Below are 288,358 nucleotides of genomic sequence, written 5' to 3' on the forward strand. Positions count from 1 at the left end.
AGATTTTTTCATCTGTTCTTGAGGTATCATAAGCTAAAATGATACTAAAGTTCCATATTTACAGAATGGCAGAGATGGAGGACTGTTGTGTACCTACACTTATATCAACACCTCATCTGCACAGATGCACCAATAGGGGAGCAGAATGCCTAAAGGAAACCATCAAGATGGGCATTTGTTTTCTCTGTGTTCCCCAGTACTAAGGAGTTCTTGAAAACAAGGTTTGGTATCCAAGCATGGTAGTGCACCCTTTAATTTCAGCACTTGGGAGGCAGAGGTAGTGAGAGGATCAAATTTGCTCCAGTTTACAGCTAGGCCTAAGTTTACTTTTCCTGGAGAGGCAGGCAAGACTTCTGGGAAAAATCACAAACAAAGGGCTGTTAATCAACAGTGACCCTGACATGTGGCCAGGGAAGACAGCCACCCAGGGGCTTGAGTCAGCTCCTACAATACCTCTATACTATAACCAAAAAAATAAAGGACTTGCCTGGGCTGGAGAAGATTGCTTAGTGGTTAAGGCACTTGCCTGCAAAGACAAAGGACCCTGGTTCAATTTCCCAGGTCCCACATAGGCCAGATGAACAAGGGGGCACATGTGTCTGGAGTTCGTTTGCAGTGGCTGGAGGCCCTGGCATGCCCATTCTCTCTCGTGCACGCTCTCTCTCTCACTCTCTCTTTCAGTAAATAAATAAAATATATTTTAAAAAAGGACTTGCCTGAGATATCAGGCTCCAGGGCTGAGTCAGTTCTTACAAAGTCTCTAAAACATGTCTAAACATGTCCAAGGATGGTAGAATCTGGGTCACAGCCAATCAAAGATGTACAAATGTAACTGCTGCTTGCTTAGCCAATCAAGTTAGAAGAAGATGACCAAACCCTCTCCTAAAATTCCCCTACTGTGCTTAAAAGGGCCTGTATGCTCCTCTCAGGGTCGCCATTCTGTATGAATGGTTGACACCCACATGCTGGCTGATTCTGCAGAATAAATGCTCTTTGCTTTTACATACTATTTGAGTACAGGGTCTTTCTTCAGTGATTCTCAGACTCTTACATTTGGGGACTCATCCAGAATCACTGGAGCACTACCCCCTGAGTCAATGGTGGAGTGTTTTTAGGGAAGCAATTGGTTCTCCAACAATTGGTGAGTTGAGGCACCCCTTTGTACTGTGTGTCTTGTTTTGCTCTGTTCCTTGTTTTTCTGATAGATCTGGTATCCTGACACAATCTGGAGGCCCACAAATGTCAGGTGGATGCGACAATTATTACCTCCAAGCCAGAGGGTTCAGAGGATGTTCCAGACCCCCATTTGTTGGAGTTGGAGAGCTCTAGTCTGACTCTGGTTTTGATAGATATTGATGGGTCACGGCCATTTGGCAGAGCCTGATTATGGGATAGGCCACTGTCAATATTGTTTTGGTTTCTTTTTCACTCCCTGGGAGGTTTGTTTTGTGGCTGTGTCTTTGTGTCGTGTTCATCCTTTTCTACTTTCTTATGAGATACCATGGGACAGATGGCAAATTCCAACCCACTGGACATAGTCTAGTCACACTTCAAGGATTTCCAATGCCTGGTGGACAATCTGGGTTTAACAGTATGGCCAGGAAAACTAACCATCTTTTGCAGGAATGAATGGCTGACTTTCAATGTGAGATGGCTGGAGGGAGGCACCTTCCATCTTCCCACCATCTACCAAGTTAAAGGTATTGTGTATGGGAATCCTGGGCATCCTGACCAGGTCGCATACATCACTATTTGGCAATATCTGTTGGAGAGCACCCCTCTTGGCTAAGACCCTTTTTGCGATCCTGTCAGCTAAGGAGTCAGGGCCACTGAAGGACCACAAGCCAGCAGTCCTATCCCCTTCTGTTCCTGAAAAGGACTTCTACCCCCCTCCTGATACACCTACCCCTGCGCTGGAATCCATACCACAAATGGTCACTGCCAATTTAGGCCCAGGATAGGACAAAAGGAATATATTAAGTCCTCCCCATACATGGGCCTGGACCTTGAGACACACAGACTCCAGCACAATTGCGCTGCCTTTATGAGCAACTGGCCTCCCTGATCAGGAGGGTCGACAGTATATGGCCCACATCCCTTTTGCCTCTAGTGACCTAAGTAACTAGAAAATGCAAAATCCTAGGTTCTCAAAGAAACCGTCCACCCTGCTAGACCTATTAGACTCTATAATGATTACCCATCAACCCACATGGGACAATTGTCAACAGCTTTTGCAGGCACTCTTCACGACTGAGGAAAGAGAATGCATGCTAGCCACAGTGCAAAAGTCAGTTCCAGGGACAAAGGGCCAACTCACAGCAGTCCAGGCAGACATTGATAAGGCTTTTCCCCTTGATTTGCCTGAGCTGGGACCCTAACGACCCTGCAGGTAAGGAAAGGCTGAAGGTCTACCACCAGATTCTAATGGGTTGTCTCTGGGAGGCTGCCAGAGGCCTACAAATTTGTCTAAAGTAGGCCAGGTCATACAAGGTAAGGAGAAAAGCCCAGGGGCCTTCCTAGAGCAACTGTTGGAGGCCTACCAGACTTACATACCCCTCAACCCTGAAGCTAAGGAAAATCAGTCCTCTGTGAACATGGCTTTTGTCATCCAGGCAGTGCCAGACATCCACAGAAAGCTCCAATGACTGGATGGTTTTGCAGGTAAGCAAATGACAGAGCTCATAGTCATAGAGGAAAAGGTCTACAACAATAGGTAGACTCCAGAAGATAGACAAACAAAAGGACTCGCCAGAGCACTACTGGCAGCTACAAGGAGACAAAGATCTGATTCCTGAGAATTAAGACATATAGCCTATGGAAGGGGGAAAGACAAACAAACCCCTCAACAAAAGGAGGGACGACCCAGTCTCCAAAAAGACCAGTGTAGTTACTGCAAGTAAGTAGGACACTGGAAGAATGACTGCCCCAAAAAGCAGAGGAGAAAAGGACCAAAAGTTTTGGAGATAGAAGAACTGAATGACTGAGGGTGTCAGGTCTCACATCCCCTCCATGAGCCCTGGGTAACTCTAAAGGTGGAGGGGAAACTGGTAGAGTTCCTAGTCAACATGGGGCACAACACTCATCCTAAAACAACCTATGGGACTCCTGCCTAACAAGAAAACAAGGGTATAAGGGACCACCAGAACTAACCAACATTCATGGACTGCCCAAAGGAAGGTGGACTTGGGAATGGGATGGGTAAGCCATTCACTTATGGTCATCCCCAGGTGCCCATACTCGCTCTTGGGAGGAGATCTCCTGACTAAGATGGGGGCACAAATCCATTTTAGCCCAAAGGGAGTACAGATCTTTAATGAAAATGGCCCCATACACATTCTGACTATGTCTCTTGAGGAAGGATACAAACTCTATGCTCTACCCCCTCTGATTGCCAACAAGGAACCATAGTTGGGAAAATTATGGGAGGAAATTCCAGGAGTATGGGCAGAAAGAAGTCAGATGGAGCTAGCTAACTAAATATTGGGTCCCAATTTTAGTACAACTAAAAGCTGATGCTAGTCCGGCCTGAGTCCATCAGTACTCCAAGTCTCAGGAAGCAAAAGTGGGGATAACACCTCACATAAACCAACTCTGAGAACAAGGAATGTTAGTTCCTTACCAGTCTTCTTGGAACACCCCCCTTCTGCCAGTAAGAAAATCCCACTCCAATGACTACCAACCTGTGAAGGACTTAAGGGAAGTTAATAAAAAAGTAGAAGACATTCACCCCACAGTGCCCAATCCATACACCCTGCTGAGCGCCACCTGAGTGGGATGTCTATACAGTATTGGATCTTTTTGTTGTTGTTGTTTTGTTTTTCAAGGTCCGGTCTTATTCTAGCTCCTGGGATTCACTATGTAGTCTCAGGGTGGCCTCAAACTCATGGTGATCCTCCTACCTCTCCCTCCTGAGTGTTGGGATTATAGGCGTGTGCCATCATTCCCGGCTCGGTATTGGATCTTATTTTTTTTTAATTTATTTATTTATTTATTTGAGAGTGACAGACACAGAAAGAGAGACAGATAGAGGGAGAGAGAGAGAATGGGTGCACCAGGGCTTCCAGCCTCTGCAAACGAACTCCAGACGCGTGCGCCCCCTTGTGCATCTGGCTAATGTGGGACCTGGGGAACCGAGCCTCGAACCGGGGTCCTTAGGCTTCACAGGCAAGCGCTTAACTGCTAAGCCATCTCTACAGCCCTCGGTATTGGATCTTAAAGAAACATTCTTCAGCCTGCCACTGTCCCAGCTACCCAACCTTCATTCACCTTTGAATGGAGCAAGCCGGAGCGTGGTATCAATGGACAGCTGACCTGGACTAGGCTTACTAGAAGGGTTTAGGAACTTGCTCACCATCTTTGACGAGGCACTCCATGACAACCTGGGTGAGTACTGACAGGCCCACCCCAAATAACCCTCCTACAGTATGTTGATGACCTCCTTATAGCTGCCCCAGATGAAGAAACCTGTCGTTTGGCAACTGACACCTTGCTCAGAAAATTGGACAGGATGGAATATTGAGTGTCTGTGAGAAGGCACAGCTTTGCCAAAGGGAGGTAACGTACTAGGGTACATACTCAAGGAGAGCCAATGCCTGGTGTCTCAGGCCCCGAAAGAGACCATCCTCAGTATTCCCACTCCCAAAACTTGACAACAAGTTCATGAGTTCTTGGGCTTGGCAGGATTCTGTAGACTCTGGGTGCCAGGATTCACAGAAATTGCTAAGCCTTTCTATGAGGCCACAAGGGGGCAGGGGAATGCCTTGGACTGGACTCCAGAGATGGACAGAGGCTTCTGCTGGCTCAAGAACTCCTTAAGGCCCCAGCACTGGTCCTCCCAGACATCTATAAGCCTTTCCACCTGTATGTGGATGAAAACAAAGGCATATCTAAGGGGGTGCTGACTCAAACTCTAGGCCCTTGGAAAAGACCAGTAGCCTATCTATCCAAAAAGCTGGACCCAGTAGCACAAGGATGGCCAGCCTGCCTACACATCATGGTGGCCACTATGTTGCTGGTTAAGGACACAGATAAGATTACTATGGCACAGGAATTGATCATAATTACCCCACATGCCATCAAAGGAATTCTCAAGCATCCCCAAGATCAATGGATCTCTGATAACCAACTGGTGCATTACCAGTCTCTGCTGCTGAACCCGCCCTGCATCTGATACCACCCTACCTCAGCCCTCAATCCAGCCACTTTACTGCAGGACCCAGACCAGGACATTACACATAACTGCTCAATAATGTTGAACCAAGTCCAAAACGTGAAGCCGGACCTGACAGACATCCCCTGGTCAAATGCAGAGGTGGACTACTTCACAGACAGGAGCAGTTACATGCAAGATAGAGTCGGGTATATGGGCGCTCCAGTAGTAAATCTTGACTCTGTAGTATGGGCCTCTGCCCCACCACCTGGGACTTCAGCCCAGAAGGCTGAACTAATTACCCTGACTCAGGCCCTTAAAATGGCCAAAGACAAAATTGCAAACATCTTCACGAACAGCCAATATGCCTTTGCCATGGCTCATGTCCATGGGCTCATCTCTAAGGAAAGGCGGTTGCTCATGGTGGAAGGAAAAACCATCAAAAATAAAGATGAGATCCTAGCCCTGTTAGAGGCGATGTGGCTGCCCTTCAAGATAGCCATAATCCATTGCCCAGGCCATCAAGAGGGGGAAGATAAAAGAGCAAAAGAAACAGACTGGCTGATAAGGCCACAAAAGAGGCTACACTAGACTCCCCAGCCATGGCCTTGGTGGCTGTGGTTCCACCAGGGCTCCCTCTGGACCCCCGCCCCATTACAACTCAAAAGATAAGGAGGACATAACTAAATGCCAAGGACTCTTTTTTTTTTTTAAATTTTTATTTATTTGAGAACGACAGACACAGAGAGAAAGACAGATAGAGGGAGAGAGAGAGAATGGGCATGCCAGGGCTTCCAGCCTCTGCAAATGAACTCCAGACGAGTGCGCCCCCTTGTGCATCTGGCTAACGTGGGACCTGGGGAACCGAGCCTCGAACTGGGGTCCTTAGGCTTCACAGGCAAGCGCTTAACCGCTAAGCCATCTCTCCAGCCCCCAAGGACTCTTTTGAAAAGGAAGATGGCTCCATACAGCTAAGAGCGGAATAATTCTCCCTTCAGAATTTGCTAAACAGCTCATTCATCAGATTCATCAAAACACCCATCTGGGTCTTAGAAAACTTAACCTGCTGAGAAATGCTAACTACAAAATTTTTCACCTATGGCCCTTAGTGAATGAGATCTTTTCCCACTGCCCTACCTGTAAGGCAGTAAATCCCTTGACTATAGGACAAAAGGCCCAGGGAAACCAACTACATGGACAGACCAGATGCAAACTGAGAAATAGATTACACCAAAGTCAAACCATGTTTATATGGATACAAGTACCTTTTAGTTCTTGCAGACACCTTTTCAGGCTGGGTGGAGGCATTCCCCACAAAGAAAGAGATTGCCACCATAGTGGCTACGAAACTGCTAAAAGAAATTATCCCCAGGTAATGGACTATCTTCATTGTTGGGATCTGATAATGGACCTGCCTTCATATCTCAGGTAACACAGTCGCTTGTTAAGATTGTGGGGACAGTTTGGAAGCTTCATTGTGTCTACCATCCCCAGAGTTCAGGCCAGATAGAAAGAATGAATCAGAACTTAAAGGAGATCTTAACTAAATTAACCCTAGAAACTGGGAGTGACTGGGTAACCCTCCTTCCTTATGCCCTGTATAAGGCTAGAAACACCCCCCATACCCTAGGCCTAACTCCCTTTGAGGTACTACATGGGAGGCCCCCTCCCCTTTTGCCTAAACTTCAACCTGAGATCCTTGCAGAATTTGACCATCAGAAGTTCCTGGAATCCCTACAAGCTTTCCATAAGGTCCAAGAACAGATTTAGCTGGATATATGCCAAATCTATGAGTCAGCTCTCCCTCCTAACCCCCATTGCTTTGAACCAGGTGGTAAAGTCTGGATTAAGAGATTCAATCACAAGACTTTCCAGCCACACTGGAAAGGCCCTGATGGGTAATCTTGACCACACCCACAGCTGTGAAGGTTGATGGAGTCAGAACCTGGATACATCACCCCACATCAAACCTGCGGGATGACCACTCAATAGCTGCAACACTGACGGGAGAGGCCTCCTGAGGACTTGACTCCAGAAGAATAGAAGATTCAGCCCCACCCACTGGATCCACTAAAGCTAAGACTTTACAATTCCTGATCTTGATCTCTGCTATGGGTTTGGCCCTCACTGGACCTAACCCTCATGAGCCATATAACTTCACATGGTTGATTACTAAACATGGCTACAGGGATGATTGTTAATTCCATGTCCCATTCAGCCCCTATTGGAACTTGGTTCCCTGACATAACATTTGACTGGTAGACATTGACTGAAGGGGGTTGGGATACCTATGCTGAACTCCAAAATTTCTACCACCCAAGTGGGCACAACATGGTGTGACACACTCCTTCTATGTCTGCCTGGGGAGGCAGGAGATCCAAGTCTCACAAAAACCAAATGTGGGGAAGAGCAGAATCATCCTTTTGTGCAAGCTGGGGTTGCAAGTCAACAGTAACAATCTCTTGGGACCCCCCCCAGTTAAGGATAACCTCATTATAGTTAAACAGCCCAGGGTCAGACTCACCAGGATGGGGATATGGATTTCAGCCCAAACTCAAACAGTCTCAGTGGACCATGTGCTTTTAGTACCTGTGATCCAATCACTAATAAGTTTACCCTGAAAGGTTAAAAAAGCCACCAACTGGGGAGCAGAAAACACATGGGGACTACAGCTCTATAAACCAAATAGTGATTTGGGGATATTATTCACTATTCAGCTCCTAACTCAAAAGATAAAATTCAGGCCTGAAGTACCACTAGGCCCCAACCTGGTCCTGCCACCATTAAAGTGTCACCACAGGAGCAGAAGGCCATGCCTACTGAAAAGCCCAACCTAACAATAAGCCTAGGGTGACTTATATCCCATCCAGCAGTCCTGCCCAAAGTCAGAAGCCCCAACCCTGATCCAGACCTTGGGACTTACTCTGGGCCACTTATCAAGTGACCTGAACTCACTGACGACAGTTGGTTCTCCTTAGATGCAAGGCCTCCCTATTATGAGGGAATAGCCATCCAATGGAAATTACACCACCTCTGAGGATAATGGGGCCTGCCACTGGCATCACCTGGGTGTCAGGAGGTTAACTTTGGAACTGTTTGAAGGGAATGGGCTCTGCATTACAGGGGGACATAAACATGTCCCCCATACTCATAGACACCTATGCCATGCAAGCCCAAAAGCCCCAAATCAGGAGGTGTACCTCATCCCTCCAGATGATGCCTGGTGGGCCTGCTATACTGGGTTGACTCCTTGTGTTCATACTTTAACTCTCAACCACACTGATGGATTCTGTGTGCTGGTCCAGCTACCTCCTAAGATCCTTTATTATTCAGGTGAAGACATGGAGACTCGAATCTCCCCTCTCCCGACTGGAAGATGAAAACGGGTGGCAGTCATTGCAGTCCTAGTCCCCAGCCTGCTAGGCCTCAGTGTTGCAGGGCCACCAGAGTGGGCACCTCGGCCCTAGTTTTCCAAGACAAAAATTACAAAGGCCTAAGCCTAGTGATAGATGCTGATCTATCCGAGCTAGAAAAGTTCATCTCACATCTTGAGACTTTCTTATCTTCAGTAGTAGAAGTTGCCCTTCAGAACAGGCATGGACTAGACCTCCTATTCCTCCAACAAGGTGTACTGTGTCTAGCCCTAGGACAACAATGCTGTGTTTATGCCAATCATTCTGGAATCATCAAAGAATCAATGTCTATAATATGGAAAACATCACAAGATAGAGAAAAAGAAAGGCAAAAATCCGAAAACTGGTATGAATCCTGTTTTAGTTGGTCCTCTCACTACCCTCCTTTCAGTGGAGGCAGGGCCCCTGATGCTGTTGCTACTCGTCCTCATCTGTGGGCCCTATATCCTTAACACTCTCATAAGGTTTGTCAAAGAATGCATATCTACCATCCAGCTTATGGTATTAAAGTCCCAATATCAACCTAGATCCTTCTCAAGGATTTGAGATGGAACCTATCTCAAGGGGGAAATGAGAGGATCAAATTTGCTCTGGTTCACAGCTAGGCCTAAGTTTCAGTTTCCCAGAGGGGCAGGAAAGACTTCTGGGAAAAACCACAAAGGGCTGTTAATCAACAATGACCCGACATGTGGCCAGGGAAGATAGCTGCTCAGGGGTCTGAGTCCGTTCCTGCAGTACCCCTCGACTATGACCAAAGAAAGGACTTGCCCGAGATAGTAGGCTCCAGGGCTGAGTTGGTTTCTACAGTCTCTAAAATATGTCTAAACATGTCCAAGGATGGTAGAACCTGGGCCATAGCCAATCAAAGATGTACAAATGTAACTGCTGCTTGCTTAGCCAATCACATTAAAAGATGACCTAACCCTCCTAAAATCCCCCTGGCTGTGCTTAGAAGGGGCTTGTGTGCTCCTTTCAGGGTCACCATTTTGTATGAATGGTTGACCCCTGCATGCTGGCTGATTCTGCAGGATAAATGCTTTTTGCTTTTACATACTATTTGAGTCCAGGGTCTTTCTTCAACTATTCTCAGACCCTTACAGTAGGAAGATTGTGAGTTGAGGCCATCCTGAGACTACAGAGTGAATTCCATGTCAGCCTGAGTTAGAGTGAGAATCTGCCTCAAAAAAAAAAAAAAAAAAAGGGCTGGAGAGATGGCTTAGTGGTTAAGCACGTGCCTGTGAAGCCTAAGGATCCCGGTTTGAGGCTCGGTTCCCCAGGTCCCACGCTAGCCAGATGCATAAGGGGGCGCATGCGTCTGGAGTTCATTGGCAGAGGCTGGAAGCCCTGGCGCGCCCATTCTCTCTCTCTCCCTCTATCTGTCTTTCTCTCTATGTCTGTCGCTCTCAAATAAATAAATAATTTAAAAAAAAAAAGAGGTTTGGGGTGGGGTGCGGTGGAGGTTGCTCTGTTTTTCTTTTTTCTTTCCTGTAGCTTTTATCCACTGGCTGGAATTGGGGATTTGATAGAAAAATTGGTTCTGATTTTGGTATTAAAAAAAAAGTAGGGCTGGAGAGATGGTTTAGTGGTTAAGTGCTTGCCTATGAAGCCTAATGACCCCAGTTTGAGGCTCGATTCTCCAGGACCCACGTTAGCCAGATGCACAAGGGGGAGCACACATCTGGAGTTTGTTTGCAGTGGCTGGAGGCCCTGGCAAACCCATTCTCTCTCTCTTTCTCTCTCTCTCTCTCTCTCTCTCTCTTTCCCTCTTTCTCTCTCTGTCTGTCACTCTGAAATAAATAATAAAAAAAAAAGAAAAGTAAAAAAAAAAAAAAAAGTAGGTGTTGGGCATGTTGGCACATGCCTTTAATCCCAGCACTTGGGAGACAGAGGTAGGAGGATCACCATGAGTTCAAGGCCACTCTGAGACTACATAGTGAATTCCAAGTCAGCCTAGGCTAGAGTGACACCCTACATCAAGAGGAAAGAAAAAACAAAAAGCAGGGCTGGGAAGATGGCTCAGTGGATAAGAGTTCTTGCCATTTAACTATGAGGGCCTGTTATGAGCACCGGTTAGTAAGCTAGTTAGTATAGATAAACTGAGACACTCACTAGCAATGATGACATCACCACGGCCATAGCCAGCTGTGTACTGATATGCAAATGAGCTACCCCTAAGGTAGTTGTTAGAACTATGGATAAGGACTGAAAAAGAAAAGCATAAAACCCACAAAAAGCTGAAGAAGCTGTCACTTAACCCAGAGAGGCAGACTCCATGTTGCTCTCCGCGTTGATACTCACCACAGGACCTGAGCAGCCCATGGGAGCCCCTGGTTGGCTGATGGACAGAGAAGGAATCCTGCTGGCCCAAACACCACCCACAGATCAAGTGTTGCCGGTGAGCTGCCTCTGGGCTAGGTTATAGTTGAGAGGATAGGAGAAGAGAGAACTTGACCTAATTAACTTGTATGTGGAGTGAATAAAGTGTGGTAACTAAATTAACATATCCACCTTTTGACTACTTAATTACATGTTCACAACAGGGCCTAAGAGCCTGAAACTACCCAAGTTCCACTCACCAGAACCTACATAAAAATCTGGGTGTGGGAGTGGAGAGATGGGTTCAGTGGTTAAGTGCCTACAAAGCCTAACAACCTGGGTTTGATTCCCCAGTAGTCACATAAAGTCAAATACACAAAATGGTGCAAGCCACGGAAGTTTATTTGCAGCAGCCGGAGACCCTGGCATGCCCATTCTCTCTCTATCCTTGAATATAAATAAATGTTACAGGTCTGTAACTCCAGCTCACAGGGGATGGAGACCAAAGAATCACTGAAGCTCACTGACAAAAACAACAGCTCTGGGATGAAGAATAGACCCTATCTCAAGGAAGTATATGCATAAGCAATAAAGAAGCACAGCAAGCCAGGCATGGTGGTGCATGCCTTTAATCCCAGCACTCGGGAGGCAGAGGTAGAAGGATCCCCATGAATTTGAGGCCACCCTGAGACTACATAGTGAATTCTGGGTCAGCCTGGGCTAGAGTGAGACCCGACCTTGAAAAACCAAATAAATAAATGGCAGCACACATCTGCACACATGCATACGCCACACACAACACACCCCCAAACACACAAATAAAAAGCTCAAGGTGTGTTCAGATATCTTATGTTTACTTAGTATTCACTGGATACACAAATGAGCCTTGATGCATATGAAGGAATACTTCAAGCAGTTGATGTTCCAAAGTTTTGCCAGAGGAGTAGTGAAGTGAGGAAATACCCTTTTTTCAGGGTTTGGTCCTCTGCAAAGAGTGGAACACAAAGCTCTCATCAGGCTTAGTGTCCAGAATTAGCAGTGTACATGTCTAGATTTGGTTAACGTGTTTTGCCTATGTCAATCGTCCTTAAGCCACAGTGGCCTTCATCTCTAAAGGGAAACAATGCAGCTTGACCTTGCTACCCCCAGGATATCTAAACAGCTCTGCCATTACACATGGCAGGACCCTAACCACCTCCACTTTTTTCCAGGAGCATAGGAATGAACTTTATGATATCTTCCTATGACATGCCTATTAAGGACATACAAGTTAATATGTCTTAGACTTTGGAGGGGTCTAGAGGCAATATATCATTTGCTTTTTACTTAAATATATTTATGCACTTATAAGCAAATTAGCTCATTTGGCTAGGGCCCTCTTTAGCAAATGGGTCTAGAATTTGTCCACACTGAAAATCAACAGACTGTTATTGCTATGAGAGACTCATTCACTGAAGAGGCTTTAGTGACATCCAGTCATGCTTGCTTGAGTCTCTGGACGACCCAAGAGAGTTATAAATTGTCTTTGGGTTTCTGGTGCAAGAAATCATCCTATTACTACCATTAGAATAATTCTGGCTATTTTCTGGGCTCTTTTGGCACTATAGGCTCTCACGGACTCTGGGCTTGTTATTCTCTATTACCTAGATACACTTTATCCCTTGGTTATGGAGGGAGCACTGAGCAGCAAGCTCAGCATGGACAAGATGTCCTTCCTACTTCATGGAGGCAAACCTGGGCTCTCTAGCGTATTCTGTCTAAAGGTAAGGGTGGCTTTCCTGCCTTCACTCCCCTGAAAGGTGGCACTGGAGAAGTCATCCCACTGTTAGGTAATATAGCAGCATGGGGATCAATTGTATGGACAGTGAGAGTTTGTATGCTCTATGCGCATCATGGTCACCATCACAGTGATGGAGCTCAGGGCAGTGTTGTTTCCCCTCCACCAGCAATAAAAATGAGACACAAAGGTCAGCACAACTGGGCACATTCCACAGTCAGTACTGAATGCCTGTCCCAATCCATTTGGGTCACTATCACACATTATCATAAACTTGGTATTTCATAAGCAATAATTTCTTTCTCACATTTCAGGAGGCTGGGAAATTCAAGTACATGGCACTTAGGTGTCTGATGAAGGACCACTATCTAGATCACACATGGTGCCTTCTTGTTATGCCCTCACTTAAAGGAAGGAGCAGGGGTTATCCCTGAACTCTCCTTTGTCAGGACCCTAATTCCACCCATGATGGCTCAGTGCAGATCACCTCTTCAAATCCCCATCTACTGAGGTCATTATCTCAGAACCCCATATCTCAGCATTTGACTTGGGGAGGGTACAAGCATTTAAAACAACAGCATTGATCAGGACTAGTTTATCTCCATAAATCATGCCTCAGTTCCTCTGAGGGCTGTGAAACTATTTAATCAAGCCAAATCCATCCTTGTGAATCAGGGTGCACTCTACTCCATAGATACTATGAAGCCTGCCTCCTGCAGCCCTTGCTTTTCATTCTGTGCAGAAGTACACTAGTGTGACCCTGCATGGGTACTGTGTCCTCCTCTTCCTCTAGTGTGTGACTAATAAACTGCTGTCAGTCTCATCTGTGGCATTTTTTTCAGTGCTGAGGACCAAACCCAGGGCTTTGTGCTAGCCAATGAGCTAAATCTTCAATCTCCATTTACCCTGTGTTTGGCCACATCCACAGCTAAAGTCTAGGACCCCAAGTGAGATCCATCTATTACCAGTGGGATTAACAAGAGAAAAATTAAACACTTCTGAATGTTTTGGAAGGCCTTTTCTTGTTAGGTGAGACTCATAAGCTTGAAGCTGTTTGTGTAAAAATCTGTTTAGAACCAGGTATGATGGTATATGCCCATAATTCCAGGATTTATAAATTCAAGGCCAGCATGGGCTAGAGGGTGAATTCAAGGGTAATCTGAGTTGTATGTTGAGACTGTGTCTCAAAACAATTAAAAAAAAACCTGGGCTGGAGAGGTGGATTAGTGGTGTTTTGTTTTGTTTTTGAGTTAGGGTCTCACTCTAGCCCAGGATGACCTGGAACTCAGTCTGTAGTTCCAGGCTGGCCTTGAACTCATGGCAACCCTCCTACTTCTACCTTCTGAGTGCTGGGATTAAAGGTGTACCACCACACCCAATTTAGTTTTAATTTTTATCATGATTTACTATCAGTAAATGTTTGAATCACATACTATACTCACTTTATACCTATGTACCTTGTGGAAGAGGTCACATAAAAATTTCTCAGTCAGGGTTTGGGGAGATGGTTCAGTGAGTAAAAGTGCTTGCTGAGCAAATGTGACAACTTGAACCAGAAGCCAAATAAAGCTGGGTGCAAGCACCCAGAACCAATAATCCCAGCCTTCCCGTGGCAAGATAAGTGATACAGATGGGAGAATCCCTGGAAGCTCAACAGTCAGCTAGCCTGGCATACACAGAGGTGAATGAGAAGAGACTGTCTCAAACAAGGTAAAAGGAGAGGACTGATGCCCAGGGTTGACCTCTGACCTCCACACATGTGCTGTGATACAAGTTCAGAGATCCTCTTAACTCTGTCTTCTGAGTGCTAAGATAAAAGCTGTGCAGCATTATGCCTGGCCCTCTTTTTATTTTTTCAAAGTAATTAATTTGGTGTTGGGGATGGAACCCCAGGCCTTGTACATGCTACAAGTATTCTACCACTGAACTATATTCCTAGCCTGACATTCTCTTTTTAGATAGCCAATTTTTCCTAGGCTACTCATTGCAAACAACTAACTAGCGTTTTTTAAGACAGGAAAGATTTATTTATTTATTTTTCTTAAAGTAGAGTCTTACTCTAGTCCAGGATGACTTGGAATTCACTCTGTAGTCCCAGGTTGGCCTCCAACTCACAGCAATCCTACTTCTGCTTCCCATGTGCTGGGATTAAAGATGTGAATCACCGTGCTCAACTAGTAAGATTCATTTTATCTACAATACAGTATTCCAGATATTATTCATTGTGGTGGGGAAAGAATGAAGGTATGAACACAAAGTAGCAGGTTGCATTCAATCCTATCAGGAAGCAAAGAGATGAATACTGGTGCTCAGCTTGCTTTGGTGACACTTTCTACTAAAGAGGCTTTTTGTTGTTGTTGTTGTTGTCTTGGGTTTAAAAGTAGGGTTTTGCCGGGCGTGGTGGCGCACGCCTTTAATCCCAGCACTCAGGAGGCAGAGGTAGGAGAATTGCTATGAGTTCAAGGCCACCCTGAGACTACAGAGTTAATTCCAGGTCAGCCTGGACCAGAGTAAGACCCTACCTCGAAAAACCAAAAAATAAAATAAAATAAAATAAAATAAAATAAAATAAAATAAAATAAAATAAAATAAAATAAAATAAAATAAAATAAAAGTAGGGTTTCACTGTAACCTAGGCTGACCTGAAACTCACTATGTAGTCTCAGGGTGGCTTGAAACTCATGGCAATCCTCCTATTCTGCCTCCTGAGTGCTGGGATTAAAGGCGTGCACCACCATGCCCAGTTTAAGGAGACTTTTATTCAGTCAGGGACCACAGTGATATAATTGTACCACCCACAGTTAAGCTTGATCTTTCCATATAAATTAACATATTATAGAAAATTACTTGCAGACATGCCCAGGGAACTATCCTAGGTTAGTCTAGATTTTTTCAAGTTGACAACTGAGATGACAAACATTCATTCAATCAAGTATATCCAGTGTATAAATAGGATTAAGACAGTGACTTCCTGTTAAGATGGCAGCAGTGTAGAAACCATGCCAAAGCAGCCTAGGGGAGAAAAAGCCAAAAAAAAAAAAATCCAGCAAAATACACTCTTCTATTAAAAAGTGAAGCATATAAGAAATTATCAACTGCAGTACAGAACTGGAGAGATTCAGAGCATCTAGAAACCACAGAAGCAGGCAGAAGTGGCTCCAGCAGTGCAGAACCAAGTCCATGTGGCCACAGCCGCAAGGCTTACCCTAAGCCTCAGGAAAAGCCAGGTGAGGGGATTCTCCACTCACACTGGAACTCCTCGCAAACTCAAGAAACATGAATACAGAACAGCAGGGAAAACAGGGCAGCTCATGAAAAAGAGGATCACCAGGACAAGAGGGGGAACTTCAGCCACCATCCACAGCCTCTCTCCCCAACTGATAGGGCACATACCCTCAAACATCAGAGACCTGGGGAAGGGAGCTCACCTACACAGCACCTGGCACAGGCAATCAGAGCAGTGACCCACTGACCCAGCCAGCCTACCTAAGCCCACAGCACAGCAAAGAGGGATCCAAGTGGGTGCGCAACATAATTGAGATCAAGCCATCCCAAAAGGTAACTAGGGTTATACCAGGTCAGTACCCACCAAATAAACCTGTTATAAAGGCTTGAATTGGAAGTGCTAATTGCACCTTCCATGTCAGGGTAAGTTGTATGTTAAATCTGATGGTCGGATTTGCCAATGTTAAATAAGCTATATTTTGGGCTTGTCATTTGTTGCTTCCTGATTTATAGTGTCTTTATTTCCTCTTCTGCCCTTTGTTGAGGAAGGGGCTCACATGTTCTCTCTCAAATGTGGATCCTAGGTACAAATGATTGGACATCTATGTGAGTAGGAATAAAACTCAGTAGCAGAGGCCAGCAAGCTAGAAAGGAGATATAAAGGGAAGGAGGGGTTACTTAATAGGATGGTATTGTATATATGTAAATAGAAGAACAGATTAATGGGGGTGAAAAGTCCTAAGTGAGGTCAGGGGAAGAGATTGAATAAAGGAAAGGTGGAGGGAGGGCTAATCAAAATCTAAGAGGATATAAACAAGTCATATGGAAACCTAGTTTTTTGGACAATGGAACCCTCAGAAGCCATAGATTTTTACTAGAAAATTTTCTGTGCCAGGGACGGGATACCTTCCAATGAGTTATTGACCAAGGAGGTCCCTAATGCTACCCCAAACATTACTGGCCATTACTGAGGCTCTTGGCTTCCAACCAGGAATAGGTGGTTAGACCCTATTGCTGAAGACTCCACATATTGGGCTGCAAGGTCACTGAGAAATCCTCCTGGAGCTGAGCTGAAAACCTCCTCCATGTAGACCAGCTGATAGAAAGCTGGAAAAAGCCATGCTGCATGCAGTTCAATGGGAGAGAGAGAAATCATCAGTGAAGATACTCAACAGTGGACCCTGCAAGCCTTAAATTTGGCCAACCAGGCCAAATTAGCCAATGGGTGCAATGGTGGCATGCCTGTTATGGGGGAAACCTACCACCCTCAAATTGGAGGCCTGCTCCATGGGAAGAAATACATCCCTGATACTGAAAACCTACAACAGGGGTATTCGTGAGTCCTAGGTGTGTAATGTCTGCTGGTGTCTGGCTAAATGTATATCCTGTGCACACCAAACTGCCCAGTAAGCACTTCTCTTCATGTTCATACCCATATATTAATGCTACTCTCACTTTTGGTTAGAGAACCTTCACTTTTCAGATGGCAGTGACCTTGGGATGACTCAGAAGGCACCATGGTGCTGAGAAGTGACATAGGAGTGCTCAGCACTGAAATACCTCTATCACACCTTCCAAGGCTCAGGGTCCATTGTGGAATAGGTGGCGGAAAGAATGTGGGAGCCAAAGGAAGGGCAGGACTCCTCACAATGTGCTCCTCCAGACACAAAATGGCCTGGTTTTCCATGACCTCACAGTGCCTGACACTACCTACACAAGACCATTATAATAGGAGGAAAAGATCATGACATCGAAATAAAAGAGAGACTGATTGAGAGGGGGAGAGGATATGACGGACAGTGGAGTTTCAAAAGGGAAAGCAGGGGGACGGAGGGAATTGCCATGGGATATTGTTTGCAATTAGAAGTTGTCAATAAAAGAAATTAGAACTTAAAAAAGAAAGTTGCATCACACCAATCCTCCCTTTGGCTCTTACATTCTTTCTACCTTCTCTTCTGCAATGGTTCCTGCCACGGAGGGAGTCGAGTAGTTTTGTTAGGCATCGATGGTGGCCCCGAAAGTAAAAAGGCAGCAATCTCTGCACTTGCTAGAGAGCAAAGGACAATCTGATGTATTTTCCCTTGCTTAGCTAGTTCCCTAAACCTGTTTTTCCATACCTGAGCCCCTCCCTGGTAGGGAGATCTTTTTCTAGAATTCAAAGCTGTTCTTGACATGGTGGTTGGTCAAGCTTAGACCCCAAAACTTGTCATCATGGCCGGCCTCTTTCTGAGCCAGCTTCTAGTCCAGACTAATCAGCTATCTCTCAGCCTCACCTGAACCATAAGTTGAAACTCACCACTGTAAAGTTATAAATACATTTTATCAAGGGAGGGCAATCTCTCTGTGGGCTGCCTGACCACTCCTGAACTTCCAGCTTCTGGAAAGAACCCCCTATCCCTACTTCCCATATGGGCTCTTTATCCCCTTCTGCCCTCCACATGGCAGGAGCTCTTTCTATTTTCTTTTCTGTCCTCTCTATGGTTTTTCCTGGCTCACCATATGGGTTCTCAGGCCACATGGATGTAATCATTTTCCTTCCCTTGATTCTATACTTACTCAATAAATATAGTCATTTGCCAGGTGTGGTGGCACATGCCTTTAATCCCAGCAATTGGGAGGCAGAGGTAGAAGGATTACTGTGAGTTCAAGGCCACCCTGAGACTACATAGTGAATTCCAGGGCAGCCTGGGCTAGAGTGAGACCCTACCTCAAAAAAACATATATATATATATATATATATATATATGAAGTTAATATATATATATATAATATATATATATATGAAGTTAATAATTATCCTTCTCATTTTGGTTTGCCCAATTAAATGCAAACATGAACCCAGGGATTGGGGTACAAGGACTTTCCTGAACCCTAACACCCTGTTTCATTTTGATTAGATTTTTAGTACCAGGCATGTATTTCCTTCTATGGAGCAGTCCTCCAGTCCAATTACAGAGTGGTTACTTTCCCCCATAACAAACATGCCACTATTGCACCAGTTGGCACATTTGGCTTTGCTGGTTAGTCTTAAGGCTTGCAGGGTCTACTGCTGTTTTTGTTGCTTTTTGAGGTAGGGTCTCATTCTAGCCCAGGCTGTCCTGGAATTCACTATGTAGGCTCAGGGTGGCCTTGAAGTCATGGTGATCCATCCTCCTACCTCTGCCTCCCAAGTGCTGGGATTAAAGGCATGCACCACCATGCCCAGTTTACTGTTGTTTTAACCCCATTGATGTCTTCTCACTCACAAAGTGCTGCATTCAGAATATCTCAACCAAAATTGAGAGTAACATTAGTATATGGGGGTAAACATAAATAAGTGTTTAGAGGACAGTTTAGTGGGCATAATATATCTACTTAGCCAAACAGAAGTAGTAGTTTCTCCATAGAGTTTATGACGTCCTCAGCCATAGGCTTTTGATTAGTTTTTCAGAACTAGGCATGAATTCTTACCTGTGGCATGGGCTTCAAGTCCAATCAGAGGACAGTTGGTTTCACCTTTGACATGCCACCATTGCACCAGATGGTACATTCAACCTAGCTGGCTAGCTGCAGAGCTTGCAAGGTCCACTGATGATTAAGACCTTGAATTTTAACCTATTTAACCTAGTCAGTAGTGACTTGCTTTTTAAATATTTTATTTTTATTTATTTGGTTGAGAAAAAGAGACAGGGGTGATGAGTGCATCAGGGCTACTGCAAATGAACTCCAGACACATGCCCTCCATGTGCATCTGGCTTAAATGGGTCCTGGGGAATTGAACCTTGGTCCTTTGGCTTTGCAGGCAAGTGTCTTTACTGCTAAGCTATCTCTCTAGCCTGCTATTTTTTTTTTAAAGGTAGAGTTTCACTGGAGCCCAGGTTAACCTGGAATTTACTCTGTAAACCCAGGCTGGCCTTGAACTCACAGTTATTCTCCTACCTCAGCCTCCTGAGTACTGGGATTAAAGGCATGTGCCACCATGCCCAGCCCAAACAACATTTATTCTCTTTCCACAACACATGTCTGCAGTAGTTAAGGAAAGTGTGCCCTGTATAGGGTGTGATGGGGGGGTGGGGGTGGGGAACTACTATGAAGACCTGGAATCTCTAAATCTTCCAGGGGGAGGTTAGTTAACCAGCTCATCAAACTTCAGCTGACTTGGTAAACCAAGCCCATCTGAACAGCTCATCAGTTGTTTAGTGAAAGGCACATTCATTTCATTTGGAGGTTAGATCTCCAACTTGAACAATTGAATCCTTCTTTTCTTCCTTGTACTAATCTTTGGTTTCAGTTTTAGGTAAATCATGGTTTCACTTCCATTTTCTGTGTCCAGATACTGAAATTTTTCTACTTGAAAAGTATCAGAATCTGTTTAAATCTCTTGTCCTTCTGGCAGCTAGAGTTTTTGTCCTGTTCTCCTTTTGCACATTTAAAAAAAATATTTTTGTTTATTTTTATTTATTTGAGAGTGACAGAGAGAGAAAGAGACACAGAGAGAGAGACAGAATGGGTGCGCCATGGCCTCCAGCCACTGCTAATGAACTCCAGACACATGAGCCCCCTTGTGCACCTGGCTAACATGGGTCCTGGGGAATGGAGCCTCGAACTGGGGTCCTTAGGCTTCATAGGCAAGTGCTTAACCGCTAAGCCATCTCTCCAGCCCTTTTGCACATTCTTAAGGTTTTCCTCACTCACTGTGAAGAACTGATTATATGTGATCATTAGTTGCTTGCTCTGGTGTTTAAAATTCATCTACTCCCTATTTTTAAAATATTTTATTTTTATTTATTTATTTATCTGAGAGAGAGAGAGAGGGAGAGAGAGAGAGAGAGAGAGAGAGAATGGGCGCATCAGGGCCTCCAGCCACTGCAAACGAACTCCAGATGCATGTGCCCCCTTGTGCATCTGGCTAACATGGGTCCTGGGGAATTGAACCTGGGTCCTTTAGCTTTTCAGGCAAATGCCTTAATTGCTAAGCCATCCCTCCAGCCCTACTCCCCCTTTTTTTTTCTCTTGTAAAGATAGAAGAGGTGCACCTGACCATGCTTTTTTTTTTTTCTATTTGGCTGTACTGTGTTGTCAAGTTGGAATTAAGCAATGTGCAAGTCCATGTTTCAGCTGCTGTTGACCTAACATTTTTTTCAATTTTTTTTATTAACAACTTCCATGATTTTAAAAAATATCCCATGGTAATGCCTTCCCCCCTCCCACTTTCCCCTTTGAAAATCCATTCTCCATCATGTCCCCTCCCCCCTCAATCCGTCTCTCTTTTATTTTGATGTCATGATCTTTTCCTCCTATTATGATGGTCTTGTGTAGGTAGTGTCAGGCACTGTGAGGTCATGGATAGCCAGGCCATTTTGTGTTTGAGGGGAGCACATTGTAAGAAGTCCTACACTTCCTTTGGCTCATACATTCTTTCCACAACCTCTTCCGCAATAGACCCTGAGCCTTGGAAGATAGGATAGAGATATTGCAATGCCAAGCACTCCCATCACTTCTTTCCAACACCACGATGCCTTCTGAGTCATCCCAAGCTGACCCTGCTTTTTATGTTTAATGATTTTTTGTTTTTATTAAAGACTTATTTATCTTTGTTTACTTATTTATTTATTAGAGAAAGAGAAAAGGGCTGGGGGGAGAGAGGGAGTGAGAATGGACACACCAGGGCCCCTAGCCACCACAAATGAACTCCAGACACATGCGCCACCATGTGCATCTGGTTTATGTGGGACCTGGAGAATTGAACCTGGATCCTTAGGCTTCACAGGCATGTGTCATAACCACTAAGCCACCTCTCCAGCTCATTTTTTTTGTTGTTTGTTTTTTGAGGTAGGGTCTCTCATTAGCCCAGGCTGACTGGAAATTCACTATGTAGTCTCAGGATGGCTTTGAACTCACAGCTATCATCCTACCTCTGCCTCCCCAGTGCTGGAATTAAAGGTGCACACCACCACGTATGGATGATGAGTTTTTTTTGTTTTGTTTTTTTTTTTTTTTTTTTTAGTTTTTCGAGGTGGGGTTTCAGTGTAGCCCAAGCTGACCTGCAATTCACTATGTAGTCTCAGGGTAGCCTTGAAATCACTATGCTCCTCCTACCACTCCCTCCCGAGTCCTGGGATAATTAACTTTTTTTTTTTTCTTTTGGTTTTTTGAGGTAGGGTCTCACTCTAGTTCAGGCTGACCTGGAATTCACAATGTAATCTCAGGGTGGCCTAGAACTCACAGTGATCCTCCTACCTCTGCCTCCCAAGTGTTGGGATTAAAGGCATGTGCCACCATGCCTGGCAGATAATGAATTTTTATTGATGCTTGATTTCCACCTTAGGATTGGACTATCTTCAACTACATTTGGTTAAGACACTTCAGGCTTTCCCTCCAGCCCCAGTTTGAGGCTCTGTGATAGCATTTAGGATCAGCCATAGGTGCAACTCCACTCTGTTGTTCTGAGTCAGTCCACTTCTTTCAGGATTCTCTCACAGATGGAAGACCTCTGTGTTTTGTTGTTCATTTCTGTGCTTTGCTGTGATACTTCATTTTTCCTTGCATGTGCTTATGGGAATCCTCTGGAAGCCCTGAGCTTCCCTTACATTATTTAGTTCTCTCCTCCTATGTCCCAGTATCACTTGCTTCATCAAATAAGGCTGTGTTTTCAAAAATTCACTGGAAATTTATCTTTCTTCCACATAGATCAATTACTTTTTGTCTTTATTTTTGGGGGGGCATGTATATATGCCTGATATGCTGTGGAGGGGAGCTTTCACCTATGGTAGGTAGCCAGAGTTCCATTCCTCTTCCATCAGGTCTTTATTGACTCCAGAACTTGTGGGGTTCTAAACATGGGGACAAAGAATCTTGAATATCTGCTCCCCTGCTAGCCTGGGGTTGCAGGCATGCATGGCCATGACCAACTGTTTACATGGTATCTGTGGATTCAGACTCTGGAGGTCTTAGGCCTTCATATTTGCGCAGGAAGTCTCTTTAACCACTGAGCAACCTCTCAAGCCTTATGTTTATTTTTTAATGTCATGCTGGGGATTGAACTCTGGGCTTCATGCATGCTGAGTAAGCACTCTACCAATACAGCCACATCCCCAGGGCCTCACATAGATCATTTTTGTTGCTGTGCCAAATCCTACCTGTTATTTTCTGCATAACATAACCATTTATTTAAATCTTTAACTCTGGCTTCAACTCTTTAATTATGGGGATAGACTCTCCTTTTTTGGGTTGTAGAACCTGACTTGTTTTTGGCATTGCTTAACTTTTTGAGATCCTTGGCCACTTTGCTGAAACATGTTTTTGTTTGTTGTTTCAATCCTTTCTTTTTGCATTTAAAAATTTTTTAAATATTTCTATTTATTTATTTTCAAGCAGAGAGGTAGAAGAGAGAAAGAAAGAGAATGGATGCACCAGGGTCTCCAGCCACTGCAAATGGACTCCAGATTCATGCACCACTTTGTGTATTTGGCTTTATGTGGGTGCTGGGAAATCAAACTCGGGTTGTTAGACTTTGTAGGCTAGCGACTTAACTCCAGCTCAATCCTTTCTTTAGAGTTGCTTAGGTTTATTTGATAGAGATAGTTGACTTTTTTTTTTTTTATTTAAAATATTTTATTTATTTATTTGAGAGCGACAGACACAGAGAGAAAGACAGATAGAGGGAGAGAGAGAGAATGGGCACGCCAGGGCTTCCAGCCTCTGCAAACGAACTCCAGACGCGTGCGCCCCCTTGTGCATCTGGCTAACGTGGGACCTGGGGAACCGAGCCTCGAACCGGGGTCCTTAGGCTTCACAGGCAAGCGCTTAACCGCTAAGCCATCTCTCCAGCCCCAGATAGTTGACTTTTATCAAGTTCTATTTCTCTTATTCTGCCATTTGAAGTTGATGATCAACAGTTTCCTAGCTTCTATGCTGTTCAGAGTCCTTTGATGGAAATTGGCAGTTGGTAGATTTCACTATTTATAAGTTTTTCTTTCTACATTGGAAGTCTGAGCCTCACACTCAAAGTTTTAAGCTTATCAACAATGTTGTGACCAACTCATCTCTAAAATCCAAGTCATCCACTTGGAAAGCTGACTCATGATTGATAACACAGCTGAGTGAAGATGACACAGTGGTCCTTGATATGATATACTTACAGCATCTGTTCTGTTGTTACTCTTTTCATTGTTCTTTCCTTTTTTTTTTTTTTCTTTCTTTCTTTTTCAAAGTAGAGTCTCACTGTAGCCCAGGTTGACCTGGATTTCACTACATAGTCTCAGGGTGGCCCGGAACCCACCTCTGCTTCCCGAGTACTGGCATTAAAGGTATGTGCCACCATGCCTAGCATTATTGTTCTTTTCTGTAGCCTGGGCTGGCTTGGAGCTTGCAGTCCTTCTGCTTCAGCCTTCTGAGTGCCTGGACTTGCAGCAATGTGCCACTGTAATCTAGCTTCCTGGGTGGCTCAGTTTCGGCTGATGTTCTTGAAGCTCCACTTGCTTCACTTTAAGACGTCATGCTGGTCATGACATTGCTCACCCGTTATCCCAGTAATACAGGACTTTGGCACTCAAGAGGGGTCTCCCAGAATTTATGAGCCCCAAATTTTGGGTTCTGTCCTACCTTTAACAAGAATTGATAAAGACCGACTCAAGAAGGATAAATTATAAATTATTAAGTTTATTTAAGAGAAAAATCACAAATTGTGGGGTATAGGAAAAATGCTCTCATGTAGAAACACTACATAATTTATAAGGTTTGTTTAAGAGAAATTGAGGTTTTGGGGGAAAAAACAGGAGTAGAGTTGCAAACATGTGGACTTAAGAGAAACTGAATCTCTTAAAGAGAAATTAGGGGGCCAGGCGTGGTGAGGCATGCCTTTAATCCCAGCATTTGGGAGGCAGAGGTAGGAGGATTACTGTTAGTTTGAGGCCACCCTGAGACTACATAGTAATTTCCAGGCCAGCCTGAGCTAGAGTGAGACCCTACCTCAGAAAAACAAAAAACAAAAAAAAGGCGAGAAATTAGGGCAAAGCTGCTGACCTGTGGAAAACAGTACTAGAAACTCTTGGGAGGAACCTGCATGACATCTGCCATGTGTATTTAGAGAAGTTAAGAAGGCAAATGATGAGGCTTAAGGGGGGAAAAATGAGTGGGCAGATATCAAAGCAGACACCAAGACATTCAGAGGAGAAATGAGTAATAAAGAGAGTTACACTCATGATTACCCTGAGTTTAATGAAATTATACAGGTAGCAAGCTGATAATTGGTGACAGCACCCACGTGGTAGATCTGGAGTGTAAGAAAAATATGCACATGGTAGATTCAGAAACCAGGGGAAAATCATCCATGTAATCAAAGTGAGAAAGTTAACCTAAACTATAAAGCAGATGAAAGCAGAAAAGTACTTCCAGACTAAGAAACAGTATTATGCTCTTCCACACCCACTCATCCCCAGCTAGGCTGGGTAAAGGGGAAGCTGGACTTACTTATAACCCTGAGGTCCAAACAAAAGAGAAGGTAGGCAAGCCTAACAGAGAAGTAGAGCTGAGCTAAACTGAGCAGATCAGGGTGGCGTCTGTGACAGGAAGAAAACTGCAGCCTTTATTGGCAAGGGGAAGACCTAGTTGGTTTATAGAGGAGGAGGGATCCTAGAGCCATTCCTTTTGGGCCTTCTATCCCAGTAGTGATGTGGACAGCAGGGGGCAATGTAGATAGGTCTGGATCAGACGACTTCCATTTCTGTGGTAGCATTGGGGTGGCATCTCATGGTTCTCTTTGAGCTTCAATCCCTCACTGAAACTGCCTAAAAAATTCTTCACTAGCACTTGAGAGGTGGCGGCCAGAAGATCTCAACTTCAAGTCTCTATGAAACACTTATTTCAAAACGTAGAATCATAAACCAGTTGTAGTGGCACAGGCCTTTAATCCCAGCACTCAGGAGGCAGAGGTAGGAGGATTGCTGTGAGTTGGAGGCCACCCTGAGTCTACATAGTTAATTCCAGGTCAGCCTGGACCAGAGTGAGACCCTACCTCACAAAAAAAAAAAAAAAGAAAGAAAGAAAGAAAGAAAGAAAGAAAGAAAGAAAGAAAGAAAGAAAGAAAGAAAGAAAAGAAAAGAAAATGGTATCTTATCCAAGTGTGGTGGCACATGCCTTTAATCCCACTTGTGAGTCAGAGGTAAAGCCTGCCTGGGACTACAGAGTGAGTGTCTTATTTGTATCACTTTCTGTTGTAATTGTTGATAAGGAAGTTTGTGGCCTGATCTGAGGCTTTGAGGTTTCAACTAGTGATTTTTACATTTCTTGTTCATTGGTCAAGATTGGCTTCCTGTACCATTCTCAAAGTTAGTAAGGTTTCCCTCTTTTCTGTGCCCTTCATTGGTGAATTCTTGGTCCAGTTGGAAACATAGCTCATGGGCTAGAGAGATGGCTCAGCTGATAAGATGCTTGCCTGCAAAGCCTGATGACCTGAGTTTGACTCCCCAGTGCCCATGTAGGGCCAAATGTGCAAAGCAGTGCTTGCATCTGGGTTTTGTTTGCAGAAGCTGGAGGCTCTGGTGCACACATTTGCTCTCTCCTCTCTCTCTGTTTGCAAATAAATAAAAATAAAATATTTTTTAAAAAGAAACATGGATCATGTAGGGAGCTACTGAGGCAGTTTAAGGTGACTGATCCCCCGAAAGTAAAAGCAGAGGATATCCTTAAGCCTGTCCTTGCAGTCTCCACTTTGCTAGAGGTCAGAGAAGAATCTGGCTTCTCCTTATCTGTTGCCTAAGAGTTCCCTTAATGTGTTTTTCCATAAACAACCTGAGTCCCTCCCTAGAAAGTTGGTCCCCTTTCCTAGAATTATCTATTTTTCCATAAATAACCTGAATTCTTCCCTAAACTGGAGTCCCCTTTTCCTAGAATTAAGATTCCTAGAAAGAGCCCGATGTGACACATACCTTTAATCCCAACACTTGGGAGGCAGAGGTAGGAGGATCACTCACAAGTTTGAGGTCACCCTGAGACTATAGAGTGAATTACAGGTCAGCATGGACTAGAGGAGAGACCCTACCTTGAAAAACAAAAAGAAAACCAAGCCAAACAAAACAAAATAAAAGTTTCTTAGAAGGATTAATTCTGGACCTGGTGTTGTGGTTGGTTAAGCTCAGACCCTGAAACTTGGCCTCATGGTTGGTTAGCTCAGCAGCCTCCATTCTGAACCTTTTATAAAAGACCAAGCTGGGTGTGGTGGTGCACACCTTTAATCATAGCACTTGGGAGATAGAGGCAGGAGGATTGCTGTGAGTTCACAGCCACCCTGAGACTACATATTACATGAGTGAATTCCAGGTCAGCCTGGGCTAGAGTGAAATCCTACCTTGAAAAACCAAATAAGTAAATAAAACTAAAAACCCAAATTTGGGTTTCTAGGTGGACTTTTACCCCCTCCTGCCCTCTCATTGGCTGGAGTTCTTCATTATCTCTCCTTTCTTTTTTAAAAAATAATTTATTTGTATGAAAAAGAACTCCCCTAGGGGTTGGAGAGATGCCTCAGTGGTTAAAGGTACTTGCTTACAAACCCTTATGACCTGAGGTTCAATTTCCCAGTACCCATGTAAAGCCAGATGCACAAAGGGGTGCATGTGCCCATTCTCACACACATTCTCTCTCTGTTCTTTCAAATAAATAAATATAGCTGAGCATGGTGGCATATGCCTTCAATCCCAGCACTTGAAAAGTCCAGGTGGGAGGATCACTGAGAGTTCGAGGCCAGTCTGGGACTACAGAGTGAAATTCAAGTCAGCCTGGGCTATAGTGAGACCCTGCATTGAAACACCAAGAAAACAAACAAATAGATAAATAGCTGGGAAGCCGGGGGTGGTGGTGCCTTTGATCCCAGCACTTGGGAGGCAGAAATAGGAGGATTGCTGTGAGTTCAAGGCCACCCTGAGACTACCACATGAATTCCAGTTCAGCCTGGCCTACAGTGATTCCTACCTCACAAAATCAAAATAAATATATAAATAAATAAATAGCCTGGCATGGTGGCACATGTCTTTAATCCCAGCACTAGGGAAGCAGAGGTAGGAGGATCCCTGTGAATTCAAGGCCAGCCTGGGACTACAAAATTAATTTCAGGCCAGCTTGGGCTAGAGAGAGAGAGACTACCTCAAAAAACAAAATAAATAAATAAACATATATATTATAAAATATATTTTTATATATGTATAATTTATTTATTTGAGAGAGACAGAGGGAAAGAATGGGCATGCCAGGGTCTCCAGCCACTGCAAATGAACTCCACATGTATGTGCCACCTTGTGCATCTGGCTTACGTGGTGTGATGGTTGTTTGATTCAGGGGACCCCCAAAAACTTAGGTGTTCTCAATGCTAGGTTCCCAGCTGATGGATATTTGGGAATTACCACCTCCTGGAGGCAGTGTATTGTTGGGAGTGGCTTGTTGATATTACAGCCAGTTTCCCCTTGCCAGTGTTTGGCACACTGTCCTGTTGCTATTGTCCACTTTATGTTGGTCAGAGTGTGATGTCCACCCTCTGCTCATGCAATCATTTTCCTCTGCCATCATGGAACTTCCCTTCAAGTCTGTAAGCCAAAATAAACCTTCCCCCCACCCCGCAAAATAATTTATTTGTAAGCAGAAAGAAAGAGAGAATGGATAGACACACTGGGGCCCCCAGCCACTGCAGAGGAACTCCAAAAACATGTGTCACTTTGCGCATCTGGCTTGACATGAGTATTGGGGTATCAAACCTGGGTTGTTAGGCTTTTCAGGCAAGTGCCTTAATGGCTGAGCAATCTCTCCAGCCCATTCTTCGCTTAATTTAATAAAGTGTCTTTAGCTGGACTTGGTGGTGCATGCCTTTAATCCCAGCATGGGGGGGGGGGGCAGGGCAGAGGTAGGAGAATTGCCATGAGTTTGAGGCCACCCTGAGACTACATAGTGAATTCCAGGTCAGTTTGGGATAGAGTGTGACCCTACCTCAAACCCTCCAAAATAAATAAATACTCTAAATCAAGTCTCCATAATGCTTACTCTCTAGTTTGTGAATTTGTTCCTTGAATTAATAAAACAAGAACTGGGGGCACCCCTAAATTATTGATTGACATATATTGGCTCATTGGTGTGGAACCCTAAAATTGTAGTTTCACTATTACCCACTCTACCAAGGGAATGGTGTTTAAACTGGAGTCTATGCCACCAAATCAAGAGGACATGGCTGCAGGTCATAGGACTGACCCTGTCAGCTTGCAGACTATGCCACAAATGTACAAGTTTGCTATTCTTCTGTGTGTTTAGGGTTAAGAGTCCAAAACCCAACAGGTGTTTCTAGCACTGGGGACTCAGAAGCCCACTAATGCATGGGTCTACTGAAGGCTAGTCTTGTTTGGCACATCCCTTCAGTGTCCCTCTTAGTATTGGCATTTTTGTTTTTGTTTTTTTTTTCCTTCCTTTGTGACTTTTCTTGTAGAACAACACAAATATCTTGCCAACCGGTCACAGGACAGCCATATCTTCCAAAAACTTGCCATGTATGCAGTGAATCACATTGTAATGGGATGCAAAGGGTCCAGGAAAGTCCTTGAAACCCAAACCCTGGATTTGTTTCTAATTTTATTTTATTTTATTTTATTTTATTTCGAGGTAGGGTCTCACTCTAGCCCAGGCTGACCTGGAATTCACTATGGAGTCTCAGGGTGGCCTCAAACTCATGGTGATCCTCCTACCTCTGCCTTCCGAGTGCTGGGATTAAAGGCGTGTAGATCTGCACATAAGCAAAGCCCTCAGCAAGATTCTAAACATTTCTATCCCTTGGGAAGTTCATTTAACCTTTGCCTGTAGCTCCAGCCTGTCCTGTTTCAGCACTGGTGCCCGCATAGAAGTTTTGGGTGTTTCTGAAAGTCCTACAAAGGCTGTCGCAAGCTTACACTCTGTATCTGGATTCTTTTCACGTGTGTTACGGACTTCGACCGGCGGTGAATTTGGCATACTTCCTGAGCGATCTATGGATCCATGTGTTAGTCACAATAGTGGAAAGGTCCTAGTGGGGTGTGGAGGTGGTGGTCAGCACAGAAGGGTTTTGCGCAGTGTCACTGGTTCACAGGGGTCCTGGGACTGTGCTCAAGAAAGAAGAGCCAGAGGTGCGGGCTCCGGGAGCCTAGAGCTCTTGGCAGGACTGGTTCTGCTCGGTCCGAGGCTGGGCTCGGCTCAGTCTGGCCCTGCTCTGCTTGCCCTGGATGGACTCGGGCCCTACTAGACAAGGCCGGGAATTCTGTTCCGCTAGACTTGGCTTGGACCCTGCTCCCAGACTCAGAACGGCTTGGTTCAGCTCCGAGTTGTCCAGCCCAGGTGGGCTGGGCTGGGCTGGGCTCCACCCCTCTGGGTTTGGCTCAGACTCCACTTGGGCTTTCACTCGCTCATCGCGGCCAGGCCCTGCTCTGCTTCCCCCGCCCCGCTCTGCTAGGCTCCGCCCCTATTGGTCAGTCCCGATCCGCCCGGCTCGGCTCCGCCCCTCTCGGTTCGGCCCAGCTCGTTTTAGTCCGACTTCACTCGGCTCTCCTTCGTTTGGCTCGGCTCCACTCAGCTCCACCCCCTCCAGGTTCGGCCCTGCTCGGCTCCTCCTTGATTGGCCAGCCTCCAGTCCTCTCGGCTCCACCCTCTATGTTCGGCCCTGCTCGGGTCGGCTCGACTCCACTCGGCTCCTCCGCGCTCGGCTCGGGTCAGCTCGGCTTGGCTCCGCCCCTCCGCGTTCGGTCCTCCTCGGCTCGGCCAGTCTCCTCTCGGTGCTGCCCCTCTTCACGCTCCCTGGCTCGGTGGGCCGGGCTCCGGGGGCGAGACGGGCTCCAGGGGCAGGCGGGCGGCGTTGCTGGAAGTGACGCGAAGAGGGTGGGGCGGGACGGAGGTAGTCGCCGCCGCCTGGGCCGGGAAAGCGATGTAGGATCCGCGAGGCCGTTCCCCGCCCTGCCCGGCCCGAGTCCCGCGGGCCGCCGCTGCCGCAGCCATGAAGAAGCAGTTCAACCGCATGAAGCAGCTGGCCAACCAGACCGTGGGCAGGCGAGTGTGCGGGGCTGGCCCGCGGGGGTCGCGCCGGGGCGGGGGAGGAGTGGGGGTGGGGAGGAGGCGGGGGGGGCGGGACGGCTTCTCTGGGGCTCTGGAGCTGGAGACCCGGCCGCGGCCCCGCCCGAGGCCGGCGAGCCCAGGGCGCCCAGCTCCGTGGGGATTCCGCCGAGGTCAGAGGGGTCTTCTCCGCAGGGGGCCCCCTCCCGCTGCCGTTGTGCCCTCCAGGGGGAACTTCGCCCTCGCAGGGGCCAGACCCCATCCCGAGCCTCTTCAGCCCCGGCTTGCCGCCTGCTGCTGGAGCTCTGGTCAGTTCAGTGCCTCTGTGTAAGCTCGGCTTTGGGGGCGGCATCCCTAGCCTTTCCGGGGAACCCTCTTCCTAGAGCTGGATGGCCATAACCGCCGGAGGGGACTTGGGCCAGTGGGCTTTGCTTAGTAAATACAGCCGCCCTTTGCAGGCATGGAGAAGTGGTGCTTGGTGCTACATCACCATCCAGGCTAATGGGAATTGCTGCGGATTCCTGACATTTAGAAATCTGGAATAGGGAAAGGATGCGTCTTTCTCTTGGATGTGGAAACAGATGCTTCCCCGTGTATATTTGTTATTACTTGAACGTCTGGCAAGAAACACCGATTTTTTTTTTTTTAAATGAAAGCATGCACAAGAGATTGTAGATAATCAGGCTGTGGAACAGGAGTGATTTGCGGCTTTTAGAGCTTCTAAAGGTAATTTGTCATGTGTTGTGTTATCTGGAGCAAATATTTCAAGGTCTTGCAGGTCAGCTAGCTGCTCTGGACCAATTTACTGTTTATTTTGTGTGGAGATGTGTGATTTTTTTTTTTTTTACAACTCTTGCTCTCCCTCGGCCTCCAACAATTAAGAGGAGTTTGGTTTGGTTGGAGCACACGAGACCCTTCTTTTTGTGGGTGTGTATATGAAAATACTTTTACTTCCTCTTAAGTGTTCTAAATTTACTTTTTACAGTGTTTCACTTCCTTCAACTTTTTGCTAAGTTTTTGTTGTTGAGATTTTTAAAATTTCTTATTGAGTTCTCTTGTGCATGTGTCTCTAAAGTCCAGGCATGCCTACTTTGATGTTATTTGTAGAAAAATGAAAGAATAGTAATGGAAGCTGATGGCTCAAGGAAGAAACATAAGCAAATGATCATTTCTTGTGGTAGTATTAGTACTTAGTGAATGTCAATATACATTTATTAAGTTATTATTTTGGTTTGGTTTTGCACTGTGTGGGGTAAGGGCCATTTGCTGTTTTTTTTTTACAAAAGTTTTGCACGTTTTCTTTTTCTTTTTTTTTAATTTAATTTATTTTATTTATTTATTTGAGAGCGACAGACACAGAGAGAAAGACAGATAGAGGAATAGAGAGAGAATGGGCGCGCCAAGGCTACCAGCCTCTGTCAACGAACTCCAGACGCGTGCGCCCCCTTGTGCATCTGGCTAATGTGGGACCTGGGGAACCGAGCCTCGAACCGGGGTCCTTAGGCTTCACAGGCAAGCGCTTAACCGCTAAGCCATCTCTCCAGACCTCTTTTTCTTTTTTATTGTTTGTTTTTCGAGGTAGGGTTTCACTCTAGCGCAGGTGTTTTTTTTTTTTTTTTTTTGAGAGAGGGTCTCACTCTACTCAAGCTGACCTAGGACCTACTCTGTAGAACTAGACTGCCCTCCACAGAGTGATCCTCCTACTTCTTCCTCTCAAATGCTGGGATTTGGCTTTTGCAAGTTTGTTCTCTTTCATTCTCCCCCCCCCCCCCCAGGTAGGGTCTCACTCCAGCTCAGGCTGACCTGGAATTCACTTTGTAGTCTCAGGGTAGACTTGAATTCATGATGATCCTCCTACCTCTGCCTCCCAGGTTCTGGAATTACAGGCGTGCACTACCATGCCCTGCCTTCTGCAAGTTTTCTTTTTCTTTTGGTTTAAAATTTTATTTATTTATTTGCATGCAAAGAGAGATAGAAGAGACAGAGAATGGGCACACAGGGCCTCTAGCCACTGCAAACGAACTCCAGACATGTGACCCTTGCGCATCTGGCTTACATGGGTCCTGAGAAATGGAACCTGGGTCCTTTGGCTTTGCAGGCAATGCCCTAACTGCTAAGCCATCTCGCCAGCCCCAAGTTTTCTACCTTGGAAGCCATTTAGGGTCTCTCTGGTTTCTGCTTCCCCTTCCTACTTTTACATTCCAGGCATATTTGCCCACTTTCAGTTTCCAGAGGAGGCCACGGTTTCTTAAGGATTGGCCTCACCCTGTAAATCTTCAGAAGCCCCTTTCATCACACCTGATAACGGATAGACACCTCCTACTCCTTTTCAGGTATCCTTGTGATGGTCTCTGTGCGTAGAAGGTCCTTAATGTCCCAAATGAGCTTGTCATAATCCCTCCTGCTTTTCTACAATTAAATTGCTTTCTTACTTGCCTGTGTTCACTGTGAAACACTAAGTGCCTTTCCTATGTCTCTCTATTTTTTTCCAAAATTTTTTTTTATTAACAACTTCCATGATTATAAAAAAAAATCCCATAGTAATACCCTCCTTTCCCCCACTTTCTCCTTTGAAACTCCATTCTCCCAATTTCAATCAGTCTCTTTTATTTTGATGTCATGATCTTTTCCTATTATTATGATGGTCTTGTATAGGTAGTGTCAGGCACTGTGAAGTTATGGATATCCAGGCTATTTTGTGTCTGGGGGAGCACGTTGTACAGAGTCCTACCCTTCCTTTGGCTCTTACATTCTTTCCACCACCTCTTCTGCAATAGACACTGAGCCTTGGAAGGTGTGATAGAGATATTGCAGTACTGAGCACTCCTCTGCCACTTCTTTCCAGCACCATGATGCCTTCTGAGTCATCCCAAGGTCACTGTCATCTGAAACGAGAAGATTCTCTATCCTGTGTCTCTCTTTGATTCTCCAGATCTGCTGTGTCTTCTATCCTGTGACAGATGACTAGTTAACAGGGTTTATTCTGACTACATTGTGTGATACTGTGGGCCCAAGTGTGGGAAAATGTGAACTGGACAGAGTCGATGGTGATTCATTCTGGAACTATAATTCTGGACCTGACCTTTGACTGTTTGAAAATCTTTATTGCTAGATGCCAGTGGAAGTGCAGCTATTACAGAGCTATTAAGGGTGTGGCAGTTACGAGCCCAAAGTCAGAACATCTGTTTTTACTGGAAACAAACCTGTTGCTTTCTCCGTGACTTCCTCGATCTTTCTGTATTTTTTATCTACTTAAGTAATCTTAAAGTGGTACAAAGGAAAAACAGAGGAAGAGAGAAAGTCAAACTGTTTCTCTGTGGAAGCAGATGTTTGGTGGGCACCAGAAACATATTATGGGTGTATTTGGATCAAAATAAAAGCTACAAAGTACAGATTTTCCCTAGCTGTTTGTTTATGTAGAGAAGAAGGTTATATATGTATGTATGAATGAATGAATGAATGGCATGCCTAGTGTGTTTCGATTGATCAATTCACAAAGTTCTGAGGCATGTCATGCAATGAGGTATTCCTGTAGGATGAAAACCTAGTGAATAACCCCACAATGAGGTTCCGTGGGACCAACATGTGAGGGATTAGTAATGTCTGGGAAGAATGATTCTCATGATGCAATTTGTGTACAATGGATGGGTAAGTGTGTCTGAGGACGTGGGTAAAGCTCTGTGAGGTGGTCGGTCTCTTGATGTGGGTGTCCTAAGCAGAGAGAAGTAGGATGCTTTCATTTTTGGCCCAACTGCTTTTTGTTGAGTCAGACATTCAGTAAACATTTAAGCCCAAACTGTGCACAGGTACTATGCATGGTGTTAAAAAATTCAAAGTGAATATGGCAAGGCTCCTGCCCTGAAGCTGCTCAATAGATGAGTGAGGAGATCTTGAAGCCTGAAATAATTATATACATGAGATAAGTGCCTCCAGAAGGCTAACAAGTATACAGAGGAGCACCTTCTGGTACTGGTTGGAGGAAGTCACCCAAGCTTCTCAGAGGAGATCATGTGAGCAGAGCCCTTCATTTTTCTTCCATCTTCAAATGCTTCTTTAATTTTAATTTTTTGATTTTTCAATGTATGATCTCACTCTAGCCCAGGAATTCACTATGCATTCACTATGCAGTCTCAGGCTGGCCTTGAACTCATAGTGATCCTCCATCCTCTGCCTCCCGAGTGCTGGGATTAAAAGCATACACCACCGTGTCTGGCATCTTTAATGTTTTTCTTGTAATGATTGTCTCTTTTGGTTGTAAGAAAACTCAAGGTTCCTGAGTGAAGCGGGGAATTCACTGATTCAAGCAGGATCCAAAAAGTAGTGTGGTTTTTATTGTTTTTTGAGTCTCAGTATGGCTCAGACTGGCCTTGAATTTAGTCTTCCTGCTTCAGCTTCCTGAATGCTGAGATTTGGTGGAATTAGGGTTTCTATTCCTTATACATGCAGTGTTTGTAAGGAGACTCCCTGCTGTTCTATTGTCCTCCTTAGGAATCCTAGAAGGAAAGAATACTTTGTGACTGTGGTCAAAGTTCTAGGATTGACTTTGAGTGGTCCTGGCTCACATGTCTTTCCTCCAAAATGGGATGGAGTAGCAGTCCCACCTAAACCATGTGGACTGAAAGGAAGAGCCCTACTTCCTCAAGGTAAAATAGGGAATTGTTACCAGCAGAAGGAAAATGTGTGGGTGCTTGTCAGAGAAGTAAGAAATGCTCCATTAGGCGTTTCCAGTCATTCTGCAAAATCTGCAGTGGTGGCTTGTCCCTGGATGTCTGAATGCTTTCCCAGAAAAAAACAGCCTTCAGATTAGTCTAGGTTACCAACTCGTGTAGAAACCATGACTTAACTCATGTCAGAGGAGGGCTGCAGAGGACCTAGAAGGTCACAGTCCACAAAGGGTGTGTGTGGGAATGTGGGCCCAGAGTGTCCCAACCTCGAATTTATTTTATTTTATTTATTTGAGAGAGAGGGAAAGAGAGAGAATATGAATGAATGAATGAATGAATGGGTGTGCCAGGGACTTTAGCCACTGCAAACAAACTCCAGACTCATGTGCCACCTTGTGCATCTGGCTTATGTGGGTCCTGGGGAATTGAACCTGGGTCCTTTGGCTTTGCAAGCCAGTGCCTTAACCACTAAGTCATCTGTCCAGCCCCCTGCCTCCCTTTAAAAGTATTTATTTAATTGCAAGCTGAGAAAGAGATAGGAGACAGACAGAGAGAATGGGCTGGAGGGATGGCTTAGTGGTTAAGGTGTTTGCCTGCAAAGCCAAAGGATCCAGGTTCAATTCCCCAGGACTCACATTAGCCAGATGCACAAGAGGATGCACATGTCCGGAGTTTGTTTGCATTGGTTGGAGGCCCTGGTGCTCCTGTTCTCTCTCTCCCTCTCCTCTTTCTCTGTCAAAAAATAAATAAAATAAAATATTTAAAAAAAGGATGGGCATGCCAGGGCCTGTAGCCACTGCAAATGAATTCCAGATGCATGTGCCACTTTGAACATCTGATTTTGTGTGGATACTGGGGAGTAGAACCTAGGTTGTTAGGCTTTGCAGGCAAGTGCCTTAACCACTGAGCCATCTTCCCAGCCTCCAATCTTGAGGTTTTGTGTTTTGTTTCCACCCTAAGGTAGGCTCTCACTCTAACTCAGGCTGACATGGAATTCACTATGTGGTCTCAGGGTGGCCTTGAACTCTCAGCAGTCCTCCTTTTTCTCCGTCCCCAGTGCTGGGATTAAAGGCATGTGCCACCATGTCCAGTTCCAACCTTGAGTTTTTGTTTTTTTTTAATTATTTATTTGAGGAGGGGGGCAGAGGCAGAGAGAAAGAGAGAATGGGCACCCCAGGGCCTCCAGCCACTGCAAACAAACTCCAGATGCATGTGCCCCCTGTGCATCTGGCTTACATGGGTCCTGGGGAATCAAACCAGGGTCCTTAGGCTTCGCAGGCAAACACCTTAACTGCTAAGCTATTTCCCCAGACCCAACCTTGAGTTTTTAAGAGGAACCCTAAAATGTGTATTTTAGTGAACATGAGATGGAATAAAGCAAGCATTGGCATTTCATCATGCTCCATAAAATTCTTTTCTTAAAAAAATATTTATTTATTCATTTGACAGAGAAAGAGGGAGAGAGAGAAAGAATGGACACGCCACTGCCAACAGCCACTGAAAACAATGTCTAGACGCATGTGCCTCCTTGTGCATCTGGGTAACATGGGTCCTGGGAAATTGAACCTAGGTCCTTTGGCTTTGAGGCAAACACTTTAACTGATAAGCCATCCCTCCAGTCCCCCCCCCTTTTTTTAAAATATATATATTTTTTTATTTGAGAGAGAGAAAGAGGGAGGAGAGAGAGAGAGAAAGAAAGAATGGACACACTAGGGTCACCAGCCACTGCAAATACACTCCAGATGCATGTGCTCCCTTGTGCATCTGGCTTTATGTGGGGAATTGAACCTGGGTCCTTTGGCTTTGCAGGCAAATGCCTTTACCGCTAAGCCATCCAACCATCCTTTTTTTTTTTTTTTTTTTTAAGGTAGGGCTTTGCTCTAGCCCAGGCTGATCTGGAATTCACTATGCAGTCTCATGGTAGCCTTGAACTCACAGTGATCCTCATATCTCTGTCTCCCAAGTGCTAGGATTAAAGGCATGCACCACCCTACTCTGCTCTCTATAAAATTTTTTGAGGCCAGATATTGTCTGTGCAGCACTCACTGGCTGTCAGCTGCTTATATCAAATGACCTGGAAGTGAACAGTCCCTGTCATTCTATTTTTTTCCACCTTTTTTGTGATATCACTACTCAATTCTCAGTTCTGGCTTTGTTGGAAAGCTCATTTCTCATTTGCTATCTTCAAGAGGGTTGGTTGTAATCATTCAACACTTCTATAGTAGCATAGTTTACAAAGGGCTGTGTTTCACCACCTGACCTAGTTCTCACCCATGGTTACCATCATTTCTATTTTATGAAGAGGGCAAAATGTCGTGCCAAGTTGGTGCAGCTACTGAGTAGCCAATACAGAACATGTGCAGGCCTTCTGTTTCTAGAGCCCATGTGCTACGTACCATAGTAACTGGCTGACTTTTCACCAGGAGAGGTGTCTTGTTTATGAGCAAACACCTTAAACCTCTTGATGGCTTGCTGGGTACTTTGCATGAGACATTTCTTTGCATTCTCCTAGCAGATCTCAGAGATGATACTTCTATTTCTGTTTTTTTTTTTTTTTTTTTTTTTTGGTTTTTCGAGGTAGGGTCTCACACTAGTCCAGGCTGACCTGGAATTCACTCTGTCGTCTCAGGGTGGCCTTGCACTCACAGCAATCCTCCCACCTCTGCCTCCCGAGAGCTGGGATTAAAGGCGTGCGCCACCACGCCTGGCTGATACTATTATTTCTGATTGAACAATGAGGAAGCCAGAGATCAAAAAGTCATGAAGCTAGAAAATGACTGAGCTATGGTTCCAAACCCAGGTTTCTGGTACTGAAGCAGCCATTCATGGTGCTGCATCATCTGGCCACTCTTAATGTGAGGAATCCTTGTTTGACTTTTAGTGACACTTATTATTTTTTTTTTAAAAATTATTTATTTATTTATTTATTTGAGAGTGACAGACACAGAGAGAAAGACGGAGAGAGAGAGAGAATGGGCGCGCCAGGGCTTCCAGCCTCTGTAAACGAGCTCCAGACGCGTGCGCCCCCTTGTGCATCTGGCTAACGTGGGACCTGGGGAACCGAGCCTCGAACCGGGGTCCTTAGGCTTCACAGACAAGCGCTTAACCGCTAAGCCATCTCTCCAGCCCAGTGACACTTATTTTTTTAAAATATATTTTTATTTATTTTACTTGAGAGATAAAGAGAGAAACTGATGGCTTCATGTTACTCCCAGAGGGAAAAAACAATTCAACACATGCTTTATAGGAATGGATGTTGTATTGAATCCAAAGGTACCCCAGGTGCATTTCATCAGGCCCTCTCATGCTACTACATACAGGACAAGGGGCAACCCTAAAGTTTGGGGCAGTCCAAATAAATATGATGATGAGCAAGCCATTGGCATTTATCCTAGTCTGCTTCCCATATTGTGGTAAACAATATTTACTCTTCTAACCCTAACTGGCTATTATTATTATTAATTAGTTTATTTTTTTTTCGAGATAAGGTCTCACTCTAGCCCAGGCTGACCTGGAATTCATTATGTAGTCTCCGGGTGGCCTTGAACTCATGGCGATCCTTCTACCTCTGCTTCCCGAGTGCTGGGATTAAAGGTATGCGCCACCACACCCAGTTTGGCTCTTACTTAATTTCTGGAGAAGGTATTCAGCAGCAAGAGGAACTCATACCAGAACTAGAAACAGACATCTATGGGTAAAGTCTCTGACATTGCTTACAAAGAGGCATTGAGGGCCTGAAGAGATGGCTCAGCTGTTAAGGCACTTGCCAGCAAAGCCTAGTGACTTGGGTTTGATTCCCTAGTACCTATAGAAAAGCTAGATGCACAGAAGGTGTGTATGCATCTGGAGTTTGTTTGTCTCTTTGTATTTGCAAATAAAGAAATGATTTTTTTTCCCATGGGAACTTGGTTTATGGACCTCAAGGACAGACAAACCCACAGATATAAATGATTTTTAAAAAGAATGTGAGTTTTTGATATTTGTGGAATTATATGGACTGCTTTTAAAAATTATAAGTCTTGGGTTGAAGAGATGGCTTAGTGGTTAAGATGCTTGCTTGCAAAGCCTAATGACCAGAGTTCTATTTCCAAGTACCCATATAAAGTGAGATATACAAAGTGGTATGTGCATCTGGAGTTCGTTTGCAGTGGCTGGAGGCCCTGGCATACCTATTCTCTCTGTCTCTTTCTCCTTTCTATCTCTGTTTGCAAATAATTTCTTTTTTTTTATAGTGACACTTTTATCAAATCCTAAGATGTTGCTGTAATTCAGTGGTACTCAGCTAGAGATGTTTTTCTCCAGGGGCACTGAGCAATGCCTAGAGGCTTCTTAATTAGTGCATGTGGCTTTATGTGAGTACTTTGGAATTGAACTTGGGTCATTAGGCTTTGCAGGCAAGTGCCTTAACCGCTGAGCCATCATTTCGCCAGCCCAAATGTTAGTAGTTTTCACATACACACACACACACACACAAATCTGGATTTCTAGTTTCTTATAGAATTTTGGGAATTATGTCTGTATTTGACAGTCCTGCCTAGCATAGATTCTGGCATTCTGGAACAAGCCAGCTATTGGGGAAGTGAACCTGGGTCATTAGGCTTTGCAGGCAAGTTCATTAACTGTTAAGCCATCTTTCCAGTCCCTAAAACAAAGTTTTTTGTTTTGTTTTTTCAAGGTGGGGTCTCACTCTAGCCCAGGCTGACCTGGAATTCACTATGTAGTCTTAGGGTGGCCTTGAACTCACGGTGATACTTCTACCTCTGCCTCCCAAGTGCTGGGATTAAAGTTATGCACCACCGTGCCTGGCTTACTTTTACTGTTTTTTAAAAAAATATTTAAAAAAAAATTTATTTACTTATTTATTTGAGAGAGAGAGAGTGAGAGTGGGCGGGTGCCCTAGGGCCTTCAGCCACGTGTACCTCCATGTGCATCTGGCTTACCTGGGACCTGGAGAATTGAACCTGGGTCCTTACGTTTCACAGGCATGCGCCTTAACCACTAAGCTATCTCTCCAGCCCTGCAAATAAACTTTAGGTACATGTTCCATTTCATGCATCTTTTCTTTTTTTTTTTTTTTTTTGTGGATACTGGAGATAAAAACCCAGGCTGTTGGGTTTGGCAAGAAAGTACCTTTAGCTACTGAGCCATTTCTCCAGTCTAGGTTTTTGATATTTACATGTTAAGAACTAAAAAGAAAAATAATCCCCCTGTCTAGGCCAAGTCAAACATATCTGCAAGCTTGACTGCTTTGACCTCTATTTTATGGACTAATGTTTGTGGCATAAAAACTTGTCAGTGAAACTGGCAGTGAGCTATTTCTTGATATGTGGATAGCTAGTTTGTTTTGTCCATATTATCTTTTACACATATGCTATATTTTTGTAAAATACCGTGTAGCTGGGCATGGTGGTGCATGCTTTTAATTCCAGCACTTGGAAGGCAGAGGTTCACTGTGAGTTCAAGGCCAGCCTTAAATTATAGAGTGAGTTCCAGGTCAGCCTGGGTGGATGGATTACAGCAAGATTCTACTTAAAAAAAAAAAAAAAAAAAAAAGGTCTAAGGTATGGCCTTTCTCTAGCCCAGGCTGACCTGAAATTCGCTATGTAGTCTCAGGATGACTTTGAGCTCAGGGAGGTCCTCTTACCTCTGCCATCCCAAGTGCTTGGATTAAAGGCGTGTGGCACCACATCCTGCAAATAAAAAATAAAAAAAATTAAAAAATCTTAATGATTAAAAGAAAACATAGAAGTTGATAGGTACTTAGAACCGCTGTTTCTTTTTTTCTTTAGGAGGTAAGGGTCTCACTTTAGCCCAGGCTGACCTGGAACTCACTCTTTAGTCTCAGGATGGCCTTGAACTCATAGCGATCCTTCTCCCTCAGCGTCCTGAGTGTAGTGTTAGAATTAAAGGCATACTTGTTTGTTTGTTTTTTTCGAGGTAGGTCTTGCTCTAACCCAGGCTGACCTGGAATTAGTTTCACTGGCCTAGAACTCACAGTGATCTTCCTCCCTCAGCCTTTTACTTTTTCATTTTAGCCTGAGTTGTGGTTGAATTTGCAGATGTGAATGCAGAGGAGGACTACCTGTACTGATAATGGGAGATGGCTTGGTGTCTACTCCCCTCTGCTTTCCTCTCCTTCCCTCAGATTAGCCCATAACTCACTTCATGGGTGATGAATTCCAAATTAATTTCTCTGGCCCTGCCATCTCTCTATTCCTTGCTCTCTTAGTTGTGAACTTCTCAGTTAAGTCCTACTGAAATTAAGCTTCATCAAATTTGCCTTATTTCCTTACCTTCGCTAGTTCATGAGTCACCAGACTTTTGCTACAGGCTGACCCTAGTCTATCTCCTTATTTTGTCAAAAGTCCTTATTAGAGTGAAGCCACAGATTATAGCAGCAGGGTTAAGTAGTGACAAAAGTGACCAGGATGGTCCTCATTGGGCAGGGTATTGACTGTCAGGCTTTTTGCTGGGCTAGAAATAGATGTAGCTCACTCATGGAGTATTTGCCTAGCTTTCATGAAGCTCTGGGTTTCGTCCCTAGCAGCACATAAAAAAAAAATTGTTGACACTTCTCCAAGAGCACTGACGCCAGCATACTCCCTGCCAGGTTCTGCTTCTCTTCCATATTCCCAGTATCTAGCTGGTATCATCATCTCTGCCAGACCTGCCCTGTTACTTATCCTTTTGGCTCTGCTTTTCCCCATTTGTGTGTTGTATGTGTACATGTGCACACTAGTGACATTCACATGTATACATATGCATGTGGAGACTAGAGGACAACTTTAGGTGTCATCCTCAGGAGCACTGTCCACCTTTAAAAAACTTTATTTATTTATTTGCAAACAGAGAAGTAGGAGAGCAAGAGAATGGGCATACCTGGACCTCTAGCTGTTACATGCATGCACTCCTTTGTGCATCTGCTTTAAGTGGGGACTGGGGAATTGAACCTGGGACATCAGACTTTGCAAGGCAAGTGCCTTTAATCACTGTGTCATCTCTCCAGCCCTCAACAATTTTTTATTTATTCATTTATTGAGAGAGAGAGAGAGAGAATAGGTACACCAGGACATTTCAGCCACTGTAAATTAACTTGATGTATGCGCCCCCTTGTGTGCATGTGCAACATTGCATGCTTGGGTCACTGTGGTCTGGCTTTGTGGGAGCTGGAGATTCGAACGTGCATTCTTAGGCTCCACAGGCAAGCACCTTAACTCCTAAGTAGTCTCTCCAGCACTTTTGTTTTGTTTTTCAAGGTAGGGTCTCACTTTCTATCAGGCTTACCTGGAAGTCACTGTGTAGCCCAGGTTGTCCTCAAAGTCATGACAGTCCTCTTAGTGCTGGGATTATAGGCGTGAGCCCCATGCTCTGTTCAGCCTCTTAATTTTTCAACTGCACCAAGATTCTTTTCAGCTGGCTTTGCTGACTTGAACTGGATTTTATCTCTTCTATGGGACGAATAACCTTGCCATTTTTTCTCTTTGAAATGGTCAGTCACCATTCTATTAAAGCTAGTCCCTCAAAGTTTTTTTTTTTAAATTTTTGTTTGTTTTATTTATTTACTTGAAAGAGAGAAAGAGGCAGAGAGAGAGAGGGAGAGAAAGAGAGGGAGGGAAGGAGGGAATGGGTATACCAGGGCTTCCAGCAACTGCAAATGGACTCCAGACGAATGCATTACCTTGTGTATCTGGCTTATGTGGGTACTGGGCAATTGAGCCTTGAACCAGGGTCCTTAGGCTTCACAGACAAGCACTTAACCACTAAGCCATCTGTCCAACCTCTTTTGAAGTTTTTTTTCTGATAAATTTTCTTTTTTTTAAATAAATATTTTATTATTTATTTATTTGAGAGATGGAGAGAGAGAGAGGGGGAGAGGGAGAGAGAACACGTGCGCATGTGCATGCCAGAGCCTCCAGTCACTGAAAACAAACTCCAGATGCATGTGCCTCCTTGTGCATCTGGCTTTCATGGGTCCTAGGGAATTGAACCTGGGTCCTTTGGCTTTGCCTTACCGTTAAGCCATTTCTCCAGCCTCTGATAAATTTTCTATAGTTTACAATTGCTACATTTCTAGGAAATTAAAATTTCTATAGCTGTTGTGTCTCCAGATTGCCCTCTAAGGTTGGACAGTGCTGCCCTGCAGCTTGCAGTGCAGAAAGTGACTCATGTTGTCATGCATGTCACTCTGTGAACATTAGATATTTCTGGGCTGGGGATACAGTGCATTGCTCAGTGGTAGAGTGCTTGCCTAGCATGTAGAAGGCCCTAGGTTCGACGCACAGCACCACAAAACAAGTCACATATTTGCACTATATCCACTAAGACCTCAATGATTGTATCTGTATATTTGCAGAATTTTCTTCATGTATAATTTATGTAATATGTCATTGCATTGATGTTTAGTTATCAGTTTCACTGTTAACTACTAGTTCATTGTAACAAATAGTCACCTGCTGGTGGTTGAGAACTTGGTTGGGGTGGCAGCCATACAAGAAGCTCTTGTGAATTACCTCTTGTACATATCCTATCAGGTCTTAGGTGCTGCTGATGAAATATGTGGTTTTTTGATTGGTTAACTTATTTTAGTGTATACAAGTTGACATTCTTTTTTTTTTTTTTCCCTAGTTTATCAAAGTAGGATCTTACTGTAGCCCAAGCTGACCTGGAATTCCCTATGTAGTCTCAGGGTGGCCTTGAACTCAGGTCAGTCTTCCTACCTCTGCCTCCCAAGTGCTGGGATTAAAGGCCTGGGCCACCACACTTGGTGACATTCTTTTTTTTATCTGGGGGGAGGGACACCAGGGCCTGCAGCCACTGCACTTGAACTCCAGACGTATGCACCACCATTTGCATATGTGTATCTTTGTGTGCTTGCATTACTTTGTGCATCTAGCACACATAGGACCTGTAGAGTTGAACATGGGTCCTTAGGCTTTGCAGGCAAGCGCCTTGACCACTAAGCCATTTCTCCAGCCCCAAACTGACACTTATTCTCTGAGTATTGCTTAAGGCATGCAGCAATGGAATCTTGAAAGAGCAAGTCGTTGAGCAGTGCACATGTAATACAAGCTTCACAAGATAATGCAGGTCTGTAAGATATCGATTTACATAAGAAACTGCTAAGTTACCGCAAGAAATGAGAAGCATGATTGTTAAAGCTGTTCTGTCTCTTTCAGTCATGGAGGCTATAAGGTCTGGTTGTCTTGTGTTTGATTGCAGCTTGGTGGTTATTTGCAGTGGCTACTTGTTTTCCATTGTCCTGAGATCTTTCTCTCCTTTCCTAGGTTTTCTTTTTACCAGAGATGCCTTTTACCTACTCACCCACTTGATCTCTCCTTTAATGTTTCATTAGCATCTGTTCTATAGTTTCTCTGTGTTCTTTCACATGATTCAGCTAAATGTATGTTTCATAAATACTTTGTCATAGAATAAGTAAATAGCAGTTTAGGTGAGTACAGATATTTATATAAACAAATATTCAGAAGTGCATGGAAATTCTTCCAACTACCTGTCAGTTGAATATTTAGAAATCAGCTGGCTTGAATTTCACATAGTTATTAGATACTTGGAGATGCATGGGCTGGAATAGCCACTTGAAACCAAGCCTAGCTGTACCTGAGAGATTATGCCAAAGTACTTCTCTGTCACTAGATACCATAAGAGCTAGGATAGAGGGAGTTGGGCATAACACAGTGTGGTAGTTTTGGTCCAGGTGTCCCCCATAAACTTAGGTGTTCTGAATGCTAGGTTCCCAGTTGATGGAGATTTGGGAATTAACACCTCTTGAAGGGAGTTTATTGTTGGGTCTTATAGCCAGTTTCCCCTTGCCAGTGTTTGGCACACTCTGCTGTTGCTATTGTCCACCTTATTTTGGTCAGGAGGTGATTTTTACCCTCTGCTTGTGCCATCGTTTTCCCCTGCCATTGTGGAGGTTCCCCTTGAGCCTGTAAGCCAAAATAAACCTCTTTCACACAAGCTGCTCTTGGTCAGGTGATTTCTACCAGTAGTGTGAACCTGACTGCAACAGTAAAGTGGTATCAGGAGTGGGATTGCTGCTAGACACCTGACTGTATGGCTGTGGCCTTTTGGAGCTGATTTTCAAGAGGAATGTGGGAGGATTTGAAATCATGGCCTAAGAGATGCCTTGCAGTGCAGCTTGATTGCCTGTTTTGGTCAGAGCTGCAAGACCTGAATGCAGTAAGAACTCTAGACTGTGAGGTTTGGATTATGAGGGTGAGAAAGAGCTTTGCTTGGACTGGGCTAGCAGTTTGTGCGAGAAGCTTGCTCTTACACCCGTATCCTGAGAAGTTGTGCAGGGTTGCTTTGCATAGAAATGAACTGGAGTGAGAAGAGGGATATGGCACAGAAAGAAAAAAAATCTCTGGATGAACTGCAGCCCATTCAGCTGCAATTGAGAGATTACAACCTTTGAGATTGGGCCAGCTGACCTGAACTGGGTCAACAGGAAAAATGTAGCCTCTTTTGAAGGGGTCTGAATGCTCAAGGAGTGTCCTGTTCTTCAAAATCTGTTTTATTCCCCCCTGAATTAACAAATTGGCACCCTACCTGGTATTGTGGAGTATAAGAAATGCAGGAAAGAGAGGGTTATTGAGTTTGCAACACGGCCTTGTTTTTTGGTAATGGCCATGGGCAGTGTGAAGCATGGAGACCTCATGGGGCAATGAGGATGAACCATGGATTGCAGTGGAGACCCAGTGGAGATGCTCGGACCACATGAGATGGCTGCTAAGGAGAGTTGCTAGCCCCTGATGAAGCTTTCCAGGACTGTGAGTAGCCTAGCTGGAGGGGTGGAATTGGAAGTCCAGAGACTTGTTGCTGGTTAGAGTTATCGGACCGGGAGATTTGCCACTAACTAGAATTGTTGGACTTGGAGCTACAGTTTGGTATTTGCCCTGTTTATATCATGTATTGCTTGAGTATTTGCTATGCCAATGTCATCTTTTGCAGTGTGAATGTTTATTCTTTGCCATTATGGGTTTTTTGGGGGGATTTTTTGGTATTATGGCTCAGTTAAAAGTCCTTGGACTGTGGGGATGGATGAACATCATTGGAATTGACAAAAACTATGGGGACTTTTAAAGTTGGACTGAATTTTTTTTTTTTATTTTTTTTATTTCGAGGTAGGGTCTCACTTTAGCCCAGGCTGACCTGGAATTCACTCTGTATTCTCAGGGTGGCTTTGAACTCATGGCAATCCTCCTACCTCTACCTCCCAAGTGCTGGGATTAAAGGTGTGCACCACCATGCCTGGCTGAATGCATTGTATCTTATATCATGTATGGATATCAGTTTATGGGGACCAGGTGCGGAATGTGGTGGTTTGATTCAGGTGTCCCACATAAATTTAGGTGTTCTGTATGCTAGATTTCCAGCTGATGGAGATTTGGGAATTAACACCTCCTGGAGGGAGTGTATATTTGGGGATGGGCTTATGGGTGTTATAGCCAGTTTCCCCTTGCCTATGTTGGTCACTCTCTGCTGTTGCTATGGTCCACCATATGTGGGCCGGGGGTGATGTCCACTCTCTGCTCATGCCATCATTTTCCCTGCCATCATGGAGCCCTTGAGTCTGTAAGACAAAATAAACCTCTTTTTCCCCACAAGCTGCTTTTGGTTTTTTTTTTTTTTTTTTCTACTAGCAATGTGAACCTGACTGTAACACACAGGTTCTCTGACTTGTGCTGAGGATTCAGTGAGAGCTTCTCTGGACATCCAACTCCTGAGCTATCATGACAGGTAGGTGGAGATAATAGGCAATAGAGAATTTCAACAGGGCAGAAATACTCTTTAGGAAGATCTAAAACATTGAATATTTTATCTTTTGTTTTAAATTATTATTATTTTGCCTACACATCTGAAAAAGGCAGGTATCCATTATCTGATTCTTAGCAGGTAAACAACCCTCTCCAGCACTTTTATTTTCAAAGTACATGGGAAGATGGCTATTGGAAGATCTGCTTATTCTTAAGTCCACAGTGACTTGGTATTTAAGTTCATAGCCTCTGGAAGTCTTCATGTATAAAGGTGTAAATTGGTTCTTGAAGGCTTTAAAATCAGTTTATTCTTACTCTCTTTACCCTTTCTAGCTACTGCAACATCTTCCTTCAAAGAGGCATTTTGTTGTACATTGAAATTCTGTTGTATTTCTCAGACTAAACTTTTAAATTCTTTTAATTTTTCTTGTACAACTTGTCTAAGACCATTTTATGGCCTCACGTGTTTGTATTTTTGGATGTGTCAGAATCAGTAGTGGATGTCTACAAGCATCATTTGTGCCTTTTTTTCTTTGGTTCACACATTTTAGTGTTCTGTATTTGAGCCTTTGTTCTGTGTCTTAGTCATAAGGTTGGCAGGTGGTTAATGTATTTTTGCAGAAGAAAGCAAATATCAGATACAGTCAGAGCTGTGGGCATTACCCAGCATGTAGGCAGGAGAGTACTGTGCTGGATTTGGTGTTCTAGATATAACCGTTTTTATTTTTTTATTTATTTAGTTACTTATTTTGGTTTTGTGAGGTAGGGTCTCACTCTAGCTCAGGCTAACCTGGAATTCACTATGTAGTCTCAGGGTGGCCTTGAACTCACAGCAGTCCTCCTACCTCTGCCTCCCAAGTGCTGGGATTAAAAGTGTGTGCCACCATGCCCAGCTCATTTTTATTTTTATTTATTTTATTTTTCTGTTCTGTTCTTTTTTTTTAATTTTTATTAACATTTTCCATGATTATAAAATATATCCCATGGTAATTCCCTGTTCTTTTTTTTTCCAAGGTAGTATCTCACTGTAGCCCAGGCTGACCTGGAATTCACTATGTAATCTCAGGGGGTCCTTGAACTCATGGTGATCCTTCTATCTCTGCCTCCTGATTGCTGGGATTAAAGGTGTGTGCCACCACTCCTGGCTGTTTTTATTTAATGTTTTTAGTTATTTATTTATTTATTTATTTATTTATTTATTTATTTGAGAAAGAGAAAATAAAAGGATACGCCAGGTCCTCTAGCCCCTGCAAATGAACTCCAGATGCATGCGCCCCCTTGTGCATCTGGCTTACATGGGTATTGGGGGATCAAACTTGGGTCCTTAGACTTCACAGGCAAGTTCCTTAACATTATCTCTCTAGCCCTAGATATAGTCTTAAGAAGAAAGGCTCCTTGGTAGGTAGGCCTCTGAAATATTTCTTAAGCTTGGTGGGATAGAGGAGGGACTGAAGAGAAAAGGTCACTATCATCCAGTGTTGAGGTGGGTGGGAGTGAGGAATTTGTAAAATAGGAGAAACAGCAGCCTTTATTAAGGTGATAGGCGATGTCTCAGCTGGTTCTAGGGATTCTGGCCCATGGAGAGCGGAGACGGTGCTGTGACCTGCCTGAAGAGGCTGCAGTGTTTATGGTTTATGACTCACTTCTGTGCCCTTCCTTTCTTCCTTCCTTACATTATAGATACATAAATAAATATATTTATTTGAGAGAGAGAGAGAATGGGCATGCCAGGGCCTCCAGCCACTGCAAACAAACTCCAGATGCACCTGGAGAGTCAAATTGGGATTCTTTGGAGCTGCAGGCAAATGCTTTTACCACTAAGCCATCTCTCCAGTCCCATCTTTTCGGTTTTTTAGGTAGGGTCTCACTCTAGCCCAGACTGACCTGGAATTCACTTTGTAGTCTCAGGGTGGCCTCGAACTCAATGGTGATCCTCCTGCCTCTACCTCCTGAGTGCTAGGATCAAAGGCATGCAACACCACACCTGGCTATGCCTTTTCTTGTTGAACCATACTCTGCACCCCACATGTTCCTTTCTGGGCTGTCTCTGGCTCTGGGAACCATGCTGTGGTGGCTACTTGGAAGATGAGGTTTTTTTTTTTTTTTTCCTCTCTTTCTTTTTGGTTTTTTGAGGTAGGGTCTCATTCTGGCCCAGGTTGACCTGGAATTAACTGTGTAGTCTTAGGGTAATCCTCTTACCTCTTCCTCCTGAGTGCTGGAATCACCACGCTTGGCTTTTTTTTTTTCTTCTCTTTTTCCTAGGCAGGATCTCACTCTAGCCCAAGCTGACCTGAAACTTACTCTATAGTTCCAGGCTGGCCTTGAAATCACAGTGATCTTCCTATCTCTGCCTGTGGAGTATGCCACCACATTCGGTGGGAAAATGAAGTTTTCTCTTTCTTTTTTTTCGAGGTAAGATCTCACTCTAGCTCAGGAGGACATGGGTATTCATTATGTAATCTCAGGGTGGCCCCAAACTCAATGGCAATCCTCTTACCTCTGCATCCCCAGTGCTGGGATTAAAAGCGCGCACTACCACACCAAAAATCAGTAGGTGGGAAGAAATAATAAAGATTAGGGAAGAAATTAATGAAATAGAAACAAAAAAAATCCAAAGAATTAATGAAACAAAGAGTTGGTTCTTTGAAAGGATAAACAAGATTGATAAACCCTTAGAAAATCTAACCAAAAGAAAGAGAGAAGAGACACAAATTAATAAAATCAGCGATGAAAAAGGTAACATCACAACAGATTCCAGAGAAATTCAAAAATCATAGGGACATACTATAAAAGCATATACTCCACAATGTATGAAAATCTAAAGAAATGGATGCTTTCCTTGATTTATATGACCTACCTAAATTAAATCAAATTGAGATTAATCACTTAAATAGACCTATAACAAACATGGAGATCCGAACAGTTATCAATAATCTCCCAACTAAAAAAAGCCCAGGCCCAGATGGACTCACTGCTGAATTTTACCAGACCTTTAAGGAAGAGCTAACACCATTGCTTCTTAAGCTTTTCCAGGAAATAGAAAAAGAAGGAGTTCTACCAAACTCCTTCTATGAGGCCAGCATCACCCTGATACCAAAACCAGGCAAAGATAGAACAAAAAAAGAGAATTACAGACCAATCTCCCTCATGAACATAGATGCAAAAATTCTCAACAAAATATTGGCAAACAGAATACAAGAGTATATCAAAAAGATCATTCACCCTGACCAAGTAGGCTTTATCTCAGAGATGCAGGGCTGGTTCAATATACGCAAATCTATAAATGTAATACATTATATAAATGGGTTGAAGGACAAAAGTCACATGATCATCTCATTGGATGCAGAGAAAGCATTTGACAAAATCCAACATCCCTTCATGATAAAAGTCCTCCAGAGACTGGGGATAGAAGGAACATATCTCAATATAATAAAAGCTATTTATGACAAGCCTACAGCCAACATATTACTAAATGGGGAAAAACTGGAAGCTTTTCCACTAAAATCAGGAACAAGACAAGGGTGTCCACTGTCCCCACTCTTATTTAATATAGTTTTGGAAGTCTTAAGCCATAGCAGTAAAGCAAGAGACAGACATAAAAGGGATACAAATTGGAAAGGAAGAGATCAAGTTATCATTATTTGCAGATGACATGATTCTATACATAAAGGACCCTAAAGACTCTACTAGCAAGCTGTTAGAGCTGATCAAAACCTACATCCATGTAGCAGGATACAAAATAAATACACAGAAATCAGTAGCCTTCATATATGCTAACAACAAACACACAGAGGATGAAATCAGAGAATCACTCCCATTCACAATTGCATCAAAAAAAAAAAATAATAAAGTACCTTGGAATAAATCTAACCAAGGAAGTAAAGAATTCTCTACAATGAGAACTTTAAAACACTCAAGGGAGAAATACGAATGGCATATAAGCATCTAAAAAATGTTCTATGTCACTAGTCATCAGGGAAATGGAGATTAAAACTACATTGAGATTCCATCTCACTCCTGTCAGATTGGCCACCATCATGAAAACAAATGATCATAAATGTTGGTGGGGATGTGGAAAAAGAGGAACCCTTCTACACTGCTGGTGGGAATGCAGTCTGGTCCAGTCATTGTGGAAATCAGTGTGAAGTTTTCTAAAACAACTAAAAATTGATCTACCATATGACCCAGCTATAGCACTCCTAGGCATATATCTGAAGGAATCATCTCATTTCCTTAGAAGTACGTGCTCAACCATGTTTATTGCTGCTCAATTTATAATAGCTGGGAAATGGAGCCAGCCTAGATGTCCCTCAACAGATGATAAGTTCCTTCTGAGTCTGTCTCATGGACTTCTCTTCTGCACTGCTGCCTGGAGGGTGAGTACTGCACCGTGCTGATTTCTATTAGTCTGGCTCTTTGGAGGAAACAATTGCAGTGCAGTTTTATTTAGACTAAAAGAACCTGAGAGGAAATGTTGTGAAATGGTGAAAGGAATTTAAATGGATTATCAGTAGCAATATGCTCATGTCATTTTTAAGGAAGTGGTTAGCAGGTCAAAAGCCTTAATTGTAGCCTCAGGGCAGTTGTTAGGAATAGAAAGTTTGAGGAGTAGAAAGTTTGCTGGTGAGTTTAGCTGAAGGTCCTAACACCATCTGGTCAGAAAAAAGTATCCACATATGTGGAGGTCTATATTTAATTTAATGGGCGGCCTAGGCATTCTCAAGGCCATGGGCAAGAAGTTCAGGGTGAAAGGAACATGGCTGGCAGCCCTACAAACTGAGTAGTTATCAGAGACCATCAAATCAGAGCTCCTTTTCCTGGCTGCCCTCTGGGGAAATGCCATTTCCAGTATGCACTTTGCGTGTGGGTGTGTCGTCTTCTGCTAGTCACCAAAGTTCACATGTGCATGCTAATGCGAGCCTTCCCCCAAAGCAGAAATATCTTCTCTGTGTGGACATTCATGGTCATCAACTTATTTTAGAATCAGCATTCTTTGCAAGTAGTAACTTCAGTTAGTTTTTTGTTGTTAAGTTTTTTTGAGATGGAGTCTCACTCTACTCCAGGCTGACCTGGAACTCACTATGTAGTCTCAGGGTGGCCTTGAACTCCTGCGATCCTCCTACCTATGCCACCCAAGTGCTGGGATTAAAGCATGCACCACCACGCCCGTCCCCCACCCCTGTCTTTTTTTTTTTTTTTTTAAATGTTCATGCACCAGGCGTAGTGGCGCACACTTTTTTTTTTAAATTTATTTATTTATTTATTTATTTGAGAGCAACAGACACAGAGAGAAAGACAGATAGAGGGAGAGAGAGAGAATGGGCACGCCAGGGCTTCCAGCCTCTGCAAACGAACTCCAGACGCGTGCGCCCCCTTGTGCATCTGGCTAACGTGGGACCTGGGGAACCAAGCCTCGAACCGGGGTCCTTAGGCTTCACAGGCAAGCGCTTAACCACTAAGCCATCTCTCCAGCCCCCCACCTCTGTCTTGAAGGTAGGGTTTCACTATAGTCCAGGGTTACCTGGAATTAGCTATGTAGTCTCAGGCTGGCTTCAAACTAAGTGATCCTCCTATAGCCTTCTGAGTGCTGGGATTAAAGGCATGTGCCATCATGCCTGGCGGTTAGGATTTTAAAGTTCTGTTTTGAACTTGAGTCTGAAGAGCTGAGATCCTGTCTGCACTTATTGCTACTCTTTCTCCCTGACCTTGACCCAGTCAGCCTCAGGGCTGAGCTCTTCTGACCCCATATGTTTAAGAAGTTGGCATGTGATCAAGAGGCTTTACAAGGCAATGAGGAAATAGTATGAGACAACAGGTTAGATTTCACCTCCTCACCATATACCAAAATAAATTCCAAATGGATCAAGAATTTCCTATAAGGCAGAGAGTGTAGCTCAGTGGTAGACTACTTGCCTAGCATGCTTGAGACCCTGGGTTCCACTCCCAGGGCTGAAAAACGTCACATTAAAAAAAAAAAAAGCCCAAGTCAATCCTGGTGTGATGGCTCATGCCATCATATCAATCATGATGTGATGGATCTAGCACTTGGGGAGTTGAGGTAGAAGGATTGCCTTGAGTTGGAGCCCAGCCTGGGCTAGAGTAATAGCCTGTCTCAACCAGCTCCACCCCCAACCATACAAAACAAAAAGAAACCTTTGAAAGAAATGGAAGAATATGCGGCTTATCATGGAAAGTACTTTCACGATATGTTTGGCATTATGGTTTGCCATGAAACTACAGAGAAAGAATAGTTGAATATGTAGATTCAACTAATACAGTTTGGGTTGGGATGTAGCTGAGTGGTAGAGCACTTGCTTAGCATGTGCAAGGCTTTTATCTCCAGCACTGCAAAATAAGTTAAAAAAAAAAGAAACAAGGCCTGGAGAGACAGCTTAGTGGTTAAGCGCTTACCTGTGAAGCCTAAGGACCCCGGTTCGAGGCTCGATTCCTCAGGACCCACGTTAGCCAGATGCACAAGGGGGTGCACGTGTCTGGAGTTCGTTTGCAGTGGCTGGAGGCCCTGATGTGCCCATTCTCTCTCAATCTATTTGCCTCTTTCTCTCTCTCTCTGTCACTTTCAAATAAATAAATAAAAAATAAAAAATAGACTTCTCTTTTTAAAAAAAGAAAGAAACAAAAGCAAAAAAAAATTTTTGTCTGGTGTATATTGTGCTATCACAATTAAAATTGAATGTTGAATAACTAATTATAAAACACAGCAGCCACAGTAGGGTTAATATCCTAGCATAGTATATGTAGCTCTCAATTTAAAAACCCTTCCATAATGAGCAAATATGATAAACAGGAAGCTCAGGATGAAATACAGATGACCAGGAAATAGATAAAACTAGTTTCAAAATCTCAAGTCCTCTAAGAAATGCAAGGCTACAAGATTCCATTTTCCCCTTACCAAATTGGCCAAGTTCAAGATAATGGTATACTGCTGTTTTGGAAACGGAGAGGGAGCTTGTCTCACACTACTGGTGAGAATGTAAATTGACTGTTTTCAAGAAAGCCATTTGGCATTGTGTGGAAGGAGCCATTTCTAGACTTTTCACCTTGGCTTCTTGTCTATGCTGACCACAGCCTTTCCAGACTCCCCTCCAGGCAGTTCTTCCTTAGCTTGCTCTTTCTCCTCCTTGTCTGACCCAAGTCAGTTCCTCTTGGACTTTACTTTCAAACTTTGTCCAGCTGGCCTCTTCTGTCACCCTGTCCATAGAATGCCCAACCTGGCTTCTCTCCTCTACCTGGGATGTAGTGGTCCTGAAAGACTGTATAGTTGTGTGGGTTGGGACCAAAACTGTGTGGCTTATAGGTCTTCTGAGTTTTCAATACTGCCTTCCAATCCTTGACTTGGTTCCCTATCCCATTTTCCTGACAGCCTTTGCCAGACTCACTTTTCTCAAAGTTGCTCCACCCTACCCCAGGCACACCCACTCTCCTTGGATGACCTGCCTCCTAATTTCCAGAGAAAACTGGATGTGCCTCAGTTGGTCACATGGTTAAGTTGACCAGGGCTCTGTGCCCATCATTTTGGCTGGTGTGCCTGATCCTACAGCTTCTAAGGCTCTTGCTCACTACTGGGCCTCCACTTTTGGCCTTGCCTCCTCAGCTTCCCTCTCTCCCCCATCTCTGTCTTCTCAGCTTCCCCTTCTCCCCCATGTCTGTCTCCTCAGCCAAAGCTTTCCCTTCCCTTTCTCGCCTTGGCTTCTCCATTCAGTGGCCACTATCTTGGCCTCCAATCCCACTTAACTTATTTTTGTATCCATGGGGCCTAGCCTAGAATAGGCATCCATTCAATACTATTTTAATTGATGAGTCCAGTTGAAATCTCAAGTTAGTTTTTCTAGAATGTAGAAAAGAAGTGACACCAATATTTATTATTAAACAAAAATAGGAAAAAGCAACTGACAATGGGTTTTGCAGGGATCCAGATGGCTTCTCCCACCCATATGATATCCCTGCCTCTCGTCACCTCTTGTCCTCACCTATCCTGCTATCAGTAGGTCACCCTACTTACTTGCTCTATTCATGTCCCTAGCATCTTCCCTTCCTTCAGTAGGGACTCTGTTTCTTGCCTTTTTTCTCCTTTGTGGCTGGTGTGTGTTGGTGGCTACAGCATGCTCAGTTATAGTATGCTCTGCTCTCTGCTGCAGATGCCTCTGTTATGCTTGGGAACTAGGTAGCCAAACTATCCTGAGTATGTCCACTGGCTTCTTCAACAGATCTCTGGAACTTAGCATTTTACCGTATTTAAGTCCTCCAGATGTTGTCTCAAGGTCAAGAGTCTTGTATCAGACTGCTCAGTGGTTAAAGAGCACTTCTCATGCAAACGTAAGGGCCTGAGGAAGGCTGTGAGAGACTATTGTAGATTTATCCCAGGGCCTACACAAACAGCTGAGTGTGACCATAGACATCTGGAACTTCAACAGACTGCAGTGCCCATGTAAAACCAGATGCACAGAGTCCAACATGTCTTTGGAGTTCTTTTGAACTCATGCCTGCAGGCTTTGTATGTAAGTGACTTTAACCACCAGGCTATCTTTCTAGCCTCTGAATCTGGACTCATAATTCTATTTTTTAAAAATTTTTATTAGCATTTTCCATGATTATAAAAAAATATCCCATGGTAATTCCCTCCCTCCCCCCCCCCACACTTTCCCCTTTGAAATTCCATTCTCCATCATATTACCTCCCCATTACAATCATTGTAATTACATATATACAATATCAACCTATTAAGTACCCTCCTCCCTTCCTTTCTCTTCCCTTTATGTCTCCTTTTTAACTTACTGGCCTTTGCTACTAAGTATTTTCATTCTCACGCAGAAGCCCAATCATCTGGGGCTAGGATCCACATAGGAGGGAGAACATGTGGCGCTTGGCTTTCTGGGCCTGCGTTACCTGACTTAGTATAATCCTTTCCAGGTCCATCCATTTTCCTGCAAATTTCATAACTTCATTTTTCTTTACCGCTGAGTAGAACTCCATTGTATAAATGTGCCACATCTTCATTATCCACTCATCAGTTGAGGGACATCTAGGCTGGTTCCATTTCCCAGCTATTATAAATTAAGCAGCAATAAACATGGTTGAGCACGTACTTCTAAGGAAATGAGATGATTCCTTCAGATATATGCCTAGGAGTGTTATAGCTGGGTCATATGGTAGATCAATCTTTAGGTTCCTCTTTATCCACATCCCCGCCAACATTTATGATCATTTGTTTTCATGATGGTGGCCAATCTGACAGGAGTGAGATGGAATCTCAATGTAGTTTTAGTCTGATTTCCCTGATGACTAGTGATGTAGAACATTTGATTTCTTCCTTTGAGAATGCTCTATTTAGCTCCATAGCCCATTTTTTGATTGGCTTGTTTGATTCCTTATTATGTAACTTTTTGAGTTCTTTGTATATCTTAGATATTAATCATCTATCAGATATATAGCTGGCGAAGATTTTTTCCCATTCTGTAGGTTGCCTCTGCTTTTTTCACTGTGTCCTTTGCAGTGCAAAATCTTTGTAATTTCATGAGGTCCCAGTGATTAATCTGTGGTTTTATTGCCTGAGCAATTGGGGTTTGTTGCAGTCCAGTTCGCATTGCTGGTAGAAATCACCCAACCAAGAGCAGCTTCTGGGAAAAAGAGATTTATTTTGGCTTACAGGCTCGAGGGGAAGCTCCACGATGGCAGGGGAAAACGATGGCATGAGCAGAGGGTGGACATCATCCTCTGGCTAACATAAGGTGGACATAGCAACAGGAGGGTGTGCCAAGCACTGGCATGGGGAAACTGGCTATAAAGCCCATAAGCCCGCCCCCAACAATACACTCCCTCCAGGAGGCATTAATTCCCAAATATCCATCAGCTGGGAACCTAACATTCAGAGCACCTAAGTTTATGGGGGACACCTGAATCAAACCACCACAGGGTTGTATTCAGAAAGTCTTTGCCAAGACCAATATGTTGAAGAGTGTCTCCTACTTTTTCCTCTAGCAGTTTCAGAGTTTCAGGTCTGATGTTAAGGTCTTTAATCCATTTGGACTTAATTCTTGTGCATGGTGAGAGAGAAGAATCTATTTTCATCCTTCTGCAGATATATATCCAGTTTCCCCAACACCATTTGCTGAAGAGACTGTCTTTTCTCCACTGAGTATTTTTGGCATTTTTATCGAATATCAGGTGGCTATAGCTACTTGGGCTTACATCTGGGTCCTCTCTTCTGTTCCACTGATCTACATGTCTGTTTTTGTGCCAGTACCACGCTCTTTTTGTTACTATGGCTCTGTAGTATAGGTTAAAATCTGGTATGGTGATCCCACCAGCCTTATTTTTGTTGCTCAGTATTATTTTAGATATTCAAGGTTTTTTGTGGTTCCAAATGAATTTTTGGATTGTTTTTTCTATTTCCATGAAGAATGCTTTTGGAATTTTGATAGGGATTGCATTAAATGTGTAGATTGCTTTTGGTAAGATTGCCATTTTCACAATATTGATTCTTTCAATCCAGGAACAAGGGATGTTTCTCCACTTTCTAGTGTCTTCTGCAATTTCTCACTTGAGTGTTTTAAAGTTCTCATTGTAGAGATTCTTTTTTTTGAGGCAAGCCCAACAGATTGCCTTTGTGTGTGTGTGTGTGTGTGTGTGTGTGAGAGAGAGAGAGAGAGAGAGAGGGAGAGAGAGAGAGAGAGAGAGAGAGAGAGAGAGCGGGGGCAGCGGGGGGAGAATGATAGAGAATTGGCATGCCAGCGCCTCCGGCTATTGCAATTGAACTCCAGATGTGTGCACCCTCTCGTGCGCATGTGCAGCCTTGCGCTCTTCCATCGCTGTGCAGCTGACTCACGTGGGACCTGGAAAGTTGAACATGTGAGTCCTTAGGCCTCACAGACAAGCGCCTTAATTGCTAAGCCATCTATCTGGCCCAGGGCTCTTTTTTTTTCTTTAGATTTTATTATTTTTATTTATTAGAGAGCGAGAATGAGAATGGGTGTGCCAGGGCCTCCAGCCACTGCAAATGAACTCCAGATGCATGCGCCATCATGTGCATCTGGCTTACATGGGACCTGGAGAATTGAACTGGGGTCTTTAGGCTTCACAGGCATGCGCCTTAAGCACTATGCAATCTCTTTAGCTGAACTCTTAATTCCTGTATCACAGCAAGATGTAGGTAAACAAAATCAAGAACAAACATGTTTTTTAAAGTTTCAAAATTTTATTATTTACTTGAGAGAGAAAGGCATAAAGAGAGAGAGAGATAATGGGCATGCCAGGGCTTTCAGCTGCTGCAGATGCACTCCAGGCACATGGGCTACTTTGTGCATCTGGCTTTATGTGGGTACTGGGGAATTGAATATGGGTCCTTGGGCTTAGTCAGCAAGCACCTTAATGGCTAAGCCATCTCTCCAGCCCTCCTTTTTTTTTTTTTAAAGGAATTAGCACATTATCAATATATCTATTTTTTTTCAGTTTTGTAAATTAGATATTCCTTTTTTTTTTTTTTTTTTTTTTGGTTTTTCTAGGTAGGATATTGCTTTAGCCCAGGCTAACCTGACCTGGAATTAGTCTCTCAGGCTGACCTTGAACTCACCGTGATCTTCCTACCTGCTTCTCTAGTGCTAGGGTTAAAGGCATGTGCTGTCATGCTGGGCTAGATATTCCTAATATCTTCATTTTCTAAGCAAGTAGAAGCACAGATATTACGTATCTGCTCCTAGTTGCTTAGGTCTGAGGCAGTGGCCTGGGCTTTGCTCCAGGCTCTGGTAGACAGGGCTGACTGTTTTTCTGCGACTGGGGGGAGTAATCTTCCAGGCACAGTTTATGGATAGTTTTTGGTTCTATCTTCAGGTCTGAGGGTGGCAGAGGATGTGTCTATATCTACATCTATATCTGTCTGGCTGTCTGTCTTTCTATCATCTACTTTCCTTAGTAAGAGTTCTGGGGTTGGGAGACGGGCAGTGCAGTGGTGGAGCTGCTGCTTATCATGCTTGAGGACCAGTCAGCACCTTACCAAAAGCAGACAAGTCCCAAAATGTTCTTGTGCTTGTAATGGAAAACTAATACCCTGTTTGAACAGCATCCACGTAGATTGTGCTAGAATGCTGGGTTCTCCTAGTAAAGCTAGAGGCCCAAATGGTCTATCTCCTCTGCCTTCCCCCTCTCATACCCATTATATTAATTGGCTTTAAAATTTGAAATTTTTATCATGTGAGTATGATTGTGTGTGTGTGTAGAGAGAGAATAAGAGAGAGAACAGAGGTTGGAGAGATGGCTTAGCAGTTAAGCGCTTGCCTGTGAAGCCTAAGGACCCCAGTTTGAGGCTCGATTCCCCAGGACCCATGTTATCCAAATGCACAAAGGGGTACATGCATCTGGAGTTCATTTGCAGTGACTGGAAGCCCTGGCGCGCCCATTCTCTCTCTCTCTCTCTCTCTGTCGTTCTCAGATAAATAAATATAAATAAACAAAAAAGTTTAAAAAAAGAGAACAGGAGAACGTGTGTGTGCCATGGCATATGTCTGGAGGTAGGTCTTCACCTTTCCCTTCATCGGTGTCTCATTGCTAACGGCTCTGTTCACCAGGCGAGCTGGTCTGTGATACAGCTTCCAGGAAATTCTCCTGTCTCTTCCTCTCCTAGGCTCACTGGGATTATGGAAGACCACCACAGCCTCCAGCTTTTCTGTAGGCTCTGAAGATCTGAATGTAGGCACTCACACTTGTGTGGCAAGCACTGTATCCATTGCGCCACGTCCTTAGCCCTGCAAATTGATTTTTGAAAAAGTTTTAGGAGTACAACTATCATAATAACTTATTATAGCATCTCAGCTTGAAGTGTTGTCACCAGTGGTAGGTTCTGGAAACTGTTAGTAGTAGGAAAGGTCCCTACTGAGGAGAGGATCTGGGGCACAGTTTAAAATGGTTGACTGAACACTGGTTTTTTTTTGCTTCCCCCATTACAATTCATTGAATGTTGTAAAAGACATTTTTTAAGTCATACAAATAAAAAATAAAAGTAGTGGAAGCCATTTAGAAAAAGCCCCAGGTGTGCCTATTAAGTGGGTCAGTGAACAAGGAAAACAAATACAGTTTTTAAAATATTTTCTTTATTTATTTGAGAGGGAGGAGGGGGAAGGGAAGAGGCAACTAGAGAATGGGTTTGCCAAATGCAAACACACTTCAGACACATGTGCTGCCTTGTGTATCTGGCTTATTTGGGTACTGGGGAATCAAACCTAGGTCCTTAGGCTTCATAGGCAAGTGCCCTAACTGCTAAGCTATTGTTCCAGCCCAACAAATACAGCTTTATGTGTTGCTCATTGTCCAGAATGGTATAGTAGAATGTAAGACAAATCTCCAGAAAAGCCATTACATCCATTTCTTTTTTAAATTTTTTATTAGCATTTTCCATGATTATAAAAAATCCCATGTTAATTCCCCCCCACACACTTTCTCCTTTCATTTCTTTTTTTTTTTTAATATTTATTTATGAGAGAGAGAGAATGGGTATGCCAGGGCCTTTAGCCACTGCAAGTGAACTCCAGATGTATGTGTTACCTTGTGCATCTGGCTTTACATGGGTTCTGGGGAATCAAACCTAGGTCCTTAGGCTTCGAAGGCAAGAGCTTTAACTGCTAAGTCATCTCTCCAGTGCTATATCCATTTCTTAAAGAGAAGCTGGTGGCTGAGTGGAAATTAAAAACTATCCCATTCTATCCACTCAGAACGAAGTCTCAGGGAACTAAAGAGGAACTTGTGTGGGGGAAGAAATGACAGCAAATACTTGCCTGCCTGCCTGTCTGCCTGCCTGCTTTCTTTCTTTCTCTTAAAATATTTATTTGCCGAGGTTGGGGGGGGGCGGGGAGAGAATGGCCATGCCAGTGCTCTAGCTGTTGCAAACAAACTCCAGATGTATGAGCCACTTTGTGCATTTGCCTTTATGTGGGTACTGGAGAATCGAACTTGGGTCATTAGGCTTTGCAGTTAAACACCTTACCCATGAGCCATCTCTCCAGCCGCAGTAAGTGTTTTCATTTCCAGGATACCGGACTCCCTGATTTACATAATCAGAAACAGCCTAATAAAACAAAAAGTTATTTACCAGGCCACTGTAGTGTTAAAGGAACCTCTGACCAAGTTAATTTTAGTAAGTCATGCTGAGCCGCACACAAATCTTCCTGATATCAAGAGGCTCTTCCTTTCTGGCACCTGAAAAGATTCTTTTAGTCACACAGTTCTTAACTTGGGACAGTGTTGCTCCCCTTGCTCTCAGGAACATTTGGAAATGCCTGCCAACATGTTTGCTTGTTACAACTGTGGAGAAAGGAGAGAATAGAACACATTGTCACTTGTTTCTGTGTGGGTAGAGGCCAGGATGCTGTCAAATATTCCACAGTGCTCAGGTCAGCCCCCACAGGAAGGAATTACCTAGACCCAAGTATGAGTGATGCCAAGTTGGATAGCAGCTAAAGAACCCAGCAGCTTGAAGCCCATATCGCCCCATATCTCACACTGTGGAAGTTAGTTGTGGTAGTTGAATTGACCGTCTTTTCAGTCATACTTTCCTGAGGTGGATAAAATCTTCAAACTAGTTCATTATTCTATTTTGTTTAAAAATTATTTTTATTTTTCTTTTCATAATTTTATTTGTAAGCAGAGACAGATAGAGATGGGGAGTGGTGGGAGTATGGTGCACCAGGGTCTCCAGCCACTGCAGACAAACTCCAGATGTATGCACCACTGTGCATCTGTCTTTACATGGGTACTGGGGAATCAAACTTGGGTCATTAGGCTTTGCAGGCAAGTGCCTTAACCGCTGAGCCATATCTCCAGCCATATATATATAATTTTTTTGTTTTTTTGGTTTTTCGACTTAGAGTTTCACTCTAGTCCAGGCTGACCTGGAATTCACTATATAGTCTCAGGGTGGCCTCAAACTCACAGTGATTTTCTTACCTCTGCTTCCCAACTGCTAGGATTAAAGGCATGTGCCCTCACGTCCGGTCAGTCCTATATATATGTGTGTGTGTGCATATATATTGCATATATTTATATTTACAGGGTTGGAGAGATGGCTCAGCAGCTAAGGCGCTTGCCTGCAAAGCCTAAGGGCACAGGTTTGATTCTCCACTCCCCATGTAAAGCCAGATGCACAAGGTGGCACATATGTCAGAAGTTTGTTTGCACTGGTTATGTGTGCAAGATGTGCAAAATGGCAAGATGTGCAGAAGTGTAAACAGAAGTATGTGAACCCACCCTCCTCCAAGAGGAGCAAAATACCCTAAATCTGACCCTAGAGGACAACTCCCAGTCCTCCACATGATGTGTTTCGTGCCATGTTTTCTCCTCTTGATTCCTGCAATATTTGTATTTCATGTTCCTACTCTCTTAATGCCTGAGTAATTTGAAAACTATCACATACAGGCAATTCCCTGGTCTCATTCCTGAAGCATTGTGCCTTCTCTGTTTGAGGCACGTGTGCTCTCCAAAGTCCTCCTTGTCAATCCAATATGTGATAAGCCTTCCCCCAAGTGCACCCATTTCGTGGTCCCACGCTGCTCTGTGCCTGGCTCATATCCTTTGGGGAAGCATTTGTATTGCTTTTTTTTTTTTTTTTCCATCTCAGAAGAGATACTGTAGTCACAAACCAATCATCTGCCTGTTAACTCGTATTTAGAGTAAATCTCTCTGAAGCACAGCACAACAACAAAACAACAAAACAGCCATGCTTATTTCATTTTAGACTTTTAACAAAATATTTGATGTTGTGGAGATTTCCAAACAATTCATGTGAAATTGGGGACTGTTGTTCATCAGGATTGAATTACCATGTATAGAGAACTCACCTGGAGGGCTGCCATCAAGGGATGTTTCCGAGGATGAAATTGGAGTGGAGAGTTGGGAGAATCCAGGAGCCCTTTCCTTGAAAGGCAGGGCATTTTCAAAAAGTAAAAAGTTCACAGGAGTTGTGATGTTTAACAAACCCTCAGGACACTGGGAAATTTACTCCCCTTTGCCAAGGGTAACACTTGGTTTCATAGTCACACTTGCTCTGTTACACAGATGCTTGGAGCTTGTGACATTGCCTAGAGCTTGTCATACCCTCCCATGTCACAGAGCAAGGGGTACACACTTTTGTAGGACAGGAGAAAGAGAATGTTTAACAGTTATCATATTTTATGAAAGTCAGATCCAGACTTGGACAATCCCCAAACTCTCATAAACTTTACAATGCAAGATGTAATACTCAGGGAAAACAAACAAACAAACCCCTCATCCTTTTCTCTTAAAGCATTTCAGCCTTTCTGTATGGGCCCCAGAAGATCAGCCAGGCTTCTGCTCTGCAAGGGAGTACCAGAAGAAGCCAGGAGATTAAAGGAGCCTTGGTACCATACAAAAGAGTAAAAATGAAATAAGGAAAGGTATGAAGTTAGATACTTGATTTATGTGTGGAAAATCAGTGCCAAGAATATTGTTATAGGGGGCTGGAGAGATGGCTTAGCGGTTAAGCGCTTGCCTGTGAAGCCTAAGGACCCAGGTTCGAGGCTCGGTTCCCCAAGTCCCACGTTAGCCAGATGCACAAGGGGGCGCACGTTATAGGTCTGGCTCCTAGACAAATAACTGTATCTGTATATAATTTTTATTTATTTGCAAGCAGAAAGAGAGATAGAAGAGAGACATGTAGAGAGAGAATGGGCATGCTGGGACTTCTAGCCACTGCAAACAAACTCCAGATGCATGTGTCCCTGTACATCTGGCTAACATGAAGCCCAATATTTTTATTTTATTATTTTATTTTATTTTTTATTTATTTTTGGTTTTTCCAGGTAGGATCTTGCTCTAGATTAGGCTGACCTGGAATTCATTGTGTAATCTCAGGGTGGCCTCAAATTCATGGCATTCCTACCCCTGCCTCCCAAGTGCTGGGATTAAAGGTGTATACCATTACGCCTGGCAATATTTTTATTTATTTATTTATTTGAGAGGGAGAGAAAGAGGCAGGTAGAGAGAAAGAAAATGGATGCACCAGGGCCTCCAGCCAGTGCAGATGAACTCCAGATACATGTACCACCTTGTGTATCTGGTTTACCTGGGTCTGGTCAATCCATTCTGGGTCCTTTGGCTTTGCAGGCAAGCATCTTAATTGCTAAGCCATCTCTCCAGCCCATTTTTGTTTTGAGGTAAGGTCTTGCTGTAGCCCAGACTGACATGAATTCACTATGTAGTTTCAGGCTGACCTCTAATTTAGGGTGATTCTCCTACCACTGCCTCCTGAATGCTGAGATTAAAGGCATGCACCATTATTTCTTTCTGTATTTTTAGTGTTTTGAGGTATGGTTTCACTCTAGCTCAGGCTGATCAGGAATTTACTATGCGGTCTCAGGGGGGCCTCAAACTCATAGCAATCTTCCTACCTCTGCCTCCCGAGTGCTGGGATTAAAGGTGTGAGCCACCATGCTGGCTCCATTATTCATTTTTTTTTTTAAATTTACTTGAGAGAGAGAGGGAAAGAATGGGTGTATTAGAGTTTTCAGTTGTTGCAAACAAACTCTAGATGCATGCACTACCTTGTGCATGTGGCCTGTGTGGGTCCTAGGGGATCAAACCTGGGTCCAGCCCCATTATTCCTTTAAAAAAATATTTATATTTATTTATTTGACAGAGAGAGAGAGAGAAAGAGAATGAATGAATATGAATGGGTGAGCCAGGGCCTCCAGCCACTGCAAACAAACTCCAGATGCATGCGCCCCTTTGTGCATCTGGCTAACGTGGGTCCTGGGGAATTTAACCTGGGTCCTTTGGCTTTGCAGGCAAACACCTTAACTGCTAAGTCTTCCTTCTAGCCATTATTCCTTAAGAATAATTTATTTATTTGCGAGATTGAGGAGAGAGAATGAATATGGGCACTCCAGGGGCCTGTTGCTATTACAAATGAATTCCAGATGCTCAAGCCATGTTGTGCATCTGTCTTTATAAATAGGTACTAGACAATCAAACCTGGGCCATCAGGCTCTGCAAGCAAGTGCCTTTAACCACTGATCCATCTCCCCAGCCCTAGCTCATTCATTACTCCTAATCTTCTCATTTTGTGAGGTTGAAAATGTGATGTCAGAAATGACAGCCAAAATGCCCAGTTAAATTTATTATTATTTTTATTAGAATGAGAAGGAGAGACAAAGAAAGAGAGAGAATGGGTAAACTAGGACCTCTAATCACTGCAAATGAATTCCAGATGCATGAGCCACCATGTGCATCTGAGCTATGTGAGTTCTGGGAAATCAAACCTGGGTCCGTAGGCTTTGCAGGTAAGCGCCTTAACTATTATCTATCTAGCCACCCTTCCTTTTTTTTTTTTATAATTTTTAACTTTTTTTTTAATATTAAAATTTTTATTAACATTTTCCATGATTATAAAAAAATATCCCATGGTAATTCCCTCCCTCCCCCCCCACACACTTTCCCCTTTGAAATTCCATTCTACATCATATTACCTCCCCATCTCAATCATTGTACTTACATATATACAATATCAACCTATTAAGTACCCTCCTCCCTTCCTTTCTCTTCCCTTTATGTCTCCTTTTTAACTTACTGGCCTTTGCTACCAAGTATTTTCCTTCTCACACAGAAGCCTAATCATCTGTAGCTAGGATCCACATATGAGAGAGAACATGTGGCGCTTGGCTTTCTGGGCCTGGGTTACCTGACTTAGTATAATCCTTTCCAGGTCCATCCATTTTCCTGCAAATTTCATAACTTCATTTTTCTTTACCGCTGAGTAGAACTCCATTGTATAAATGTGCCACATCTTCATTATCCACTCATCAGTTGAGGGACATCTAGGCTGGTTCCATTTCCCACCTATTATAAATTGAGCAGCAATAAACATGGTTGAGCACGTACTTCTAAGGAAATGAGATGAGTCCTCTGGATATATGCCTAGGAGTGTTATAGCTGGGTCATATGGTAGATCAATCTTTAGGTTCCTCTTTTTCCACATCCCCGCCAACATTTATGATCATTTGTTTTCATGATGGTGGCCAATCTGACAGGAGTGAGATGGAATCTCAACGTAGTTTTAGTCTGATTTCCCTGATGACTAGTGACATAGAACATTTTTTTAGATGCTTATATGCCATTCATATTTCTTCCTTTGAGAATGCTCTATTTAGCTCCATAGCCCATTTTTTGATTGGCTTGTTTGATTCCTTATTATTTAACTTTTTGAGTTCTTTGTATATCCTAGATATTAATCCTCTATCAGATATATAGCTGGTGAAGATTTTTTCCCATTCTGTAGGTTGCCTCTTTGCTTTTTTCACTGTGTCCTTTGTAGTGCAAAATCTTTGTAATTTCATGAGGTCTCAGTGATTAATCTGTGGTTTTATTGCCTGAGCAATTGGGATTGTATTCAGAAAGTCTTTGCCAAGACCAATATGTTGAAGGGTTTCCCCTACTTTTTCCTCTAGCAGTTTCAGAGTTTCAGGTCTGATGTTAAGGTCTTTAATCCATTTGGACTTAATTCTTGTGCATGGCGAGAGAGAAGAATCTATTTTCATCCTTCTGCAGATATATATCCAGTTTTCCCAACACCATTTGCTGAAGAGGCTGTCTTTTCTCCAATGAATAGTTTGGGCATTTTTATTGAATATTAGGTGGCTATAGCTACTTGGGCTTACATCTGGGTCCTCTATTCTGTTCCACTGATCTACATGTCTGTTTTTGTGCCAGTACCATGCTGTTTTTGTTACTATGGCTCTGTAGTATAGGTTAAAATCAGGTATGGTGATACCACCAGCCTTATTTTTGTTGCTCAGTATTATTTTAGATATTCGAGGGTTTTTGTGATTCCAAATGAATTTTTTTTATATATTTTTTTTTATTTCCATGAAGAATGCCTTTGGAATTTTGACAGGGATTGCATTAAATATGTAGATTGCTTTAGGTAAGATTGCCATTTTCACAATATTGATTCTTCCAATCCAGGAACAAGGGATGTTTCTCTACTTTATAGTGTCTTCTGCAATTTCTCACATGAGTGTTTTAAAGTTCTCATTGTAGAGATTTTTTACTTCCTTGGTTAGGTTTATTCCAAGGTACTTTATTTTTTTTTGATGCAATTGTGAATGGGAGTGATTCTCTGATTTCATCCTTTGTGTGTTTGTTGTTAGCATATATGAAGGCTACTGACTTCTGTGTATTTATTTTGTATCCTGCTACATGGCTGTAGGTTTTGATCAGCTCTAACAGTTTGCTAGTAGTCTTTAGGGTCCTTTATGTATAGAATCATGTCATCTGCAAATAATGATAACTTGATCTCTTCCTTTCCAATTTGTATCCCTTTTATGTCTGTCTCTTGCTTTACTGCTATGGCTTAAGACTTCCAAACTATATTAAATAAGAGTGGGGACAGTGGACACTCTTGTCTTGTTCCTGATTTTAGTGGAAAAGCTTCCAGTTTTTCCCCATTTAGTAATATGTTGGCTGTAGGCTTGTCATAAATAGCCTTTATTACACCCCTCCTTTTTTAAAAAAAATTATTTATTTATTTAGACACACAGAGAGAGGGAGAAGAGAGAATGGGCACGCCAGGGCCTTTTGGCCCCCGCAAACGAACTCCAGATGCGTGTGGGCACATTGCACCTTAGCATCACTTTTTTTCCTTGTTTTTTTTCGAGGCTTGAATCACTTTTGATGTCTGGATATATGTGGGATCTGGAGGATTCGAACAGGAGTCCTTGGGCTTGGCAGGCAAGCGTCTTAACCGCTGAGCCATCTCTCCGGCCTGCACCCCTCCTTTTTTGAGGTAGGGTTTCACTCTAGCCCAGGCTGACCTGGAATTCACTATGTAGTCTCAGGGTGACCTCGAACTCATGGTGATCCTCCTACCTCTGCCTCCTGAGTGCTGGGATTAAAGGTGTACATAATGCCAGGCTTTCTCTAGCCCCCACTTTTTTAAATGTATCTTTATTTATTTATTGGAGAGAGAGGGAGAGAAAATGGGTAAACCAGGGCCTCCAGTCACTGTAAATGAACTCCAGATGCATGTGCCCCCTAGTGTATCTGGCTTATGTGGGTCCTGGAGCGGTAAATCAGGATCCTTTGGCTTTGCAGGCAAACACCTTAATAGCTAAGCCATCTCTCCAGCCTTCTCTAGCTCTTTTTTTTTTTTAAATAAAAGAAATTATTTATGAATACCCACTTTAGAATGAGCATTCTGTTTTCTTCTCATTCTTCCCTTCTCTGGTGCTTTTGCCATAGAATCTGGGCACAGCCTTTCCGTCTTCCTTTGAGCAGGCCTATAGAAAGGTCTGGCTCATCAAAGTTCAAAAGCTTATGAGCTTTTGAACCCAGAGTGGTCAATGTTTCCTGCCTGGCTTCTTCTCTTCAGCTTCCATGTCACTTTCTTCCTGGATAAGAGTTCTTTTGGCTTATGTTTCTCCAAAAATGTACCCTCCTCCAGTACTTTAAAGGTGTCATTCTAGCCGGGCATGGTGGCTCATGCCTTTAATCCAAGCATTCGGGAGGTGGGAGGATTGCCATGAGTTCAAGGCCACCCTAAGACCACCTAGCGAATTTCAGATCAACCAGGCCTAGAGTGAAACCCTACCTCAAAAAAAAAAAAAAAGACGCCATTCTATTATCCGATGGCCTTAGTGTTACTGATGATTACAAGTCAGTCATCATTTTTGCTCCCTGTATATCAGGCACATTTTCCTCCTGTCTGCTTTAAGACTTACCCTTTCCCTTGTTTTCAAACAATTTTATTTCCTTCTTTCTTGCTTTCTTTTTTTTTTTTTTTGTTGTTTTTTCAACATAGGGTCTCGCTCTAGCTCGGGCTGACCTGGAATTCACTGTGTAGTCTCAGGGTGGCCTCGAACTACCTTTACTTCCCAGGTGCTGGGATTGAAAAATGTATGCCACCACACCCGGCTGTGTTTTTCTTTATATTTACCTGACTTGGGGTTCTCTGAACATTTTGTTAGATCTGTGGGTTAGTATCTTTCATTACTTTTAGGAAATTTTTTGTGGACTCTGCAATATTTCTTTTTTAAATTTTATTTATTTGAGAGAGGGAGATAGGCAGGTAGGGAGGGAGAGAGAGGGGATGGCTGCACCAGGCTTCCAGCCACTGCAAATGAACTCCAGATGCATGTATCCCTTGGCTTACGTGGGTCCTGGGCAATCGAACCTGGGTCCTTTGGCTTTGCAGGCAAGTGCCTTAACTGCTAAGCCATCTCTCCAGTCCTACAATATTTCTTTTACCTGTGTCTGTCACTTTCTCAGGACTTAATACCTGTGTGATAGATTTTTATTTTTTCCCCTGAGGTAGGGTGTCACTCAAGCTAAGGCTGACCTGGAACTCATTCTGTAGTCCCAGGCTAGCCTTGAACTCACAGCAATCCTCCTGCCTCTGCCTCCCGAGTGCTGGTATTAAAGTTATGTGCCATCATGTCCGGGTAAAGGATTTTCTTTCTTTTACTCTCTTTTTTATATTTATTTGTTTATTTATTTGCAAGTTGAGAGAAAATATGAATGGATAGGTATGACAATCCATCTGGCTTTATTTGGGTTCTGGGCAATTGAACCTGGGCCTTTGGCTTTGCAAGCAAGTGCCTCAGTTGCTGAGCTCTCTGCAGTGGGTTGAGTTGGCCACCTCCCCCAGGGATCTACTGCTTCTAGAGGACCAATGGTTTCTTAGCTTGTTCTCAGACTTGGGCAGCTGCACACCTGAGCTGCAGGGAGTTTCTCTCCTGGTCACACCACTTTGTGCTGCCTTCTCCACCTCTTTTTCTGTTTAGCATCACATTTCCAATTCATCCATCAGATCTTAGAAGATAGCACCAATTTCAGAGTCTTTTTTTATATACTTGATCTTTTCAGAGCTTCTTGTCTTCTCTGTATCCTTCTGTTTTTATTTTTAATTTATTGTGTACTAGGAATCAAACCCAGGGTCTTTGACTATGCTAGGTAGGCTCTCTAGGACTGAACCACATTCCTAGTTCTATCCTAGAAGTTAAGGAACTTCTTTGTGCCTCCTTGTATAATCTCTGCAATGGGTATAAGAGTATGGTTTCACAGTTGTCTTAAGGATTTATGGGGTAGTAGGTGTAAAGCTGTGGCTGGTGGTTAAGAACAGTCTATGTAGTGATTGCCCAGTGTCAGAGTCGACCTGTGAAAGCCCTGCAGTCACCTTTCTGTGCCTCAGTTCCCTCCCCTGCAGCACTTATAGAACAGGAGCTGGCGATAATTAACTCAGTGGATGATGTTTGGAATGGTGAAGGACCAGGGACCCTGTGCTTCCTTGTTGGAGTCCTTATTGTGCTGGAGAACACTTGTTTATCTTCCTCGATAGCCCTTGTGCTCTGTCAGGGCAGGAGCCATAGCTCTTACTCACGATGGCTCATGGGAGGGAACCAACCAAATATCTGTTCAGTGACTAAATCCTTAGAAGGTTGTGGTAAAGTGCATGACAGCAGCCTGGCTGAATCAGTGCTGGGCTGCATAGTGCCACTCTGTTCATACTGAGTTATTCTGTGTGTCCTTTGGAGAAGAACCTTCATGTTTTGAAAATGAATAGTCTATTTTGAATCATCAATAGTGTTCTTTTATCGGCCAAGAACTCTTTGACCTTTAAAAATACCAAGTAAAGATTTATTGAGTTCCCCACCCAGAATCTACCCGTCATCCTTCAACAGCTGTCTCACCCTGATTTTCCAGGTGAATAGTTTTGCCTTTCATTTTGTGTAGCTTGTTAACCATGGAACTTTCTGGGTTACATCTGTTCATTGTAGAAACTTAGAGGAGCTCTGATTATCTGAATTCTCAGTATCACATCTTTCTTTCTCAAATTTTAAAATATTTTAAATAGAATAATGTACAAAGGTGAATATTTTAAACCTTTTAAATAATTTATTTTTATTTATGGCGGGGGGGGGAAGAATGGGCACACCAGGACCTCTAGCCATTGCAAATGAACTCCAGATGCATGACCACCTTGTGCACCTAACTTACATGGGTTCTGGGGAATTGAACCTGGGTTCCTAGGCATTGGAGGCAAGTGACTTATCTGCTAAGCCATCTCTCCAGCCCCTTAAACCTCTTTTTAATGATGCTGCTGGGGCTAGAACATAGGACCTTGATTTCAGCTACTGAGCTATACCCTCTACATTATAACTTAAAAAATATATTTTATTTATTTATTTGAGAGAGATGTGAGGAGGGGGGGGAGAAAGAGAGAGAGAACATGTGCATGCATGGGTGAATAAGAATGGGCACACCAGGGCTTATAGCCACTACAAATGAACTTCGTTTGCATACACCACCTTGTACATCTGGCTGATGTAGGTACTGTAAATTGAGCCTGGGTCCTTATGCTTCACAGGCAAGCACCTTAACCACTAAGTCATCTTGCCAGCCCTAAAACTATTTTAAATGTTGGAGAAAATGTTATGTTAAATTGTAAAATTTCTCTCTTAAAAACTAATTTGTTTGTTTGAGAGACAGAGAGAGAGAGAGGGAGAGAGAGAGAGAGAGAGAGAGAGAGAGAGAGAGAGAGAGAGAGAGGGAGAGAGAATGGGCATATCAGGGCCTTAGCCAATGCAAATGAACTCTAGATGCATGTGCCACCTTGTGCATCTGGCTTAAATGGGTCCTGGGGAATCAAACCTGGGTCCTTTGGCTTTGCAGGCAAGTACCTTAACCACCAAGTCATCTCTCCAGCCCATTTTGCCATTTTTATGTGTTTTTTTTTTTTTTTCTCGGTAGGATCTTACTCCAGCCCAGGCTGACCTAGAATTCACTATGGAGTCTCAGGGTGGCCTCCAACTTATGGCAATCCTCCTACCTCTGCCTCCTGAGTGCTGGGATTAAAGGCATGCACCACCACGCCTGGCTTTGCCTTATTTTTAATAGTAAACTTTCTTTTTTAAAATTTCATTTCATTTATTTATTTTTAAGTATTTTTTATTAACAACTTCCACAGGTATAGACAATAAACCATGGTAATTCCCCCACCCTTTCCCCTTTGCACCTCCACTCTCCATCATATCCCCTTCCCCTCTCCATCTCTCTCTCTTTCACTTTTTTTTGTAGTTCTTTTTTGTTTGTTTGTTTGTTTTTTATTAACTTCCATGATTATAAACAATATCCCATGGTAATGCCCTCCCTCGCCCCACTTTCCCCTTTAAAACTCCATTCTCCATCATATCCCCTTCTCATCTCAGTCAGTCTCTTTTATTTTGAGGTCATGATCCTTTCCTCCTATTGTGTTGGCAGTATTAGGAACTGTGAGGTCATGGATATCCAGGCCATTTTGTATCTGGGGGAAGCACATTCTAAGGAGTCCTACCTTTCCTTTGGCTCTTACATTCTTTCAGCCACCTCTTCTGCAATGGACCCTGAGCCTTGGAAGGTGTGATAGAGATATTACAATGCTGAGCACTCCTCTGTCACTTCTCAGCACCATGGTGCCTTCTGAGTAATCCCGAGGTCACTGACATCTGAAAAGAGAAGGTTCTCTACCAAAAGTGAGAGTAGCATTAATATATAGGCATGAACATTAAGAGAAGTGCTTACTGGGTAGCTTGGTAAACATAGTATATACATTTAGCCAGATAGCAACAGATGTTATACCCCTAAGGCTCATGACTACCCTTGTTTTAAGTTTTCAGTATCAGGGATATATTCCCTTTGATGGAGCAGACCTCCTATCCAATTAGAGGGCAGTTGGTTTCCACCATGACAGACATGCCACTATTGCACCTGTTGCCTCATTGGGCCTGGCTAGCAAAATTTAAGATTTGCAGTGTCCACTGTTGAATATCTTCACGGGTGATTTCTCCCCTCTCCCATTGAGCTGCATGCAGAATGGCTTCTTCCAGCTTTCTGTCAGCTTTTCTACATGGAGGAGGTCATCAGCTCAGTTCCAGCAGGATTTCTCAGGGTCCTTGCAGCCCAAGTATGTGGAGTCTTCAGCAGTAGGGTCTTGCCATCTATTCCTGGTGGGAAACCAAGGGCCTCAGCAATGGCCTATAATGTTTTTCGGGCATCAGGGAACTCCGTGGCCAACAACTCCCTGGAAGATATCCCATCCCTGACACTGAAAATTTTCTAGCAACAGTCTACGGCTCCTGAGTGTTCCATTGTCTAAAAAAGTAGGTTTCCCTGTGATTTATTTATATTCTCTTAGATTTTGATTAGCCCTCCCTCTACCTTTCCTTTACTCAATCCCTTCCCCTGACCTCACTTGGGCCTTTTCACCCCCATTAATCTATTCTACTTACTTATATACAATACCATCCTATTAAGTACCCACCTGTATTCCTTTCTCTTCTGTTGCTATCTTTTTTTTCTAGCTTACTGGCCTTTGCTACTGAGTTATCTTCCTACTGACACAGAAGTCCAGTCATCTATAGCTAGAATCCACATATGAGAGAGAACATGCGACGTTTGGATTTCTGGGCCTGGGTTACCTCACTTAGTATAATCTTTTCTAGCTCCATCCATTTTCCTGCGAATTTCATAACTTAATTTTCCTTCATCGCTGAGTAGAACTCCATTGCACAAATGTGCCATATCTTCATTATCCACTCATCAGTTGAGGGACATCTAGGTTGGCTCCATTTCCCAGGTATTGTGAATTGAGTTGCAATAAACATGGTTGAACAAGTATTTCTTAAGGTAACGAGATGAGTCCTTAAGATATATGCCTAGGAGTGCTATAGCTGGGTCATATGGTAGATCTATTTTTAGGTGTCTTAGGAACCTCCACACTGATTTCCACATGGCTGGACCAGATAACATTCCCACCAACAGTGTAGAAGCGTTCCTCTTTTTCCACATCCCTGCCAGCATATATGGTCATTTGTTTTCATGATGGTAGCCAATCTGACAGGAGTGAGATGGATCTCAACATAGTTATAATCTGCATTTCTCTGATGACTAGGGATGTAGAACATTTTTTTAGGTGCTTATATGCCATCTGTATTTCTTCCATTTCTTTCCATAGCTCATTTTTTAATTGGCTTGTTTGATACCTTATTATTTATTTTTTGAGTTCTTTGTATATCTAGATATTAATCCTCTATCAGATATATAGCTGGCAAAGATTTTTTTCCATTCTGCAGGTTGCCTCTTTGCTTTATTCACAGTGTCCTTTGCCATACAAAATCTGTGTAATTTCATGAGATCCCAGCAGTTAATCTGTGGTTTTATTGTCTGAGCAATTGGTGTTATATTTAGAAAGTCTTTGACAAGACCAATATGTTGAAGGCTTTCTTCTAGCAGTTTCAGAGTTTCAATTCTGATATTAAGGTCTTTAATCCATTTGGACTTAATTCTTGTGCATGGAGAGAGAGAAGAATCTTAATTTCATCCTTCTACGGATACATACCCAGTTTTCTCAGCACCATTTGGTGCTGAAGAGGCTGCCTTTTCTCCAGTGAGTGTTTTTGGCATTTTTGTGAAATATCAGGTGGCTATAGCTACCCAGACTTACATCTGGGTCTTCTATTTTGTACCATGCTGTTTTGTTGCTCAGTATTCTTTTAGATATTTGAGGGTTTTTTTTTTTTTTTTGTGATTCCAAATGAATTTTTGGATTGGTCTATTTCCATGAAGAATGCCATTGGAATTTTGATGGGAATTGCATTAAATGTGTAGATTGTTTTTGGTAAGATTGCCATTTTCAGAATATTGATTCTTCTGATCCAGAACAAGGGATTTTTTTCAATTTTCTAGTGTCTTCTGTAAGTTGTCACTTGATTGTTTAAAGTTTTTATTGTAGAGATCCTTCACTTCCTTGGTTAGGTTTATTCAAGGTACTTTTTTTGTTTTGATGCAGTAGTGAATGGGAGTGATTCTCTGATTTCATCTGCTGTATGCTTGTTGTTTAGCATATAGGAAGGCTACTGATTTCTGTGCATTTATTTTGTATTCTGTTACATGGCGATAGGTGTTCATCATCTCTAACAGTTTGCTGGTAGAGTCTTTAACAGTCCTTTATGTATAGAATCATGTCATCTGCAAATAATGATAACTTGATCTCTTCCTTTCCGATTTGTATCCCTTTTATGCGTGTCTCTTGCCTTATTGCTATGGCCAAGGTTTCTAGTACTATATTAAGTAAAAGTGGGGACAGTGGTTACTCTTGTCTTGTCCCTGATTTTAGTGGAAAAGCTCCTAGTTTTTCCCCATTTAGTAATATGTTGACTGTAGGCTTGTCAAGATAGCCTTTATTATGTTGAGATATGTTCCTTCTATTCCTAGTCTCTGTAGGACTTTTATCATGAAGGGATGTTGGATTTTATCAAATGCTTTCTCTGCATCTAATGAGATGATCATGTGATTTTTGTCCTTCAGTCCATTTATATAATGTATTACATTTATTGATTTGCGTATGCTGAACCTTCCCTGCATCTCTGGGGTAAAGCCTACTTGGTCCCTCCTACCGCTGCCTCCCGAGTGCTGGGATTAAAGTTGTGCACCACCATGCCAGTCTCTGATATTTTCTTGCATTCTGTTGCCAATATTTTGTTGAGACTTTTTGCCTCTATGCTCATGAGTAAGATTGGACAGTAATTTTCTTTTTTTGTTCTATCTTTGCCTGGATTTGGTATCAGGGTGATGCTGGCTTTGTAGAAGGAGTTTGCTATTTTGTGTTGACTAGTAGTTGAGTATGGTTTGTTTTTTCCCTGTTCCTTATATGCGTGCTTTTCTTTCTCTTCTGCATGGAGGTATTTTCTCTAGAGCTGGTTTTGTCTTCAAATATTCCTTAAGCCTGCTTTTGTTGTGGAATGTCCTTATTTCTCCATCTATTTCAATGGATAGTTTTGCAGGTTAAAGTAACCTTCATTGGCAGTTGTTATCTTTCAGAACTTGGAATACATCACTCTAAGCCCTTCTGGCTTTTAAAGTTTGTGTTGAGTAATCAATCTGTGATGTTGATGGGCTTGCCTTTGTATGTAACTTTATTTTCTCTCTAACTGCTTTCAATATATTTTCTTTGGTTTTTATGTTTGGTAGTTTAATTATAATATGGTGAAGAGAGTTTCTTTCCAGGTTTGTCTGTTTGATGTTCTGAAGGATTCCTGGATCTGCATGGTACCTCTTTCCCAATTTTGGGGAAGTTTTCTGGTATGCCTTAGGAGTAAAATTCTTCTCCTTCTACTATACCCTGAATTCCTATGTTTGATCTTTTCATAGTGTCTCGAATATCTTGACATTCCCATTTGTACTTACCTATTAGTTTGTCTTTCTCTTTGCATTAGATCTGCCACCTGGTCTTCTAGTTTAGATACTCTGTCCTCTCCTTCATCCATTCTGCTGGTGAGATTTTCTATAGAGTTTTTTATTTCATTGCTAGTAATTCTGACTGGTTTTTCTTTTTATATATATATATATTTTTTTTTAATTAATTAATTAATTTATTTGAGAGCGACAGACACAGAGAAAGACAGATAGAGGGAGAGAGAGAGAATGGGCGTGCCAGGGCTTACAGCCTCTGCAAACGAACTCCAGATGCGTGTACCCCCTTGTGCATCTGGCTAACGTGGGACCTGGGGAACTGAGCCTCGAACTGGGGTCCTTAGGCTTCACAGGCAAGCGCTTAACCGCTAAGCCATCTCTCCAGCTCGGTTTTTCTTTTTTTTAAATATTTCCTTATTTAATCTTGTATTGATCTTTTTATTTCATTAAATTGGTTTCTGTGTCTTCTTTGATTTCTTTGATTTCCTCTTTGACTTCTTTGAGCATATTTATAATCATTCTTTTGAAATAAATCTTTTGAAATCTTCCTCAGGCCTTTCCTGTAACTCATTCTCACTGGATATCATTTCTCATGCATTCATACTTTTTGGTGGATTTAAATTGTCCTGAGTTTTGGCATTTCTTGTTTTATCATGTATATATTTTTGCATCATGGATTAATTTAATGCTTGGATTTTCTAGTTAGCTGCAGAATTATTACATGTGTCAAACAATCTGATGTTGTATGTCTTCAGGGTAGGGGCTTAAGGTACTAGGTGTGGCTGTAAAGACTCTCAGAGTATCTACAAACGTTAGGATTGATGTTGGGTTTGCCTGCTATGAGAGTATTCAAGTAGGCTGAGTGGAACAAAATACAGGCAGATTCTAAAACTTAACTTAACAATATACACATTCAATGAAAAACAGCACAGAGTATTTATGCAAGAGTAGGTATTATGCCAACCAGATTCTCTAACAAAGTCACTGCCCCTTAGGGTGTGTGTTGCCCCACACCCTTAATCCTATCAACTAGGAGGTTAAGATTTCTGTTCTGTTGACGGTTCAAGTCAGCTTGTGACCAAGTGATACCCTTCCCTTTTGGGATTCTTTTTATCTCAATTATGCTACTCTCCTTCTTGCGTCCCTTTTTGGTGCACTGTGGCTTCAGGCAGGCTGGCTGGATCGCTGCTCTGATCACTAGTGGTGTGTCCTGTGATCTCCCTTCCTCAGGTCTCTGGTGCTTGCTGGTGCTTGTGCTGGCAGTGTGGGAGGGGAGGCTGTGGATGGTGACTTTAGTTCTCCCACTGGTCCATGTGATTCTCTACCTCGTGTTCTGCTCCTCCGTTGTTTGCTGCAGTAGTATCTTCATGTTTCTTGAGTTTGCGAGGAGCTCTGGTGTGAGTGGAAGGTCCCCTAGCTTTTCCTGTGGCTCAGTCAAGCCTTGCAGCTGTGGCCCTGTGGACCTGGTACTGCTGCTGCTGGAGCCGCTCTGCCTGCCTGTGTGGGCTCTAGATGCTCTGGATCTCTCCTACTTGTCTGCTGCCATTGGCAATTTCTAACATACCTCACTTTTTAGTAGAAGAGTGTATTTTGCTGTTTTTTTTTTTTTTTTGGCTTTTTCTTCCCTAGGCTGCTTTCGTGTGGTTCCTACACCACCAGCTTAACCAGAAGTCCTTCACTTGTTTGTTTTAAACAGGTGTATTTAGTCATGTTTCCCATAAGGATAGGGACACATTCTGAGAAATGCATTGTAAGGTGATTTCATCTTTGTTTGTGCAAACATCATGGAATGTACTTACATAAACATAGGTGGTTTGACATACTTTTCTCCTAGGCTACATGGGTATGTGTATGGGATAACCTGTTTTTCCTTCACCCACCATGTACACATCACAACAGAGATTAAATTAATCCGAAGAAAAAATGATTGGCAAGAGTCAGTAGACTTGGGATGTGAAGGCTGCTGCCAGCACCATACAGTGAAGGAAGACACACACTCTGGAGTGACAGTGAAGATTTGGTGCACATTAAGCAGTCACAGCCACTTGTCATTATCAAGAGTTACATTCTGCACTGAGAAATTAAGCTGGAGCTGAGCTGGAAGCCTCCTCCCTATTGACTGTTAGGATGCTGGAAAGACCTTGGCAGCCTGTCAGGGGAGAAAAGTCAACAGTCTTAAGCAGTAGTGGATCTTGCAAGCATTACAGTTGGCCAGCCAGGCCAAATGTACCAAGTGGTACAATGGTGCCATGTCTGTTATGGAGGAAACCAACCGCTCTTTGGTTGGACTTGAGGCTGGCTTCCTAAGAAGAAATTTTCTGCCTGGTTTTGAAAACCCAATGAGAAGCTTATGGCTGGGGAGCTTGTAAGTTCTAATGGGGAACTACTGTTGTTATCTGGCTAAGTGGATATATTAGACCACCAAATTACCCTTAACTACTTACATTTCTGCACATATTTTTAAAAAACGTTTTATTAGGGCTGGAGAGATGGCTTAGTGGTTAAGCGCTTGCCTGTGAAGCCTAAGGACCCCAGTTCAAGGCTTGATTCTCCAGTACCCACGTTAGCCAGATGCACAAGGGGGCGCATGCGTCTGGAGTTTGTTTGCAGTGGCTGGGAGCCCTGGTGTGCCCATTCTCAATCTCTCTCTCTCTCTTTCTGTCACTCAAATAAATAAATAAAAATGAATAAAACTAAAAAAATGTTTTATTGACAGCTTCTATAAGTATAAACAATAAAACCATGATAATTCCCTCCCTCCACTCCTGTTTTCCCCTCTCAAATCCACCCTCCATCAAATCTCTTCCCCCTTCCAATTAGTATCTCTTATTTTGATGTTACCATCTTTTCCTCCTATTATGAAGTCACTGCAAAGTCATAACTATAGAAGCCATTTTGTATCTGAAAGCTTGCACTTTAAGCACCTCTACCTCAATGGACCCTGAGCCTTGAAGGATGTGATAGAGATGTCTTAGTGCTGAACACTCCACTGTCAGCCTCTCAGCACTATGGTGAGTTTTGAATCACTCCAGTGGTCACAGGCATCTGGAAAGAGAAGCTTTTTAACCAAAAGTGAGAGTAGCATTAATATATGAGTATAAACATTAAGTGCTTACAAGGCAGTTTGGTTGGCATATGTGCATCCAGCCAGACAACAGTAGGCATTACTTCCATAGGGCTCATGACCTCTCCAGCCATAGACTTTTGACTAGGTTTTCAGTGCCAGGCATGTATTTCCTTCCATGGAGCAGGTCTCCAGTACAATTACAGTGTGGTTGGTTTTCTTCATAATAGACATGCCACCGTCAACCAGTTTGCACATTTGGCCTGACTGGCCAATCTTAGTGTTTGCAGGGTCCACTGCTTTGTAACACTGTTCATAACCTCTTTCCCAAAGAGCTGTATTCAGGTTCACCCTTTGCAGCTGACAGCTAGTCAACACTGTGGAGGTTTCCAGCTCAGCTCCAGCTTTATATCTCAGTGATCTGCAGCCCAAGCATGTGGAGTCTTCAGCAATAGGGTCTTACCATCTAATTCTAGTGTCTGCCTATAAATGCTACTCTCACTTTTGCTTATAAGCTTCTCTTTTCAGATGGTGGTGCCAGATGGTGGGGTAACTCAAAACTCACCAAAGTGCTGAAAAGTGACAGTGGAGTATTCAGTAGTAAATGAAACATCTCTACCATACCCTCCATGGCTCAGGGATCATTGCAGAAGAGGTAGAGGAATGAATGTAAGAGGATGAGTGCTTACAATACTGTCTTCCAGACACAAAATGGCCTAGATATTCATAACTTCAAGTGGCCTAGATATTCATAACTTCACAGTTGCTGACGCTAACTATACAAGACCTGTATAATTAGAGGAAAAAATGATGATATCAAGATAGACGAGAAGCTAGTTGGAAAGAAGAGATTCAGTGGAGGGGGAAAACGGTGGTGGGAGGGGATTATGATTATGATATATTTATATTTATGGAAGTTGTCAATAAAAAGTTAAGAAAAGAGTTACATCCTGGGCAAAATTGTACATACTCTGCTTTTATGTGATGGTTAGTGAAGAGGGTACATTTATAGCAGTATCTCCATTAACATGTGAGACGTGCTGTGCTACCCTTGTGATGCATGAACATATGTTATGCTGCCCCTGTGATGTGTGAGACTTGCACTGTGCTGCCTTTGTGTCATGTGAGATATGTGCTGTCCTGCCACTGTTAACACGTGACACATGCTCTGTACTGCCTCTGTGACATGTGAGACATGTGCTCTGCTGTCCTGTAACCTGTGAAGCATGCACTGTGCTGCCCTGTGACGTGTGAGAAATGTACTGTGATGCCCCTGTGACACATGAGCTCTGCTGCCCTGTGATGCATGGGACTTGTACTGTGCTGCCCATGATGCGTGAGACATGCACTGCTTCTGTGACATGTGATGCATAAGACATGCTGTGCTGCCCCTGTGACGCATGAGACATGCACTGTGCTGCAAATTAACTACAGACACATACACCACTTTGTGCATCTGACATTATGTGGGTACTAAGGTATCTAACCAGGACTAGCGGGCTTTGCAAGCCCATCTCTCTTGTCTTACTGCTGTTGGAATTTGATGTGGCGTTTCTGTACTTCCAAGCTTCTTATGTTGTCTGTCTTAGCAATAATGGCATGCCATAGGTCGTGGCTGTATATGCTTGTTTAAGTTGCAGTATCCTGCAAAACAATTCTTATCTTTTTAAATTTTTAAAAAAATTCTTAGTTCATTTATTTGAGGCAGATAGAGAGAGGGAGACGATGGGTGTGCTGGGGCCTCCAGGTAGTGCAAATGAACTTCAGATGCGTGCGCCCCTTTGTGCATCTGGCTAATGTGGGTGCTGGGGAATTGAGCCTCGAACCAGGGTCCTTAGGCTTCACAGGCAAGTGCTTAACCGCTAAGCCATCTCTCCCACCCTCTCCTTACCATTTAAAAAAAAAAATACTTATTTATTTGAGAGAGAGAGATTGGGACAGAGAGAATGGGCACGCCAGGGCCTCCAGCCACTGCAAAGGAAATCCAAATGCATGTGCCACCTTGTACACTGGCTTACATGGATCCTGGGGAGTTGAACCTGGGTCCTTTGGCTTTATAGGCAGGTGCCTTAACCACTAAGCCATCCCTTCAGCCCATATTACCTTTTTAAAAAATATTTTTATTTTTATTTATTTATTTGAGAGAGATACACAGAAATAGGCAGGTAGAGAGAGAGAGTGAATGGGTGTACCAGGGCCTCCAACCACTACCAACAAACTCCAGATGCATACATCCCCTTTTGCATCTGGCTTATTTGGGTCCTGGGGAGTCAAACCTAGGTCCTTTGGCTTTGTAGGCCTTAACTGCTAAGCCATCTCTCCAGCCCCCATCTTACTTTTTTTTTTTTTTTTTTTTTCCTGAGATGGGATCTCATTCTAGCCCAGGCTGACATGGAATTTACCAAGTAGCCTCAGAGTGGCTTCAAACTCACATTGATCCTCCTACCTCTGCCCTCCAAGTACTGGGATTAAAGGCATGCGCCACCATGCCTGGCTCCATCTTAACTACTTTTTTTTTTTTTTTTTGAGGTAGGGTTTCACTCTAGCTCTGGCTGACCTGGAATTCCCTATGGAGTCTCGGGGTGGTCTTGAACTAATGGCGATCCTCCTACCTCTGCCTCCCAAGTACTGGGATTAAAGGTGTGCACAACCACTCCCGGTGATTTTAACTACTTTTAATTGTCGAAGGAAAGTTTGAATATTGAACTCAGCTGTCCCCAAGTCCAGGCAGGTACCATAAACCACTTAGGTGGGCTAGGAAATGAAACATTTGGGAGTCCTCTGAGACCACTGAGGGAAGCTGCGGTGTGGTCGGTGGCAAGAATGGTTCCTTCTAGTTTGCCTAGTCAGGGATTGTTGGTGATGCTTTGACACTTGGGCCATATGATTGGTTAGAGCTGGGCCAGCACACAGATACCACCTCATGTGCCAGAGGAGAAGAGGCCAGTATGTAGGAAAGTGATAAACTCCATCCAGTTTCTTTTAAAATGTAACTGTTCATCTGAGTTATTAATTGGACTTCAAATAAGTTTGAAGATTAAGTTAAGATTGGTGAGGATTCTGTACTGTCTTTAAAAGTGAAAAGTAAACTCTATTTAGAAACGGGAAAGACTCCTTTATTTGAGGAAGTAATTCAGAATATAGAACTGTTCTGTTTTGCCTGTGCCATTGCTAATGTATTTTCTTTTAAATTTTCTCTCAATTTTTATTAACATTTTCTATGATTATAAAAAATATCCCATGGTAATACACTCCCACTCCCACTTTCCCCTTTGAAATTTCATTCTCCATCATATTCCCTCCCCATCTCAGTCAGTCTCTTTTATTTTGATGTCATGATCTTTTCCTCCTCTTATGATGGTCTTGTGTAGGTAGTGTCAGGCACTGTGAGGTCATGGATATCCAGGCCATTTTATGTCTGGAGGGAGCACATTGTAAGGAGTCCTACCCTTCCTTTGGCTCTTACATTCTTTCCGCCACCTCTTCCGCATTAGATCCTGAGCCTTGGAAGGTGTGATCAAGATGTTACTCAGTACACCAGTCACTTCTTTCCAGCACCATGATACCTTCTGAGTCATTCCAAGGTCACTGCCATCTGAAAAGAGAAGATTCTCTACCCAAAGTGAGAGTAGTGTTAATATAAGGGTATGAATATTAAGAGAAGTGCTTACTGGGCAGTAAGCATGGTATATACATTTTTCCAGACATCAGCAGATGTTACACCCCTAGGGCTCATGACTACCCCTGTTTTAAGTTTTCAGTATCAGGGAGCTAATGTATTTTCTTATTTCACTAACTGTGTTCTTCATTGCTAGTAATTCTGACTGTTTTTTTTTTTAATTATTCCTATTTCCTTATTGATGTCTTGTATTGACCTCTTTATTTCATTAAATTGGTTTCCTGTGTCTTCTTGGATTCCTTTGATTTCCTCTTTCATTCCTTTTATTTCCTCTTTGACTTCTTTAAGCAGATATATTTATAATCAATGTTTTTGAAATCTTTCTCAGGCATTTCCTCTAACTCATTTTCACTAGAGGTCATTTCAGATGCATTAATACTTTTTGGTGGGTTTATATTGTCTTGAGTTTTGGTGTTTCTTGTTTTAAAATATATATATATTTGCATCTTAGATTAATTTAATGCTTGGATTTTCTAGTTAGCTACAGTATTATTAGATGGATCAGTCAATCTGATGTTATATATCTTCAGGGTAGGAGCTTAAGGTGCTAAGTGTGGCTCTCAAGACGCTCAGAGTATCTACAAAAGTGACTCCAGATGTTGGATTTGCCTGCTATGAGAGTATTCAAGTAGTCTGAGTGGAACAAAATACAGGCAGATTCTAAAATTTAACTAAACAATGTACACTTTCAATGAAAAACAGCACAGGGTATTTATGCAAGAGTAGGTATTATGACAACCAGATCCTCTAACAAAGTCACTGTCCCTTAGGGTGTGTGGTACCTCACACCCTTAATCCTGTCAATAAGGAGGTTAAGATTTCCGGTCTGTCCACAGTGAAAAAAGCAAAGAGGCAACCTACAGAATGGGAAAAAATCTTCGCCAGCTATATATCTGATAGAGGACTAATATCTAGGATATACAAAGAACTCAAAAAGTTAAATAATAAGGAATCAAACAAGCCAATCAAAAAAAATGGGCTATGGAGCTAAATAGAGCATTCTCAAAGGAAGAAATACGAATGGCATATAAGCATCTAAAAAAATGTTCTACGTCACTAGTCATCAGGGAAATGCAGATTAAAACTACCTTGAGATTTCATTTCACTCCTGTCAGATTGGCAACCATCATGAAAATAAATGATCATAAATGCTGGCGGGGATGTGGAAAAAGAGGAACCCTTCTACACTGCTGGTGGGAATGCAATTTGGTCAAGCCATTGTGGAAATCAGTGTGGAGGTTCCTAAAACAGCTAAAGATTGATCTTCCATATGACTCAGCTATAGCACTCCTAGGCATATATCCTAAGGACTCATCTCATTTCCTGAGAAGTATGTGCTCAACCATGTTTATTGTCACTAAGTTCACAATAGCTGGGAAATGGAACCAGCCTAGATGTCCCTCAACAGATGAGTGGATAATGAAGATGTGGCACATTTATACAATGGAGTTCTATTCAGCAGTAAAGAAAAATGAAGTTATGAAATTTGCAGAAAAATGGATGGACCTGGAAAGGATTATACTAAGTGAGGTAATCCAGGCCCAAAAAGCCAAGTACCACATGTTCTGTCTCATATGTGGATCCTAGCTACTGATGATTGGGCTTCTGTGTGAGAATGAAAATACTTAGTTGCAGAGGCCAGTAAATTAAAAAGGAGATATAAAGGGAAGAGAAAGGAAGGGAGGAGGGTACTTAATAGGTTGGCATTGTATATATGTAAGTACAATGATTGAGATGGGGAGGTAATATGATGAAGAATGGAATTTCGAAGGGGAAAGTGCAGGGGGGTATTACCATGGGATATTTTTTATAATTATGGAAAATGTTAATAAAAATTGTGAAAATAAAAATAAAAAATAAAAAGATTTCCGGCCTGTTGAGGGTTCCAAGTCGGCTTGTGACCAAGTGAGACCCTTCCCTAATGTACAACAGAAGAGGAAACAAAGCCATTATTAATCAAGAAGAAACAAATAAGCTCAAAATATAGCTTAAGAATGGTAAATCCGACCATCCATCAGATTTAACATGTAATTTATCCTGATATGGAAGGTGCAATTAGCACTTACGGTTCAGGCCTATATACCAGACTTATTTGGTGGGTACTAACCTGGTGTAATCTCAGTTACCTTTTGGGATGCTTTTGGTCTCAGTTATTCTGCGCTCCTGCTTGTGTCCTTCTTTGGTGCATTGTGGGTTCAACTAGACTGGCTAGGTCTTTGGATCGCTGCTCTCTTCACCAGTGCTGGGTGCTATGATCTCCCTTCCCCTGGTCTCTGGTGCTTGCTGGCACCTGCACTGGCAGTGGGAGAGGGAGGCTGTAGAGGAGAGGTAGTGGTTCTAGTTCTCCCACTGGTCCACATGATCTGCTCTTCCGTTGTTCAATGTGGTTCTCCATGTTTCTTGAGTTTGCAAAGAGCTCTGGTATGAGTGGAAAATCCCCTCACCTGGCTTTCCCTGTGGCTCAAGCCAAGCCTTGCAGCTTTGGCTCTGTGGACCTGGTACTGCTGCTGCTGGAGCTGCTTCTGCCTGCCTATGTGGGCTCTTGATGCTCTGAATCTCTCCTACTTGTCTGCTGCTGTTGGTAATTTCTTATACACCTCACTTTTTAGTAGGAGAATGTATTTTGCTTTTTTTTTTTTTCTGGTTTTTCTCCCCTAGGCTGCTTTGGCATGGTTCCTACACCACCATCTTACTGGAAGTCTGCAGATGTATTTTCTGTTTGATGATTTTTCCCAAGAAATTTCCTTTCACATGTTAGGCATGGAACAATTCTTTTTCTTAATAAGATCCCTTTAGAGTTCTATAACCTCTTTAATAAATCTTTCCAAACTTCTTAGTAGAATGTGTAACATTGTTTTATGTATAAAGTATCAAAATGGCCTTTATTTTTTAAATCCATTTAAGTAGATTTTAGATTCCTTCCCAGCAATTTAAGAACATAGAGGATGAATGAGAGAAAACAATAAAAATTTACTTTGTAGTCCTCTAGCTCACCAGGAAAGGAAAGGAAATGAAAAGAAAACTGGATTTGTACTGCAATATATTTCTTAGCTATGGGTCTGGCTACTGACTTCACTGTGGATAGTCACACTGTGTGCCGTAATGCTGACTCCCTGTGTACAGTCACACTGTGTGTAGTAATGCTGATTTACTGGACAGTCACCCTGTGTGTAATAATGCTGATTCATTGAGGATAGTCACACTGTGTGCAGTAATGCTGACTTGTGCATAGTATCAAGATTCCAGTACCAGTTGAGTTTTTCTTGTTCCTCACAGATACATTTAGATATTTCCAGGTAAGTAGAATTAAAGTCAAATAATTAAAAATTTATTAGCATTCCATTTTTCCATTTATGTGACATATCAAACTAAGAAAACCAACAGAACTGTGATATTTTACGTGTGAATGTGTTTACCAGTGGGTAGCTCTGTGATCACAGGGACAAGGAGCTATAGATGTTTGGTGCCAGTGTTGGTGCCTTTGCTACTTTCTTGTCAACTCCTGGTAGCACACTGGATTAGAAAGATTGAGCTCCTATTCTGAGGCCTCAGATAGCCCAAGGGATTGCAAAGAAGTAATTTTGTGAAGTCTGGGAAAACTAGCACTCTTAGCTTTCACAGTGCCAGTGGGGAAAGTACAGAAACCCTCTTGTAAGTAAGATGAATTTAGATTTGGCAGTGGTTAAGGAGGATTGAAGTTTTGGGGGAACATATCATATACTTATACATAGACCAGGGGTCAACGAACTGGTCTGTGGGCCCAATCTATTTGCCATAGGTTTGGATGTTTGCATCTTTTAAATGGTAGGGAAAAATAACAAAATGATAGTATCTCATGATACAAAAGCCTTGGATGAATTTCCTTGTCCTTGAAGTTGGAAGAGCACAGTCACGTTCATTCATGGTTATATTACCTGTGGCTGGCCTGAGCACCACTGCAGAGGCAGTATGTTCTGCAAGCCTGGAATAGTTCTTTCTTGGTCTTTCCAGAAAAAAGGAGGGAAAAAAAAAAAGAGAGAGAGAGAGAGAGAGAGAGAGAGAGAGAGATCAATGACTGTGTTTATTTAGATTGTGTCCTGGAGTTTGTTTATAAGTAGAGACCAGAGAGAAAGCAGCCAGTATAAATCACATCCCCATGTTCCCGAGCAGGGCTGAGCAGTAGAGGTGGAAGAGAGGCATATGTTCTGATTTTTAAAAAAATTTTATGAGAGAGGGAGGGAAAGAGAGAATTGGTGGAAAAGGGCCTTAGCCACAGAAGACAAACTCCAGATGCATGTGCCACTGGCACCCACCTGTGCACATGCATCACTTTGTGCATCTGGCTTACATGGGTTCTGGGGAGTGGAAACTGCAGTCAAGCACCTTAACCACCAAGCCATTTCTGTAGCCCTACTTTCTGATTTCTTTCTGGCTCCAGTCCTGAGCTGTATTTTCACTTCAGATTAATACCATCAGGGATCAGCTACCCCCATTACTTATCCTCCTTCTACTCCTGCCAGTCCCCTTCTCCCCAACTGGCTTCCCTCCTATATTCATACCTTTTTTTTTTCCCTCCAATTCACTGAGTTTAACTAGGGTTGCTTACATGAGTGTGTGTGTAGCATGGGCAACTTACCTGCGGCTACACCACTGAGAAAATGGCATCTTGTCCCCTGCAACCACCAACTGCCAGTTGCTCTTTAAGAAGAGCTGGGGCATCATGGAATATTTGCAGACCTAGTCTTGTGCAGGTAACCAAAGCTGCTGTGAGTTATGAATGCAACAGCTATGTTGTGTCCAGAAGACATTTCACAGGATTCTTTCTTACCCTGCAGCTCCTACATCCTTTCTGCTCCCTCTGCCACACTGATACAGTCTGGTTAGAGCTAGGTGTCAGTGGTCATTTATTCTTAGCACTTTGACCTGTAGCAGCCGCTTCTTGAATATGATGAACATCACTGAGGAAGAGAAAATACATCCCAGACCAGCCTCATAGTGACACTAAAAAGCCAGCTTGTGCTGCATCTTGGCATCCTTTCTGAATCATTTTCTGAATCATTGGTTTAGATTCCTGATTGACAAACATATTTTATAAATGAACTTATAGTTCTAGGAACCCTGCAGATCATAGGCCACTGACATTAATCAGCTCTGCCCCTATAACCAGAAAGTTGCTGATAAAATCATTACAAATGAGCCCATAATTGTTCCAGTAAAACTTTTGTGGGTCTGGAGAGATGGCTCAGAAGTTAAAGGCACTTGCTTGCACAGCCTGAGAGCCTGGGTTTGATTCCCCAATACTCATGTAAAGCCAGAGCCACAAAGTGGTGCATGCATCTGGGATTTGTTTGCAGTGGCAAGAAGAGCTGGTAAACATTCTCTTTCTACTTACAAATAAATAAATAATATAAATAAATATTTAAAATTAAAAAAAACTTTATTTGTACATACTGACAGGTATTTTAAGGAATTCTTTTTTCTTAATTTTTAAATATTTTATTAATTTATTTGACAGAGAAATGAGGAGAGAGAGAGAAAATGGGTGTTCCAGGGCTTCCAGCCACTGTAAATGAACTCCAGATGCTTGCACCCCCTTATGCATATGGCTAACGTGGGTCCTGGGGAATCAAGCCTGGGTCCTTTGGCTTTGCAGGCAAATGCCTTAACTGCTAAGCCATCACTCCAGCCCATTTTAAGGAATTCTTTTTTTAAAAAATAATTTTTATTTTTATTTATTTGCAAGCATAGAGGGAGAGAGAAAGAAGAGAGACAAAAAGAGAGAATGGGCAAGTCAGGGTCTGTAGCCACTGCAAACAAACTCCAGGCGCATGTGCCACTTGTGCATCTGGCTTATGTGGATCCTGGGGAATTGAACCTGGGTCCTTTGGCTTCACAGGCAAATGCTTTAACTTCTAAGCCATCTCTCCAGCCCCAGGAAATCTTAATTTTCTACAAAACATCCCTTATTTGATGTTTTTCAACTGTATAATAGTAAAACTTCTGATTCCCTAACCATACAAAGTAGCTTTGACATGCTGGCATATTTTGCTGTAGTTCGATACTTGTACTGGGCTTGAGATTGAGGCACTCTGGATTTGAACCCTAGACTCCTCTCTCTGATGTGTGGCCCTAGGCAGGTTACTTCTTAGAGTCTTGGTCCTTATCTCTAAAATGCAGATAATCATATCTCCAACCTTGTAGAATTGGTATAAGAAAGTAAGAGCTTAGAGGCAGGTGCCAGCCCAGTGCTGGAGCATAGGAAGCACTCCGTAAGTATAGTTGTGAACCTAGGTGCACCAAGGTCCTTAGTGGAAATATTTGTGATATGAAGCTTGGCACTCTAGACTTGTCTTCAGCCCACCAGAGTTGTAACAGGACGTTGGAAAGCTTGGGAGGAGCTGCCTTGACTCCATGCCATGAAAATTAAACAGGTGAAGGTCCAGCAATATTTTGTACTGGGCAACCATGAGAGAGAGGTAGGGCTGTTCTGTTCTGACTTACACAGATGCTCCACATGGTGTGCAGTATTTGGATCTTGTGGGTCTGTGTGTGTATGTGAATCCATGTATGTAAATGTGTCCTTATGAATTATGAATCTGTGTGTAAATATGTCCTTGATGTCTTGTTCCTTAGCCTCAGCACTGTCCAACTGATACAGAACAGGCAAAAGATGCCCATGTGCTCATCTTGCCTGTGAGGTTATGTGGCAGAGGGGAATTAAGGGAGGAGATAGAATTAAGTCAGCAAAACAGGCATTCTTGGTTTTCTGGGTGGAACTGTTATCCTCACAAGGGTTGGTCAAAGTGGAAGAGGAGCCAATGCTGACAAAGTCCCTCATGCAAGGCTGTGACTGGGAAGAAAGGCACTGTGGGCATGTTGCCGATGGCTGGCTTTGAAGGGGCAAGAAGGAGCCAAGGAATGTGGGTGGCATCCAGGAACTGGAAAAGGAAGGAAGTGAATTCTCCTTGAATGTCCAGAAAGGAGCTCAGCCAATGAAGCCTGGGTTGAACTTGTGACCTCCAGAATTCCAAGATGATACAGTCGTATGATATAAGCCACTAAATTTGTGATAAATTGTTAGAGTAGCATTGGAAAACTAATACAAGGCTGAGTAGCAACTTATTTCTAGTTCTCTCTGTTAATTAGGGGAGGGCAATGCAGTCAGGATACTCAGAAGCATGCTGTTGTCCAATCACTGAATAATAATAGTACTCATGACCTTCTGTCATGACAGCTACAGGCCAGATGTTGGGTGTTACCCCCAGCTGGCATCCTAGTTTAAATTTAGGGAAACACTGGGGAGGACACATGAATTGGTAATAGGTTTTCTATTCATATAGAAAGAAATAGATAATATACATTGCCGGGCTCACTGGCAGATAGGGCTGTGGGAGAGCCGGTCCTGCCGGTCTCTCCTTGGGGCTGAGTGGGATGGTGAGTGTCGATGACCCAGACCTTCTCCTAGGCACTGGAGAAAAGCCACACTGAGTTGGGAGACTTGTTGAAGCAGGATCTCACTTTATTGTAACAGGCAGGTGTTTATATAGTGTTGAGAACAAAGGCAGGGATCTCAGGAAAGGATGAGGTGTAAGGGCCAATAGCATATTGCGACTTTGGACATGATTGGTTCTAAGCGCACATGGGAAGTCTTAACTTTTTTTTGTAGAAGTAGCAGGCTGGAGGCAACTTGGTGCCCTGCTGAGCCATAGCTGGCCAGAGACAGGTTGCAAACTTTAGCGAGGCTCAGGAAGTTCCACCAGGCCTTGTGTCCGGGCCTCTCAAGCCCCCAAATCTCCCCCTTTTGTTTTTGTAAGAGCATTAGTCACCATGGCCCCTGTCTTAGGTTGTCCCCCTCTGGGGATCTTACCCATCACTGGGTACCATGTGTTTAGCTCGCTGAGAACCCACTCCATGGCCTGTCTTAGGTTGTCTCAGTCAGTTTGAGATCTTACCCATCATCGGTCACATGGAGGGCAGAGGAGGTGGTAGTGGTTCATATGAGGAACTTAATTCCTAAGTTGCCAGCCTGTGGTAACATATCTCAACCTGATGGAGTTTTATTGCCACTAGCTGTTGGTGAATGAATTGTGTAATTTTGTTAATTACACAAGGCCCGACGGTGAGGAGAAGGAGGAGAAGGAGGGGGTCAAAGTAGAGGGAGGAGGAAGGGTAAGAAGCCATGTAAGCCTGTCCACAGTGGGTTGTTCTGGAGGTCCTGCCATCTCCTCTCCAGGTCCTCTTGAAGACCTTTGATCTTGTCCTGAACAATTTCTGATCTGTTGGTGTAGAAACAGCATTTTTCCTGTGAAAACAAGCATATGCCTCCCTTTTTGGCCATTAATAGGTCTAGTCCCCTCCTGTTTTGTAGGACTACCTCAGCCAGGGAATCTAGCTGCTGTTGGAGATCAATGATAGTACTGAACATGGCTTTTATGTCCCTGATCAACTGGAGAGAGAGCTTTCTGGAGATGGACTGCCATACTGTTGCAGTCCGGTTCGCATTGCTGGTAGAAATCACCCAACCAAGAGCAGCTTCTGGGAAAAAAAGATTTATTTTGGCTTACAGGCTCGAGGGGAAGCTCCACGATGGCAGGGGAAAACGATGGCATGAGCAGAGGGTGGACATCACCCCCTGGGCAATATAAGGTGGACCATAGCAACAGGAGAGTGTGCCAAACACTGGCATGGGGAAACTGGCTATAAAGCCCATAAGCCCGCCCCCAACAATACACTCCCTCCAGGAGGCATTAATTCCCAAATCTCCATCAGCTGGGAACCTAGCATTCAGAACACCTAAGTTTATGGGGGACACCTGAATCAAACCACCACATTCCGCCCCTGGCCCCCATAAACTAATATCCATACATGATGTAAAATACAATGCATTCAGTCTGACTTTAAAAGTCTCCATAGTTTTTTATCAATTCCAATGATGTTCATACATCCCCATAGTTCAAGATCTTTTAACTGAGCCATAATACCAAAATATAACCTCAAAAAACCCGTAATGACCCAGAATAAATATTCACACTGCAAAAGATGGCATTGGGCATAGCAAAGAAACATTCAACTAATACCAGATTTAAAACAACCAGGGCAAACATCAAACTCTGTAGCTTCAAGTCCAGCAACTCTAGCCAGTGACAAATCTTCAAGTCTGATAATTCTAACCAGCAGCAAGTCTCTGGCATTCCAATTCCGCCCCTCCAGCTAGGCTACTCACAGTCCTGGAAAACTTCATCGGGGCTGGCAGCTCCTCGGCAGCCATCTCATGGTCCCGGCATCTCCACTGGGTCTCTACTGCAAGCCATGGTTCATCCTCATGGCCCCATGGGGTCTCTATGCAGGCAACCAGCAAACCTGCTTCACACTGCCCATGGCCATTTCCAAAACACAAGACCGTGTTGCAAACTCAATGACCCTCTTTCCAGCATTTTATACTCGACGATACCAGGTAGGTGCCAATTTGTTAATCCAGGGGGGAATAAAGCAGACTTTGAAGAACAGGACACTCCTTGAGCACCCAGACCCCTTCAAAAGAGTTGACATTCTTCCTGTTGCCCCAGCGCAGGTCAGCTAGCCCAGTCTCAAAGGTTGTCATCTCTCAGTTGCAGCTGAACGGGCAACAGTTCACCCAAAGATTTTCCTTTCTGTGCCATATCCCTCTGCATACACCAGTTCATTTCTACGCTAGGCAACCCTGCACAACTTCTCAGGACATGGGCATAAGAGCAAGCTTCTCACACAAACTGCTAGCCCAGTCCAGGCACAGCTCTTTCTTACCCTCATAAGCCAAACCTCACAGTCCATAGTTCTTACTGCATTCAGTCTTTCAGCTCTGACCAGAATAGTCCATTAAGCTGTACTTACAGCACTGCAAGGCATCTCTTAGGCCAAGGTTTCAACTCCTTCCGCTTTCCTCTTGAAAATCAGCTACAAAAGGCTGAAGCCACATAGTCAGGTGTCTAGCAGCAAAACAAATCACCACACATACCCATCCCGGCTTTTCCGGTAGCCATGCCTGCGGTTATTCCCAACCCAGCGAGTAAAGATCATCTGTACAGCTCTCTTAGGTCTCCCTCTGATATAATCAAAAGAGGCTATAGGGAGGGCTTCATCTTCAGGAATGATATCTACATCTGGGAACAAGGTGGCTGGGGCACAGAGGCCTGTCCAGTTGGTGGGCAGAAAGTCATAGGCCATCCCACCTCCACAAACATAAACCATTCCAGAAGGCAGGCAGTGTTGAGCGCTGGGCTCAGTTGTGTTAAAAGTACAGAAGGAAGGACGAATGTATCCCACATCTGTTTTGGAGCTATTAGGAGAAGGCGGGGCCTAAATGCAAGCACCAGAAGGAGACATTGGGAGAAGCTGGACGGGAATAGGGAATGTGGCCGAGCAATTTTTTAGGGTTGTATGAGCAACTGTAGTATCATTGGTGATTACTGCAAGCGCCCAGGGAGGCCCAGATCGGAGGCAAAGCCAGCAATCCTTCGCAAGGGAGGGAGCCGTTTGGTTTAGCAGGGTGAAGACCATTTTAATACGGATTCAGTAGGGGGGTTGAGGGCTAAATCACCCCGATTTTCAGGAAGGGCAATAGGGTAATAATTAAGCTCTGGGTGCTGGGCCAAAATGAGCTGTTCTATCCATGTGATCCAGATAGAACTGTAGGTGATGGATGAGGACCAATGTTTTTGAAAAGGGGATAATTGTTTATCTTCTTTAGAAAAATGTTAAATATTTAGGGTAAATAATGCCTTTTTTAGTTGGTTGTGTGGCAGTAAGGATTCTCCCTTTTGTTTTTGTAATTGAGACTCGAGAGTCTGATTATATCTTTTAATGATTGCTTGACCCTGGAGGTTATATGGGATGCCTGTGGAGTGTGAGATTCTCCAGGTCTGGAGAAAATTTACAAAAGCCTTGCTTACAATGCAGGGGCTATTATCAGTTTTGATCTGATCAGGTAATCCAAGGGTGGCAAAGCATTGAAGCATATGGCTAATAGAATGTTTAGATTTTCCCCCAGCATGTGCTAATGTCCAACAGGCACGGGAAAAGGTATCGACTGAAAGAAAAATATATTTAAGCTTCCCAAATGGAGAATAGTGTGTTACATCAATTTGCCAAAGATGATTAGGGCAGAGCCCTCAAAGATTTTTTTTTTAATAGTTTTAGTGGCGATATGAGCTTCAGCTTCTCCAAGTATATCCTGACCTAGGAAGGTTGGCTGTCAGGCCGGACACATCCAGAGGGCGCACCTCCCCACGGTTACCATCAGGATCAGTCCAGGGCTGCCAGTTGGCCATTTCCCAGGATGTTGACTGTCTGCCCACACCAAGTAAAGGTGGACCAGGGACTAACTGCCATGATGGAGGGACTTCCTCCTTTCTAATTAGTATTACACTGAGGCATAGAAGCCATTTTATCAGCCAAATTGTTTCCTCAAGAGAGACAGTGTGGTTGGCCCCAGTGTCATTTTTGGCCTTAGTCCCGGAATCAGGGCCATGGTCCAGTGTGTAATGGGGATGGGGATAGCCCCTGGGGGAGTTTAAATGCTCACCCTGAAGGCTGAACTTGGATTTGCAATCCTTGGCCCAGTGGAACCCCTTCTTGCACCTGGGACAAGAGGTATGAGGCACATTAAGGGTCACAGGGACTGTTGGGGTATTTTTGGCCCAATTAGGACACTCCCTTTTAAAGTGACCCTCTTTGCCTCACCCAAAACAAGGTCTCCCCTTTCCCCCTGAGGTCTGTTGGAGGGCACAGACCAGGGTGACCATATCCACACGGCAGGTGCTCTGTAAGGCCAACACCATGGCCTTCACCTGATGGGAGCTGGATCCCACATCTTTGGTGGCTATAATCCATTTACTCATACAGTGATCTTTTAGCCCAGCGCAAGCCAACTAATGGTCACTCGTCATGCCTTCCCAGACCAGCATTTTAGTGAACTGGTCTCGCAGGGGATCAGGGGAAAACTTTCTTTGTAGACTTTGTCAACCCTTTCTATGAAGGTAGTCAAGTCTTCACTAGGTTTTTGTGTGATTCCTAGGATGGGGGTCTCAGATGGGCCTTCCTCCAGTTTCCTCCATGCAGCCATTCCCAAAGCCCGCATCTGATCCCGGTATGGATCAGGGATAGCTGCTTGCTGGAGGCCTGTGAAAAACACATCAGCGGTGTCCAGAGTATGCCAAAGGTGATTGGGACTGGGGGCTGAGTGGCCTGATTCGGCTGAGCCTGAGTATGGCACTCATCCTGAAAGAAGGCACACCACTTTATGTACAGGGGGCCAGAAAGAATGGCTTTAGCAAGGTTTTTCCAGTCTTGGGTGGCACACTGTTGCTGAACCAAATCCTAGAGAATGGTCTTCGCCCAGGGGGTATTAGGTCCATCCTACGACACAGCCTTTTTAAGGTCCTCTAGATCATGAGCCGTCCAGAGGTACCAAGCGGTGGGGCAATTACTGCCGGGGTTAATGTTGACAGAGAAGAGGTTGGTTGTTTCTCCCCCAGGGGTGTCATCCCTGTAGTAGGACGGAGGTGCAGAGGGGTCTGAAAAGGATTTGTCTGAAAAGGATTTGTAGGGGGATCTGGGGATGTAGGACCCTTAGAGGGCCAAGGAGCACTTCCAAAGGGGTCTAGGGATGGATACAAGGGCTCAGGCGAGTATGAGGGATTTGGGTTGGACGAGGACTGCCCCATAATTTATGAGGGTACACTCATCCGCAGAGTGATTGGCCCATTCGCATTCTTCCATCGGAGAGGTGCCCTATGTTGGGCGCCAGTCTGCCAGGCTCATTGGCAGGTAGGGCTGTGGGAGAGCTGGTCCCTCTGGTCTCTCCTTGGGGCTGAGTGGGATGGTGAGTGTCGACAACCCAGACCCTCTCTCCTAGGCACTGGAGAAAAACCACACTGAGTCGGAGACTTGTCGAAGCAGGATCTCACTTTATTGTAAAAGGCAGGTGTTTATATAGTGTTGAGAACGAAGGTGGGGAACTCAGGAAAGGATGAGGTGTAAGGGCCAATAGCATATAGCGACTTTGGACATGATTGGGTTCTAAGCGCACGGGAACTCTTAACTTTTTCGCAAAGTAGCAGGCCAGAGGCAATTTGGCATCCTGCTGAGTCATAGCTGGCCAGAGACAGGTCCCCAAACTTTAGCTAGGCTCAGGAAGTTCCACTAGGCATCGTGTCTGGGCCTCTGAAGGCCCAACAATACATATATTATACTAATATAAAACTAGATATTCTATTTCTGGGATGTGGGATTGGAGCTGTAGAGGGATGGCTTGCCCTCCTCTTTTTTAAAATTAAAAAAGATTATTTGTACTTGTCTTCCTCTTTTAATATAAAATTTAAAAATCTGGCACTAGAGATAGAGGTCAGCAGTAGAGTGTTTGCCTAGCATGCATGAGACTCTTAAGTTCAATCCCCAATGCCAGAAAAATGAAACTACAACAACAGATTTAAAAAGCTGTAGTATGGCTGGAGAGATGGCTTAGCAGTTAAGGCGTTTGTCTGTGAAGCCTAAGGACCCTGGTTCAATTCCCCAGGACCCATGTAAGCCAGATGCACAAGGGTATGCATGCGTCTGGAGTTTGTTTACAGTGGCTCAAGGCCTTGGTACACCCATTCTCTCTTCCTGTCTATCTGCCTGTCTCTCTCAAATAAATAAATAAATACATACATAAATAAAATATTTGTAAAAACTTTTTAAAAAAGAAGTTCTAGTAGGGCTAGAGAGATATCTTAGCAGTTAAGGTGCTTGCCTGCAAAGCCTAAGGACCCATGTTCCACTCTCCAGGTCCCACATAAGCCAGACACACAAGGTGACACAAGTGTGTATGGTTGCGCATGCACACAAGGTGCTGCATGTGTCTGGAGTTTGATTGCAGTGGTGTGCCAGTTCTCTCCCACTTTCCTCTCTCTCATTCTCTCCTAAAGCTGTGTGCTACCATGCCCAGCAATAAAGTAAAATACAAAGCTGTAGTAATTTTAGTTTCCCATTTCCCTGCTTTTACTGTTTATCTATTTATTTATTTATGTATTTATTTTGGCTTTTTGAATAGGGTCTCACTCTAGTTCAGGCTGACCTGGAATTCACTATGTAGTCTCTCAGTGGCCTTGAACCCATGGCAATCCTCCTACTTCTGCCTCCCGAGTGCTGGGATTAAGACGTGTGCCACCACACCTGGCCCCATTATTTTCTTAAAATTTATTTGTGTGTGTGTGTGGGGGGGGGGGTGCTCTAGGGCCTTCAGCTGCTGCAAATGAACTCCAGATGCATATGCCCCGTTGTGTGCATGTGCGGCATTGTTTGCTTGTGTCACTGTGCATCTGGCTTATGTGGGACCTGGAGATTTGAATATTAGTTCTTAGGATATGCAGGCAAGCATCTTGACTGCAAAGCTATCTGTCCAGCCCCAGTTCTATATTTTTTGAGACAGTTTCCTATAGCCCAGGCTGGACTCAAACTTGCTTCTAGCTAAAGGTGACCTTGAATTTTTCATCCTCCTGTCTATCTCCCAAGTGCTGGAATTACAAGCCTGTATTGCCTATTTATTGTTGTTTTGTTTTTTCCTAAATTTATTTATTTGTTTTTGGTTTTTCTAGGTAGGGTCTTGCCCAGGTTGACCTGGAATTCACTATGCATCTCAGGTTGCCCTCAAACTTACAGTGATCCTCCTACCTCTGCCTCCTGAGTACGGGGATTAAACTCCATACCACCATGCCTGGCAAAGAGAGTAAAAGAGAGAATATGAGTGGGCGTGCCAGGGCCTCTAGCTCCTGCAGAGAAACTTCCGATACATGCATACACTTTGTGCTTCTGGCTTTATGTGATTACTAGGGAATTGAACTCAGGTTGTTAGGCTTTGCAGGCAAGTGCCTTAACCACTGAACCATCTCTCCAGCCCTTCCTCTAATTTTCAAACAGACTGACTATGAAAAGCAGTGTTCTATTTCAGTCATAGTCATTGTGGGTTTTATTGTGAATGGCAGTTCTGTATGCCCATGACTATTCTACCAAATGCTAAGAGTTTCTGAGCTTTCTTCCTCCCTTTCTCATACCATTCAGTTCCCTGAACATCCACATACCTCCATAAGGCCCTCCCTTACTATGCAGTTACCCCTTCCCCAAGGGCATAGACATAAAACTCTTCCCAGATACCATTCTCTTGTTTTCCTGCCCCCTCCTGAAAATAAGCAGCATGTTCTACATCTGTCTGCTTCTGCCTCTCCCTGAATCAGCCTCCCATCTGTCTCCCAACATTCACATTCCCTTCTATCCCTGTCTTGCTATTCTAACTCTTTTTTTTTTTCCCTATTTTCTGGCTCCCCCTCTCTTGGTTTCAGAGTTTCCTCCTACCTGTCCCCCTCAGCTCCATCCCCTGTGGTGTCACTGCTTTTGGCCTGGAATCTACCACCAGTTCTTCTGGTTCTTTTTGCCCCTTCTCCACTGAGCCACCTCTCTGAGCCACTGATGAAATACTTTCTTTACTTTTTTTAATTAATTTTTTATTAATTAGTTTTGTATTCAGGAAATACAGTGAATTTGGTACCATTATTAGGCTCATCTGTGACCTATCCCATCACCTTGGCCCTTCCTTGTTGAAGTATCTGGGTCATGCATTGTGGAGTTAGCAAACAGTTATGGGTAGGATAAATATCTCTGCATATCATAACCCAACATGTGGCTCTGACATTTTTTCCACCCCCTCTTCCGCAAAGTTTTCCTGAGCCATGTTGGGTTCATTTTTGGTCTGCTTCGGTGATGAGGTGTTGGGGGCCTCTGAGGCTCTGGATCTCTGGTTTGGTAGGGGTTGATTTTTCTCTGTGTTGATCTCCTTCACCCTTGTGCTGGGACCCGGTTCACCAAGAAAACAGCACCCTTGCTTGTTTTGCCAATTTTTCTTAGTTTCAACCAGGGCCCTTTTGAGGTATGATGGGGTGGCTCTCTCCTTAGGATCTACATCTATCTGAAAAAGAGAAGATTCTCCAACGGAGAGTATGTTAGCACCAGGACAAATGAGATAACCCTTACTTTTTTTTTTATAGAGAATTTAATAGGTGTAGGCCCTCTTGTAGCCCATGATTGATGGTAGCTTGATATTGAAGAGCAGGCTTATGTTTGGATATAGTTCTGACTTGTTTCCCAGCTCCAGCTATGGGTCCCATACCACTGAGGGGCTCAGCTGAATCGAGAGCAGTTGGTTCCCCACCATGGCTGTGTGCCACTATTGCACTTGTGTGAGCATCATGACAGGTTATTTGCTGCTAAGTAGGTTAAACCATGAGTTGCTTGGACAGATATTGGTCATTTTCCTCTAGTCGCCCATGTAGCACCTTCTGGCACTAGATGCGCTGACTGTCTGGGGACTGACTCTCTTCCAGCTTCCAGCCATGCCATTCCATTTTACCAGGCCCTTAGAGGGAACATCTGAGCCACAGGACACTGTAGAGGGTATGATGAAGATTGACCTTAATCTATAGCCTCTCTCTCTTTCTCTCTCTCTTCTCTCTAACTCTTTTATATTAGTTATCTTTTTCTTCCTTTTCTTATTGGGCACTGACCTGTAACTCCCAGTACCAGCATGTGGCTATGATCCATAATGAGCTTTTGATCAGAGAGACCTACAAGGTTTCCTAAAAGAAAGACAGATTTCTGTCCAAGTACTTGATGACCCACCAAAGGTTAGTGGTAAGACCCTACTGCTGAAGACACCTTATGTTGTTGACAGGTAAAATGAAATATTTTCTTATATACCGAGAAAAGGTATGGTCCCAGAATCTGTATATTAAGCTTCTAACACCTAGTTCCATTGAATTTTTATTTTTTTATGTTTTTTTTTTCCTCCAAATTCCTGGTTTAATAAGGGCTGTTTATTTTGAGAAAAAAAAAAAAAGGTCCCAAACATCAAGCTGTTCACAAAATAACCCACAGTATCAACTTTAGAAAACAAGTATTAAGACTATTACACTATTTTTCTAAAGGATGCCTTTGACATGCCAACTCTCATTCACAAAAATACATTGTTACGTATGTGTTGAATACTCAACCCTAGAGTACATGGGGAAGGTCATACATGTACTGCTAACTCAAAGATGCTCTGATGCTATAAGTAAATGAGAATGCTTTTGCAGCCAGGGAAGCAACTATTGAAACCATGTATGAATGGAAGAACTGTACTCCCTGCATAACAAGAGATTATTTTGGAGACAGTTGATAAAAACCATACATTTTTTATTGTTAAGTCATAAAGAGGTATCAAAAGCAAAAATTACAGGGTAAGACTTAACACAACTACTTCGAGCATCAAAGGAAGTGAAAATGGAACTTGGCGTTGGGCAGTATAGTATGAATGAATGAACGTGGGTAGGACAAGGTAAGGGAGAACAACAGTGAAAATGTGCTGAAGATTCTAGGGGAGTGAATCTGGTGTAATTTTGATCTTGGACAAACGCCTAGGTAAAGAAACAACCGGTAAGATTTCTAAAGCCTGCTAGGTGCTTAAGAGTCATCCTCGCCATTGGCGCTGTCTCTGTCATCCTCTCCTTCCTCAGCCTCTGTTTCATCATCTTTGATCAATTCCAGCTGGTCTTCTCCCCATCTTCATTATCGTCATCATCCAGCAGATCCCCTTCCTCAGCAGAGTCCTCTGCACCTGCCTCAGACTCCACCTTCACGTTAGTCTCATCTTTCTTCACAGAGGTGCTAGTTTGCTCCTCTTCAGTCTTTTCATTCTTTACCTCTACTGGGGTTGATAAGGACAAGTCTGCTTGTTTGCTCTGTTCCTTTTCTATGTTTTCCAAGCTTTCCACTAGAGAATCCACTTTTTGTTTTATCTGGGTAAGTTCCTTCTTAATGGCTTGAAGGTCATCTCCTTTTAACTTTCCAGGCTTAGAAGAAGATTCTCACTGCCCACTCTTAGAATTAAAGCCACTTTTCCTCCTTCGTGAATTGTTTCCAGATACCCGCTGGCGTTTAGAGGGTACCACAGCACGAGCAATAGGAGGAGGAGGAACACGTGCTGGATAACTGTACATCCTGTCATAATAATCATGCTGAAAGTCATAATCCAAGTCAAAGGAGGAGCTGAGTAGAGGGGACGGAGAAGGGTGTTCTGGTACTGACCCATACATCTCCGCTGCAGATCGTTTCACACCTGCTTTTCCTCGGTTCACTTTTGGCTCTGCAGCCAGATTAATATCTAAAACCTGGCCAGCAATCATTCTCCCATCCTCTCCTGCCACAGCAGCGCGGGTATTTCTCTCATTAACATACTGGACAAAGGCAAAGCCCTTATGAACAGAGCAGCCAACAATTTTGCCATACTTTGAGCAGATGGCCTCCACATCAGACTTCTTGACCACAAGAGTGTTGAGATTCCCAATGAATACACGGGAATTCATAGAGCGAGGATCTGTCTTGTTGGTAACATTGTTAGCCATTTTCTTTGAAGTTAAGGTTCTTCACAAAGCTGAAAAATGTAGCTGAAGATCAAAAAAGTCTCACTCAAGCAAAGTTGACTAACAAATATTTCAAGTGATTTGTAACCAGAGTGAAGGAGATGAGATTCGACCCTGAATCTCCTACTCGGGAGTCCTACGTGAAGAGACTGGGCAGGCCAGACACGCACACACAACCGTCCTGACTTCGTCTCTTCACAAAAAGTCTTTTTTTATGTTTTTATGTGTGTATGAGAGAGAGAGAGGGAGAGAGAAAGAGAGAGGGAGGGAGGCCACTGCACTCGAATGCCAGATGTATGTACCTTTTTGTGCACATATGCAACGTGCTTGTGTTGCTGTATCTGTCTTATGTGGGACCTGGAGAATTGAACAGGAGTTCTCAGGATTCAAAGGCAAGTGTCTTAACTGCAAAGCCACCTCCAACTTCATTGAATTTTTTTTTTTCTTTTTCTTTTTTGGTTTTTTGAGTTAGGGTCTCACTGTAGCTCAGGTTGATCTGGGATTCATTATGTAGTCTCAGGATGGCCTCAAACTCATGGTGATCCTCCTACCTTTGTCTTCCATGTGCTGGGATTAAAGGCATGTACCAGCCCAGCTCCTATTGAATTTTTTTTTTTTATTTCCTCTTTTGACATAAGCTTCTTTTTGAAACCTTTCTCCAGTGACTCTTCACCTGTCTATGCATCCCCTCAATGTGTATTTATTGAGCCCCTACTGTGTGGCAGGCAGGTGGTAAAGGAGGTGCTGGAATAGGAGTGATACACAGCTGTGCTGATCTGGCCTCATGGGGACCTACAGTCTGGTCAGCAGTGCTTAGTAGTTAAGAGCTCACAGCCAGTACTGATGGAGTAGACTTGTGAATCTCTATCCATGGCCTGGAATTCCACGGCTCCTATTACATGTTCCATGGAGGTGTATGAGTAGCAGTCAGCATCCTGGAAGACAGCATGCAATTCATGTGTGTCATGCTGCCAGCGGTTCTGCCCATTATCAGCCCCCTCCCCTCCCTCCTCTTTCCTTCCCTCCTTTTTTTTTTTTTTTTTTTTTGAGGTAGTGTCTTTAGCTCAGGCTGACCTGGAATTCACTGTGTAGTCTCAGTGTGGCCTTGAACTCACTGCAACCCTCTTAACTCTGCCTCTGAGTGCTGGGATTAAAGGTGTGCATCACCATGCCTGCCTTCCTTTTCTACTTTTTTTTTTTGAGGTAGGGTCTCACTCCAGCCAAGGCTTATCAGGAACTCACTGTAGTCCCAGGCTGGCCTTGTGCTCACATCATTCCACCTACCTCTGCCTCTTGAGTACTGGGATTGAAGACATATACCACCACGCCTGGCTTTGTTTCTGTTTTTATTTTTTCTGTTGGCACTAGAGTGGATGAGCTGGGCTGCATACACGGCAGCATTGCTGTTTGACAGTTACAAGGAGAATCTTGTGTTTAAGCAAAAGAGCATCAACAATCCTGCCTGGTGTGAGCCTTGATTGAATGACTTGTGAAATTGCAGAGTGGCTTACATAGGAAAAACCAAGTTCCAGAGTAACATAGTGAGTGGGAAGTTCCTTCCTGATTCCCATTGTTTTCCTAGTTATAGACAGGAAATCTGCTCATGTGTTTTTAAGCAAGGAACACTGAGCACAAAGAGGCTCTGACACAACACAGACTGAGGTTTATGCGCAGAATACAGCTCAGGACAGTCTGGTTTAGCAAGCATTTGTACTCCTGGAACACATTATCCAATTTTTGCTTTCTTCCTAACTTTAAGTGCCTTTTTTTAAAAAAGATTTTCTAATTTTTATTTATTTATTTATTAGAGAGAGGGGGAGAGAGTGAGAGAGAGAATGGGTGCGCCAGGGGCCTCTAGCCACTGCAAACGAACTCCAGATGTATGTGCTATCATGTGCATTTGGCTTACATGGGACCAGGAAAATCGAACCAGGGTCCTTAGGCTACACAGGCGTGTGCCCTAACTGCTAAGCAATCCCTCTAGCACACCCCCCCCTTTTATTGAGGTAGGGCCTGCTGTAGCCCAGACTGACCTGGAATTTATTATGTAGTCTCAGGGTGGCCTCAAATTTTCGTACCTCTGCCTCCCAAGTGCTAGGATTAAAGGTGTGTCCCACTATACTTGGCTATGTGTCTTGATTAGTTCATCTATTATCCCCAACCCTTGCACTGATAAATTTAGGAAGCAACAGCCAATTGCAGTTAACATACTTTATACTTACCTGGCAGGGAAAACACTATCAATAAACAGAATACATCTTGGAACAACCCATCAAATTTTATACCTAATTTAATTGCGTATTGAATTAGCATCTTGGCCAGAACTCTGAACAATTACCTGGCTTTGCTCAGGTAAGAATTCCACATTCATGGCAAGGAGGAATACCCTAAAAATAGTTGCTAAAAAAGGAAGACTGTTAGGGAACAGGAAGGGGACCAGGCATAACAATGAGGGGAGATTGATTGAGTAGTAGGAGGTAAACGAGTTAAGTGTTTTACTTGTAAATTTAATACACACTAATAAAAATAACTTAGCATAGAAAGTCTTGGACCAGCCTCAGTGAAGTGGGGAGAACAGATCATTTGGACCACATTTAGGTATAGTAAGAGCAGTAATTGTTCCCTATTGTTACATTAGAGGTAGCCTAGGCCAGCAGACACATGCATCTTTGAAAAAACACCCCTACTTGCTTACTATGTCCCAGTGTGATCTGTCAGTTAAAGGTAGTTGTGCCTGTTTCTTAGTCTTTTTTAATAATATCAGTGAGCCGTAATGCTTGGTTAAAAATACACATTAACTTAGCTGATCATGGTGGTACACACCTTTAATCTCAGCACTTGGGAGGCAGAGGCAGGAGGAACGCTGTAAGTTCAGGGCCACCCTGAGACTACATAATGAATTCCAGATCAGCCTGAGCTAGACTGAGACCCTACCTCAGAAAAACAGAAAGAAAAAAAAAAATACACGTTAAGTTGTTTTCTAGAATTAATTTTGTAGAGGTAGCAGATTATCCACAAAGGCAAAAGTAGAGGGCAAGCATCATATTACTACATTTCTATAATATGCTCAGTGTATTTTTCAGCCTCTTGTACTTTTGTAGGTAAAAAGTTCCTCTAGATTCAAAGCAAAAGATGAAGTTAATTTCAAAAAGTGATACTATGCAGATTTTCTTCATATTTGAGATACTGTATAGTATGTGTTTTGTTGTGCTTATTGACAGTTGTACCCATTGTCTTAAGCCTTTTAATCATATCAGTCACTCTGCAGAAGTAAGTAGCAAACTATTTTTTAAATTTATTTTTAATTTTTTTTGTTGTTGTTTTTTCGAGGTAGGGTCTAACTCTAGCCCAGGCTGACCTGGAATTCACTATGGAGTCTCAGGGTGGCCTCAAACTCATGGCAATCCTCCTACCTCTGCCTCCCGAGTGCTGGTATTAAAGGCGTGTGCCACCACGCCCGGCTGCATACTGTTTTTTAAAATGTTGGGTTGGGGTTGTAGCTCAGTAATAAAGTGCTTGCCTAGCATGCAGAGGCCCAAGTTGGATCCCCAGCATAGCCCAAAACAATTTGAATTATGATCACATATACTTGAAAAAGTAACAGGTTTATATCACCAAATACAGTAGGTTTTTTCATACTCTTCCAGTATTGTCCAACTTCCAAAGCAACTAGTATGGAACTTTAGGTGATTATTCTGACATTTACTCATGCCAGTATTTATAACAACAATATGTGTAAAGGGCTGTCCTTTGGTTGTCAGGTTCAGTTGTTTATGGCCTTTCTGTTGTGTAGCCTTCTCTGTTTCTGCCCTAACATCTTCCAACATAGTTATGCTAGAATCTTTGGTTACATTATGATTTGATATTTAAGTTATTTCTGTACCTGAGCATAGTAGCAAACTGTGACTATCTTCCTGATGAACCTTTTAAAAAAATATTTATTTATTTATTTGAGAGCAACAGAGAGAGAAAGAGGCAGATAGAGAGAGAGGGAGAGAGATAGAGAGAATGGGCGCACCAGGGCCTCCAGCCACTGCTAATGAACTCCAGATGCGTGCGCCCCCTTGTGCATCCTGCTAATGTGGGTCCTGGAGAATTGAGCCTTGAACTGGGGTCCTTAGGCTTCATAGGCAAGTGCTTAACTGCTAAGCCATCTCTCTAGCCCAGTGATGAGCTTTTTTTTTTTTTTTTTTTTTTTTGTGTGTGTGTGTATTTATACCTGAGTGTGTGCATGGCACAACATGCATGTGGATATCAACTTAGAGCCTCATTGTTTTAGGCAGTGTCTCACTCACCACTGTGTTCACCAGACTAGCTGGCCTGCATGCCTCTGGGGAATTCTCCTGTGACAGACAGATTACAGATGTTCAGGCTGCAGCATCCACCTTTATGTGGGTTCTGGGGATCTGAATTCAGGCCCTAAGTTTGTATTGCAAGTACTGCATCCATCTCCCAGCCCTTCTTTTCCTTCAAACTAGTACTTACCTGTGTTTATATTTGCTTTGTTTTTGTGTGTGTGACCATTGTAGCACTGTGCTTATAAATTCATAGTAGTTTAAAACCTAGCTCTCCTAAATTATAACACCAACAACATGGTGGCACATGCCTAAATGCCAAGCACTCAGGAGGTAAAGTCATGAGGATCAGAAGTTCAAGATCATCCTCAGCTACATAGGAAATTCAAGGCCAGTCTGAGCTACACGAGACCTTGTTGTAAAAAGTAAAACCCGAAACAAACAAAAAAGCTAAGCAACTAAAATTTTAGGACTTTTTTTTGTGTGTGTGTGACATTATTTTTACCATTATTATTCTCTCTCTTTTCTTTTTGCATCATTCTCTCTCTTTTCTTTTTGCTTATTTGGTATAGAACCCAGGCCTTTGCATATGCAAGGCAAGCACTGTACCACAAAACTATATTTTCACCCCTTACAATTTTTTGGGTTTTTTTTTTTTTTGAGGTAGGGTCTTGCTCTAGCCCAGGCTGACTTGGAATTCACTACGTAGTTTCAAGCTAGCCTTGAACTCACAGTCATCCTCCTTACTCTGCCTCCCCAGTGCTGGGATTAAAGACATGCACCAACACACCACTATATTTGATTTTTTAAAATTAATTTATTTTTTATTAACAACTTCTATGATTGTAAGCAATATACCATGGTAATGACCTCCCTCCCCCACTTTTCCCTTTTAAACTCAACTCTATCATATCCCCTCCCTGTCTCAGTCTCTCTTTAATTTTCATGTCATGATCTTTTTCCTCCTATTATGATGGTCTTGTGTAGGTAGTGTCAGACACTGTGAGGTCATGGATATCCAGGCCATTTTGGGTCTGGAGGAGCACGTTGTAAGGATTCCTACCCTTCCTTTGGCTCTTATATTCTTTCTGCCACCTCTTCCGCATTAGACCCTAAGCCTTGGAAGGTGTGATAGAGATATTGCAGTACTGAGCACTCCTCTGTCACTTCTTCCTAGAGCCGTGATGCCTCCTGAGACATCCCAAGGTCACTGCCATCTGAAAAGAGAAGGTTCTTTAACCAAAAGTGAGAGTAGCATTAATAGATGGGTATGAGCCGGGCATGGTGGTGCACACTTTTATTCCCAGCACTCTGGAGGCAGAGATAGGAGGATTGCCATGAGTTCAAGGCCACCCTGAGATTACATAGTGAATTCCAGGTCAGCCTGACCTAGAGCGAGATCCTACCTCGAAAAGCCAATGTGTATGTATACGTGTATGTGTGTGTGTATGTGTATATGTATATGTATGTACATACGTACTTTAAGAGAAGCGCTTACTGGGCAGTTTGATGAGCATAGTATATACACTTAGCCAGACAGCAGCAGACATTACACCCCTAGGGCTCTATGCTGCCCCTGTTGTAGGTTTTCAGTATCAGGGATGTATTACTCCCATGGAGCAGGCCTCCAGTCCAATTAGAGGGCAGTTGGTTTCTATCATGACAGATGTGCCACTAGTGGCACCTGTTGCCTCATTGGGCCTGGCTGGACAAATATAAGGTGTGCAATGTCCACTGTTGAGTATTTTCACTGGTGATTTCTCTCTCCCATTGAACTGCATGCAGTGTAGCTTTTTTCCAACTTTCTGTCAGCTGGTCTACGTAGAGGAGGTTTTCAGTTTAGCTCCAGCAGAATTTCTCAGTGCTCTTGCAGCCCAATATGTGGAGTCTTCACCAATTGGGTCTTACCATCTATTCCTGGTGGGAAACTAAGGGCCTTGGTGATGGCCTATGATGTTTTGGGGGCATCAGGGATCTCCCTGGCCAACAACTCACTGGAAGGTATCCCATCCCTGGAACTGAAAAGTTTCTAGTGACAATTTATGGCTCCTGAGTGTTCCATTGTCCAAAAAAGTAGGTTTCCATATGACTTATTTATATCCTCTTAGATTTTGATTAGCCCTCCCTCCACCTTTCCTTTACTCAGTCTCTTCCCCTCACCTCACTTGGGCCTTTTCAACCCCATTAATCTATTGTACTTACATATATACAATACCATCCTATTAAGTACCCCCTTCCCTTTATATCTCTTTTCTAGCCTACTGGCCTTTGCTACTGTGTTTTCCCAGCTATTGTGAATTGAGCAGCAATAAACATGGTTGAGCAGATCTCTAAGGTAATGAGATGAGTCCTTAGGATATATGCCTAGGAGTGCTATAGTTGGGTCATATGGTAGATCTATTTTTTGCTGCCTTAGGAGCCACTCTGATTTCCACAATGGCTGGACCAGATTGCATTCCCACCAACAATGTAGAAGGGTTCCTTTTTTTCTACATCCTGACCAGCATTTATGGTCATTTGTTTTCATGATGGTAGCCAATCTGACAGGAGTGAGATGGAATCTCAATGTAGTTTTAGTCTGCATTTCCCTAATGACTAGGGATGTAGAACTTTTTTTTTTAGATGCTTATATGCCATCTGTATTTCTTCTTTTGAGGACTGTCTATTTAGTTCCATAGCCCTTAAAAAAATTTTTTTTGTTGATTTTTGTTTATTTATTTGAGAGTAACAGAGAGAGAAAGAGGGAGAGGGAGAGGGAGAGAATGGGTGCGCCAGGGCTTCCAGCCACTGCTAAGGAACTCCAGGCATGTGTGATCCCTTGTGCATCTGGCTAATGTGAGTCCTGGGGAATCAAGCCTCGAACTGGGGTCCTTAGGCTTCACAGACAAGGCTTAACTGCTAAGCCATCTCTCCACCCCCCATACCCCATTTTTTAATTGGCTTGTTTGATTTCTTACTGGTTTTTTGAGTTTCTGGTATATCCTAGATATTAATCCTCTATCAGATGTATAGCTGGCAAAGATTTTTCCCCATTCTGTAGGTTGTCTTTTTGCTTTATTCACACTGTCCTTGGCCATACAAAATCTTTGTGATTTCATGAGGTCCCTGCAGTTAATCTGTGGTTTTATTGCCTGAGCAATTGGTATTATATTCAGGAAGTCTTTGCCAAGACCAATATGTTGAAGGGTTTCCCCTACTTTTTCCTCTAGCAGTTTTGGAGTTTCAGGTCTGATGTTAAGGTCTTTAATCCATTTGGACTTAATTCTTGTGCATGAAGAGAGAGAAGAATCTATTTTCATTCTTCTACAGATACATATCCAATTTTCCCAGCACCATTTGCTGAAGAGGCTGCCTTTTCTCCAATGAGTATTTTTGGCTTTTTGTCGAATATCAGGTGGCTCTAGCTACCTGGACTTACATCTGGGTCCTCTGTTCTGTTCCTTTGATCTACATGTCTGCTTTTGTGCCAGTACCATGCTGTTTTTGTTAGTATGGCTCTGTAGTATAGATGAAAATCAGGTAGGGTGATACCACCAGCCTTATTTTTGTTGCTCAGTATTGTTTTAGATATTTGAGGGTTTTTTTTTTTTAATGATTCCAAATGCATTTTTGGATTGGTCTATTTCTGTGAAGAATGCCCTTGGAATTTTGGAATTTTGATGGGGATTGCATTAAATGTGTAGATTGCTTTTGGTAAGATTGCCATTTTCACAATATTGATTCTTCCAATCCAGAACAAGGGATGTTTTTCCATTTCCTAGTGTCTTCTGCAATTTCTTGCTTGAGTGTTTTATAGTTTTCATTGTTGAGATCCTTTACTTCCTTGGTTAGGTTTATTCAAGGTACTTTTTTTTTTTTTGATGTAGTAGTGAATGGGAGTAATTCTCTGATTTCATCTACTGTGTGCTTGTTGTTAGCATGTAGGAAGGCTACTGATTTCTGTGTATTTATTTTGTATCCTGCTACATGGTTATAGGTGTTTATAAGCTCTAACAGTTTTCTGGTAGAGTCTTTATGGTCCTTTATGTATAGAATGATCTCATCTGCAAATAATGATAACTTGATCTCTTCCTTTCCGATTTGTATCCCTTTTATAAGTGTCTCTTGCCTTATTGCTATGGCTAAGGCTTCCAGTACTTTAAATTAAATAAAAGTGGAGACACTGGACACCCTTGTCTTGTCCCCGATTTTAGTGGAAAAGCTTCCAAGTTTTCCCCATTTAGTAATATGTTGACTGTAGGCTTGTCATAAATAGCCTTTATTATATTGAGATATGTTCCTTCTATTCCCAGTCTCTGTAGGATTTTTTTGTTTTTCACGGTAGGGTCTCACTCTAGCCCCGGCTGATCTGGAATTTACTAGGTAATCTCAGGGTGGCCTGGAACTCATGGTGATCCTCCTACTTCTGACTCCCGAGTGCTGGGATTAAAGGTGTGCACCACCATGCCCGGCTCTGTAGGATTTTTATTATGAAGGGATGTTGGATTTTGTCAAATGCTTTCTCTGCATCTAATGAGATGATCATGTGATTTTGTCTTTCAGTCCATTTATAAAATGTATTACATTTATCATTTTGCGTGTGTTGAACCATCCCTGCATCTCTGGGATAAAGCCTACTTGGTTGGGGTGAATGATCTTTCTGATATATTTTTTTTTTGTTGTGATTGTATATTTTTATTCATTTATTTGAGAACAACACACAGAAAAAGAGGCAGAGAGAAAGGGGGGGGGGCGAGTGGGCGTGCCAGGGCTTCTAGCCACTGCAAACGAACTCCAGACGCATGCGCCCCCTTGTGCATCTGGCTAATATGGGTCCTGGGGAATCAAGCCTCAAACCGGGGCCCTTAGGCTTCACAGGCAAGCATTTCACTGCTAAGCCATCTCTCTAGCCCTCTGATATATTCTTGTATTCTGTTTGCCAATATTTTGTTGAGAATTTTTGCATCTATGTTCATGAGGGAGATTGGTCTATAATTTCCTTTTTTTGTTCTATCTTTGCCTGGATTTGCTATCAGGGTGATGCTGGTTTTGTAGAAGGAGTTTGGTAGGATTCCTTCTTTTTCTGTTTTATGGAAAAGCTTAAGAAGCAATGGTATTAGTTCTTTTTTGAAGGTCTGGTAAAATACACCAGTGAATCCATCTGGGCCTGGACTTTTTTTAGTTGGGAGATTTTTGATAACTGCTTGCCTCTCTATACTTGTTATAGGTCTATTTAAGTGATTAATCTCATCTTGATTTAATTTGGGTAGGTCATATAAATCAAGCAAATCATCCATTTCTTTCAGATTTTCATACTTAGTGGAGTATTTTTTTAATAGTATGCCCCTATGATTGTTTGAATTTCTCTGGAATCTGTTGTTATGCTGCCTTTTTCATCTCTAATTTTATTAATTTGTCTCTCTTCTTTCTTTTTTTTTTGGTCAAATTTGCTAAGGGTTTATCAATCTTGTTTATTGTTTCAGAGAACCAACTCTTTGTTTCATTGATTCTTTAGATTGTTTTTTTGGTTTCTATTTCATTAATTTCTGCTCTAGTCTTTATTATTTCTTACTGTCTTCTGATTTTCAGTTTGCCTTCTTCTTTTTCCAAGGCTTTAAGGTGAAGCATTAGGTAATTTTCTTGAGACCTTTCTAATTTCTTTAAAAAAATTTTTTTTCTTTATTTATTTGAGAGTGACAGACAGAGAGAGAAAGAGGCAGTGGGAGAGAAAGAGAGAATGGGTGCACCAGGGCTACCAGCCACTGCAAATGAACTCCAGACGCGTGCACCCTCTTGCATATCTGGCTATCGTGGGTCCTGGGGAATCGAGCCTTGAACCAGGGCCCTTTGGCTTCATAGGCAAGTTCTTAACCGCTAAGCCATCTCTCTAGCCCACCTTTCTAATTTCTTAATATAGGCACTTAAAGCTATAAATTTCCCTCTTAGGACTGCCTCCATTGTGTCCCAAATGTTTTGGTATGTTGTATTCTCATTATCATTTGACTCTATGAATTGTTTGATTTCCTTCTTGAATGCTTCATTGACCCATTCATCATTTAGTAGTGTAATGTTTAGTTTTCATGATTTTGTGTATGCTCTATAGCTTTTCTTGCTATTGATTTGTAGTTTGATTCCATTGTGATCAGAGAGAATGCAAGGAATTATTTCGATTTTCCTGTATTTGTTAAGATTTTCTTTGTATCCTAATATATGGTCTATCTTAGAGAATATTCCTTGTGCTGCTGAAAAGACTGTATATTCTGCAATTTAGGTGAAATGTCCTTTATGTATCTGTTAGGTCCATGTGTTCTATGACCTCATTTAATCCAGATGCCCCTCTGTTTACTATTTGCCAGGTTGACCTGTCAATTGATGAGCGTGGGGTGTTGAAGTCACCCACTACCACTGTGTTTGGTGTTATCAGTGACCTTAGTTCTAATAGTATTTGCTTGATGAAGTTGGGAGCTCCCCATATTAGGTGCATATATGTTTAGGATTATAATGTCATCTTGGAGTGTTGCTTTAATGAATATATAGTGACCTTCCTTTTCTTTCCTATCTAGTGTTAGACTGAAGTCTACCTTCTCAGATAATAGGATAGCAACCCCTTGCTTGTTTTCTAGGTCCATTTGCTTGCAGTACTGTTTTCCAACCTTTCACCCTAAGATAGTGTTCATCCTTTTATTAAGGTAAGTTTCTTAGAGGCAACAAATGGAAGGATCTTGCTTTTTAACCCAGTCTGCTAACCTGTGTCTTTTGGTTGGGGCATTGAGGCCATTGATATTAAGCGGTATTATTGAAAGGTGTGTGTTTATTTTTGCCATTTTTTTTGTAGTTGTTCCGGTTTTACCTTTGCTCTCTTGTGTTAACTAGTAGTTTAGTATGGTTTGTTTTTCCCTGTTCCTTATATATGTGCTTTTCTTTCTCTTCAGCATGGAGGATTCTTTCAGGTATTTTCTCTAGAGCTGGTTTTGTCTTCAAATATTCCTTAAGCCTGCTTTTGTTGTGGAATGTCCTTATTTCTCCATCTATTTGAATGGATAGTTTTGCAGGATAAAGTAACCTTCGTTGGCAGTTGTTATCTTTCAGAACTTGGAATTCATCACTCCAAGCCCTTTTGGCATTTAAAGATTGTGTTGAGTAATCTGTGATGTTGATGGGTTTGCCTTTGTATGTAACTTTATTTTCTCTCTAACTGCTTTCAATATATTTGCTTTGGTTTGTATGTTTGGTAGTTTGAGTATAATGTGGCGAGGAGAGGGTCTTTACAGGTTTTGTCTGTTTGATGTTCTAAAGGATTCCTGTATCTGCATTGGCACCTCTTTCCCAATTTGGGGGAAGTTGTCTTGTATGATTTTGTTGAAAACGCCTACTATGCCTTTGGAGTGAAATTCTTCTCCTTCTACTATACCATAAATTCTTATGTTTGATCTTTTCATAGTGTTTCGAGTATCTTGAAATTCCATTTGTACTTACCTATCAGTTTGTCTTTCTCTTTGTTGGACTGTATTAGATCTGCTACCTGGTCTTCTAGTTTAGATACTCTGTCCTCTTCTCCATCCATTGTACTGGTGAGATTTTCTACAAAGTTTTTTATTTCATCTGCTGTATTCTTCATTGCTAGTAATTCTGACTGGTTTTTATTATCTATTTCCTTATTTAATCTTGTATTGATCTCTTTATTTCATTAAATTGGTTTCCTGTGTCGTCTTTGATTTCCTCTTTCATTTCTTTGATTTCCTCTTTGACTTCTTTGAACATATTTATATTCACTCTTTTGAAATCTTTTCCAGGCATTTCCTCTAAACCATTGTCACTGGAGGTTATTTCTGATGCATTAATACTTTTTGGTGGATTTATATTGTTTTGATTTTTGGTGTTTCTTGTGTTATAACGTGTATATTTTTGCATCTTGCATTAATTTAAAGTTTGGGTTTTTCTAATTAGCTGCAGTATTATTAGATGTATCAATCACTCTGATGTTATATATCTTCAGGGTAGGAACATAAGGTGCTAAATGTGGCTCTTAAGACTCCTAGACTATCTACAGAAGTGACCCTAGATTTCGGGTTTTCCTGCTATGAGAGTATTCAAGTACACTGAGTGGAACAAAATACAGGTAGATTATAAAATTCAACTAAACAATGTACACATTCAGTGGAAAACAGCACAGAGTATTAATTCAAGAGTAGGTATTATGACAACCAGATCCTCTAACAAAGTCACAGTCCCTTAGGATGTGTGTTGCCCCACACCCTTAATCCTGCCAATTAGGAGGCTAAGATATCTGGTATGTTGAGGGTTCCAAGTCAGCTTGTGACCAAGTGAGACCATTCACTAACAAACAACAGAAGAGGAAACAAAGGCAGTATATAAATCAGGAAGAAGCAAGTGACAAGCCCAAAATATAGTCTATTTAAGAATGTCAAATCAGAAGCCGGGTGTGGTGGTGCACACCTTTATTTTTTATTTTTTTTTTTTTTTAAATTTAATTTATTAGTTTTCTTTTCAGTAAATACAGGCAGTTTGGTACCATTATTTAGGCTCATCTGTGATCTACCCCCTCCCATTAGACCCTCCTTATTATTGAAAATGGGTCGTGCATTGTGAAGTTAGCCCCCAGTTATTAGTATGATAAATGTCTCTGAAAATCATGACCCAACATGTAACTCTGACATTCTTTCCGCCCCCTCTTCCGCAAGATTTCCCTGAGCCATGTTGGGTTCATTTTTGGTCTGCTTCAGTGCTGAGGTGTTGGGGGCCTCTGAGGCTCTGGCTCTCTGATTTGGTAGGAGTTGATTTTTCTCTGCGTTGATCTCCTTCCCCTTTGTGCTGGTATCCAGTTCACAGGAAAACATCACCCTTGCTTATTTCGCCAGTTGTCCTTAGTTTCAGTTGGGCCCCTTCTGAGGTCCCAGCACTCAGGAGGCAGAGGTAGGAGGATCGCCCTGAGTCGAGGCCACCCTGAGACTCCATAGTGAATTCCACATCAGCCTGGGCTAGAGTGAGACCCTACCTCAAAAAACCAAAAAACCAAAAAAAAAAAAAAAAAAACAAAAACCAAAAAATAAATAAATAAATAAAAAGAATGTCAAATCTGACCATCCATCAGATTTAATATATAATTTATCCTGACATGGAAGTTGCAATTAGCACTTCTGATTCAAGCTTATATACCAGGCTTATTTGGCGGGTACCGACCTGGTGTTGTCCCAGTTACCTTTTGGGACGGTTTTGGTCTCAGTATGTTCTGCTCCTGTTTGGGACTCTCTTTGTTGTGCTGTGGATTTACGTAGGTTGGCTGGGTTGCTGGATGGCTGCTCTGGTCACTGGTGCTGGGTGCTGTGTGGAGGTTGTGGAGGTGGTTCTAGTTCTCCCGCTGGTCCACGTGGTCCTCTTCCTTACAAGCTGCTCCTCCGTTGGTCGCTGTGGTCCTCCCTTCACGCTTCTTGAGTTTGCGCAGAGGCCATTGTGAGTGGAGTCTCCTCACCTGGCTTTTCCTGCGGCTTAGTCTAAGCCTCGCACCTTTGGTCCCACGGACCTGGTGCCGCCCGCTGCTGAAGTCACTTCTGCATGCTTCTGTGGGCTCTAAATGCTCCGGATCTCTCCTACTTCTCTGTTGCCATTGGTAATTTCTTTCACACCTCATCTTTTAGTAGAAGAGTGTATTTTGCTGTTTTTTTTTTTTTTTTTTTTTTTTTTTTTGCTTTTTCTCTCCTAGGCTGCTGTGGCATGGTTTCTGTGCCATCATCTTAACCAGAAGTCCTATATTTGATTTTTAATCAAGTTACCACTGTGAGGCCACTCAACAAGTAGCTCTGCTACTGCGGCACACCTCCAAGCCGTTTCTCCCTCTCGCATACCTGCTAATAACCCACAGTGGGATTGCTGAGCAAGGTTTCCTCTGATTATTACTTTTTAATGACTTGTTTTGTAAGAGGACAGTTTTGCTTTGATTCTCAGGTTGACTAGCTCCTTTGTAATGTGTGACCGTGATAACAGGCCTTTGGACTCTAAAAGAGATTTCAGAGTTGAAGTGTGTCTGACAGGATTACTGGAACCTGTGTAGGTTGGGTCCTTGCTAGAAGAGCAAAAGCAGAAGTTACACAATCCAGGTGGGCCTTTTGCTTGTGGAGAGATGACACTGTTAGAATTATGGCAGGATCTGAAGTGGGATGATAATAATGGTGAGGTGTGCTTCGGTGAGGCTGAAGGCCAGGATTCTTTGAAGTGCTTGCTAGGGGCCCTGGCCCCAACTCTGGAGCTGCTGTGACTATGATGTCTGGTGCTTCAGTAATGTCCGGGATCACGTCTACCCAGCCTAAGTGAGAATGGCCTTGTTGGACTGCTACTGGCAGGTCTTGGCCATGGAGTTACATTATGACCACATCTGGTATCTGGGACCTTGACTTTCCAGGCTTTTATCATTTGGCCTTGAGAGGAGAATCTGGTGAAGGAGCAACTCTGGGTGTCTCCATGGTAGCAGGGATACATACTCCTGTGATATCTGATAGTGGAATCCTCTGTGGCTGGGCCCAGTTTGATCCTAGGCATAGGTTGGAGGAGGCACTGAGAGACTACTTTTCCTTGTCCCCAGCTGGAGCTGCTCTGAGCTTTGAGGTCATTCTAAGGAGCACACTTACTTTTTGGCCAGTTTTTCCTTCTCGTATTGTTCCATGGTCAATGTCATGCAGCCCTGTACTCTGCCTTTCTAAAAAGGAAAAATGTTCTAGTTCATTCTGGTCTTGCTTCAACTCTCCTAACTGTTCAGACTTCTTTTTCTTTCTTCTTAAATCCCTATTGTTCATTTTTGTATGAATTTGGTAAATACATTTAAAAACTTAAATCACTTATTTATGCAGAAGTCCAAATGACACCTTAGATGTAGAAATTTTGTGTTTCTGTGTGACATTGATGTAGCCTTCTGAATCGTAGAGAAAGTTTTTATACTCTTCAGCTTTATGCAGTTAGGATAAAGTGCCTGAGAAAAATCATGTTACAAGGTATAAAAGTTTATTTTGGCTCCAGGTTCTAGAAGTTTCAGCCCATAGTTGCTTGGCCCTATATGGTTTTGAGACTAATGGCTCATTAGTACATAATGATGGGAGCACATGCAAGGTGTGTTAACCTTGTGTTGGCTAAAAAGCAAGGGCTCCCAAATAACTTTAAAATATTTTTTGGTTCATTTTCATTTATTTATTTGAGAGTGACAGAGAGAAAGAGAGAGAGAGAGAGAAAGGGGGAGAGAGAGAGGCAGATAGAGAGAGAATGGCCGCGCTAGGGCTTCCAGCCACTGCAAACGAACTCCAGATGCGTGTGCCCCCTTGTGCATCTGGCTAATGTGGGTCCTGGGGAATCGAGCCTCGAACCAGAGTCCTTAGCCTTCACAGGAAGCGCTTAACTGCTAAGCCATCTCTCCAGCCCTCCCAAATCCCTTTAAAGTGCATGCCCCAGTAACCAAATTTTCTCCAACTAGGCCCTAACTACTAAAGGTTCCATCACCTTCTAATAGTGCTACATGTTGGGAACAGGCCGTTAGCAAAAGGGAGTCCATACTCTAGCAGAGTATGAGCTCCCGAACCCAGCACTGTAGATATCCCTCCTTTAAAAAAATTACTTATTTATCAAAGAGAAAGAGAAGAGAATGGGTGCACCAGGGCTTTCAGCTGCTGCAAATAAACTCCAGATGCAAGTGCCACCTGTGCATCTGGTGTATGTGAGTCCTGGGGAATCAAACCTGGGTCCCTTGGCTTTGCAGGCAAGCCCCATAACCACTAAGCCTTCTCTCCAGGCCTAGAATTTTCTGTTGATGGTGGGCCGCAGTCTTGTTTGCTGTCCAGGTTGAAGTTCGTGGTAGTTGTAGATAGAAAACTGCAGAGAGACAGGTGAAAGTACTGTTTCTTTCCATTCCTAAAGAATGAAGGGAGCTGGGCATGGTGGTGCATGCCTTTAATCCCAGCACTTGGGAGGCTGAGGTAGGAGGTTCACTGTGAGTTAAGAGGCCACCTTGAGACTACATAGTGAATTCCAGGTCAGCTTGAGCTAGAGTGAGACTCTACCTCAAAAAGAGGGGGGGAATATTACTATTGTGTATGATAGTCTAGGTTTTTATGTTTGTATGTAATATTTGGAAAATTTTAACAATTTAACAGGGCTATGAAACAGATATAACTCAAGTTTGGCTTTTTTAAAGAAAAGATTTATTTTTATTTATTTGAGACAGAGAGAGAGGGAGAGAGAGAGAGAGACAAGAGAGTGAGTGAGAATAGGCATGCTAGGGCCTCTAGCCACTGCAGACGAACTACATACTCGTATACCCCCTTGTGCATCTGGCTAATGTAGGACATGGAGAACTGACCTTGAGTCCACTGGCTGTGCAGGCATGAACCTTAACTACTAAGCCATCTCTCCAGCCCTCACGTTTGGCTTTTAAGCAAGTACCTTTAACCACTAAGCCATCTGTCTCTTTAGCCCCGAAGCTAAGGTTTCAGACAGGACTCTTTTCTCAGAGAATGGTCTGTATAGACCTTCTGTGAGGGAATTTTGAGCAGAAAGGCTTGCTAAAAATGCAAGATTCCAGGCTGGAGAGATGGCTTGGCATTTAAGGCATTTGCTTGCAAAGCCAAAGGACCCCAGTTTGATTCCCCAGGACCCATGTAAGCCAGATGTACAAGGGGGCATGCATCTGGAGTTTGTTTGCCGTGGCCGGAGGCCCTGGTACACCCACTCTCTCTCTCCCTCCCTCTCTCTGCCTTTCTTTCTCTCAAATAAATAAAAATAAAAAATAATATTATATATACATATATTTTTTGGGTGGGGTTGAGGTAGAGTGCTGGGGTCTTACATTTTAAAAAATATTTTATTTTTTAAGCCGGTGGTGGTGGTGCACACCTTTAATCCCAGAACTCGCGAGGCAGAGGTAGGAGGATCCCCATGACTTTGAGGCCACCCTGAGACTACATAGTGAATTCCATGTCAACCTGGGCTAGAGTGAGACCCTACCTCAAAAATTAAAAAAAAAAAAAAAGAAAAAGAAAAAGAAAAGAAAAAGCAAGATCTCACTCTGGACATACCTGGAATTAGAATTGAATATGCAAGGCTGCCCCATTCTCCCACAACAGTCAGACCTTGTGGCATGGTTGGATTGGTGTTTTTAAGATTTTTGTTTGGTTTTCTTTATTTTGTGTACGTGACCTTTGATGTAAGCATTGGTGAAAATTTCCTCTTAATTCATTTCTTCCTGTTTTGTTTTAAACCATAGGGTAATAATTTCTAAAGATTCACAAGTTATTTGTCATTCTTGGATCTCTAATTTTGGACTTAATGTTTTTCCTACAGAGCTGAAAAAACAGAAGTCCTCAATGAAGATCTCCTACAGGTACCAAAGTCAAATCATCTTTTTTCCCTCCTACTTAGTACTGAGGATTGAACCCAGGGCTTCACACTTGGTAGGCAAGTTCTTATCCACTGAGCTGTGTCCCTAGTCCTCTTTTTACTTTGTATTTGTGATAGTTTCTCATGACTGGCCTTGAACTTGAACTGTGTTGCCCAGTTAGTCCTTGAGTTCTCATTCTTCCTATATCAGCCTAAAGTGCTCAGTTTAGCTCAGTGGTAAGATACCTGCCCATCATGCATCAGACCCCAGGGTCTATCCCCAGGAAGGTAGGAGGGAGATACTGGTAGTAAAGGGGGACAAGAGGGTGGGGTACTAGTGATGACACAGACTGTAAATGGATTTAGAGCTTGTGGGGTGTTTTTCTTCTTCCTCCTTTTCTTTTCTCCTCCTCTCCCTCCTCCTCCCCCCTTCCCTCCTTCTCATCCCCTTCCTCCCCCCTCCTCCTCTCCCCTGCCTCCCTCTTCCCTCCTTCTTCCTCCTTTCCCCCTCTTCCCTCCTCTTGCCTCCTCCCTCTTCCTCCCTCCACCTCCTCCTCCTTCCTCCTTCATCTTTTCTTCCTTTTTTTTTTTTTTTCCTCCCTGAGATAGGGTCTCATTCCAGTTTAGGCTGAAAAAGAGCAATAGTTAGAACTCTGGTACCCAGCTCCCTGAGTGAGTCCCATGTCTGTCTCTGACTGGCTTTGTGTCCTCTGGGATTGGCTTGGCATCCTGGTATCTCAGTTTCCACAGTTCATCAGTGAGGGTGTTGGCAGCATCTATACCATAGCTTGTTTGAGGGATTAATGAATGATCCATGGGGAGTCCTGCCAGTAGAGCCCAAGGGCAGGGTGTTTTTGTTCTTTCTGCCACTATGAGCCACTGTAGTGTATGTTGCTGGCCTGATTCTGAGGTGGCACTGCTCTCTCCACACTCCTTTGTCTGACAGAGATGCTTTTATTTTGTGTTGTGGAGTTGTCCCACCAGACTGTGAATTGTAGCAAGCAGAAAACAGAATTTATTCACTGTTGATTTTCTTACTCCTTGCACAGGGGTGTACTAGATACTTGCCTGGTGTGTTCACAGATAGTTAATGAATGAATACTTTTTTTGTTTATTTGTTTTTAGTTTTTCAAGGTAGTATCTTGCTCTAGTCCAGGCTGATCTGGAATTCACTAGGTCTTCTCAGGGTGGCCTAGAACTCCTGGTGATCCTCCTACCTCTGCCTCCTGAGTGCTAGGATTAAAGGTGGGCGCCATGGCTTGAATGAATACTTTTTGATCATGTTGCACTTTCTGATCCAGGCACATGGGAAAGACTTGAGCAGAACAGACATGGGTCCTTCCTTGTAGAGTTGATATACCAATGGAAAATGATACAAAAATTGAGATTCTGTTTTCTTCCCTCCCCTCCCCCCCCCTCCCCTCCCCTCTTCTCCCGTGTGTGGCAAGTGAAACCCCCCATGTATTCATTTTCAAATCTAAAATCTACCACCACTGGTGGAGGGAGGTGCTGTGGCATGTCCTCCTAGATATGAACATCCTATGGATTACAGTCCTGATGCCGGAAGCTTGGATCTGAAGAGAAGCTGCTGGTGTCTGGGGACCTTTGATGAACAGGCACTAAGCAACTCTTGGTTGAAATGTCTGGGGGTCAAAATATATTCTACTGTGAACTTGTTGATTTTTTTTTTTTTGTTAAAATATCAAGCATCCCTGAGGTCTTGTTCTCATGTTTAATGAGTCATTAGAATGTACATTATTAGGATTCTTTCCTGTAACAAGCAGCTCTGTTTGCCATAAACAGCCATATCTCAGCAATAGTATTTTGGGAGGACAGTCAGGATACATAATTTCCAAGGCCAGTACTTTTTAGTGCTGGATATCCATTCTGCTTTGGAGGTTTCATTAAAACAAAACCTCACTCTAGACCTAATAAGGAACACGATTTTGACCTTGATCATGTGCTCCAGTGGCCCCACTGGTTTTGAATATTCAGTCTGCTGTGTGCTGCATGTGGTAGGTTGCACTGTTCCTGCTTCTTGGGTTATCTCTGTTATTTCTCACATAGCTCTAGGTCTGGGCCTGGATCATGCCTTTGCGCTTCTGCTTGGTTGGACCCAGGTCTTTGCTGGTGCTGTAGTGTAGACTGATTGCCACCACTAGTGAGGCTCAGTCACGACTGTCCTTTAGCCTACATATAGCCAGCTTTGGAGGGATCTAAAATCTTTAGCATAGGGGAGGCCAGTGGTTCCTAGTCAGGGGTGATCTTGCTCTCCTGGAGATATTTATGATGTCTGAGAGTTGGTTTGGTTAGACAAGTATTGCAGAGTGAGGTGCTACTGGCATCTTAATGGGTAGAGGCCAGAGGTGACGAACATTTCATAGTGTACAGGACAGCCCATGCAGCTCAGAATTATCCAGCCCAATGTTAGGACTGAGAATCCTTGATGTAAGCAAACAGGACCCATTGCATTTAGCACCCAAGAGCTGTGAAGTCGTCTTGCAGAATGCTCTTCCCACCACCATACAGACCCCACATGCAGAAGAAGCTGCTCTGCAAATGACTCTCTTGTCTCTGCCTTGACAGATCGAGCGACGACTGGACATGGTGAGGTCCATGTGCCACCAGTCTCATAAGCGTTTGATGGCATGCTTCCAGGGCCAGCATGGCACAGATGCTGAGAGGAGACATGTGAGTATCAGATGTGTCCCAGAGCCACCATTCCTGTGTCTACCTAAGACATCCCACCTACTGTTACCACCACACTCAATTTATGTGGCATTAGGGATTTAGTCTAGAATTTCGTGCATGATAGGCAAGCACTTTACCAACTGTGCTATATCCCCAGCCCGCTTTTGCTTTCTAGGTTACATGCAGCAGAAGATGGTTCCTTTTCCAATAGTTTTTTTTTTTCTTCTTTTGAGGTAGGGTCTCACTCTAGCCCAGGCTCATCTGGATCTCACTCCGTAGTCCCAGGCTGTCCTTGAACTCACAGTGATACTCCTACCTCTGCCTCGCAAGTTCTGGGAGCTTGAGTTTGAGGGGTTAATTACCATGGGGAGTCCTGGCAGTGGAGCCCAGGGCCAGGGTGTTTTTGTTCTTTCTGCCACTATGAGCCACTGTAGTGTGTGTTGCTGGCCTGATGATGAGGTGACACTACTCTCCCCACACTCCTGTATTTTGAACTGTCCAGAAATTCTTTTAATTTGTATTGTGGAGTTGTCCCAGGAGGCTGTGAATCCTAGCAAGCAGAAAACAGAATTTATTCACTGTTGATTTTCTTACTCCTTGCACAGGGGTATATTAGGTACTTGCCTGCCTGATGTGTTCACAAATAGTTAATGAATGAATCCTTTTTTTTTTTTTAATTTAGTAGTGTCTTGCTCTAGTCCAGGCTGACTTAGAATTCACTAGGTAGTTTCAGGGTGGCCTAGAACTCACGGTGATCCTCCTATCTCTGCCTCTGATGAGTGCTAGGATTAAAGGTGTATGCTATCATACCCAGCTCTTCCAGTGGTTTGTTTTTTTTTTTTAACTTTTCCCCTTTTAGTCTGAATAACTTATTTTTATTTATTTTAACTTTGTTTATTGCTTTTTTTGTTTTTTGGGGGGTAGGGTCTCATTCTAGCTCAGGCTGACCTGGAATTCACTATGTAGTCTGAGGGTAGCCTTGAATTTATGGCAGTCCTCCTACCTCTGCCTCCCAAGTGCTGGGATTAAAGGAGTGCACCACCATGTCTGGCTATTTTAATTTTTTATTAACAACTTCCATACCTGTAGATAATATACCATGGTCATAATCCCCTCCCAATACTCCTTTTCCCTCTTCTCACATCTCCCTATCACTGAATTCCTTCTTTGCAATTAGTCTGTGTTCTATTTTGATGCCATCATTTTTTTCCCTGCTATTGTTCAGGTCTTACAGTGTCATCCACTGTAAGATCTTGAATATCAAAGCCACTTTGTGTCTCAGTGACAGTGTTGTAAGTAATCCTTTCTGCCTTTTGCTCTTACATTTTTTGCTCCACCTCTTTTGCAATGGCCCCTGAGCCTTGAAAGATGTGATAGAGATATCTTACTTAGTGCTGACCACTCCTCCAGTGGTTGTGTTCGTAAGCCTTTGGCAATGGAAATTCCTTCCCATCTCATTGATTTGTATCAAGTCATAGTCTTCGTTCAAGAACATTCCATCTACTCTGGTCACCATGGGCTGCCGGTGAGGGTGGATGGGAAGGTGGGATGATTGATTGTCTTGGCTTGAGAGCCTGGGCTGTGACCTGCCTTGGGCTGACAGGCCTCACTGGGACTGAGGTAGATCCCAGAGAAAGCGGGTTTCTGTGGCAGAGAGGAAGGATGTACTCAGGGAGGACTGTCCAGTGTCCACCTCAGCATGCCATTCAGAGCATTCTAGTCCTCAGGTGCCACTATGCCACATTAAAAGTGTCAGTTCAGTGGCACACTGGCAAGACAGGGCTCACTGTTTCATGTGTCACCCACACATCTCAAAATGAAGACCTTGTATGCAAATATCTATGTAACTTCTTGTGAATTTCCCACAGACATTTATAGGGTACCTTGGCCACGGGGATTCCCCCCACCTTGCACAATAGTTAGGGTTCTGCAATTGTGTAAATCAAGAGTGAGTATTACAGGAATGCTTGTGCTGGTCCACCCCTCAGAACCAGACCCAGCCACTGGTTATGCCCCCACCATTCTACTTATTCTGTCCTTGGCATCTGCTCTGCTTACCCCTTACTCTTGTCTCTAGACGTCCTGTGCTTCTCTGGAAGTCATACTTTCTGGAGCAACTGCTGTTTTCTTGGCTCCTAGATGTGCTTATGCCAGTTGACTTCAAAGCCATTTCCACCAGGAATAAAGCTCTGACCCCAGCAGTCCATAGCACAGCCAGCCTTTTTCCTTCTGTTTTGACACTTGAATCTGTTTATCCTTTTACACAGGAAACAGTAGGTTATCTCATAGTTCCTTTCATTTGCCCCCCACCCCCACCCTCTGCCTAATAAGGCTAGTAAGCAAGCCCTGGGATTCTTTCTGTGAGTGTCCTATAAATTCCTCACCTCTGACTCATCACCATCTTCTCCTTAAGACAATACCTGATTACCTTGCACACCTAGACTGTCTAGTCTGTCCTGATGGTCACCTTCCAAACTGCATTTCCTTATGTACTATCCCTCCTCTCTAGTCTCATCCATTTGATCACCAAAGTCAGTTGCTGGTTGTGGGAAGATGAATGCTGAATGTTCTGTAGTGCCTGGTGAAATCACTGGACACAAAGAAGTCCTTGAAATGCTAGGGGGATCTCTTTTGAGGATAACTGCTAGTTGCCATTGCCTGGGATACAGTCCAAGCCCTTTAGCATGACTTAAACCCTTTGCACTGTATTCCATTTTGTCTTACCAGCTTTGTTTCCTTGCTTCCTCTCATTCCACAACAGTCCAGCCACATAATACCCAACAGTCCCTAAATAGTGTCACTGTCATTCATACAGCTGTGTCCTTTCCTGTTATCTCCTTTGAGGTGCTGTCCATCTGTCATACTAGTTCATTAAAAGCAAATAATATTCATCAAACACCTACTGTGTATGAGTGCTAGAGATGTAAAATGAATATAACATCATTGCTCATGGTCTGGTGGGGTGGTGCATGCTGATGGGTAATTAGCTAAATAAAATGAGCTTTTAGGGTTTTATAGGAGAATTAGAATTGAACAGCAAACAAAGAGGTGCTTTGACTGTAAAGATGGGACGTACAGATTGTGGTGGAAGTGCTGCCTATAGCCGGAGCAGACGTGCTAGGTCTCCCTTTCTGAAACCTAGTGCTTTACCTTTCTTTTTCAAGTTTGAGCAGAAGTGTGAAATGCAAGTGTTGAGAAGGAAAAAGGGTTATCATGACAAGGCTGAGAGAAGATGGGAGCCATTAAGAGAGATCATTTAATGTGAACAAAGTCCTTAGGCTTCCAGGAAACACAAATGGAGCTCCTGAAGGCCCACTGGAAGCAGTGGAGCTCCGGGTGGCCTTTATTAGATCTAGAGTGACCTTGTTTTTATTTTTATTTTTTTGAGGTAGGGTCTCACTCTAGCCCAGGCTGACCTGGAACTCACTCTAGTCTCAGGCTGGCCTCAGACACATGGCAGTCCTCCTACCTCTCCCTTCTTTGTGCTGGGATTAAAGGTGTATGCCACTATGCCCATCTAATTTTCTTGTTTTGAATAGGTTTACAATGACCTAGTCATTCACAGTATATGAAAGCACATACATGAAGTCTCTTCAGCTCTTTCTAGACTCTGCTTCCTCCTTCAGAGTTACCAGTATCAGCACTTTCTTGACTAGCCTTCCAGAAATATCTCAATGGCATAAATCTATCAGGTGGAGCCCTTTGTAGTCAGAAAAGTCAAGTGACATGCAGAATGTGTCTTTGATCTTAGTGTCCTTTCTATTGGAAAGGGAAAATAATGTGTGTCATTACAGAATGAAAAGCATTCTTAACACCATAGTGCTAAGGCCAATCATATGTTGCTTTTCAGCCCTCGTCCATCAGTAGTATAAAGGTGTAGAACTAGCTTGGACCATTGGCCTTCAATGTCAAGGCCTGCATTCCTTCCCTGTCTGGAATGCCTGGCTGGCCATTTCACATTTAGTCCTGAGTTCTCTAGTCAGGTGGTCTGGGGATGTTGCTGTTTCTATCAAAACAAATTTGATAGGAAAAGTTTGAGTTTTGTGCATAAAACAGCACAAAAATTTGGCTTGAGAGATAGATGAAGCCCTTGCCACTCAAGCCTGAGTACTTAGGTTTGATCATTAGACCCCCATGTAAAAAGCTGGAAGCTAGCCAGGCATGGTGGCACATACCTTTAACGCTTGGGAGGCAGAGGTAGGAGGATCGCTGTGAGTTCCAGGTCAGCCTGTGACTACAAAGTTAGTTCCAGGTAAGCCTGGAATAGAGTGAGACTCTGTCTGGGTGTGGGGAGCTGGAAACTGCAACAGGCTTCTGTAATCTCCCAACGCTGATGGTGAGATGGGAGGCAGAGACAAGAGACTTTCCCAGAAGAACTCTGTGAGCACAGAAAAAAAGAAGAGCAGAACAAGATCAAGAGCAACCCTGCCTCAAGTTAGGTGGAATAGTGAGATTGGGTCCACACACATACCATGGTATACATGTGCCCACACACTCTTTCACAAACAAAAATAAATGATTAAAGAACACAACAAAAGTTTAGATATTGTGCTAGATAATTTTAGATTTTTAAAGCTAGATTTTAGGATTATAGCCAAATTAAGACTCAGTCTAAGATAGTCTAGACAAAGTTAACATTGAGCTTTTTATTGTATTGACCTGTGATAATCACTTGGAGAATAAGATCTCTGATGGATGATCTGTGCATAGAACATAACCCAGAAATCTGAAATCTAACTTGCTCTGAAGTGTGGACCTTTCTGAGTACAGACTTGACACTCAAACCACTTCAGACTTGGAAGCATTTCAGTTTTTATATTAAGAATGTTCAATAGTGAAGACTGTGCAAATGTTTTAAAGCCCCCCCAAACACCAAAATTTGAAACACTTTTGGTCCCTACTCAACTTGTATGTGCTGATTAGTAACCGTAACAGTAACAGTAACAGTAACAGCAGCCAGAGCATCTGACAGGAATTTGGTCAAAGCCCTAAAGATTCACGGGATGAAGTTCCACAGCTCAAACCTGTGAGACTAGAGCAAGAACCAGAACCCTCTGTCTCTTTCTGACTTGTTCAGTTTGCATCAGGGAAAGGTCACTAGTAGAGATCTGCAACTGACCACTGAGAATGGATGTCAAATAGCAACAAGCTTTAAAAATCTACATTGGGTCTTTGTCTTCCAGAAAAAACTTCCTGTGACGGCTCTCGCTCAGAATCTGCAGGAAGCGTCTGCCCAGCTAGAAGACTGTCTGCTGGGGTAAGAGCTCATGCACATAGAAAGCTGGAGCATGACAGTGGGGCTTATCCACCAGGGGAGGCTTAGGTCCTTGGGAGAAAACACCCAAGGTGCTAGGCCACTGGGAGGACTTTCTGTAGTGGGAGCCTGGCTAAAGTTGGGTGGAGAAGGAGCCACACTGGTGACTAGAAGGTCAGTATGTTCTTTTCTAAGCTGGTAAACAAACTTGCCACAGGGTTACAACCCTGATCAGTCTCTTGTCACTTCTATTAAGTGTGACCAACAAAGTGTCATGGTGACTAACCCTCAACCACAGCCTAAACACAAGGGACCAATAAATGTTCAACTAAGCTGGCTCTGGGCTTCCCAATTCTCATTTCAGAACCATTCTTTTAAAAAATATTTTATTATTTATTTATTTATTTGACAGAGAAAGAGACAGAGAGAGAGTGAGAGAGTGGGTGTGCCAGTGCTTTCAGCCACTGCGAACAAACTCTACACGCATGCATCCCCTTATGCATCTGGCTAATGTGGGTCCTGGGGAATCAAACTTGGGTCCTTTGGCTTTGCAGGCAAATGCCTTAACCACTAAGCCACCCCTCCAGCCCTTGCCCATTCTTTTAAGAGAATGGTTTTCTCCCCTTCTTTACCCACTTCCTCTGTGGCATCTGCCACATTGGGTGCCCTTATCCTGTCCAGCCTGCACAGGTTTCTGTGTTTTCACTTGCGTGTATCGTTACCATTATCCTCATACCAGTGATGGTGACACTGTGCCAGTCCTGTGCTGAGGCCTGTCCATGTATTGGCTCATTAGCTCATGGCAGCCCAGGAAGCAGTTAGTGCTCATGCTTCCATTTTATAGATGACAAGAGATGGTAAAATGACATGACAAGAGAGGGTAAGGAACTTGCCCGAGAGCACACGTGTTGCAAAACAGAAAACCTGTCTTCAAATTCAGGCAACTTCACTGTGCTTCCATGACTACTTCATAACATGTCACACAGCTAGCTGGAGGGACAGGGTGCCTAGGAAAAGAGAAAGGTAGGACATAGACAGGGTTTTACACATTTACATGCATACTATGTGTGTGACATCAGTTGTGTGTTCACAGGAAAACAAAAGAAGCATGATTTTCATATAGACAGTGTTCACGGCCCTCAAATGTAATGTATGACCTTTTGCACACTTTAAAAGATTTTCAGGGTATTTTGATAATACTTGGTTTCATCTGGGCTTGGTGACACATGCCTTTAATTCCAGCACTCAGGAGGCAGAGATTGGAGGATCACTATGAGTTCCAGGTCAGCCTGGGCTAGAGTGAGACTCTGCTTATCTAAAAACAACAACAACAAAAATACTTGGTTTCACCTGGCTTGAGAACCTATTCTTCTGTAAGTTGTGATTTCAGTGTTCACAACTCATCCCTGCCCCTATAAAGTCTGTGCCAGAGAGGGTCATTTTCCCCTCTTGTCCCTTCCTCTCTGTCAAGAGCTGCGTGTATTCAAGGTATACAGTCTACCATTCAGCTGCCTCTCTGTCACTGTCATTTTTATTTAGGCAAGTCTTTTTTTTTTTTTTAATGCAAGAGAGGGAGTATGGATTAGCATGCCAGCCACTGTAATTGAACACTAGACACAAGTGCCACCTTGTGTGCATGTGTGACCTTGTGCACATGTGTCACCTTGTGTGTCTGGCTTATGTAGGACCTGGAGAAAAGAACATGGGTCCAGGATTTGCAGACAAGCATCTTAACCACTAAGCCATCTCTCCAGACCTTATTTTTATTACAAAGCACTGTGTCTTAGGCAATATCCTACATGCATAGCATTTTAAAAGCTTTATTAAGTAGTGCTCTACTGTATTCCTGTCAGAAAGTAGGCAGAGATGCAGCCACATGACAGCTTCGTGCCTGAGTTAACCATCATGTGGCTGTTGGTGTCTTGTTCCTATAGGAAGATGCTGGAGACATGCGGGGATGCTGAGAATCAGCTGGCTCTGGAGCTGTCTCAGCATGAAGTCTTTGTTGAGAAGGAGATTGTGGATCCTCTCTACGGCATAGCAGAGGTGGGTACTCATGCTGCCCAGCATGGAAGCAGGCTGGATGGTTAATGGTTCACAAGTCTAAAATTTTAACAATAACTAGCAACTTTAATATAGTCTTCTCTTGGGAAATAAATTGAAAATACAGAAGTTTGTGCCAAAGCAAAAAACTTGCAGATGGATATTGTTTCTCGAAGCATTAAACCAAAATTCGCTTGTGCCTCCATTGGGCATGACTCTTTTTCCAGGTGGAGATTCCTAACATCCAAAAACAGAGGAAACAGCTCGCCAAGTTGGTGTTGGACTGGGATTCTGTCCGAGCTAGGTAAGTAAACTAAAGAAAAGTAGCAATTTATAGTGGGATGATTATATCACATCCTGAGTATGCATAACCACCCTCACTATGGACAAGACTGCTGAGAAAACAGAATGAAAGTCACGCATTTGAACTATTGACTAGGTTATAGCCTTTGACCTCTCTCCCAAAAGTGGAAGTGAGTATGTTGTTAAGACATCCGGTCTTGAGTAAGTCACCAGAGAAAGGAAACAAAAAGACCCAAGAAAAACTAAGTAAATGTGTTTAATGGGAGAGGGGTGGGCACTGACAGTTCTGAGAGAACAACTCTGCTGTCCTAATAGCTTCTGAGGGTCCCGCCAGGTCTCAACCCTGACACTCATAATTACTTTCCACCAACAAGAAATGCTGTGTTCACAAGGAAGGTGACTCTTGTAAACAACCTTTAATGACTAGGTCTACAGAGCTGCTCAGCTGTTGGTTGACATGTGCAGTGGAGCCTGAAGTGGCCTGGGGCAAAACTGCCACCTCAGCTCTGTCCTTAGCACAGAGTTTCCCTGTGATTTGCTTTGTTCTGGAGCTCTGAGAACTGGAAATAGGGAAGTATCACCTACTGACCAGGCCTGTCTCAAACTGCATCACAATGGCTTACAAACTTCTGTAAAAGACCATATAGGAAATATTTTCAGCTTTACAAACCAGATTTGCCTGTTGTCACCCCCTTCACTCTGTCACAGGACAAAAGCAGCCTTGGAGCCGAGGGAGTGATCAAAGATGAGTGTTTGCCTATCACAAATAACCCTACATTCCATTCTCAGTATTGCAAAAATAAGATCAAAAGAAGCATGGATCATGCGTAGGTGAATATTCATGGCAGTGTGCCAATAAAACTTTATTTACAAAAGAGTGTCTTTGCTGCCCCTTCTTCCCAGTGATTCCAGTCCTCACTGGTTCTATGAAGAAGACAGATGGATCTCGATTTAGCAAGCCCACTCTGGTGCAGCTGCCCTTTCAGAGTTCCGTAAGATGTTTTGATCACAGGTATAGAACATGGCTGTGCCAGTGCTGCATCTCTGTTTCTCAGATGCCACTGAGTATTTGCATTGCTGACTTAATATTTGCTTACTTCATTGGAAATAAGCTCCATCTCATTAAATACACATGCCAGTAGTTGTGATGTGTCCCGGTTTAAGAAATGGGGTGATAAGAGGTCCATCGAGGCATACAGTCATGATAAAAAATAATAGTGTGGTTATCCAGTCAGAGTATCACTTATTAGACATTTAGTACATGCTAGGTTTTAATCTCCATAAATTACATGTTAGCTCATTTGACTCCCCACTGGCCCTGCCCATTTTTTCTTCTATTTTCCATGGATATTGTTTGCCTTACACTTTGTGCTAGACACTGAACTCACAGGCCTCCTCACTGCCAGTTGGAGGGAGCCAGGATTAGGGCTGATTCTGAGAAGAGGCTTGTTTTAATGGTCCAGGGAGGGACCTGCATTTGTTCTCTTTATACCTTTCTGCATGCTTTAGAGATAACAAAGAGCTAAGATTCTAATGGCAACATCTATATGTATGTGACAGACAAGACCAGGGACTGTCAGACTGTGCCCAGTGCATTTTTGCTCAGGAGAAGTAAGAATTTATTTTTATTTATTTAATTCAGTATATATATATACACATACATACATACATACATACATACATACATATAATTCATTTTTTTATTGACAACTTCCATAATTATAAACAATATCCCATGGCAATTTCCTCCCTCCCCCTACTTTCTCCTTTGAAACTTCACTCTCCATCATATCCCCTCTCCTTCTCAATCTCTCTTTTATTTTGATGTCATGATCATTTCTTCCTAGTATGTCTTGTGTAGGTAGTGTTAGGCACTGTGAGGTCATGGATATCCAGGCCATTTTGTGCCCGGAGGAGCATGTTATAAGGAGTCCTACCCTTCCTTTGGCTCTTACATTCTTTCAGCCACCTCTTCCACAATAGACTCTGAGCCTTGGAAGGTATAATAGAGATTGCAATACTGAGCACTCCTCTGTCACTTCTTAGCACTGTGATGCCTTCTGAGTCATCCCGAGGTCACTGCCATCTGAAAAGAGAAGTTTCTCTAGTCAAGAGTGAGAGTAGCATTAATATATTGGTATGAACATGAAGAGAAGTGCTTACTGGGCAGTTTGGTAAGCATAGGATATACATTTAACCAGATACTAGCATATGTTACACCCCTATGGCTCATGACTACCTCTGTTGTAGGTTTTCAGTATCAGGGATATATTCAATCCCATGGAGGAGGCCTCCAGTCAAATCAGAAAGTGGTTGGTTTTCCCCATAACAGATGTGCCACTATTGCACCTGTTGGTTCATTTGGCCTGGCTGGCCAGAATTTTTTTTTTTTTTTTTTTTTGAGGTAGGGTCTTGCTCTAGACTAGGCTGACCCAGAATTCACTGTATAGTCTTGGGCTGGCCTCATACTCAAAATGATCCTCCTGCCTCTGCCTCCCAAGTGATGCTAGGATTCTCAGTGGGAGAATGTTTTATTGGTTAATCAGGCAAGGTTGTACATGCCTCTTACTAGACCTAGATGAGCAATATTATAGACTTCTGCTCACCAGGACTCATGTATGTGGGTCCCATACATCCCAGTCTGGCTTTGATTCACCCTGTAGTTGAGGATGACCTTGAAGTTGATCCTCCCGTCTCTGCTTCCTAAAAGCTGGGATTACTGGCATAAGCCATCATATCCAGTTTATGCAGTGCTGGGGTTCAAACCTAGGAATTGGTGCATGCTATGCTAGGTAAGTATTCATCCTGAGTCCTTCAACACTGTTCTTTAAAAAGCTTTTTTTTGTGGTCTGGAGAGATGGCTTGGTGGTTAAGGCTAAGCCTAAGGACTCATGTTCTAGTCTCCAGATCACACATTAGGCACACACACAAAGGTGAGGTAGGTGCAAAGTTGAACATGCCCATTAGGAGGTGTAAGTGTCTGGGGCTCAATTGCAGTTGATGAGGCCATGGTGCACTAATTCTCTCTCTCTCTGGTTTTCTCTCAAAAAGAAAAAAAGGGTGGGGGGAAGCTTTTTTGTTTATGTGTATGAGTGTGTGTGCGTGCACTCATGCCAGGGTCTATGGCTGCTGCTAACAAATGCCCATCTGGCTCTTTGTGGGTGGCTAGAGAATTGAAACTGGGTCAGTAGGCTTTGCAGGCAAGTGCCTTTAATTGCTGAACCACTTCTCCAGCCAATACTGACTCTTTTTGTTGTTGTTGTTTGCTTTTTTGTTTGTGTGGTTTTAAAAATATTTTGCTTTATTTATTTGAGAGAGAAAAATAGGCAGGGAAAGAGAGAGAGAATGGATGCTATAGGGCCTCCAGCCCCTGCAAACTAACTCCAGATGCATGTACCCCCTTGTGCATCTGGCTTACATGGGTCCTGAGGTATCAAACCTGGGTCATTTGGCTTTGCAGGCAAGCACCTTAAATACTAAGCCATTTCTCCAGCCCATGTTTTGCTTTTTTGAGGTAGGGTCTCACTTTAGTCCAAGCTCACTTGGAACTCATGCTGTAGTTCCAGGCTGGCCTTAGACCCACAATGACCTGCCTACTTCTGCCACCTGAGTGCTGGGATTATAGGTGTGTGCCACCATGCCAACACTGTTCTTGGTCTTACTCATTTGGTTAACTAAAGTAGGTCCTGGAGAAGCAGAAGCAGTTGAACATTTCTTTACCTTTACTTACTCCTATAGCTTTTCTGAGGGAAAACAGTAAGTAGTGTTAGGTAGGAATCTATGATGTGGATACATGCATACATGTGTGCTTGTGCTCTCTGTTATACCTTATTTTAGTTCTGCAAAGCAGACAATATTCATCATTTTTATTTATACATAAGGCAGCTGAGACCCAGAGATAGTAGGTCAGTAACTTAACAGGGTCACACAGTTGGGGCTATTCTTCCAACTTGAACATGTCTTTTTCTAAGATCTGTGCTCTTCTTAAATACAGCACTGACAATTCTGCTTTTGTGAACTTGCTGAAGCCTTTCTGTGCATCATATTGGTAATGTCTGTATTTAAATTGGAAGTGTAACAAACGTCCATGGAAGCAGACATATTTATACTCAAACAGATGGTCAAAGCGTAATTAGAAACCACAAAAATTGTTGAGGGTCGTTATTCCCTCGTATTCCCTGTACTATCACTATATATATTTGGGATGCTTTCTTAGCCACATTATTGAAATTTTGGCATTTATCTATTATAAGCAATTACAGGTCACAAAATAGAACAGGAAGATGCAACACAAGGAGTCCTCAAGTAAGTCATTGTTGTGAGGGGACCGGGGAACATTCTCGATCAAAGCAGGAAGGCAAAGGGATGCTTCATGGCAAGGATTCAGTGACTGGACACTGCAGAAGTGTCTCCACTGGCTGCTTCAAGTGGTATTTCTGTAACACAAGGGATGCTTGCTTGTGCTTAGAGCAGTCAGCTGCCCCAGCATTGAGTCTTGTTGGGGAGATGCTAGTGAATGTGTTAGCTTGCTTATTCAGTGCTACATGAGCTTACTAGAGAGAAGCAGGCATCCTGGCTATTGACACTCATTCCTGGAAGAATTTTGGGGATGGCTCTGCCTCCAGAAGTCCTGACTCATTTACACTCTGTTTTGCAGATGGAACCAAGCACACAAGTCTTCAGGAGCCAACTTTCAGGGACTTCCATCCAAAATAGATACTCTAAAGGAAGAGATGGATGAAGCTGGAAATAAAGTAGAACAGTGCAAGGTATGAGGAGTCCCTTTCAGTGTGGACCATAATTGCAGTTTATTGCTTCTTGTAAATGATAGGTAAAAGGTCTAATGATGTAAACTATTTACTTAATATGTTGTATAATTCTTGTCAGAATGCTTTGGTTATAAAAATGGTTTTTATTTTCTTCTTTCTTATCCAGCACTATACATTATTTTGTAATCAAAATATTATTTTTAAAAATTCGGGCTGGAGAGATGGCTTAGCGGTTAAGCGCTTGCCTGTGAAGCCTAAGGACCCCGGTTCGAGGCTCGGTTCCCCAGGTCCCACGTTAGCCAGATGCACAAGGGGGCGCACGCGTCTGGAGTTTGTTTGCAGAGGCTGGAAGCCCTGATGCGCCCATTCTCTCTCTCTCCCTCTATCTGTCTTTCTCTCTGTGTCTGTCACTCTCAAATAAAAAAAAATTAAAAAAAATATTATTTTTAAAAATTCAAGTGTTATATTTAAGAAAAATGTAACTAGGCTTATCTAAAACACAGAAAAGATTAATGAAAGAGAGGATGGGGCTGAAGGGATGGCTCAGTGGGTAAGACTGCTTGCTCTGCAAGCAGGAGGACCTAAGTTTGATTCCTAATACCCACATAAAAAGTTGGGCATGAGCTGGGTGTGTGGTGCATGCCTTTAATCCCAGCACTCAGAGGCAGAGGTAGGAGAATTGCCAGGAATTCGAGGCCACCCTGAGAGTACATAGTGAATTCCAGGTAATACTGAGCTAGAGTGAGACCCTACCTTGAGAGAGAGGGAGAGAGGGGAAAAAAAAAAAAAAAAAAAAAAAGCTGGGCATGGCTGCTCATGTCTGTAACCCCAGTTTTGACAGGGGGCAGAGGTAGAGCAGTGGAGCACAAGAAGAAGAAGATTGCTGGGGCTCTTTGGTCAGTCAGACTAACTGAAAAATGGGAAGTACCAGGTCCAAAGAGAAACTGTCTCAGGCAAACGATTGATAGATGAAGATACCCCATGTCTTCCTTGAGCCTTTGCATATGCTCACACTAGGGTGCACATTTGCACACATACATGTGCACACTACACACATGAGATGGAAGGGGGAAGATCACAGTAAGACTTATACAAAAAATAAAATGGCAGACAATAGGTATAAAAACAGATGTGTATAATGTTTTCTAATACAAATATTATAGTATTTAATCTAGAGTAAATTGGTCATATGCAAATCGGGAAGGGACTGGGCGTGGTGGTACACACCTTTAATCCCAGCGCTTGGGAGGCAGAGGTAGGAGGATCACTGAGTTTGAGGCCACCCTGAGACTACACTACAGAGTGAATTTCTGGTCAGCCTGGTAGACCCTACCTCAAAAAATAGAAAAGCAAATTGGGAAGAATCACCTTAAATTTTTTTAAGTTTTTATTTATTTATTTGAGAGCAACAGAGAGCTAAAGAAGCAGATAGATAAGAGACTGGGCCCTCCAGGGCCTCCAACCGCTGTAAACAAACTCCAGACGCTTAAGTCACCTTGTGCATCTGGCTTATGTGGGTCCTGGGGAATCGAGCCTGGAACCAGGGTCCTTAGGTTTCACAGGCAAGCCCTTAACCACTAAGCCATCTCTCCAGCCTAGGAATCACTTTTAAAATGCTGCTTGAATAGTTACTTTGTAACTTGGGAAAAATGTAAGCTTTTGTCTTATAAATGCTAGATTCAGATTGAATAGGTGATAAATGGTATTGTTCTCTGTGCATCAAATTATATGAATAGGTGTTTATCCCAAATGTTACTGAAAGTGGTAAAGAAATGGTACTTTGATGAGTCTCAGTCTTCACCTTAGGCAGTTCTCTTCTCATTCATCTTTTCCAAAAATGGCCTATTTGTTCTGCTAGATGGATATAAGAACTATTATGTTTTAGTTTATTCATGCCATGCTATAATTCCTCCTTTAAGATAGCAAATATTGCTGGGTATGGCAGCACATATCTTTTTTTAAATTTATTTTTATTTTTATTTTTTTAATTTTTATTAGAATTTTCCGTGATTATAAAAAAAATCCCATGTTAATTCCCTCCCCCCCCCACACTTTCTCCTTTGAAACTCCATCCTCCATCATATTACCTCCCCATAACAATCATTGTACTTACATATATATAATATCAACCTATTAAGTACCCTCCTCCCTTCCTTTCTCTTCCCTTTATGTCTCCTTTTTAACTTACTGGCCTCTGCTACTAAGTATTTTCATTGTCACGCAGAAGCCCAGTCATCAGTAGCTAGGATCCATATATGAGAGAGAACATGTGGCGCTTGGCTTTCTGGGCCTGGGTTACCTCACTTAGTATAATCCTTTCCAGGTCCATCCATTTTCCTGCAAATTTCATAACTTCATTTTTCTTTACCGCTGAGTAGAACTCCAGGTGTGTGCCCTTTTGATTCCCCAAAACCCATGTGAAGCCAGATGCACAAGGTGGCTCATGCATCTGGAGTGGCTAGAGACCCTTGAGTGACCATTCTCTCCTCTCTCTTAAATAAATAAAAATACTTAACTTTTTTCATCTTGGTTTAACTTTGATAGGTCATTTCTTAGGTTTTCCAGTTTGGTAGATTATAGGTTTTAGAAGTATGTCTTTGTGATACTGTCAACTTCATTGTTATCTGTTGTAATGTCTCCTTTTTCATCTAATATTATTGATCAGAGCCTTATCTCTCCTTTGATTAATTTTGCTAATGGTTTATCCATCTTACCTTTTCAAGGAACCACCTCTTTGTTTCATTGATTCTTTAATTTAATTCTAATTTTAATTGTATGTATTAGAGAAAGAAAGAGAGACAGAAAGAATGGGCATTCCAACAGGGCCTCCAGCCAGTGCAAACAAACTCCAGACACATGTGTGACCTTGTGTACCTGGCTTACATGGGTCCTGAGGAATCGAACCTGGGTTCTTTGGCCTTGTAGGCAAGTGCCTTAACCACTAAGCCATCTATCCAGCCCTCATTGATTCTTTTAGTTTTTTAAAATCTCTGTTTCATTGATTTATTGTTTACTTTTTTGTGGTCTCAATGTGGCCTCAAACTCATAGTGATCCTCCTATCGCAGCCTCCTGAGCGCCATTGGGATCAAAGGTGTGTGTTATCATGCCTGACTTCACTGCTTTATTTATTTGTGAAACAGAGGGAGGGAAGGTGAGGGGGGGGAGGTGGAGAAGGAAAAAAAATTGTGCATCTGTCTTATGTGGGTCCTGGGGAATCAAACCTGGGTTCTTTGGCTTTGCAGACAAGTGCCTTAACTGGTAAGCCATCTCTCCAGCCTGTCTTGGCTTCATTGTTTTTATTCTATTTTTTTGGTTTTTCGAGGTTAGGTCTCACTCTAGCCCAGGCTGACCTGGAATTCACTATGGAGTCTCAGGGTGGCCTCGAACTCATGGCAAGCCTCCTACCTCTACCTCCCCAGTGCTTGGATTAAAGGCGTGTGCCACCATGCCCGGCTTTTCATTGATTTTTGACCTCATCTTTTCTTTACATAATTTAAATAACTTATTTTTTTATTGATAACTACCAAAATTGTAGACAATAACCCATGGCTAGCCTTTTTTGTTTGTTTGTTTTTTGAGGTAGGGTCTTACTCTAGCTCAGGCTGACCTGGAATTCACTATATAGTCAGGGTGGCCTCGAACTCACAGTGATCTTTCCTCTGCCTTCCTAGTGTTGGGATTAAAGGCATGAGCCACTATGCCCAGCTTCATGGCTAATCTTAATGATTTCTTTTTTGATACTTCTGGGTTTGGTTTGTCTTGTTTTTCCAAGGCCTTCAGATGCATCATTAATTTGTTGAGATCTTTTTTTTTTTTTTTTTAATAATGTAGGTACTTTGAACTGTAAACTCCTCTCTTAGAATTTCCTTCATTGTATCCTATAGACTTTGTTGTGTTTTCAGGTTTTTCAGTTTTAGGATTTTTTTTTTTTTTTTTTTTTTTTCGAGGTAGGGTCTCACTCTAGCTCAGGCTGACCTAGAATTCACTTGAGTCTTAGGGTGGCCTTGATCTCACGGTGATCCTCCTACCTCTGCCTCCACAGTGCTGGGATTAAAGGTATGTGCTACCACACCTGGCAGTTGTAGAAAATTTTTTATTTCCTTCTTGATTTCTTCAGTGATCCCATTATTATTCAGTAGTATGTTATTTAATCTCCATGGGTTTGTGTATTTTCTGCCATTTTTCTTGTTAATTTCCAGCTTTATTGCAATGTGGTCAGATAAAATATAATGAGTTGACTTAGTTTTATTGTACACTTGGTAGATTGTTTCTTTAATCTGTGTGAAGTGCCCTTTATTGTTTCTGATTAATTTTGACTTGACATTTATTTTGTCAGTTATTAGAATAGCAGCTTCTGCTTGTTTCCTGCTTCCATTTGCTTGGGATACCTTTTTCTGCCCTTTCACCCCTTAGGAGGTCTGTCTTTGCTGTTGAGGTGGTTTCTTGAAGATAGAAAAAGGATGCATTCTGTTTTCTGATCCAGTCTGATAGTCTTTTTGGGGGGATGGGGGCTGCTAAGGTCTCACTCTAGCCCAGGCTGACCTGGATATCAATCTGTAGCCCCAGACTGGCCTTGAACCCACAGCTATCCTACCTCTACCTGGGACTAAAGGCATACACCTCTACACCCGGCTGTCTGTGTCTTTTGTTTGGGGAATTGAGACTATTAATACTCAGTTATTGAAAACTGGGAGTTAATCCCTGTCATGCTGATGCTTTTGTAGTGGTTAACTTCTCATTGGTTTTTGTCTTCAGGGTCTGGCATTCCTCCACTTGATCTGTTCTGTCAATGATGTTCACCATGGAGCTTTTTGTTTAGCTGGCTATACTTTCATTTCCAGCTTCATTTCAGTTTGATTTTACTTTGGGAGTTCTAGCTCTTTGTGAAATTCCATTTTCATATCCAGGCCTTGGATCTTGGATGTGAGCTTCTATACCTGGCCCTTCCACACTTCGAAAGATGTATGTATGTATATATGTATGCATGCATGTATGTATGTACGTGCACATGTACATAAAGGCCTCTTGCCCCTGCAAATGCACTCCAGATACATGTGATTTTTGCATCTGGCTTTACATTAGTACTGGGGAATCAAACCTGAGAAGCACCTTTAATTGCTGGGTCATTTCCTAGGACTCTTCATCACTTCCTTAAGAACTCATGGAGGTTATTCCCATTTTCTTCCACTGCTTTTTAATAACTTATCTTCTCTTCCATTAACCCAGGATCAACTTGCAGCAGACATGTACAGCTTCATGGCCAAAGAAGGAGAGTACGGAAGATTCTTTGTAACGGTAAGCACCTTCCCTTGACAATATCAATGCATTGTAAAAAATTTAGTCATTTTGGCTTTTTTTTTTTTTCAAAACAGTTCATTTTCAGTTTTGCTCAGCCATTGTGTGTGTGTCCATCCAATGCTAACATTACTTTTGTTTTTGAATGTGGGTCTGTTCTCAGTTATTAGAAGCCCAAGCAGATTACCATAGAAAAGCATTAGCAGTCTTAGAAAAGGCCCTTCCCGAAATGCGAGCCCATCAAGGTAATGTAACCTGTGTGTTGGCTGATGCCTCCTTGCTCTGCTCCTTCGCCTGTCTTTGCCCTGACTCCTTTGCATGCATTTCCTTTGGATAAAGTCTCTCTGCTTAGGAGGGTACCATTTCTCAGCATAATTTCATCTTTCTTGCTGCATCTTCTAATTTCTTCCAAACCCAAATTAACATACTAATGAAACATTAGTCCTTTTGAAATCTTCAGTTGAAAACTGTCCCCTTGGAGGCGTGTAATTTTTTCTGTTTTCTGTCTCTTATGGACTTGAAAAGTTGTGTCATCCAATTATCCTTTTCCAAAACAGTAATTTGTTCCACAGGGTTTAGTTCTGGCCCTGTGTCTTCACGAGCACCCATCTGTTCTAGAAAAGGCAGTTCATACTCCCCAGGGGAGAAGTTTGCAAACCAGCCCTTGATGCCATGCCATCAATCACTTTCTAAATGTGATCAGGTCACAAGGCCATGCCACCTCTTATAGAGCCTTCTCTGTCTTATGTGGGGCTTCTGGTCTTGTCAGCACTGACCTCTGGCCTTTCGTACTGAAGCACATGGCAGAAGCACATTCCTCTGAGGTTTAACTTTAAGTTGGATATTTAAAGCTCCCCTTCTCACCCTTATCCCGGCTCTTGCTTCTGCCTTCCCATCAGTGTTGATCAGCAGACATGCAGAAGGTGTTGAGGCAGAAATTCTTGTTATCTTTGGATTAGCCTGCATTTGTTTCTCAGAGTCCATAGTGGATTGGCTCCAAGACCAAAATCCCAGTCATAGTGTTTGCATATAATCTCCCTATATCCTCCCATATACTTCAGTTTAAATTGTCTCCAGATTACGAACATCTAATATGATATAGGTGCTGCATAAAAATCATGGTTTTGCTGCTTTGTTTTGGGGGTAAAGACAAGAAAATAAAATCTGTACATATTCGGTATGGAACAGTTTTTTTTTTTTCTCTTTTATGTTTTGGTTCTAGGGTGGATCTCAGGGTCTTTCACTTGCAAGTCAGTTTCTTCACATTCACAATCTCTATAAAGATTTTTGCTCCTCAGTTGTCAAAACTGTAGGTGTGGAAACCAGATACTGAGGGTTGACTGTCCTGTGTTTGTCACATAGACCCACAGACACTGTGGGCTGGCCGCCCTGTATTTATCACCTAGACCCACAGATTTGGAGATCTGGCTATACTGTGTTTGTCATATAGACCACACATTGGGAGCTTACATCCCCTGCAGTCATTAGTATTGAACTGAAAATATACTCTAGCAAGGTGCCAAGTTTGGTGACCATGCGACTGTGCAAGATGCCAGTATGTAGTGCTCATGAATGTCTGTTCATTCTGTCCCCCTCAAATTTGCTGTCTTTTACCTCTCAATTTTAGGAGGCTTTTAGGGGTTCTTTTTGTGCCTAAAAGTTTTTAGATTAGGAATTGGTCAGTCTCTGTCTTGCTGACTGCATGGAGCTCTTGAGCATTCTCAGGTGTGGCAGTAAGTTTCTGTACCTAATCATTCTTGTAGGACAGGCTGCCCCAGGTTGTTAGTGATCTGGTTTTGTAGTTCATAGGTGATTGATTAAAATAGCAATTGTTCACTGTTCAAATGAAGATGCTGGCTGGTAAATTCAGAGCACCGCGAACATGTTTTGTGAGATGCCTGTGTAGATTGGGCCTTGTATGGGGAAATATGTAGACGTCATCATTTTATTTAGTCTTCGAATAGCAAAAGTCTAATCAGAAAGAGCACTCCAGGGCCTCCAGCCACTACAAACTAATTCAGGACACATGTGCCACTATGCACATCTGGCTAATGTGGGTGCTGGGGAAACAAACCTGGGTCCATAGGCTTTGCAGCAAAGCACCTTAATCGCTGTGCCACCTCTCCAGCCCCAGCTCGATATTTTATCCCTAGAGAAGTAAGTCAGATAGTCATGAGGAAGAAGAAAGAGTTCAGGAGGAAACATGGAAAGCTCGAGTGGGAGAGGCATGGTTGTGAAGGAAGTGTGCTTGCTTTTTTAGACTGCCCCCTTCACTGGTTGGAACACAACCCCTCCCAGCTACACCAGTTCTTGTATGACAGCCCCTGTTGATGTGTTGCTCACAGAAAGACTCAGCATATCTTTACAAAAATCGAGTCATTTGATGCTGCTTTTTCCATTCCTCTGGAGACTCTAATATCCATCTTCAGTCAGCTAGTGGGTATTCAGCCCCTGTCTTGAACCCAGTGCCTTAATTTTTGGTATTCATCATTTTTAAAAATCTTTTTATTTATTTATTTGACAGAGAAAGAGGGAGAGAGAGTGAGAGAATGGGCACTCCAGGGCCTCCAACCACTGTAAATGAACTCCAGACACATGTGCCCCCTTGTGCATCTGGCTAATGTGGGACTTGGGGAATCAAACCTCGGTCCTTTGGCTTTGCCAGCAAATGCCTTAACCACTAAGCCATCCCTCCAGCCCAGTCTTCATCATTTTTGGTAGGCTCTTTGAAAGACTCCTGTCCCTCTCCACCTTTCTAGCCCCTAACCCTTTACAGTGATCCTACTCCCACACTACTATTAAAAAAAAATTATTATCCTTCAACAAGCAGCAACCTCTTACCAGATCCTGGTAACTGACACAGCCTAGGTCATCTCTGTGTTGGTGAAACATTCTGCTTCAATTAAACAACTTCTTTAGGATTCTACATTTCTCTAATTTTACCCCACCCCATCAATCAGCCTCTTCTGAGACCTTGTCTCACTCCTCTGTCCTCACTTGCTCTATTCCTTAATCTACATTTTCCTAGAAATCCCTTTATTAGTACTGCCTTTTTCTAAACTATCCAGCTTTAAACCTGTGCTCCATTAAACCTTGCCTCTTGCATCCCTGTGGCTTCAGGTATTCTGCCTTTCTCCCTGTCCCCATTAGCCCTCTGTGCTCTCATCTTGTCAAGGAGCATCCAGACTCAATGCCTGTGCTGTCCCCAGCTCACTGTTCTCTTCCTGTGCTCTTGTCTGCTTCTTGAACACCTGAGTCCCCTCCTTTCTTACTTCCTTTGAGAAGCTTTTGCTAACCATTGCAGCCAATAGGGAGTTCTTTGTCTCCAACTTCTGACTTGCTTTCACATTGATGGTCTGTACCAGAAGTTGCAAACAGCCATAGCTTATTATAATTTATTCCATTATTTAAGAACCAGATGCTTTTAAAAATCCTGACTTCAGGCTTCTCTTGAGAGTTTCAAAGACCTGGTGACACCATGTGGAAACACTGATACAGCTCTGAGAGTGGCTGCAGCCAAGGGCTCCCAAGCCTGGCTCATGCACCCATGTCACCTCACTGGTTCCCTGTAAACTATGTTTGCGACCCTTGTCTATGCCATTGATTGCCATTTCTTTGCACATACGGCTTGCGTTGTTAATGGCTGTTACGTGTTTATGTGTGTGTGTCTTACATATTCTTCACAGTCCAAAGGTGGGGAATCCTTGTGAAGTTTATGTGCCTGGCACATTGCATGACTGCTCTTTGACAGCTTAGTACTTGAAGTGGAGTTTTCCTTTGAATTGTGTCTAGGTCAGAGGTTCTTATTCTTTTTTTTTTTTTTTTTTTTTTTTTTTTTGGTTTTTCAAGGTAGGGCCTCACTCTAGCCCAGACTGACCTGGAATTCACTATGTAGTCTCAGAGTGGCTTTGAACTCACAGCGATCCTCTTACCTCTCCCTCCAGAGTGCTGGGATTAAAGGTGTGCACTATTGTGCCTGGCTCAGAGGTTCTTACTTATAACCTCTGCCATTATTATGGTGGGACACACACTGCGTAATGATTACTAGACAAAAAAAATTTTTTTTTTTTCTATTCAAGGCATGGTCTCATTCTAGCTTATGCTGACCTGTAACTTACTTTTTAGCCCAGGATTATCTCAAACAAATTGTGTTCCTTCTTCCTCATCCTCCTGAGTGCTGGGATCAAAGGTGTGCACTACCATGCCTGAATGTTTACTAGAAAGTTTCTTTTTAACAATTTTAAACTTTTTATTGATAACCTCCATACACATAGGCAATATGCCATGATCATGATCCCCTCCCACCACCTTCCCTTTTCCCTTCTGAATACCACCTCCACTGATTTACTTCTCTGTTCCAACTAATCCCTCTGCTATTTTGATGTTATCATTTTATTTCCTCTTATTATGCAGGTCTTCTGTAGGTATCCTCAGCCACTGTGAGGTCATGAATACCTCAGCCACTTGTATCTAGAAGATAAAGTATTGCAAAGCACGTCTCCCCTTCTTTTGGCTCTTATATTCTTTCCACCACCTCTTCTTCAATAGTTGCTAAGCCTTGGAAGGTGTGATAGAGATGTCTCAGTGTTGAACACTCCACTGTCACTACTTCTCAGCAATTTGATGAGTTTTGAGTATCCCCAGTGATCACTGCTGTCTGAAAAGAGAAACCTCTTTCAAAACCAATTGGTCAGTATATTACTATTTTTAAAAATATTTTATTTTATTTATTTGACAGAAAAAGAGGGAAAGAGAGAGAATGGGCATGCCAGGGCCTCCAGGCACTGCAAATGAACTCCAGACATGTGTGCCCCCTTGTGCATCTGCCTAATGTGGGTCCTGGGGAATCGAACCTGGGTCCTCTGGTTTTGCAGACAAACACCTTAACCGCTAATCCATCCCTCCAGCCCTTTATTATGTTTTTTTATTTGACATTTTATTTTTTTTTACTTTTATTTTTGAAAACTTCCATAATTACAGACAATACACAATAATTCCCTCCCCTCTTCCACTTTCCCCTTCACAGATCAACTATCCATCATATCCCCTCCCTCTCTCAATTAATCTCTTGTTTTGATGCCATCATCTTTTCCTCCTGCTATAGGGTCTTGCGAAGGTAGTGCTAGGCACTGTGAGGTCATGGATATTGAGGCCAATTTGTGTCTGAACAGATGCCTTGTAAGCAGTCCCACCCTTCCTTTGGCTCTTGCATTCTTTTCACTACTTCTTCTGCAATGGACCCTGAGCCTTGGAAGGTATGATAGAGATGTCTCAGTGTTGAATACTCCTCTATCACTTTTTCTCAGCACTGTAGTGCCTTTTGGGTCATTCCAGTGGTCACCACCATCTGAAAAGAGAAACTTCTCTAATGAAAAATGAGAGGAGGGCCTGGAGAGATGGCTTTAGCAGTAAGGCATTTGCCTGCTAAGCCAAAGGATCCTGGTTTGGTTCTCCAAGTCCCATGTAAGCTAGATGCACACAGGGGTACATGCATCTGGCATTTGTTTGCAGTGGCTGGAGGCCCTGGCATGCCCATTCTCACTTTCTCCCAAATAAATAAAATATATATTTTTAACAAATGGGAGGAACATTAATATATTGGTATGAATGTTAAGAAATATGCTTACAGGGCAGGTTGCTGAGGGTAATATGTGCATTTAGCCAGAGAAGAATAGGTGTTACCCTCCTAAAGCTCATGACTTCTCCCACCATAGGCTTTTGATTAGGTTTTCAATACCAAATCTGTAATAAATGATGTCATAGAACAAATGGACCTCACAGATATATACAGAACATCCCTCCAAGTGCTGCAGAATCCACATGTTTTTCAGCAGCACATGGAAACATTCAACAAAATAGACCATATATTCATACACAAAGCAAATTTTAACAAATCCAGGAAAATTGCAATAACTCCTTGTACTCTTATCTGATCACAATAGGATTGAACTACAAATTAGCAACAAGGAAAACTATAGAGCATACCCAAAATCGTGGACACTGAATAGTACACTACTGAATGATGAATGGGCCATTGAAGAAATCAAAAAGGAGGGTTGGAGAGATGGCTTAACAGTTAAGGCACTTGCCTGTGAAGCCTAAGGACCCAGGTTCGATTCTCCAGGTCCTGCATAAGCCAGATGCACAATGGTGGCACATGCATCTGGAGTTTGTTTGCAGTCACTAGAGGCCCTAATGTGTCCATTCTCTCTCTCTCTTTCTCCTTCCCTCTCTCCCGCTTGCTCTCCTCTCTCTGTGTCTCTCAAATAAATTAATTAATTACATATTTTTTATAATTCTCAACAAAATAATAGAAAACAGAATACAAGAACACATTGAAAGATCATTCACCCCAATCAAGTAGGCTTTATCCCAGAGTTGCAGGGATGGTTCAACATATGCAAATTGATAAATATAATACACTATATAAAAGAACTGAAGGATAAAGTCATGTGTCATTTCAATAGATACAGAAAAGGTATTTGACAAAATCCAACATCCCTTCATGGTCAAAGTCTTAAAGAAACTGGGAATAGAAGGAACCTATTTCAACATGATAAAGGCTACTTATGACAAACCTACTAGAATTTTTTTTTTTTTAAATTTGAGAGTGACAGAAAGAGGCAGAGAGAGAGAGAGAGAGAGAGAGAGAGAGAGAGAGAGAGAGAGAGAATGAATGAATATGAATGGGCACACCAAGGCCTCCAGCCACTGCAAATGAGCTCCAGATGCATGCACCACCTTGTGTGTCTGGCTTATGTGGGTCTTGGGGAATTGAGCCTCAAACCCAGATCCTTAGGCTTCACAGGCTTAACTACTAAACCATCTCTCCAGCCCCATACTAGAAAGTTTTAAAGAAGACTGGAGTGTGGCCACCTCTCAGTGTTGTTGGAGCCTTTTGATTCTGCTTGAAAGTTTAGTCTAAAGGGCCTGAGAGATGGCTTAGCAATTAAGGCACTTGCCTACAAAGCCTACAGACCCAGGTTCAATTCCCCAGTACCCACATAAATCAGATGCACAAGGAGGTACATGTATCTGGAGATCATTTGTATTGGCTAGAGGGCCTGGCATGCCATATTCTTTCTTCCTTTCTTTCTCTGTGCTTTTTCTCCCTCTCTCTCTGTGTGTGTCTCTGTGAGTCAAATGAATAAATAAATAAAATATTTTTTAAAAGTTTAGTCTAGAGACACAAAAAGTTTTAGACAGGGCTGGAGAGATGGCTTAGCGGTTAAGGTGCTAGCCTGCAAAGCCAAAAGACCCAGGTTCAGCTCCCCAGGACCCACATAACCCAGATGCATAGGGGGTGCACACATCTGGAGTTCGTTTGCAGTAGCTGGAGGCCCTGGCATGCCCGTTCTCTCTCTCTCTCTCTGTCTCTCTCTCTCTCTCTCTCTCTCTCTCTCTCTCTCTCTCTCTCTGACTGCCTATTTCTGTATCTCTCTCTTAAATGAATAAATAAATAAATAAATGAATAAATAAATAAATAAATACTTAAGACAGAGTTTATTTAGCAAAGCAAAGACTCCAGGAGAGATTGGGGTGTGCTGTTTTGAAATGGGGGAAATAACACAGTGGGTTTTGAGCTTTGGATTTTTAAGTTTTCTTGTGTATTTGTGACATGGGTGGCATATTCATGCGGTAAGGAGACCCTATTCACCTTCCAAATTATGGTGGACCAGATCTCCCTTATAGAATGTGTCTTCCCATGGTCATCTAGAAAGGCTCACAAGGAGGAAGAGGATGCAGACCTCTGTCAGTGCACATGTATGGGAAAATGTCTTGCCCTTTAGTTTTGAAACCCATCTGAAGCCTCAAGGATGTTTCACCATAATGGGGGTACTCTAATCATCAGGAGACACAGCTACCAAAAATGCAGCTGAAGTTTTCTTAAGACACTCATATCTAACTCTTGTCTGTCTTTTTTAAATTTAAATTTAAATGTTTTACTTTTTTGAGATAGGGAATTCACTCTGTATTTTCCCGCTTGCCTCGAACTCACAGTGATCATCTTACCTCTGCATCCCACGTGCTGGAATTAAAAGTGCACCACCATGACTGGTATGTTTGTTTGTTTTTGAGGCAGGGTTTCACTCTCTCCAGGACTAATCTAGAACTCACTCTGTAGCCCAGCTGGCCTCAAACTCAGGGATATTCTTCTGCCTCAACTTCCCTAGTGCTGGGATTAAAAGCATGAATCAGAACATCTGGCTTCTAACCCCTTTTTTCTTTTTAAATTTTTTATTTATTTTAGATATAATGGGCATGCCAGGGCCTTTAACCACTGTCAACAAACTCCAGATGCATGTGTCACCTTGTTCATCTGGCTTATGTGGGTCATGGGGAATTGAACCTGGGTCCTTGGTCATTGCAGGCAAGTACCTTAACTGCTAAGCCATCTCTCCAACCCTAACCCCTTAAAAAAAAAACTTTTTGGAGATAACAAGAGACACAGAATTGGTGCACCAGTGCCCCTGCCACTGCACTCAAATTCCATATTTTTGTGCCACCTAGTGGGCATATGCAACCTTGTGCTTGCCTCACCTTTGTGTGTCTGGCTTACATGGGATATGGGGAGTCGAACATGGGTCCTGAGGCTTCGCAGGCAAGCATCTTAACCACTAAGCCATCTCTTCAGCCCCCAACTTCTTTTTAAGGTTCCTCCACATCCATGATTAAACTCATGACTATGGGTGTGGGAGTCTTTTCTCCCAGTGGCACCCCTCATTTCTATCACCAGCATCTTAGTGTCAGGCATACAGTGGACTCAGTGGTAGGTGTCCTCTGAATGGTTTTCATGTATCTTCTGAGGGAAGGGTTATGTGACCATTTTCAGCATGGTTTGACCATTGTTTGTTTAGATGAAAGATTGAGAGTAGAGCCAGGTGTTTTGGCTCATGCCTATAATCCCAGAACTCAGGAGGCTGAAGTAAGAAGATTGCCAGGGGTTTATGAATGCCAGGTAAGCATGAGCTAGAAGGAAACCCTGCCTCAAGGTAGACAAACAGGGCTGGAGAGATAACTTAACAGTTAAGGCGCTTGCCTACAAAGCCAAAGTACCCAGGTTCAGTTTCCCAGGATCCATGTAAGCCAGATGCACAAAGTGGCACATGCATCTGGAGTTCGCTTACAGTGGCTAGAGGCCCTGGTGTGACCATTCTCTCTCCCTCTTGTCTGCCTCTTTTTTTCAAATAAATAAATTATTTTTTTAAATTAAAAAGAAGGAATGAATGAATGTGTATGTGGCACAGTGGGTAAAGCATTTGTCATGCAAGCATGAGGACCTGAGTTCACATCCTCAGTACCCACATAAAATGCTGGCTTTGGCAGCCTGCCTGTAATTTCATTGCTAGGAAGATAAAGACAGGAGAGTCACTAGGGCTTGCTAGCTAGCTTGCGTAGTCCAATCACTGAGCTCTAGATTTAGTGAGAGACTCTGTCTCAAAAAAATAAAGTGGAGAGTAAGACATCCATTGTTGACCTCTGGCCTCCACACCTATGTACACACAGGTGCATGTGCATCCAAAAGCATACATGCACGCACACAAATACACATGTGCGCGCACACACACACACACACACACACACACACCACAGAGTATTGAGGGTAAGGTCTGGTCTTTACGAGGTTGGTTAGAGAGTTCTGACTTCTGGGAAGAGCCAGGGCTTCTAGATATTTTTTTCTGTTAGATATCCCACTGACGCAGACTGGGGCTGGCCAGGGGCAAGCAGGCTCCCAGCAGTTCTGAGTGGTAGGTGGCATGTTCTTTGTTTCTGTCCTCTGCCTCTTCTGTCCTTACCCTTCTATAAACTCTTAGACCTGTGATTTGTGGGATTTTGCTTTTCTCCCTTTCCCTGTGTATATGTTGTGAGGGATCCCATCCTGCTGCAGGAAGGTAAGAAAGAGTGTCAGAGACATCCTCAAATCAGTCCTGTTCAAATCCAGTCTGCCAAGGGACATGCACCCATCAAAGGTGCTGGGAAGGATGCGTTCTTTTTCTTCTTCTTCTTCTTTTTTTTTTTTTTGTGCATTCTTCTGTAGATGGGAAAAATCACATGTTTTCCCCCAAGCACATTCTACCAGCTGATGTCTTTCCTTGGCTTCTGTGTGTGTCCCAGACAGTACTAGCTCTCTGCAGCAGCCATGAGCAGGCCAAACCAGCCAAATGCTTGTTCTTCTAATTCAGCGTATATATACTCTGACTGCTTCTTTCTCTTGACTGCTTCATTGTATGCCTTTCTGCTGAGCTGCCTCAGATCTGTGTCAGATGCAGCAAGGTGTATGACTTGAAATTCCTACAAAATGCTGCTTTGCTGCCATCATCACAGCCTTAGGCCTGAGCTGCTTGGGAGACACAGAAACTGCATCTTTTCTACTCAGAGTCTATATGCACATCTGTTGCAGATGTGGTGTTGGCAGCACTGGGTGTCAAGATGTGGTACCTGAGTTGTGTTCACTTAGACGGTCTCTAGTCTTCTGTGACAAAAGCTTAACTTGTGTTTGAAATGCTAAGTGATTATTTCCATTTTGGCATCAAAGGAATTTCTTTCTTGTCTTCTCCCTAGGAAGCCAGTGCTACTTTGCTTGGCTGGAATAAATTCCTGCTCAGGGAGGCTTGTGTACACGGGTGTAGCCTGCATATTAATTAATACAAGGCCACCGACTTGACACGTGTTGGTGGCATGTGATGTAGGTCCAAACCACTATCGGCACCTCTACCAAGCAGTTCAATGGGGTGTTGTATGGTGTACTCAGTGACTCCTGCATCCTGGCACATAGTACTCCTGTAAATGGCAAAAACACATTGTCTAATGTGGTTTCCCTGAGTTTTAGGCACCAGTCTGCCAGAAAACTTCCTTTGATCTAGAGAAAAACTGCTGTGGGGATCTGCGAGGTTGTTGAGGGTCTTACCAGCTACTTACTACTTTAGATAAGTGGGCAGAGAAGCCAGCCTTTGGGACGCCTCTGGAAGAACACCTGAAGAGGAGTGGGCGTGAGATTGCACTCCCTATTGAGGCCTGTGTCATGCTGCTCCTGGAGACAGGCATGAAGGAGGAGGTAAGTGGTGCCTGCCCAATGACTGGGCCCTTTCCTCTGCCCAAAGTGCCATACCCTCCCCCTCAAACATACATGCCTTTAGCACAGCCACCTCATGATTGTGTAGACCCATGGCTTTTCATACTTGTTCTCATGACCCACATTTTACATTGAGACCCTGGGGATGTTTCTGTCAACAAATGAAGCCAATTTCACAGAAAAATATATGCTTGTCCTATTTGTAGTCCACTCGGACCTTTTTCTGTCCTGGCTGCTTCATTTTAAGCAAGCCCTGTTTATGATTTATGATAATGCTCACTGGTGCTCAGAATTTCCATCAGCTTTGGTAATAGCAAGCAAGCATTTTGCACTTATGGAGGGTCACATGGTCTGTTTTTGCAATGGTGCAGTATTTGTATACTTTACTTGATGGAATCCTTACCAAAAACACTCCTGTGAACCAAGCTGGGCAGTTCTTGTATAGATACGGAAGTCAACATGCAGAATTCACATGCTACATTCAAAATTCAAAACTTATTTTTTCTTTGAAAAACTTAAAAAATGTATTTATTTGTAGAAAGAGAACATGCACAAAAGGGCATGCCAGGGCTTCTTGACAATGCAAATGAACTCCAGATGCATGCACCACTTTGTGCAACTGGCTCTATGTGAGCACTGGGGAATTGGAACCAGGCTGGTAGGCTTTGCAAGCATCTTTAACCATTGAGCCATCTCCCCAGCCCTAAAAACCTGTTTTATTGAAGTATCACATGAATACAGAGAAATGTAGGAATTGTGTGTGAGCAGCCTAGTAAACTTTCACAGACATAACTCAGCTATCTCATCAGCCCCAAATCCGTGAACACTCCGGAAGCCTTCATGTTTGCTCCCATCAGTGCTTCACTTGTACTACCTGGAAAACATTTGGCAAGGTGTGGTAGTGACATTTTTAATTCTCATTGCTGGGGAAAAGAGTTTGTCTGTGGCATTTAGTAGGTACACATTTAGGGATACTGTTAAACATCCTATAATGCACTATCCACCCGTGAAAAATTGTATGGCCTATGGAGTGTTAGGAGTGCTGAGGTCAAGAAGCTGGCTCAGGCTTCTTTTGCTTAAACATGGTCTCTTCATTTCTGGTACACTATCCTTGTTACACTGATCTCTCTTGGTTTTCCTCAAAAAAAAAAATTAAAGTGACTAACAGCTTGATTTAAGTTTTTTGAGATCTTATCTTTCTAATTTTTATGATTTATTTATTTATTTGCAAGAAGAGAGAGAAAGAATAGGCAGGCCAGGGCTTCCAGCTGCTGCAAGTAAACTCCAGAGGTACACGCCACTTTGTGCATCTGGCTTTACATGGGTAATCAGGGGAATTTACATTTACATTGGGGAATCAGGTTGTTAGACTAGGCTTTATGGGATAATGCCTTAACTGCTAAGCCATCTCTCCAGCCCTGTTGTGTTTTTGAAGTAGGATCTCTCTCTAGCTCAGGCTAACCTGAAATTCCTACCTCTGCCTCCCAAGTGCTGGGATTAAAGGTGGGTGCCATCACACCGGGCTGATTTGTCAACTTTCAAAGACTTTCCTAAGTATAGAAAATCTATAGCCTTCACTTGTGTGAAGTGAAAAAGCTTTTCCACAGAGATCTGATTAGCACAGTTGGAATAAAGGAGTCAGGACAAGAGCTAGTGTTAACTAAGTGTGAACCCTGCTATGCATTCTGCCTGTTGTGGTGCCCTGGGAACACACTCAGCCTCTCTATTCCTCAAGACAGTGCCACCTGATAGTCAGTATGGCTGTTCTCATAGATAGAGGTGTGGTAAAGTTCCGTCATGCCATGTGGCCACAGGGTGAGGCTCACAAATCAAACTTAATGCTAATGACTTTTCATTGATTATAGGGCCTTTTCAGAATTGGGGCCGGAGCCTCCAAGTTAAAGAAGTTGAAAGCTGCTTTGGACTGCTCCACTTCTCACCTTGATGAGTTCTATTCAGACCCCCATGCTGTAGCAGGTGAGTTCCATTGAGTGTCTACAAATTGAGCTGTTGAGAGTGTGAACGAGTCCTGTCTCAGACAGATCATCAGCTGAAAGTCCATTTCTTATCTGAGGTGTAAATGATAAAATGAAATAAATGCTCTTCTAATAAAAATCCCTTCATATATAATGTAGTATGCATGTGTGCATGTGCACACACACATACACATAATACACTCAATTTCTATACCTTTTTTATTTTGTTCCTTTCCCTTTCTAGTAAGTAAAAAGGTAAATAGCTTAGAATACAAATATTTGAAAGATGTACTACTTGTATTTCTTCCTCTTTATCCTCATGACCCAGGTCAGCCTGGAGAAATGATGTATGCTAACAGGATGACCTTAAAACTAATTCTATTTTTAAATTTCTCTTTATTTATTTGGGTGTATGTGTGTGGGAGCATGCCAGGGCCTCTTGCAGCTGCAAACGAATGCCAGATGCTTGGCATTTTTCATGTCCAGCTTTCATGTATGGTGTGGGAATTGAACCTAGACCAACAAGCACTTCTCATGGTAGAGCCATCTTCCCATCCCAGCTAATTTTATTTTTATTGCTCTTAATGTATGTTTGCAAGAATCATGAGTGTTTTTTTGTGAGCATTTCATTTCCTAACCACTCTTGCCAGATTATGATTTGTTCTGATCAATTGAAGATTGTAGTTGAGATACATTCACTTTACAAAACAATGTGCTGCCCTGAGATTTCCAGCCCTATCTCATTGTGTACTCAGTGTGTTAATGGTTTCAGGTGCTTTGAAGTCCTATTTGCGGGAATTGCCTGAACCCTTGATGACTTTTAACCTGTATGAAGAATGGACACAAGTTGCAAGGTTAGTTTAAAGTACCCAATTTTATTTTTATTTATTTTTGGTTTTTCGAGGTGGGTCCTCACTCTATCCAAGGCTGACCTGGAATTTAGTATGTAGTCTCAGGGTGACCTTGAACTCATGGCAATCCTCCTACCTCTGTCTCCTGAGTGCTGGGATTAAAGGCGTGCACCACTATGCCCAGCCTAATTTTATTTTTAAGAAATTTTTTCATGCATGTGCATGTATACACATGTTAGTTCACATGGGTATCAGTGTGGGCATGTAGATGCCACACCATGTGTGTGGAGGGTAAGAGGACAACTTTTAGGTAAGTCCTTGCTTTTCTACCTCATTTGAGGCAGGGTTTGTCTATCTGGATCTTGAAAGCAACCAGTTTAAAAATATTACTCCATTTCTAAGTCATCTTATTCTCAAGGATCATAATACAACATGAAAAGACTATTTATATAAGAGAATATATCCCAGTTGTATTTATACTTAGAGTAAAAGTATAATTTATTTATTACTTTTCTGAGGTAGGGTCTCACTCTAGCCTAAGCTGACCTGGGATTCATTGTGTAGTCGTAGGGTGACCTCAAGCTCATAGGGATCCTCTTACCTCTGCCTCCCAAGTACTGGGATTAAAGATGTATGCTGCCATACTCAGCTAAAATTATTATTCTCAATATAGGAAGATCCTGAATTACTCATTTCTTGTGACTTATATGCTTGAAGATACATAATCCACAACTCTCACTTATATTGAAAAAAGTCCTATAACTGGGGACAAGTTTGGTACTATGTCTGCCAAGCTGCTTGCACACTCAACTGTACAGTGATAGAATGGGACAGTAGAAGCAATAAGGGTCAACATATTTTAGTATTTACTGTGTGGTAAGTACTGTGCTGAGCATCCACTATCTCCTATGATCCTTAAGGAACATCCAGAAAATCACCTGTTCTTGTCTGAATTTCACAGATAGGAGGACTGGGACTGTGAGAGAAGGGTGCCAAGAAATCATCAGAGGTAGCATTTAGACCCAGATCTGTCTGCCCCAAAGACTGTCCATTCTTTGTCCCTTGTCTCCATTCTCAGCCCTGCCTGCCCAGGAACACTTAGGCAGCCTTATTTCAAGAGCTGTAATAGCTTCTCCTTGGCTGACTGGCCTGCCTTCCTGTTGCCTTTCACTTGTGGTTCTGACCTGCTTACCCTCCTGGGTGCCCACTTCTTCATGCCCTAAGAGCAGCAAAATCAGTCTCACCTCTACTCTTGACATTAACACCTTCAATTCACCCTGTCTGTATTCTTATCGCACAGGCTGATGAGCCTCACAGCACATATGGTGATAATTTTGTAGTAATTGTGAAGGAAGAGGGCTGTGTCCTTTGTAAATGGTGAGATTATTTAAGTCATGGACAAGTTCCTAGTCTATCCTGAGATTGAGGTGATGAACCTACAGTCAGTATCAGATGGTGAGAACTATAGGATTTATTGTATTTGGTAGCTTCCACCTCACCACATCTTTTCTCTCTCAGTTCTAAGACCCTAAAACTCTTTCCTTGGAGGAAGTAGCCTTAGAAGGGGGTGTCTGTCTGCTGGCATGTAGATTCTATAGTGGAGAAATGTCAACATGGCCTCTATCCTGGTGACTCAATAGCTAGCTTCTAAAGTATAATTAGATTTAAGTTCTGTCCTGTAACTTGCCAGCAAGCAGTTACCTGGCAGCACCATCTTTTCTACAGGAAGAGTTGACTGCCCTACAGGTTATATTTTATTTTTTATTTGTGTCTCTGAAAGTTTGGATGTGGACACTGCAGTATGAGCATATGTAACTACTCCATAGCAGAAATGGGCTTCTAGCCTGGAGTCTTAAGACAGGATTGAGCAACAAATATCCCGAGGTCTGGGTGCCTGGGAGTTTGGCAGATAATCTGTGCCCAGGCTCCATAATGCCATCTATTAATCTTCACATTTCCACGTAAGACTGTTCATGATGTCTTGTCCTCAGGGCTTGGTGGTTTTGCACAGTTCTGCTCTGAGCCTCAGGAATCAACACTAACCTGGTTTTCAGAGTAAGAGACTGAGTCTTGGTGAGGTTAGCTGTCTGTTACTAGTTAAATAGTGAGTTCGTTGGCATTTCACTTCAAACCTGCTTATTTTCCAAGTTTGTACTGCCTTCCAAATAGGCAACCAAGAAGGGTGTCACTGTTAATAAAGTCAGCTTTCTGTGTATGAAAAAGTACCTGAAGTCATCATTTATTGTATCTGGTTTTTCTGTGGCTCATCAATTCAGAAGTTTCAGTCCATGGTCCCTGTGGCTTTGAGCCTGTGGCTGCACAGCCCACAGTGGCAGCAGCACATGCCAGACAAGGCCTTCCCACCTGTCAGCTGGGAAGTAGTCATGCCCCAATGGCCCACTCAAACAAGACCCCCTCATAAGGATTTTAGTACCTCCTCGTAGCACCCCAGACTAGGGACTAAGCCTTTAACACACAGGAAATTTCAGGTCTGAGCTACGGTAAAGCATGGATATAGGTATCAAAAATGTGTTTCAAAAATTCTTATGCATCATTTTTCCTCAGTGTGCAGGATCAAGACAAAAAACTTCAAGATTTATGGAGAACATGTCAGAAGTTGCCACCACACAATTTTGTTAACTTTAGGTATGTATGATTGGCATTCTGTAAGTTAAATTCCATGCTGTAGGTATCTCCCAAGCAGGGGACTCTTAACTCAGGCCTGTGTGGCACATTTAGAAAGCTCTGGAGCATTATGTGAAGTGACTAGGAACAGGGCTTGCCATCATTGTGCATTCCTGTGTTGGTGATCTGATCATTTCCCCACTACAGCTTAGCAGCAGAAACATTTTTATGAAAAGTATGGGTGCTTGTAGGTTATGTTTGAGTCTCAGTTGCCCAGTATGTAAAATGGCAACTAAATCCATACTTATAGTTTTCAGGATATCTATTATAAAATTGAGCATAAGTCATCTTATTATGGAAATTATATGTTCTTGTTTCATACTAAATAGTTTCTAAGAAAATCTTCTACCAGACAAATTTTTGGAATTTAACTTCTCTTTTCCCTTTTACACACATAACTTTGAAGAGGTATGGAGAAAGGGAGCAGGGGAATAGACCTAAGGAGTACAGACATTTACAAAGAAAAAATTTCTTTTTACAGATGGTATGTGTAGGGTGTTAGTTCACCTTAAGTTCATTCTTGGTCCCTACATCTAAAAATTCCTTCTTCATACCTGACGTGCCAGCCTTGCCTACTGAATGATTGGTATTTCCAATATCCCTAATTGATAAAATTTAAGATAGTTATCTTATAATTACAGATAATCTAATGCGTTTAGTGTATTATGGTGGGAAATCACACAGTTCTTCGTATGTTAGAGTTTGACAGACTAAGTTTTAGAGTTTTTTTTCTTACTATGATTTTTACTAATGATTTCAGTATGATGTGCATGCTCAGGTTCAAAGCTCTAAAGTGTATGTTGAGGGCTGGAGGGATGGCTTAGTGGTTAAGGCATTTGTTTGCAAAGCCAAAGGACCCAGGTTCAATTCCCCAGGACCCACATTAGCCAGATGCACAAGGGGTGCATGTGGCTGGAGGCCCTGGCATGCTCATTCTCTCTCTCCCTCACTCTCTTTCTCCCTCTCTCCCTCTTTCTCTGTTAAATAAGTAAATAAATAAAAATACTTTTAAAAAAGTATATGTTAAAAATCTCTTTCCTGGTTCTCCTTAGGTAGTGTTTTCGTTTTTTTAGCTGTCTGTCCTCTCAGTAAAAGTCAATGCATATATAAACAAATGCGCTCATATATATCAATATCTATATCAAATAATATCTAAATCAATAATATATATGCACCACAGGCACACATACACACACATCCATGCTTTTTCCTGTCATCACCCACTATTTATTTTAGACTAAATGGCAGTGTGCTTTGCACACCTTGTTCTCCCCTTTGCCTTCTTTGCTTAACATCTTTGCTTAATACACCCTGGAGATTTTTCCATGTCAGCATTCAGTAAATACCCTTTATGGTTATGTATATTCTACTGTGTGGATAAGTATATACTGTAATTTAGGCTGGAACTCAGTGGCACTCCTACTCTTGATTCCCAACTGCTGGGATTAAAGGTCTGTGCCACCATGCCCAGCAAGAGTTGTTGGTTGTTTTTTTGTTTTTTTTTTTTTTTTTGGTTTTTCGTTCAAGGTAGGGTCTCACTCTGGTCAAAGTTGACCTGGAATTAACTATGTAGTCTCAGGTGGCCTTGAACTCATGGCAATCTTCCTACCTCTGCCTCCCAAGTGCTGGAATTAAAGGTGTGCGCCACCACACCTGGTTTAAGAGTTATTTTTAACGTTGTGTTTTTAGGCTAATTACAAACAAGAGCGTATGTCCATATAGTAAATTAAATACTCTCATAGTTACAATGTGAAGTGTTTTAAACAATACACCTAAGCTGATTTTGGTTTTTCGAGGTAGGGTCTTACTCTGGTCCAGGCTGACCTGGAATTAACTATGTAGACTCAGGGTGGCCTCGAACTCACGGTGATCCTTCTACCTCTGCCTCCCGAGTGCTGGGATTAAAGGCGTGCGCTACCACGCCCAGCTCTAGGCTGTTTTTTTTTTTTTTAAGCTATATATTAAAAATATTTTGAGGGCTGTAGAGATGGCTTAGTAGTTAAGCACTTCCTGCGAAGCCTAAGGACCCCCGGTTCGAGGCTCGATTTCCTCAGTACCCACGTAAGCCAGATGCACAAGGTGGCACGTGCATCTGGAGTTTGTTTGCAGTGGCTGGAGGCCCTGATGTACCCATTCTCACCCTTACTCTCTCTGCCTCTTTCTCTCTTTGTTGCTCTCAAATAAAAAAATTAAAATATTTTGAGGGTCTGGGGAGATGACTCAGTTGTTAAAAACATGTGCTTGCAAAGCCTATTGACCTCACTTCAATTCTCTGGCATCCACATAAAGCCAGATACAAGGCATTTATTGGTAGTGGCAAAAACCCTAGCATGCCCACCCCACAAATAAATTTAAAATAAATGTGGGCTGGAGAGATGGCATAGAGGTTAAGATGCTTGCCTACAAAGCCTAAGGACCCATGTTCAACTCTAGAACCCACGTTAGCCCGACACACAAAGGTGGGGCAAGCACCAGATTGCACATGCCCACTAGGTGATGTAAGCATCTGGAGTTTGATTTCAGTGGCTGAGGTCCTGGCATGCCAATTCTCTCTCTCTTACTTGTTCTTTCTAAAATAAAATAAAATGAAATAAAAATTTTAAAAAATAATAAATGTATTGAGTCCTTTTATAACTACAGTGTAGTTCTTAAATTTTTTGTTGTTGTTGTTTTTTGAGGTAGGGTCTCATTCTGGCCCAGGCTGACCTGGAATTTACTATGTAATCTCAGGGTGGATTCAAACTCACAGCGATCCTCTTGCCTCTGCCTCCTGAGTGCTTAGATTAAAGGCCCATGCCACCACACCCAGCATAAGATATATTTTTTAAATTATTTATTTGCAAGCAGGATGTTAGGGTGGGAAGAAAGAGAATGGGTACACCAGGGCCTCTAGCTATTGCAGACAAACTCCATATGCACATGCTGCTTTGTGCATCTGGCCTTACATGGGTCCTGGAGAATTGAACATGGATCATCAGGCTTTTTTTACAGCAAGCACCTTAACCACTGAGCAATCTCTCTAGCCCCTACAGTATAGTTTTTAAGGAGTAAAATAGGTATTTACAAAGGAGAAATAACTTAGAAATATATAGAAAATAAAGTTAAATATCTGAGATTACATCAGAATATTTTCTCCTTTCAAGCCATCATTCTGTTTTGAACAACAAGCATGAGCAATCTGTTTTTGTTTGTTTTTTGAGGTAGGGTCTCACTGTAGCTCAGGCTGACCTGGAATTCACTATGTAGTCTCAGGCTGGCCTCTAACTCACAGTTACCCTCCTACTTCTGTCTCCTGAGTGCTGGGACTAAAGGCATGCACCACCATGCCTGGCTGCATGGACAACCTAAACAGTGCTCTACCTGAACCTGAGTCACATTCTGTAGTTAACGTAGAGTGGATTGATCTGAGATGATCTTAAGCAAGAGAACTTCCCTACAGATGTCTCATGTACTTGCCCTTCTGTTTGTTTCACAGGTATTTAATCAAGTTCCTTGCAAAGCTTGCCCAGACCAGTGACGTGAATAAAATGACTCCCAGCAACATAGCAATTGTGTTGGGTCCTAACTTGTTATGGGCCAAACATGAAGGGTAAGTCATCTTCCCCACATGATATTGTTTCAGCTTCTTCTCACCTGATGGATATACTCTTGCTAGGTACATTTCAGGGTGTTTTGAAGTTGATTTTTCCCTTCAGCTAACATTCTAAGGACATGAGTATGAGCTGGGCACTGTCCGTGATGCAGGTGACACAAAGATATAAAAGATGTTATCCTTATCCTCGTAGCCCCTACCTTTGAGAAGAAAGATATTCCATTGGTCCCTGAATGAGGACCATAGGATACATATCTATCTGTTTGTATGTATGACAAGGGCACCAAAATTTTCCTTGCACTACATAGTGTCTATGGCTGGGGCGTAAGAAGTAAAGTAACATAAAACAGAATAATAGGAGAAAATCCCAAAGGATTTTGCATGTACACATAAGCCCTCATAGGAAAATGAAGACCCAGACAAGCAGTTACAGTGCTACCAAGATAGCAAGTTGTGAAAATGTGACAAGATGGGACTTGAGCTATGGCTCTAGTTAATTGTTAATGTGATGACATGCTAGGAAGATTAGGATTAGACTGACACAGTTCTCTTTGGCCCTGATCCCATCACAGGAGATAAAAACTGCCTTTTCTCTTGGTGTGAGGTGGGTAGCATGGGAGATTATTTCCTTCTCCCAAGAAGAAAAAGGAAAAGCGGATAGTCCCTCTAGCACCTGCTGCTTTCCCGCTTCCTTTACCTCAAAATAATCCACATCAAGGATCTATTTGGAAAGTCCTATAGTGCACTCCCATGGTCCTGCTTTATGAAGCATGAGGGCAGCATAAGTAATGGAAGGTGCTGTGGCCCAAGGAAGTGGGGAAGCTTGGCCCAGGAGCATTACTTGGCTTTACCTGGTGAGTGGATAGTTTCCAGCTGGAGGACTATGTCATATAGTCCTGGATAATTCAAAGCTGGGGCATGATATTTATTATGCCTTGATAGAAAGCAGCAGGCTATGAGGGCATTGTATGTCCTGCTGACATGTTTGGAATTTGTTTCTCCAGGTCTAATGGGAGCCATCAAAATTCTTTTATTTATTTATTTTATTTATTTATTTATTTTTTAATTTTTCTTTTTTTGAGGTAGGATCTCACCATAGTCTAGGCTTACCTGAAATTCACTGTGTAGTCTCAGGATGGCCTTGAACTCATGGTGATCCTCCTACCTCTGCCTCCTAAGTGCTGGAATTAAAGGCATGCACCACTACTGACAGACTCATGTTTGAACACTTGTCCCTGAGCTGGTGGCACTGTCTTTGGGGCTGTGGGACCTTTAAGAAGCAGGCCCTCTCTTGTAGAAATAAATCGGTAGTAGTGAGCCTTTGAAAGTGATAACTGGCCTGCGGTTCCTATTCTGCTCTCTGCTTCCTGTATACAACCTCCACCATCCACTCCTGCTTCCAGGACTGAGCTTGCCCACTGCATCTTTCTTCCTTAGGTAGAAATCATGAGTCAATAAATCTTCCCACCCTTCGGTTGTTTTTGTTAGGTCGTGTGCTCACAGCAATGTGAAAGTAATGAATACAGTTCCTAACAGAATAATTTAATTACATTGCACTCAGCATGGTTTTGTTGGCATTGAAATAGGTAGACTGAATAGAGGAGAAAGGTCAGGGGGTTCTGCCAGGATGCTGGAAATTACTTGATAATGATGTATATCCTCACAAATTATACTTTGAAGCATGTACTGTTGTCCTCAGTCTCACAGATGAAGATGCTAAGTCTGTGAAAGGACCAGGTTGTTGCCTAGTTGCACAATAGTGGAGCCCAGGTGCCAGCCATAAAGTCTGTGCCCTTAATTGTCACCCTCACATTACTGCTGGCCAGCTTTGGACAGTTGTTCACAATCAAAATTACTAGTAAAAAATAATGGGGGAAGCTGGAGAGATGGCTTAGCAGTTAAGCACTTGCATGTGAAGCCTAAGGACCCAGTTCAAGGCTCGATTCCCCAGGACACACGTTAGCCAGATGCACAAGGGGGTGCACGTGTCTGAAGTTCGTTTGCAGTGGCTGGAGGCCCTGGCGCATCCATTTTTTGTCTTTCTCTCTCTTTCTCTCTGCCTCTTTTACTCTGTCACTCAAATAAATAAAAATGAACAAAAATTTTTGTTTTTAAATAATAACATGGGGGTGCTGGAGAGATGGCTTTGTGGTTAGGGTGCTTGCCTGTGAAGCCTAAGGACCCATGTTTGACTCTTCAGGACCCACATAAGCCAGACACACAAGGTGACACAAGTGTGCAAGGTTGCACATGTGTACAAGGTCGCACACGTGCACAAGATGACACATGCATCTGGAGTTCAATTACAGTGGCTAGAGCCTCTGGCATGCCAATTCTCTCTCTCTCTTTTTCTAGCTCTCTTGAATTAGGAAAAAAAGGCCACTTTGTTGGGCTTGCCTGAAAAAAGAAATTAAAAAATAATATGGGGGCTGGAGAGATGGTTTAGTGGTTAAGGAACTTCCCTGAGAAGCCTAAGGACTGAGGTTTGACTCCCCAAGACCCACAGAGGCACAAGGTAGTGCATGCATCTGGAGTTTGCAGAGGCTGGATGCCCTGATACACCCATTCTTTCTTTTTCTATTTGCCTTTCTCTCTCAAATAAATAAATAAATGAATTTTTTTTTTAAGAATGACTTTTTCAAGGTACGCCCAATAGACTGCCTTTTTTAAAAATGTGATAGTGAGATAAAGAGAATAAAAGGGAGAATTGACACACCAGGGCCTTCAGCCACTGCAGTTGAACTCCATTCACATGCACCCCCTTATGTGCATGTGTGACCTTGCGCACTTGCCTCACTGTGCGTCTGGCTTACATGGGATCTGGAGAGTTGAACATGAGTCCTTAGGCTTCATAGGCAAGTACCTTAGCTGCTAAGCCATCTCTCCAGCATCAGTGTGACTTTTTGAATCAGATCTTTTTATCAACTCATATATGCACAGACTTTTGTTTATAAGGTTACTGTTGGGTTTGAATATGAACTGTCCCCCATAGACTCATGTGTTTGAGCACTTTGCCCCCCCTGGTGGTGGCACTGTTTGAGAAGGTAGTGTAACCTTTAGGAACTAGAGCCTCACTGAAGAATGTGCATCAGTGTGGTCTACCTGGAGGTTTTCTATATGGGCCACAATTCCTGTTTTGTCTTTCTGTTTCCTAACTGTGGATGCAACTTGACCAGTAAGTGTCCTGTTCCTGCTACTATGCCTTACTCATCATTAATGGAATGTATTGTCTCAGCTATAAGCCAGAATAGACCCTTTCCTCTCTCTCATTTTATTTTTAAAAATATTTTATTTAGTTGAGAGAGAGGAAGAGGTAGAGAGAGAGAAAGAGAGAGAGAGAATGGGCACGCCAGGGCTTCTAGCCACTGCAAATGAACTCCAGACACATGTGCCACCTTGTGCATCTGGCTTATGTGGGTACTGGGGCGTTGAACATGGGTCTTTAGGCTTCACAGGCAAACGCCTTAACCACTAAGCCATCTCTTCAGCCCTATTTTATTTTATTTTTTAAATATGGAAGGCTGGAGAGATGGCTTAGTGGTTAAGTGCTTGCCTGTGAAGCCTAAAAACCCCAGTTCGAGGCTCAATCCCCCAGTACCCACGTATGCCAGATGCACAAGGTGGCACATGCATCTGGAATTCATTTGCAGTGATGCATCCATTCTCTCTAACTCTCTCTCTTTCTCTGCCTCTTTATCTCTCTGCCTGTCGTTCTCAAACAAATAAATAAAAATAAAACAAAAAAAATATGGAATGTGCCAGGTGTGGTGGCGCATGCCTTTAATCCCAGCACTTGGGAGGCAGAGGTAGGAGGATCACTGTGAGTTCGAGACCACGCTGAGACTACATAGTGAATTTCAGGTCAGCCTGGGCTAGAGCAAAACCCTACCTTGAAAAACTCCAAAACAAAACAACAACAACAACAAAAAGACTACAAAAGTGATACATTTAAAACTAATAATCTTGGCTATGCATAACTCCTAGAAACTTGTCAGCAAGTACCACAAAAGACAAGAGTCTGCCCCAAATCTCCAGAATATGTGAAAAATGGTCTTGAATAAATGGATAGTATCCAGAGTGACCACCACCCCTCCCCACTGCCTGCCCCAGTCCATTGTGGTGCTCGTATATGAAGGCTGATCAGAATAAGGGAGGAAGGATAATTTTCAGATAATTTGTATTTACACTGGAATATTTTATTTATTATTTTTTCAAGGTAGGGTCTCATTTTAGCCCAGGCTGACCTGGAATTCACTCCACATTGCCAAGCTGGCCTCGAACTCAGTGATCCTCCTATCTTTGCCTCCTGAATTCTGGGATTAAAGGCATGCATCACTATGCCTGGCCTTTTTTGTTTGTTTTAGTTTTGTTTTTGTTTTTTGAGGTAGGGTCTCATCTAGAACAGGCTGACCTGAAACTCACTTCATACTTTGAGGCTAGCAGTCCTCCTACATCACCTCTCAAGTACTGGGATTAAAGGCTTTGTACCACCACTCCTGGCTTCCAGCCTTTTTTTGAGGCAAGCCTTTTGTTGTTGTTTTGTTTTGAATTTTTTTATTGACAGCTTCCATAATTATAAGCAGTATCCCATGGCAATTCCCTCCCTCCCCCCACTTTCGTCCCTTTGAAACTCCATTCTCCATCATATCCTCTCTCCCTCCCAATCAATCTCTCTTTTACTTTGATGTCATGATCTTTTGCCTCCTATTATGATGGTTTTGTGTAGGTAGTGTCAGGTACTGTGAGGTCATGGATATCCAGGCCATTTTGTGTCTGGAGGAGCACGTTATGAGTCCTACCCTTTGCTTGATTCTTACATTCTTTCTGCCACCTCTGCATGCAGAATGGATTCTTCCAGCTTTCTGTCAGCTGGTCTAACATGGAGGAGGTTTTCAGCTCAGCTCCAGCAGGATTTCTCAGTGACCCTGCAGCCCAAGTATGTGGAGTCTTCAGCAGTAGGGTTTTACCATTTATTCCTGGTGGGAAACCGAGGGCCTTATCAGTGCCCTGTAACGTTTTGGGGGCTTCAGGGACCTCCCTGACCAACAATTCACTGAAAGGTATCCCATCCCTGGTACTGAAAATTTTCTAGTAACAAGCTATGGCTTCTGAAACCTTTTTTTTAATGTGTGTGTGAGAGAGAATTGGCACACCAGGGCCTCCAGCCACTGCAATAGAACTCCAGACACACGAGACCCCTTGTGTACATGTGCATCCCTGCATGCTTTCTTCACTGTACATCTGGCTTACATGGGTCCTGGAGATTTGAATGTGAGTTCTTAGGCTTTACACACAAGCACCTTAACTGCTAAGCCATCTGTCTCTCCAGCCCTCTGGCCTATTTTTTAAAAAATATTTATATTCACGTATTTGTAAGGAGAGTGGGGGAGGATGGGTGGGAAGGAGGATGAATATGAGAATGGGCTCCTCAGAGCCTTTTACCACTGCAAACAAACTCCATATATATGTACCACTTTGTGTGTCTAGCTTAACGTGAATACTAGACAATCAAACCAGACCATCAGCCTTGCAATCGAGTACCTCCCCAGTCCTAAACTAGGATTTAAATGGAGCTGTAGACCTTTGCTTGGCTGGAAAATGGGTGATACAGACCAGTAGGAACAGAAGTCAGAATGATAGTAGAAAAGAAGTAGGTTAGGAGGTAGTCAAACCTGAGAATTAAACTTCCTAGGAATCTGGTGGCATCCATAAAGTCACCTTCTGTTAGCCAGACTCTTAATTATGTTACAAATATCAGAGAGATCAACTGAGAAGTAGGAAAGATGGATGTGGTTTCGGGGGTTTCAATTCATGGCTGGCTGGCTCCTTGGCTCTGGGCCTGTGGTGAGGCTGAAGTTATGGAAATGGTGGCAGGATATTGTAGTGGAACAGTGTTGCCCACTTTATGGTGTCCAGGAACCAGAGAGCCAGAGTGAAGTGGGCTAGCAACAAAATACCCTTTAAAGGCATAAGCCCAGTGATCTACCTCCTTCAGGCTCCATTACACAATAATACCATCAAATTATGAACCCATATTAGTTCATTACTGATCACTGATTAGGTCAGTGACCTCTTGTATTAATTCTTTATAACATGATCTTTTGCAGGGGGTCTTCATATTCAGATTTCAACAGCTTCATAACAGGTTGTTGTAAAAGTCAAATTCATTGAAAGCCTAAATCTTGGTAGATGCTAAGTAGCCATCAGGCCATTTGCTCTGGTGGTAGAGGAAGAGCTTGATGGTGGAGCCCTTGCATCGGACACATTCAACTTTGGAACCCTCCTCTTGAGACCAGTGCATATATATAGCAACCTATACTGTGAAAGCAGGGTCGCATGTTTTCCAAAGATACTCTTAGTTTATACTCTTGGTGGCATTTTAGGCAACAGTGGTAATCTGCTTTAGCTCCCAGGTGTGGTGTGGTGCGGTGCTGTTCCAGTAGGAAGATGTAACTCTTATTTGAGACCACTTTAAAACCAGCTTTGACACTCCCTCATCTTCAGTGTCACTATCCTTGGTTGCCCATGGACACAGTGATTGTCACCACTCCTCAGAGGAAGGAGTGATACTCAATGTGTTAATTTTCTTCCTAGGCCATTACTGGTACATTCATAGGTAGGAGTTTAATTTTGACATCTGCATTTAAGTATTTATCCTTTAACAATAGCTGACCTGCCCTGACAACAGCTTGCAGAAATTAGAGGCTGTCCAGGGGAAGCATTTTAATATTTTGAACTGGTTTGCAGAACGCTGGCTGAAATGGCAGCAGCCACATCTGTTCACGTGGTCGCAGTGATTGAGCCCATCATCCAGCATGCTGACTGGTTCTTCCCTGAAGGTAATCAGTGTTTCTCAACTGTCATGATCGTGTAATAAGTCTTTAAAGAAGAAAACACCTCAGTAGCTATGTAATTGGTTTTACTTTTTCATTCTTCATTTCAGACTTCTTTCATTTGTATTTATATTTTGCCATAATGATAATATTATTTAGTATTAGTTTAGTTTCACTAAAACATATGTAGCCAATATATATTGAATAGCTGCTATTTTACTGGTAAGACATACTTTGACCACTAGAAGGACTTAAGTCCCAGAGAATGCAGCCCCATAAACAGAGAAATTCTAAAACATGACAACTACAAAGTGAGATAGGAGCTGGAGAGATGGCTCCTCTCTTGAAGCACTTGCCTGCAAAGCCCAAGGATCTGGTTTTGATTCCCCAGTACCCACATTAAGGCAGATGCACAAAGTGGTGCATGCATCTGGAATTTGTAGTAGCTAGAAGCTCTAGCACACCCTGTTCTCTCTCTCCCCCCTGCAAATACATAAAATTAAATAGAAAGTGAGGTGGATAGAGAAAGATTTGACTACCACATTTAGTAGGAAAGGGAGCTTGAGTTTGCTGTTCAGAAGTGACATTGATTATGCAAGTGTTTTTCCACTTGGAAGAGAGTCTTTTACTCTCATTACATAATTGTAGGGTTAATTGGGGTCAGTTTATAAAGATCTGAGTTGGCTGCCAGAGAAATAGGATACCATTCTGTAACTGATAAATTTCCAAGTTTCACTTGTTGCCATACTGAGATCCACATTTTTCCTTGGCCTCCATTGGGGTACTGCTGTGTGTGTGTTGAATCCATTCTTCCCACCTTACTTCTCCCAGTGCAGCTCAGGTATCTCATCCATTGCAGTGTAAGCTCCTGGTACCAGAGTGGGTATGTTTTAATTTTGTGGGGTGGAACATGTATATGGAAGTCAGAGGACCACTTTCCAGTCTGTCCTTGCCTTTCCCCCATTGGAGGCAGGGTTTTTCTCTATAGATCTCACTTTGCTTTTGTTTTTTGCTGTGCTGGTCATCTCTGCTTCCCATTTTACCCTCAGCATGGTGGGATTACAGAAGCCTTGCTTCTAACTTTTTACATTTAGTCTGGGGATTGAACTCAGATACTCAGGCCTAAATGGCCAACACTTATCTAGTGAGCTATCCCCCCTCTCCCACAGCCTCTGTTTTTTTTTTTTTTTTTCTGAGGTAGGGTCTTGCTCTAGCCAAGCTGTCCTTGAATTCACTATGTAGTCTCAGGCCTTAAACTCAGAGTGATCCTCCTACCTCTGCCTCCCAAGTGCTGGGATTAAAGGAATGAGCCACCACGCCCTGCTTTCTGTTGCTTAATACAAATATATAATTTATCCATGCTCAATGTCCTCTTGCTGTGTATGGTTTCTCTTTTCACAAAAGAGCATAGGAGCTATGTAGCTTACATTCTGAATGTCCCTCTTCTGGCCTATCTTTAGTTCTCTTTGCCTCCCACTGGTTCAAGACCCATTCTTTAGAAGATAGGTCCTGAACTGCTGCCTTTGGGGACAAGAGAAGCCATGGATCCCATTCCAATGGGGTGTTTGTAGAGCTCCTTCCACCCTTATGCATTAAGTCTCACACACTTGTTACTGTTTCTCCTTACAGAGGTGGAATTCAATGTATCTGAAGCATTTGTACCTCTCTCCACCCCAAATTCCAATCATTCCTCCCACACTGGAAATGACTCTGACTCGGGGACCCTGGAGAGGAAGCGGCCTGCCAGCATGGCAGTGATGGAAGGGGACTTGGTGAAGAAGGAGAGGTGTGTTTAGAGCTGTTCACTTCCACAGCAGCAGGAAGACGTGAAACCAGCATCAGACAGCATGACTTTCATGTCCTTCCACATAATGACCCCTTGCCCAACCCCAACTGAGTACACAGACAATTCAGGAACCATCCTTGGGTCTATAGCTTGTCCCTTAATATCTGTGTCATATGCCATATGGTCTGTGTACACCCCACAGTAGCATGGGATCATATACAATAGAAATACTAAATGTTTCTGAGTACTGGGAAAGAAGAGAAAAGAAAAAAATAATCAGCTAGTGTAGACTTTGGTCTAGGATGGTGTGTGGAACAGCCCACACCTCCTAGTGTACTGTGTGACCTGCTGGCTAAACCCACACATATTGGGCTTTATTTGTCCTCACTGTAGAGGCCAAAGTGCTGAAGAAGGCACAGAATCTCATAGTTCCTCAGGGGAACGGTTCTGTTGAGCTGAGTGAGAGGCATTGTATGTCTATCTTGTTCTCTCTGGGCAATCTGTGAGATTTTCAAGAGTAATTAAAATGTGTTTATTTTATTTATTTGTTTGAGAGAGAGAGAAAAAGGAAGAGAGAGAGAGAGTGAAAATGGGTGTGCCAGAGCAGCCAGCCACACTGCAGACAAACTCCAGATGCATTTGCCATCTTGTGCATCTGGGTTATGTGGGTCTTGGGGAATCAAACCTGGGTCCTTTGGCTTTGCAGGCAAGTGCTTTAACTGCTATGCCATCTCTCTAGCCCTTTAAGAGTAATTAAGACTACTTACACTTTTGCCTTCAGATGCCAGCTTGTTCATAGTACATGATGACATGCCACTGTATTCATCATTAATGCTAAGAATTAAGAAACCTGTTTGAAGTAATGTGCATATATCAGAAATCATATCTATATAAGATATTACTATATACATGTAAAAATATTGCATATATATAAAATATTACTAGAAATACTTTACCTTAAAACTAAACAGCATGACATGCTTCCCCTCACCACAAGGTGGTAGGGTCTTTCTGTAGCCCAGGCTGACCTGGAATTCACTGTCTAGTTTCAGGGTGGGCCTTGAACTCAAAATAATCATCCTACCTCTGCCTCCCAAGTGCTGGGATTAAAGGCATGTGCCACCACGTCTTTATGACATGCTAATTTTTTTTTTCCCTGAGGTAGGGTTCCACTCTGGTCCAGGCTGACCTTGAATTCTCTATGTAGTCTCAGGGTGGCCTCAAATTTATGGCGATCCTCCTGCCTCTGCCTCCCAAGTGCTGGGATTAAAGGCGTGTGCCACCATGACTGGCTTTGGGTTTTGTTTTGTTTTTTTTTTTTAAGAGAGGCAGAGACAGAGACAGAGAAAATTCTCATCCCAGGGCCTCAGCCACTAAGGTTGAACTCCAGACACTTGTGCTACCTATTGGTCATGTGCAATCTTACACTTGCCTTATCTTTGTGTGTCTGGCTTACATGGAATCTGGAGAATCAAACATGGGTCCTTAGGCCTTGCAAGCAAGTACCTTAACTTATAAGCCATCTCTCCAGCCCATAACATTCGTTTTAATATTTATGTTATTTATTTTAGAGAGAGAGAAAGAGGCAGAAAGACAGAATGAACACACCAGGGCCTCTAGCCACTGCAAACAAACTCAAGACACATGTACCACCTTGTGCATCTGGCTTTATGTGGGTACCAGGGAATCGAACCTGGATCTTTTGGCTTTGCCAGCACATACCTTAAATGCTAATCCATCTCTCCAACCCAACAACATGCTTTTAAATTGACCAGTCTTACAGGGAATTATTTAGCTTTCTTTGTTTGAAGTTGAATTGTTTCTTACATGGCAAAGGAAAATCCTTTTAATTTTTTGTTTTCTCATCCTGACACTCAAATTTATTCTACTTCTTGTTAATATCTGATCCCTCATTCACGTATTCACTCTATAACAATTAGTTTCCTACATGTTAAGCTAGAAAATCCAATGTCACAAGTCTGGTTGGCGCATGACACACAATTTTCAATTACGTGCTTGGTGAATTTCCCTGCCAGCTGCCCCATTAAATACCAGCTAATGGACTCAAGTATCTTTTATTTATTTATTTTATTATTATTATTTTACTTTTATTTTTTTTGGTTTTTCGAGGTAGTGTCTCACTCTAGCCAAGGCTGACGTGGAATTCACTATGTAGTCTCAGGGTGGCCTTAAACTCAGAGCGATCCTCCTATCTCTACTTCCTGAGTGCTGGGATTAAAGGTGTGCGCCACAATGCCCGGCTTCTTTTATTTTTTGAAATGAAAAAAGAAAGTTTTCAAGTTCATGCACCAATGGACTTTAATGAAAAATGTTGATTTTCTATCCTCCCCACCCTCCAAGCCAACACCTTCTCAAATGCAGCTATTATTTTCTAGATGTCATATCTTTCAAGTGTAGCTTCTTACTTGTACACACAAATGTTTCCATAGCCCATCCATGTTCAGGTAGGGTGATGTGACCATATGTGGCCACTTGTAGACTTCTGGGGTTAGCTTCTGCATCCTTTCCCAACCAGGTTTAAGTTGGGGATTAGTCAGTAAGGAAATCAAAACTAACATGGTGTCACTTAAGATGAGACCTGCCTGTCTACTTTCCGCTACGCACATAAAACTGATCAAGGCCATTGATCAGTATGGAGTTGTCATCGGCTTTTCTCAAGTTCAAGTGCTTGCTCTGATAACAGGGATGACCACTAATATGTCCCTTGCCATTTCACTGCATGCTGGGCAACATGGGTGCTATCCCTATGTGTGGTGTTGAATGAGGACCAATGGGCTTTTGTCTTGTAGTTGGCTTATGTGGTGTGCTGACTGTTTGTTCTCTCTTAGCTTTGGTGTGAAGCTTATGGACTTCCAGGCCCACCGGCGGGGTGGCACTCTAAATAGAAAGCACATGTCCCCTGCTTTCCAGCCACCACTCCCACCCACAGATGGCAGCACCTTGGCTTCAGCAGGCTCAGAGCCCCCTCCCCAGAGTGCTAGGGCTGACAGCAGCTCAGGGGTTGGGCCAGTTGCCTCCTCTGCGGGCATATTGGAACAGGGGCCAAGCCCAGGCGACAGCAGGTAAGGAGCTCACTTCTGCTTGCAGTGAATGCTGAATGCCCCAGTCTTCTTTCAGGTGGTGGCTTTTGGGCATGGTGTCTTTGTCCAAAGCATCATGCTGGCAGAGAGAGAAGCTAGCTTTCACTCCTCTGGGTAATGAAGGACAGAAAAGATTGCAAATTGCTTGCTTCCTTTTATTTTCAAAAGCAAGCAACACCTGTTTGCATTCTTTTTGTACTGCCTTGGGCTGGAACCTGGGCTGATGGGCGTCTAACGGAACCATCAGTACCTCTTCACCTGTTTGATGTGTAACCAGCAGTGTTTGTGTCCTGTTTGCTTGTTATTCAGTGTGCTAACGAAGAAGCATTTCAATGTAGCAAATTAGTTAAGTTTCAGTATTCCTGGCATTCCTCAGTCATGTGCTCATTCACTAATTTCATTCAGTCACACGGATTTACTAAGTAGCTGACATGTGTCAATCACTGTTCCAAGCACACAAAAACAGTTCAGAAGTAAGATGGTGTTCTTTCAAAAAATCTCCTTTGGATGCTTACATTTTTGCTAAGCCACTGGGAATGGGCAGCACAGTATAGCAAAGGTGCCACAGATCTTGAGATTCCCATTCGTTTTGTGTTAATTCAGTTCTCTACACCAGCCAGGTCTTCAGAGGCCACTGCAAGTGGCATCTCTGTGGTTCAGAACTAGCAGCTTTCTAAAACACAAGCCAGGTGTGTGCTGAAGTTTTTAACTATCTTTTGCCATCTATGTCTTAAGCATACACAAAGTGCTGTATGGTCGTATATGAAGTGAAACAAAGCCTGTGCACCCATGCATAGTCCCCCATGCACATACCTGAATTTACCTTGGGAGAACTCTCACTTCATGTTTGGGTTGTTGAGGAGGCAGAGGCTTACAGTGTATGAAGTTGTTGATAAAGTAAGGATCTAGCTGGGCCTGCTAGTGTAGGCCCATAATCTTAGCCAATCAGCATGAATTGAATGTAATTGAAGTCCAGCTTGAGCTACAGAGCAAGGTCAAGGCTAGACTGTGCAACATAATGAGATCTGTCTCAAAATGAAAACAAAATGGACTGGAGATACAGCTCACTGCTAGAGGAGAGCACTTGTCCAGCATGTGCTGCACCTTGTGTTCAGTCCCTAGTAGTACCACACAAAAAAGACAGGAATCTTGTTCCATTATCCTAGCTGAATGTGTATCTTGAATCCTTTTTCAGTCACATTATTTGGGAAACTCATTTTTCAGTTAAAAAAACATTGAAGCTTCAGACTTCTAGGGCTTCAAAGAGATGCTCTAGTCTCCACGCTGGCTTGTGTCAATAACTGCTGCCCCTTGCATATATTGTTGTTTTTTTTTTTTAAATTTTGAGACAGGGTCTCATTCTAGCCCAGGCTGACTTGGAACTTACTCTGTAGTCCCAGGCTGGCCTTGAAGTCATGGCGATCCTCCTACCTCTGTGTCCTCAGTGCTGAGATTAAAGGTATGCACCACTAGCCTGGCTGGTATAATTATTTCTGTGCTTCAGAAAAAGTATATGCAAGTTTACATGTTTTCCTTATGACATTCTGTTTGTTTAATCAAAACTAAGAAAGCTATTAGTCTTCACCGCAGAAGAACAAATGGAATGTCAACCATCAGGCCACTCCTTGCTTTTTATGCTCTAGATATTTTTGTGTACATTTTACTGGGGCTGTGTGTTTTTTTTTTTGTAGACCTTGATAAAATTTCTTTGTAGTATTTGGTATAGAAAGTTCTGGGCTAGGAAGTAGAAAGCCTGAGTTCCAGTCACTGAGCTCTGGACTGAGTTATCAATTAGCTTGTCAAAGTTTCTCTTTCCTCAATCCAGATAATTGATGATGACCAAGCACTTTTTAATGTATTGTTTATTGCAATAACCTTGAAAAAAAAAAAACTCCAAAAATAAAGTCAGGCATGGTGGTGCACATCTTTAATCCCAGCACTTGGGAGGCAATGGTAGGAGGATCACCATGAGTTCAAGGTCACCCTGAGACTACAGAGTGAATTCCAGGTCAGTCTGAGCTAGAGTAAGACCCTACCTCCAAAAAAAAAAAAAAAAAAAAAAAATCCAAAAACATCTTCATTTTCTTAAGCTTAAGTAAGTAGAACTTGAGGTTTACTTTGGGAGCTTTGAAATGACCTGTATTTTCATATTTGAGTGGCATAGTAGTAGGTCAGGCCAATCCGGTGTGCAGAATCTCAAAAATATGTCACCTTTAAGTGCATATTAGCTGATTGGCCTAATGTGAAGTGCTTAAAATTTCAGGTTATCTTCTTAGTTGCTGAGGTGAAAACTTTAAATGGAGTCTTACTCAGCTGTCCATATCGCTGACTCCTTTATCCACAGATTTAACTAACTGTGATTCATAACTATTCTTAAAAAGTACACATGCTAAATTTTCTCTTGTCATTATTCCCTAAACAGTGCAGTGTAACTGCTACTTCCATAGCACCTCCCTCAGATTAGGTATTATAAGAGATGATTTAAAGTGCACAGGAGAGCTGGAAAGATGGCTCAGCAGTTAAGTGCACTTCTTGTGCAAGCATTGAGGATCTGAGGGGGCATGAGACAGCTAGAGTGCACATCCTGTGTAAACAGCTGCATGTGGCCATGCACACCCTCATGGAAGGTCCCTAGAATCATTGACACCTCTGTAAGTTTTGGAATTAGTACAGAGACTCCAGTTCAAAACAAAAACCATGTGGAAGAGCAAAGGAGTGGACTGTGCTGGTCTGCTTTATTTACCATTGGCAAGCACCCCTCTTCATAGGTAAGAATATGGGGTACCTCACAAATTACACACATGCAGTCATGCAAAAAAACCTATAGTACAAAGAAAGTTGTAGCTAGGTTATGTTCTAATACCACGACGTTTGGGTGTTTGCATGGGGTTCTGGAACTATACCCCTGGGATACCAAGGGACAACTGTGTTTTATAGTGTAAGGCTTTTCTAACAGAGAATGCCTGGTGTTTAACTTCACTCTTACATCTTTTAGTCCTCCAAAACCCAAGGACACTACATCTGCAGCTGCCCCTGCACCAGGGAAAAGTAGCAATCAGACGAGCACTGGCCAAAACCAGGCCCAGGCAGGTGGTGGCTCCCATCAGCTCTTGGTGGGCCCAGCTCACAATGCTGCCGGCCCCAGCCCTCACACTCTTCGCCGTGGTAAGTAACCTGCACTCCGTGCCCTTGGGGAGTATGTGTAAGCTCCTTGGAGTTAGTGCAGGGAGTCAGGCTGTGAAGCCCTGAGACAGGTCTTTTCCATGGTTGTGTCAAGAAGGAAACCCAATCATTCAAGAGGGGGAAAAAATCATTAAAGAAAACTGAAAATAATTGAGACAAGAAATGTAGGTACTTATGCATGTTTTCTCTTAGAAAACACAAAGCTTAAAATATTGTGTGGCAGTGCTACTAGTTTCCCAGGAATTTGGCAAGTTAATCCTGTAAGGAAAGTATAAGAGAAAAGCAAAAGAGCACACTGGACTTGATCTCTACAGACAGACTGTTTATTGAGAGAAACAGCGAGGGGCAGCAGCCTTTCCGTGGAACAAAGGCTGAAGCACTGAGCCAGGCTAGGATTCAAACTTACAAGGAGGATCCTAAGAAAAACATACTGGAGCAGGTGCAGGTCCAAGGGAAGTAGATAAGTAACTTGTAGCTATTTATGTATTTGCTCAGAATAAGCTTTTTTCTGCAAAATTGTCTAGGGAGAATACCCCAGATGGTTTCTGTTCCTTCAAGGCTCTCTGAGTTAAGGGAAGCTTATCAATCAGGGGAGTTGTCAGGCTTGTCAGGGTTGAACACCTCTGCTGCTTCTTTATGGCCCTCTAGTCTTAGGAATAGTTACTAATTCTTTAGTTCTGTCTAGTTTTCAGGGAAAGCAATTAACCCATCAAAGCCTTTGTTCTGTTTAGAAACCACTATAGTAACACCCTGTATTATTCATGCTTTGTGGGTCTGGGAGCCATGTAGCCTACAAATGGAGTCAGGCCCTTCTAGGTTTCGATTAACATATTCTGAACTGTTCCCACCCTTCTCCTCTGCTAGCTCTTACTCAGCAGCCAGTTTTAAAAACAAAGAAGTAATGTCATCTCTGTTGAAACTCCCCAGTGGCTTCCATGCACACCTGCTTCCAGGCCCTAGGTAAAGTGGCTAGGCCTGCCTGTAGTCTCCGATCCCCACTGTCTCACTCGCCTCTCACTTCACCCTGCGCTTGGTGCCTTGGATGCACTGAACTCACTCCCTCCACACAGCTTCTGCACCTGTTGTTTTCTCTTCCAGAACATTCCATCTCACATCTTAATAGTGAATTTGTTATAGCAGGAGCATGATGCATCTAGTGAAGAAAGTATCTCCTTTAAAAAAATTAATATTTATAGGAGCTGAAGGGATTGCTCAGTGGTTAAGACACTTGCCTGCAATGGCTACAACCCAAGTTACATTACCCAGTACCTACATAAAGCCAGATACACAAAGTAGTGCACATATCTGGAGTTCATTTGCAGCAGCTAGAGGCCCTGGAACAACCATTCTCTCTGTTTGTTTGTCTGTCTCTCTACTTCCAAATAAATAAAAAATTCATTACTTTGTACATTAAATAATGCATTTTGGAGGGGGTAGGACATGGATGAGCTAACAATGGTACCAATTTGACTATTTGCTGAGTACAAAACTAATTAATAAGAAATACATTAAAAATAATGCATTTTGATCACATTTGCCCCACTGTCCTCTGTTATTTCCCTCCCATTCCTACTGAATTTGTTCTTCTCAAAGTCTGGGAAATATTCAAGTTTTCCCTGAGTTTTTATAGCTTCCACAGTTTGAGGAGCCCCTTCATTCACTTTGCCAGTTGCTGTTCTGATGAGTAGACTGGGGTGAATTGTCTTCTGTCCTAGAATGAGGCCTGAGGTCCTAGAGGCTTATTCCGGGTAGTTTAGCTCTGGTCACCAGGCAGAGGTCATTTGCCTTCATCCAGCTACTCTAACAGTGTCCCCGTCCCCCCCACCCCCTTCGTGCAGCTGTGAAGAAACCTGCTCCAGCACCGCCCAAGCCTGGAAACCCACCCCCTGGCCACCCTGGGGTCCAGAGTTCTCCAGGAATGACCCAGGTTCCCCCCAGCCTGTCTCCCAAGCCACAGGTTCGAAGTCCATCTCCACCCCCACCGCAGGCCTGCCCTGGCCCCATTGTAAATGTGCAGCCCCCAGCCCCACGGCGCTCCTCTGGCAGCCTGCCTCCCATCCAAGCGCCCAGCCACCCGCCGCCGCAGCCGCCCATGGCCATGCAGGCCGTACCACCTGCCAAGGCTCTGGGAGAGCATGGATCAGAGCCACCCGCCCCCACCCCACCCCAGACCCCCACACCACCCAGCACCCCGCCCCTGGCCAAGCAGAGCCCGGCTGTGAGCAGCGACCCTGGGCAGCTGCAGCTGCACTCCGGAGCTTTCCCTAGACCCCGGCCAGTCCCCAAGCCTCGCAACCGGCCCAGCATGCCGCCGCCTCCACATCCTCCTAGCACCCATGCAGCCGGGGACAGTGGCCTCGCCCCTGCAGCACCCACGGCCTCCAAAATCGTTACTGGTAAGTAGCAAGTGGTGCCCATTTCTTGTCCATCCTGCTGACATCTGCAAAGGCCATAGGCCAGATTTGGCAGTTCAGGTTTTATTGGCACACAGACTACGTCAATTTATTCGTATTTTCTCCAGTCCCCTTGGTGGTAAGACAGAGAGCTCAGTAACTGTGGCCTGTAAAGCCAGAAGTATCTTTACTGGCCTTTCTGAAGCTTTGAACCCCATATTTGTAGTTGCCTTCTAGTTTTAAGACCTGTCTTCATTTACAATGCAGGTGTAAGGTATTGTATATGAACATGAAATTCATTATTTAGTAAATTCCGTAGTAAATTCTTACTGTCTACTGGGCATGATAGTCCATGCTTGTAATCCCAGCATTTGGGAGATGGAATAAGGAAGAGCAGGCATTCAAGGCCAACCTTTGATACGTAGCCAGTTTCAGGCTAACTTGGGTTATATGAAACTGTTTACAAAAAAAAGTACTACTATATTATTGTAAAAATAAAATGTTCATAGCAAGTGAAAACTTTCAGGCATTGCTTTTAGAAACATGATTAATGCTAAATTGGATGTTTTAGGAAGGCAGATTGCTAGACCTGGTCATATCAGAGGGCTAGCTTATGAGGGAAGAGTTGAGATTTGCCTGAAATTCCAGAAAACTCCTATTTGGTGGGTGGGGTGACTACAGATTGTATTTGCAACCTTGTGAGTTATATTTTTATAGACAACCTGATAGAACATGGCTTTCATATAATTGTGTCAAAAGATATTTCCAGCCCAGATACTGAAGTTTGTGATTTACTTGGAAGATGAACAGGTGCTTGATTGTGTTTTGAATGGTAATTCAGAGCTGTGCCTGGTTTCTTAGAGTAGCTTTCTCTTAATTAAATAGCCTCACGGAGGCTATTCGACTGGGAAGCATCCTTGTAGAAGCCACTGGCATGTGCCTCTAACTCTGCAGCCCTTCTGAGTGACTGCAGCAGAAAATGTGCCCATAGTACTCCCAGAATTGCCCAAATTGACTTCCCACATGATAAGGGTTAACAACATAAAACATATCTTTTGATAATTTTTTTCCAAGTATACAGTGCATAGTTTACACATTATCTATGCTTAGTAACACCAAGTCCTTAATTTGAAAACCATAAAGTTACATTGGTTTGTTTGCTTGTTTCCCACTAGATGCCCTTCTTAGTGCTCTTACTGCTGGGGAAGGTTTTCAGGACTAAGTAAGGTCTGTAACCCCCACAAGCAGCTTGAGCCACAGCTCCAAATGCTGCTGCTTAGCCATGTTCCTCATGTGTGCTTTTGACTATGCTCCAGAGTGTCACTTGCCCCTGTGCTGTAGTAGTGAGCAGGCTGTCCTGCAGCATGTGGCTTACCTTCATTCCAGCAGAGGCACTTTGAGTGGCAGGGCACCTAATCCCCTCGGTTGTGAGTAGGTTGAGAGCCCAGTTTCAAACCCCCAGTTAAGATGCTAAGAATATTTTCTTTTTAGTAAGCCTGTCTGTGTCCTGCTTTTCTCGATGCCACTTAACCTGTCCCTGGCTCACTGGCATCCAACAAGAGGACTATGGTGTTACCTGCACAGAAAACTGGCCTTGTGTCTTGAGCATTAATTTTAATTTTTGTAGCTTAAGTGCGAGTTAACTGCATGGAGCTTTCTTAATTGATGTCTGAAATTTTCAAGGCCAACAAAATCTCTCCCAATAATTAATTCCACCTTTTAAAACCTTTCTCATTCTAGCGTGCTTAAGTTTTGCTTTCCTAAACTGAATGAACTTGTTATTGTTGTTGTTGTTTTGTTTTTTGTTTTTTGAGGTAGGGTCTCACTGTAGCCCAGGCTGACGAGAGATTCACTGTGTACTCTCAGGGTGGCCTTGAACTCAAGGTAATCCTCCTACCTCTACCTCTATCTCCCAAGTGCTGGGATTAAAGAAATGTGTCACCATGCCCGGCCTGAATGAGCTTTTTAAAAGGTGCTTTGAAGCTCATCTGAATGTGTGCTTTGGGCACAGGTTGGGCAGCAGAATCTCTTGTCGTGGGCACAGTTGTTATAATCAGAGCCCTCAGCCTATTGTGGCAATCTATCATGACTGTTCAGTTTTAGTACAAGCTTGAAAGTGTGTAGGTGGGTACAGGCATTCCTTTACCTTCCTCAGAAGGCTGGGGCCCCCACTGGGTGTGGAAACTATTTATTGTAGAGTGAGGGTCCTAAGCAAGGCTATGCCTTTTAACATTTTAAAACTTGTGACAACCAAACTTTTAATTCCTAGAGCTTCATTTTATTTAGAGCACAGCCAGAGGTGTGCCCCTTCTGTAACACAACCATCAACTCTTCCCCTTCTTGCTGCCAGGGTATATTTAAGAAAGAAGGTTATTGGTTTGTAGCTCACTGTAGTCTATATTTAAATAGGTGGAATTTTACATTTAAAATACTTTTACTGCTGGGTATGGTGGCACACGCCTTTAATCCCAGTACTCAGGAGGCAGAGGTAGGAGGATCACCATCAGTTCAAGACCATCCTGAGACTACATAGTGAATTCCAGGTCAGCCTGAGCTAGAGTAAGACCCTACCTTAAAAAATTAAAAAAAATAAATAAATAAAATAAAAAAAAAAACCTTTTACTAAGCCAAATATGGTGGTCATTCCTGTAATGCCAGCACTCAGGAGGCTGAAGTAGGAGGATCACTGTGAGTTCAAGGCTAGTCTGAGGTACAGAGTTCTAGCTCAGCCTGGACTATAGTGAAACCCTGCCTTAACACCCTTCCCCCCCCAAAAAAAAAGGCTTTTTCTTAATATGCTATCTAAATTTTTAAGAAGGAAAATGAAATTCATGTTATGAATTCTCTTAGCACAAGAAATTTCAGGTTCACTTATGGCCTTAGTCTTTAATAGCTTACAGTTTTCTGGGCTGCCATTGGACGTTCATAGTCTCCTAGCAATCTCCTAGTGTTGGTCATGCTGTTAGTGATAGGCTTTCTACACATGCCCTGGGTCTTTTCAAAGAAAAAATAATAGTGCAGTCCTTTATTATGATAACAGGTTTTCAATTGGAAAACTGTGAACAGATTGCAAAAGCAGCTTACCCAGCTAGAGCATTTAGACTTGGATTAAGGTTTATGTGATTAAAATGAGTGTTTGGTGGGTAGACCACCTCTGCCAAGCAGGTTTGATATGCTACTCAGCGTCAGAGCTCGGCACTGGAAAAAGGAGGGATTCTAAGGCATTGTGAATGTCAAGCTCTTCATTGTGATTCTGGAAAGCAGGAGTAAAACAGTGACATCATGCTGTCTTTAGAATAATGAGTTTTAGCAAAGAGTATTCTAATTTAAACATTTTATTAAATTAGATGTATGACCTGCCATATTCAGTAAGATCTGAAATTGGAATATTTAATGGTAAGGAAAAGGCACCTGATTGGCCAAAGCAGTTTTGCTACGTTATGATCATATTTGTGCACTAATGCCTGTCACTAACCATCACCCTAACCCGCTGTCTGCATACCTACTAATAGTGCATGCACTGAGGACTGGCTTTGTTCATGCTGGCTGTCAACTGTCCTGAGTACTAAATATGTTCACAATGTGTAACAGGTGGTCACTGGGCTGGCCTTGTTACTTCATGTTTATTCTTTTCTTTGTCAAGCAGTCTTTAGGTATAGTAGAAAGTACACACTGTAGGGCTGGAGAGATGGTTCAGTGGTTAAGGTGTTTGCCTGAAAAGCCAGAGGACCTCAGTTCGACTCCCCAGGACCCACGTAAGCCAGATGCACAAGGTGGCACATGAGTCTGGAGTTCATTTGCAGTAGCTGAGGCCCTGGTGCACCCGCCCGCCCTCCGTCCCCCCCCCCCTCTTTCTCTGCCTATTTCTCTTTTTTACTCTCTCAAATAAATAAAAATAATTTTTTTTAAAAAAAGTACACACTGTAGACATAGAGATACTTGAGGGAGAATTTCAGCTCTGTAACGTCAGGCAAGGCACAACCTGGTTTGATTTATAAAATGCTGACATCGGATACAAGTGTTGAAGGGATTAATTTAATGAAATATGAAAAGCCACATCCCATAATATGCAGCGGCTCTGTGAGTGATAGTTATTTAGGTTCAAGAGTATCTAGAACAAAATAATCAGTTACATATTAGATTCATATGTCAGCATTTAGATTTATATATACCAGATCTTCTAGGACCCAGAGAGAAGCAGACAGGGTGAAGCTCAACTACTCATATCTTAATTCTGAAATACCACTTGGTTTTCTTTTACGCATTAAAAAGGCAGTGTTCTGGGGCAACTGACACTAATTTAGCAAGAATATTCATGAGAACATCCAAGGGTCATTCATCACTACCTATGTGGTGCATAGACCTGTCACACTCAAAGTCCTTATAAAACATCTGCTAGCACCCAAAGTCTAAAAAGTCAGAATTCTTTTTATATCATGAAAGTAACTTAGTTTTAAAAATAGGGCTGGAAGGATGGCTTAGCACTTAAGGTGTTTGCCTGCAAAGCCTAAGGACCCAGGTTTGGTTCCCCAGGACTCATATTAGCCAGATGCACAAGGGAGCATACACATCTGGAGTTTGTTTGCAGTGGCTGGAGGCCCTGGCATGCCCATTCATTCTCATTCTCCCCCCCCTTCTCTGTCAAATAAATAATAAAAATAAATAAAATATTTTAAAAAATAAACATGAAGGCTGGGGTGTAACTTACTTTTAGAGCACTTGGCCTGACATATACAAGACCCTGGGTTCCAACCCCTTGCACTACACACACACCATGATTATTAAAGAGATAGAAATATTAGAGAAATGGAAATAAGAGTGGTCAACCATATTTCTACAGTTATAATCTTATATATACTTACAATTTTTTTAAAAATCTCATTGTGTTTTTCTAATGGTAAAGAGATACCTAATCTTAATTATTTGCCCTATTCATGTTTTGATCTGCATCATTATTATTATTATTATTATCTGTTTGTTTTTCAAGGTAGGGTTTCACTGTAGTCCAGGCTGGCCTAGAATTCACTATGTAGTCTCAGAGTGGCCTCGAACTCATGATGATCCTCCTACCTCTCCTTTCTGAGTGCTGGGATATGCTACCGTGCCTGGCTGATCTGCATTTTTATTTTACTTCACATCCTATGTTGTGTTCCATGTGGTAATTCTTGTCAACAAGTACATAATACTTCATTAAACATATTATTACTTGCAGTTGGATATTTAAGGATCTTCTGCTGGCAGATTTTTTTAAAAACTATAGTATTTATTTATTTTTTTAGGAGAGATAGAAAAAGGCTGAGAGAGACAGACAGAGAGAGAGAATGAGAATGGGTGTGCCACAGCCTCTAGCTACTGCAAATAAACTCCAGACAAATGTGCTGCCTTGTGCATCTGGCTTATGTGGATCCTGGGAAATTGAACCTGGGTCCTTAGAGGCTTCACAGGCAAGCACCTTAGCTACTAAGTCATCTCTGTAGCCCTGCATTCAGTTTTTAAGTAGGTAAAGTCAAACACCCAATAAGACTCAAATATAATCTTGGCTTTATTTAAGTAATAAAAATTTGCCTCAAAGTTTTCATAGACTAGAGCTTGAATTGGCCTTGAAAACCGGTAAGGATTGGGAGGTTGTAGGCACTCAGACCTGAGGTTAAGGAAGAAGACAGGGTAGTGGTGATGGGCTCTCTGTGTACTTTTGAGTGTATTCTGATATGATACTTGTATGTAGTGGTATCAAAATAGCCTTGGCCCTTCTGAAGGTTACAACCTAAAGCATGCACTCATAGTTGTTGAAGATCCATGCCATGCCTGTCTTGTCCTGTGGAGAATCTGCCTCCTGAATGAAATCCTCAGGAAGGAAGGAATCTGGGTCACAGGCCATGAATGGTGTCACATTCTACCTTAGGCTGAGCCTGGTTACTGGAGGGTCTCTTCTGGCTGACTCCTTCCCTTCCCCCTTTCTTCTTCTTCATTCTTTTCTCTGTCATATGAACTCAGGAAAGGACCAGTCCCTTTTGGCATCCAGATAACATATAAATTCATAGTTGAAGAGTTGCAAAAGCATTACGGGGTGGGGAGGGTATTCTTAGAGGTGTCTTTCTAAATAATACTTTTCTCCTTTTTACTGCAGGGAACCAGAATGTCTCAGACACTTAACCACAGTCTCCTCAGATAATGTCCTTTAGGACCCTCAACCAGGACTTACCCAGTCCTGTGGGGGAGGAGGAGAAACTTAGAGACAGAATCCAGCCCTGTGCTGGCTTGTCACCTAGGAGGAGGGGAGCCTCGGAGCTTCCTGTCTTGTTTCCACAGTGTAACACTGGCTGGTTATTTCACAGCAGCTCACTGAGTGACATGACAGTACGTCTTTAGCCTCTAGAAAGGGCTCAGTAATGTTAGCTGTCCTTGTCCTTCTGAAAGTTGGCCCAGCCCACATGGCAGCCCTTTACCACTGTACACACAGGCACATTGTTTTCTTGCGCTAGTTGATTCCCAGAAGTATGAGAGAGAGACTGGGAAAGCCAGATGAACAGGCAGGAGGCAGAGGAAAGGAATTTTCCTTTGTCTTCCCACCACACACTTTTGTCTTTAATATACAATTAGTGTTCATCATAAGTAGAGAATTATGTATGATGGGTAAAAATAGAGAAAAGGCTGGTGCTGGAGGATGGCACTTGGCTGTGAAACCTAAGGACCCAGGTTCAATGCCCTAGAACCCACATAAGTCCGATGCACATGGTAATGCATGCATCTGGAGTTGGTGTGCAGTGGCCAGAGGCCCTAGTGTGCCCATTCTCTCACTCTCATAAATGAAAATAAAATTTTTTTTTCATTTTTTATTTTTTTATTATTTATTTATTTGAGAGAGAGAGAAAGAGGGAGGGAGGGAGAATGGCATGCCAGGGTCTGTAGCCACTGCAAGCAAACTACAGAAGCATGTGCCACCTTGTGCATCGGGCTTATGTGGTCCTGGGGAATTGAACTGAGGTCCTTTGGCTTTTCAGGGAAGCGCCTTAACTGCTAAGCCATCTCTCCAGCCTCCAAAATAAAATATTTTTTAAAAACATTGAAAAGCCAATTTGCCCTCTAGGAAGAGTTGATGTCTGCAAGCTGCACCTGGTCACACCTATTCCAGGAGGTTTTGTAAACTCTTTGGGCAAAGAAGAGACACTGGCCTGTGGCACCTTCTGTTTTATGGTAGGATAAGAGGAAAGGGATTGAATGTATGATAACTTACTTGTCCCCCTATTTCCTTTGAGCCATGCCTACTTCTTGGCTTGTGATTAAGAAGGGAAGATTGGAGAAAGGGCTGCACCAAAGACTGTTTATCCACCTGTCTGTCTGTCAACCACCCAGCACAAGGAGTGTCTGCTATTTGCCAGTCATGGCTTTTGGCACTGGGGCTCACTATGAACAGGACAGATATGTCCTTGCACTTGGTGAGCACAAGTCTGAGGCATCCTTAATCCTATAAACAGAGTTCACTTCAGACTGAACCATTGAATATGATAGTTTAGTCTCATTCAGTTGGTGTTCTGGTCATTGAACATTGTCTGGAATGACATTTAATACCTGAACTATTTGACCCCTTGGCACTTCTATAAATCTAGGAATTTTCCTGGGTTTTGGTGTATTGGAAACTATCATGGTCAGGTCTGCTGACCCTGGAGTCACTGAGAAAAGAAATATACTGACAGGATCGTAGAGCTTGGATGAGGGGCAGAAACCAATCTTTAAGTAGAAAGCCTTTTGGAGTTCTGAGCACTGCCAGGCAGGCCTGCCTGAGGGAGGACTAGGGATAATAGAAATAACCTCAAAACCAGGTCCCAGGGGGCAGGCTGATGTGAACAAGTAGGAAGAGCAGCATAGGAGGAGAGTGCCCAGCAAGCCCTCTTTCCCTGGAACTCCTTCCTAGCTTCCTACCTTGACTGGCCATGACCTGATGGAGTAAAACTATATCAAACTTAACATTGCCCTTCTTTTTCTCCTACTTAACAAAGACCTCATACTTTGCTAGACACATGGCTTGACAAGCCTTTTGTCTTGATTAAGGCTGGGCTTCTTTGCTTATGGGCTTCATTGAGGGAAGTCATGTCTTGTTCATTGTTCTATTCTGGCATGTGGTTGGAGCTCAGAAGATACTTATTCATGAATGAATGTGTTTAAGACCCACTGCCCTGTCATAAAAGAGAACTGTGATGAATGAAGGGGTCTTGTGAGCATGGGGATGATGGCTTAAGGGCCAGATATTGCCATCTTACCAAAGGAATTTCAGTCAGCATAAGAAGACTGGGTAGGAATTGGATGTATGAGTATTGGAGAAAAAAAATATATTTGCAGGTTTAATGGTCTACTTAGGTTGTTGCCACCGATGGGTGATTGTGACCCCTGGGGACATTTTGGGGTTGTCTCCCTGGGGGACACAGGTGGCTATGTGCTGCTGACATGTGGTGAGTAAAGGCTAGGGATTCCACTCATCTCCTTATAGTGCACAAGACAGACACCCACAGCTCATCATGGTTCAGCCCAGACTGTCGTTTGTGCCCAAGTTGAGATGGTAGTTTTACCACCAGGAGGAAATTCTGTCAGCCTCAAGGAGTGAGCTGTTTTACAGGAAGCTCCACTTAGTACATTAGTGGTGAGAAAGATATTTCCTTCATTTAAAGCCAGCAAAGCTTTTAAGGGTCACACCTCTGGGTACACCCCAGACTCACAGGAAGAAGCCCCAAGAGCTGGCCATGGTAGCACATGCCTGTAATCCCAGCACTTGGAAGGCAGAGGTAGGAGGATCACAGAGTTCGAGGCCACTCTGAGAATACATAGTGAATTCCAGGTCAGCATGAGCTAAAGTGAGACCCTACCTTGGAAAAAAAAGAAAGAAAGAAAGAAAGAAAGTGGTGGGGGGAGTGCGGAGAGCCTAGAGGTTGTGCCAGGTGACTATTGTCTGGGGTATCATGGGCTTGCTGAGATTTATAGTAAGGATGTGTGCATGGGCTGACTCAAACCTTCTAGTCTCTTGTACTCAGAATATCTTCAGTGGTTTCAGGGGCCTTACCTTCGCTGATACCATGTCTCCTCATGTTTTTGTCCAGATACCAATTCTAGGGTTTCAGAACCGCTTCGCAGCTTCTTTCCTGAAATACATTCAGACTCAACAAGCAAAGACGTACCTGGACACATTCTGCTGGATATAGACAATGACACAGAGAGCACTGCCTTGTGAAGAAAGCCACCTGCCAGCCCTTAGTCCCTTCACCCAGGTGAATGGAACTGGGGTAGGCAAGCCTCTATCTTTGCAGACCAAACAGTGAAAAGCTTTCAGTGAGGGAGCTGAACAAAGGCCTGGCCATACAGGACTAGGCTTCCCATGTGGCCCAAGGAGAATGTGAAGGCCAGCACTCAAAGCTGAATGACCTGTGTTGTGAAGAAGTTGGCTTTCTTTACCTGGGATGGAAATGATGCCAAAAATAATCAAAAAAGGAAGGAAGGAGAAGGGAGAAAGAGAGGAAGAAAGAAAAGAAAAGAAAAACCTACAGCAGAAAGAATATTAACTGAAAAGAAACACCTACAGTGGAAGGACTATTACTCTGAGGAATGTGTAGGAAGCTTCCATTGGTGCTGTATTGCAGGCAGCACCACACAGTTTGAAATGGGTGAGAAATGGTGTGCTATTTAATAAAGCACATTAATCATGCAAGTTCCTATTTCTTGCTACTTGGATTCTCATTCTCGTGTATCAAGAGGGAGAGTCTGTTCCTTCAGACTTGCTGCAGAATCATTTTGTATTAAACATGGTCCGTGTCTGTCCCCCTCCCCTCCCCTCCCCCAGCCTGAAGCCTTGAGCATGGGTGACTGCTGGATCTGTCGCCTCATCAAACTGGATGTGACCTGTGCCTTGTGGATTGCCTGAATGTAGGAAGAAATGTACTGTTCTTTTGTTGTTGTTGTTCTAAAACAAAACAAAACAGTATGGTTGCTATTTCATAAGGACCGAATGTTATTCTAGTTTCATGTTTAATTTGAATTAAATATATTCTGTGGTTTATATGAAAATGTGACAATTCTTAGAGGTAGACTGTGGAGTATGTGTGTGCATGTTTTTACTTTATCAAATAAAATTTGCAGATGGATATCTGGGGGGAAGTGGGACTTTACTGTAGGAACTTGAAAGAATGGAGCAGAGCCAGATTTTATGGTACCTGCCTCTAATCTCAGCACTCGAGAGGCTAAAGTAGTAGGATTGTGAGTTTGAAGCCATCTTGTAGTACATAACAAGACTACCTGAAAGTGAAGAGGGAGTAGAGCAGGGGAGGATAAGGGGGGAGGGGGAGAAAAAAAAAGCCAGGAACGATGGTACACACCTAGAATACTAGCGCTTTGGAAGTGGAGGGAGGATTAAGACCTCAAAGTCATCATCAGCCAAGTGATGCTAGGATACTTGAGACTATCTCAAGAAAGAAAGTGAAGAAAGAAGGGAGAGAGGGAGGGTGGGAAAAGTTAAGAGCAGTGGGAAAGGCTTCTGTGTGCCCAGAGACCTCATAGACTGTCCCTTAGCAAATATACACGTTGCTGTGGTGGTCTCACCAGTCTTGATTTCCCTTTCTTGTTAGGAGAGACTTAGACCTGGGAAAACTAACTCCCAGTGGCTCCTGGCCCCCATAGAGGTGTTGTACATGTGACTTCTATGGAATTCTTTTCCAGTGATCCAAATGCTTTTCTGCCCTGTCCAAGAGTGAGGTACTTGGGAAGAACAAATTGGGGAATTGGAATACTGGGAAGCTGACAATTGTCTTCATGGTGACCCCTCTTTATGGTACATATAGGGTGGCTTTCTTGGTAGCATAGATGCACAGATACTGCCATAGTTGGGTCTGGAACTATCCATTGTTAGAAGTAGCTGCTGGAGCCAGGTGTGGTGGTGCACGCCTTTAATCTGAGCACTCGGGAGGCAGAGGTAGGAGGATCACTGTGAGTTTGAGGCCAGCCTGAGAACACTTAGTGAATTCCAGGTCAGCCTGAGCTAGAGTGAAACACTAACTCAAAATAAATAAATAAATAAAACAGAGAGAGAGAGAGAGAGAGAGAAAGAAAAAGTATCTGCTGGATATATCAGTGATTTCCCCTGGTTTAAAAGACACTGTAGCTGGGCAAGATCTCTGGATTCCTAGAAATCAGGAGGCTGAGGCTAGACAATCATGAGTTCAGTGCTAGCCTGAGCTACATGTTATGACCTTGTTTCTCAAAAAACAAACAAACAGGGCTGGAGAGATGGCTTAGCGGTTAAGCGCTTGCCTGTGAAGCCTAAGGACCCCGGTTCGAGGCTCGGTTCCCCAGGTCCCACGTTAGCCAGATGCACAAGGGGGTGCACGCGTCTGGAGTTCGTTTGCAGAGGCTGGAAGCCCTGGCGCGCCCATTCTCTCTCTCTCCCTCTATCTGTCTTTCTCTCTGTGTCTGTCGCTCTCAAATAAATAAATAAAAAATTTTTAAAAAATAGGCTGGAGAGATGGTGTAGTGGTTAAGCACTTGCCTATGAAGCCTAAAGACCCCAGTTTGAGGCTCCATTCCCCAGAACCCACGTAAGCCAGATGCACAAGGTGGCACATGCATCTAGAGTTCATTTGCAGTGTCTGGAGGCCCAAGCATGCCCATTCTCTCCCTCTCTCTCTCTGCCTCCCTCTCAAATAAATAAATAAAAATAAAAAAGCCCCCCCCAAAACAAACAAATGTATTATCCCATGGTAACTCCTTTGAAATATCATTTGAAAGATAAAAGTCACTTTATACAAAATCCATTGTACACTATACAGCACTAAAATAAAATTCTTTGCTTTTGGACCGTTTCTCTCAGGCTCCTTCAAAAAGGTCACTAGCAGCCCAGTATTAACACCAATAATAGGTTGGTTAAGGGATTGAGATAAAAAGTCACACAGCCTGGGTTTGAATCCTGGATTTTTTTGTTTTAAGATACAGGGTTTTTTCTATGTTGCCCAGGCTGACCTGGAATTTGTGGGCTAAAATGATCCTCAGCCTCCCAAATTCTTGGACTATAGGTGTACACCAGCACACCTGGCTTGAACCCTGTTTTTTGTTTTTTTTTTTTTTTTCTTAGTCATATGTCCCTGGGCAAGTTGTCTATCAGATACTGCCTTAAGTTTCACAATCTAAAACTAGAGTGAGAAAAAAAAAAAAAAAAAAAAGCTGGGCTTGGTGGTACACGCCTTTAATCCCAGCACTTGGAAAAGGTAGGAGGATTCCCTTGAGTTCAAGGCCACCCTGAGACTCCACAGTGAATTCCAGGTCAGCCTGGGCTAGAGCAAGACCCTACCTTGAAAACAAAACAAAACAAAACAAAAATTGTTGGGTTGTTCTGAATTACACATGGGAAACACATCTGGATGCATGTGTTTTAACAGCTTTTTAAGGTTTTCACTTTTTGAGATAATTTAGAGATGGAAAATTATAAAAGTGATAACAAAGAACTTCCTGGGGGCCGGAGGGATTGCTCAGCAGTTGAAGGCAAAGCCCAATGGCCTGGGTTTGATTGCCCAATACCCACATAAAGCCTGATGCACAAAGGAGCACATATGTCCAGAGTTTGCTTGCAGTGCTAAGAAGTGCTGGCATGCCCATACTCATTCTTTTCCTTACTTTCTCTCCCTCTCCTTCCCTCATTCTTTGTCTCTTTCAAATAACTAAATTAAATTTTTTTCCATGCACCATATGGTATATGGAAATTTCTCAAACCAGTTTGTGAGATGTTCCTGGACACTTGTGTTTGCTTGGTGTTTAGTTCTGAAAAAACAAATATATGTATGTGTGTGTATACATATATGTGTGTATATATATATACACACATCTCCAATATTGCCATCTTACATAACATTACTTATCACAACTATCAAAATAAGTGAATTTAAGCCCAGCATGGTGTTGCACACCTTTAATCCCAGCACTTGGGAGGCAGAGGTAGGAGAATCACCATGAGTTCAAGGCTACCCTGAAACTACATAGGGTATTCCAGATTAGCCTTGGCTAGAGTGAGACCCTACCTCAAAAAACAAAAAGCAAGCAAACAAAAAATGTTAGCATTTGCTATAATTTGAATGCTTGTGTCCCTCCTCCTGCCTTAATTCACATGCTGAAATCCTAACCCCTAAGGATGATGGAACTATGTAATACCACCATGAATGGCATTAGTGCCTTATAAAAGAGACCTTGGAGCCAGCCCTTTTCTTTCCACATGTGAGGGTGCAGCAAGAAGACAGTTTCTCCAAACACTGAATCTGCTGGTCCTTTGATTGTGGACTTCCCAGCCTCCAGACCTGTGAGCAATATGTTTGTGGCTTATTTTTATTGTAGTTGCTTGATTAGACTGGAACCGAATTGGTACTTACTTTCAGGTACACTACACATTCTTCAGATTTCACCACTAATGTTTCTTCTGTCTTCTGGGATCTAGCCACACATTGGGTCATGATACACAGACATTTTCTTCTACTCATAACTGATGGCTAACCCCGCAATGCACAACCCATATACCCCAACAAGAGGGTCCCTGTGGAGTGGGTAGGACAGGGAGGAGGCTAACTATGGTACCAAGTTGACTGTATTCATGGAGTCTAAAACTAATAATAAAGATTTAAACAGTAAGATGGGTGTGGTGGCACACACCTTTAATCCCAGTGCTCGGGAGGCAAAGGTGGTAGGATTGTCATGAGTTTGAGGTCACCCTCAGATTACATAGTGAATTCCAGGTCAGCATGGGCTAGAGTGAGACCCTACCTCGAAAAAAAAAAGACTGAAACAGTAGCACCCCATCAAAAAGGGGGGTAATAGATGGCTCAGCAGTTAAGGTATTTGCCTGCAAAGCCTAACAACCTGGGTTCAATTCCCTAGTACTCATGTGAAGCCAGTTGCACAAAGTGGCAGATACACCTGGAGTTCATTTGCAGTGGCTAGAGTTCCTAGTGTGCTCATTCATTCGCAGTTTTTCTCTGTCTCACTCACTCTCTGCTTGAAAAAAAAAAAAAAAAACTTTAAAAGCTCAGGTCCAGATGGGGTTATCATAGAATTCTATCAGACATTTATAGAAGATCTCCAACCACTGCTTTTGAAGTTATTTCATGAAGTTGAGAAGGAGAGAACATACCCTGACTCCTTCTGTAAAGCTAGCATTACACTAATAACAAAACAAGATGCACACATAACTAAAAAACAAAAAAGACAGAAAAGAATACTAGAAAAATCCTACCAAAAGCAATATACAGATCCAATGCAATTCCATTCAAAATCCCAGCACTAGTCCTCACAGAAAAAAAAAAGATTAAAATTTATATGCAATCATAGGGCTGGAGAGATGGCTTAGTGGTTAGGGCACTTGCCTGCAAAGCCAAAGGACCCAGGCTCAATTCCCCAGGACCCACCTAAGCCAGATGCACAAGGTGGCACATGCATCTGTAGTTCATCTACAGTGGCTGGATGCCTGTGTGTGCCTGTTCTCTGTCTTTCTCCATCTGCCTCTTTCTCTCTCTCTCTCTCAAATAAATAAAATAAAATTTAAAAAAATTCATATGAAATCATAAAAGTCCTCAGCCAAAACTGTCTTCATCAAAAAGAAGACTACTGGATATATTACCATACCCAATTTCAAGTTATACTACCCAGACATAGTAATAAAAGCAGCATAGAAGCCAGGTGTGGTGGCGCACACCTGTAATCCCAGCACTCAGGAAGCAGAGTTAGATGGATTGCTGTGAGTTCATGGCCACCCTGAAACTACATAGTGAATTCCAGATCAGCCTGGGCTAGAGTGAGACGCTACCTCGAAACAAACAAAAAAGGCAGGAAGGTATTGGCATAAAAAGAGATATGAAGCTGGGTGTGGTGGCGCATGCCTTTAATCCCAGCAATCAGGAGGCAGAGGTAGGAGGATTGCCATGAGTTTGAGGCCACCCTGAGACTACAGAGTGAATTCCAGGTCAGCCTGGGCTAGAGACCCTTCCTCAAAAAAACAAAAGAGAGAGAGAAAGAGAGATATGAAGATCAGTGGAATAGAATAAAAGATCCAGGCATAAGTCCATGTAACTAGCCATCTGACTTTTTAAAGCTTTGTGTTAACAATGCCCATAAAGATAGACAATATACCATGATCATAATCCCCTCTCACCACTCTCCCTTTTCCTCCTCCTAAATTTTCCCTCCACTGAATCCCTTCTTTACAACTAGTCTCTATTTTGATGTCATTAGTTTTTTTCCCCTCCTATTATGCAGGGCTTGTGTAGCATCAGCCACTGTGAGGTCATGAATATCAAGGCCACTTTGTGTCTGAAAGAAAGTGTCACTCCTCTCTCTTTGGCTCTTATATTTATTTTGCCTCCTATTTCTCAGTGGTCCCTGAACATTGGAAGGTGTGATAGAGATGTCTCAGTCAAACTACAGCCACCTGGTTTTTGACAAGGAGGTCAAAACCCACACTGGAGAAAAGTTACCATTTTCAATAAATGGTACTGGAAAAAAAATGGTTTCTACAAAGGTAGAATAATGAATTTAGACCCATATTTCTCACCATGCACAAAAATCAACTCCAAATGGATTAAGGACCTCAGTATTAAGCAGGAAAAAAAATACTTGCACAAATGCTAAATAAAATTTTTGTAAGCTAAATTCAAGAACATGTAAGATCATATATTATGTTCATGGGGGCTTCATGCCACAGATGTAGGGATGTTTCAGTGTGCACAAATCAATGAATGTGATTGATCACATAAATGGACTCAAGGACAGAAATCACATGACCATCTCAAATGATACAAAAAAGATTTTTTTTTTTTAATTTGAGAGCGACAGACACAGAGAGAAAGACAGATAGAGGGAGAGAGAGAGAATGGGCGCGCCAGGGCTTCCAGCCTCTGCAAATGAACTCCAGATGCGTGCGCCCCCTGTGCATCTGGCTAACGTGGGACCTGGGGAACCGAGCCTTGAACCAGGGTCCTTAGGCTTCACAGGCAAGCGCTTAACCGCTAAGCCATCTCTCCAGCCCACAAAAAACATTTTTGACACGATCCAATATCCCTTTATGATAAAAGTTCTGGAGAGGTTAGGGATAGAAAGAACACATGTCAGCCTTTAAAGGATATGTTAAAACAAACCTATAACCAACATTACGCTAAATGGAGAAAAACTTGAAGCATTACCACTAAGATCAGTACAAGATCTTTCTTCATTCCTATTAGGTTTAGAACTTGGAGTCTCAAAAGATACCATAGTACTGAGAAGTGACAGGAGAGTTCAACACTGAGACATCTCTTAACACACCTTCCAAGGCTAAGAGTCCATTGCAGAAGAGTTTGTGGAAAGAATGTAAGAGCCAAAGGAAGGGCAGGGCTGCTTACAATGCAATCTTCCAGACACAAAGTGGCCTGGATATCCATGACTGAACAATGCCTGGTACTACCTATGCAAGAACCTCATAATAGGAGGAAAAAATGATGACATAAAAATAAAAGACTAATTGAGAGGGGGAAGGGATATGATGGAAAGTGGATTTGTGAAGGGGAAAGTGGGGAAGGGACTTATCATGGTTTATTGTCTATAATTTTTGAAGTAATCAATAAAAGGTTGCAAAAACTTGGAGTCAGCAAGAGCAATAGACAAGAGAAAGAAATAAAAGAAATACAGGGCTGAAGGGATGGCTTAGCAGTTAAGATGCTTGCCTGCAAAGCCAAAGGACCCAGGTTCAATACCCAAGACCCATGTTAGCTAGATGCACAAGGGGCACATGTGGCTGAAGTTCGTTTGCAGTGGCTGGAGGCCCTAGCATACCCATTCTCTCTCTCTCCCTCCTTCTCTGTCAAATAATAAAAAAAAGAAAGGAATATAAATAGGAAAGGGTGAAGATAATTATCCTTATTTTCAGAAGACATGATTCTATACATAAAGCCACCTAAACACTCTACCAGAAAACTCTAGAGCTGATAAACCCTTTCAGTAAAGTAGCAGGATGCAAAATTAATACTCAAATATTAGTAGCTTTCTCATATACCAATAAAAATATAGGAAAAGAAGCCAGGAAAACAATTTCATTCACAATAGCAACAGAAAAATACCATAAATAACCCTAAGAAAGGATGTGTGAGACCTCTAACTGAACACTGAAAAAAGAAACTGAATAAGATGGAAAAGCTTCAAGTGCTGTTGGATCTGAAGAGTTAATATAGTAGAAAATGGCCATTCTACCAAAAGCAATCTAAAATTTTGATGCAATTTCAGTAAAAATTCCAGCACCATTCTTCTCATAATAGAAAAAAATCTAAAATTCATATGGAAACACAAAACACCATAGCTAGCCAAAGTGAGCCCGAGAAAGTAGAATACTGCTGGAGGTGTCACCATACTACAAAGCCATAGTAAGGAAAGCAGTATGACACCAGCCCAGAAACAGACATGAAGGTCAGTGGAATGAGATGCAAAACTCATTTCTGTCAATGCAAAAATAATCACCTGATTTTTGACAAAGATGCCAAAAATACTCATTGGCAAAACACAGCATCCCTGGGAAAACTATCCAGTTTATCTACCCATAGAAGATGAAGCTAGAACGTTACCTGCACACACAAATCAAGTTCTAATCAATCAAAGATCTCAGTAATACCCAGAATTCTGAAACTGCTCAAGAAAAAAATTGGGTATTACATTACAAGATTTAGACATAGGTAAGGATTTTCTGACTAGGACTCCAGCCACTCAGGAAATAAGGTCAACAACTTACAAATGGGACCACATGAAGCTAAAAAGCTTTTGTAAAGCACAAGAAATGGTTATTCAGTGAAGAAGCAGCTTACAGAATGGAAGAAAACCTTTGCAATCTACAAATTTAACAGAGGATATTTCAAATACAGAAAGAAACAAACAAAAAAAAAATTAAGAAAACAACCTACTCAGAAAAGGGGCACTGGGTGTGGTAATGCACATCTTTAATCCCAGCATGGGAGGCAGAGGTAGGAGGACCACTGAGAATTTGAGGCCACCCTGAGGCTACATAGTGAATTCCAGGTCATCCTGGGCCAGAATGAGACCCTACCTCGAAACACACACACACACACAAAAAGTGTGTGTGGGGGGGAGCAATGGGCTAGAGACATGGCTTGTGGGCAAGCGCTTCCCTGTGAAGGCTAAGGACCTTGGTTCGAGGATCGATCCCCCAGTACCCATGTAAGCCAGATGCACAAGGTGCCGCATGCATCTGGAGTTTGTTTACAGTGGCTGGAGGCCCTGATGCACCCATCCTCTCTCTCTTTCTCTCTTTGTCTGTCTCTCTCAAATAAACAAATTTTTTTAAATGACCAATGTAGCTGAACAGAGTTCTCAAAAGAAGAAATACAAATAGCTAATAGTATTTTTAAAAGCACTCAATATCCTTAGCCCCTAGGGAAATGCAAAGTAAACTACTTTGAGATTCTGCCTGACTGATGAGAATGGCTAGCATTTAATAAATTTAATTTAATTAATTTATTTGAGAGTGACAAAGAGGCAGAGAAGCAAGAGAGAGAGAGAGAGAGAGAGAGAGAGAGAGAGAGAGAGAGAGAGAGAGAACACCAGAGCTTCCAGCCACTGCAAACAAAACAGATGTATGTGCCACCTTGTGCATCTGGCTTATGTGGGTACTGGGGAATCGAGCCTCGAACTGGGGTCTTTAGGTTTCACAGGCAAGCACTTAATCACTAAGCCATCTCTCCAGCCCAAGAATGGTTAGCATTTTCAAAAAAACAATGACAATAAATGATAGTCAGAATGTGGGGATTCTTTTTCAGTATTGGTGGGAATACAACCTGGTAAAGCCATTAAGGAAATCAATATGGAGGTTTCTTAAGAACCTAAAAGTTGGGCTGGAGGGATACCTTAGCAGTTAAGGTGTTTGCCTGCAAAGCCAAAGGACCTAGGTTTGATTCCCCAGGACCACAGTAGCCAGAGGTACAAAGGGGTGTACACGTCTGGAGTTTGTTAGCAGTGGCTGGAGGTCCTGGCACACCCATTCTCTCTCTCTCCCTCTCTGTCATCAGGGGCAGTTACATCAACAGGGAAAAAGCCACTCACTCAAGCATGCATCAACATAGCAGAGAAAGAAGGAAAAAAACAAGTGAGCACAACCAGCCATAGCTCAAACTGGTCTCTACACCTAGTAGGGCTGGACTACAAGATCCATCCCCAATGACACACCTATTCTCCTGTAGGGATCTGCCTGCTGGAGACTCAAGTTGCAAGCTCAATTTTAATCAAATATACCTCAGGCTATGGTGGACATACATTCATATTCAAGCCACTGAATATCCTGAAAAGGTTCTACAATCCAGAGATAGCTCAGCTGTTTATAGCTGCTCTATTCATAGTAGTTGGGAAATGAAATAAGCCTATATATACATTAACTAATAAATGGATTTTGATGATGTGACACTGTGATGGTTTGAGTTAGGTTTCCTCCATAAACTTGTGCGTTTTGAATGCTTCCCAGCTGATGGAAAATTTTTTTTGAGTCATGAAAGATGGGCATTAATGGAGAAAATGGTATTAATGGGAGAAGAAGGGAGTAACTGGAGGTAATTTTGGGAAATAAGACCAATACATATATTATATACATCTATGAAAATGTCAAATTAGAAAATAATAAATAAAAAATTCCACAAACACCAATACCTTTTGTTGCTGGCATTAACCTTAGTCAATTACAATGGCATGTGCCATATTTCTTCACTGTAAAATGACTTCTTCAAAGTGACCATTTTTCCTTTTTTTCTCTCCAAGGTAGAGCCACACTGTATTCCAGGCTGACCTGAAATTCACTATGTAGTCTTAAGGTGGCCTCCAACTCATGGTGATCCTCCTACCTTTGCATCCTGAGTGAGGGATTAAAGGCATGCACCACCACACTGGCTCATTTTTACTTCTGTAAAGAAATATTTTAGGTAAAATATGCTAGCATAATGTAAATATCTCAGTTGTGTGTTGTGCACATATGTATGTATGTGCATATGTACAGGTACACACACATGTGGGTACATGTGCATGTGTGTGCATTGGAGGCTAGAGGTCAATATTAGGTGTCCTTCTCAGTCCCTCTCTACCTTATTGTTTTTAAACACGGTCTCCCACTGAACCTGGAGCTCACTAATTCAGCTAAATAAGCTAGTTGGCCAGTCCTGGGCATTCTCCCCTCTCTACTTCACCAGCATTGGATTTCAGGCACATACCACCACAACTGGCATTTTACTTGGGCTTTGAGAGCTATGAACTCAGGTCTTCATGCTTGTGTAGCAAGCATTTACCCACTGAGCCATTTTCAACAGCCCCAAATTTTCTATTTCATTTACCCAGTAACTTGAGCTCTGAGTTTTGGGTCTTACTTGCACCCATCATTGCAGGGGTGTTCTTTCACCCTGTCAGCAATTATTAGTTGGAGATATATTAGTAGCTATTATTGATAAGAGTTGTTCCTTCACCCCTTTAATTTATTGTGTGGTCATTTATCCTTATCAGTATTAGTAGAAATGTAAGCTTTACTTATACTGTAACTTTCCATTGAAAGCATAGGTCTCTTCTAGCTAAAATTTCCATGCCAAAGCAAAGCCCCTGAATCTCCAGGGGGAATGCTTTCTGACAGCTGGCGTTGTGTTTCACAGTGATGAACATAAGCTCCCATTTTCTGTAACCCATTAGGGTGAAGGTTCCTGTGCGCATGAGCCTGGTATGCAGAGTGTCTGTGTAGATCACAGCAGCTAGTCAGGAGCGAAGAGGGGAGGGTCAGGTCTTCAGATGAATTACTCTGGGTTATAGAAGGAAACTTGGCAGGTCAAGATCTGACAGTACTTCATTGTGTGTGTGTATATGTGTGTGTGTGTGTGTGTGTGTGTGTGTGTGTATGTTTTCACTTGCATAAAGACACTGGAAGAGTATGTTAATATACAGTGTTACTGTGATAGCATGCTAATAATAGCAGTCACCCATGGAGGATTAGGCTAGTAATGGAAGTTTACACTGTATGTACTGAGCTATTTTTATTTCATGTCACTGTGGTGGTTTGAATTTGTTCCCCATAAACTTATGTGTTTGAATATTTAACCATCAGTTGATGGCACTGTTTGGGAAGGTTATGGTGTCTTTAGAAAGTGGAGCTTTAGGTGGAAAAATGGCTTAGTGGTTAAGGTGCTTGCTTTCAAACCCAAAGGACTAAAATTTCATTCCCCAGTACCCACGCAAAGCCAGATGTATGAGGTAGTGCATGAGTCTGGGGTTTTTTTTTTTGCAGGGGCTAGATGCCCTGGTGTGCTCATTCTGTCTCCCTCTGCCTCTCTCTCTCAAATAATAAATAAATAACAAAAGTATTTTTTCAAAAAGAAAGTGGAGCCTTGTGGGAGGAAGTATGTCAGAGGGAATGACTCTTAAGACCTATAGTGTAGTCCTACTTGCTAGTCCTAACACTTTATACTTCTTCCATGCTGATGTGAAGGTATGATGCTGGCTCTCTGCTCCTCCTGTCCTCCTTTCCCTGCCGGGGACACTTGGCACTTGATAAACATTTTCCCTCAAAACTGTAAGCTAAAATAAACCCTTTCCTCCCATAAGGTGAATCTGGTACCAAGAAAGTAACTGATACCATGACTATATTACCTTAATATTACTTTATCAAAAAGTACATAGGCTGGGTGTAGTGGTGCATGCCTTTAATCCCAGTACTTGGGAGGTAGAGGTAGGAGGATCACCATGAGTTTGAGGCCACCCTAACACTACATAGTGAATGCCAAGTTAGTCTGGGATAGAGTGAAAACCTACCTCAAAAAAAGCAAAACAAGACTTCCGGTTAAGATGGCAGAGTAGGTACCACGCCAAAGCAACCTGGGGGGAGAGGGAGACAAAAAAAAAACTCAGCAAAATACACACTTTTACTAAAAAGCAAGGTGTATAGGAAATTGAAACGGCAGCGGAGAAGTAGAAGAGATCCAGAGCATCCAGAGTCCACACAGACTGGCAAAAGCGGCCCCGGCAGGTTCGCCGACTGTGGCGGCGGCGCACCAGAAAGCCGCCAGAGCCACAGGAAAAGCCAGGTGAGGGGAGCTTCCACTCACACCGGAGCTCTCCACAAACTCTAGAAACGTGAAGGGAGAGCGGCAGTGAACAATGGAGAAGCAGATCGTAAGGTAGAAGAACACGTGGAACAGTGAGAGAATTAGAGCAGCTGTGTCTCCCTCCCCTCCCCCACCACCTGTGCCCAGCTCCAGCGAACAGAGCAGCAGTCCCGGGACCGGCCATGCCAACCTGAGCCCATAGTGGGACCCAAGCAGGAGCAGAGTCTGGCAGCAACATCAGTGGCTCAGGAGCTCCAGCAGCAGTGGATCCAGTAGCACCAAACCCAGCAGTAGCAGCTTCAGAGGCAGCAGCAGCAGATCCAGCAGCAGCAGCTTCAGTGGCAGCAGTGGCAGCTACAGCAGCAGCAGCAGCTTCAGCAGCAGCGGCGACAGACCCAGCAGCAGCTTTAGCAGCAGCGGTGACAAATCCAGCAGCTGCAGGGTCAGCAGCAGCAGTAGCAGTTCCAGCAGCGGGAGTGCTGATCTGCAGGGCCACAGTTGCCAGGCTTGGTTTGCCCCACAGGAAAAGCCAGTTCCCAGCTCCAGAAATCAGAATAGCAGCCTAACAACCCAGCCAGCAACTTCACCGAGACCAAAATCATCCAAGGTAACTGGGATTGCACCGGGGAAGGGTCTCACTTGGTAACAAGCTGACTTGGACCCCTCAACAGACCAGAAATCTTAACCTCTTTGTTGATAGAGGATCTGGTTGTTATAATAACTACTCTTACATACATACTTGGGGCTGGTTTTGATTGAATGTGTACAGTGTTTAGTTAACTTTTAGAATCTACCTGTATTTTATTCCACACAGCCTACTTTAATACTGTATTTTATTCCACACAGCCTACTTTAATACTCTCATAGCAGGGAAATTACTCTGTGATCTTGAGCTAATTTTTCCCTTAGTACTGTTTTCAAAATGATAGGTTTAGCTGGGTGTGGTGGTGCCCACCTTTAATCCCAGCACTTGGAAGGCAGAAGTAGGAAGATCACTGTGAGTGCAAGGCCAGCCTGAGACTACATAGTGAATTTCAGGTCAGCCTGGACTAGGGTGAAACCCTACCCTGAAAAACCAAAAAAATAAATAAATAATAATAATAAAATAAATAAATTATAATAATAATAAATAAAAAATTATAATAATAATAAAATAAAATGATGGGTGTACTCTGGCCTTCTGTGGAGACATATTTTGTTTGCCCCACCCCCTTTCCACACTGTCTGGCTTAACCACAGTCCAACAGCCAGGACAAAGAGGAAGCTCAGAACCAGCCCTTCAGTGTCACATGGCTCCAGCCTCTTCTGAGGAAAGGCCTCCAGGTTTTCTGAGTGTGGAGGCCCAGGGCTGAGGGTACTGCTCTCCGTGGTGCTGAACGAGCCTCTCAATGCTATGGAGGGTAAGTGAATGTCAGCTACTAGATACCAGAATCCTTCTTCTCTCCCTCTCAGTGGCTGCCTCCCTGGGGCATCTGAGAAAGAGTGCCTACCTGGAGGGACATATGGTGGAGATGGATCTTCATGAAGACAAATCCATCCAGTCGTCCACTGTCAATCCATTAACATTGTTCATCCATTTGGTAAAGACATCCATGAGGCCACATCACACTTTCAGTTCATTTTTATTGTTTCACTCTAGCCCAGATGAACCTGAATTTCGCTATATAATCTCAGGGTGGCCTCAAAATCACAATGATTCTCCTACCACTGCCTCTCATGTGCTGGGATTGGTTAAAGGTGTGTGCTACCACTTTTGGCCTCAGTTCACTTAAAAAAAAAATTAGCCAGGCATGATGGCACACACCTTTAATCCCAACACTTGGGAGGCAGACTTAGAAGAATCACCATGAGTTCGAGGCCACCCTGAGACTACATAGTGAATTCCAGGTCAGCCTGGACTACAGTGAGGCCCTACCTCAGAAAAAAAAAAAAAAAAGAAAAGAAAAGAAAAGAAAAAAGAAAAAAAATTAGAGAAAGAAAGAGAGAGAGAATTGGTGCACCAGAGCTTCAGCCACTGCAGTTGAACTCCAGTTGCTTGCACCACCTAGTGGGTGTGTGTGACCTTGTTCTTGCCTCACTTTTATACATCTGGTTTACATGGGATCTGGAGAGTAGAACAAAGGTCCTCAGGCTTCACAGGCAAGTACCTTAACTACTAAGCCATCTCTCCAGCCCTCAGTTCACTTTTAAAATCAATTCAACTACTCACCTGGGAAAACATAAAGAGCAAATAATTCAAATACTTCAGGTAATGCTGGACCTGGTAGTTCTGACCTTCAATCCCAGAACTCTGGTGGCTGAGGCAGGAAGATCAGGACTGAAGGCCAGCCTGGGCTACATAGCAAAATCCAGTCCACCAAGAAGGCAAGAATACAGATGTGTTTGCCATCCTCTTCTCCCTAGTAAGCACACGTCCCAGAGAAAGAGACACGTGGGACACATGAGTCAGTTCCACATACTAGGGTACTCTCAGATGGGTGAATATCATGCCAGGGTTTGTGTCCAAGGTTTAGACAGACAGTCTTTTTTATTTTTTAGTTTTTTGGTTTTTCGAGGTAGGGTTTCCTTTTAGTCCAGGCTGACCTGAAATTCACTATGTAGCCTCAGGGTGGCCTCGAACTCATGTTGATCCTCCTACCTCTGCCTACCAAGTGCTGGGATTAAAGGCATGTGCCACCATGCCTGGCCACAGTCATTTCTAATGCTGAAGATGCCTGTGGATTTCCCTGTATTCAACACACATACCTGTAACATACCATGAATCACACAGTGCAAAATGAACATTGTCATTTTCCTCCTTTTGTACCACAGTGAAGGTGCAGAGAAGTAAGGTGCCCAAGATGATGCAGGTCTAGAGGCAGGGATTTAACCCAAGCTGTCTTGCCAGTGAACACCTGCAAAATCATTTCACAAACTGAATGTTGCCATCCTCATATTGAACCCCACTTTGACTATATACATAATCAAGGAAATTGCAGGCAAAAAAACAAACTCCTTTAGGTTTTTTTTTTCTTCTTCAATTTTTCGAGGTAGGGTCTCACTCTAACCCTGGATGACCTGGAATTCATTATAGAGTCTCAGGGTGGTCTTGAACTCACAGTGATCCTCCTACCTCTGCCTCTGGAGTGCTGGGATTAAAGGCCTGCGCCACCACGCCCAATTTAGGTGTTTTTCTTAATTGTTGCATTTCCAAACTGGCCTGCATATTTTTTTCCTTTCCTTTCCTTACCTTTCCTTTCCTTTCCTTTCCCTTTCCCTTTCCCTTTCTCTTTCCCTTTCCCTTTCCCTTTCCCTTTCCCTTTCCCTTTCCCTTTCCCTTTCCCTTTCCCTTTCCCTTTCCCTTTCCCTTCCCTTCCCTTCCCTTTCCCTCTCTTTCCCTCCCTCCCCTTCCCTCCCCTTCTCTCCCCTTCCCTCCTCTTCCCTTTCCTTTCCCTCCCTTCCCCTCCCCTCCCTTTCCTTTCCTTTTTAAAAATTTTATTCACATACACACACACACACACACACACACACACACATACAGAGAGAGAGAGAGAGAGAGAGAGAGCGAGAGAGAGAGCGAGAGAGTGCGAGAGAGCGAGCGAGCTAGCTAGAGTGCCAGAGCTTCACCCACTACAATTGAACTCCAGACGCTTGCGCCACCTAGTGGGATGTGTGATCTTGCGCTTGCCCTACCTTTGTGCATCTGGCTTACGTGGGTCTGGAGAGTCCAACATTCGTTCTTAGACTTTACAGGTAAGCGCCTTAATTACTAAGCAATCTCTCCAGCACTGGCCTGCCTATTTCTGGTCCCTTTATGCTTCATTTGACTTTTCAGCTTTACCAGTGAGAGAAAAATCACTTTCACATAAATCGTCACCAACTCGAGTTTGATTTGTAAAATGCTTTTGTTTGAGTTTTAATAAAAAGCCTACATGCAAGACAAGTGCTGCTTTCCCATGCTGGCTTATACCTGGCAGAAAATGAGGGACATTTGCCTCTAAGAAAATTCAGTGTTTTCACAAATAATTACTATGAATTTCTAAAAGACAGTGATACTCTAATAGTGCTTCTTAGATACTAATATTAGAGATGTTGGAAAATTAAGTTGTTTTGAAAATTTTCATACAGTGAATGCTTAAATTTCTAAAGATTAAGAACTGTCTCTGTGTATAATACTGTATAAATACATGTGTTCTAAACATTTTGGAAACAAGTTTGGTTGGTCTTTTCCTGGCTCTTGCTTCAGAATTTGCACAACATTCAAACATTGTTACTGCAGTGATGTGTTCTCATTATGGACAGCATCACTGAGAACGACACTGCCCTGGGTGTCCTCTGAAGTTCTCTCACTGTGGACAGCATCATGGAGAGTTGAGCTGCCCTGAGCATCCAGTAACATGTTCTCGGTTTGGATGGCATCTTGGAGTGGTGCTGTCCTGGGTGTCCAGTGATGTGTTCTCATATGGACAGCATTTTGGAGAGCATAGCTGTCCTGGGCATACAGTCAGCTGTTCTCACTAGGGATGGAATCATGGACAGAAGTGCTGTCCTAAGTGTGCAGCAATGAGTTGCCAGTATGGATGGCTTTGTGGACAGCAGTGCTGCCCTGGGCGTTCATGACATTTCAATCAGCCCCAGTCCTCAGCAGAGGAGCCATGCAGTCCTTTTTTTTTTTTTTTTAAACATTGCATGGCTTGTAGAATTATTCTAAGAACAGTTAATTTAAATAATTCAATTTAATCCCAGCACTCGGGAGGCAGAAGAAGGAGGATCGCCATGAGTTAGAGGCCAGCCTGAGACTACATAATGAATTGCAGGTCAGCCTGGGTCAGAGTGAGACCCTACCTCAAAACAACAACATCAACAACAAAATACTCAGAATAAAAATTCCACAGGATTGACAGGATTGGGCTATTTTCTTTACATTTAAGTAAGATGGATTCATTTTCATTGGAAACATTGAAATCAAGCCCTTCTCATGCTAAATGTATTAGCTATCACCTCCCTTCATCAGTCCTGTGCAGCTGTCATATTCTGATGTGTCAGTCTCACACTTTTCCTCTCTTGGAAGAAGGACCAATTTTGTATGGCTATAAGGACAGATGACATGCAGAGAGGTTCTGTGAAAATGAGTTTGTAGGAGAATTATAGAGAATGATCTGGAAATTATATCTGTCATTTCAAACACAAGATATCATGTAAATCCTATCTTCATATCACATATTTGTATTCTGCAGAAGGTACAGTCTCTATGAGCTGTTATTGCTCCTTACATTAGTACAAGCATAGCTCATTTGGTTGTGTGTGTAGGTGTGGGTGACTGCATGTCTGTATTACTGAGAACAGGATCCAAGACCTCAAGCGGGCTTGGCAAATGCTTTTCCTCTGAACTGCACACACATGAGAAAAAAATACACATATAGATTTTGTATCAAACAGGAGTTGTGTATATTTGTGACTGGGGACATTGCAAGGAAACTTTGAGGTGGAAAAATGGCTTCATGTTCTTGAGTTAGAAGACTCAGTATTCCCCAAATGTGAACTTTCTCAATGGGTATCAGTTTTACATAAATCATATCAAAGGCTTATTGATTTTTTTTTGAGGTAAGCCCAAGAGATTGGACTTTTTATGAGAGAGTCAGAGCAAGAGTGAGAGTGAGAGAGGATTGGTGTGCCAGACCCTCCAGAAACTGTAACTGAACTCCAGATGTGTGCACCACCTTGTGTGCACGTGCGGCTTTCTGCATGCATCACTTTGTGCATCTGATTTATGTGGGATTTGGGGAGTTGAACATGGGTTCTTAGGCTTCACAAGGAAGCGCCTTAACCACTAAGCTATCTCTTCAGGCCAAAAGTCTTACTTTTCATTTTCTCATATTGTTGCTTCCTATTGTAGTGACACTAATACTTTTTGAATATCTACAGGTAGTAGACATAGGTTATTCTTTCTCAGAAAACTTCTATACTGAAAACCATAATGTTCACTTATCCAGGATATCAAGGTAAGAGATCTAAAATTAAGGAACTGTACTTCAATTCGTATTGAAGGTCTATTTCCCTCGTTAGTTAAGCCTTTGTGAAAGCAGGAAATTGTGTAACCTTTAAATAGCTTTTATTTTATTTTGTTTTTTGGAAGTAGGGTCTTGCTTTAGCCTAGGCCTGACCTGGAATTCACTATGTAGTTTCAGGGTGGGCTCAAACTTATGGCAATCCTCCTATATCTGCCTCTCAAGTGCTAGGGTTAAAGGCATGCGCCACCACACCCAGCATTTAAATATTTTTTGAAAAATTAGAATGGAATGAAATATTGATGAAAATATTGGAAGTACATTATTTCCATATATTGGATAGTTCTAAATGTTGAATAAAAGGAACTAGAGTTATTCATTTGAATTTAGAATTTCATTTGGCTTTATGTTTCCTGAAAACAAAGTAAAGATAATTTTGTCCTTAAATAATTTTATTATTCAGTTCCCTTTGCCCATAGTATTTTTTTTTTTTAATCGAGGTAGGGTCTCACTCTAGCCCAGGCTGACCTGGAATTCACTATGGAGTCTCAGGGTGGCCTCGAACTCATGGCGATCCTCCTACCTCTGCCTCCTGAGTGCTAGGATTAAAGGCGTGCACCACCACACCTGGCCTGCCCATAGTATATTTAACAAAATTATTTATTTGCAAGCAGAGAAAAATAAAAGCAGGAAAGACAAAGAATGAGTGCCCTTTTGTGTGTGTGTGTGTGTGATGTATTTGTTGTATGTATGTATATGTGACTTGAAGCACTGCATGTGATAGCCTGTGGCAGAAGGTGCTCACCTATGATGGCTGAAGCCTAATGTTGGATATCCTGCTCCATCACTCTTCCATGGTTTCTTATTTAACCAGCAGTGTGTTTACTGATACAAGAGCTGGCTGAGTTTTTTGTTTGTTTGGTTGGTTGTCTGTTTTTTGAGAATCTGGGCAATTCTTTGGTCTCTGTTCCCATTTGTAGTTCTGGTGTTACAGCCTTATGTGGTCACACTGAGCTGTGTATGTGGGACCTGAAGATTCACACTGAGGTAGGTTTCAGCATCCTCAGGCCCTCAACCTTGCACATGAATCTCATGTAACCACTGAGTTATCTCTCCAACCCCACACTGGGCCCTATACCTCTTCCTGCCTCTAGCATGCATTCCGAATTCTCAAAGAAAAAGCAGCTGCTGCACTTGGATTCATCACCCACACTTGTAGCCCTGTGTACCTTATAACCTTGCCTTAGAGGTGCTATTTGGGCCAGAGACAGATATTACTACTCTCAGATGCATGCCCCATGGAAATCTCTGCTGCCTGAGCAAGGAGTGCAAGAGTCATTGGCTCTTGAGAAAAGATAGAACTTTCCACAAGACAGAGGCTATTGGCTTGGAGCCACTTCCCTCCCACATCAAATTTCTCTCTGCCCTTCATAGTTATCAATATTGATGCCACTACTGAGGAAATACACCTTGTCTTGCCAGTGTCCCAACAGAGATCTGTGGTGTGGGTTGTGTTAGGGCTGTAGCTACCCAGCCTCTCTGCTCTACATATATGCACAGGCACAGTGGCCATGGACCAAAGAGTCCTTAGTGTGCATGTGCAAGTATCATGTCTGGCTAAGACCTATGTTCCTCTTTGTAACTGTATATAGTCAAAATAACATTATCCTCACTTCATAAACCAGTGTACATCTGCACATCTCCCCTTGTCAACATGCGTCCCACCAATTCCATCTTCAATGACCCTAACTTTTCCATCCAATGGATACATTGCAATTTGTTTATAATTTTTTCTCAGTGAGTTCTTCAACACATTGCCATTTTATCTTCTCAGAAATTTTTTGTTCTTGCAGTCCTAGCAATGGAACTCTAGGCCTCATGCATGCTAGGCAAGTGCTCTACCACTGAGCTGCACCTTCTGTCCCACATTGCCAGTTTAAGCAATACTGAGACAAACTGTATCTTCCACTACTTTAGATATTTCAGTGTAGTGGAATTGATGGGCAGAGACGTTACGTGCTTCAAACTACACAGCAGCATAAATAAATACCTTTGTTCTTCATCTTCACCAGTCCTGGTTTCTGCACCCCCTCCTCCGGCCTCCCAAGATCTGGGATAACAGCCCCCCTCCTTGCCAGGAGCAGTCTCTACAAGGCCCTGGGGCTTTTTCTGTGCCTTGGCTAGACAGCCACAGGAGATGCCCAGCGGTGCCTGGGAGCGTGGAGGGTGCACAGCCAGCTTGGCTAGCTCCCGAGTCACAGCCCTGGATTGCTTTTTCATGGTGACCTCTGGGGGACTGCTGAGACCCAGGTCTCAAACCCTCCACTCTGCCTTCACTGGGCCATCTTGGGGCCTCTGATTTTTGTTTGTTTTTCGAGGCAGGATTTCAGTCTCGCCCAGGCTGACGTGTGACTCAGTATGTAGTCTCAGGGTGGCCTTAAACTCACGGTGATCTCCCTACCTCTACCTTGCAAGTGCTGGGATTAAAGGTGTGCACCACCACACATGGCTGCTTGCTCTTCTCTTAATGAGCTTCTTGTAGCGGACACAGAGACTAGGCACGAATTGGGTCGCTGGGAAACTGTGTGGGTATATTCGCAGGCTAGGCAGTCTCTGGAGAGCTACAGCAGGCTCCTTTCCTGGCAGTAACAGGTTTCGTGGTGCATGTTACAGAATAAAGGCCTGGTTCATTGGTGACCCCGCAGGAGATTTGGATCGGCTTTGCTGCACCACCATGCTTCCATCAGACTCGGAGTGGACAAGTGACCATGGAGACTTATCTGCGTGGCTGGGAGCAGCCTAAGAGTCCAGTACTGGGAACAGCTATCAGAGGAGGGCTGCCAATGTGGGGGGAGGGGGGAGCGGCAGGCGCAGGGGACGACTGGAGGAACAAATTGTGGGAGTCACTGAATCTTTCATGGGAGATCAGGATCAGGAAGGAGGCAACTGGTTTTGATGCTCACTGTTGGGGTTGCTGGGCAGGTGACTTGCGTGAGCACTCGCCAAGAGTGTGGCCCCTCTTCAAGGAAGATCAGAAAGCTGTAAACCCTGAAAGGGAGAGAAGGAAGCCAGAACAAGGTTGGCTGCAGAGGTTCGGGAGGGAGTGGACCAGGTAGCCCCTATCTCAATCTCAATTGAGCATCCTCAGGATCCTCCCCAATGCAGGAGATCCAGGCGCAGTTTCTGCGACCCCACCAGGTGCCATCTCAAGGGGATCCCTCTTCTCCGACAGCTCCTCAGTGACTCCATAGTGACTGCTTGCTCCCTCGGTCCTGTGACAGGTCCCAGTCCAGGCGCCCCAGCTACTCAGTTCCCTGGAGGGCAATCTGGGTAGTGTGTGTGTGTGTGTGTGTGTGTGTGTGTGTGTGTGTGTGTGTGTGCTGACGTCACCGCTCCCGTCGCGCAGATGGGGGTCAGGCACGGCGCGCGGCATGGGCAGCCTCGAGCCTCGCGTGGGCCCGGGCTCCCCGCCCACAGCCGTCGCCCGAGGCCGCTCCCGCCCCCTCGCGCGCCACGCGGCTCCTCCTGAGGGAACCGGGGAGCGCGAGGGTCGTCCGCGTGGGCGGCTGCGGGACCCTGTGTCAGGAGGTCCAGTGCGGGAAAGCAGCGAAGGGACAGCGCCACTGCCTCAGGAAGGTGCTGGCTCGTCAGCTCCCGGGGCTGCAGCTCGACCTCCTCGGCCATCTGGCCCAGGGTCGCTCACCTCCTCCCGGGCCTTCGCCTGGGCTGAGCGCGGGTCTGCGAGGCGGTTGCAGGGAAGCGCGTGCTGACCGCGGGGCGGAGCTGCGCATGCGCACGGCGACCGCGCCCTGTATCAAGCCAACGAACTCCCGCGCTCCTCAGCGCAGGGGCTCCTGTGGACTGGGTGACGCGGTGGCTCGCTCTCCTCCTACTCTGCCCACGGCTCCTGGAAGACGGGAGAAGTGAAGACCGCTCCGTGGTGAGCCTGCGGGAGACCTCCGAGGTGACGCTGCGGTGCCCGCACCTCAGCCCTGGGGACGCCCCCCGCCCGCCGCCGTTAACGCCTCGGAACCCGCGGCTGCCTCCAGGTGCGACCCGCGGGCGGCGCCCCCTGCCGGCGAGGCCGCGCTCTGCCCGCCGCTCCCTCCGCGCCTTCCCTGCGCCGCGCCGCCCGCCCGCGTGCCCGCGCTGGCCGCGTGGGCTGGGCTCGAGCGCAGAGCGTGGGTCCTGCCCGGGCGTCGGGTCCAGGCGCCTCCCCAGCCCGCGGCTGCGCTTCTTCCGCGGGGAGGCTTTGCCCACGGTGGGGGCGCTCGGTGCAGCGAGGCCGCCGCTCTGCACGGGAGGTGGGGTCCAGACTCGGTGCGCGGTGTGCACTGGAAACAGTCCTTGCGTGGCCCGAGGGAGGCAGTGATGTGGTGGGAAGTGTACTTACGGTGTAGGCGCACTCGATGGACGAACTTAGGTGCGGGGACAATTCATGTGTTGTCTACACGACGAAGGGAAACAGCACTATGAGTCCAGCATGACCTGGAATTCATTATCAGTCTCAGGGTAGCCTCTGACTTGTGGTGGTCCTCCTACCTATGCTTCCCCATTGCTGAGATTAAAGGCGGGTGCCACCATGCCTGGCTCTAAAATTTGATAATATTTTTATTATAACAGGTTGTACCTTATATATAAACCCTTGTTCTGGCTACTGTTACTCTAGGGGACTTCCTGAGTTGGGGTTATGGAATTTACTGTGGGGTTATGAAGGTTCCTTGAGTCCTTATGAAGTAGCAGGGAGGGACTGTGCCTCCGTATTTTTACCCACTGTGTGGCTCTTATAATCTTCCACCTCCTCTTTTGCAGTATTCCCTGAGCTCTGGCAGGCCTGTTGGCAGTCTGGTTTAGTGTTGAGTTCTTTGTAGCCTCTGGATTTTTTTAAAAATTTTTATTAACATTTTCCATGATTATAAAATATATCCCATGGTAATTCCCTCCCTCCCCATCCCCACACTTTCCCAATTGAAATTCCATTCTCCATCATATTACCTCCCCATTACAATCATTGTAATTACATATATACAATATCAGCCTATTAAGTATCCTCCCCTCTTCCTTTCTCTACCCTTTATGTCTCCTTTTTAACTTACTTGTAGCCTCTGGATCTTGATGTCACTTCCTCTGCACTTTCTCCTGGGCCCTGGCCAGTGTGGTAGGATTTACAAGTCTCCTGTTGGGCAATAGGCAATTTTCTTTTTTATTTTTTCCCCAAGTTTTATTAACATTTTCCATGATTATAAAAAATATCCCATGGTAATAGCCTCCCTCCCCCCTTTCACCTTTGAAATTCCATTCTCCATCATATCCCCTCCCCATCTCAGTCAGTCTCACTTATTTTGATGTCATGGTCTTTTCCTCCTCTTATGATGGTCTTGTGTAGGTAGTGTCAGGCACTGTGAGGTCATGGATATCCAGGCTATTTTATGTCTGGAGGAAGCAGGTGGTAGGGAGTCCTACCCTTCCTTTGGTTCTTACATTCCTTCCGCCACCTCTTCCGCATTAGACCCTGAGCCTTGGAAAGTGTGATTGAGATGTTACTCAGTACTCCAGACACTTCTTTCCAGCACTGTGATACCTTCTGAGTCATCCCAAAGTCACTGCCATCTGAAAAGAGAAGATTCTCTACCCAAAGTGAGAGTAGCATTAATACAAGGGTATGAATATTAAGAGAAGTGCTTACTAGACAGTTTGACAAGCATGCTATATACATTTAGCCAGACAGCAGCAGACGTTACACCCCTAAGGCTCATGACTACCCCTATTTTAAGTTTTCAGTATCAGGGATGTATTTTCCTCCATGGAGTCCAATATACAGTCCAATTGGAGGGCAGTTGGTTTCCACCATGACAGACGTGCCACTATTGCACCCGTTGGCTCACTTCACTTGTCCTGGCTGTCCAATTATAAGGCTTGCAGTGTCCACAGTTGAGTATCTTCAGTGGTGGTCTCTCTTTCTCCCATTGAACTCCATGTAGAATGGCTTCCTCCAGCATTCTGTCAGCTGGTCTACATGGGGGAGGTTATCAGCTCAGTTCCAGCAGGATTTCTCAGGGTCCTTGCAGCCCAAGTATGTGAAGTCTTCAGCAATAGGGTCTTACCATCTATTCCAGGTGGGAAACCAAGGGCCTCAACAATGGCCTATAATGTTCTGGGGGCATCAAGGACCTCCCTGGCCAACAACTCACTGGAGGTATCCCATCCCTGGCACTGAAAATTTTCTAAGAACGATCTATGGCTCCTGAGTGTTCCATTGTCCAAAACTGGATTATTCCATATGATTTATTTGCATCCTCTTAGATTTTGATTAGCCCTCCATCCATCTTTCCTTTACTCAATCTCTTACCCTGACTTCTCTTTGGGCCTTTTCACCCCCGTTAATCTATTCTTCTACTTGTATATATACAATACCAACCTATTAAGTACCCTCCACCCTTCCTTTCTCTTCCCTTTATATCTCTTTTTTAACTTACTAGCCTCTTCTACCGAGTTTTTTCCTTCTTACACAAAAGCCCAATCATCTGTAGCTAGGGTCCAGATATGAGGGAGAACATGCGGTGCTTGGCTTTCTGGTCCTGGGTTACCTCACTTAGTATAATATTTTCCAGATCCATCCATTTTCCTGCAAATTTCATAACTTCATTTTTCTTTACTGCTGAGTAGAACTCCATTGTATAAATGTGCCACATCTTCATTATCCACTCATCAGTTGAGGGGACATCTAGGCTGGTTCCATTTCCCAGCTATTATAAAATGAGCAGCAATAAACATGGTTGAGCATGTACTTCTAAGAAATTGGGATGAGTCCTTTGGATATATGCCTAGGAGTGCAATAGCTGGGTCATATGGTAGATGAATTTGTAGCTGTCTTAGGAACCTCCACACTGATTTCCACAATGGCTGGACCAGATTGCATTCCTACCAACAGTGTAGAAGAGTTCCACTTTTTCCACATCCCCACCAGTATTTATGATCATTTGTTTTCATGATGGTAGCCAATCTGACAGGAGTGAGATGGAATCTCAATGTAGTTTTAATCTGCATTTCCTTGATGACTAGTGACATAGAAGATTTTATTCAAATGCTTTTATATGCCATTCGTATTTCTTCCTTTGAGAACTCTCTATTTAGCTCCATACCCCATTTTTTAATTGGCTTGTTTGGCTTCTTATTATTTAACTTTTTGAGTTCTTTGTATATCCTAGATATTAATCCTCTATCAGAAATATAGCTGGCAAAGATATTTTCCCATTCTGTATGTTGCCTCTTTGCTTTATTCACAGTGTCCTTTGCAGTACATAATCTTTGTAATTTCATGAGTTCCCAGTAGTTAATCTGTGGTTTTATTGCCTGAGCAATTGGGGTTGTATTCAGAAAGTCTTTGCCAAGACCAATATATTGAAGGGTTTCCCTTACTTTTTCCTCTAGCAATTTCAGAGTTTCAGGTCTGATATTAAGTTCTTTAGTCCATTTGGATTTAATTCTTGTGCATGGAGAGAGGAGAATCTATTTTCATCCTTCTACAGATACATATCCAGTTTTCCCAGCACCATTTGCTGAAGAGGCTGTCTTTTCTCCAGTGAGTATTTTTGGCATTTTTTTAAATCAAATATCAGGTAGCTATAGCTACCTGGACTTATATCTGTGTCCTCTATTCTGTTCCATTGATCTACAAATCTGCTTTTGTGCCAGTACCATGCTGTTTTTGTTACTGTGACTTTGTAGTATAAGTTAAAATCAGGTATGGTGATACCTCCCTACTTATTTTTGTTGCTCAGTATTATTTTAGATATTCGAGGTTTTTTGTGATTCCAAATGAATTTTTGGGTTGCTTTTCTATTTCTGTGAAGAATGCCTTTGGAATTTTGATGGGGGTTGCATTAAATGTGTAGATTGCTTTAGGTAAGATTGCCATTTTCACAATATTGATTCTTCCAATCCAGAACAAGGGATGTTTTTCCATTTCCTAGTGTCTTCTGCAATTTCTCATTTGAATGTTTTATACTTTGCATTGTAGAGATCCTTTACTTCCTTGGTTAGGTTTATTCCAAGGTACTTTATTTTCTTTGATGCAGTTGTGAATGGGAGTGGTTCTGTTTTCATCCTCTGTATGTTTGTTGTTAGTATATAGGAATGCTACTGATTTCTGTGTATTTATTTTGTATCCTGCTACATGGCTGTAGGTGTTCATCATCTCTAACAGTTTGCTGGTAGAGTCTTTAGGGTCCTTTATATATAGAATCATGTCATCTGCAAATAATGATAATTTGATTTCTACCTTTCCAATTTGTATCCCTTTTATGTGAGTCTCTTGCCTTATTGCTATGGCTCAGACTTCCAGTAGTATATTAAATAAAAGTGGGGACAGTGGACACCCTTGTCTTGTTCCTGATTTTAGTGGAAAAGCTCCAAGTTTTTCCCCATTTAGTAATATGTTGGCTGTAGGCTTGTTATAAACAGCATTTATTATATTGAGATATGTTCCTTCTATTCCCAGTCTCTGTAAGACTTTTATCATGAAGGGATGTTGGATTTTGTCAAACACTTTCACTGCCTCTAATGAGATGATCATTGGATTTTTGTCCTTCGGTCCATTTTTATTTATTTTTTTTTAATTTTATTAACATTTTCCATGATTATAAAATATATCCCATGGTAATTCCCTCCCTCCTCACCCCCACACTTCCCCATTTGAAATTCCATTCTCCATATTACCTCCCCATTACAATCATTGTAATTACATATATACAATATCAACCTATTAAGTATCCTCCTCCCTTCCAGTCCATTTTTATAATGCATTTTATTTAGCGAGTTGTGTATGTTGAACCAGCCCTGCAACTCTGGAATAAAGCCTGCTTGGTCAGGGTGAATGATCTTTCTGATATATTCTTGTAATCTGTTTGCCAATATTTTGTTGTTAATTTTTGCATCTATGTTCATGAGGGAGATCGGTCTGTAATTTTCTTTTTTTGTTCTGTCTTTGCCTGGTTTTGGTATCAGGGTGATGCTGGCTCCATAGAAGGAATTTTGTAGGATTCCTTCTTTTTCTATTTTATGGAAAAGCTTAAGAAATAATGGCGTTAGTTCTTCCCTGAAGGTCTGATAAAATTCACCAGTGAATCCATCTGGGCCTGGGCTTTTTTTTAGTTGGGAGATTTTTGATAATTGTTCGGAGCTCCATGCTTGTTATAGTTCTATTTAAGTGATTAATTTCATCTTGGTTTAATTTAGGTAGGTCATATAAATCAAGGAAATCATCCATTTCATTCAGATTTTCATACTTTGTAGAGTATATGCTTTTATAGTGTGTCCCTATGAGTTTTTGAATTTCTCTGGCATCTGTTGTGATGTTACCTTTTTCATCTCTAATTTTATTAATTTGTGTCTCTTCTCTCTTTCTTCTGGTCAGATTTACTAAGGCTTTATCAATCTTGTTTATCCTTTCGAAGAACCAACTCTCTGTTTCATTTATTTTTTGCATTGTTTATTTATTTTTTTGTTTGTTTGTTTCTATTTCATTAATTTCTGCCCTAATCTTTATTATTTCTTCCCGTCTACTGATTTTTGGTTTGCCTTGTTCTTCTTTTTCCAAGGCTTTAAGGTGAAGCATTAGGTCGCTCACTTGCGACCTTTCTAATTTCTTAATATAGGCACTTAAGGCTATAAATTTACCTCTTAGAACTGACTTCATTGTGTCCCAGAGATTTTGATATGTTGTGTTCTCATTATCGTTTGACTGTATAAATATTTTGATTTCCTTCTTGATTTCTTCATTGACCCATTCATCATTTAGTAGTGTATTGTTTAGTTTCCATGATTTTGTGTATGCTCTATAGCCTTTCTTGCTACAGATTTGTAGTTTAATTCCATTGTGGTCAGATAGAATGCAAGGAATTATTTCAATTTTCCTGAATTTGTTAAGATTTGCTTTGTGTCCTAATATATGGTCTATTTTAGAGAATGTTCCATGTGCTGCTGAAAAGAATATATATTGTGCAGCTTTTGGATGAAATGTCCTGTATATCTGTTAGGTCTATTCCTTCTATGACCTCATTTAGTCCAGATGCCTCTCTTTTATTTTTTCCCGGGATGACCTGTCAATTGATGAGAGTGGGGTGCTAAAGTCACCTACCACCACTGTGAATGGTGTTATCTGTGACCTTAGTTCTAATAGTGTTTGTTTGATGAATTTGGGAGCACCCATGTTAGGTGCATATATGTTTAGGATTGTAATTTCCTCCTGTTGGAGTGTGCCCTTAATCAATATAAAGTGACCTTCCTTGTCTTTCTTGACTAACGTCGGACTAAAGGCTACCCTGTCTGATATTAGGATAGCAACCCCTGCTTGTTTTCTAGGCCCATTTGCTTGAAACACCGTTTTCCAACCTTCCACCCTAAGATAATGTCTGTCCTTTGTAGAAAGGTGAGTTTCTTGGAGACAACAAATTGTAGGATCCTGCTTTTTAACCCAGTCTACAAACCTAAGTCTTTTCATTGGGGCATTGAGGCCATTGATATTCAGAGATTATTGAAAGGTGTGTATTTGTGTTTGCCTTTATTTATTTATTTATTTTTGGTTCCGGTTCTACCTTTGCTCTCTTGTGTTAACTATTATTTGAGTATTGCTTATTTTTTTCTAGGATCCTTATATGTGTGCTTTTCCTTTTCTTCAGCATGGAGGTGCTATCAAGTATTTTCTGTAGAGCTGGTTTTGTCTTCAAATACACCTTTAACCTGCTTTTGTCATGGAATGTCCTCATTTCTCTTGTCTATTTGAATGGATAGATTTGCAGGATAAAGTAACCTTGGTTGACAGTTGTTATCTTTCAGAACTTGGAATATATCACTCCAAGCCCTCTGGCTTTCAAGGTTTGTGTTGAATAATCTGCTGTAATCCTGATGGGCTTGCCTTTGTAGGTAACTTTATTTTTCTCTCTCACTGCTTTCAATATGTTTTCTTTGGTTTGTGTGTTTGGTAGTTTGATTATAATATGGCAAGGAGAGGTTCTTTCCAGGTTTTGTCTGGCTGGGGTTCTAAAGGCTTCCTGTATCTGCATTGGTACCTCTTTCCCAATTTAGGGGAAATTTTCTTCTATGATTTTGTTGAAGATGCCTACTATGCCTTTGGAGTGAAATTCTTCTCCTTCTGCTGTGCCCTGAATTCTTATGTTTGATCTTTTCATAGTGTCCTGAATACCTCAAATTCCCTCTCATACTTTTCTATTAGTTTGTCTTTCTTTCTGTTGGACTATATTAGATCTGTCACCTGGTCTTGTAGTTTAGATATTCTGTCCTCTCCTTCATCCATTCTACTGGTGAGATTTTCCACAGAGTTTTACATTTCATTAACTGTGTTCTTCATTGCTAGTAATTCTGACTGATTTTTGTTTATTATTTGTATTTCCTTATTCATGTCTAGTATTGACCTCTTTATTTTATTAAATTGGTGTCGTATGTTTTCTTTGATTCCTTTGATTTCCTTTTTGACTTCTTTGAACATGTTTATAATCATTCTTTTGAAATCTTTCTCAGGCATTTCCTCTAACTCGTTCTCACTGGAGGTCATTTCTGCTGTATTAATACTTTTTGGTGGATTTATATTGTCTTTACTTTTGGTGTTTCTAGTGTTATAATGTATATATTTCTGCATCCTGTATTATTTAATGACTTGGTTTTCTAGTTAGTTGGGTATTATTAGATTTATCAGATATTCTGATGTTATATAACTTCAGTGTAGGAGCTTAAAGCGTTAGGTGTGCCTCTTAAGACTCTCTGAGTATATATCTAGGAGTAGGTATTATGACAACTACATCTTCTAACTGTCCCTTAGGGTGTGTGGTGCCCCCCCCCCACACCCTTAATCCTGACAACAGAGAGGTTAAGATTTCTGATCTGTTGAGTATTCCAAGTCAGCTTGTGACTGGTTGAGACCCTTCCCTGGTGTAAGCTCAGTTACCTCTGCTCCTGGTTGTGTCCCGCTGTCGGTTCAAGTTGGCATGGCTGGGTCCTGGGACTGCTGCTCTGTTTGCTGGTTCTGGGCACTCTCAGTGGGGGAGGGGAGGCTGCGATGCTGCTCTAGTTCTCTCACTGGTCCACGTGTTCTTCTACCTTGTGGTCTGCTCCTCCGTTGTTCACTGCTGCTCTCCCTTCATGTTTCTTGAGTTTGCAGAGAGCTCCAGTGTGAGTGGAAGCTCCCCTCACCTGGCTTTTCCTGCGGTTCAAGCCGAGCCTGGTGGCTCTCTGGTGCGTTGCTGCCACAATTGGCGGCCCTGCTGGAGCTGCTTCTGCTGGCCTGTGTGGGCTCTGGATGCTCTGGATCTCTCCTACTTCTCTATTGCCGTTTCAATTCCTATACACCTCACTTTTTTTAGTAAAAGTGTGTATTTTGCTGAGTTTTTTTTTTTTTTTTTGCTTTTTTTTTCTAGGCCATTTTCTTGTCTTATGGATGTATCTAAGCTCTCTTGGGTTTTCTCTGCCATCTGTAAAATAAAAGAGATTCCCCAACCAAGCATGAGAGCAGTTTGAGTTAAAGGGAATATACAAAGTTGTTTGGGAGATTTTTGGTGTGCAAGCTCACTGTTCCTCTCCAAAGAACAGTGTCGGCTTCTCTCTGAAGTCTGGTTTTCCTGACCATGGGATTCTGACTTGGTTTCTACTACCAAATAGTAGCATTCCCTCACTGGTGGGCCTTATTGAGAACAGTTGATAACCTGTAGAGGCTGCATGCCACTATTGCACAACTGTGTACCTCTTGTGTGGCTGCTTGATTTCACAGTGTGCAGAATCCCCTTCTTATTCATGCTGTTGGTGACTGTTGTCCTCCGCCAGATCCAATAAGGGCTCCTCCAGCACTATCTGAGCTAGTTGAGAGGGAGCTAGTTTCCCTTTCAGTTCCAGCATGGTATTAGGATGTCTTGTGAACACAGCCTATGGTGTCTTCAGCCAAAGGATCTTACTTTTTAAGTTCTGGCAGGTGTTCAAGTGTTTTGACCTGAATAAAGGAAACTGCAATATGAACTATGAAAGTTGTAAGTGAACTACTAGGGTGGATTATGCGAGGCTTATTGCATCTGATGTTGCACCCCTTTGGTTTTTGAGGTTCTAAGGAGACTGGACAACCAATATGCTTTGAAAATGAGTGATATTTTTATATGTGTTTGCATCAGTTAGGAATTTTTTTGTATTTTCTTGGTAATTGTGAGACTTACAGTCTGTTTTGTTTAAACTGTGTTAATAATATAGAACCTCTATGATGAATTTAGGATTCAGAGATAATAAGATACATGCAATTTGGACTTAAAAGAGAAAGATGGATCCTGAGAGATTCCTTTACCTATTGTAAGGCCTCTTGTATGAGTGTAGGGCTTCTGGGGAAAGAACCTCAGTCTGATACACAGATCAGAGCCATAAGAATCAAAGGTCTTTGAAATAAGTCACTGAAAAGGCTTATTTTCTTAAAATATTTATCTTTGAAATGTGTGGTTTCTACCAAAGGATAACACCAATTCATAACCAGTTTCCTATTTATAGCATTATATGAAGGTACTATCTCTTTGAAGTCTAGCATGTCTCATTACTGATCTTCTTTATAGTGCAGATTGTAAGGAGAGTCCCATTCTCTTTATATTTTTGGTGCATATTTACTAAGAAATTTTTAAAAATTCACTAACGAATGTTGCTAATATTCAAAAGATAATCATGATTTGGGTGTGGCTAACCTTTTGTCTAGTATTAGTCAGACTCATCAATTGGTGTAAGAGAAAGCATGCAGTCTAGTGTATATTAAAACCTAGAAAAATATATAATAAAACCTAATAGTTGAGTGAAGATTGTTTATATAATTTCTATACCAGAAAACCATGGTGGAAAATCCATCTGCATTCACTGGAACATATTTTGTTCTTTTGGCTGTAAATAAATAGGGTAAAACTGTCTTAGTTACAGTTCCAGCTAGGAGAAGGAACTAATATTGAAAAGCATGCTTAATTCCGTCTATAACTAGTGTTTAGGAAAAAGCTTTTTTAGCTTTCTTATTTTATTTTATTTTTAATTTTTTTGGGGTTTATTTTTAGTTATTTGAGAGCGACAGGCAGAGAGAGAAAGAGGCAGATAGATAGAGGAGAATGGGTATGCCAGGGCCTCCAGCCACTGCAAATGAACTCCAGATGCATGTGCCACATTGTGTGTCTGGCTAACGTGGGTCCTGGGGAATCGAGCCTCGAACCAAGGTCCTTAAGCTTCACAGGCAAGTGCCTAACTGCTAAGCCATCTCTCCAACCCTCTTTTAGCTGTTTTAAATGGTTAATACTGATTTGTTGAGGAACATTATTAACCTAAACAGTCATTTCACAAAAGTCATGTTGAGACTTGGATTGAGGTGTAGTATATTCTGAGGACATACTGTATTCATGAGAAACAAAAACATGGGAGAAAGTTACACATAATGACCAGTAATTTGCAATACAATAGCCAGTATTTTAACTTTATAATGCTGGGGACTTCAAAGTTGCAACAAAGGATGCTGGAATTATATGTTCTTTTTACTTTGGTCTAATTATTTATGATCCAGTTTCTTAATATTCTGTATTTTCAGTCTTGGGTTTAGGAATATCTGTATAGATATATGCCTAATTAAAAATGGTAAAAATGGGCTGGAGGGATTGCTTAGCAGTTAAGGCTTTTGCCTGCAAAGCCAAAGGACCCCGGTTTGATTCCCTAAGATCCATGTTAGCCAGATGCACAAGGGGGTGCACGAATCTAGAGTTTGTTTGCAGTGGCTGGAGGCCCTGGCATGCCTATTCCCTCTCTGTCTCTCTCTCTCCCCCCTCTTTCTCTGTGAATAAATAAATAAATAAATAAAAATAAAATAATTTTTAAATGGTAAAAATGTAATTGTGAAATATGATTCAATAACTAAATTTGTTTTCTAGGAAAGATTCAGTTTATTATATCAAATGTACTTATTACATTATGCCATCAAATTCTCTAAAAAGTGTTTAAGCTATTTTAGTTCTAGACTTTACTTTCCCCTCCCTCAGAACATAAAAGATGGGAATGAATATATAAAACTGTGGTTCAGGCTGACCTGGAATTCACTATGTAGTCTCAGGGTGGCCTCGAACTCTCAGCGATCCTCCTACCTCTGCCTTCTGTGTGCTGGGATTAAAGGCGTGCGCCCCCACACCCGGCTGGGATCTTACATTAACATTACATAGCCCCCTGTGAATTTTGCCCTATTAAACATTGTGCCTTACTTTATTTATTTATTTATTTATTTTTTATGAGAGAGAAGCAGTTACCATCTTGTGTGCATGCATAACCTTGTGTGCTTGCATCACCTTGTGTGTCTGGATTACATGAGATCTGGAAAACTGAACATGAGTCTCTAGGCTTCTTAGGCAAGCACCTTAACCACTAAGCAATCTCTCCAGCCCCCTTATTTTAAAAAAGGATTCCTAAGCTGGGCATGGTGGCGCTTTCCTTTAATTCCAGCACTCAGGAGGCAGAGGTAGGAGGATCACCAGGACTTCGAGGCCACCCTGAGACTCCAGAGTGAATTCCAGGTCAGCCCAGGCTAGAGTGAGATCCTACATCGCAAAAATAAAAACAAACAAATAAAAAAAAGATTCTTGCAATGATACAGACAGCTCCTAAAGTACACCTTAATAGGAAAAAGGAGGATAATTATGTGATTTTGTTACACTATTGAGAATGATGAAACATCTGTGAACTCTTGGTGGGCTTAGAACTTGCCAAGCCAGTTTTCAAGATCTTGTCTTACAAAGTAGGAAAGAGTTGTTAAGCATAGGCAAGAAATGTTTACTTTAAAACATTTATTTTATTCTATTTTTTTGGTTTTCCGAGGTAGGGTCCTTTGGCTTTGCAGGCAAATGCCTTAACTGCTAAGCCATCCCTGCAGCCCCAAATACAGCTTATTTGAGAAGGGTAAAGCCAACCAAGAGTATGTCATTCAAATGTAATACATAACCTTTTCTGACATGGAAAGAGAGATCAGCACTTCCAGTGCAGGCCTATGTATCTAGCTTTGTATAAGTAGACCCTGTTAACTTCTGGGATGGCTTCCAATCTCACCAATGCTCAGTGTTCACCTTGATCTCTTTCACTGCCGGCCAGCTGGGGGATGAATGAATTCTCCAGACGTTCACAGCCCTGACTGCTGGGGCATGGGAGACTTTGCAGGATGCCTGGAGTCATACCAGAGCTGCTTGCCTGGTCTCATTTGTATTCTTCTTCAGCAGCTGATTAGCTGGTCTGTGCTGTCTTCTCCTTCAGGTTTCTTGACATTGCGAGGAGGCTGATGATGTGAGTGGAAAATCACTTTGTTTCTGCTTCTCCAGCATGGGGCCCGTGGGCAAGCTGGCTCACAGATTGGGGAAGCTGGTGCCTCGGTGGGATTCTGGAGGGTTTCCTCCTCTCTGGAAGATTTTGGTCTCTTCTGCTTCTCTGCTGTGGTTGATAATAACTATGCACCTTCACTTTTAAGTAGAAGAGTGTATTTTGCTGTGTTTCTGTGTATTTCCCTCCCTAGGCTGCTTTGTTGTGGTGGATATGCCACCATCTTATTGGAAGTTGACAGCTAGTTTTTTTTTTTTTTTAAGCCTGGCTAAAATGCAACATGTTGCTATGAAAGACGATGAAGATTGTAGTCCTTTGGTTGTAAGACATGAATTCATCCATAATCGGAGTAATCTGATAGAGAATGGGCTCATCAGGACCTCTAGGCACTGCAAACGAACTCCAGACTGATATGCTACCTTGTGCAACTGGTTTATGTGGGTCCTGGAGTCCTTTGGCTTTACAGACAAGTGCCTTAACTACTAAGCTATCTCCCCAACCCAGGTTTCTTTAAATCACTGGTGTGAGGCAGCCTTGTTGTGCACAATGATAATCCCAGTGCTTCAGAATAATCCAGGGGTTATGATGACTTTGCAATCATGACATATATAGTGGCTTCTTGTAGAAAAACAGGAAAAAAAATCCAAAACCATAAGGGAAAGAAATATCATTGGGAAAATAAGGTATTTGGACTCCAAAAATCACCCCTTTGCTATATAGTTTGTACCACTAGAGGTGACCACTGCCCCACACATGGTATCTGTGAGCAGAGAGCTCTGCTTTATGCCCTGTAAATAGGGGCTTAGGAGGAGTTCTTGCTTCCAGTCTATTTCCAGTCAGCTCACCTGACTGGGTTGGAGGGTGAGCTGCTGACCCTGGACCTCCTCTGGGTTCTGGGCTCTTGGGGCTTACTTCTTTTGGAGAGAGCCATACCAGTGGGCTAAGTAGGCTCCAGGCATTCCCTCCTCTCTATGGAGGTGGGTGGAGGGTTTCTGAGGCTGCACTGCCATCATCTCAGGCAGTCCTTCTCAAAACTTCTAGTTCAATTTTTGTATTCCTCAAGTCCTGGAAGTGTCAGTAGTGCCCCAGGAGGATTTGTTACAACTTTGTGTTTAGTAACTATCTAATGAGCCACTCCCCCACACTTTGCCTTGTGAACAGATTGTTTCTTTTGTCTACTTTTGTGAATTAGTGGCATTGGTTCAAGGGGTCTTGGAGCCCAGGAAGGCTCAATCTCCACAGTGCTGGGATTACAAGTATAAACATCAGTGAAGAATTTTGAATAATTTTTCTTTTCTTTTTGTGGATTTCATTTGCTTTTTTTTTTTTTTTTTTTTCTGGATAGGGTCTCACTCTAGCCCAGGCTTACCTGGAATTCACTCTGTATTCTCAGGGTGGCCTTGAACTCTTGGCGATCCTCCTACCTTTGCCTCCTGAGTGTTGGGATTAAAGGTGTGCGCCACCATGCCTGGCTTTTATTTACTTTTTTCCCTGTTTGGCACAAGGACACATTATGAAGCCAAGTTGGCTGGACATACACGTATCCTGCCAGGTCTTGAACAGCAAGCAGATCCTCCTATCAGCTTTTTGATTTCAGGTGTGTGGCAGCAAATCTAGTTTACTTTCTGTTCTGAGATTTTTTTTTTTTTCTCTCTCTGTTTTTCTTTTTCTTTTTTGAGGTAGGTTTCACTCCATCCCAGGCTGACCTAGAATTCACTGTGTAGTCTCATGTTGTCCTTGAACTCATGGTGATCCTTCTACCTCTGCCTCCTGAGTGCTGGGATTAAAGGCGTGTGCCATCACACCCAGTTTGTCTCTTTTTTCCCAGTACCTGGTGTGAGTTCCTGGGTCCTTGGGCCGGCTGCAGTCTCTCAAGGCATCCCAGGCAACCATGTTGGTGAGCACGTGAGAATCACTCTCAGGAGACAGTTTCAGTGAACAGCTCTCAGTTTATTATCAGGGAAATGAGTTTATAAGCAGTTGAGGGTGGGAAGGTCCTAAGGGGATTGGATGTACAAGGTTGCTTGCTGATACCTAATTAGCATATGGGAACATTCATTCCAGCACATAAGCAATGGCAGGGGCAGGAGCTGTGCAAAGGTGCTGGTTGATACCATATAAGGAGTTTCCTAGGCAACTGACCAAAGGCCACAGGGTTATGGGCAAAGCCTAAGTCTTATCTGAATGTCCGGGTATCCCATGCTTGGAGAGGGAGTGGCCTTACTTCCTGCTGATCTCAGGGGTCTAAAAGAGATTTTTTCTGGGGGTCCAGGCTCACTTTGACCCCCAAGAATGGGGGGAGGATCCTGTCTCACTGCGACACCTGAGAATGGGGGGAGGAGCTCCCCTGCAGGCTGCTGCGACCTCTTCATAGCCTGGGGCCTTTGTGTCAGACATTTTAGGTTTGCCTTAACCCAGAGCCCTTGTCTATGTCAGACAACCTGGAATTGTTCCAAGAGAAAAGCAATGTGTTCTTCCCTCTTCCCTCTTCCTTTTTAATTGAAGAGTGTTTCTCTAAGGAAGGTGGCCCTTTCTTCACTCTATAAATAAATCTGTAGAAAACTTTGGATTTTAATCTGCTTTCCTCCTGCCTCAGATTCCTGATTACCTGAGATTAGAGGCTTGTGTCACCAGACAAACCAAAACCCCACTTTATACTTTTTATTTATTTTTTTAACTTTTAACTTTTTATTGACAATTTCCATAAATATAGACAATATGTCATGGTCATAATCCCCTTCTACTGAAAGGCCCAAGAATCCAGAAGCCCAGAAATACTATCACGCTCCAAAAGGAGCTTAAGCGGGCCCCTGCATACCTCAAATTCCAGGCTCTACTCTCTGTTGGAAGTAAGTAAAGAATCCCTCTTCTCATTATATCAGAGCCCACTCCTAATATAAAACTAGGTAAAAAGGGCATGAGATAGCCCTCAAGGATGGGAAATGAGTAATGGAGTAAACCGCTTATTTGGTTTCTGTAAATAGCCTGCACCGTAAGCCTTAATAGCCCACACCGTAAGCCTTAGTAGCCCACACCGTAAGCCGTAGCAGCCTGCCTTAAACCACACTTTGCTACACCCACCCAAGGACCCGCGCAAATGCTGACCACCGAGGTCATAGGAAACTGATTGGTCCACGGGGGGCTTGAGTAATTTAAACTAACTGGCTTAGAAACTATGGAGTGGCATAAACTGACTGGCTTGCACTACATGGGCTCCTGATGTTAAGAAATGATTGGTCTAATGCACAGGCTTTGTTAGAAATCCTATAAAAACTGTCCCATTCCTGCATTCGGGGCTCTGCAGTCCTCTACCCCTGCGTGGTGTATGACTGTGGGCCCCAGCGCGCTTGGAATAAAAATCCTCTTGCTGTTTGCATCAAGACCGTTTCTCGTGAGTGATTTGGGGTGTCGCCATTTCTGGGCAGAGCGTGGGGTCCTTGTTCTGGGGGTCTTACACTACCACCCTGTTTCTCCCTCTCCCAAATCCCCCTGTACTCAATCCCTTATTTCCAGTTAGTCTCTCTTCCATTTTAATGTAATTGTGTTTTTTCAGATTAGGCAGGTCTTATATAGGTAGTAGCATTGGCCACTGTGAGGTCATAAATGCCAAGGCCACTTTGAGGAAGGCAGCATTGTAAGCAGTTCTCCCACTCCTTTGGCTCTTAACATTTTTTCCTACCCCTTCTACAATGGACTCTGAGCCTTGGAGGGTGTTGAACACTCCACTGTCACTTCTTCTCAGTCTTGTAGTGAGTTTTGAGTCACTTAAATGATCACCACCATCTGAAAAGAGAAGTATTAATACATGGACATAAACATAAGTGTTTTGAGAGCTGTTTGGTAGGTGGAATATATCAATATAACCAGACAACAATGTAGTTTCATACACAGTGCTTATGATCTCCCAGCCACAGGCTTTTGGCTAGGTTTTCAGTACCAGGCATGAATTTCCTTCCATGGAGTAGGCTTCAGATCCAGCCAGAGAGCAGTTGGTTTTCCTATAACAGACAAGCCACCATTGCACAATTGTACATTGGGCTTGGTTGGTCAGCCTTAAGGTTTGCAGAGTTCAGTGGTTTTTTAATACTGTTGATAATTTTCTCCCCCAACAGTGTGCATAAATTCTCTAGCATCCTGATAGCTAGTTAGTAATAGGGAGGAGGTTTCTAGCTCATTTCCAGCTTGATTTCTCAGTGTTCTGCAGCCTTGGAGGTGGAATCTTCAGTAATAGGGTCTTATTAGCTAGGTCTAGAGGATAACCAAGATTCTTGGCAATAGGCTCTAATGGTTGTGGGGCATCAGGAGCCTATCTGGCCAACAATTTACTGAAAAGTATTCCATCATTGGTATTGATATTTTTCTAATAATAGTTTATGGCTTCTGGGCACAGCATTCTCCACTTCCACAGGACACTTTTGCCCAAACACTCTTTTTTAAACTCTTTTTATGTTATTATATATATTATATATATTATATTTATTATTATTATGTTATTAACTAGCAAAGAAGTAGTTTTCCATATAGCTTATTTAACCCTCCTCCCACCTCCTCCTGTCTTCAATCCCCTTCCCTAACCCCATTAAAAGCTTTTATTTTAAATGTAGTAATTATATCATTTGAGAAGTTTTAGTGGAATTTTGCTCAATGTAAGTGTCCATATGCCATCTTGTTAGAATTTTTACTGCTGTTTTATGTTGATATCAATTAGTTTTCATAAAATATTTATTCTTTCATTTACTTGACACACAGAGAATGGGAATAAAAATGAGTGTAAGTATGGGGGTGCCAAGGACTCCTACCTTGGCAAATGAACTCCAGATGCATACACCACTTTGTGCATCTAGCTTTATGTGGTATGAGTGCTTTGAACCTAGGCCATCAAGCTTTGCAAGGAGACACTTTTAACATAATGAGCCATCTCTCCAGCCGTTGAAAATAATTTTAAAAATAAGCTGGAGAAAAGGCTTAGTATTTAAGGTGCTTGCCTGAAAAGTCTCAGGACCCAAGTTCCCCAGTATGCACGTAAACTAGATGCACAAGGTAGTGCATGCATCTGGAGTTCATTTGCAGTGGCTAGAGGTCTGGCATGTACACTCTCTCTAAATATGAAAAATATTAAAAAAAATAAGCCAGGCATGGTGGTACTTGCCTTTAGTCCTTGCAGTCAGTAGACTGAGATCAGAATTTCAGGCTCAACAGGGGCTACAGACTAAGTTCAAGGTCTACATGGGCTAGACCCTGTCTGGAAAACAAACAAATAATAATAACAATAACAACAATATAAATAAATAAAAACATATGATGATATATCTTGATCATATTCACCCTACATTGCCTTCTATCCCTCCCATTTTGCTAACTCCTTAAACTTTCCATGTAGTGAACTACTTCTCCTTTTATGTTAATGCATTTAAAATTTTCTTTTTTGGGTTTTTGGTGCTGTTGTATGAAGCCAGAGACATTGCCTAAGTACACATTCTTAGTTTTATTATATACATTTTTGTTTTGGTTTCCATTTGGCTATATGGAATATAATATAATGGATATAATGAATATAATATAATATATGGAAATGTTTTTTTTTATTAGTTTTGTGTTCTGATATCTTTTTTTCTTTTTTGGGGGTGGGTTGAGGTAGGATCTCACTGTAGCTCTGGCTGACTTGGAATCGATTATGTAGTCTCAGGGTGGCCTTGAACTCACAGCAGTCTCTACCTCTGCCTCCCGAGTATTGGGATGATTTGTTTTTGTTTTGTTTTTTGAGATAGGGTTTTACTCTAGTTCAGTCTAACCTGGAATTTACTATGTAGTCTCAGGGTGGCCTTGAGCTCATGGCCATCCTCTTACCTCTGCTTCCCAAATGCTGGGATTAAAGGTGTGTGCCATCATGCCCAGCCGTATTCTGATATTGTTTAAGTATGTGTTATTGTTTACTGGGGGCTTTGTTACATAGATTTACTTAGAATTTCCTACTTGCCTGTAAAAGATGTAAGTTATATTTCTTTCCTAATCTGAATGCCTTCATATTCTTTTTTTCCTATATTGTTGAGAGTAGTTAGCTTACTACTAAATTGCAAGTGAGAAGAGAGGGACTTTACAGCCTTGTTTTCAAACTTAGAGGAAAAACGTTCATTCATTTCACCATGAAGTGTGGTGTTAGCTGTGAGTTTATTATACGTGTTCTTTATTAACCTGTACCTTTCTCTCCTAGTTATTAAGAGTTTTCACAAATAATGTATATTGAATTTCATTGCAACTTTTCTTGGCATTGATGTAATCATGTACCTTTCTTTCAACTAGACAGACTCCTTGGTGCTATGAATAAAGGCATGAGTCACCACACTTACCTGTATTCAAACATTAAAAATAATTATTCTTTTGGGGGAATACAGACAGGGGAGTAGTTAATGGGCATAGAAATGCCTTCTGCCACTGCCACATGACCTCCAAGTGCATGTACCACTCTGATCATCTGGCTTTACATGGGTACTGGGGTATTTAACCTGGGCTAGCATGCACTGCTAACTGGTGACATCAGCCAATGAACCATCTCTCCAGCCTGATGTAAACATTTAAAAATATTTCTTAATTTTATTTTATTTATTTGAGAGAGATAGAGACAGATGAGAGAGAGAGAAAGAATGAAAATGGTCATACCAGGACTTTCAGCCACTGCAATGAATTCCAGATGCATGCGCCATTTTGTGCATTTGGCTTACACAGGTCCTGGGATATTGATCCTGGGTTCTTTGGCTTTGCAGACAAGCACCTTAACTGGTAAGCCTATCTCTAGCCTATATGTTTTAAAATGAAAGAGACAATGCTGGCATGGTCTGAGGGGAGCCATTGAATCAGAGGGGGATGAATGAAATTCCAGGATGTTCCAGTTGGGCTGCTTCTAGGAGCAGTAAATGGATCTGGAGAAGCCTGGACCCTGCACCTGTGTACTTGACAAACTGTCTTGAATTCTTCCCTCCATAGCTTGCACACACTATGGTTTACCACCCATGCCGGGTCAAGGAGTCAGTACTGAGAACTTTTTTTTTTTTTTGGAGTCATAATAGAGGTGGTTTCTATTTAATTAAGAAATTCTTGTAAGACAATGTAATCTTGAATGTGTCCACAGAGAGACCCCAAAAGTAGAATTTCTAGAAATGTCTTTAGATGAATTAAATTAAATACTTATTGAACAAATGCAGAATAGATAAACTAAGAGATGTTTATTGTGTCTTCAGATTAAAACAACTTCAAATATTCAGTGGGCCACCACACAGAATGAAAATCCTTTCCACATTTCTTCAAATGACAGAACTTAAACTGAGGAACAGATATAAGCAGCCCACAGGCAGCAGGAAGTTGTCACAGCCCCTCAAATACTCAACTTTTCCCTTCTTCGGGAAAACTATTAGTTCTTGATACTTCCCTCAAACACCTTAAGTCACATTTCCATGACACACCTGCCGAGGCTTCCAAGAAGGTAGTGTTAACAAACTTGTTTGCTCAGGAGTGGGTCTGTTTGTTCCTCAGCTACCTTTCTGTTTTGTATTAGTGATTCTTTAGAGTAGAAAAGAACATTTTCCACAGCATGCATCACAACCTGTCTTCTTCAAATCCCAAAAATACATCACTACAACTAACAGCCAGTGGTGCGGATGGGAGTGTGGTGTGTGCCATGGCAACCCCTACTCTATATGAAGCAGGAGATTCTGAAATGAGTCACTAGGAAACAGAAACTACCTGCATAATATTGATGAGAGCCAACAAATTCTGTTAAACAGTACAAAATGAGAACTGCTCCAATAACTCTTCAGCATGTTTTAAGGACAAAATATATATTATATATTTATATTATATATGCATTTAATCACATACTCAGTAAAGAATGCTGACATGCTCACTCCATTCAGTAAACCAAAAATAAAAGCTTTAACCAGGCGTGGTGGTGCACACCTTTAATCCCAGCACTCGGGAGGCAGAGGTAGGAGGATTACCGTGAGTTTGAGGCCACCCTGAGACTCCATAGTGAATTCCAGGTCAGCCTGGGCTAGAGTGAGACCCTACCCTGAAAAACCAAAAAATAAAAATTAAAAAATAAATAAATAAAAGCTTTACATTTCTCTGTCAGTATGCAGGATTCTGAGGGTGACATCAGTTTTTAAGAAAAGCCACATAATCTGTCAACCTGGCTAACTGCTGTTCATTGGGGATTGGCAAAACTGGGGTGGGCTCTGATAAGGGAATAAACCTGTTGAAGGAAATGTCCAGGACCCCTGTGACTAGCTTCCTGGGAAACACCATTCTTGTGGAGGAGTTAGTCTGCCATCCTTGCTCTAATATATCTTTCACAGCCTCTTCTACAGGAAGTCCCACAAAGGCTGCAAAATCAAAAGCACATCTCCTTGTCACATCCCTAAGTGCTCCCATGATTGGCTGGATGGTCTTAGACCACTGGTGGGCATTGATGGTCATGCAGATCCCAAGGAAGTCTCTCTGCCAGATTCGTTGTCCTACTGACCACATTCCCCCAGGTTCAGAATTCACAGATTTTATATTTCCTTTTTCAAAGATACCTTGCATTATTCATGTCATTGTGCAACAGATACAAAGTGAGAAGCTGGCTGTACACTGGTGGTGGTGTGATACCTCCAGGAGCTTCTAGCTCCTGGCTTTCACACTGATCCAGAAGCTTCATGAAACTGAAGGTGCTTTCTGCTATCACCACCACTGGCATCTTCCCGGCAAGTCTCGCAGCCACACCTTCCAGACTGTGCAACCCCAAACTTCCCCTCCAGTACTGAGAACTTTTTGTGACAATAGTACCTTTATTGGGCTGGAGAGATGGCTTAACGGTTATGATGCTTGCCTGCGGAGCTGAGGACTCATAGTCTACTCTCCAGAGCTCATGTAAGCCAGATGCACAAGCTGATGCAAGCATGCAAGGTTACACATGCACACAAGATGGTGAACATGTCTGGAGTTTGACTGCTGTGGCTGGAGGCCCTGCCATGTCAATTCTCTCTCATATAAAAAATAGAAAAAAACCTAAAGTCAACACGAATTTGTATCATGGAAACCCTTCTCCTAGATAGCAAACTAAAAGACATAAACCTCAATAGGAGTGGCAGGAGATCATCTGGTCAAAAGAGCCTTAGATATGGTGGGAGAAACCCTAAAACCATGGGCTCTGGCTTGTAATTCTTAGTGCCAGAAGTGGGTTATAACCCACATTTACTTGTTGGTCAAAGAAACCTATCAGGTTCCCAAAACAAGGTAGTCTTCTGCCAAAGCACTCAATTACCTGCCAAAGCTAAAAAGTAAATCACAAGGGGCTGACACAGGACATTGACAGATCATGCTGAAATTTAGAAGAAAGCCATCTCCTGATAGCCAGCCCTCATAGCTCTGGGAAGTTTTACAGGAGCTACAAAATCATTCAGGCAGATATGATTGCAGTGGTGGCACTCAGCCTACGTGGGTAACCAGTGGCTCTCTTACTGCTCAGTGGCAAACAACTCATAGCTGGTACCTGGAACTAAGTCAGAATCCCATGGAAGCAGTGGTCTTAGATTCCAGGAAAAAGCTGCCACTATTCTTTGGTCAAAAAGAGGCTACACTCATCTCCCCAGAACCCACATTAAGCCAGATACACAAAGTGGCACATGCATCTGGGGTTTGTTTGCAGCAGCTAGAGCCCTTCCATGCACATTCTCTCTCTCTCTCTCTCCTCTCTCTACTTGAAAATAAAGAAAAAAATTAAAACAATGCTTGTTTTTTAACTATGCTTATCCCCCTTAATCCATGCTGCTCTCATTCTCAGTTGGAGAATCTGTTTTTATTTTTTTCAGAAGGCAGCAAGATTTGATTATGCAGGCCCCATGTAAGCCAGATGCATAAGGTAGCACACAAAATCAACCAGCCATGAAAGAAGTACACACATGTGGAATTGTGGCACACAGCCTAAGCAGTTAACAAACAGGATTGGATTGGATATGAAACCCACTGAATGGAAGAGAACACATACCTGGTACTGGGAACCAAGTCAGAGTCCTATAATTAGCAAACTCATAGATTGCACTAAAAACCTTCAGTATTCATTGGCTAAGAAGAATAGTACACATATCCAAAATGTCTCTCAAATACTATCCTTATCCCCTTTAATGTAAGCTGGTCACACTTGGTTAGGCCTAAGAATGTGCAGAAAGATTGTGGGAGCCACAAGAATTAGCCTGAGGCACATTTGCCCCCCAATTCTTACATATAAGCTGACTTGAGACCTTCAGCACCTCACACTGAATACCAATTAATCACAGTAAGTGGGGCCCTCAATAGAATGGGGGAGGATATAAACCTTGGGCTGAAGAGATGGCTTAGCAGTTAGGGAGCTTGCCTATGAAGTCTAAGGACCCAGGTTTGAGTCCCCAGTTAGTCAGTTGCACAAGGTGGTGCATGTGTCTGGAGTTCATTTGCAGTGGCTAAAGGTCCTGACACACCCATTCTCTCTCTCGGCTTCTTTCTCTCTCAAATGAAATAAATAAGGTATGTTTTTAAAAAATAGTATAGCCTTAAAAAAATTTACATAGTTCCTTTCCACTAGCCTTCTTTGTCCTCCTTCCATTCCCTCCACTGAACTCCCTCTTCTACTATTAACATTCTATTTTATTGTTTTATTTTTGTACTTCTCCATCATCCACAATTGCTGCTGATGGCCCAATATTATCCAGTACTTTGCAGGTACTGACAGCTGCTGTGAGATCTTCTTCTCAAGAGAGCTATATTTATTATGGTAATTTTGTAACCCATTTTTAAAATTTTTCTTTATTTGAGAAAGAAATAGGTGAGGAGGGAGGGAGGGAGCAGGGAGAGAGAGAGAGAGAGAGGGCACAACAGGGTCTCCAACCGCTGCAAATGAACTCCAGATGTGCACACCCCCTTGTGCATCTGGCTTACATGGGTCTTGGGGAATCGAACCTGGGTCTTTTGGCTTTGTAGGCAAGCACTTTAACCACTAAGCCATTTCTCCAGCCCATAACCCAATTTAAAAAAAATTACATATTTTTCCCTTATTTCATTTAACTTATGTTCAGTGCAAGAGATCAAAGTGAGGGCTATCCCTTTAGTGCCCAGCTAGACCTCCTGCTACACTTCTGTTCTTCACCTACATAAAGGAGAAAAGGAGGTTACTGGTTAATTTCTTCAACATGTCTGTCTCATAAAATGACAGAATAAACTCAAATATATGGTTCAAAAAATACATTATTATTGTATCAACTAGTTGATTCTGCGTGCTTTCAAAAAAAGGCTGGAGATACGGCTTAGCAGTTAAGCGCTTGCCCGTGAAGCCTAAGGATCCCGGTTTGAGGCTCAATTTCCCCAGGCCCCACATAAGCCAGATGCACAAGGTGACACATACATCTGGAGTTTGTTTGCAGTGGCTAGAGGCCCTGGCACGCCCATTCTCTCTATATATATGCCCCTTTCTCTCTCTGCCCTGTCACTCTCAAATAACATTTAAATATTTTTTTTTAAAGTATGGCACAGTTACATGAGGTAGGATGTTATTAGGAAGAGTGTATAGTAAAAGTATACCTCATTGTAGCCTGAAAACAAAGGAAGACAGACAGGGATGCATCCCATTATCCCCATGAAGGGCATGCCTCCAAGGGCCTAATTTTCTTCCACCAGTTCCCAACAGGGACTCGAGTTAGACAACATATTCAAATAACTGTGCCTTTGAGAGATGGGTAAGATACAGACCTCAACTACCAGAGCCTCCAAGGCAAACCGTGCATCCCACGAACAAAATGCATTCAGTCTGTCTCCTAGAGTCCTCATTCTCAACAGTTCCAGCACTGCTCAAAAGGCCAAATCTCAGTCTACATCTACTCCCAGTGAGCTCTTACTGAGGGCACTTGCTGAGTAACTTTGGTTTCTTCTTTTTTCTTTTCAACTTTCTCCTCCAGTTTGCTTTCTCACTGCATTGTGCAGCTTATCCCAATGATTAAATGGAAAACTACTTAAAAGTACTGTCACTTCCCCTGTGTACTCTTGCTTCCCAAGCTGCTGGAACTTTTGCAACTGAGGCAAAGCTGTCACAGAATGTTGGTGGCATTGACTTTGAAACACACACATGCAGACAGTGAAGCAGCAACACACAATGCATTTACTGTGACTGATGGTCCCTAGTCCAGGAGCTTGGTTACCCTAGGGCTTAGGTAAACTCTCAGAACCCGTAGTCCAAGGTAGCCATTTATCAAGACAAATGAACTACTGTGGTATCTGCCAATTTCAGACTGACAGAACATTCCTGCAAAACATGTGTAAATTTTCTTCAGGTGGCACTAGACAATTCTTTAATCTTCTCACATGTGGAAGTATAAAATCATTCATCCTCTCACCATGCCCATGCTGAAGTGATCACGTCTTTCATGGTCACTGTGAATCAAACTTTTCTTAGTTACACTATCTATGCAACTGAGTTCTTGCATCAAGAAAATTACATTCTATGAATGTCCAATGACACGTCATGCATTCACATTTAACAGTGGGGAAAAAAAATAAGAAAAAGGCACACAGCATTGCACCTGAGCAGTACTAAATTCTGTAGGATGAACATTACATTCTGTAGCTTCTTATGAAGCACCTAAGGTACAATATGGGCCCCCAAGGCCTAGAGTAGCCCTAAACTTTGGACATGCCCACTGTAGCCACAGGGCCATGCTTGTTGGCAGGCTATGCACACTGCCTGCAGCTTTCTTTAGCAGGCATTCTGCATTCCTGCATCTCTGTCTTCTTGGAGCTCCACTGTAGCAGTCACAGCTCCTCACGAGGTCTGCGCATAGGGCCTTTAACAGGGCCACTTCCTGAAAGGACTTAGAGTTTTTCCTCTAAATTTTCTTTTTAAATTTTTCTTTCTTTTTTTATGTTTTTGGATTTTTGAGGTAGGGTTTCACTCTAGCCTAGGCTGACCTAGTATTCACTATGTAGTTTCAGGTTGGTCTTAAACTCACGATGATCCTCCTACTTTGCCTTTCGAGTGTTGAGATTAAAGGTGTGTGCCACCATGCTTCGCTTTCCTCTAAATTTTCAATAGAAGCCTCATTGAAGACATTTCCATTACTGTCTGAAAGACTGAAAAATCAGTAGTACATGGATGACAGCAGGTTGTGACAGCAACATGAGCAGTAGCCTAGCAAACTTAGACCATGATGGTAGAGCTGCTGAGCACCTACGTGACTGAACAAGATGCACATAACCTCTCCATTTATACAACGAACTGTGGAAGTTTCCCTGTAGGGTCTGTGACTGTCTAAGCCATGGGCTTCTGCCTTGGTGCTCAGTGCCAGGTATGAATTGCCTCCCACTGAGCAGGCCTCATGTCAATAAGGATCAGTTGATTACCCCAATAACATGCATTTCACTATTGTACTAGTGGCTAGATCTTGCCTTGATTTTTGATTTTGTAGCTGTGGGGCCCACCATTTGCTCACTGTGTTGATGACTTATCCACCAGCAGCTCACATAACATTTTCCAGAACTATAACTACTAGCCAACAGGGAGAGGCTTCAGTCTGAGTTCTAGCCTGATTTTTAAAAAATTTTTATTTTTATTTATTTATTTGACAGAGAAAGAGGGAGGGAGGGAGAGAGAAAAAGAAAGAAAGAATGGGTGCACCAGGGCTTCCAGCCACTGCAAACAAACTCCAGATGTGTGTGCACCCTTGTGCATCTGGCTAACGTAGGTCCTGGAGAATTGAACCAGGGTCCTTCGGCTTTTCAGGCAAACACCTTAACTATTAAGCCATCCTTTCAGTCCCCAGCTTGATTTTTATATGTCCTGTGACTGCATTCTGTGGTGTCTTCAGCAACAAGTTCTTAACTTCCATTTTTTATTGGTACCCAAATGCTTTGGCTATTGCCTGCATTATGTTGGAGACCTCCCTGATCAACAGTTCACTGTGAGGAACAATTCTGGCATTGAGTGTTTGAAGAATGTTTAAGTAAGAGTGAATATGATTATTCAAGGCACATAGAAATATGGATGAATATTTTCTTGGCTTTGTATGTTTAAGCAGGGAGTTATTTGCATATTGGTAGGAAGTAATGATATTCACATGGGATGAATAGGTGAAGTTGTACATTTGTTCTGAAAAATATAGAGATTGTGTTTATATGTGTAAGATGTATATGGTACTGTTAGCTGTTAGTATTTGAGGCTATAGGAGCTGGTTTCCATAAGCTAGGTGTAGGTTAAGGATTTGTAAGTGGTTTTCTGTCTGTAATATGTGTGTGTGTGTGTGTATAATTTATTTGAGAGTTAAAAGACCAACACACGGAGAGACTGGCATGTCAGGGCCACTGCAAGCAAATTAACTCTAAATGCATGCATAACCTTGTTGCATCTGGCTTTACGTGGGTACTAGGCATCAAACCTGAGTTCTTTGACTATGCAAGCAAGTGCCTGTACCGCTGAGCCATCTCTCCAGCCCTGGTTTTCTGTGTATTGTAACTGTTGTGGAAGACATTTCTAGGTGTCATGGGCCTTTTAAATGTAAATGTTTATATCCTTTGATTAAAACTGCCTTTACTTTTGGTTAGAGAATCTGCTTTTTGTTTTTTGGGTTTTCCAGGTAGGGTCTAGCTCTGGCCCAGGCTGACCTGGAATTTACTATTTTGTCTCAGGGTGGCCTTGAATTCATGGTGTATCCTTCTACCTCTGCCTTCCACGTGCTGGGATTAAATGCATGTGCCACCAGGCCTGGCTGAGAATCTGCTTTTTATATAAATGGTTACAAATACCAGGGTGACCCAAGCCCATCAAAATGACAAGAAGAGAAATAAGTGTCTGGCACTGTACACATGATAACTGATCTCAGTCACATTTTCCAGTGTCAGGAAGCATCATGGAGAATGGCTTATTAAATATGAATTCTGCTGTCACTGTCAGGTAGAAAACTTTCTCCATGGAGATGGCAGTAACACTGAGGAGACTCAAAACCCATTGAAACAGAAAACAAGAGGCTACTGAGAATGTAACCCTAAAGGAGATTTGTAACAGTGTAACATGCTTTCCAAGCCAGGGCAGTATTGCAGAAGAGGAGGTAGAAAGAATATAAGAGGCACAGGGGGAAGGCATACTTTGAGGTATTGTCTAACCCATAGAAATCAATTGGAATATTATGACCCCATAATGATAACCAATATTCACACCAAAAAGTGCCCTTAAAGGAATGTGGAAGGAGGAGAGGGCACAGAAGAGGATAGCCTGATAGGAATGTAACAATTTGTAGTATGTTGGTATGTTAAAGTTCCCAATAAAAATTATTTGTAAAAAATGTTCTTCAAGCTGGAAATGGTGGCGCATGCCTTTGATCCCAGCACCTGGGAGATAGAGGTAGAAGGATTGTTTTGTATATAAGGCTAGCATTGAACTACAGTGTTAGTTCCACGTCAGCCTGGGCTAAAGTGAGACTACCTCAGAAACAAAAACAACTAAAAATTTCTTTAAAACAACATCTGGTGAAATACAAACCATACAATCACAAGCCATAAAACTAAATGTAAACTCCAGGGCTGTTTTGATGGCTCAATGGTTAAAAGTGCTTCCTTGCAAAAGCCTGCCAGCCCACGCTCAAGTCAGATTCAAATCCCTAGTACCTGCATAAGCCAGATACACAAGTGATGTTTGCATGTGGAGTACATTTGTAGTATCAAGAGGCCCTAGGACACCCACTCTCTCTGTCTCTGACTTTCTCTTTCTTCCCAAGTAAATAATACTTTAAAAATCTCTGTACCCGTACAACTCTCCATAACCAACAAACATCTACATAAATAAGCAGAACATATGCATATGTAAATATCTCCTGAATCCACACACTCTCACACCACTTGCATAAACCAGATCACTTGCTACAAACATGCTGTGGTGGTTTGATTCAGGTGTCCCCCATAAAATTAGGTGTTCTGAATGCTAGGTTTCCAGCTGATGGATATTTGGAAATTAATGCCTCCTGGAGGGAGTGTATTGTTGGGGGCGGGCATAAGGGCTTTATAGCCTGTGTCCAAATGCCAGTGTTTGGCACACTCTCCTGTTGCTGTGTTCCATCTTATGTTGGCCAGGGGGTGATGTCCACCCTCTGCTCATGCCATCGTTTCCCCCTGCCATCGTGGAGCTTCCCCTCAAGCCTGTAAGCCAAAATAAACCTCTTTTTCCCAGAAGCTACTCTTGGTTGGGTGATTTCTACCAGCAATGCAAAACGGACTGCAACACATGCCAAAGAAACATGTCCTCCGTCTTCTAAATACAAAACCATAGAAACTGCACACCATGGTTACACATTTGCTCTACAAGTTCTCCATGACACACATGCTTTCTCTTATGTGTTATAACAAAGAGACCCATATCCTGGAAAACACAGAACACATCATCCTCTACCACATCCTGATACTGAAACACGTCTTCTATATTTCCGAACCATATCCACCCACTTGCACAATCACAGAAATTTACACTGTTTCATCAGCATTCCAACATGCATATATTCCATGCCAAACCTACAAATTCAACTTTTTGTTTTTGTTTTTGTGTCTCAAGGTAGGGTTTCACTGTAGCTCAGGCTGACCTGGAATTTACTATGTAGTTTCAGGGTGGCCTCGAACTCTTGGTGATCCTCCTACCTCTGCCTCCTAAGTACTGGGATTAAAGGAGTGTGCCACCACACCTGGAACAAATCCAAGTTTTCACAGGAAGGACAAAGGTAATACATTCAAAAACCAAAATTACAACAAGCCTATTCTCAGATTGTAAGCATGACCTTTCAGATTCACCAAATTCACTCACCTCTCTTCACTACCACAAACACAACTATTAACTCCTTTAATCCCAAATATTTAAAAAGACACCATCACCCACTGAAGCGAATACAGACCTTAACACTGTATTCTCTCCACTCAATTCAAAATAGAACCCCAATGTACATCATAAAACACGTTTAACACACCACACATACATACTGTCTGGATTCCCAGAGTCCTCAAGAGGCTCAAAGTACACTCCATTTGCATATAAAATAATCACCACAGATCTGGGAGATGGTTCAGTTAATAAAGCACTTGCCACATAAGCATGAAGACCTGGGTTCAAATCCCAGCACACATGTAAAAACTGGGCATGCCTGTTTACTCCTATAATCCCAGCATAGGGGAGGTGAAGACAGGAGGATCCACAGAGCTTGCTGGCTGAACTAACGACTTCCAGGTTCAGAGAGAGAACCCTCAAATAACAAAGAAAATAGGCTGAGGAGTTGTTTCAGTAGTTAAGATGTTTCCAGGCAAAGCCTAATGAGCTGGGTTTGATTCTCCAGTACCTGCCTGAAGCCAGAAGCACAAAGTGGTATGTGCAACTCTTGTTCCTTTGCAGAGGCTGGAACTCCTGACACACCAATTCTCTCTCTCTCTCTCTCCCTCTCTTTTCTCTGTCTCTGTCTCTCTCTTTCTCTCTCTCTCTCTCTCTCTCTCTCTCCTCTCTCTCCCTCCCTCTCTCATCTCTGTTTAGCTCTCTCTTTCCTTTCAAATAGTAAATTTAAAAAAATTTCAAAAACAGTTCTGGGCTCAAGAGATGTCTTAGTGGTTAAGGTGCTTTCCTCTGAAGCCAAAGGACCTAGGGTCAGTCCCCCAGTACCTATGTAAGCCAGAAGCAAAAGGGAGCAACATGCTTCTGGAGTTCATTTGTAGTGGTTAGATGCCCTGGTGCACCCAGTCTCTTTCTCTCTCAAAATGGATAAAGAAATTTTTTTAAAAAAGGCAGGCATGATGGAGTATGCCTTTAATCCCAGCATTTGGGAGGCACAGGTAGGAGGATTGCCATAAATTTGAGGCCACCCTGAGACTACAGAGTGAATTCCAGGTCAGCCTGGGCTGGAGTGAAACAATATCTTGAAAAACCAAAAAAAAAAGTTTTAAATAAAAATAAAAAACAAATTTAAAAAGCAGGAGTGGACAGATGGCTCAATAGTTAAGGTGCTTGCCTGTAAAGTCTAAAATCCCAAGTTCAATTCCACAGTTCCCACATAAGCCCATATGTACAAAGTTCCTTACAGCAGCTGCAGACGCCTGTGTGCTTTCTCTCTGTTTCTCTCTTTCCCGCTCTCTCTGTCTTTTATGTTGGATGTGGTGATGCACACTTTTAATCTCAGGACTCAGAAGGCTGAAGTAGGATGACGAATATGAGTTTATGGCCATTCTGAGACTAGTGAAATCAAGGTCTCCCTATGCTAGAGTGAGACCATACCTTGAAAAACAAACAAAAATGTACAAAGACAGATTGAGGAAGACACCAGAAACAGACCTCCAGCCTCAACATGCATACAAAGTTTTCTCCACAGAGTAATACAAATATACAGACAGTTTGTGTTTTACCATTCATCTTGACTTGATAATCTAGGATAACTTCAGCTGAATCCACAAGGAGTATGGGGACAATTTTACCCCATCTCGGTATGGAATGCCTTAGCCCAGTCAACAAACAAGTACCTGCAGTCATCTGTTTCACTGCATTTTCAGTGTAGAATTGTCCTAAACTTCACATCCTTTCGCATATGACATCCCATCCATGTGAACAATACTTCTGGATCCAAACTGTATGTACATACCACAGATCCACCCCCTCCCATTGACAGTCCTGGGATTAGAACGCCTCCCTTTGTGCCCTTTCCCCTCCTCCACTAACCTCTCCCCTTTGTCTCCACAGCATTCTCAGCAATAGGACCAGACGTGAAGATGAGTCCTGGAACCTCCATGTCTCAATTCACAGCCCTTGTCTTTGCTCCCAACCAACATTGCAGCTATTCTGGGAGCAGCCTGAGTACCCCTAATGACTGAAGGTTTATCTTCAGGGAACCCTGTCATGTTGTCACCTTTACTAGGGATATCAATGTTACCAGGAGGTGTCTTCTTTGGTGTGGGTGCAGCTGGGCCTCTGAACAACAAACATGTCAAATAATAGGAGGTCCTGTACAGCCTCTGCCAAATGTGAACATCCTCACTCATGGGCACTCTGGCACCTGACAATTGACAACACATGCTATGAGCACAATCACAACTCTTTCTGTTCCTGTGGCTACACAGAGCAACTAGAGGACCTGGGTGCAGAGACTTCCCCTCCAAACTCACCTTTATTTATGGAAAAGATGGCCTGACCAACTTTGAAGCCAACATACCTGAAAACAATTCATACAACCTGGAAGCGTCTATGAGAATTTCTGAAACTGGCAGAGGAACAAGGTCTTGGTCCTCCTGCAGACTTCTGATATGGAAACAATCTCCTGCTTCCTCATTTGATTGGATCCCATGGCTGGAAGCTCCTTCTAGGTCTTGAAACAATGACCAAGTGATATGGACAAGGAAGGTCCTGAGATTGATGGGATCTCTGTAAGAGTCACATTCTCAGAAACTGGAATGCCACATCAGGCTATGAAAGTGTGTTTCTTTACACACACACACACACACACACACATTATTTGAGAGAGAGAGAATGGATGGATATCACAGGGCCTCACTGTAAATTAACTCCAGATGCATGTGCCACCTTATGCATCTGGCTTACGTGGGTCTGGGGAATCGAACCTGGGCTCTTTGGCTTCACAGGCAAATGCCTTAACTGCTAATCCCATCTCTCCAGCCCAAAAGTACTGTACTTACCTTGCCTTTTATCACATATATTTGATAGCAGTCAATCCTTATTTTTCTACAGTGTTCACATACTGTCCTATTCACATACAGGACAGAATTCAGAAAGGGATGCAGTTGTCATGTGAGCTATTATATGTATATAGGGAAGACATGTAGGACCCTATACAACTGCATATACATTCTATGGAATTCCACTATGGAAAACAGGGTGGTATATCCACAGGAGCAAAATCTTCAAGTCTTAGATCCATTCTGATGTTCAGCAGGCATTTCTACCTTTGACCCAGGCTGTAATCCTGGGTTTTTGCTTATTCTGAGCACTTTGTCATTCTTCTCAGGCAGGTCTAGCTGACAAAACAGAGTCAGCAGTTGAAACCACATATTCACCTTTCTCACATTTCTAAAGGTTGGCAACCACAAATCCACATTCTAGCTGCCCCATGGAACTCTGAGCTGTGTTATTACATGACAAGGAAAAAACTTGGATGATCTTCCCACATTCTAAAAGGAGATATCATCACAAGGGACCCCACATCATGACCTAAACCTGACTAACATCCATCATCCCATTTCTAGTCACACTCATTTTAGGATATAGGTTCTGCTTCACAACATCAAGACACTGACACATCCCTTGGTGCTGATGTTTGGTGGAAAGTAAGGGTGCTAGAGAACTAAGAGAACAAGTTGGCAAGAGGGTGTGAGCTTTGTAGGGTCAGCTTGGAGGGAAAGAAAATGTGTGGATTGTAAGTGTTGCTTTTGAATTTCAGCTTTGTACCCTTGCTTAGTGGAAGCTGAATATGAAGGAGGAGGAAAGCTTGCAGAGGGATTTGTGGGAATGGAAGCTCGCAAACACCTCTGAGCAGAAGAAGTACCATGAGATGGCCAACAAGTGAGTCTGGGAAATGGACAGGAGTTGGGTGTGGATGGCTCAGCTGGACTAGATCTGGTGGTGATCTGCACCCATGCAGTAGCTACAGGGGTTTCACGAGCTCACCTCTTGACACGAATAATTTTAAGACCAGGCAGTAGCTCCTGCACCCTAAAATGCTAGGGGGGTCTATGCGCCATGTCTCCAGAGCTCTCTCCTCACTGGTTATGCATCAAGCCCTGACTGTTTCCAGACATCCGAATGATCTATGGTGACTCTTGACAACCAGGACCACTGCGGATTGAAGGAAGTAGGCACAGAAGTGTGTGAGAATGGTGGAGGCATGCACGAAGGAAGCATCCTCTCAGACATTCTGAGAATAGTGTCTTGCTTTTGCTCCATGCAGTCCCCCTATTTCAAATAAGCTCAAGGATGAGTGAGAAAAACCAGCTTTTAGAGAGAAGCAGCCATACCAGTGAGCTTGGCTTCTGCCTTCTCCTGGGCCCTGGTCTCCTTGGTCATTGCTGTGCTGTCAGTGTCAGCTTTGTCGTCCTTGGATCTGTCCATGACCCCTGGGATACGCTGCCATCAATCCTATGCCTGACCAGCTTGGCAGTCAGTTCTACTGTTCAGGGCAGGGTCTAGAGAGGTCTAGACAAGATGTGTTCTGATTATTTTTCCTGGGCCACCTGGGCCTAACTTGACTCCCAGAGAGGGAGTGTAGGGTGTCCTCAGAACTGTGATTCTGTGCCAGGATCACCAACCAGTCCAACTCAGGGTCTGACCTCATTCCTTACTTGAGTACAGCACTGGTTTTGGGACTTGAGTCTGGCATCCATGTCACCTTGCGATTGTGCCTTTCACTCTCTTAGGATCATGGAATTTGAACATGAGGAAAAGATAGACATGGAAAAGTTAGAAAACATAAGTGGCTCCCAGTGCCAGCCTTCTGCAGTACCACTGAGGCAGGATTTTCCAGACCTCCAGCCCCTGAGGTCATCCAGAAACCAGGTAGGTCTCATGACATATTTGTAGTTGCTCATGTAGATGCCAAAGCACTCATGAGGGGCTGTAGTACCACCAGCAGTCTAGTGCCCTCAGAATGGGCCATTGGCTCTGCCAGCTCAACAGCCCCCACACAGTGTGGTCCCACCTTGTTCCCAAGATCAGTATGGACCTGTGCAAGTTCACTGCCGCTCCCTATGCTCACCTGTCCATACACTCAACAAACTATATGATGATATCCTGGAAACTGGGTGGACAAATTACCAGGAGCCTATAAGGACTCAAAAATCCACTCACATTGCCATTGTAGATGTTCCACATCTTCCTCTGTCCCATCTCGTGGGTGCAGAGGCCAACATGTCCTCACTCATTCTGGGCTGGTGCTGGTCATCTGAACACTGACCAGCCCAGCTGGCTGCGTAGATGTGGAAACAACATGTACCATGATCCTCCCCATTTTCCTAGTGTGCACCTCTGTGAAGAGTGGCCCTGACAACCATCCTGCCTATCCCCAGCACCCAAATGTAAGAGACCCCCAGACTCCAAGACACCAATGAAGGTCCTGCCTGAAGCCAACCATGAGGACTTGAATGTCACTCACTGGCTTCAGGAATGTTTGATTTCTACAACAGGAGAGAACAATGGACAGATGGAAAGGGACAAATCTGAGGAACAGCAGGAAGAGGAAGTGTTGTACCCAGACCTAGGACTCCTCAGCTACCTGTATGAGCTGTGATCCCAGCAGGACTTCCTCCACAAAGTGAGCTGTGTCTACAGTCCCAGTGTTGTCCACAGGCTTAGAATGCCTTCTCAGCCACTTTGAATTCAGCTTCTTGCTTCAATGCTGAGCTGTGTGGCTGTCTGTATGATAACCTTGCAGCTCTAAGGGCTGAGCTCTGTCCCTATCTTGGTATTGCTCTATCTCTCTGTCAGTATCTCCCTCCTTCTTTTCTTTCTTTCTTGCTTGTTCGCTTGCTCATTCTTGCTTTTTCTTTCTCCCTCCCTCGCTTCCTTCCTTCCTTCTCTCTCCTTACTCCGTCCCTCCTTGCTTCCTTCCTTCCTTCTTTCTCTCCTCCCTCCCTGCTATGTGTATGTTTAACTGGTTATCATAATTTCACATGTGGTATAGACTGGGTTGGGTTGGCCTTTTTTTTTTTTTTTTTTTAAATTTTCCCGGAGGTCTTAGTGGATTTTGCCTCTACTTGCCAAGGATTCTCATGCATTCTTCCTTGTGTTTGTAGCCAGTGGCCATTATGAGCCTGGAATTTATGGGCAAAACTTTGTCCCCAGACCGACGTAGATATTTGGTGCTAAACAAAGAGCTCGAAGAGGAGGAACTTTTTCTTGACCTGGTATGGTAGGCCAGTGAAGTAGCAAAACAGATAGAACATGGCAGGGAAACAAGTAGATAAGCAGACAAAAACATCAAGTAGGGGCTAGGGAGATATCTTAGCAGTTAAGGCACTTGCCTACAAAGGACCCTGGTTCAATTCCCCAGTACCCATATAAGCCAGACATTCAGGGTGGCACACGCATCTATAGGTCATTGCAGCTAGAGGCCCTGGCACGACTGTTCTCTCTCTTATCTGCCTTTCTCTTTCTCTGTTTTTCTATGTCTGCCTCTTTCTCTCACACTCTCTCAAATAAATAAGTAACTAAAAAATGTTTTAAGCCAGGCGATGTGGCACACACTTTTAACCCCAGCACTCGGAAGGTAGAGGTAGGAGGATTGCTGTGAGTTCGAGGTCACCCTCAGATAACATAGTGAATTCCAGGTCAGCTTGAACTAGAGTGAGACTCTTCCTCAAAAAAAATAAAAAACAACCCCCCCCCAAAAAGAACCCAGTAGAGAGTATATATACTACGTATAAGTAGAGGGGAAGAAATGTCCCAAGTAAAATATAACACACAGGTTGCAGAGATAGCAAGAAGACCAGGACAAGGCAGAGACCCTCACTCATGAGAACCATGTACCTTTCTTTGATTCAGCCTGCCCATGGGTTGTTAACAGGGCTGCTCCCAAATCGGGGATGTCGAGTATGGACAAGAAGAAGGGGAATGGAATCCTGGTCAGGAGCAGAGATGAGGAGCTGGAAGGAGATCTGCATGGTGGCTCCCAGAACCTCATTCTCTATCTCTGGTGACCTCCATGCCAGTGTCCTGCTACCTCATGTCCCTCCCAGTTTAGGAGCCACAAGTACCCATTTTTGCCCTGCAGCTCATGGAGAAGCGCCTCCAGGCTGCAAACAAGAAAAGAAGAGTACATGAACCCAAGAATTTAGGAGAACCCCAAGTGGAGGCAACAACTTCTGAATTGAGTGCAGAGTGAGATGCTGAGAGAGATAGGAGGCGCCCACACCAAGGGGTCAGTGTACACATCTGTTTCACACTCACCAAGCTATAGAAGCACAGGTACTGGGGCCTAAGCTCTCTGCTGCCCTACCAGGCTGTCAAAGGTCACCTCCCTAGGAGTTAGCGAGGATACTGCTGCTCCCTGTGACCATGGAAACCACTCTCATAGCCTGGGGCCCCCACATGCTTCAGATTTAAGAGGAGTTTTTCCTACAGAGGTCTGTAAATATTCAGTAGACAAGAGCAAAGAAGACAACGAGACTTCCCCAGCCTGGCGTCCCCCTAGCCCGGGCTGCTTCTCGAGGGACTCTTCCTGAGATGGAACACCCCCATATGTCTCTGTCCTTTGGGAGACACCTCCATGCCCTCATGTGTCCAGAGAAGGAACCTGACTTTCAAACCCCTCGAAGAAAAGGCAGGGGCTCTCCCTGGAGGCTCATGCCCTGACACAAAGATATTCAGCCAGGGCCTGTTTGAAAAGGTAAGGCTTGGAACTGAATATGACTTTCCTCTCACAGCATGAAAAGAGAAGATATGAGTTGCTCAGCCCACAGAGGAGGAAGAGGAAGAAGAGGAGGAGGAGGAATTGAAACCAGTGGAGTAGTTGAGTGATCTCTGGAGTGCCATCCCTCTCTCTAGGTGAGGACTGTCTAAGATTCAACCTGACTGCCTCCTGCACTCCAGGATCCAAAGGCTTCTCCTCACTCAGGACTGATCCCCCTTGTTCTAGAGTGGGCTGAATGAAGGAGAGGTGTGGTGGGGGAACAGGAGGAAGGACAGAAGGAACGGGAGGATGTATAACATTCATGCCTGTGTATGACATTTAATAAAAGAACTTTTATGTCACAGAGAGTGTGAGTGTGACAAAGACAGACAGACAGAGACAGAGGAAGAGAGCGAGAGAATTGTCAGGCCAGAGTCTCAGCCACTAAAATCAAATTCCAGACACTTCTGCCACCCAGTGGACATGGAGGACCTTGCACTTACCTCACCTTGGTGCCTTTGGCTTATGTGGGATCTAGAGAGTCAAACATAGGTCCTTAGGCTTCAAAGGCAAGTGCTGTACCTGATAAACCATCTCTCCAGCCCAATAAAAGTACTTTTGTCACAGAAAGTTCCCAGTACTGACTCCTTGACCTGGCATGGGTGGTAAACCATAGTGTGTGCAAGCTATGACAGTTTGGCAAGTGCACAGGTACAGGGTCCCGGCTTTTCCTCCACATCCACATCCACCTACGGCTCCTGGGGGTAGCCCGACTGGAACATCCTGGAATTCCACTCATCTTCCTTTGGTTCAATGGCTATTCTCAGACCATGTCATCGTTATCTCTTTCATTTTAAAATGTTTGCATCAGGCTGGAGAGATGGTTCATTGGCTAATATCACCAGTTAGAAATGTGTGACAGCACAGGTTCGATACCCCAGTACCTTTGTAATGCAGGCTGCACAAAGTAGCTCATGTACCTGGAAGCTTTGTATGCAGTGGCAGAAGGCCTTGCCTTGCCCATGAACCACTCCCCTCTCTCTCTCTCCCCCAAAGAGGAAATATTTGCAATGTTTGAATGCAGTTGGGTGTGCTGGCTCATGCCTTTAGTCACAGCACCAGGGAGGCTGTTTAGTCTAAAGAAGAAATGTACGTGGTCACATCAATTAATGCAGAGAAGTTGTGTGATCAAATTCAACAGGCATTACTTTTGAAGCTAACAAAGAACACATGTAAGAAACTCGCTCTAAAGCCATGTTTCATGGTGAAATGAATGGATGCTTCTGCCCTAACTTTGAAAAGAAGGCTAGCATGTCCCTCTCTCCTCACTTTCAGCTCAGTAGTAACTACTCTCAACAATACAGGAAGAAAAGACATGAAATATATCTGACATCTTTTACAGACAAGCACAAAATTCTAAGTAAATCCAGGTAAGAAAGCTCCCAGTAAACAATAACATACCAGAACACAAAACCAATAAAGAAAAGTCCCATTTTCATATGCTTACAATAACCAAATGGAAGCAAAAACATGTATAATAAAGTTAGGAATATACCTTAGAGTGTATACTTACTAAGCTTGCTCCCCTGGCTTCATTCACCACCACCAAAGTCCCAAAAGAAAAAAAAATACAGAAAAGTTTCCAGAAAATAAAACAAGTTACATCTAATATTCTAGGAAAAAAGCCTAAACAAGTGGAAAAGGTCTCTAAACTATGACAATGGGAATAAAGATAGCACAGACATTCTTTTCACACTCTTACTCAAAAACACTTGAACAATGCTACTAGCAGCCAAACACCTCATTTGTCAAGACAACCCAGTCCACCTTTGAGTTCCTCTTTGGAAAAGACCAAGGCTGTCCAAGGAATCTGTTTATTCCAGCCAGTACCTAACATGAACCCCTGACATCCTTTGTTAGGTCATTTACAATGAGCCTCTGTCTTTTGATAGGCCTGAATATCTCCATCTCAGGGGTTACTTTCTTTAAATCCTGACATCAGGAGGTCAGGACCTCCTTCTTCCAGCTAAGAGGGAGGCTAGATTCCTGACTGCTTACTGCCAGCCCACAGACACTGCTGGCCCAAGAACAGTAAGTACACTGATGAAAACTTTATAAATTTGTACTTGAACTTGGCCTCACTCTTCCTCCTCTTTCTGCTCCTCCTCCTCCTCCAGTCTCAATTTTTGAAGTACTAGAGATCTTGGCACAAATCAGAATAGAGCCCAGCTGTTTCCCCTATCTTAACCACTAGTAATTGAATAGAATCATCGTACATTCAAACTTCATAGTTCCTGAGTGGATACGAGTGCTGTCTGCTGAATGTGTACAGACATCCCACCTGTTAGTTAATATTCACATAAACATACTCTCTTCATGCTGAGTGTATGCATACCAGTAGTGCACTCATGCACACACAATCAACATGTGTCTCAGACAAACATATACAACAAATGCAGTACCCATTGAAATTCAGACAGGCACAGAACCTAGAAAATTCTCCCAAGAATGTGATAATGCTTCTTTTAGCACAAAAAAAACCCCACAGAGAGCCAATGCCTAATGATGTATGCCTTTGTCAGAACATGTTTACTCACTGATAGATGTGTGTGTGTGTGTGTGTGCATGCAAGTGCATTGCATGTTTTCTGTCCTCAATAGCTTGCTTTCCCTAAGTCTGGATATTCAGCTATGCAGAAGACCTCAGGAGCTTCAGGGAACTGTTTGCTTTATATGAAGATACGGAAACATTCAATGCATACTTCATTCTCTTGAGTTTTTTTTTTTCGAGGTAGGGTCTCACGCTAGCCCAGGCCGACCTGGAATTCACTCTGTAATCTCAGGGTGGCCTCGAACTCATGGCAATCCTTCTATCTCTGCCTTCCAAGTGCTGGGATTAAAGTCGTGCACCACCATGCCCGGCACATACTTCATTCTTAGTATACTCTTACTTGCAAGTTGGGGGGCAGGAAGGGAATGCACACATTTTTCCACTGCAAACAAACTCCAGATGCATGACCCACTTTGTGCATCTGGCTTTAGTACTGGGAAATCAAAACTAAGCCATCAGGTTTTGCCAGCAAGCACCTTATTTTAATCAGTCAGCTCTCAGGACCCCATCCTTATAGGGAGAATACTGAGTGCCCTGACACAGTCTTTTAGATCTTATGCAGGTTGACATAAGCAAACGGGCTAGTCTGAGCTTGAATCCTGATGCTGCCCAGTACTTACTTGGCTGTGTGACTTTCAGAAAGGTACTTCACCTCTGTGTGTCTTCTTCAAGTAAAACTGGGTAAGATGTTTTAGCCTAAGTCAGAGAACTTGCCAGGACAACCTAAAAAAAATAGTAAAAAATAGTATTCACAAATTTTTAGAATAGTTATCAAGAAAAAAAAAATCCTACCTTGGGATATGTCCCCATTTGTCTTTCTCTTTTTCAGTTAAATAAGGAATTTTATTTTTAATTATTATTAACACCATGTTTCATATGAATATATCATGTGTTAGTACCCTTTTTCCCTTGTCCCTGCACCCATTCCATTGGACACCCTCATCAGTGCGGTTGCAGTTATTCCCTATGGGGTTGTGGTTTACACGTGGTGGGAGCATCAGTCAGTTATTTTTGGGGGAAGGGAATACCTCTGGGCATAATGTCTCAACCTGTGGCTCTTAGAATCTTTCTGCCCCCTCTTCCTTAAAATTCCCTGAACTGTGGTGGGTGTTTTAAGTCTACTTCAGTGATGAGCTCTTAGGAACCTCTGGGTCTCTGCTCTGGTAGGTGTTGAGTATCCTCAGAGTCTTTCTGTTATACCCTGATTATCAAGTTCAGCATGGGAGCAGCACTCATGTTTGTCTCCCCAATTCTGTGGTTTCAGCTGTGGCTTGGCTGAAGTGCAAGGTGTAGTTGACCTCCTTGGGTCTGGCTGCCTTCTGAAAAAGAAAAGCAGATTCTCCAACAGAGCGTGAAGTTAGCATAGTTTAAATGGGATAAGCATTATTAATATAGGGAGAATTTGACATATGTAACCCCTCTTTTAGCCAAAAACTGGTGAGAGCTTGACACTGGCGCACATAAGCTTTGTCTCCATAGGATTCTGATCTGGTTCCCAATTCCAGATATGGGTTCCTTTACACTGAGCAGATCCCTTAGCCAATCAGAAAGCTATTGGTTGCCCACCAAGGCTGTGTACCACTATTGCACTGGCATGTACATCCTGTCAGGGTGTTTGTTTCTGAGTAGCTTAGACCTCTGGTTGCTCAGAACATTGTTGACCACTTTTCCCCAGTAGCTCATGTAGCGCTTTCCAGCACTAGACAGGCTAACTGGGGACTGGCTTTTTTTTTTTTTTCCCCAAATTCCAGCCAGGTCTCTCCATGCTTTGTGTCAGCAGCATATGGTGTCTTCAGCAATAGGGTCTCACCTTTTGTCTCAGACAGGTGACCAAGTGCTTTGACAGAAAGCTGTCTTGACAACAGCTCATTGTGGGTAGCAGCCAATTTCTGGTATTGGAAGTTACAGGCCAAAGACAAAAAACAATTTTCTTTTAAGCTTAGGCTTTATCCCACCTTCTCCAGGGCACTTCTTTTCAGGTGCTCCCCACTTACTCCTTTTGAGGATTATATATTTTAGTCTATTTCCAAGGATAAAGGTTTCTATGGTACCAGTTCATTTTGGATTTAGTTTTGTGTTTGTTTCTCCCTTCCTTTTCCTTCCCCCAAACCATTCTATCCTTATGGTATTGTATGGAGTTGCCTATCAGGTATGTCAGTTACTCAAGCAGATCCAGGTTAGGCACCACAGATAAGTGAAGACCATAAGGCATTTGTCTTTCTGTGGTTATATGAGTACATTTAGTATGAACTGCTCCAAGTCTTTTGTACATATTTCATTATATTGCTTTTCCATACTTCTGAGTAGAATTCCGTTGTGTAACTGTACCACAACTTCATTATCCATTCATCCAATGATGGGCACCTGGCTTGATTCCAGTTCTTAGCTGTAATGAATTGAGCAGCTATAAACATGGTTGAGTAAATATCTCTGTAGTGATACATGGGCATTTAGGATAAATGCCCAGTAAGGGCATAACTGGGTCTGTTGGTAGCTCTATGTTCGTCCTTTCTCAGAAATCTCCTAATTGATTTCAATAGTGGTTAAACCAGTTTACATTCCCATCAACAGTGAATGAGGCTTCCTCTTTTCCCACATCCTCTCCAACATTTGTCATTGTTAGATTTTTTTTTTTTTTAATGATTGCCCTCCCTATTGGAGTAAGGTAGAATTTCATGGTTTTAATTTGCATTTCTCTAATGGTTAGGGATGTTGAACATTTTCTTAAGTGTGTGTTAGCCATTTGTATTTCTTCTCCTGATAACTCCCTATTCAGTTCTCTACCCCATTTTTGGAGTGGGTTGTTTGTTTTTTTATTGTTTAGTTTTTTGTGTTCTTTGTAGATTCTATATATTAGGCATCTGTCAGTGGTATAACTGGCATATGTTTTCTCCCATTCAGTGGGTAATCTATTGGCTCTGCTTATGGTAGGTTTGTGCAAAAGCTTTATGAGATCCCATTGGCTGAGTGATTGTTTAATTTCCGGACTATTGGGTTTTGTTCAGGAAGTCTTACCCCACTCCTGAATTGTGCAGTGTGCCTCCTATTTTTTCTGCCAATAGTTGAAGAGTTTTAGGTCTTTTTTTTTTTTTTTTTTTTTTTTTTCGAGGCAGGGTCTCACTCTGGCTCAGGCTGACCTGGAATTCACTATGTAGTCTCAGGGTGGCCTCGAACTCACGGCGATCCTCCTACCTCTGCCTCCCGAGTGCTGGGATTAAAGGTGTGCGCCACCACACCCGGCTGAGTTTTAGGTCTTATATTGAGGTCTTTAATCCATTTGGACTTGATTTTTGTATATGGTAAATTGAGTGGGTCTAGTTTCATTTTTCTACATATGGTTATCCAATTTGTCTAGCACCATTTGTTGAAGATGGTATCTTTTCTCCAATCTACTTTAATGGCACCTTTGCCAAAGATCAAGTAGCTGTAGTTACTTGACCTAAGGTCCAGGTCTTCAGTTCTGTTCCATTGGTCTATATTTCTGTTTTTGTGGCAGTACCATGCTGGATTCTTTTTTAAACTATTGTTTCGTAAGGTAGCTTTAGATTGGATATGATGATATCTCTAGAAGTGTTTCTTTTACTGAAGATATGTTTGGATATCCAAAGCCTGCTGCGTTCTATATGAATTTTGAGATCATTTTTTCTAACTTTGTGAAGAATGATACTGGAATTTTTATTGGCTTTGCATTAAATCTACATATTGCTTTTGTTATAATTACCATTTTTACAATATTAATTCTATCTATCCAGGAGTATGGGAGGTCTTTCCATTTTTTTCAAGTGCTCCTTGATTTCTTTCTTGAGGTTTTTCTAAAAAAAAAAAATGTTTTCATTATATAAGTCGTTTGCATCTTTGGTTAGTGTTATTCCAGGGTATTTTGCTTTTTGAGTTTTTTTGCTATTGAAAATAGGACAGCTTCTCTGATTTCTTTCTGTGTATATTTGTCCTTTGCATAGAAAGGCTACTGCTTTTTGTTTGTTAACTTTGTATCCTGCCACTTTACTGAAGGAATTAATCACCTTTAGAAATTTTGAGATGGAGACTTTTGTGTCACTTATGTACAGGGTCATGTCATCTGCAAATAGGGCTAACTTGACTTCTTACTTTCCAATTTAAATCCCTTTTAGTTCCTTCTCCTGTCTTATTGCTTGGGCTAGTACTTATAGTGCTATGTTAAAGAACAGTGGTGAGAATTGGCACCCCTGTCTTGTTCCAGATCTGAATGGGAACTCAAGGAGTTCCCATTAAGTATTATTTGGGCTTTGGGTGCATTATAGATAGCCTTTTTTATATTGAGATATATACCATCCATGCCCTATTTGATACCTTCTGTTTCCTATTGCTTTGAAACAGTCTGATGCAGACAATTCCATGATGCTTGACAGATATCCAACCAAACACAGTTTGTGAGTAGAAGGGGATTTGTTTCAGCTTACAGATAAAAGGGAATTTCCATCAATGGTGGAAGAAACTGACTCCTATTCATAAATGCTAGTACAGAGAGAAACCACCACCAGCCAGCAAACACAAAAAGCAGTGAACCCTGACAGAGCTCAAAACTCTTTGCATCTCTTTGGGCTGGAATTCAGGTCCATCCTCAAACTCACCTTTGGGCTGGACCGCAGGATTCATCCTCAGTGAAACCTCCAACTAGCAACTGGAAACCCAAGTTACACTCTTCACTAATTACACCTGACTATATGGGGGACATACATATATTCAAACTACCACACAGTCCAAGGTTGAGTAGGGAGAAATAAAGCAAAGAAAAGTAGACAGGGAAGGGGGTATTTTGAAATTGATGTGGTGAACATTTCTAAAACAACAACACTCGATAGGTTGATGCAGAAGGATCACAAGACTGAGGCCAGCTGACCTACCCAGACCTGAGGTAAGCCTGAGGATATAATAACCATCTGGCCATGGAGAAAGGAAGAAGGGGAAAAGGTAGTTAGGTATGTATGTATGTAGGGCAGGACAGAGAAGAAAAGAGAAAGAAACAGAGGGGGACCAATAGTGGATGATTAATTGGTGGCTCACACCTATAATGTCCTCAGAACTCAGGAGTTAGGGGCAGTTCAGCCAGGGCTGTGATATGTATCAAGTTCCAAGCCAGCATGGATTGCTGGGGCATGGCATGGCTCATTAAAAGGAACAACAATGACAACATGGTCAACACTACCCATGGTGGTGCTGTGCTGTAACTCCACGAGTGAGAGGGAGGATGTTTAATTCTTGAATAAGCTACAGCTATGGCAAGAGACTGTCAAAAAGAGGGAAAAAAAGATAAGAAGAGACATTATTACACATGTGTTACCCAAATGAAATCAAAATGGTAGATTCTGCTGATCTGGTTAGTTGGGAGGCTGTGCAACTTCTGCAAAATGATCCAGGGACATCCTTCCTGATGGTGCTCTATCAAAGAGAAGCAACCTATTCTTAGATTATTCTTATTGTCAACCCTTATACTTTTCAAAGGTCATAATCATATCCCCTTGTTGCAGTCAGGTTCATATTGCTGGTAGAAATAACCCACCTAAGAGCAGCTTGTGGGAAAAGGTTTATTTTGGCTTACAGACTTGAGAGGAAGCTCCATCATGGCAGGGGGAAATGATGGCATGAGCAGAGGGTGGACATCACCTCCTGGCTAACATCAGATGGTCAACAGCAACAGGAGAGTGTGCCAAACAATGGCAAGGGGAAGCTGGCTCTAATACCAATAAGCCTGCCCCCAACAATACACTGCTTTCAAGAGGCAGTAATTCCTAAATCCCCATCAGCTGAGAGCCTAGCATTCAAAACATCTTAAGTTTATGGAGGTCACCTGAATCAAACCACCACACTCCTCTTCCCCACCTCCATTCCACTGAGGGCCCTCCACAATGGAGTTAGTGGTATTTACTGTGGGGTTATGAAGGCATCACTCCGTGAGGGTGGCTGTGCCTCGAGATATTCTTATATACCCTGAGACTTAACAGTCTTTCCGTCAGTGTTCTCTTAGCCCTGGATGCATGTTAGCAGTCTAATTTACAGTTGAGTTCTCTGTAGCCTCTGGATTTCTGCTTAAATGTGTTTTGGTTGACCACACTGTCTATTGCCAACTCCCTGGAGCTGATTGTCAGGCTAGTAGTGAGAGTAGTACTTATGTTACAATCACCACTTTCTCTGCAAAATCTTCTGGCCAATGGAATATTTGATGCTGGTGACATAGAGATGACCAGACAGAGCCCTTGCTTTTAGGGTTAAACTTTCTTCACCTTCTACATGGCACTCCTGTCTGAACCATCCTCTCCTTATTGTTGAGGGTTCTGTCTTGTAGAATGATTTCCAGGCGGAAAGTTTCTATCACACTGATTTCTACTGTCTCTAGTTTCTTGAAATTCCCCCATCCACCCTTCCCCCATAAACCACCAATACCCTTCCTTGTCCTCCCTATATTCTATATTATGCCCCCTCACTGAGCCAGGCTCTCAAGTATCTCCTCCTCTCATGTCTCTCTATTTGCACATTCTCCTAGTCTCATTCTAGTTCTATGCTCATAATCGTGGTAACTATGGTTTACCCGTAACCACAGCTGATCCAAGAACCACACAGGAGAGGGAACATGTCATATTTGTCCTTCTGAGCCTATGTGATCTTGCTTAGAATTGATATTTTCCAAATCCATCCATTTTCCTGAAATTTTCATGATTTTCTTATTTCTTGTTGCTGAGTAGAATTGCACCGTACATATGTTCCACATTGTCATTATCCATTAATGCTTCATGGGCATGTGACATGATTCCAATTCTTGGCTGTTGTGAACAGAGCAGTGACAAACATCTCTGAGCAACATCTCTGTAGTAAAGAGTGGAGTCTTTAAGGTGTATGTTCAGGAGTCATATAGCTGCATCAGATGGTAGTTTTATTTTCATGTTTATTTTGTATGCGTCTCCATATGACTTTCATAAGGGTTATACAAATTTGAGCTCCTAGAACCCTTATTTATCTCTAGAAGGGGGCTATTCTTTGATAAAAGGTAGAGGAGTAAGTATACTCCCCTGCAAGACTCTGATCAAGCTGTTAGAAAATGATGTAAACTGTCCTTAATGATCACCACAAATGCCATATTCATATGCTTTCATTAAATTTATATTGTGGAAAACTTTAAAAGTCTGAAAAACATGTGTTGAATCAAAACAGATAAGCAGAATACTTTATTCATGGCTCTTAGAGGAAATTGACACTTGGTAATTATGCGAGGGAGAGATCTTATGTACCCCAGGTTGACATGGATCTTCCTGTTCCACTATAGAAAACGTTTAACCCTGTATCTGTAAGTGCAACAGTAACATGCTCTCTCTCTCTCATTCTACTTCCAAAAATACTCCTGAGAAACTATGACACGTTGGTCTGAAAAATCCACCACAGCACATGCATCCAATGGAGCATTGCATATGCACCCAAAATTAAGTACAGCAGTGGAGTGTTCAGCACTAAGTGAGACATCTCTATCACACCCTCCAAGACTCCATTGCAAAAGATGTGATGGCAGAGAGGATGCAAGAGCCAAAGGAAGAGAAGGAGTGCTTACAATGCTGCCATCCAGACACAAGAGCACACTTGATATTCATGACCTCAAAGTACCTGATGCTGCTTACACAAGACCTTCAAAATAAGAGGGAAAAATGATGTCATTAAAGTATGAGTAGGTGGAGAGAAGTAATTCAGTGGAGGTTTTAGAGAGGGGAAAGGGAAGGTTCTGAGAGGAGATGAAGATTATAGTGTATTGTCTATACTTAGGAAAATTGTCAATAAATAGTTTTAAAAGGATGTTAAAGAAAATATTAAATAAAATATAAATTAAATAAAATATAATATTAAAATATTAAATGTGATCAAGTAAAAAGGGAAGTAGTTCACTGCTTGGAAGGTATAAGGAATTAGCAGGAAGGGAGGGATAGGAGAAGGCAGTGTCAGCTGTATGATCAAAATGCAACATATAATTTATATTATTATTTTGTTTACCAGACAGGGTCTGGCCCATGCAGACCTTGAATGTATTCTGTAGCCCCAGTTGAGCCTGAAATCCTGACCTCAGTCTCCTGACTGCAAGGACTAAAGGCAAATGCCACCATGTGCCACTTATTTTGACCAGTAATGTACATACCAGAGTAGCTGAGCTGTGATCACCAGGCAACTAAGGTGTGTGGAAGGAAAATTTGGAGTTGATATTATACAAAGTATTTTAACATTTCATTAGTCACAAATTGCTTGTAAAACCCTGCTGGCCTTTTGAAATAGCCAAGTTCCGCTTGGCTTGGTGTTTAAATGGGTCTCTCTTCATACTTCAGTCAGAGAATACGTGAAATATCAAAACACCACATTATCTACCATCAAAATATACAATTCTTTATTTGTGAATTATACTTTAATAAAACTTTTAGAACTTTATTGTAAAAAAGGATGTTTGGTGGGCTGGGGTGATGGCTTAGCAGTTAAGGAGCTTGCCTGCAAAGCCTAAGTACCCATGTTTGACTCCCCAGGTCTGGGGTAAGCCAAAGGAGGGTGTCATGCCAGCTGGAGCCACTTGGCCTTGCAGGGGTATGTTGTGCAGCCAAGCATGGGGATATGTGAGAGAGAGGGAGGAGGGCCTCACCACTGTTGCTGTGACCCCTGCCAGGCACCAAAATGGCTCTGAAGTTTGTGAACAAGAGCAAGACGAAGCTGAAGAATTTCCTCCGGGAAGTGAGCATCACCAACAGCCTGTCGTCCAGCCCTTTCATCATCAAGGTCTTTGATGTGGTTTTTGAGACAGAGGACTGCCACTAGTTTCTGGGGTTTCGTTAGGGTCACACATGAGCCTCAGCGTCAGGCTGACCTGTTCCCATGACTCCCTGTTTCTGATACTGGATAATGTGTGGGGGTGGGGAAAGGGAAGAAACCCAACAGTGGGTGTGACAGGAGGATGTGGATGTGGGAGGGGTAAATATGTGGCGTATGGGAAGCCCTGTGCATCTGCTGATGGTGTCCAGACACATCAGGCAGCTGTCTAGACAGGACTTGTGATCCACCATACCCCTCAGGGGCTCCCAAGGAGGTACCTACTGTTGGTTCAGGTTTCTAGGCAGCAGAAGAGGAACCCAGCTTCCCCTAGCACTCTCTTGGGACCCTTGCCCACTGGAGGCCTGAGGGACCTCCAGTAACCTCAACCCATGGAGGCTGTCCCGCTGACCTGGACTGCCTCATCAAGTTCTCTTTGGGGATTCTGAGGCATGCAGGGAGTGGGGGGGGGGGGGTGAGCACCTATGGTAGGGCTGGCGGCTGAAGGGGGCATCAACCATTTATGGCCTGGAGCCCTCACCTCACATCTCTTCTCCATCCTTACCCCTCATTCCCACCACAAAAGGGCTATAGGTGTCCCTGCTCTGCCCTGGTCCCGTTTACAAACTGTGCAGGGCCTGTCCCCACTCTTTTTGGGGTGCCCCCACCTGCCTAGTGTGCCAGGTAAGTAGCAAATCCCTCCTCCCGCCAAGAGCCACATGTCAGAGAGGCCCCCATCACTGACCTGGCCAGCCAGGGGCCATATGGTCCCCTCTCCCAGCCGAGACTTCTCTTGCCTTAGGGCTCTCCACATCCTGATGTGCAATAACAAGGAAGCGAGATTCCACAGTAGACATCCCGCTCGCTCGTACGCCCTTTCTGTTGCGATCTTGTGTGGGAGGTTTCTCCCTCGTAATAGTTTCTAGGATGTTAGAGGTAGGAAGGGACCTTGGGTATGTAGCCCAGCCCTGTGTTTTCGGAGGCCCAGGCCGTCCTGACCCTGAAGCAAGACTGTTCCTGCTGCTGTCATCACTGCTATGTTTATTGGTCAGGTCAGGACCTTGTGACCCTTAGGAGAGGTGTTGGTCACAGATGTTTACTCAATTTATGTCACTGTTGAAGACACACTATACCAGCAAAAAAATTAACACCGTAGACATGGAGACTTAGAAGACAAAAAGGAAACTTCACCCTTGATGATTTTTATGTGAAGGTCCAATGTGTGTGCACACATGTGCGTGTCTGTCCCACCCCAGGGCTGCCAAATTGTTGGTACCTGTCTCAGCCCCTGTGTCCCCACACTGCCCTGTCCTTTGGTGCTTCCCAGGGGTCCTTTGAGCTGGCCTGTGGGGTGTGGGGAGCTCCCTGGATGGGAGTTGGGTTCCAAAGTCTCTCACCAGATCCTCTGGGCAGAGAGCCCTAAAGCTACATGATGCTCTCTCTGCCCATGTTGTGGCTGGTGGGATGGGCATGGGTGGAATCCCACCCCTAGAGCCCCATGCTTCCTTGTCCTGCCTCCCCAGCCCTGTGTGTTTGTAAATATTCTGGCATCCTTTGGCTCCAGGAGGTTTTAATTACTTTTTTTTTTTTTTTTTTTTTTTTTTTTGGTTTTTCAGGGTAGGGTCTTGCTCTAGCCCAGGCTGACCTGGAATTCGCTAGGTAGTCTCAGGTAGTTCAGCCTTGAACTCACGGTGGTCCACCTACCTCTGCCTCCCGAGTGCTGGGATTAAAGGCGGGTGCCACCATGTTCAGCTTCAGGAGGTTTTTAAACGTGTTATTTGCTTCTCTAATCACAACAATTGCTATAAAATAAAAGTTTAGAAAAATAATCACTGTTTCAGTTCAGGGTGGAATGCCACAGGTGTGTGGGGGATCTTCCCTCTCCAGGCCTCTTGTGCCCTCTTAGGCCTCTTATGGGCCCAGACTAGATAACAAGGAGCAGTGGGGGCAGGGTAAGGAGTTGCTGCTGGCTTGGATTTCAGCTTGGAGTTGTTTGGCCTGGGCTAGAAACTAAGGCGCAGGTCCTGGGAACAGAGTAACTGACCCGTCCACCCACCACTCAGTATTGACCAAGCACCCTTAGTGTATAGGCCAGGGATAGATCAGGGAGCAGGACAGCGGCGTGCTGTGATGGAAGCATACTGCCCATAAGGCAGGACACTGGGAAGCTCACCAGGTGTGTCAGTTCTCATTGCTGGGACAAAACACCAGAAGCTGCTTAGGAAAAGGAAGGGCTTAGTTCAGCTTACATTTTAGAGGGGATGTTTCATGATGGGAGGAAGGCATGGCAGACCAGAGAGGGGACCCAGCATCATATCACACTGGCAGATAGGAAGAAAGAACTGCTTGTGGAGTCTGGCTATGCCTCAGGGCCTGCCCCCAGATGACCCTCTTCATCCAGCAAGGTTCTACCTCCTGAAGGTTCCACAACCTTCCCATACAGTGCTACCAGCTGGTGATCAAGTGGTGACACACGTGAACCTATGGGGGAACATCAACGTTCTGGGAAAACAGACCAGAGAATTTTGAGTTTTCTGGTGCAGGGTACCATGGGGCAGTGGTACCGCTCTCAAACGCTACTGGCCAAGTACAAGTGGCAAAGCAGGGGGCTCAGGTGGCTGTAGGGGGTTGCATGATTCAGCATTCATTCCAAGTTCCGTTGTCTCTGCCTTCAAATCCAAGTACATCCAGAGTTTGCACTGCCCACCACACCTTGCATGGCTCCCCTTGGATACAGCATCCCTCCCCTGGCCTGTCACAGGACTTTCCTCTCTGGTGTCCCAATTCCCTCTCTACAGTCCCCTCAAGCTCAGTACAGCAGCCAGAGCCATTCTTACTTATTAAAAACATCTGTCACTCTGTTCAGAATCTCCCAATAGCTAGCTATGCCACTCCAAATCAAAGTTGAGGTCCTTGGAGTAGCCTCTAGGGACGCACATGGTCTGTCTCTGTTACTTTCTGGTCTCATCCCACCACTTCTGGTAACACCTGCTGCCACATTGGCCTCTTGCTATTCCCAGACAGACAAGTGTGTGCACGCCTGAGAGCCCATACCCTCATTTCAACTCTCCCAGGTCTCCCTCCTTGTCTTCTTCAGACCCCTGTGAAAATGTCAAAGGGTCAGAAAAATCCTGTATGGCACAAGAGGCCCTTAACTGCTTCATGACACATGGAGCACCCATCATCACTTCCAGGGCCACCAATTTGTTTGTTATCCACCTCTCCCACTGGAATGTAAGGTCCATTAGAGCAGAGATAGGACTTGGTAAACTATGACTCCACTGCCCCTTCTCTGCCTAGTACAGAGCACATAATGGGCCCCCACCACTAAATTAATGAACATCAAACACTATGTTAGAGGCTGGAAATCCACAAATAAGACAGACACCCCCTAGCAATCCTCAGAAGCTCACTTTCTGAAGAGGAGCAGAATTCAATGGTGTTGCAGTCAGGTTTGCATTGCTGGCAGAAGTCACCTGGCCAAGAGCAGATTTTAGGAAAAAAAGGCTTATTTTAGTTTACAGACTTGAGGCAATGCTCCATGATGGCATGGGAGATGATGGTATGAGTAGAGGGTGGACATCACCCCCTGGGCTACACAAGGTGGACAATAGCAACAGGACAGTGTGCCAAACACTGGCAGGGGACACTGGCTATAGCACCCATAAGCCAACTCCCAACAACACAGTCCCTCCAGGTGTTCATTTCCAAATCTTCAGCAGCTGGGAACCTAAGATTTTGAACACCTAAGTTTATTGGGGACACTTGAATTAAACTGCCACATTCTGTTCTTGGCCCCCATAAACTGATATCCATACATGGTATAAAGTACATTGCATTCAGTCCAACTTTAAGTCCCCATGGTTTTTATCAATCCTAATGATGTTCAAACTTCCCCATAATCCAAGGTCTTTTAACTGAGCCATAATACCAGAAAAATCCCCGTCAAACCCATAGTGGCACAGAATAAACATTCACACTGCAAAAGATGACATTGGACATAGTAAAGAAATGTTTAACCAATACAAGATTTGAACAGGACAAACATCCAACTCTGTAGCTACAAGTCCAACAACTCTAGTTAGTGATAAGTCTCCAAGTCTGGTAATTCTAGTCTGCAACAAGTCTCTGGAGTTCCAATTCCACCCCTCCAGCTAGGCTACTCACAGTCCTGGAAAACTTCATCCAGGGCGGGCAGCTTTCCTTAGCAGCCATCTCATGGTCCCGGCATCTCCACTGGGTCTCCATTGCAAGCCACAATTCATCCTCACAGCTCCATCGGGTCTCTGTGCAGGCATCCAGCAAACCTGCTTCACACTGCCCTTGGCCACTTCAAAACACAAGACTGCATTTCAAGCTTGATGACCCTCTCTTTCCTGCATTTCTTATATTCCACAATACCAGGTAGGGTGCCAATTTGTTAATCCAGCAGGGAATAAAGCAGACTTCAAAGAACAGGACATTCCTTAAGCACTAAGAGTCTACATTCTTCCTGTTGCTCCTGTTCAGGTCAGCTGGCTCAATCACAATGGTTGTAATTTCTCAAACATTACAGGTGAACGGGCAACAGTTTAGGCCCAAAGAGTTCTTTCTTTTTTTTTCAAGGTAGGATCTCACTCTGGTCCAGGCTGACCTTTAATTAACTATGTAGTCTCCAGGTGGCCTTGAACTCATAGCGATCCTCCCAGCTCTGCCTCTTGAGTGCTGGGATTAAAGGCATGTGCCACCATGCCCAGTCCAAAGATTTCATTTTTTCTGTGCCACACCAGTCCACTTCTATGCAATTCAACCCTGCACAACATCTCAAGACACAGCCATAACTGCAAGCCACTCACACAAACTGCTTCTAGCCCAGTCCAACCAAAGCTGTTTCTCACCCTCAAGACAAACCTCACATCCCATAGTTTTTACTGCCTTCAGGTCTTTCAACTCTGACCATAATAGTCCATCAGGCTGTGCACTGCAAGGCATCTCTTAGGCCAAGGTTTCAAATCCTTCCACATTCCTCTTGAAAATCAGCTCCAAAAGGCCAAAGTCCCACAGATATTTAGCAGCAAATGACACCACTCCTTGGTACTGTTGCAGTCTGGTTCTCATTGCTGGCAGAAATCACCTGACCAAGAGCACCTTTTTGGGGAAAAAATGGTTTATTTGGCTTACAGACTCGAGGGGACACTCCATGATTGAGGAAAAGTGATGGCATGAGCAGGGGGTGGACCCCCCTGGCCAACATAAGGTGGACAATAGCAACAGGAGAGCATGCCAAACACTGGCAAGGGGACACTGGCTACCAATACCTGTAATCCTGCCCCCAATGATATACTGCCTCCAGCTGGTGCTAATTCCCAAATCTTCATCAGCTGGGAATCTAGGATTCTGAACACCTAAATTTATGGGGGACACCTGAATCAAATCACCACAAGTGGGTTACATAATTATCTCTGAAATGGGGAAAGAAAAGAAAGGAAAGAAAATAAAACCACTCTGAGTGGGTCAGAGGTGAGTATTCTTCTTCAAGATTAAGTTAGGATGCATTAAATAAAATTGTCATTTCAGAATGTCTACCACTTTTCTGCAATGATTAGAGGGTGGAGAAAAAACCTGCGATTGGAAGCAGCATTACTGATCCCAGCGATCAAGGACAGTTTTCACCACTAATTGGCGCTAGTTCCCTACTGTGGAATCTAGCTGTCTCATGTTGCCTCTAGATGTTAACCTTTTATCCAGGGGTTTTCCAACGTTACCTACAGCTACAGGAGAATCAGAATGCTTCCTACAGCCCCTGGGACTTTTAGTCTGAGCACACCCTCCTGAGGGAGCTTAGTGTCCTTTTATGTCCATATTCAAGTCTAAACTAATTCAGTCATCAAAAAGTTCCATTTGACATTAACTTCAGAAGGAAAGGGGATTGAATCTTGATTACTTCCCTCCTACCCCAATATGCTTATTGAGCCCTGTGCAAAATTTCCTGAATCCTCACCAGTTACTGCGAACAGCATGTAAAGGAAGGCTATCCAAGGAAGCCATTTCAAAAGCAAACTTTTGTGCCATCTAGTGGTGAGTCCTGGCATTCTATGACACATGGGACATACCTCCTGAACTCACATCTGAGCTTGACTTGTAGACCAGATGTGAAAGATGGTGGGCTAGAAGCAACCTCCGTGTGACACGGAGAATGAGGAGTCTAAGAGCAATGAAAGGACAGGTGGAAAGAGTGGAGAACCAGAAAGCTATGCAGGGAGAAGGAGCTGGCCGTGCCCGGCTCCTCCGAAGCTCTGGGCAGGGAGAGGGAAAGCGGAAACTTCACGCAAGCCCTAAGCCAGGTAACTCCACCACCTGCGACCTGAGGAGTGTCCCCACGTAGGGACCTTCACTCAGGGCAAGCTGGACCCAAGACTACACTAGAAAAGCACCTAAGCACTTTTAGGAAAAAGCAGAAAAGAGCTATGACTCAGCTCAAGAGCAGAGATGGGCTTTATTCAGGGAAAAGCAGAGAAGGGCTCTGACCAGGCATTCCAGAAGCCACTTCCCTCACAGACTAGGGGTGCTTATGGGACTGGGTCATTGGAATTCTTTAGTTGCAGGGCTTGGGACACTTCAAGGAAATGATATGTGGACAGGCAGGTCTTTTGGGACCATTCCAGAAAAGTGATGATGTTGATGGATGATGTGAGTCACTCCAGAAAGTGATAATCATGTATGGAGGGTAGTTTGGGTCACTCTTGGGGAACAGAGAACTATCATGAGATGGCAGTCAGAGTCCAAAAGTGGAGACATTCTGATTCTAACAGTCCCAACTCTGACATTATATAGAAAGCCAGGTAGGTATGTTACAGGAGCAAGTTCCAGTCTTGTGGTTCTTATCTTGGGGGGTCGAGGCGGATATGTGGCTCAGTGGGACTGTAGCAGGAGTATGGAGTCGATCTCACCCCAAGAGGTGGATCTAGAAGTAAAAAACATACACATAGCAACAGGTGCTTCTGAACCTATTTGGAATTGGAATTGCTGTAACAAACTGTTTAAGTAGGCAAATAAAAGGTTGACCTATGATATTTAAAAGCAAAAGCAAACCAACCAACCAAACAAAAAAACCCGCAGTAATTGTAACAGAGTCCAAAATGATTTTTACCTCAGAGGAAAAGGCAAGGTCTCGCTTAATAGGAACATGTGTATAAGAACTACAACCCAGAACAACAGGTGCCTCAGGCGGTCACAGAGATGTCACGTCATACAGAGAAAAAGAACAAGTTAGCAATTTCAAAAGGCGAACATGTCCCCAAGTCGTTTTGGCTCTGGACTGGTAATATTTACCTCTCCACGCTCTCTGCCGTACACTGTGGAGCTTCAAGTAACACAGGCAGGCACGGCTTCTGGAAACGTCAAGATTTGGTTCCCCATTTGCCAAACTTCACTTCGCACTCTGTGCACATGGAAGGCTGAAAAGAAGATGGTCACCAAATTTCAAAGGTCACAGTTCAAGTTCTCTTAAGTATGATTCTGCTCTTAATGTTTGTAAAATGCCTGATTCTTTGTTTATAACAATAACTGCTCTCTTAGACATTGTTCTGCTTGGTTACTAATATTCACAAAATGGTTTACAAACTTTTTATTTTGAGGTCTCAACTCTAGAAAAGGGGAGATGATAGATGTATAGTGAGACATTAGTCTTGGAGGTCATTAGAGTACAGACCCCATTACCTTTGTTCATGGTATCAAGAGAAAGGAAAGAGCCACTACCTCCTAACCAGAGGTTTGATCCTAAATAGAGATATGAAGATGTAAAAGAGGGCGGAGTCATGGCTTAGTGGTTAAGAGACTTGCTGGCAAAGCCAAAGGACCCAGGTTCAATTGCCCTGGGCCCATGTAAGCCAGATGCCTAAGGTAGTACATACACCTGGAGTTTGTTGGCAGTGGCCAGAGGCCCTGATATACCCATTCTTTTTCTTTATGTGCCTCTTTCTCTCTTTCTGAAATAAAAAGAAAAATGAACAAAACCCATAAACTCAAAAAAAAAAGATATAATAGTGCTGGGAAGGGGGATGGCTTAGCAGTTAAGGCACTTGCCTGCAAAGCCAAAGGACCAAGGTTTGATTCCCCAGGACCCATGTAAGTCAGATTTCATTTGAAGTGGCTAGAGACCCTGGTGTTCCCATTTTCTCTGTCTCTTTCTGCCTCTTTCTCTCTCTCACATAAATAAATAAAAATGAAAATTAATTATAGAAGATATAATACATACTTCTAAACTAAAGGATTAAAAAATTATTAAATTTCTGATTAATATATATTTGAGAATTAGTCAAAATAAAACATGAATATATTACTAAATGTTTTTAAATTTAAATTTAGGCACAAAGAGTTCTGCAAAGACCAAACGGATTTTATAGCCTTTAAATTTGTCATTTGTCAGTTAAAAAATATATATACATATTTGGTTTTTCGAGGTAGGGTCTCACTCTAGCCAAGGCTGACCTGGAATTCACTAGGAGTCTCAGGGTGGCCTTGAACTGACAGTGAACCTCCTACTTTGCCTCCTGAGTGCTGGGATTAAAGGCATGTGTCACCATGCCTGGCTTTATTTATATTTGAGAGAGAAAGAAGCAGAGACAGAAAGAGAGAGAAGAGAGACAGACAGAGAGAGAGAGAGAGAAAAAAAAAAAGAGAAAGAGGCAGAGAGAATGGGCATGCCAAGGCCTTCAGCCACAAAAATGAACTCCAGAAGCATGTGCATCCTTCTGCATCTGGCTTTCGTGTGTCCTGGTGAATTGAATCTGGGTCCTTTAGCTTTGAAGGCTAGTGCCTTAACCACTAAACAATCCCTATTGCCCTCATTTTTCAGTTTTAAAATCAAATTGTTGGGCTGCAGAGATGGCTCAGTGGTTAAGGTATGTGCCTGTGATGCCAAAAGAGCCAAGTTCGATTCCCCATGACCCCTGTAAACCAGATGCATAAGGTGGCACATGTCTGGAGTACTTTCACAGAAACTGAAGACCCCAGCATGCCCCGTCTCTCCCCCCTTCCTCTCTCTCAAATAAATAAAATAAATTAAAGTACTTTTAAAAATATATTTTAGGGCTGGAGAGATAGCTTAGCAGTTAAGCGCTTGCCTGTGAAGCCTAAGGACCCCGGTTCAAGGCTCGGTTCCCCAGGTCCCACGTTAGCCAGATGCACAAGGGGGCGCACGCGTCTGGAGTTCGTTTGCAGAGGCTGGAAGCCCTGGCTCGCCCATTCTCTCTCTCTCCCTCTATCTGTCTTTCTCTCTGTGTCGCTCTCAAATAAATAAATAAAAATTAAAAAAATTTTTAAAAATATATTTTATTTATTCATTTATTTATGAGAGAAAGAGAGAGAGTGAGAGAATGGGCACACCATGGCCTCCAGCCACTGCAAATGAACTCCAGACATATGCACCTCCTTGTTCATCTGGCTTACGTGGGTCCTGGGGAATCAAACTGGGGTCCTTTGGTGTTGTAAACAAATGCCTTAACTGTTTAGCCATCTTCCCCAGCCCAAGAAAATAAATTAAAATTTAATTGTTAACCTATTTTATTTATTTTATTTTTTGGCCTTTCAAGGTAATTGAATTGACCTGGAATTAACTGTGTTGTCTCAGGATGGCCTCAAACTCATGGTGATCCTCCTACCTCTGCCTCCCAAGAGCTGAGATTAAAGGCATGTGCCACCATGCCCAGCTTTGATAATTTTTTTTTTAAGCACTAAGTGATCTTAAACACTGGGTAGCAGATAATAGCAGTTTGAATTTAAAATGAACACAGTTTTTTCTTTGCCCCTGGGAAGACTCTAACATTATAGGAGAGGCTTGCATGCCCTCTGGGAAGTCATGGAGTTGATGGGTTGGTTATATTAATTTGGAGCCATAAAGAATAATCTAGGGCTGGAGAGATGGCTTAGCGGTTAAGCGCTTGCCTGTGAAGCCTAAGGACCCCGGTTCGAGGCTCAGTTCCCCAGGTCCCACGTTAGCCAGATGCACAAGGGGGCGCCCGCGTCTGGAGTTCGTTTGCAGAGGCTAGAAGCCCTGGCTCGCCCATTCTCTCTCTTTCCCTCTATCTGTCTTTCTCTCTGTCTGTCACTCTCAAATAAATAAATAAAAAATGAACAAAAAATATTTAAAAAAAAAGAATAATCTATGTGGCCACTGCTCATGACTGGTAAGTGAAGGCCCACCAGGAAAGAACAGCAACCCCATCTCACCATGTGGTTGTTGGCCATAGGCAAATCTCTCTGGGAAAGCAAGTCACATGAGAACCATTGAAGGTAAATCTCAAGAAGTACAAAAGAGGAAATCAGTGGAATCTGGAGAATGGGCTGGAGGCCTTTCTTAAAGGCCCAGTTTTACAGTTGCACTTTGAAAAGAAATAGGTTAATCAAACTAAACTTTAGGACTACACTTTTCTTGGGGGTAGGGGATTGCCATTGCGTTGGCATAGTGGAGGAGGGCTGTAGTCATTGCCTTGGGCTGGGGCAAGGTGGGTGGCTGATAGGAACTGCTTAATGGATGGAGAGAAGGCTGTTCCCCCAGGAGGAGGACTTGGGTCAGAGACCAGAACTGACAGGGAAGAGTAGAATAATGCCTGCATATGGGTGACTTCTTGCTACTTGCTGGTCTGGTTTATAATGTTTTCAAGGTCTTTGAGAAGTTAGATCACCTAGACTTCTGGGTAACATGGCAGCATACTAGCTACACCAAAGCAGGCTAGGGAGTGAAATAAGCAGAAACACAGCAAAATATACTCTTCTACTGAAAAGGGAAGGTGTGTAAGTTATTATAAACCACAGCAGAGAAGTAGAACAGACCAAAATCTTTCAGAAAGGAGGAAACCGGCCAAAATCCCACCGAGGCACCTGTGGCCCCGATCTGCCTGCTGGCCCACCCGCCTGGTTGACTAGCACAGAGCTGAAGGAGCGGAAATAAGGTGAAGGGATTTTCCACTCATATCAACCTCCTTGCAAAGTCAAGAAACCTAAAAGAGAAGACAGCAGGAACCAGCTGAGTAGCTGCTGAAGGAGAATACAGATGAGACCAGCTGAGCACCTCTGTTACAACTCCAGGCACCCTGCAAAGTCTCCCATCCCCCAACCATCAGGGCCATGAACCTCCAGAGAACACATTCACCCCTGGCTTCCCAGCACTGTGAGAGATCAAGGTGGACACTGAGCACTGGGGCTATTGAAAGCTATCCCAAAAGGTAACAACAGCTTCTACCCAAAGCCAGTTACAAAGGCCTGCACTGGAAGTGCTAATCTCTCTTTCCATATCAGGAAAGGTTATGTATTACATTTAAGTGGTATATTCTTGGTTGGCTTTACCATTATCAAAGAAGCTGTATTTTGGTGTTGTCTGTTGTTGCCTTTGATGTTTCTGTTTTTTAGGGCCTTTGTCTTTTTCTTCTGTCATTGGGGGCAGAGTCTGACTGGCCTCAAGCTGACTTGGAATCTATTTCAGAACAGAAATCTCAGCCTCCTAGTTGACAGGATGTGGGACAATACACACCCTTAAAGACTTTGGTATTATTGTATTATCTCTTTATTTTAATGCCCAGGCTTAAGTACTCTGTGCCAGTTTTTAAAAAAATTTTTTTGTTTGTTTTTATTTATTTATTTGAGAGTGACAGAGAGAGAAAGAGGCAGAGAGAAAGAGAGAGAATGGGCATGCCAGGGCCTCTGGCCATTGCAAATGAACTCCAGATGCATGTCCCCCCTTGTGCATCTGGCTAACGTGGGTCCTGGGGAATTGAGCCTCGAACTGGGGTCCTTAGGCTTCATAGGCAAGCGCTTAACTGCTAAGCCATCTCTCAGCCCCAGGTTTTTATTTATTTATTTTTATTGGCAATTTTTATAATTGTAGACAATACATCATGGTAATTCCCTCTCTTCCTCAACTTTCCCCTTTGAAACTCCACTCTCCATCATACTCTTCTCCCTCTCAATCAGTCTCTCTTTTATTTTGATGCCGTCATCTTTTCCTCCTATTGTCATCGTCTTGTGTAGGTAGTGTCAGGCACAGTGAGGTCATGGATATCCAGGTCATTTTGTGTCTGGAGGAGCATGTTGTAAGGAGTTCTACCCTTCCTTTGGCTCTTTCATTCTTTCTGCCACGTCTTCTGCAATGGGCCCTGAGCCTTGGAAGATATGATATATTTCAGTGCTGAGCACTCCTCTACCACTTCTTCTCAGCACTATGGTGCCTTCTGAGTCATCTCAAGGTCACTGACATCTGAAAAGAGAAGTTTATATAAACAAAAGTGAGAGTATCATTAATATATGGCTATGAACATTAAGAAAAGTGCTTACCGGGTGGTTTGATGAGCATAGTATATACATTTAGCCAGACAGGTGCAGACATTACACTCCTAGGGCTCATGACTACCCCTGTTGTAGGTTTTCAGTACCAGGGATATATTCCCTCCCATGGAGCATCTGTGCTGGATTTAATTGAATGTGTATATTGCTCAGTTGAATTTTAGAATTTGCCAGTAATTTTTTCCACTCAGTCTACTACAGTGCTTGAATAGCAGGGAAACTCGACACCTAGGGTCACTTCTACTGTTTCTCTTGGAGTATAAGAGCTACACCTGGCACTGTAAACTCCAAATTGAAGATCTATAAAGTTGGATTTACATGGCTAAGAACAGTCCAAATATTTAGAAAACCTAAGGATTAAATTAACTCAAGATGCAAAAACCTCTACATGATAATAAAAAAAACGCAAAAAATCAGACAATACAATCCCACCAAAAATTGTAAATTCATCAGAAATGACCTCCAGTGAGACTGCTTTAGATGAAATACCTGACAAAAATTTCAAAAAAGTGATTAGGGCTAGAGAGATGGCTTAGTGGTTAAGGTGCTTGCCTGTGAAGCCTAAGAATGCATGTTCGAATCTCCAGGTCCCATGTATAGCCAGACGCAAAAGTGATGAAAGCATGCAATGTCACACATGTGCACAATGGAACTCTTCACGGAAAAAGAAAAAACAATCCTATGGGAAACCAAGGGCCTTGGCAATAGCCTATAATGTTTTGGAGGCAACAGGGTGCTCCCTGGCCAACAACTCACTGGAAGGTATTCCATCCCTAGCACTGAAAATTTTCTAGTAACAATCTATGGCTTGTGGATGTGCCATTATGCCTGAGCAGCAAAGTCACTGGTGCTGAGTAGAAAACCTCCTCCCTGTAGCCCAGCCAACTGAAAGCTGGGAAAAGCTGCACTATGCAGGCTTATGGGATACCTTCCAGTGAGTTGTTGACCAAGGAGATCCCTGTTGCCTCCAAAACATTATAGACTATTGCCAAGGCCCTTGGTTTCCCATGAGAAAGAGATGGTAAGACCTTACTGCTGAAGACGTCACATGCTTGAGCAGTAGAGTCACTGAGAAATCAAGCTGGTGCTGAGTAGAAAACCTTCTCCCTGTAGCTCAGCCAACTGAAAGTTGGAAAAGGCTGCACTGTATGCAGCCTTATGGGAGACAGAAGTCATCAGCGGTGAAAACAGTGGACACTGGAAGCCTCAAATTTGGCCAGACAGGCCAAATGAATGAATGAGTACAATATTGGCATGTCTTCTCTGGGGGAAACCAACTACTCTCTAATTGGGCTGAAGGCCCACTCTATGGGAGGGAGTACATGCCTGTACTGAAAACCTAATCAAAAGCCTATGGAAGTGGAGTTCATGAGCCTTAGGGGTATAAAGCCTGCTCTTGTCTGGATAAATGCATATAGTACTCTCACCAAATTGCCCAAAAGCACTACACTTACTGTTCATATTCATATGCTAATGCTAATCTCACTTCTAGTTAAGAGAAGCTTCTCTTTTCAGATGGCAATGACCAATGGAATGACTTAAAAGGCAACATAGTGCTGAGAGGAAGGGACAGAGGAGTGTCCAGCACTAATACATCTCACACCCTCCAAGGCTCAGGGTCCATTGTGAAATAGGTGGCAGAAAGAATGTAAGAGCCAAAGAAAGGGTACCACTCCTTACATACAATTGTCTGGACAGAATTTGGCCTCGATATCCAAGACCTCACATTGCCTAGCAATACCTACACAAGACCCTCATAATAGGAGAAAAACATGATGACATCAAATTAAAAGATAGACTAATGGAGAGGAGGGAATATGATGGAAAGCAGAATTATGAATGGGAAAGCTGAGGAGGGGAGGAACATACCATCATTTGTTGTAAGTATGAAGTTGTCAATAAAAAAATGTATATATTTTTAAAAATCCTAAAATTCATTTGGAAGTCTAAAAAACTTGAATAGCCAAAACAATTTTGAGCAACAAAAACAAGGCTGGCAGTATCACCATACCCAATTTTAAGCTATATGACAAAGCCATAGTAACAAAAACAGCATGGTACTGGCTCAAAGACAGACATGTAGATCAATGGAACAGAATAGAGGACCCAGATGTTAATTCAGGGAGCTACAGCCATCTGATTTTTGACAAAAATGCTAAAAATATTCATCGAAGAAAAGACAACCTCTTCAACAAATGGTTCTGGGAAAACTGGATATCTATATATAGAAGGATGAAAATAGATCTTTGTCTCTCTCCATGTACAATAATCAAATCCAAGTGGATCAGGGACCTCAATATCAGACCTGAAACAATGAAACTGGTAGAGGAAAAGGTAGGGGAAACCCTTCAACATATTGGCATAGGCAACAACTTTCTGAATATAACTCCAATTGCTCAGGAAATAAAACCACTAATCAACCTCTGGGACCTCATGAAATTACAAAGCTTTTGTAAAGCAAAGGACACTGAACAGAGCAAAGAGGCAACCTACAGAATGGGAGAAAATCTTTACCAGCTATATATGTGACAGAGGATTAACATCCAGGAATTCAGGATATACAAAGAACTCAAGAAACTAAATACTAAGAAATCAAACTACCCCATTAACAAATGGGCTATGGAACTAAATAGAGTTCTCAAACGAAGAAATATAGATGGCCTATAAGCATTTAAAAAATGTACTATATTCTTAGCCATCAGAGAAATGTAAATTAAAACTACTTTGAGATTCCATCTCACTCCTGTCAGAATGGCTACCATCAAGAACACAAATGACAATAAATGATGGTGAGGATATGGAAAAAGAGGAACCCTTCTACAATATTGGTGGGAGTGCAATCTGGTCCAGCCATTGTGGAAATCACTGTGGAGGTTCCTGAGACAGCTAAAAATAGATTTACCGTATGCCTCAGCTATGCCACTCCTAGGCATGTATCCTAAGGATTCGCCTCACTACCTTAGAGATATTTGCTCAACTATGTTTATTGCTACTCAATTCACAATAGCTAGGAAATGGCACCAGCATAAATGTCCCTCAACTGATGAGTGGATAATGAAGATGTGGTACATTTATACAACAGAGTTCTATTCAGTGGTAAAGATAAATGAAATTATGAGTTTTGTAGGGAAATGGATGGATCTGGAAAGGTAACCCAGACCCAGAAAGCCAAATTTTGCATGTTCTCTCTCATATGTGGATCCTAGCTACAAATGTTTGGAGTTCTATGTGAGTTGGAATAAAACTCAGTAGCACAGTCCAGTAAGCCAGAAAGGAGATATAAAGGGAATAGAAAGGGAGGGAGGAAGGGGGGCTTAAGAGGATGGTATTGTATATGTGTAAGTAGAACAATAGATTACTGGGGGTGAAAAGGCCTAGGTAAGGCCAGGAACAGGGATTGAGTAAAGGAAAGGTGGGGGAAGGGCTAATCAAAATCCAAGAGGGTATGAATAAGCCATAAGGATACCTACTTTGTTTTGGATAATAGCACACCCAGAACCATAGATTGTTACTAGAAATTTTTCAGTGCCAGGGGTGTGATACCTTCCAGTAAGTTGTTGGCTAGGGAGATCCCTGATGGCCCCAAAACATTACAGACCATTGCTGAGGTTCTTGGTTTCCCACCAGGAATAGATGGTAAGACCCTATTGCTGAAGACTCCACGTACTTGGGCTGCAAAGGCACTGAAAATCTTGCTGGAGCTGAGATGAAAAACTTCTCCATGTAGACCAGCTGACAGAAAGCTGGAAAAAGCTATACTGCATACAGTTCCATGGGAGAGAGAGAGAGAGATCACCAATGGAGATAATCAACAGTGGACACTGCAAGCCTTAAATTTGGTGAGCCTGGCCAAATGAGCCAATGGGTACAATAGTGGCATGTCTGTTATGAGAGACTACAATGGCTCTCTAATTGGATTAGAGGCCTGCTCCATTGGAAAGTATACATGTCTGATACTGAAAACCTATCACAGGGAAAGGCATGAGCTTTAGGGGTGTAATGTCTGCTGGTTTCTGGCTAAATGTATAATGTATATACTATGCTCACCAAACTGCCCAGTAAGCACCTTTCTTAATATTCATACCCATATATTAATGCTACTCTCACTTTTGGTTAGAGAAGTTTCTCTTTTCAGATGGCAGTGACCTTGGGATGACTCAGAAGGCACCATAGCACTGTGACAAAGTGACAGAAGTGCTCAACACTGAAACATCTCTATCACACCTTCCAAGGCTCAAGGTCCATTGCCGGAGAGGAGATGGAAAGAATGTAATAACCGAAGGAAGGGTAGGACTCCTTAAAATGTACTCCTCCAGACACAAAATGGCCTGGATATCTATAACCTCACAGTGCCTGACACTACCTACATAAGACTATAATAGGAGAAAAAAGATGATGGCATCAAAAAAAAAAATAGAGACTGATTGAGAGAGGGAAGTGGTATGATAGAGAGTGGACTTGCCAAGGGGAAAGTGGGGGTAGGAGGATATTACCATGGTTTATTGTCTGTATTTATGGTAGTTGTCAAAAAATAAAAAATGAAAAAAGAAGAATTTGGAAGTCAAATATGCCATCTTTAGGGCAGTAGGAATTATTTTCTGCTTTATACTGTGACCAGACTGTATTGCGATAAAAAATGAAGCATTTGGGCTTTTTGCCTTCTTATAGGCTGAGAGTCTGGGGCAGATTTGGAGCACGGATGTCCTAGACCTTTGCTCAGTGGGGATAGTATGAAGGGGATGTCTGAGAAGGAATGCCATAAACTCTAAGTTCTGGAAATGAATCAGAAAGAAAGCAGTGGGGTCTTGGACTCTGCCCAGAGGGACCTGGTTCCAGTTACCTGATTCACCAGAGAATGGACTGCAGGAAAAGGCCCAGCAAAAGGTAGGGTAAAAGGGAAGGAGTGGAGCCTAAGAAGGCAGTTAGTTTTTGAATATCTCCACCACAGGTTTTACAATGAAGGACCAAAACAGAGAGTTTCTTGGACCTAAGAGTTGAGATTGGCCAGCAGACAGTTCAACAGAAAGGCCAATGGACTTTTGGAAATTTGGGAACCCATGAAGTGTGAGAAGTTCTGGGGCATCTGTCTGAGGATCAGGTGTCCCTGGTCTGAGGCCAGAGGCCAGAAACTTTCTGGAGAAAGATGGGGGATTTAGAAGGAAAGTAGGCATCCCTGGGCAATTGCTTCTGATAAGAGGATCCCAGGGCAGTCCTCCAGGGACAAGACAAGGGATCTGGGTCTGTCTCTCCTAGGTACTGTAGGCAGCAGATGAAGCCTGACTCACTACCCCCTTGGGCTAAAGATGTCTGGTGTTGGCTGATCACATGGATATGGCAAATGGACTGTCTGGCTGGAGCCAAGAAGGGGGAGAAGGAGAAGCTTTAAGGAGGTGAATTGTCCTATAGGGCTTCCGGGGAATTAGTGCAGCCATCTGGATTTTTCAGAACCCACCGAAGAGTAGCCTTGGCCTTGGCTTTGCAGTATTGCCCAGAAGAGTTGAAATTCTCACGCAATTCACCATGGTGAAAGGGAGAGAGGGAGAGAGAGAAAGGACAGAGTGGAGATTGAGGACATTTCAGGATCCAGGGGTTAGGCCAGGACAAGCTTCTGCTGTCCATTGCTCCCTGGGTTGCAAGAGGGTCTCCACTCCAAGCACCTGTGCTGGGTTCCAGCATCATATATTAGGAAAAAAGCAGGAAAGAAAATCTCATTCTGTCTCAACAACAGACAGACTTTACTCAGGAAAGCCAGAGAAGGGCTCTGACCAGGCATGTCAGAAGCTACTTCCCTTACAGACGAGGGGATACTCATGGGGTGGTGGAGGCATTGGAATACTTTGGTTGCAGCGTGGTCCACCTTGCCTGCCTCAGGGTGTGGGCCACTTCAGGGAAATAATAAATGAGCAGGTGGTTTTGGGCCAGTCCAGTAAAGTGGTAATGTGGATGGGTGTTCTGTTAATTGCCAGTGGGGTGTGTGTTTGGGTCATTCTGGGAAACAGTTACAATGAAATGGCAGTCAGAATCCCAAATAGAGACATCCTGGTTCTAACAATGATGAGGCAAAGTTTTCAGGTTTATTAAGTAGAGGTAAGAGACAGCACAGTTTAGATATAAGCATGAGTGTAGAGAAAGACAGAGGAAAAGAGAGAAGAGAGAGCAAGAGGGGGGGGGGGTCCTTAGGCTATATATGACTCTGTGATCTTTCTAGAGATAGGGTTTTGCTGTGCAGCCCTGACTGACTTGGGGTTCACTATCACTATGAAGAACAAGCTGACCTCAAAATTGCCATGATGCTCCTGCCTATGCCCCCAAATTCTGGGATTGCAAGTACGAGCATGCCATCAAGCTCAGTGAAGATTTTCAAGTTAAATTGTTCAATCAGATCTAAAGATTAATGAAGGTTTAAAAATAAAGCACAAAAATATGAGAAGTTTACTTCATTTTTCTAATGTGTTTTAAAAATCATTTATTTGAGAGAGAGATAGAGATGTAGAGAAAGAGGCAGTCATAGAAAGAGTGAGTATGGGCACACTAGGACCTCCTGCCACTGCAAGTAAATTCCAGATGCATGTACCACTTTGTGCCTCTGGCTTTACATGGGTGCTAGGGCATCAAACCCAGGTCATCAGTCTTTGCAAGTAAGCACCTTAAACTACTGAGCCCTCTACCCAACCCTTAATTTTTCTTATCTCAAATTTCCTTTCGGGGTCTGGGGAGATGTTTCAGCATTTAAAAGCACTTCCTGTGCTCAGGCTTGAGGAGGCCTGAGAGACCACTCAAGTTTGACCCCCAGGACCCCACACAAACAGCTGGGAAAGGCTACACACATTTGTAACCCCAGTCCTGTGGGGAGAAGAAATGAGGAAGCAGGGACAAGAGAATTGCCAGGGCTCACTCTGGGATCAACAAGAGACTCTGGCTCAAGTAAGAATGAGCAGAAAGAATGACAGAGGGGGACACCCGATGCTCCCTTCCTGTCACTGCAGATGAGTGCACCCCACCACCGCTGAGTAACCCAGGTGCCTTATGGGCACATGCACATGCATACCACACATACACCCACACCACATTACACACACTCACAAGAAAAAAATTCTTTCTGTAAATGAAAGTGAAAGTGGCTTTGTGAGGTGAGGTGCATTGTTTAGGCTTAGGCTTGAGAGAGGAGTGCTGATATGGTTTAACTGAAAGGTCACAACCATTCTGACTCTGTTTTTTGTTGTTGTTTTCTCGAGGTAGGGTCTCACTCTAGCTCAGATTGACCTGGAATTTACTATGTATTCTCAGGGTGGCCTTGAACTCACATAGATCCTCCTACCTCTGTGCCCTGAGTGCTGGGATTAAAGACATGCACCATCACACTCCGCAACTTTGTTGTTTGTTTTGACTTCATCATTTGAGGTTTCTTTAGGAAAGGAGCCCTGTCTCTGTACTTACTCTTAGTTTTATCAGTTGTTGTGAAGTTTTTGACTCCCATTCAGATTCCAGAACACGAGGCTCCTTACCCTCCCAGGTGCCTTTAATCTCCACTGTCTTTCTATTCTGCCTCATGGTGATCCTGTGCACAGAAATGGGCAACACTACCAGGCCTCAACTCCAGTTGGGTGTTTGGTGAGACTTCTGGCCTAACAGGTCAGCAGTGACAAGGAGGTCCAGAGACCCATGGCTGAGCACCATCTTGAGATACAACCTGTTACATTAGACAGATTTCCCCCACCCCCGGCCTTCCAAGGAGGGACAAGATAAGCCATAGCACTTGTAGGCCACTTGCTGTTGCCTCAGGGTGAAAAGCTGTCACTGGAGGCCTCTGGGACAGAGAAATATGAATCTCTAAGAGATACCTGAAGCCTCATCATTCCAGCAGAGCAAATAATGCTGAACAAATCTTTTGTTTTAATTGTATATATCTAAATTTCATTTATTTATTTAGAAAGGGAGAATGGTCACTCCAGAGCCTCTTGCCACTGCAAATGAACGCCAGATGCATGCATCACTTTGCACATCTGGTTTTATTTGGGTACTGGGAAATCAAACCTGGGCTGTCAGGCTTGGCAAACAAGTGCCTTTAACCACTGACCCATCTCTCCAGCCCTTAAAATACATTTTTATTTGTTTGTAAGGGGAGAGAGAAAAAATGGCAGGGTCTCTTGCCACTGTAAACAGACTTCAGATGCATGCACCATTTTGTGTATCTGGCTTTAAGTGTGTTGTGGGGATTGAATCCTGATCAGCAGGCTTTGCAAGCAAGCACCTTTAACCACTGAGCTGTCTCCCCAGGGTAACCCCACCAACACAACAAATCTTGAGGATACAGAGGCTAGTCCATGTAAAGTTCATGAGTAACCAAGACCATGGAGAGCACTCTGAGGCAAAGATGGAAGTTTTTTTTTTTTTTTTTTTTTTTAGGAACAGCTTTTTAAAAAATTTTTAAATATATTTTTGTTTTTATTTTTTAATTTTTATTAACATTTTCCATGATTATAAAATATATCCCATGGTAATTCCCTCCCTCCCCACCCCCACACTTTCCCATTTGAAATTCCATTCTTCATCATATTACCTCCCCATTACAATCATTGTAATTACATATATACAATATTAACCTATTAAGTATCCTCCTCCCTTCCTTTCTCTACCCTTTATGCCTCCTTTTTAACTTACTGGCCTCTGCTACTAAGTATTTTCATTCTCACACAGAAGCCCAGTCATCTGTAGCTAGGATCCACATATGAGAGAGAACATGTGGCGCTTGGCTTTCTGGGCCTGGGTTACCTCACTTAATATAATCCTTTCCAGGTCCATCCATTTTTCTGCAAATTTCATAACTTCATTTTTCTTTACCGCTGAATAGAACTCCGTTGTATAAATGTGCCACATCTTCATTATCCACTCATCTGTTGAGGGACATCTAGGCTGGTTCCATTTCCCAGCTATTATAAATTGAGCAGCAATAAACATGGTTGAGCATGTACTTCTAAGGAAATGAGATGAGTCCTTTGGATATATGCCTAGGAGTGCTATAGCTGGGTCATATGGTAGATCAATCTTTAGCTGTTTTAGGAACCTCCACACTGTTTTCCACAATGGCTGGACAAGATTGCATTCCCACCAGCAGTGCAAAAGGGTTCCTTTTTTTCCACATCCCCACCAACATTTATGATCATTTGTTTTCATGATGGTGGCCAATCTGACAGGAGTGAGATGGAATCTCAATGTAGTTTTAATCTGCATTTCCCTGATGACTAGTGACGTAGAACATTTTTTTAGATGCTTATATGCCATTCGTATTTCTTCCTTTGAGAACTCTCTATTTAGCTCCATAGCCCATTTTTTGATTGGCTTGTTTGATTCCTTATTTTTTAACTTTTTGAGTTCTTTGTATATCCTAGATATTAATCCTCTATCAGATATATAGCTGGCGAAGACTTTTTCCCATTCTGTAGGTTGCCTCTTTGCTTTTTTCACTGTGTCCTTTGCGGTGCAAAAATCTTTGTAATTTCATTAGGTCCCAGTGGTTAATCTGTGGTTTCATTGCATGAGCAATTGGGGTTGTATTCAGAAAGTCTTTGCCAAGACCAATATGTTGAAGGGTTTCCCCTACTTTTTCCTCTAGCAGTTTCAGAGTTTCCGGTCTGATGTTAAGGTCTTTAATCCATTTGGACTTAATTCTTGTGCATGGCGAGAGAGAAGAATCTATTTTCATCTTTCTGCAGATATAAATCCAGTTTTCAAAACACCATTTGCTGAAGAGGCTGTCTCTTCTCCAATGGGTATTTTTGGCATTTTTATCAAATATCAGGTGGCTATAGCTACTTGGGCTTACATCTGGGTCCTCTATTCTGTTCCACTGATCTACATGTCTGTTTTTGTGCCAGTACCATGCTGTTTTTGTTACTATGGCTCTGTAGTATAGGTTAAAATCAGGTATGGTGATACCACCAGCCTCTTTTTTGTTGCTCAGTATTATTTTAGATATTTGAGGATTTTTGTGATTCCAAATGAATTTTTGGATTGTTTTTTCTAGTTCCATGAAGAAAGCCTTTGGAATTTTGATAGGGATTGCATTAAATGTGTAGATTGCTTTAGGTAAGATTGCCATTTTCACAATATTGATTCTTCCAATCCAGGAACAAGGGATGTTTCTCCACTTTCTAGTGTCTTCTGCAATTTCTCGCTTGAGTGTTTTAAAGTCCTCATTGTAGAGATTCTTTACTTCCTTGGTTAGGTTTATTCCAAGGTGCTTTATTTTTTTTGATGCAATTGTGAATGGGAGTGATTCTCTGATTTCATCCTCTGTGTGTTTGTTGTTAGCATATGTGAAGGCTACTGACTTCTGTGTATTTATTTTGTATCCTGCTACATTGCTGTAGGTTTTGATCAGCTCTAACAGCTTGCTAGTAGAGTCTTTAGGGTCCTTTATGTATAGAATCATGTCATCTGCAAATAATGATAACTTGATTTCTTCCTTTCCAATTTGTATCCCTTTTATGTGTGTCTCTTGCCTTATTGCTATGGCTAAGACTTCCAAAACTATATTAAATAAAAGTGGGGACAGTGGACACCCTTGTCTTGTTCCTGATTTTAGTGGAAAAGCTTCCAGTTTTTCCCCATTTAGTAATATGTTGGCTGTAGGCTTGTCATAAATAGCCTTTATTATATTGAGATATGTTCCTTCTATTCCCAGTCTCTGTAGGACTTTTATCATGAAGGGATGTTGGATTTTGTCAAATGCTTTCTCTGCGTCTAATGAGATGATCATGTGATTTTTGTCCTTCAACCTGTTTATGTAATGTATTACATTTATAGATTTGCATATGTTGAACCATCCCTGCATCTCTGGGATAAAGCCTACTTGGTCAGGGTGAATGATCTTTTTGATATACTCTTGTATTCTGTTGGCCAATATTTTGTTGAGAATTTTTGCATCTATGTTCATGAGGGAGATTGGTCTGTAATTTTCTTTTTTTGTTCTATCTTTGCCTGGTTTTGGTATCAGGGTGATGCTGGCCTCATAGAAGGAGTTTGGTAGAATTCCTTCTTTTTCTACTTCCTGGAAAAGCTTAAGAAGCAAAGGTGTTAGCTCTTCCTTAAAAGTCTGGTAAAATTCAGCAGTGAATCCATCTGGGCCTGGGCTTTTTTTAGTTGGGAGATTATTAACTGTTTGGATCTCCATGTTTGTTATAGGTCTATTTAAGTGATTAATCTCATTTTGATTTAATTTAGGTAGGTCATATAGATCAAGGAAATCATCCATTTCTTTCAGATTTTCATACTTTGTAGAGTATATGCTTTTATAGTGTGTCCCTATGAGTTTTTGAATTTCTCTGGCATCTGTTGTGATGTTACCTTTTTCATCTCTAATTTTATTAATTTGTGTCTCTTCTCTCTTTCTTTTGGTCAGATTTACTAAGGGTTTATCAATCTTGTTTATCCTTTCGAAGAACCAACTCTCTGTTTCATTTATTTTTTGCATTGTTTATTTATTTTTTTGTTTGTTTGTTTCTATTTCATTAATTTCTGCCCTAATCTTTATTATTTCTTCCCGTCTACTGATTTTTGGTTTGCCTTGTTCTTCTTTTTCCAAGGCTTTAAGGTGAAGCATTAGGTCGCTCACTTGCGACCTTTCTAATTTCTTAATATAGGCACTTAAGGCTATAAATTTACCTCTTAGAACTGCCTTCATTGTGTCTCAGAGATTTTGGTATGTTGTGTTCTCATTATCATTTGACTCTATAAATTTTTGATTTCCTTTTTGATTTCTTCATTGACCCATTCATCATTTAGTAGTGTATTGTTTAGTTTCCATGATTTTGTGTATGCTCTATAGCCTTTCTTGCTACTGATTTGTAGTTTAATTCCATTGTGGTCAGATAGAATGCAAGGAATTATATCAATTTTCCTGAATTTGTTAAGATTTGCTTTGTGTCCTAATATATGGTCTATTTTAGAGAATGTTCCATGTGCTGCTGAAAAGAATGTATATTCTGCAGCCTTTGGATGAAATGTCCTGTATATATCTGTTAAGTCCATTCCTTCTATGACCTCATTTAGTCCAGATGCCTCTCTGTTTATTCTTTCCCTGGATTACCTGTCAATTGATGAGAGTGGGGTGTTAAAGTCACCCACCACCACTGTGTTTGGTGTTATCTGTGACCTTAGTTCTAATAGTGTTTGTTTGATGAATTTGGGAGCACCCATGTTAGGTGCATATATGTTTAGGATTGTAATGTCCTCCTGTTGGAGTGTGCCCTTAATCAATATAAAGTGACCTTCCTTGTCTTTCTTGACTAACGTCGGACTAAAGTCTACCCTGTCTGATATTAGGATAGCAACCCCTGCTTGTTTTCTAGGCCCATTTGCTTGAAACACCGTTTTCCAACCTTTCACCCTAAGATAATGTCTATCCTTTGTAGAAAGGTGAGTTTCTTGGAGACAACAAATTGTAGGATCCTGCTTTTTAACCCAGTCTGCAAATCTATGTCTTTTCGTTGGGGCATTGAGGCCATTGATATTAAGAGATATTATTGAAAGGTGTGTATTTGTGTTTGCCATTTTTGTGTGTGTGTGTGTGTGTGTTTCTGGTTCTACCTGCGCTCTCTTCTGTTAACTAGTATTTGAGTATTGCTTGTTTTTTCTAGGTTCCTTATATGTGTGCTTTTCCTTTTCTTCAGCATGGAGGATTCTATCAAGTATTTTCTGTAGAGCTGGTTTTGTCTTCAAATACTCCTTTAATCTGCTTTTGTCATGGAATGTCTTTATTTCTCCATCTATTTGAATGGATAACTTTGCAGGATAAAGTAACCTTGGTTGACAGTTGTTATCTTTTAGAACTTGGAATATATCACTCCAAGCCCTTCTGGCTTTAAAAGTTTGTGTTGAATAATCTGCTGTAATCTTGATGGGCTTGCTTTTGTAGGTAACTTGATTTTTCTCTCTAACTGCTTTCAATATTTTTTCTTTGGTGTGTGTGTTTGAAAGTTTGATTATGATATGGCGAGGAGAGGTTCTTTATAGGTTTTGTCTGGCTGGGGTTCTAAAGGCTTCCTGTATCTGCATTGGCACCTCTTTCCCAATTTGGGGGAAATTTTCTTCTATAATTTTGTTGAAGACGCCTACTATGCCTCTGGAGTGGAGTTCTTCTCCTTCTACTATGCCCTGAATTCTTATATTGGATCTTTTCATAGTGTCCCGAATATCTTGAAATTCCCACTCATACTTTTCTATAAGTTTGTCTTTCTCTTTGTTGGACTGCATTAGATCTGCCACCTGGTCTTCTAGCTTAGATATTCTGTCCTCTCCCTCATTCATCCTACTGGTGAGATTTTCTACAGAGTTTTTTATTTCATTAACTGTGTTCTTCATTGCTAGTAATTCTGACTGGTTTTTCTTTATTATTTCTATTTCCTTATTTATGTCTTGTATTGCCTTCTTTATTTCATTAAATTGGTGTCCTGCATCTTCTTTGATTCCTTTGATTTCCTCTTTGATTTCCTGTTTGATTTCTTCTTTGATTGTTTTGATGTGTTCTTTGACCTCTTTGAACATATTTATAATCATTCTTTTGAACTCTTTCTCAAGCATTTCCTCTAACTCTTTGTCACTGGAGGACATTTCTGGTGCATTAATACTTTTAGGTGGATTTATATCGTCTTGCTTTTTAGTGTTTCTTGTGTTATAATGTATATATTTTTGCATCTTGGATTAAGTTAATGCTTGGATTTTCTAGCTAGCTGTGTATTCTCAGCTGTATCAATTGATTTGATGTAATATATTTTCAGGGTAGGACCTTAAGGTGTTAGGTGTGGCTCTTAAGACTCTCAGAGTATCTACAAAGATGTTCTTAGGGGTTGAGTTTCCCTGCTATAGGAGTATTCAAGCAGGCTGAGTGGAATAAAATACAGGTAGATTCTAAAATTTAACTAAACACTGTACACATTCAATCAAAAACAGCTCTGAGTATGTATGCAAGAGTAGTTATTATAATGACCAGATCCTCTATCAACAAAGAGGTTAATATTTCTGGTCTGTTGAGGGATCCAAGTCAGCTTGTGACCAAGTGAGACCCTTCCCTGATGCAATCCCAGTTACCTTGGATGATTTTGGTCTCAGTCAAGTTGCTGCCTGGGTCGTCGGGCTGCTGTTCTGATTTCTGGAGCTGGGCACTTGCTTTTCCTGCGTGGCAAACTGAGCCACTGCTGCTGCCTCTGCTGCTGCTGTAGCTGCCACTGCTGGAGCCACCACTGCTGCTGAAGCTGCTGCTGCTGTGTCCACTGCTGCTGCTCCCTTGAAGCTGCTGCTGCCGAGTCTGCTGCTGCTGCCACTCCTGGGTCTGCTGCTGCTGGGGCCGCTGTTACCGGTGCTGGAGCCGCTGATGTTGCTGCCGAACTCTGATCCTGCTTGGGTCCCGCTGTCAGCCCAAGTTGGCGTGGCTGGGTCCGGGCTGCTGCTCTGTTCGCTGGAGCTGGGCTCAGGCGGTGGGGGAGGGGAGGGAGCCACAGCTGCTCCGGTTCTCTCGCTGCTCCAAGTGTTCTTCTACCTCGTGGTCTGCTCCTCCGCTGCCCGCTGCCGCTCTCCCCTCACGTTTCCCGAGTTGCGGAGAGCGCGGTGTGAGGGAAAGCTTTGGCACCTGGCTTTTCCTGCGGCTGGAGCCAAGCCTGGCGAGTTTCTGGTGCGCCGCGGCCGCGGCGGTTGGCTGAGCTGCCAGAGCTGCTTTTCCCGCCTGTGCAGGCTCTGGATGCTCTGGAACTCTTCTACTTCTCTGCTGCCGCTTCAATTTCCTATACACCTCACTTTTTAGTAAAAGTGTGTATTTTGCTGATTTTTTTTGGTCTTTTTCCCCCCTAGGCTGCTTTGGCGTGGTACCTACGCCACCATCTTAACCAGAAGTCAGATGGAAGTTTTTATTCAGGGGTAAAATCATGAGCTGCCTCACAAATACATTGGGAGGACTGACTCTCAAGAGCAGAGCAGTCAACTTGGGGTTACAGAGAGTGGGCTTTATAGAACTCTTCAGTTGGGGGAAGGTGAGGAAGGCAAGGAATTTCTTTGTTGGGGTGGTGAATCTCGGTTCTTTACATTAGCCATAGGGTGAGACCAGAAGTGACCAGATGAGAGAGATAGGGGGGTAGTAAATCTAGGCCTGGGGCATCATTAATGGCTGAGCAAGTTCTTGAGGAATGTGGATGACCCATTTTCTTATCTCTTTCGTCCTCCTGCTGTAACTCCATTTTGTCCTGACTTAACATTCCACTTGTACAGACTTCAGTGCTAGGCTTGCTACTTTCACTCTGGATGTATTTGTGAGACACCCTCTAGTTAGCAAATTAACACCCCAGGGTGTATGAATGTCAGAATCTCAGGAGCCTGGTAGATCTGTCTACTCCATAGACTATAGAGCTAAGCGTGGTGACAAGGGACTCCTGGCACAAAAAGCCAGAAGCTGCTAAAGGGAAGACAGCTGTGTTGGACATCTGACGCTTGACCAGTACAGGCTCAGCAACAGCTTAACTCAGCAAAGAGAGAACCTCCAACTTCACCTGAACCTCCCTCTGCTGACATCTAATCTTGACGGACTCAGAAAGAATTTACTCCAGTACTGTCTTTTTGGCATTTTATGTTTCTTCTCTTTTATTTTTGCTTTACTTTTAGTAACTGGTTGACTTTATTTTTAAAGTAAACTATATATTTTTATTTTTCTTCTTATACTTATTTAATTTTGTTTATGTTTTTTGTTATTAAAGAGCTGTAAATTAAATAATATTTTATTTACCCACTTGCAAGGAGATAGGGGATAGAGTGAGAATGAATGGGTATAACAGGACCATTTGCCATTGTAAACAAACTCCAGATGCTTGCACCACTGTGTGTATCTGGCTTTACCTAAATACTGTGGAATCGAACCTGGGCTATCAGAGTTTGCCAGAAAGTCTAACTACTGAGCCATCTCTCCAGCCCCTGCTCTATTTTTCTTTTATTCATTTCTTCCTTCCTTCCTTTCTTTTTTATGTTTTAGAATAAAAGCAGGTTTACTTACTGTACTACAAACAGAGCAACAGACATGGTGGTAACAAAAGTACAGCTTATCCCCTTTCTTTATTCAGTCTTGCTTCTCCTTAACGTTTTCCTATCCATGACCCCTTCCTTTATTTCATTAATCTACTAGTTACAAACTTACCCTAAATAATTTTAACTTTTTAAAACACTCTGTGTCATTTTTACCATTTTCTGTTCTATGGTCATTGGTGATATATTGGATGACTTTAATATTTTAAGTATGTTTCCATATTTTGCATGGTTTGCTATTACTGCTTTTTAGAGCATTGTTTTCTCCCCTCTGCTGGTACTTGGGGATTGAACACTCAGAGTATGGTGCTCCAAGATCCTTATTTCTCCATACGTTTGGATAGATAGCTTTGCAGGATAATGTAATCTTGGTTGATAATTGTTATCTTTCAGAACTTGCAGTACATCATTCCAAGCCCTTCTGGCTTTTAAAGTTTGTGTTGAGTAATTTGCTGTTATTCTAATGGGCTTGCCTTTGTAGGTGACTTGCTTTTTCTCTCTAACTGCTTTCAATATATTCTCTTTGGATTGAGTGTTTGATAGTTTAACTATATGGTGAGGCGAGGTTCTTTCCAGGTTTTGTCTGTTTGTTGTTCTAAAAACTTCTTGTATCTGTATTGGCATTTCTTTCCTAATTTGGGGAAATTTTTCTTCTATTACTTTGTTGAAAATGCCTACTAAGCCTCTGGATCAATATTCTTCTATGTTTACTATACCTTGTCAATTCTTATGAATTCTTATGTTTGATCTTTTCAGAGTCTCCCATATATCTTGAAATTCCCATTCATACTTCCTATTACCTTGTCTTTCTCTTTATTGGACTGTATTAGGTCTGCCACCTGCTCTTCTAGTTTAGATATTCTGTTCTCTCCTTCATCCATTCTACTGGAGAGACTTTCCACAGAGTCTTTTATTTGACTGACTGTGTTCTTCAGAACTATGATTTCAGCTTGTTTTTTCTTCAGTATTTTAATTTCCTTACTCATGTCTTGTAATGACCTCCTTATTTTATTAAGCTGGTTTCCTGTGTTCTCTTTCAGAAGTTTGTTTTCTTCTTTAATTCCTTTATTTTATTCTTTGATTCCTTTTATTTCTTCTTTGATTTGTTGGAGTACAGATACAATCATTTTTGGAAATCTTTGTCAGGCATTTCATCTAAAACAGTGTCATTGGTGATCATTTCTGATGGATTTATAATTTTTGGTGGGACTATATTGTCTTGGTTCTTTGTGTTTCTTGTATTATAATGTAGTGACTTTTGCATCCTGAATTGATTTGATGCTTGGATTTTCTACTTATCTGTAGAGTTCTTAGACATGGCAATCCACCTTTATATACTTTCAGGATATGAGTTTAAGGTGCCAAGTGTAGCTCTTGTACCCCAATCCAGCCGCAGAAGTAATCCTAGGTGTTGAATTTGCTTGCTAAGCAAGTATTCTAGTGGACTTGGTGGAACAATTTGCTGGCAAGTTCTAAACTTCAACTGAGCAATATACACATTCAATAAAAACCAGCACAGAGCATGCAATTGTGGGGGTTAAAACAAACAGATAGTCTTATAAAGCTAGAATCCCTAAGGGTATGTGTTGTTCTACACCCTTAATCTTGTCAGCCAGGAGGTAGAGATTTCCATTCTGAATTGAGGTCAGCCTGGATCTGAATCAGACCCTGCCCCCAATAATGACAGAAGAAAAAGACAAAGGCCCTATAAATATGAGCATCAGAGGCAACAATATTCAACCTCCAAATATAGCTTATTTGAAAATGGTAAAGCCAACCAAAACTATGTAACCCATAATCTGCCCTGACATGGAAAGAGAGATTAGCTCTTCCAATGCAGGCCTATGTATCTGGTTATTTTTTTTTTTTTTTTTTTGTCAGTCAGCCTCATTACCTTTTGGGGTGGCTTCCAATCTCACCAATTCTGAGTGTCCACCTCGATCCCTCTGTATTGTGTTGTGGAGCTGGAGTTCTGACCAGCTGTGTTGCCACTGGTGGCTAAATTTGGGATGTTCATGGTTCTCATGGTTGGGGGATGGGAGAGTACAGACTCCTGGAGGTGCTCACACAGTAGCTCCTTAGTTGATCTCAGCTGTCTTTCCTTCAGAGTTCGTAACTTTGCAAAAAGGCTGATGAGGTTGAAAAATCCTCTTGTTTGGTCTCTGCTGCTGCTGCTGCTGCCACTTGGCATGCCTGATGGGGCAGTGCCATGCAGGTGCACGGATCACATGGATTGGCAAACTGCAAGCACCTTAGTGGGATTCTGTCTGTTTTCCTCCTTTCTGGTGGATCTTGGTTTCTCCTGCTTCTCTGCTGTGTCTTAAGAATAACCTATACTTCTTCACTTTTCAGAAGAAGAGTGTATTTTGCTGTGGTTTTGCTTAAATACCTGTCTTGTCCCTTGTCAGGATGAATATGAGTGTGTTCCAGACCTCAATGAGACCCTCTCCC

General features: G+C 42.9%; 2 protein-coding genes and 2 pseudogenes across 8 annotated transcripts; 2 read left to right on the top strand and 2 right to left on the bottom strand.

The window, feature by feature from the left end:
- Positions 1 to 30,776: 30,776 nt before the first annotated feature.
- Positions 30,777 to 187,303, top strand: Arhgap17 (Rho GTPase activating protein 17). 6 transcript variants are annotated; one of them, XM_045130877.1, is made up of 21 exons: positions 30,778 to 30,904; positions 119,388 to 119,427; positions 122,010 to 122,114; positions 127,298 to 127,371; positions 129,303 to 129,414; positions 129,639 to 129,715; positions 134,372 to 134,483; positions 139,711 to 139,779; positions 139,931 to 140,024; positions 150,708 to 150,835; positions 152,719 to 152,830; positions 153,602 to 153,683; positions 156,246 to 156,326; positions 159,841 to 159,954; positions 166,705 to 166,796; positions 168,420 to 168,576; positions 171,426 to 171,659; positions 174,673 to 174,842; positions 176,699 to 177,256; positions 180,601 to 180,649; positions 186,343 to 186,480. In XM_045130877.1, the coding sequence occupies exons 1-20, from the start codon at positions 30,852 to 30,854 to the stop codon at positions 180,606 to 180,608; spliced, it is 2,472 nt and encodes an 823-aa protein (XP_044986812.1). In that variant the 5' UTR covers positions 30,778 to 30,851; the 3' UTR covers positions 180,609 to 180,649; positions 186,343 to 186,480. The 6 variants fall into 6 exon arrangements, with proteins under 6 accessions (XP_044986813.1, XP_044986814.1, XP_044986812.1 ...); XM_045130876.1 differs by lacking the exon at positions 180,601 to 180,649 and having other exon boundaries at positions 139,943 to 140,024; positions 186,343 to 187,303; XM_045130875.1 differs by lacking the exon at positions 180,601 to 180,649 and having other exon boundaries at positions 30,779 to 30,904; positions 186,343 to 187,303.
- Positions 100,652 to 101,962, bottom strand: LOC123453650 (annotated as a pseudogene).
- A 21,919-nt stretch (positions 187,304 to 209,222) lies between the features above and the next one.
- LOC123453708 (NUT family member 2D-like) lies at positions 209,223 to 244,310 on the top strand. 2 transcript variants are annotated; one of them, XR_006632927.1, is made up of 4 exons: positions 209,223 to 209,401; positions 240,460 to 241,139; positions 242,171 to 243,282; positions 243,909 to 244,310. XR_006632927.1 is itself a non-coding variant. In XM_045131359.1 (3 exons), the coding sequence occupies exons 1-3, from the start codon at positions 242,201 to 242,203 to the stop codon at positions 243,981 to 243,983; spliced, it is 306 nt and encodes a 101-aa protein (XP_044987294.1). In that variant the 5' UTR covers positions 241,356 to 242,200; the 3' UTR covers positions 243,984 to 244,310. The 2 variants fall into 2 exon arrangements, 1 of the variants encoding a protein (XP_044987294.1); XM_045131359.1 differs by lacking the exons at positions 209,223 to 209,401; positions 240,460 to 241,139 and having other exon boundaries at positions 241,356 to 242,292; positions 243,144 to 243,282.
- LOC101602456 lies at positions 229,863 to 230,445 on the bottom strand (annotated as a pseudogene).
- Positions 244,311 to 288,358: the final 44,048 nt, after the last annotated feature.

The sequence above is a fragment of the Jaculus jaculus genome, chromosome 12 (assembly GCF_020740685.1).
Source record: "Jaculus jaculus isolate mJacJac1 chromosome 12, mJacJac1.mat.Y.cur, whole genome shotgun sequence".
In the NCBI taxonomy this organism is placed as follows: domain Eukaryota; kingdom Metazoa; phylum Chordata; class Mammalia; order Rodentia; family Dipodidae; genus Jaculus; species Jaculus jaculus.

Excerpts from the sequence above, each read along its gene's own strand:
- Arhgap17 (XM_045130875.1), top strand. The coding sequence starts at position 30,852 with ATGAAGAAGCAGTTCAACCGCATGAAGCAGCTGGCCAACCAGACCGTG. Across the intron at positions 30,905-119,387 it reads GCCAACCAGACCGTGGGCAG|AGCTGAAAAAACAGAAGTCC; the intron begins GCGAGTGTGCGG and ends TTTTTCCTACAG. Across the intron at positions 129,716-134,371 it reads TGGGATTCTGTCCGAGCTAG|ATGGAACCAAGCACACAAGT; the intron begins GTAAGTAAACTA and ends TCTGTTTTGCAG.
- LOC123453708 (XM_045131359.1), top strand. The coding sequence starts at position 242,201 with ATGAAGGAGGAGGAAAGCTTGCAGAGGGATTTGTGGGAATGGAAGCTC. Across the intron at positions 242,293-243,143 it reads TACCATGAGATGGCCAACAA|GATCATGGAATTTGAACATG; the intron begins GTGAGTCTGGGA and ends TCACTCTCTTAG. Across the intron at positions 243,283-243,908 it reads TGAGGTCATCCAGAAACCAG|GAGAGAACAATGGACAGATG; the intron begins GTAGGTCTCATG and ends TTTCTACAACAG.